The sequence below is a fragment of the Hetaerina americana genome, unplaced genomic scaffold, assembly GCF_022747635.1.
Source record: "Hetaerina americana unplaced genomic scaffold, ioHetAmer1.1.p SCAF_2, whole genome shotgun sequence".
Taxonomy (NCBI): Eukaryota; Metazoa; Arthropoda; class Insecta; order Odonata; family Calopterygidae; genus Hetaerina; species Hetaerina americana.
Window position 1 is genome coordinate 28,325,715 of NW_027286763.1, and position 288,358 is coordinate 28,614,072.

The following is a 288,358-nucleotide window of genomic DNA, read 5'->3' on the forward strand; positions in this document are numbered from 1 at the left end:
TGTTGATAATTGAGAAAAATCATATCTACCATTTGTGAGTGCAGCATAAAATAATACCCTCGCCAATATTGTTACCATTAATATTTCGAGGTCTGTTCTCGAAATATTTCATCTCAAACTCAACTAACATATTTTTGACGTGGAGAGAATGCTCGCCCCTCAATTGGCCATAGGGTTGCATTGAAAAATTTCAAGTGGTATTGACATCGGATCTTTTGATGTGCACTTGATGTACGGTAGAACATAGCTGACTAAGTAGATATGGTTCAATGTTGGAGCGTGCCGATCCGCGATTGCTTGGCTACGGACTCGGAAGAAAGGAGTAGAAGCTGCAGGAGGCATTGAAGAAGTAGGACGGGAAAGGTACCTGTATGAGGACCGGAATCGAAATATCGGGTGGATTTTGATCTTGCAAAAACAGGATTGGGTGAATGAGAAAAATCTTGGGTCCGTTGTTGTCTCTGTGATTGGTCTCCAATTCAAGGTATTGCTGTAAGACGGGACTAACTGTAAAACAGTCTTAAATGACCATGTCTGCTCTTAGCTACAAAAATGAAATGAAAGCCGAATGCCAGCCACTTAGTAAGACCTCGCTACAACCATGTATTAAGAGGATCAAAATAGTAGTTTTATAGTGGCTGGTAAAAACACTGGTATGGACCCATTTGACGGATACACATCGTAATTCGAATCGCGCCCTTTTTCCAGAATACCCTACGACTCGAAAAGACGACTCGGCCTCGTTCCCACTGACCCCGATGCCACCCCCCGAGGGGGTCTCTTGTCCCGGAATGTACGGATGCGTGTGCATATGTCGTGTGTCGATGCCGATCTCGGGAACAGCAGGGGACCGAATCGATATCGGACGAAGATCCTCGACCGCAAAGGAAACGATCGAGAATCGCATCGAGTCGATTATTGAAGGAGCGAATCGGAATCGCATCTTGCCCCACTCTGGCTCTATCCAGTGTTTGTTGTGCCACCCTCTCGAGCCCCTCTTTAAGATACACACTTTGTCGGGGGCGGGCCGGGGGTTTAGTGAAGGGGACGAGGCGGTCGTGCGTGTCGACGCAAGCGCGACCCTTCTCACTCCGACGAGTGACGTCACTCCCCCTTTCTCTCCCTAGTGCCCCCCCTCCACGGATCGATCGACCCCTCCACTCCCACGACCGAGGGGCAATGTGTGTGTGGGTGTGTGTATCGGAAATAAAATAACTTGAGTTGAAACTCCATAGTGTGTCCCCTCCCCTGGCTCCCACGCACACCTCATCCTCCTCCTCTCCCCGTTCTATTTCAGTCGTGCGGCCGGGGAAGTGGGAGGGGGTGGAGGGATGAGAGGGGGAGGGCGGAGAGGAGAGGGGGCTCCTGGCCTACCTTCCAATCCTTGCTGCCGCTCGTGTTCGCGTCGACCGGTGCACTCTGGGGAGAGGGGTGCGAGGACATCGGGGGGTGCGTTCTCCGGGCCGAGGGCAATCCGAGGCCGGTGAGAGGTGGGGGGGGGGGTGTGATGCTCTCATCCCTCTGGCTCAATCCACTTTTTAAACTGAATTTCTATCCATATCTTCTCCATTCCATTGGTTCTCTGCACCCTCGAGTTGGCCATAGGGCGGAAGTTAGTTACGTGTGCGAAATGCATAAAATTACAATATATATTTGCACGAATGGTATATGCGTGCGTGCCGCTCCATACCTTTCGGGGTGGGTGATACAACGCCTACAACGCCGTGCGAAAGGGAACTTAGGTAGGTCCGTGTTCTGAAATGAAACCACAATAGTGGCTATGGCCAAACAATATCCTAAGAGGAGAAGCAAAATGTGCGAAGGAATAATAATCACAGAGAAAAATAAACTTGGCGGAAAGAGCAGCGCGTAGTTCAGGATGGAGATATTTTCTAAGATATGGCGAAAATGGATCGTTATTAAAATAAAATGAAAGGAATCACCGGAAGAAATGAAAGAAAATGCGTTCATGCCATCAAAGGCTAGAAATGAAAAGTACTTTTTTTTCAGGGAGAGATTCAGAAAGCATCGGAAAATAATTGAAGAAATTATGGTAAAGATATGAATGTCCAACAAGTTTTAACAGATATAGAATATTAAATCAGTTAGATATAGCTTAGACTAAAACATACATGCTTGCGAGATAGATGGCGTTAAAGGAAATCGAGCAAGGCTGTGGATACTTAATAATATTGCCAAATTACTCAAGATTTATTAAAACATGGAAAGAAGTGTTTTTTTTTGGCTCATTTGAGGAATTTAAAAGGGAAGAAAATGGATAGATTATTTCTTACGAGCGGTAATGATTCCCATCTCAGACAGCGAAAAGAAGCAATATTAAGTGAAGGATGTTCATGTTTGAATGTAATTTCAGTTTGGTTTTTCTGCCGGCAAATATTGTAATTAGTATGTTAAACTATGAGCCGGAGAAGAGAGTAATTTATACGTACTGAGGGGACGTTTATGGTTATGAGAAGAGCGGAAATACCGTTATGGTCGAGCAGTGATGATGTTATTGATAAAGAGGAGTATAGTATAAAATTAGGGTACATTTTCCTATTTCATGGATCAAGACAAGATATTTGATAGAGTGAACCAGACAAAACTAGCGTAATAATTCTCAGAAAATAGGACTAGATTGAAGCAATATGCGTCATATCCTAAGCCTGAACTTGCCTCAAACTGCACAGGTGCGTCTGGCGGATAGAGGGTTGGAATGCGCAGCGCGAGGGGTGCACATTAAGTACCGGGGCGTGCATTAGGGAGCTCGTCGTGCAAAGCCGAAACCTTAGTCGAAGAGGATGCAATTCAAGAAGATGAAGGCCGCCCGAATGTGGACACGGGTGCGGCAGAAAGAAGGTGGTTATGCTTAAAAAAAAGGGATAGCGAGAGATGCTGCAAATGTAACAGTTGGAAAATTACGATGACGGCGTGGAATACAAAAGAGAGGGTTAGAGATATGGACGAGGAAAGGAAACGGAGGACTAAAACACATAAGTCGGAAGAAGAGGAAAAAAGGCTCAAAAGATTAACTACGCGTTGCAAGAAACAGATACGGCGAAAGGAACGTAGTGAAAGGGCAGTGATGAGGAGATGGAGAGTTTACCGAGGCAGGGCGAAAAGGATGAGAATGTTAGATGAAGGTTGAAAGCACTCTCAAACTGTAAGAATGGAAGTTCCCTGCTCACCATTACAGACACAACAGGAAGGGTATTGATCCAAGCAGAGGAGATTTAGGCAAGGTGGATAGTTTACTTCTTAGTAAAGGTATTACCCAAGTACATATACACAGAAAAAATGTCTTCGATGATCATGGCGTAAGTCGAGGCGTACTCGAGGGAGAGATATAGAAACAGAGCTCATTAAAGTAATTGTAAGGGAACACAAATTGGGTGAGAAAGAGGTACTTGAAAGTTTTCAAAAACGAGGAAGGAACAGTTTTCGTGGTGACCTCCGCGGTACGTATTTATGAGGGTTTTAATTGAACAGGAGGCTTCGTTGAATCAGTATTACTTTTATTAAAAAAACAGTGAAGCACACGAGCACTATGGAAAAATTAAGTTTAGCTTCACTAAGCTTGTAGCAACCAAGGTTGTATTTAGGATTATTAACATAAGAATGGGGAAGATTTAACATGATTACTTAGAAATCAGTTGGGCTCAGAAAGTGTAGTCTCAGTATTCATCAAAAACCTACTTTAGCCTGGTGGACACCACTAATAATAAAGTATAACCATTATGCAGGTGATTGATACGTGGATTTTGACAAGGTGTTATGAGAGTTAAATAACATAGATTTAATAAATGTATTGTAGAAGATGGTAATGGACAGGAAGGAAAGGCGAATTATCCGAAACTCCTCTCAAACCTCTCCGGTACGAGTACCGGCTGGATGGTCAGGTTGGGTTGTAATAGGAAAGTTGTAAGAGGGGGCTGTTAATTATAATATGGCTTTTTTGCATATGCGGAAGCACATATAAAATAGGGTAGAAATGGAGAAAGAATAAAGGCAGGAGGAACACTGGTCCAATTATTTAGATTTGCGAATGATTAATGTTGAATTGGTCACTCTACGAAGGGTTTTCAATCATTGCTGAACGAATTATGGAATAATTGGAATCAATATGATAAATGAATCGAAGAAAATAATGGTAAGGTAAAGATAGACTTAAGTGACAGGAAGGCTTATAAACATATCCTAAAGTATCTGGTTTAATTTTGAAATTCCATATTTGTAAATAAAAGATATTTAATGATTTTCCGCACGATTATATGTTGTCGATTGCTGTGTCAACGTTTTCGGTTCATTTTCATGTATACTCCAGTGAAAACTTGCGAATCTAGCGAAAATATGTTGAAAACTCTTGTGTAAATGGAGCGTAGTATTGTATGGCTTTAAATCTTTGTTTGTTAGGGGATATGCACGTGTACGCTTTTGAGATTTTGGCTCGTATATGGATTCAGGGCATATTGAGGGTAAACAGAATGATGAATAGGCCCTGTGATACGAGTAGAGAGAGGAGAATTTAGGGTAAGCAAAGTAGAGGGAGGAAAGGATAGTAGGCTTTTTGGACATGGTATATAGAGGAATAAAATTTTTTAGGATTGAAGAATGGTTTGTTGTAATTGATTTTCTGAGGCATGAAGCCTCAAGTGTAGGGAAATACAGCCGCGCTAAGTTCCTTGATCAAAATTCTACTTTGATCGGTTGGTCACTGTTAATGGCAATTATGCATGGAAACTTTGAAGTGCGGCTCCACCTAGGGTATGCTACCGATGCATGGGATCCTCACGAGGTAGGCTTAATTTTGGATGTAAATGAAGTGCAACGTGCAGCAACTATGCTTACGGAAAGTTTTCATAAGCAAGGTAGCAGTGTGACTCCACTATTCGAAGAATTAGGATGGGATCCACTTGAATTTAGGTTGAAATGCAGGTTGAGTTTACTGCGTAAATTTGAGGCAGGTTACTTACCTGAGGATGTTAAAGACATATTACAGACCCAGACTAACTATGGTAGATCAGATCACGTACGTAAAATTAGGGGGATAGATAATAGAACGGATAGATTTAAAATGTCGTTTTTTTCTCTTTATCATTAGAGATCAAAATAGACATGACAGAAATCGCGTAGTAGGTAGATAGCATTGGCAGTTAATAAATGTATATTTTGTCAATATTCTGCATGTCTTAAATTTAATAGATCCCTCTTTTTGACAGCTCGTCCGCATGATTTGAACATCCGCATCCCGTTGTTGAATATTGCTGCATGTAAGTATCCAGTGCACGATCAAATTGATATTTGTGTAGAGGTGTCATGATTGGGATTGTGTATGAATGATTGGTTGACCTAAAATCCCCCACCACACGCCCTGTTGGTAGCTTACGGTGTATTATGTAGTTGTAGAAGTACTTATGTAGTATTTTTCGAGGGTAAACAAAGAACAAAATACTTGTAATGCAATCGAGTGCATTTCAATTTCTCTTTTCCTAAATAATGCTGGAATACGTTGGTGAGTACAGTGAGGTAGCAATAACATCACTTCAGTTAGGTATGAGAAATTATGGCACCTCCTAGTTTATGAGAAGCGATAATTACAGGAAAAACTTCTGAAGGTTTTCGCATTAACTGACGAATAAGACTATGGTAACGTGTGGGTTTAAATGAAACAAAAATATTTTATTAATTTTCAGAAACAGGTGTATGCATTTGCTAATATTCACATCACGAGTGTCTATAAAACCTAATGGTTTTAGTTTCCTCGATAAAAACTCAATCTGGGATTTTTTCGTAGTTACGCTCATGCCGATTGCGCTCGAATTATGCAGACATCTAATGCGCCTATAGAGGTTTCCGGATCGATACAATCAACGACGTGATCCTTGGGCTTGTTCATCTAAATAGGGAACATGAAGTATTAAAAGAAACTATTCGAAAGTGAAAAACACTAGCGGAAGCGAGTAGAGCGAAACTTTGGTCGGATAACAACGCTGTTAAAAAGTGATGTAATTCGTTGAAAACTGCACTTTCGGCAGCGTCGAAACATGACGTCATTCGGGATCAAGCGGATGGCGTCACGGCACGGTAGCGCTTGTGTTGTGATTTAGCACTTGTAATTGAAGGTGAGCTTAAGCATATTTGCTGACTGTTACTTTGCATACCACGTTAGTGGAGATTATAAATGACTGTTTATCAAAATTTTAAGTAAGCAATATGGATAGTAACGAGAAAGGCGCCCAGAAAATATGTACATCTTTTTAAAAACCGTGTCGCACCAGCTCATCGATTTCATTCCGTAATCTGTTTTCATTTCACTCCGAAGAATGAGAAAATCAATGCAAAAATGTGATTTAGAATTGAATATTTAGAGTGTGATGATATGGTTATTATAAGTTATGATTGTAGAATATTACAAACGCATTTTTACAAAAATTAAAATTTTCCACAGGTATCATTCGGCGACGTTCCAATCGCGATTATTAATATTTGTGGCTGAATTGCAGAAGTCTGATTTACATATTTCATTTCGTAAAATCCTTTGCTATCTCCCGCATCCCACTTATTAAGAACGTAGTTTATTTATGTTCTCCATTTCGAGAGGTTATGACACAATAATAAATTGAGATTTGGAAGCCCAACAAATTCCAAAGAAACTGCGGGAGATGCCGCAACAGTAACTTTTAACGGAGTCAACCGCTAATGTGCATTTCATTGCAACAATTTCACAGTGTAAAATCATTCGCCTTGACACTCTGAAATTGTTGCATTGATTTGGAAGCCCCTCAATAATCGGCTACCGGTGGTAAGTTTCCCTCCCTCCTACTCCACTGTCTGCATGCACTGTGTGCATTGCAGCTAAAGTGTTCTTTAACTTCAGCAAAAAAGGTGTCAACCATCCTGGCATATGGTAATTTATTTGTCAAAGTGTGTCCTCTACAAACCAAATCAATGGTGCCCTCTAAAAACTAAATCAATGGTGTCCTCTAAAAACCGAATCGCTTCCAATGATTTTTCTCCGGATCCGTCTGCTTAAATTTCTCATCATGCCATCTATTCAACTAAATTTAAACAGGAATGTTTTTGATTTGATATTCCCCTTGATGTTGACAAATTGCAGTCCTAATGGCGCTCATCTTATATTAATGTCTATCTTAGCTACTGATTGTCAATCCCATGAAACATTTATAATCGATCAATACAACTGATTTTTAAATATAAAATAAAACGAAAGCCAAAGAGTTCCATGTCACAGATCAAGTAACATATCTGATATGAAGTATTCTTAGTATCAGGTATCATTTACCGATACCTAAATCGTACCAAAATCTTTCACATCTAGCAGTTGATGCTATCCCTCCCCAAGGGCTACATTTTTGACGAGGTGGAAGGTCTTGTTGGTTCTGATGACCCCTCGAGCTGTTCTAGGGGACCAATGATATTTGCTCCCGATAGGATCACCTATGCCAGATAGGTCGAAGGTTAGGAGTCAGACGAAAGGTAGTCCGCGCAGCGTCTGTTCCTCAGTGAGGCGAATGCAGAAGTGTCCGACCCAAATGGGGCGGCCATTGAGTGATAGTGTCACGTTAAAAACATTATTGAGGAAGGCTACAGGAAACTTATTGATCCCAAGACAGTGTGGTGGAGACAAATATGGAAATGAGTACTGTCAACTCGGGGTCTGGGCCCACAGGGCTGAGTATCGTGTCCGGCAGTGGGAGAGGCGGGGCCTCCGCGGTCGCCATCGCACGAAATCTACATCTACATAGCCAAACAAGGAGCGGGAAATGGGAATGTCGGTGCACGGAGCAGAAAGGGAACAGCATTTTGGAGAGCTGTTACAAACCAATCCTTGCATTGATGACTCATACTGATGATTACTACTGAAAGTACCTCTAAAAGGATTATAGAGTAAAAACAATACTAACGAACATTTCATAATGAAATCACATTTACTTTCTTCTAAGTACGTGTGCACAAATGAATATTGAAGGTTTAATGTGATCAAAGCCTTGTATCCATGATTGGAAAACATCTGCGGTCACTGTTTAATAGGAAAATTTCCTAAAATAATTTAACAAGAAATTAAAGCATATAGTATAAAGGTATGTGTGAAGAATATTGATGGAAGGCTTCAGCTCCCTGTTAAAGGAACATCTCTGGGCGAACTTTTTGTGCTGGCAACTGCTGACCTGTCAGCGTGACGTAGCACAACAACGCAACAATTCAAAAAGATGCGACTGAAAAGAGACATACGCAAAAAGTGACGTTTTTATGCTTCACTTTTAAACTATAATATCGCATAACTATTAGTATCAAAACGACATCAAGGCTATCCTTTGGTCACCTACAAGTTCTCTTTTGCTTATTTAAGCTATTAAAAAAACAGTATATGAAGCCTATATAGTATTTCCGCTGACTGACTTTAAAAGGTTCCCTGAAAAATAAAAAAGACTTTGGTTGGAAGCATTTGCCTCCATTCGGGACATCCTCTAAGAATGCTTAAGTCGGCCTTGCCTTTTTAAGACAGCTATAATGTAATAGGTGTGCTATATTCAGACTTTATTTTTTATTACCCTTTCTGGTTTAAAAGTCTGTGTCATCCATTAAAATATTTTATTTAAATATTTGAATTTGACTTTATTTTCTTTTGCAATCATAATTTTCATGTTTAATGTCCGTGTGTCACATGATCACTTTAAATTTTCCTCATGCCATAGGCATTTATTTTATTATCATTTCTTTTATTTAACCCAAAAGTGCAAAAGTACAACACATTACACTGCTGTCCTACACATGGGAGCGAGAGAAGAAAATTTAACAAAACCAACCACAAATGCTTTTGAAATGCCTTTACATTCACTAATGGAACTTACTTCATTGGTTTCAATTATAATTCAGCTACAGCAGTTTAACTGAATTTCTCGACAGAACCTGGAGATATTTAATGTGGTAGTTAAAGAATGACTCGTGTGTAGCTGATATATTTTCTGAGCGTAAGAAAAAGGATGAAAGAATTTTCATAGCTAAAAAATGAACAAAAGTGAATTCTACTAACTTAATAAATAAAGAAATAAAAATATCAAATTTCTTATATAAAACGGAATATCGCACGAAAATGAGTATAATATGATCAAGATGTGCGTGACGATGGAGTGGCCCTCGAAGAAAATTATTTTGATTATAGTGTTTCCTTTCGAAATACCAGGCTGATCTCAACTGGAAGTCACTCCCCTGAAATGGAACGGCGTGATGGATGTGTGATGGCATGCATATTATGTGTATTATTCGCATTTGGATGCAAAATTTGGGACAATTCCCATGGAATCCATTGTATGTATTCGTGATCATACTTTTATCCGTTTATCCGACGTGCTGCATCGTGGCAACATCGACGCGACGAGACCCTGGACCGGTGTTCATTGCATTATGGTTATTCCCATTTTTCGAAATAATTACCCGAAAATCAAGGGCGTATCAAGGGAGTGCCAGAACCCTATGCTATAAAACTTTCTGGACACTGTTGGTATTTGGGCATGGAACACACGAAGAAGTACGGTCCACGGCTATCAAATAACGCTTAAAAGAGCAACATGAGTTATTAATACCAAAGACCATACCATGATATGTCAGAATATTGCGAATCTGGATATCACATCAACTTCAGCCCACGACACGAGTGTAAATTCACCACGCTGGTGTATTTACGTCACCATTTGGACACACACGTATGCATAGGCAAATTTCATAGCTACAGTATGATATTAGATAATTATGGAGGTAAATAGCGAAACAAGATGAAACTGGTATAATTTCGGATGCTTCGGATTCATAAGGAAAAAACTACAATGAAAGATAAAAGGAAGGTGCTTGCAAAGTGGCTTTTACCAAAGGACATACAAATCGACGAATACATTCTGTCACTCTCATGAAACTCGGGTTTTAATAATTACTCCTGAAATGGTCACCAGTGTCAGATAAGCCAAATAGTGGGGGGTCAGATGAACGATAGTACTTGCTGCATCTGTTCCCAAGTGAGGCGGTCATTTAAAGTGATGGTGCCAAGTTAAAAACATAATTGTAGATGGAAACGAGCAGCTATGTTTTCCATGAAAATGAGGAGAATATCAAGGGGATAGCGAATCCTGGCCCACATGGTCGGGTCTTATCTTTCCCGGCCCCAAGGAGGTTTTTGTGTTCCTTATTGGAATGCAAACTATCCGTGGTCAGGATCACACGAAATCCTTGCACCACCAAGGTGACAGCCGTGGAGATGAAGACTTGGAAGAAAACCAAAACTGATAGAATTGATGAATCCAATGTTGGTACCATGCTAACGACAATAAAATAGAAAACATAAGAGAGAAATGGAAATACATGGAATAGACAGTTTATTATTTTTAGCTTGGGATGGAGAAACAGCAGGCGTAATTGAAGCCAGAGTTACAGTGTGAATTATAGGGGTTGGGTGGAGAATCAACATAGCGCAGCCATAGAACCGAGCATGAATCTGGGAAATAGGATAATGAATGTCGACCAAGCGACTCTTAGAATTTTATTGTTAGAGATAAAATTAATCTTCATCAATCTTGTTATACGAATTTTATATGAAATTGAGGAAGAATCGAGGCATCATTCGAATGTGATGGATGAGATCCCGGATTCGAGATTCAATGGACAAAGATATATTTTTCATTCGGTATTGAGATTTGATCAAAATTTGAACTCGATTTAAAATATCATTCTTCAAAGAATATGGCGCCTTCTTAAACTGGATAACCAGGGTAAGCTCATCGCCAAATTCCTCTAAATGCTAGTTTATTAACATTTCCAGGATAAATTACGATTGCCGACCCCGGTGGCGGCGGGGTAACGTCATCGTCTGCCATACCAAGGGTCGCGGGTTCGATTCCCGCCTGGGTGAGTTTTCCTCCACCTAGGGCTTGGGTGTTTGTAAATGTGATCATTGTTATCGTTGTTAATAGTTCGATGTAAAGGCCAGAATGCGCTGTTTTCGGACTTATACTGAATAAATAAAATAAATAAATAAATAAATAAATATTTGCCCCCAAATAACTTAATAGAGCCGTCAATTTCCTCAATTTATGTTCATATTAGTGTATATAATTATAAATTATATTTAATATTAATTTAATACTCTGATCATTCAGTAGCAAATGAACAAGTCAAAAGTTATTCTTTATTTCCCACTGAATTAATTCGGCCAATATTGGTGGATCTGGCAAACGAGGACTGAAATTTCACGTCCATGAGCTTCTAGCTCTCTTTTGGCTTCGTGAACTTTCACGTGAACCTTGATCTTCTTTCAGCAGAAGAACTCCGAAGAGTTCTCTTTCTTTACTTGTAACTTTGAAACAACTGAATCCAGCGGTATATTTCAGGTTGCCAGTGTTTTTGCCGGTGATATTCATGTGTTATAGGGGGAGGGTTACGAGAAGAGGGATGCAGGTGAAATAAAGACGCAGAAGAGACGCGCCCCAAAATAATTTATTTGTACACAGGTAACAGTAAATAGGCATCCAAGACAGCAGAGAATAGTTTACATGAGAAAATGTTCAGAGCGTTTTTCTTCCCCATTTAAACTTCATCGTTGGCTCTCACCTAAACCAGGTAATGCTGGTTTATTTTTCGTGTGTGTGCACGCGATGTTGTCATATTATATTATGTGTGCTGTCTTTTCTGTCTCACGTTTAAAAAAATATAAAGCACCTATTGTTGTGTGCGCGCGCTTGGTGTATGCGAAACGTTTTTGAATTTCGCCCTCTTACCCTTAGAGCGCACTCACCGTATACCCTTGAATCCGTACCCTTACGACACATAATATAATAGGTGTGCACATTTGAGAATAATTATATAAAATCTCTTTTACACGTTTTCGTTATTGTACCCGCATTTTTCCTTTATTTATTAAGTTCTATCCATTTCAACTTCCGGCAACTCTGATTCCCGATACACCAATACAAACAGATTCACGACGATAAAAACACATTTTTTTATCAATTGGTCATTTGAAAAGTGCTCTATTTTGCTTGTATGTACAGAAAGATACTTTTTTTGGCATTTGCACGTGCCCTCGCATGTTTCTTTCTTGAAGGAATGGTGCCCCTAATTTCGCCCCTGGCTGTTCTTTGCAATCGTCGACGAGTGTGTGCCGATTGATTCGCACGCCTGCTCATCGCGACGGGGCTGCCTTCATCGGATGAGGGGAGAACTTCGAGATCGACTGCGATCGCGGGAACAGCATTGAGTTCCTTTGTGGGTCGTTGTTTGGGAAGACTGTCTGGAAGCCAGGCGAATGAGCGATGCGAGCGATTTTCCTCTTCGGCCCGATTGCGCTGGGTCGTCAAATTCAACTCCCACAAGTGGACGCGAGAAGTCAGAAATTCCAATGTCCACTCGTCTTAGGACGAGATCTTAAATTTCCTAAGTCTGCAGTTACAGTCTTTCGATGGCCAGAATGACATTCTACGTCACAGCCCAATGTAGTACACCTTTCCGTTACGAATGGACTTCGAACAAAATGAAAGAAATCATTCTTCTAAGCAATAATGCGAACGTTATGAATTACTACCGCCTTCATGTTTTATGCAAAAACTCGTGACACGCTCCAAATCAGCTGCGTTATTCAGAGGGTGAACACTCTGAGTAATGCAACATATATTTTGAAATATAGTAGCGTCAAACAATACGAGAGGTTCCGGAGATTGAGGAAAGGAGGGCAGACCATCCACCATCATCGTCCCCAGCCGGGCAGCATAGGCGCGAGTCCCTCTCGGCACACTGAACCAGGGGTCTCCGCACGGAGAGGAATGGGCAGAGTAATAACCTGGCTCCACCAGGCAGGAGTAGCCATCAGTGGGGGATCAGAAGAAAGAAGACAAAGCGGGTGGCAAAGGTTGTACTACAACCTCTCGCCTCTATCCTTCTCGCGTATCTAGACAATCACGACCGGAGTATATGTACAACAATAAAGTATGCATAGCACTTGAATTTGAGGCCGGATCATAATATCTCTGTGACCTTCGAATTTCGCGTGACGTGAGACCTCGAATATTCAAACTTTCAAGTCGGTCAAGTCCATTTTCCAGGCTGAATAATACACGCTCCCCGTTCACGCTTTCTGGGGATCTACGTCCAGAAACTGTGTCGGAGCCACGTGTTTTTATTTGGTTCGTACTCAATTCCCTCCAGACCAACCCCTCCTCCCCCTTACATGTCCCTCTTCACCCCCATCAACCCCGTACCTCGCCGCTCAACAATTCTCCCTGAGTGTATCTCATTGCACCAAACAAAGCAGGAGTTTCGCCGTAACCGTTTCTTGACGAATGGAGAACTTGAAGCGCTCTACTCCAGCTGGCTGGAATATCTGTCCATTTAAGAGGTTTTGGGTTTGGAAATGCTCGTTTTCGTTCGGTTATCATTTGAACGCGTGCATCCCCTTCGCCAATCAATGCATCTCGGTGAGTCGAATCACTGACTGTAATGCGGTTGACTCACTTTCTTTCGTTCTAGAGCCTTCGCGTCCCTTTTGCCTCTCTCGCCTGAACCTGAAAAGGTGGCGAGAATGCCAACGATCGGCTTATGCGCATGCGCAAACAATACAGCAAAGTGCGCACGTCTCAAGGCGACACCATTTTGCACTTCTCCTTCGCATGGGCTCATTTACACGACTCTCAAATACGCCCATATGTCGCTCGAATAGCGCGGGGGAAATTGCGGGCACCATGTACAACTGACTTCACTCTGTTGTAAAAAAATAAATCCTGGGAAGGGAATGGTTCGCGGATGCTGCGAACTTCCCGTTGCGTTTTGTACGATCTTTACGGATCAGTGTTTTACGTGTTTGAGGTTTTGAATGTCGCTAAAGCTCTTTCTTTCCAGTCTTCGAGAGGATATGGAAAAATAAAAATTTCTCGTTTATTTCTGAGTAACGTATCGTGTCAGTGTGCTTTTTTGTCCTTGATCAGTGCAAAATCCTTCTCGGCCGAAAAAAAACCCTCGTGTTTAATATCTACTCCTTACGCGCTCTCAATATCTGTCGCATTTTTCGCTTTACAAAACACTAAAGGCTAACCCCTTTTTTATAGGGATTTTGAGCGAATGGAAAAAATGTACCCTTTCGCCTCCGTTTGAAAGAATGATGCCTTTCAAAGCAGGAGACTGTTTTGATTCGGAAGGTAGCGCCACGGTGGTCGGTACCTGAATAATGGGGGTGTGATTGTCCTCGTCGCTAGTGTCTGGAGAGCGCACCCTGTGTGTGTGTATTGCGAGTCCTCTCCTTCCTCCCACGAGTCTGCATTGCAAACACAAAGAGCTCCAGCGTCCTTCGTCGCCATTTCCGTGTCGCTTTTGTCTCGCTAGGCTTCCATTGTCCGACTCCGTCGCATTCTCCGACGGAGTGGTACGACTTCCTTCCTCCGCCATTCCACTGGCGCCACCATGCACTCTTCTCTCCCGTCAATTGTTTCTCCTGTCGAGTGACACGCACGCTCGCACACACACACACTCTCTCTCAGAAATAACAGCAAACACAAGAGTCCATCAATCAGTTCATCAAGCGTTCATCGCCCAGTCATCAGTGAGCGGTAGCCCACCCAGTGCCACTTGGGTGTACACGCACACAAAATGTCACGCACGCATTCACACAAACACTCACACTCATACACTTCACACCAATAGTTGAACACTTGCATTGGGGGCGAGTGTCGCGAGTAAAGGGCAGAGGGAGGATGGGATGCCTCATCCTCCGTCCTCGGGGAGTCGGTTCCTCGCGGAAACGCCTGAATCTTTAGATACTGCTCCTGCTCCACTTAGCCCCCCAGGGGGGGAGGCCCTGCTTCCTCCGGTGCTCAACCTTTGGAATTAGAGCATCGGATTTACCCTCAGTCATGCCAATGAGCCCCTGCAGGTGGGAAAGGAATGCGGAACATCCTAAAGGGAAGGTTGAGTGGTCGCATAACTCCCGGCCGGCGGGACATCCACGAGCACCACGTCCACGGAACCAATCAATCGCTCGAATCTCATCGGCCTCCCAAGGATGATACACCCTGCCACACTCCTGCCCCCCCTCCATATCCATCCCTAATGAAAAAGGGGAAGGCCTTCCTAGGCTGCGAGGGGGAGGGTGTGGGGATGGATGTATTACTGAGGTATCGTTGAACTGGAATCGTATTGCGAGTGTCTCAAGAACCGATTACGCTGACATAATGCATTAGTCTTTCCCGGAAGCTTTCCATCTGGCGTTTTATACAAAGGACGGCAGCATTTTGACGACCAACGTTTATGTACCTTTTTACCATGGAAACGCGGAGGGCAATCGTCCTCCGATCGACTCTATGGTCGACTTTCCTCCGCGGAAGTGCTGAACGGCTCTCCCTGCCGAGTGGCCCCCGCCCGAGGGGGCCACTCGGCAGGGAGAGCCGTTTGAGCATTCGGTTGGACCACGCCGCAGGGGGCGCCATTTCGCGGAGAGCATGGCACATTAACGTTCCTCGTCGTGAGTCAAAGGGACGAGATGACGCGACTGACGGAGTGTCAACGCCTCCAGTGTACGAGTTAGCATTGAAGGAGGACCGCTTCGCTGTTGGGTACGTCCTGAGTGTAGAAATTTAATTGAATTGCCCTCCCCCCCCGGTCCCGCAAGACAAACCAAGAAGTATTAAAAATTATTTGAGGAATCTTGTAGAAATTGTTATTTCAGAGTACCCACGTAGGATTCACGCCCTTGACCAGCCCAAAGGTTTCGACCAAAAGGGGCTCTCGCCGTGACCGGCACCGTGACTGACGCTTTACTCCATTCCATGCGGGGTCGAGTGTCGGTCGCGGTGAACCTCTCATTCCCATCCTCACTCCATCCTCATTCCCTCTCGTTCCACACGTGTCTAATCGAACACAATCACCGCTCACTTCCATTCTCTCCCACCTTATCCCAACCCTCGATTCCCTCTTCTCCTTTCCAAGGGGAACCAGATGCCTTGGGCTGCCTCTCCGAGGGAGTCGTCGACGCGAGTGAAAATGCAATTTGCCGCCACAGTAAATTCGCAGACGAACAGAAATAGCGCGTCCTTACATTTCCCCATTATAATTCGGCTGAGGCGGGTGGGTCATGCAGGGCAGAAGAGGGCACCGGTCCCGCGCACTTCTAGGACTGGACACTGCCGCCGTGCTCAATTCTCGCCCGCATCGTTATCTCGGGGTCATCCGTGACTCGGGAGGACAACTTCCCCCGGCCGCCACGTGGAGGCCGTCGTTGTCGCCGTCCCTTCAGCGCACCCCGTCCCCGCAACCCGCCACCTCTCGAATGCTGAAGCTCTTGCCCGGACGCTCTCATTCCCAGAGGCCTAGCAAATAAATCGCTCGCTCCCCCCTTGTCCGACCTCCGTTACAATTGCCACCGTCAAAGAGATAACTCCAAAACAAGACATCTGCGGATGTTTGTTTCCGTGTGGGTCAATGAACGTTATGTATCATATGACTGTCTTTGTGTGTAGATGTATATATTGATATGATAATGTTACAACTGATCAGGTAGAAAGTAATTCTAGGAGTAATTGCAGCGAGTGAATGGTGACGCCATTCCGGGGGCACGGTTCTCTTTTTTTCGTTCTGCAAGGTAAAGGGGGCCGCATTGCACACCATGGGGGGACGCCACCCTCCCCTGCCCCTGCTGCTCGCCCACTGCAAAGGGGGGGAGGGGGAGAGATAGAGAGAGAGAGTGAATGTTGTTTCCGCCGCCTTTGAGGCGAGCGTCCTTTGCCGATCGCCTCAAGCGTGAGGGCCGCTCTTGCGGACGATCGCATCGAGAGGCGTTGCCGTGGGCCTGTTTGTGTGCAGGAGGTGGGAGGGAGGCGGAGGCAGGCCGTGAAACCCACCCCCTCCCTTCCCTCCGCCCCAAGGCACTCGTGGGAATGAGAAGCGTCCCCGAGTGAGACCAGATTCCTACGACCGACTGTCACTTTTTAGGAAAGACCGCGGCACCCGGTTTTTTTTATTGTCCCAACGATTTTGGTGAAGTTTGTTCGAAGGTGTCCTCCGAGGTCACTTACAACGCACAAACACATAAGCCCTGGTTTTTATATTTATTTTTTCATACAGTTTAAGGTATTCTGCTAATTTGACCAGCCCATATCCTTTGTTTTTCTCTTGATATTTCCATTCAATAATTCGACTATGAACGTCTACATGTTTTCAATTAAAGATGGACCGACGTCCTCCGCAAACTGATATTCTCACTGGGATTCGAGTTTACTGACTGATTTACTTTTTATGCCTAGCTGGTCGAAAGCAAATATTTGTATACTTTTTAAATCAAATTTCGCACGGGTAATATAACAATATCCGTGAGCCTTGAGGTGCGCTCGCCCTCGCCTCATTAGGCGAGGAATGCGGACCTCACGCTCTCGGGCTCGAAGCATGGGAAATAGCCAAGTGCACTTGCGGAGTGCTCACGTTTGCCGCGCCGTCGGCCCAAGCGGCAGAGTTCGTGCTACGGAATAACTTAAAAAATATAATCATAGCAGGCAAAAGATTCAACGCAGGATTCGCTCGAGAATTAATCGACGTGAAATAAGCAACACGAGCGCCGTGCCAAGCATTTCTCGCCGACGCCGTCAATTGTTGGTTTAGTTCAGTGTGAAGGCAGGCTGTTCACACTGAGCGTGAGGCATCGTGATTATTTACCCCGAATGGTAGTTCTTCAACCGGACCGAAGGATCCACAGGGGTCGCTCTTAAGTCATCTCATGCCCTCCGACGTGCGGTTCGCTGGAGTGCCCATAACGAAACGTCGGGGTCACATTCCCGTATCGGTTTCAATCGGTTAATGATTTTAAATAATGGATCTGACGGTTGTTATTCAGGAATTCCATAAATCTTCTGGGCGCACGATTGGCGTAATATCCTGTTCGTAGTCGTTTCCCCGGCGACGCCTCTATCCAACGGGTAGACCCGAGTGCAATCGAGAGGAGTCGTTCCACAGAATTTCGTGTCTGGTAAATCGAACAATTTTTAAATTATAGCGGTGTCTCTGACAAGCACGGATATAGGTTAGTCCCCGTTTCAATTTTGTTCCTCGGAAATAAATTTGCAACGATATTAGACACTGTTTCAGGCGTTACTTGGTGGAAATCTTTCATAGTAAATGAATGAAGATTCAGTTTGCAGATTCAACTGGACTTTTTATTTTTCTTGACCATGGTCTCGTTGCATGGCAACACCATCAGGTGAAACCATAGTAGTGAAAAAATAATAAGTACAGTGCAAATCTGCTTAGTTAATCTTCATTAATTTAGATTGGCAACGGTATCCCTTCGGAAAATGAAATGAATTCCCCGAATTCCTGGCTCGACTGGAACCCGAGGGGTGCGTGACTCTGGTACGGCCCACGCGGCTTCACTCGCCGACACCCTACTCCCCTCTCCCTGCAGCGGGGGCGGGTCGTGAGCACTCGGCTAGAATCGCCCCCTTCACCCCATCATTAACTAGCCCAGCCCGTTCGTGATGACCTGGGGCCGATGCACTCGGTAGCCTACTCTGCAGCTGAGCCCGGTCCATTATCAGAAAACACGTAATGGGGGAAAGATGGGGAGTGGGGAGAGGGGCCAGTCCCTCGGCTCAACTAAATAGGTAAGATCGTTTTCGGCATCTGCTTAACACTTCTGTCTCCACGGAATGTAACTTCACCCCATGGGCGCCTTCTGAACTTGGTATCTCCCATTTAATCGGCCCCTGCGCGCGACGCTTGACTTTCGCTTAGGCATGCGGTACGCGGTCCCCTCCTCCCTCGCGAACGTCCCCTCCCTCTCTTATTATCCCCCCCCTGTGTGTATCGTTGGCGATTACTGGCCATCGTTGAGAGCGGACGGCAGTGACCTTGATGCTCCTGGACCATCATCCGTGGCGCGCGCCGATATTCGATTCTCTCGAGGTGCCCGGGATTCGTATCACTGCGAGGATAACTCTTTGAGACAAGAAGACCACGAAATTCATTCGGAGGCTTAAAGGAGGGCTCCTATGGCCATGTCTCAATGTGGGTTCGCGTGCTCATCGATATGTATTTTGCAACGCAGTGTTGGGAGGAACAGGAGAAGAGAATGACCGGCCGGGGAGTGAACGCAATCCCTTCGCACCTGTTTCTTGTCCCTCACTGCAGGGTCGTGGCCGGGGAAGACGAGGACGGGCCTGCCCCTTGTTCAAGTATATCACTCTTAGTGGGAGCGACATTCAACACACAACATTCAATCGTATTGCGAACCGTGCCAGATGAATGGTACATGTGGGATACACAACCGGGATCGGACGTCGTGGCGCGCATCGGGTGAAGACTGGAATGCCCCCGGGCGAAACGTGCGCTGAATGTAGCGATTCAATCCTTGCACGGGTTGCACGTTCTGGGTTGCCGGGTCCTTCCCGCGCCCCCGGTCGCACCTCGACTCTGTCCTGGTTCAACCCCGTGGGGGATGGGTGGGGGAGGCTCGTGGTGACGTCATCCCGCCCACCTACTCCACCCTTCCGGAGGAGAGAGCATGGAAACCCGGGGAGGCGGCAGGGAAGCGGCTGCTTCTCAGAGGGGCCACTCCCGGGCGAACACCAGGTTGTCCAGCCGTGCAGGGGTTCGCGGGGGAATTCGAGGGGGCACCAGGGCACGCAGCGGCGTCGCACCCACATAGCAGTGGTCGTCGTCGTCCGCCGCCGCCCACTGCATCGACGTCCGCCTCTTGTACGGTGACTGCCGGCCGCCGCTGAGTTCGTCGCCGTCGGCGGGCCGCCACCGCAAGCCTGAACCATCTCCCCGATCGCTGGCGCACTTTTCCTTCTCCACCACCGGCGGCGCCTGTGCCTGAGAGGAAGAAATGAAGAGTTGAAATGCCCCTCTCAGTAATGTTGGTGGAACTTATTACCATACTCTCATAGCCGCAGCGCTTTTAACCACCGATGCTGATATAATGTTTCCATGTAAAACGTTTACATGGAAATAAAAATTCGATTCTATCGTAATATCGGATTAAATATGAATATGCAGACGGTCTATGAAAATTAATAGTGAGGTTTCCGCGCCACATATGTGCCTCAAGCAATGTGTAAACATGCTATAGTTTTAGAATATCGGATAATAGCTTATTTTTGTTCCAGAGAGATACAAAAACTAATAATTTATAAATACTGCATTAGAAAATACCTCCGTCGACTCACTCTTAATCGCTCCCTCTGCTTCTTACCGATCGTTCTCTTGCTCACCAAACCCTCACTTCTTCTAACTGCGTGTTCTCACTATGGGCCGTCCTTAAAATACGTTGAGCCTTTTAGGGAAAAAGTCATTTCCTAAAGTTTCCCTTCTTGGGGATTTCAGGAGGAACCTTAAGATAAATGTGTATTATTTTGCCTTTGTTCAATGTAAAAAAATACTTAAATTTTATCATCAAATGAAAATGAGCTGAAAAACCTAATGTTCATTGATGAAACTGTTGTTTCAGAATTATTTTAGCAACTATGATTCATTTAAAAGAGTTGAAATTTTTGTCTCATTTCAGTGCATGTATTTTGATGCCACTTTAATAAACAAAAGTTGTCATTCGTGATATTGAATCATTTTTCGTATGAAAATTAAAGTGAATAGATCAGGTTAAAACCGGGGTGAAAATCTTATTTGCGGAACCTAAATGGATTTTTTTCTTTTTTTTAAAATAGCTCCCAGTTCGATATATTAATGATGTTCCCAATAATTATAGGAGATGTGGAAAGGGTTCATCAGTTCTGATCCCTCGCAAAGGGTCGGAAGGGATAAGGAATTCGAAAATGGCCTTGCGTGATTTGAGGACGGCCCTCTCCCTTCCCGCTCCCTCCCTTCTTCGGCTCTTAATCTTCCGGTATCTCGCAAACGGCACCAAAACGCTCATTTACATTTGCCAAGCGGCATGCGACATAGACAAATTTGATTGCACCTATTTATATTTCAAGGATATTTTCCTTCACACTGAACGTCATTCATCAATTTCTCCGGCGCATACGCTCCACTCATTCACTTCTTACTGAATATGAATAAGCTAATTCTACAAGCACTGGAGGCTTCAGCTGAAGGTTGAAATAGCTGCCCAGTATTGCTTTGGAAAAATAAAACAACATAGTTACGTTTGGATAAGCTGACGTGCTCTGTCGGAATTGTAGTTCATTTTTAGTAAAGTAAACAAAGGTATAATGTAAAAGCTATGTTTTTCGATTGCACCCGTGATTTTTGCTTCCAATCCGTACCTTCGGAACTTGCTACAGATCAAAGTTCAATGTAAAAAATGTGAACAATTAAATAGAAATTTGGCTTCACAAAATGCTCTACATTATATAAAATTGTAAAACTTGTATATAATTGCGTAAAGTCAAGCCTTTTACAATATATACGAATTCATACAACTTATTATGTAGTGTATGTATAGAATTTGTATACAGTGTTTACAATGCTATACAATAGTACACACTATATGTATATAATAGTATACATAATGCGTATAAAAATATAAATTGTGACAAAATTAATTTTGCTAGTTAGGGCAAAGAATGTTTATGATATAAACGCATTTATGAAGGGAACTTTAAGGAAATTTCAAAACTGTTTATTTTCAATGGTCTTTATTTTAAAATAAAAGCTATCAATATAAATAAATATTGTATTAGGTCATCGAAAGAAATGTAATTAATGCAGAAAATTGCTTGTAATATGGGAATTTACAAAATATATATCAAAATTGGATTGTGTACAATTGAAAAAGCTGTAAATGTAAACAAAAAAATACGACAAAATTCAAAATATAGACCAAGTTACACTGCACCCGGCCAGACTCCATGGCTCCATGGTTTGTGGCAGGGAGGTTAGGACACCATTCCGTTAACATAGAGACTATATCACCAGATTAAGGCTTACTAAACTAACCAGCCTTACTGAACTAAACACCACGATCATTGTTTTTAACTTGATTTGTATATAATTGGATTGCATAGGATACAGCCCAAGGCGTTAAAGCCAACGCTTAAACTTAACATTGTATAATTTTTAAGAATAGAAGGTGCCAATGAATTACCGCTACAAAAGTCCTGAACAGCGAAATACCTTAAAATGTAAAGTTTAGTGGGAAGTCAAGATAGTGTCCAACTGATCAAAGATCTCGACTATAAACGATTCAATAGGTTCGAATCCCATTCAAGAAGAATGATCTTTATACTGAAATTTCTAAAATAAATTGGAATGTTGAAAAGTTAAAACAAAGAATGATATTATTTAATTCATTGATAAAAAATCTGAAGTCCTAAGACAATATTGTTAACTATATATGCTGGATATATTTTGCAAAAATTAACCATTTTTATACAGCCTATTACTCTTTGTAAAAATACGTACAGATTGTGTACATATATGTGTTGCACAATGAATGCGTTCTTATAGCGTATATATGTGTAAGAAATTGAGTACAAAACTTTTAGAAAATGTATGCATTGAATTAAATTTATATAATGTGTAACACAAGTAAACACTGCCCATTTGTGTACATGCAGTGCAATATAAATCCAATTTGATAAAAAATATTAATAATATGCAAACAATGTTTATGTTATGCGTAAAATTTGTACACATTTAAAGGTGAAATTTTAAAGCCCAGCTCAGTGGTTGGTCATTTTCACTGAGTAGGCGTTTCTATTTTTGATTATTATGACATTATAGTGGCAAATAATATAGTTTTCAATCGTCAATTTTTCGAATTTTTCATTGCAAAGCTTGTTCTTTCCAGGTGGTAAATAATGTTGAAGTCGTGCACTTCGTATTACAATCCAATTTAAAGCAAACATACGTCGATTCTACAAAAATGCATCAGTGTTCACCAGTCTATAAAACAACATACGAAAGCAGCTCGGATCATTGTGTGAAAGCATATAAAAGCTTGAGTTTTGAGACGTTCTTTGTGGATTTATTGATTTTATAAAAATGCATGAGATGAATGAAAAATCCGTAAGATTACATTTCAAGTAATTGGTTTCACCAAATTATAAACTTTTCGTAGGCAAAACACCTTCATTGAATCTCCTGAAAATGTTCCTTGGGTGCCTTGTCTTTTGTAATGTTGCTCTAATGAAATGTTTTCTGCAACTATTTATTCTCCACATTACGCCTCCGCAAATTCGCAGAGCGGACGCTCTTTGGCTCTCCGGGTGATATCTAATCCTTTTGCAAGCGACACGTGTTTACTCTTTATTCTAAGCCAAAATCACTTTAATGTGCATTTGCTATTGTTGAATTTTAATATCCATTGCGCTCATTAAAATGAGATATTGTCCACATTTAAATAGACATTTATGTCCATAAAAATATGTCTGAAGAAATGCTCGAGAGAGTTTTAAGAAAAAGGTTGGGTTGGGTAGATCTATTAAAAAAATCAAATTTCAACAAATACTGCGGACAGATGCAGCTGAAATAAAAATAATAATTCATGGAATTAACATCAAATGTGAATACAGATGCGCAAACTCCCAAATCAAAGGCACCTGGAAATTATTCGGGAACATTTTCCATGGAGGGATTGTGTTCACTAGGTGTCCGGGATGGGATGCTCTTGCCTGAAACCGTCCTCTCCCTTCTCATCCCTTGAAAGCATTTCGAAGTGTGTCTTGAGGCTTTGCGTGTCCGCGCTGAAATGTTTATTGTCATCCTGAATTTTTCACTAGTTCCGAGAGTATTTCGTCGAACTCTGGATCCGTGATTTTCCCATTTAATCCGACATTGCAGCCCAAGGTTCATCCCCTGCAATGTGTTCTCTTCTTCCCTGAACACCCTTTTTCTTCAGTTGTTCACTTGCGTTTCTCTTTCTCGATAATGACACTACAAACTACTCCTTCAATTTCTTTGCTTTACCTTTCTCTTCAATAATGGTGCGTCCGTTGCCAAACTCGAATGGCGTTCAGGTATGCAGAGCGTTCTTCGAAATAGCTCCGTAGTCTGCTCCATCATTTCCTTTCAGCAGGGACGCTGAACCTCTTCACCCCGGCTCTTCTTCCCTTATTCTATCTCTTTTCAGCACTCTTCATTTGTTTATTGCATGTTTTATTCTTTCCCCCTCCCAGTCCTAGAATCTCCGTCTAACCTTTTCCCTCTTCCATTAGGATCTATTACAAACTACTGATACCGTAAATCTTTCCAAATAGATCTTTGCCATTACCTCGTTCCATCTTTCACGTGCATCTCCTTCGTCTGTGAGTTTGAATGAGTGCGTTTGCCATTACTAGATTTTACCGTTCGATGAACCTCGAAAATGTTTCCCTCTGGGGCACGTACAGATAGAAGGAAATAAGGCGTCAGCAATCCATGCATCTCAATGAATATTTCAATGCTTGTAAATAAAATAAGCCAATTTGCATTTGTATAACTTTTAAAATACTTGTAAGTAACATTTAGAAGTACTCAATATTCCTTCCAAGGATTCTCTAATTCCAAATGTGAACTAATGGTTGTTGCTGATGGAATTCAGTCAAATACACCACATTTACATGGTTTCTATAAAAAGTATCGGGAAAAGTTTTGGAAAAGTAGATTTATTTCAGATATTGCTACGATGCCCCAAAATTCTTCAAAACACATTCCTTGAGCGTCGATACACTTTTATCACACTATTTATTGGCTTTTCCATGACTCTAAAGCGGATTCCGGAAGATCCTTAAGGGGACGCGTGCAAACTTCTTTGACGGCACTTGTGGTGGTGTCGTTTGAGGGAGGATTTCACTTTTGGGAATAGAAAATAGTCTGCCGGTGCCTTGATTATTTTATCCAAGAAGTTGGGCTCTTCTTCAACGCGTTGCAGAAGGTCTTCGCAAGCAGGCAGTCGACTCTGCTCTTGGTCGTCCGTCAAGACCTTCTGGACGAGTTTAGCACAGATCTTTTGAAACGCCAAATTTTCGGTGATAATGGTGTGCACTGTCATGTCATCAATTCCAATTACAATCTGCGATCATGGGCACACTTAACCGAAGGTCTGAATTTAGCACTTCACGCACACGTTAGGAAAAAGTTGTCACCGATAATTTTCATTCATACCTTGTAGTACCAATCTAGAGTCCTCGCTTCCCAATATATAGGATACTTGTATTCTCACTTTAACAGAATCATTTGATGATTTTATCGAGGTCGTATCGCAGAGATGTAAGAGAGTAAATGTAACATATTACGGTGAGGTTTTCTCCAGCGCTCAAGGAAAATTTGCAATTGGTGTGCCACCCATTAAAACTATGCAAAAAGTGGAGCATCCTGTAAGTATCCACTTGTTGCACAAATAGTGCCCTCCTCACGTGATATTTATCTATTACATAAATCTTCAAGTAACGACGAGTTTCCTCTCCTATTATGAGGCTCACCAAATGAATATTACGAGGACCGTTTTCATATATTTGAATAACGGCTGGTCAGAAAAAAGTTGTACACATGTAGCACCGTCTGCTGATTGTGCCCTGAGCCACTGAAGTTATTGTTTTGATTCGGTAGTTGTTTTTCCGTCGGAGAATGCAGATGACAATGTCCACGAAAATCGTCGCACCCGCCAGTTACGATGCGCGTGCTATGATTCGATGTTTCTTTGCAAAAGGAAGATCAGGGGTCCCAAATTCATCAAAGTTATGCCTAGTTAATGGACCTACAGTAATTACTGAAGGAAAGGTTAGACCACGGTGTCAAGACTTCAAAATTGACCGTAGAAATATGTATGATGAAGAGCGGAGTGGTAAGCCCAGAATTTCGTCAAAGTAGGTTAAGAACTGCGTTCTGATCAACGATTGACGATTTATACTCTGGCTGATAAATTTCTTCTTGTTGGACGCAACACTATTTAAGCGACTTTTACGGAAAAGCTCCGATATCCCAAATTGTGTGCGAGATGGGCTCCAAAAATGCTTACCGACCAGCAACAAAAAGAGCAAAGAATGTTGAGTAGACGACCATTTTTGGACTGCTATTGACAAGAGGGAGAATGCACCTAGCGACTATTTCCTCTTCTTGTACTTCAAACAGCGGCTTGGAGGAAAACAATTAGAAGACGGCGAAAAATTCAAGACCGCCGTTGTCAACTGGTTCAATTCCTTGGCGGCGAACTTCTACGCTGAGGTATTAAAGAAGCTGGAGAAGCGTCACAAAAAGTACTTAAAAGTGAACGGCGATTATGAAGGAAAAATGAAGTAGGTTTGTGGGAAACTAAAACCGAAAACAAAAGTTTTTCTAACGAATTTTATCTTTATATGAACGATCGGCCTTTACTCTTCGAATATACTTCGCAGAACGCCAATTTGGCTGAATTTTTCGAATGCTATTCTACCCAGACGAATGCGCTTCCTTTCTTAAATTTTCCTGCATGGGGAAAATACTCGTAATATTCCTTTTCTCATCTTTGATTAGCTTCGGTGTGCTACTTCCAAAAATTCTACGGGAATTATGACACCTTTTATTAGAGTGTAATTATGTAATACTGCACTTTCAGCTTTTATTACTTGCATAATTCATAAAGCCCATCAAAAATGCAACCGCAAAGAGAGCACCATTGTCCATTAAAGGAAATCCTGAAGAATACACCAAGGAGTTACTCAGCAGTTTGGAGAGGCTATATAACACTACGAGGCGATCGAAGGAGAGAGTGGGGTGTGGAATTGAGAAGCGTGAATTTTTCAAGTGTTTCGGCGGGGATAAATAAATGAATGGCTGGGAGTGGTGAGGTAACCGCCACCTCAACAACAAGGGGTTATACGGCATCGCGTGAATGCCTCTCTCTCACCTCATCCGGCGGTGGTGGCGGCTGGGGGTCCGGCGATCGCCCCGACTCGGCTCCCGTCGATCGCCCTGACTCGGCTCCCGGCGATCGCCCCGATCCGGCTCCCGGCGATCGCCCCGACTCGGCCCCTGGCGCCCCCTCGCCGTCGGGCTCCCTGTCGTGGGGGTGGTATTTCTGCGGCGCTTCCCCGTCCCGCGGCTCCTCGGCAGCGGCCCCCCGGAAGGAGGGGCAGAAGAGGGGCGGCCCTCGGCGTGGCCCCTCGGTGGACGGGGAGAGCCGCAGCCTCAGTCAGATGACAGGGTCATGGTCGGTGGGCGTGGCGGAGGGTGTGGCGCGGGGGCTGGCGGCGGGCCCGCCGCCGCGGAGGCAGGCCCCGAGGGCCGCGGGGGCCTTCTTCTCGCGTCGCCAGCAGGCCGTGAGCGCAGTGGGCCCACCCGAGGCCCCCGTCGGACCCTCGGGTCCGCTACCTCGCCCCCCTGCACACCAGAAGCACGACAAGAGCGTCTTCTTGAAGGCGACGCGGAACTCCCGGTTGAAGTAGGCGTAGATGATGGGGTTGAGTGCGGAGTTGAAGTAGCCGATCCAGAAAACGACGGCCACCACGAGGGGCGGGCAGTGGCAGGCCTCGCCGCACAGAGTCGTGGACAAGTACCTGCAGGGAGGGTCGGAAGAGTCGCGAGGGTGGAGATGGATAGAGAGAGAGAGAGAGTGAGTGAGGGGGTGTCGGCGGGAGGAGGGCGCAGTCCGCGTCGCAATGCGTTGCTTTGGCCTGCGGCGCCCGCATCCGCCACGATTTAGCAAATGTTTGGGCATTTTGCAAGGCGTTGCCATTTTCCAAAATAAGGTCTTTGTGACCGCATGTAAAACCTAAGGGCAATGAAGAAGCATCAAATGATGGAATGACTGCAAATTCCTTGGGGAGAAATTCATTATGAATAACGCGGATGCAACATATTTTAGGCCATTATCTTTTTCTTTTTTAATTTTGGCTGCTGAAAATTCGCGGGATGTACTCTCTATTTTAAACCTTAGATATTTGCTGTAGTGAATATACTCAAATTAGTTTATTGAAATTTTTCTGACCTCGATGCCTCCGAGTTTGACGAAGAATATTAATTTATAGGCAATCTATCTATTGAGGTAGGTTTTGGACGTTCCCTTACGACTGGTTGCTATCATGCTTTGCTGTGGCTTGCTCATGCTTGCCCTAAGTTATTTATTCATTGAACTCTTCTGAACTTCTACTTGCACGCTTCACGCCATATGGAAACCTAATCCTCTTTTTTCCCATATCACATCTCCATGAATGTTGCCCTTCTATCACGGCCTTCAACATACCGCTATCTCTCATTGTCTCCTGCTTCCACTTCTCTCTGTCTGCTTCGGATTTCCCCCAGTGACTCCCTCTTTTCTCCCTTCGCCATGTTCAAATTTCGTCGTTGGTCTTTAATTCTTTGTCCGCTTATTTTCTCCATTCTCTCTCCGTCACATTCAGGTCACAAAATCCTCTCATCTACGCTCATTCTCTTGCCTCTAGAATCATGTTTTTGATCCACACAGAGTTGCGCTCCATGTTAAAGCCTTAGCTAATTTCTTTCCGTACTTTTTTTCCTGAGCTTACTTCTGGTCCATTCATTTCTTCGATTTTATTGTTTCATTAACGCTGTCCTTCTACCAATAACCCCGACTGCTACGCCCATTTTCCTCCAAATTATTTGCCAAAAAATATTATACCCTATGTCTCTCGTATTGATCCTGTGAAGCGTCAAACATAATTACGATCAACTGTCTGGCTTTCCGGCTAAATTTTCTTCAATATCTGGAAATCTACCTGACTTAATCACCAGGGACTCCTCTTTTATTTTCAGTGAGAACTATTCCGCATGTCACCTTTAATATTTCCTCGGCATGTATGGTAAAAACACCGGGGAATACGGGAAACACCGTCTCACTTACTTGCCTATCGCTTCCTATCTCAATTTTATTCCTAAGCTACCCTTACTCTCTGATTCATAAGTTCCGAATAATCCATCCATCATATCCTACATTTCGTAATATTTCCTTTGACTCTATCTGCTTTATCTGTTGAACGCACTCTTCAATATCCAGCGAGAACAAAAATAAATCCTGATTCCAATATACATTTATTTCCTTAGCATGGTTTTCCTTCTTAGCCTAGGTTTTCACTGTTATATAAGCTACTTTTGATGATTCTCATGCATATCTGATATTCAACTTATATTCGTCCAATAGTCCCGTTATACCACCGATTTTATTTTTGCCGGAATGGGGATTGACATTGATACCTCCTGCATAAATGATTTATGCTAGTTCCAAAAATCCCATCTTTCCATTTACACCCAGTGATTCTGTGGGAATACACCATCTATTCTACCTGGTTCGACGTCATTTCTAGGAGCACTTTTTCTACCACGCCTTCTCATATTTTTGGACCCATTCTATGCGCACCTGCGTCATATTTTCTTTATATTTCTAAGCTGGCTGGCCTAAGGTTTAAAAAATAAAGCGTATTTAACAGAATGACGTATTTTATCTAACTTACCTTGATATCTTTCTAATAGATTAGTATTTTCCTCTTTAATCTCGTGCTCGAAATAATTTCCCCTTGGTCCAGCCTCGCATCTTTACCCTTCTTATTTGGCGCTCCTAAGCACACTTCTCCGTCTCTGAGATTTAGCCATAGTCTCGCTCACTGTTCTTTCCTCAACGCTCCCTTGACTGTTGTTTTCCCGACTACATATATCATATAGTTCTCTGTGTATTCTGCTCTCCATCCACACCTTTAAATTTTCCATTCATCTGCTCATATCTCCCGTTATTCATGATTTATCAGTTCTTTTAGTGTGTAATTAAACATTTGCTTCATTATCCACTCTTTATGTTCCGTTTTTAAAGTCTACTTACCTTTTTCAATTGCTTACCTCCCATTATCCTCGAATAAGTATTTGTAAAACATTTTAGACGTTATTTACTTCAACAAAAATTTCAGCATTCAATATTGAAATGAAATAATTGAATTTGTAATTCCACACACTTTATTTAAAAAAAACACGACCCAGGTTTCGACGTTGAACTTCATCATCAGGTTGTGTTCAATGTTCAACGTCGTTCGTTCAACGTTCGTTCGACGTTTGTTCGACGACTTTCAACGTCGAAACCTGGGTCTCGCTTTTTAATAAAGTGTGTGGAATTACAAAGTCAATTATTTCATTTCATTTCAGCAAGAGTATGTTAAGCAAATTCCATAAAGTTACGCCTGAGACAACAAATTTCAGCATTCGACTTTGCCATTCGTCTACTTCTCCTAACCCTAATTCCTAGACTGTACTCTCCTACTTCCTTGCCCCTCTCTCCTTTCACCTATCACTGCGTTTCAATTCCCCATAACTAATACGAGTTTCCTCTCTGGCGCTTTCCTAATTATCTCTTACAATTGACCACATATACCATATTCTGCTTCATCCCGGCAACCCATTTTCGGCTCGTACACCTATGCGTACCACTAGATTGGTCGGCTGTGATTTTATCACTACCAATGAAATTCCAACTCTCGCCTGGCCTCCTTCCGCTCTTCTTAGGTTCATGTTCGGTACTTCGGCCACTCTAGATTGATCCCTTCGCTATAAATTACTCTGTTAAATATCGCTCCAATAATCTCTGCTATTTATCCATCTCACCTCACACAAACCATGAATATCCATGCTTCCATTCTTCCTTTCTCTTTTCGTGTTTTCTAGCTTCTCTGTCTTCAACACCGTTCTCATACATCACGTCGTTCTGTTCATGTCCTAATCATTGCAGGCTTCTTCTGTGTTTTTTTTTCATCGCTGTCATTTGAATGTGTCACGAAAGCTTTGTCTTGCATGTTTCGGGGCATGGTTGCCAGGATTTATTATACAAATTTTTGTCCATATTTTTCTGAAAAATATTTGTGATGGTTTCCCGTTTGTCTCCCTCAATTGTGTTTTTAGCGTGACATCATCACTCAATGCCTGCCCCATTGGGATGAGATGCCATTTCATTTCATTTTAATGAGGAACAGACGCTGCGGGGACTACCTTTCGTCTGGCTCCTAATCTTCGATCTATCTGGCATAGCTGATCCAACCAGGAGTAATTATGAAGTGATTATAAAATGTGAGCCCGTCCGAAATTCAGGTACTCTTAAACCTACCTGTCGTGAGATACTCTGTCGGGAGAAATCACCAATGCCACATTCAATAACGCTCTAAAGGCCGATGGAAAGGGTACTCCACGAAAATAATAAAAGGTTTCTTCCTCAACTTTGTGGAACTCCTCCTTTATTATCATGTAAGCTAGCTTGGCGATGTTTTACGACAGTGAAACTGGGTCGTAAAATAAATTATTTACATGAAGTCAAGAACTGAGACACATTCTTAATCATTCTCCACTCCACTTTCGCGCGTTATAACGCTGGAACCGTTGGCGAAAGCGAAGTCTTATGATTTCGCTTCCAATGTCTCGAAGGTGCGTCGAGCGTGACATGAAATGACACGGGGATTGAGAGAGAGAGGGGGAGGAGGACGAGAAAGGGGAAGGGAAACCCGGTGCGGGAGTGTGAATTGGACGGATCGATTGTGAGAAAGAGCGGGGAAGCAAGAAGTGCGTTGGCTTGCAGAGGGTGAATAAGGGGGATGGGCGTGGGAGTGAGCGAAAGAGGGGAGGGTTGACGAGAAAATTCGAATGCATCAGTTGGTACAGTAAATCTGTTTTGCTTTGAAAAGCAATATTCTTTTCATTGGCACGTATTGTTTTTATCGACGGTGGTCCAGCGGTGAAATTCGGTTTTGAATGGACGCATTCACTCCGCTACCCCCCATAAGCCTCGCTTAACAACAGACAGCGTATCATCCTACGTGGCAATAAACTCCTCTTCAATTCTCGTACGTGCTATCTGAATCCCTTCAATTCGTTCTATTCATGCTGATTCCTTTCCTCGCCTGCTCAATACTCTCCCCTCTAGCACAGCCTCAACCCTATCAAAGCACTCGACATCCCATCTGCCTCTCTCGCATCCTCTGCATTTTTCCCCAACGGCCGTGTTTTCTCACCCCTTTACTTTACCACACCCTTTGCCTATTACTTGTTTCGCTTTCCGAACAACTTTCTTTCTCCATTCCTCCCCAATACCACAACTCAGAAACCTCCATCCATATTCATGTATTCGGTTTTGCGGTGCGTTTTCGCCTCACCACATCACGCGCCATATACACGTATTGTCATGGCGACCCCGCGAGGATAAATTGAAGGAAGATGGGCCGTTCGCTGTGTTTTAATAAGAGCTGAGCAAATGACAGACGGCGAGCGTTAGTTTTCACTAGCCGCCATAAATGAGGCGAATCCAAGCTCATGCATCTAGATTTCTGCGGACTGCGAGGCCAATCGGAATGCAGATTACACCGATCGCAAGTACCCAACCCTCTCTCTCAGCACCTGCGGCGACGAGCGAAAGCCGACTATCATTTTTTTCTTCTCGCTACAAAACATGTAGAGCACGGGTCCTCGTCGTCTTCTGATTCTTGGTTCGACTAATACGTACATATTCTGATTCATCGATTAGCGCTGGAATATTCCCATGCGAGTCTGAATACCATGCTGTGACAGCTACGCGAACAAGGAACGCCAAACCGAATGCAGGAAAACGTCGCTCGAGAGATGGGCAATTTCTGTTTGGTGCCGCGACCTGCAAATAGCATCCTGATTGGCTGCACAGCCTGCGGCCTGGCAAGGTTTTATAAATGAAACGCAGCCGTGTTATTAGCGTCACGCCTCGGACATGATGGTGTCCGTTGGAGTCAGGGGGATTTAGGGCAGGGTGTCCCCCGGGAGGGGTGGGGGAGGGCCCCCCGTTCATCTTACCAGAGGAAGAAGGGGAGCCAGCAGAGGAGGAAGGCAGACATGATGATGCCGAGGGTGCGGGCTGCCTTCCGCTCCCGCTTCATCTTGGACGCGGCGGCGATGGGCTGCTGCGAGGGGTCCTCGCGTCCCCCCCCGCCCTCCCGCCCCCCGTCCTTCCGCCCCCCCCGGATCACGGGCGGGGGTGTGCCCCCCGGTTGCCCCACCGACCGCCGCCGCCGCCGGCCCCCATCGCCCGCCTCCTCCGGTGGTGAACCACCCCCGCCCTTGACCGCTCCGCCGCCACCCCCATCGCCACTGCCCCGCACGCCGTTGGGCAGCCCCGAGATGCCGGACGCGATGCCGTTGATCTGCAGGTGCTTGTTGAGCAGCGCGGCCGCCACCTTGCTCCTGCGGACGGAGAGAGGAGAGGGGGTAGAGGATGAGCGGTTGTGCGGGAAGGTGCCTCCGTTTCGGCCGGAGAGCCATCCACCGATTTCCGATCTTCAACTTTCTTCAGACGAAGGATGGGTGAAAATATTGTTTTCATGCAAAAATGCGATTTCGGAATGTTTTTAAGGAGGTATATGGTTGTACAGGATCTTACCTCTGTATACGTACCGACCATTTACCAAATCATGTCTTTTTGTGCGTGAAAGGTTCTTCCGCGTGGTCAAGAGAGTTGGTAAACGCGCACTGGCAAGCCGCCTTTGAATAGGAATTATATGATTTTTTTCTCTGACAATGATCAAAAGCGATTTATCCTGATCATCAAAAAGTTTTTGAATTCAACATATTCATTAAATGCTTATGCATCCATTGCATGTTAGTGAAAATCTCTCCAACGGAAGTGGCTTTTCGTCGCCTTCATCGTCGTCACCGAAGATCGACCATGTTTCAACGTGTTTCAGCCAGCCAGTTGGCCAACAATACTAATTAGAAAGAGTGGCGGGTCTTGGAACTATTATTTGACCGGGCCGCCGCCGCAGAAAACCATTTAAATGGACTCTAGGAAAATTTATTTTATATTTTTATTGCAACCAATACCAATTTCCATTAAGCAGCATTTTATTTTTTTATTAAAACATGGAATAATAACATACGACTAAGGCTACTGTGTGGACAAAGGATCGAATACTCAAACTCTCTTCACCATTTTTCGCATCTCACCCGAAAAATGTATGAAACTATATTATTTTCCATTTTTAGTGCTTATTCGGCGGATTTACTAGTGGTCACATTAAAAACTCCATCATCGGCGCCGAATAATTACCCTAAATACGACGGAACTGTGATAGGAAATGCTTTCATGACTATTCCTTCATTTTCGGACTTGAAGAAACACAAAGAGAAATTTTAATATACTCGAGTTGCGGAACATGTTAGCTTCAATTTGTGACGGATTTCCCAACCAAACAATACCGACGCATTTCCTTGACATCGTTCTCTTGGAAAATATTGGAATACATTTTTGTCACTAACATTATGAGATTTCTTGATAGTAGGAAAATACTAACCCACAACCAGCACGAATTTAGGAAAAGCAGATCTTGCAAAACACAACTGGGTATTTTCATTCGCGATATACTTAGATCGTGAGAAAACAACACACAAGTCGATGCAGTATTCCTAGATTTCAAAAAAGCCTTCGATTAAGTCCCACTTAATATGCTGTTACATGAACTTAAATACTATGGAATCAATGAGAAAATTATTAATTGGATTAGAGACTTCTTGTCAAATCGCAAAAAATAGTAGTCATCAATGGGTTGTGCTCAACGGATAGAGATGTAACTTCGGGCGTCCACCAGGGAAGTGTAATAGGGCCTCTTCTGTTCTTAATATACATTAATGACTTAAGCACACACGTTAGTAGCAATCTAAGGTCATTTGCTGACGACACGGTGGTATAGAGGGAAATAAGGAGCCAACTAGATGGCGTGCTACTCTCTAGAGACTTAGACACAATCTCGGATTGGTGCCAGGAATAAGGATTAATACTTTATATAGACAAATACGCAGTTTGAAATTTTGGAAGAAAGGTAGTGGGGAAGAGGACATAAACTACGAAATTGAGGGTTCAGTACTGACTACGGCTAATCAAGTTAAATATTTAGGGGTTGTTCTAACACCACACCTTTCATGGAGAGCATATATCAGGATAATATGCGGATCCGCTTTAAAGAAACTCGGCTTCATAAAACGGGTGGTGGGGTAGTGCAATGAAAAAGTTAAAGAGAGGTGTTATTTTGCTCTAGTTAGACCTCATTTGGAATATGCCGCAAGTATTTAGGATCCTTGGGAGATAATTTGGCAAAAAGAATTAGATAAAGTCGAGAGAAAATCCGCCAGATTCGTTAAAAACTGTTGTGATAAGAACACAAGTGTGACCAGTCTCTTAGGGGATTTAGGCTGGGAGCCTCTTGAAGTGCGAAGAGAACAAACGAGATATTAGATCGTAGATTCTCGGGGCGTTAAGATGAAAGACTCTTAAAAATACAATTTGCTCAGTTATCATGTTGACACATTCATAAGAAGCTTGGAGTCGAACTTGCGTTCGGTGAAATTATGTGAAACGCAACGCTCTTTCCCTCACTGTATGTGGGGACAAGATGCACTCTATATTCTGGGTGCCCCGTTTCGCGAAGTCTATCACGGCAAATGCGAGCGCATCGCTATAGTGCTTTGCATGGATTGAGGGCCAGAGGCGAATTATATGCAAATGTATTAACATCATTTTGAAACGATTTGAACTGAATATCGAAAAAAATGTTTTTTTTGAACAAGTGAATGCGTTTGCGTATCAAATGTGACAAGCAGAAAAAATTAGGTCTATTTTATTTTCGTCTATTTTTAGCCTGTTTTTATTGCTAAAATCAATTCATTTTTCACGACGGCTAAGGGATTTTCTTCTGGCATTACATAAAATAATACAGACTAAATGGGATCAAGGACAATCGCATGAAATGAATTGCGAGAGAAATAGTCTTCTTCCCAGACACTCTTTCTCTTTTTCCACTTTGTTCCATGTCCGCTCCGAAACGAACTTCAAAACCACGCTCGTTCATTTGAGCTCTCTGCCCTGCAAGTTCAAATCCTGCTCTCTAGCCTAATGGATTTATTAGGGCCGAGTCATTCATCTAATTTTTCAGGGGTGAAGCACGACGCTTGCCACCTACCCTTCCGAATTACTCAAACATTAACGTGGCTCGCTGAGTGATGTACTGGCCGAGAGGAAGTTTATACAGAATTAAATAGTAGTACCCTTTGCATTCGGGTCGGGTGAAACAGGAAATATTGCGGTAGATTAAAGTTTGGGCGAAAAAGTGGGAGTCTAACGGATAAGAAAATGAATTAAGGGGTTTAGAATTCTAATCTCCGTGCCACTCAAAAGTCCCTTCGAATGACGCTCGCCCCATCTACCATCTCAGTCTCAATGTTTGGGAAGACGACGCTCTACCGTTTTCGGGAACGTCTGGGGAATATAGAGGGAAGTAGGGTTCTGAGGCGAGGAGCTGAGACTTGACCCGGCTCCCTCCCTCCCCTCGCCTCCACCCCCGGAGAGGTCTTTTTTCCACCTCCACCCCCAGCCAGTGCCATTTATGCAACCCATCAATAATTTGAAACGATGGAAATGTTTCCATTCCGAGCTCGCCCTGACGGTATCCGCTTCCAACCGCGCACCCTCGGCGCACCCTCGGCGCACCCTCGGCGCACGAAAATGCCTCCGTCCCATCAGCACCCGCGGCGGCCCTGGCTCCCGTCCTCTCCCCTCCCGGCGAGGGAATATATGTCTCCGTATTTAATTTCTCGAATTGCTCTCGCCCATCCACCCCCTTCTCTCTCTCTCGAGAGAGAGATGGCCTCCTCCCTGTCCCCGTTCCCCCGGCCCCTCCCCCCGGTAGAGCGAGACCGAGCTCCACTCCTCTCCCCTCTCCCTGGCAGGGGCGTGCGGCCCCATGGGAAATTGATTTCCCAGGGGGAAGAGGGAGCATTAGAATATCTTCTCTGCTATTAGATTTATCTCATTCGGGGGTGCCGACACCCGTGAGGCGAGTTGGCGCCCTCGTCCCCTCCCCCCGGAGAATCCGCATCCTTAATTTTGGGGATTTGACCCCGCACCTTATTCTTTTCGGAGAGAGGAGCAGGTGCACGCGCCTTCTTGCGTGGAGAGTCGCGCACCGCGCTGCCGCACTACACACATTACGAGACATCTTAAGCCTCGGCAGAGATCTAATGGTCATCGGAAAGTAGATGTGGGTATTAAAGGGAGTGAGAAAAATTCTAAGTTAATGCTCAAGGGTACAATAAAATGGAAACCTTAGCCGCAGGATAGGACAATGCTCACGTATTCACGAATCTGGTGTATTCTTCGAATTTTATAGGGTTGATATTGGTTCTGTGCCCTCGCAAAATTATAATTATGTTTGTTTGTCGAAATTCGTATGGCAGTAGTATATCAGATAAATTGTCATTGTAGTTCATTCATGTAATAAATTTTGTGTGTGTATGTAATATATATATATATATATATATATATATATATATATATATATATATATATATATATATATATATATATATATATATATAGTATATATATAGATGATTTCGTCGAAGTAACACGTAAGTGTTGAATAACAAACTTTGACAGCAACAAACAATATAAGAACACATAAAAAGATCACGTTATTTCTTGATCATTTCGACGGAATTCAACTCCGCCTTCATCGGCAGATGTTATATATATATATGGTATGTATACATACAACATTACGATCAAATATGTGATACAATTATTTTGGAGCTCCTATTTTAGTGCTGCATTAATTTAGTAGCATACGTTTTGATATCCTCCATTCCTGAAAATGGCATGGAGATGAATAATAGTTCTAATAAAATAATGTTCGTGAGTAAATGTGGGGCATCTTATTGATAATGACTCCGCGTCAGTTTGCTTTCCCCAGCAGATACTCTTTTCCACGCATGTGCTTTTCTAATGGGTGTTTCTTCGGAGGCGAACTTCGTTTCAACTGGAAAGTATCTCAGAGGCGGACTTGAAATGAGTATTAGATGAAGTCTTAACTTCTCTTGTTCTTGACTTTGGGAATGCTCTCGCCTGTGTTCATTGCTTACCTGGTCGTTTTCCAGAGCAGACCATTTAAGGGCCCGTCTCTCAAGTGGCAACAATTCAGCTCTCCAATATCTTTTTGATCAGTACACATATTCGAAGCCTGCTCATCGTAATTTTTTATGTGTAGTGCTTGTGTATTTTATAAAGTGTGCGAATTTGAAAGTTAGCACATGAAAAAAGTTAAATATTAAATTCAAGACTCTATTCGGAGAACTTATGAATCGATTTGTAGCTACAAAGAATCGGGACTTTGTTTGTAATAAGAGTTTTCTCATGTTTGTTCATGTTGAAATTCGCCAAAAATTGGCAGAACTACTTGAGAGAGGTTCTTATGCCTAGTTTGTGAGTGCCCGTGTGTGTGTGTTTGCCTTTGAGTGCGGGGATGCCTACCTCTGTTTTCTCATCAGGAGAGAGAGAGTCCGTGTCGAAGCCGCTTCGTTGAACTGCACTTGCAACCTACGGTGTTGTCTGCTGGGGAACAGAATTGGTGAGTGGAACTCGACGGTTTATTAGTTATGAAGTTCCCGCTCTGCAGTCATACACGTACCAAAATCAACAGTTTACCGTCCACTGCAATAAAAAAATTTCGCGATTGGATGCGGTCACATGTGTGTATTTGAGAACTGGCGTTTGTTTATGGTCCTTGTGTCTGCAGTTTGATTCTTGTTTGCTCTAGGAAGTGTAATTGAAAATGTCGACTAGAATTGACTGAGGATATCTTATCATATCGCTGCTGGAAAACATAGAACGGATGGATAGTAAGAATATGAGATAGAAAGGGAAACATGGAAATTTTCTGCGCGCATTAATGGGGCACAGAGCGTTCGTTTGTTTCAATGAGGGAATTACTGAGCTACATTATACTCCACACAACCACCGCCATTCGCACCAATCATAAGGAATCGCAGCGTTCGTACGAAGAGTTCGGAGTGAGATACTCTTCGGCTCAAAGGTGTTTACGCGCACGCACCTTCCCGGAGGCAAGCCTAACTCGAGGTCAGTGGGTTTGTCCAGGAGGGCAGAGGGTGCTACGATCGCTTTCCCTTCCCCGTAAGTTGGAAATGGTTGAGTTTTCGGGTAATTGAATGCAGTAGCAAGCACTTTAAGATGCTTATCTTTCACCAGTACTGGAAAAATCTATTTTAAGTTAAGTACGGATGTTTTTATGCCTTGAATCGATCATAAAAAGGGAAGCGCTTTCTCTTATTTCGTCACTTCCTCTTTCATTGAGTAATTACTTGGTCGCTTGATGTTGTGTGAAAGCCCAACCCCGTTTACGAATGCTATTTTTTATCTTGTTTGATGCCATGATTGACTCATAGCAAGGGAGGCTGAAGCCATTCACTCATTTTGTACACTAATTGTGGAGCAAGTACCTCCTTTTTAATGACTGCGGAGCGAAATGTGGAAAGTTGGTAGGTGCTATTTTTGTTGTCGGTCCAAAATTGAACTTCGCATTGCGGAGTCGATGGGAGAAGATGGTGTAACAGCTTTACTAGGTGTTTTTACAAAATGTTTTGGACGAAGTAACCAACGTTCTGGAAACCACCTCACGAGTGCAGTATTCTCGCGATTAAGTTGTTAAATTGATACCCTGAGGGAGGCAGAATACTGTTTTTACAGTGACCTGCGTGCGGTGTTTGGGGTTAAAACTCGATAAAATCAGGGCGCCGATTTTTCGACTTGGCAAAAATAACCCTGGGATATCTACGGGGATTGCCGGCTTTCATTTAAAGGCATGGCTGTGGAGCGTGGAGGAGATTTACGAAGTCGAAGCACCGCTATCGTCCCGTATTGTACCAACACTTTGCCGTCGAATAGAATGGACTATTTGAGAGATTCAATGGCATCAATCTACGCTAAATAAGCTGTTTTTTGTCGCGAAACAGTGTGCTTTACCACTGTACGGTCCACCACACACAACAGATATTTCACCAGAAATTTTCAGCTATTGTTTGACGCGGAAAATTACTAACAAGTAAATTGAATACATGTTTTTCGCACAGGGCCAAATAATGAAACCACTAATTTATTGGAAAAGTTTTTTGGAGTTTTAAAGAGTTATCAAAAAGACATTTATTAGGCTTCTAAAATGGAGTGCCACGTCACGTGACTGTGGCAGGGTTGGACGTTGGCCTTTGGGTTAGCCGTGTTACGTCTCGCACCTGCGCATTTATCGTCCGAAAGATGAATTGTATCTGAAATAAAGTTTTCTCGGTTACTCCATTGAAATATCGAATGGTCTGTCGGTAAATGATTTGCCCTGTGGAAGGCGGGCGTGGGTATTTTTGATAAAATAATACGGTATACATTGCATAAAGTTATACTGCAAAACCAATCGAAGGACGATAGATATAATGTTGACCCAAAGAATTCCTATTTACAACAGCTGATTTTTGATATTTATTCCCGAAGAAGAATTACTGGAGTACCTAATGCTGTTAGTGACAATTATTTAGTATCGGTAGTCTACCGGATAAAGAAGATTCTTGATGGGCACAAGCTACCAAATTCTACAGCGATGATTCCTGTCTCTCTCTAAGCAACACAAAACCCCAAATCCAAATATACTCTAAGCTCCTCTTCAATTTCGGATATTTTTTTCTCCCTTCATTCAGTCCAATTTAATTTTATAAATGCTATGAAACATTTATCTATCCTATTCCTGCCCTTTCCTAACATTCTGCCTCCTATTACAGTCTTCAACATCCCTTTGCCAATCAAAATTCTCTGAATCTTTCCTGCCTCTTTATGATTTCTCCCAATAATCCGCTCTTCTCCCCCACTCTACATGGCAGTTTCTCGTTTGATTTTTTAGTCCACTTCACTTTTTTCTTCCTTCTCCATACTCACATTTAAAAGCCTCTAATCTGCGCCCATCATCCTGCTTCAATGACCAAGTTTCTACGCCGTACGAAACCAAGCTCCACGTCAAGATTTTAACGAGCCTTTTCTTAATATCAAGTCCCTGCATTCAACTCGCTTATTCTTGTGACAACTTCTTTGTGTAACAAAATTCTCCTCTTTATGCTTCTACTACTTCATTTTGTTCCAAAACACGGCAAAAATTAGCCACGGGATAAAATCAGCTTCAGTTTTTTTGCAATACGTATACTTTATCAGTTGATACGTCATCATTGTAAAATTATTCTGCTTGAATTTCGATTGGTGTGACGCAAGCACCTGTCAGAGATAACATAATTTTCTCCATTTGAGCAATTTGCGATGGATCAAAATTTGAAGTAGGAGTCAGAGAGGATTTCGGCCCTGAGAGGCTTTTTAGGTGCGCCTGTGGCTGAGAAGTAAATTTGAACCGCTAGAAAATATACCATCTAGATTTCATATTAAATGCTCAATTTTAAATTTACAAGAACTAGTTCTTCATTGAAATGGTAAAACCAACCTGCGGTAGATATTTCATTCTGTTAAGGATTCCGATGGAAAATAATATTTTATTCCAGCTCTATCCTATAGTACTGGATTCTGAAAAGAACCATATTATCGGGGGTAGCTCGATTGTTTGAGCCTCTTGGTTCTCTTAGTACGACCACTTTTTGTTGAAAAATAACTTCTGCAGTATGTACGACGCCAAAGAATTGATTGGGATGAGGGCAATAAAAAAGTGAAAGCAATTCCTTGGAGATTGGCCGGTCATCTGGATTCGATTACGTGATTGCTTGATTTTAGATTCCACGGCTGCCCTTAAATTAATTGCGAATGCAGAGAGCTCAGAGGGGGGGATTGTCCATGCTGCTGTTGTATATTTACGATGTGCAATAACAGAAGAGGGTGTTACTACCCTCTTGATGCTTGCGAAATCGAAAGTTGTACCTATGAAGCAAATACGTCAATACATCGATCTGCCTCCATTGAAATTACTGCGTACATATAATGTCAGCTATAAATCTCTTCGTCTGCGCACGTGATATATAATGCGGTGAAATTATTTCTGTGAGGAGCACAAATATATCTTACAGAATTTCTCTCCAATAAGGAAATAGAATTCTGAAAACACTCATTTGAAAAATAATGCAGGAGAAATCTATTACAGACATGTACATTCATCGAATTGAATGTTCATTAATAAATGAATATTAAATATTGTATTCGTCCACGCCCATCATCTGGATACCTGGGCTAAATGGTGTTATCCCGCACTGTAGGCGTGAAGGTAGCATCATCAGATTAATATTTTCATGCAATATAATTTATAATTGCGTATCTCTGTAGTGAGACCACACTGCGTTGAATTTTGATCTGCTTTACAAATCTCATATTTCATTTCAATTTAGTAAATTTTTTCTTAAAAAAACAGTAGAAATGATTTTCTCATAAATCCATGAATGTGCCATGACGATCAAATTTTAATTTTGTCTTCGTTTATTTTGACTGGTACATTTGAATGCCCTTCGCTGACTGGAAGGGTCAGGTGACTGAAGGAAACATGTACCGATACTCTTTTTCCTTCACTTATTTTGGACCAAGGGTACGAATTCGAAGCCATATGTAAACCTCTGTTCTCCCGCCTTTCATTCACAAATTTGATTCATGGGCTTATCAAGAGGGAATGAAAGAAGGACTGCGATACGTAAATAAAGCAGTTTTTCCCCAATGCCTACCTAAATACAAAATCACTCCCAGTCAGTTGATTATATCAGTGAAATCTTCCGCTCAACGCTGCCGTCTACAGGAGACAGACATTTCATGTTGTGACATGACATGGCTGATGACACATCATTTTAAATTTTTCCTGAAAGTTCGCATATCTGTAGAACCATATTCGAGCATATCCGAATAGATTTTCACATTTATTCCCCACCCCCATCCAATGGTTCGGAATAAATTTTAGCCATACCCAAACGCCGCTTTTGGTGTTTTCGAATTCAGTGCGAAATTCACTCTGGCAATATATCCAATAGAACTAAAAATTTGATGTCCTCATTTAAAAGATAAAAAAATAGTATCTTCAAAGGAGTCTGTACAATTTTAGAAATAAAAATTAAAAAATTTAAAATTTCGTAGACTCGGAAAAGGTAAAAATTGATGTGAATGCATTGCTAAAAATGACTCCCACAGAGTTCAAGGGTAGCTGGGAATGAAATACAAATTAATTTAAATGCGATCGAGTATGACCAGTGCCGACTGCCAGCTTACATGAAAATTGAAAACGGTAAATCTTGAATTTCTCCGCAACCGGCATAGCCGAGGGACATCCAACTGGTGCCACTCTCACGTACGAAGGAGCGTTCGGCATGTCGGTGGCACGTCCACTTCGGAATCAAGGGCGCGGGGTCACTCGCTTTCTGGTGTCGCCGGGGGATAGGCCGTCACGCGGGTGGCCTCCGTCTCCATGGCGGCCTGTGTCAACATGCGCCCAACAGGTGCCGGTCCACACCCCGCGCGCACGGGGGGCGCGCCGAACGGCCGGAGGGGAGGGCACTCCGACCGCGGCCCTTCTCGATCGCCTCTTGGGAGCCGCGTCAGTCAGTCACGCGAGTCGCGATGACACCATCATGCATGGGGAACAGCTGACTGCTACGTGTATTATCATTATTAAGAGCAGTCCACCGATTAAGGTCGGTTTAGGCAGTGATTTACATCCACGCGCCAAACAGCACTGCCTACGTATACGTTTGAACGAGTAAACAGAGTACAGTATGAAGAATACTTAATCCCTGTACACAAAATGTTTTATTTTTCTATATCTTACTTTGGGGAGTCACATTGGACACTTGGCATCAGCGATACATTTTTGGTCACAAATCTGAATGTGTGCGTAGCCAATGGGATGGAGTCGGAAGAAAAAATCTAATTGTGAAGCAGCCGCGAATAAAGAGCATAATAATGGTGCATGAAAAGGCAAAGTTCACATATAATATCATTAAGTATGTTGGTGATAGTTAAGAATTGACAGTACAGTTTGTACAGTTTGTCTAATAACATTGATATTTTCATGAAAAAAACGCAAATTTATTGGAGTTTAATTTTATTTCGTGTTGACGTGAAACATGTTGAATATTCAAATCCATTCAGTTTTTTGATCTTTCGGCTAATTATTTACAAAATCACTCATACGCATGCATGCCTTGTCAGCAAACATAATCTACACGGGGCTATACTCGTACATAAAATCACAATGTAGATTGCATGGGACACCGATTACAATACACGCGTAGCGTAAAATTATACTTTTACGAAGTATCAATGGGCACAAATTTTAGTCACTGCTGTATTTCTAAGCCTCGCCTAACTTGACTAAACGTGACACACCACGCTACAAGAAATTATTCATCAATTCCACACTTTCTGCCTCCCTTCATCCCGTCAACCTATTGCGTATTCTGTAATTGCTCCCCTTCCTTACCTGTCTGCCATCCTCCATTCCATCGCCAATCAAAATACATTCATATTCAATCCAAAATGAATCAAACATCCATTTATAGCGCTACCTTTGATTTTCTCCCGACAATCCTCTATACTCCCGTACTGCTCATTCGTTTGCTTTCAAGTCCGTCGATTTTACTTTGACAATTCTTTTTCACACCCTCTGTACCGATCCTCGCTTCCTATCACCTGGACTCAACAATCAAGTTAGCGCAATAAAAAATCTGGCATGCTCTTGAAAATGTATAAAGATGACTGTAATGCCCTTTGGACGTAAACTTTAAATTCACATGAATAAAATCTGTAAATACTTTTCATTTTTTCCACTGACGTTTGGATATTCATTTAACTCATAAATCGCATTTAGTAGGTTGATAACATAATTTTTTTAGCGCTAAACATTGCGTTTATTTAATAATAATACTGGTTTATTTCTCCACCAGTCATCGAAAAGTCTGCGTTAAACTATTGATACGCACATTTGATTTAAGATAAATAAGGATAAAAATTACTACAAAGCCTGAGTTCTCGGGGAAACGATAATTACCTTGATATTCGTAAATTTTTGATGAAACAATGAAGGATACATTGCAATAAATTAATCGTTCCTTTTATGAAAGGAGGCTCCTGATTAATGGGGCACCTTTTATGATGAATATCCTTACTCAATGACGTTGTCTTCCTGTTGGGGCGATACCCTTTTCAATGGAATTTGTATGATTTGTCGTGCCGTCATTGCTTGTAAAATTTCAAAAATTTATCAATCAATTTGAAATGAAATTGGAGCGCGATGTTCTTTTTCGTAACAAAACAGATATTGATATTTGTACATCATTCCAATATCTTGATAATCGCTCAACGGACGTTGAGCGATTATCAAGATATCGGAACGTTTACAATGCAAACAGGTTATGCGCTCAATAAATCGACAAGTGTACGCCTATCATAGAAAACATAAGCAGACTCAAATCAGTTCAAGACATTCCACCCATTATGGGTAGGGTTTTGGATGGTCCTCAACGACAATTCACCTTTACGTTTCGCGAAAATTTTCTCTTGCCTTGTTTCTAAATATTAATTCTTTATTCATTTATTTGCAACTCCAGAATACCTTCTTTCTGTTTTTGGAAAAGGGACCTTTGTTTTGAAGACAACTTCAGAATTAGCAACTTCCTTCCTCTGTCCCAGATCACCCAACGCTCTACCTTTTACCATAGCCTTCAACATCCCACTCTACTGTACAATATTTCCCCTATTTAATTTCTATGCCTTTTAAGAATTTTCCCCGTAATTTTTTCTCTTCCCCCACTCTTTTCAAAAGCTTGGCGTTTGTCTTCCCCTTCATCTTGCTTTTTCTATTATTCTCCGCACTCCCATTTTAAAAGTCTTGGATATACTTCGCTCATCCTCTCGCCTCATAGATAAGGTCTCACGTTATTAAGCGCTACACTTCATATTAAAATGTCTTCACTAATATTTTCTTCTCGTCTGTACTCAGTGTACCCATCAAATCAGTTCTCTTCTTCTTGCTAATGCCTCTTTAGCCAACGCAAAATTCGTCTCCTCTAAATTATCCCATTACAATGCCCTTTTTCCTCTAAAATACTACCCAAACACATGAACAGCTCCACCTCCACCAGTTTATATCTAAAAATTTTAATGTTTGACTTAGTTTCTCTACTTATGGAGAATTTAATTGCTTTTTTTTTCGTGTGGTTAATCCTCATCCCATGCCTCTCGCATTGCTGCTTTAAAAAACTGAATAATAATTTTGATCCCTTGGAATTACGGGCTAATTATTGTTTTCTGCAAACCCGACTGACTTAATCGACCCATCGCCCTCTTTTACTCCTCCTGGGTCAAGCCCTTCTCATGCTACCATTGAAATATCCTTACCATAGATCGTATGTAGAAAAATTACCGACGATAACGGGCACTCCCCCTCCAGTCACTGTCATCTTAATTCCCTCACTGCTACCATTACGAGTGCCATCTGATTCATGTGCAGGTTTTTAATGAGTCATGTGTCCCTTCAGTTTCTCCTATATTCGTAATATTTTTATAATTCGTCCAGTCAACATGGTTAATACCTTGCCAAAGTCCACAGTTAACACTATAAATAAAACTTGTATAAGTTGATTATTTAGTGACTTCGTTTTTTCCTGTCTGGAAATTCCAATAAATCCAGTATCTACTCTCGGGGTGAAAATCCTTGATCTCTAAAGATTTCAAATTGAAGTGAATTGCTATCGGTCTACGCCGCCCATGAAATAAAGAGCTTACTGTAGCTGAGAGAAGTGTTATTTTTTATATAAATTTTGAAAAGTCTTGCTTTTATTAAATTTTTGAGACTCGGTACAAATTTAACGTGAGCTGTAGATTCAGTTCGAATTCGAGAACATTAAATATTAATTTTTAAACTTTTGCCGGGGAGTTAGTCGTGCCATAATAATTTTTTTCACGACTCATTAAGGATAATTCTCAAGAAGAATCATTGCTGATCGAATTGGAAAATCGGTGCGATAGGAATGGGATGAAAATCAATGTAAACGAAATGAAGGTGATGTGATTTTCGAGCAATGGAAAGGCGTTAAAATAGGAGGGCAAAAACTAGAGTAGGTGGAATAGTTTACCTATCTTGGAAGTGTTTTGTGACCAAATTGGCCAAAGTTATGGGGACACAAAAAGTAGAAGAATTGCATTAGGTAAAGAAACTTTCACAAATAGGAGGGAGTTGATGATAGGGACGTTGACTAAGAATGTGAAGAAAAGACTCATCAAAACTTTGATATGGAGCGTGGTTTTGAACAGCCTGGAAACAAGGCCATTGAAGCTGATAGAGGTAGATTGGAGGCTTTAAGATGTGGGCATTGGAAATAACGGAAAATGTGAAGCGGACAGAAAGAAAAGAAAGGGAGCACTAGATATAATAGTTTGGTAGATAGTGGTAGAGGACAAGAAAAAAAATTAAAACGCGATAAGTAAGACTCTTTTACTTGTCCCATTTGGTGTCGGATTGAAGAGAATAAATAATTTCGAGGTGTGCCGTAATTTGGGATAGAGATCGAAACTTGCTTTACGATATTGAATGCTACGTCTATTGCTTTGAAGTCAAAATAAAAGTTTAAACAGTGTTGCAAAAAAGCTTCATATTCCGATGCCTTCTACATCGAAACTAAAGTCGAACGGAAAAAATACAAAATTGTTAGACTTGAACAGATCCGTTATCAATCGAAAGAATCTTTTACCAACAAGTGAAATTACTCAGCAATGTTGTGATCGTGAGAAATACGACAGATATTTTGCATTTTTAGACACATAAGGAGAACGGAAAAGCGGCATTCCGGCGTCACCACATCCTAAGCTTCCCCCCATCAGAGGCTTTCCCACGATTACCAAGGCGTAACTCCAAAGTGACTTGAGCTAGTGCGGAGAGTCACCAGAGGGAAATGAGCGATTGCATTTGCCAATTTTGGCAGTCAAATTCTATTGATATCCGAGGCATTTTACCAGGTTTAAGATCGGTTTGTGGTGGTCTGGAAATGCCAAAGCGACCGACCTATTAGGTCCAGCCTGGCTGCCCGAAAGAAGACCGAGGAGGACTAGTGATCTAATTCGAGAATGTTAAGGCGCAGAAAAACTTGAACCTATTAAATGCATGCCCTTTATATACTATATACCATACATTATCTATTTTACATTATTACATTATCTATGTTAATGTTTCCTTATGGAATATTTCTTCACATTACCGGTATTTATATCGGAAAAAATTCGCGCAATGACCAAATGTAATAATGAAGGCTTTGACAGTACACGTTTGGATTTTTCACCACCTTCCGCATTGCCTTAATTACATTTGAAATGAAGAATTCATAATAATAAGCTTCATTGCAAAATTAACCTGTTAGCCATTTGAAAGAAACTGCGAGAGATGCCGCGACAGTGACTTTTAACTAAATAATTTTCCAATTTTCACTACAACGCACCATTTTTCAAAGTGTAAAAATCATTCGTCTAGTCCGGGATACGAAACCGGATTCCTCGATATCTGACGGAGTACCTTACTCAATTAAACTACCGAGGCGTTCCGAACTTTTGGGAGCTTTGATTTACTATCCGCCACAGGAGCTTCCTAATTGGCTGTCACGCATTAATTGTAAATTAAATTTTTCCATTGGAAACAACGACAAATGGCTACTTTTAATGGGAAACCGGTCTCGCTTGGCCTTTAAATCACGTTTACTACACATTGTCTTCGGCAATAGCCTCATACTTAGAAATAAGTAACACTCGGTTGATGCGATACTTTTGGGTTGTGAAAAGGATTTCGACAAAGTGCCCCACGAGGTGCGAGTTAAAAAGTTTAAAATCTTTGGGATATACCGTAAAGTGAAATTCAGGATCAGAGAATTCTTATATAGTCTCGGACAGTGAGTTGTTATTGATGCTACGGTTAGTAAAACAGTTGAGGTAACTTTGGATGTGCCATAGGGAAACGTAATAGGCCCGCTTTTATTCATATTATATACGAGTGACTTAGACAGAACAGTCAGGAGTAAGATTCACCTGTTTACTTTCGACGCAGTAGTGTATTGATAGCCAGTCCGATAGAGATGAGTCGGCTAATAACCTTGAGGATATTCAAGAATAGTGTAAAGTACACTCGAGTGATAAAACTTTCCAATTTCTTGCCCCCTCTGTCACTTGGTTGATATTTTCAGTCCGAGAAGGACCGGCTGTCCGTTGTGCAAGAGTGGTACATACGAGGGTCATCCGGAAAGTAGTACCCGTTCGTGCCGCATGAAGTGCTGACGACGCGAGTAGCCGCTGGACGAGGTCAGATAGCTTCAGTGGCTTGTCTGCCTTCTCTGAGCCAAGTTGCGTGACGCTAGCATTGCCTGTGTTGTTTCTGTGATTGTTTACAATGTTTAAAAAAATTGAGAACGCCGCCAGTTGTGAAGTGAGGGCAGTGATTAAATTCCTCAATGCAAGAAACGTTCGCCCATGTGATATTCATCGCCAATTAAAGGAGGTGTATGGAGACAATGTAATGGACGAGTCGTCTGTTCGGCGGTGGTGTCGCAACTTCAACATGGGGAGGGGGAACACACACGACGATGAGCGTTCGGGGAGACCGTCTGTCATTACAGACCAACTGGTGAGCTCAGTTGACGAATTCGTGAGGAACGATCGGCGCGTCACAATTGATGACATCTGTGAGCATTTTCCCAATGTTTCTCGAACAATTGTTCATGAAATTGTTAAACACCATCTGCATTATGCAAAAATTTGTGCAAGATGGGTCCCTCGCGTATCTCAATGAGCTGGCGGCGAAGGACTATGCAGCAGGAATACAGAAACTTGTCACACGTTATGACAAATGCCTTAATTTGCTTGGAGATTATGTTGAGAAGTAGTTTAAAGTATCCTCTTTCAAATAAAATTTTTTATGTTTGTTAATATTTACTTTTGTGTCTTTATTTCACGAACGGGTACTACTTTCCGGATGACCCTCGTATAACGCCGCTTACACCAGCCGCCAACATACTGAGGGCACGACTGTAGTTACCCTGATTGGATGACCGGGGAAGTAATGCCCGACCATCCGATTTCCCTGCTACTCCAGGGATTTTTCTCCGCGGCCAAAGGCAAACCACGCGAATGCATGATTTGCTCCAGCTTTCTCAATGAAAAGTTGGGCTGCGTGAGTTGTTCTCGGGTGGGAATGAGACGGGAAATATCTAATTTGTGTTAAGGGATAAAAGGCAAGAGGATCATGGTATTGCAACGTCTATTATACACGTGTCACACACGTGACACGCACGTTTTGGTGCGACATTCTGCAGCCCAAAATTCCAAATGCTAAGTTTTGCAATCGGTGGAAATCACAAGTTGTTCACTGAATTCGGGACTAGAGTTACCTGCGAATTCGTTGAAACGAATCTTATAAGCTCTAGTATAAGATATTCATTGTTTTCAAATTTTAATGTATTTGCCATGATAATGTGATCTACTCTACGTAATAGGTTGAACTGTAATGGCTAATGTCTTTAACTGTTACCAATTGTCGAGCTATTTGGTCTACTGAGTCAAATTTCATTGGCTTGAAAAGGTTCATTCTTTGATTCATTACTCTTTAAGTTTGGTGCAGCCCTCCACTCTTTTCGTTATTCCTTATTTATTATAGTTATTACGAGTTACCCTCAATTACCCATATTCATTTATGTGACTACATGGAAGTAAATCAACTGGCGTCCGTGTGACTTGCTGCATCGGAAAGTATGTCGCCAAAATTGGAAATGTTAGTGACATCAATGTCCAATGTATGGAACATCACTGTCGCATCCTTCGACATGCCGGCCCGGTCACCTTTTAGAGGAAGACATAAAACTTTTAACGATGGTATTATTATTTCCGGTTTATTGACGGCAGGTGTTCAAAAGCATTATCAATAACGTAAATTGTGATTGGAAAATAATATGAAGAGCTCAATTTGTTTATATTTTCGTGCATTTTTGCTATGCATGGGCTTATAGGCAATTATATCGAAAATTAATGCTGACGATATCTGACAAATGTCAGTGAACTTTCAACCTTCCGTCAAGGGAAGATAAATATCAAAAAGGATTTTTATCTACCAATTTGGTGCGGACACGATACGTCGGCGCATTTTCGTAGGCAAATCATAAGATCAATCGCTTTTTTTTGGCTTTTGGTGCCGATTACGCGATACGTGCCTTTGTTGGATGGATAGCATATCGGATATAAATTTGTATAAAATGAAATCCAACTGGTCATCAATTCGATTGAATGCAACTGGTGTATGAGGGAGTGGTTAGGAAGTGAGATAGGTAGGAAAAAGACGCTGCTTAGGTTGATTGTGAGTCGTAGTATTAACTGGAACAACAAATTAGTAGTTACCCGCATTTAATGACAACTAACTCCACAACACGCGTTCCTTTGCAGTATAGCGAATCCATAGTACGTGAATTAGCTGCTGTGCGAGTGTAATGGGTATAGTGGAATAAGTTTTGCCCCTTTCCTTGTCATTCAACATGTGGAATCTACAAACTTCTTGTTTTAACTATGGACGCGCATATGTCTCTTCGATCAAGTCACGTATGACTTTGTTTCGGTGTTAGCTTGATTGTGTGAAGTTAATTGGTGTGAGCGGGCTTGCTCTACTGAATTTTAGAAAATGAAGTGAATCAATGAAAACTGGCAACTGCTTTGATTATCATACCTTAACTGACGGACATGGATTTGCCATAGAAACGGCTCACAGTAGGATCGTCGAGGAAAATATCTGACCAAAGTCATAAATCGGATTTTTGGGTTTCTGAAAATGAACCCGATCACGATCGGAAACGAGCACGCGTTCCACTCCACGCGCCGTCGAGCGGGTTTATGGGGGTGCGGCGGGTGGTGTGGGGATATGGTGCGGACCAGAACACATCGAAGTGGTGATGCTCAAGGTCTATACGGGCTGAAACGACCTCCACTGACATGATCAAAAGACATTATGGGGAGGTCGGCTGGCTCTTTTACTTTCGCAGAAACTCCTACTTCGTTCTGGTTTTTCTCGTGACACCATTTGGAATAGTTTACATCACGGTGCAATCAGAAGCAGAATTTTCTTATCATTGCCTAAAAATATCTATTCTGATACGGTAGCCGAAAGCCGATTTTGAAAAATATTGAAAGTGGGAATTGTTTTGTAAATTTAATCAACTTTGAGGCAATTTACAATTAAGGTGCGTATAATGTCTAGGATAAATTACCAGATGGGTAATTTATTGGTGAGTGGTCATCAAAGCTTCTTCTTTTGAACCCAAAAACTATATTTGGGGGATTTAGGACTTCCTTTTCGAATTGAGCCCGCTGTACGACGCTGAGACTATCCATTTTTCTCCCCTTTGATCCTTTTCCTTAGACCCTTGCGTCCCTCAAAACCACACCCAACCAAACCCCCCTCTACCCTAAACTTCCTCTGTACCACATCCCTACCCCTGATGACCACCCGTTATCTCGTGCCAAACCATGCAAGTGACAGTACTAACAGAACCTAGCTTAGCCCGTAATCGACGGATTCTCCGGCGACCAATCGAGCACCATTTTCCCTCTAGACCCCTGCTCTTCCCTCTCCCCGCTCCTTGCCTCTCCCCATTCCACGATAGATTGCCTCTGACGGCCCAACTACTTAATCTTAACCCTAATGCTTGTTGAGCCCATCCCGAATCGACATAATCGTCGTTAGCGAATTTCTACAGATTTTTAGGAACCCCACTCCTTCCTCCCCCAGGGGTACGAGCCATGCTCCTGCGAACGTCGAGTCGGTGGCCCAGCCGAAATACGGGGGCACCTCTGCCCCCCTTTCCCCCTCTCGGCCGGTGTCGCACCCCAGCGCCATCGACCTCCCGGGTAGTGCGTATCACACCGGGGGGGGGGGGGCGATGGCAGGGGCGGGCCGCGCTCACCCGCCCACCTCCCGAGAGAGAGGGGGGAGTGCGCGGCCTTGTACCTGTCATCTCCCTCCTGCCACCGCTAACCCAGGAAATGCGAACAATGTCCCAAAGTTTGAGCACAGGAAGAAATTAAAAATGATACTTCCCTTCGGGAATTGTCGGTCCCATTACTTTATACGAGAGGAAGACATTTAACTTAGGAAGGGTTGGCAGTGGTGTTTTTGGTTCGGATGAATTGATGACTGAGGTGTTCGAAAACACTCTGAATAACTTACATGTTTGGTGAAAAAAATATAAAGTGCGTAATCCTTTTACATTCTCGTGAGTGTATGAAATATTTTAGACCGCAGGTAATTCTATCGTAAATGAGTCGAGGTTTTTTCATTACTACGATCATTTTTTAGTTGTAATTAGGACATACATCCGCATGGGACTCCTTGGAAACAGACCGAGGCGCACCACAGGAAGCCTTATCGAGGGAGTGCTCGATGAACGCCGAGAGTAAGGGGAGCTTGACGACTTGCGACCGGATGCGTCGAGAGGAGTGGGTTCGACCGACCGAGTCGAGGCGCCGCGCCGGCCGGCACGGCAGGGCGAGCCGAGGAGAGAGAGAGCGAGAGGCCGGGGACAGAGGCATTGCGAACGTGGCTGTACCCGCAAAGGACTCCAGGGGTGTGGGTATTGATTGTGGCACTCAAGGGGGGCGAGGTGCCTGGGGTCTGGTGCCATGAGCGCCCGTGGAAATGATGAATCACACGGGCCGAGGGACGGGTGGGGTAGGGTGGTCGTCGGGTGTCGAATTCGTGGATTCGGGGAGGTTCGACAGGTGCTACTCCGCCGAAAGTTCAAATGCGATACTAACGGGGCAAAACCATATGCTCGATCAAACTAATTTTCCTTGTATCATAAGCTAGCTAAACGGTCATATTAGTGAAAGTAACACAACGCTATATAAAAAAATGTATTTTTATTACTATGGCTATCTGTTATAGCGATATATTTGATGGTGCATAGAGATGAAACTCGGTACTATTTATTGAGGAGCCACAGAAGGCAAATAACATGTATAAAAGTACACGTAAGGCTACTAGAGATCCAATAGAATCGGCATCAACTCTCGTTCCAAGATAAATAGGTAATCGTGCCGTTGTCGAGACCATGTAACTTGATCTCGGGTTAAGATTCCGAAAATATCTATTGATATTACTACGAGTATTGATATACTTACTCGTAGTTTAACTTAATTCGCAGTATATTGTCATATTTGCTAGAACGCCGTTCCCAAAATTTTAGAAGTTACTTTTAAATAAGCTCACCGTTGTTATAATGACATCTTAATATTATCACAACAATTCTCCAATCTTAATTTTCCCTGCACCTAATTAGACAACTCATCTTTTCAGAGGTTGTTCCTCCACGGCACCCGTTATATTCCATGTTGGTTACCAAGGATGTCGCCTCCTCTCATGTGCGACATAATAATTTACCCTCAAATGAGGAGTTGAACCATTTTAAATTCATGCCAAAAATCAATAGTCATGGTTTAACAGATTCCACGGCATTCTAAGCGCTTTTCGTGCACCGACAATATTTTGAATTAGGTATGAAAACTTTTTTTCAATTCAAAAATTGTCTTCGTTTTGATATTAAGTCACTACTAATCAGCCTTAATGGTTTTTAAAATATTAATTTAACATAGGTAACATCTTATTTATTGCAAGATGGAGTTTCGGACCAGAAAAATGGCTAATCTGATTCAACTTTCTGGAAAAATTTTAGTGTTTACTATCCTCCCTAAATAGCAAGGCTCATAAAAAAAGAAATTTTCATTAAATGCAATAAAAAGGAGGGAAATGTAAGAAGAGTACGAAATTGGACACAAGATCTGCTTAAAAGCCTTTTAAGCCGATGTACGAGGGTCATCCGGAAAGTAGTACCCGTTCGTGCCGCATGAAGTGCTGACGACGCGAGTAGCCGCTGGACGAGGTCAGATAGCTTCAGTGGCTTGTCTGCCTTCTCTGAGCCAAGTTGCGTGACGCTAGCATTGCCTGTGTTGTTTCTGTGATTGTTTACAATGTTTAAAAAAATTGAGAACGCCGCCAGTTGTGAAGTGAGGGCAGTGATTAAATTCCTCAATGCAAGAAACGTTCGCCCATGTGATATTCATCGCCAATTAAAGGAGGTGTATGGAGACAATGTAATGGACGAGTCGTCTGTTCGGCGGTGGTGTCGCAACTTCAACATGGGGAGGGGGAACACACACGACGATGAGCGTTCGGGGAGACCGTCTGTCATTACAGACCAACTGGTGAGCTCAGTTGACGAATTCGTGAGGAACGATCGGCGCGTCACAATTGATGACATCTGTGAGCATTTTCCCAATGTTTCTCGAACAATTGTTCATGAAATTGTTAAACACCATCTGCATTATGCAAAAATTTGTGCAAGATGGGTCCCTCGCGTATCTCAATGAGCTGGCGGCGAAGGACTATGCAGCAGGAATACAGAAACTTGTCACACGATATGACAAATGCCTTAATTTGCTTGGAGATTATGTTGAGAAGTAGTTTAAAGTATCCTCTTTCAAATAAAATTTTTTATGTTTGTTAATATTTACTTTTGTGTCTTTATTTCACGAACGGGTACTACTTTCCGGATGACCCTCGTAGTTAGAGACACTTAACGAAATTCTATCGCAAGATATTTTTTTGAAATCTATTTTAAAGGATGGAAGATAGTGAAAAGGAAGTGTGCATGCCTATAAGAATTATATTTGACAGCGAGGAGGTCACAGTACATTATACCAACCACAAAATTGCCACATACCTTCAAATAAAACTTGAAATCAGTATGAACGGTTCTAATCCTTCACCCTCTCTGACGCCTCTTACCCTAACCGTGTCATAAGTCGTTTGGTGCTGAACGGAGGATCGTCGATCTCGACATTCAACTTTGCAGCTGAGAGGCATTTTCAAATCCTGCAGTATACTTGTTGAAGACATGAATAATGACAATGAAGTCTATTTATGATTTGAAACCCCATTTTTTCGCGAGGGACCAAAATGAATTTTGTCACGCGAGATCAGTCAGAGTCTGAAGTCGCTGCGCACTCAGCCAAGGGAATCGTTAAGGGAAGGAATACCACTCATTGCGTGAGTGGGGTTTCAGAGGAGGTTCAAGGACGACGTGGAGTGGGACAAGATGCTTGAATGTCGGGGTAATTGATTAACACGGAGACAGGAGACGACGAAACTAGAGACGCCACAGGTGAGGAAATTCGGGGAAATTCCTGGTTGGAATCGGCAATGTGGCAGTGGCAAGATGAGGGAGGTGGCAATAAGGAAGGCACGGCACGCGGGGAGTCGCACTTTGAGTCCCCGCTCACCCTCCCCCTCCGATTGGGGAAAGGGGGGGGCGGGAATCACTGACCGCGGCGGTGTTTCGCGTCTCCTCGTCGCAGGGGTGCCAAACCAACCCGAAAGACGCCATTCCACGAAAACTTGTCCCCCCTCCCTCCTCATGTGTCCCGTGGGTCCATCGCACACATTTTGTCCTTTCCGTTAGGCCTATGGCGCAATCATTTTATAATAAATAGCGACGCAATCATTTTACGGTGGCAATGTCGCTGAGCGTGGTGCAATTTCTCACTACGGCCCGGTTGACCCAGGTTGGCAGGCTACAGTGGCTACAAATTGAAATACGAACATTAATTTCGAGACAATGAGAAAATACGAGAAACAATTTTGCGTTTCACGTTCCGTGTTTTCTTAAACAACATTTTCGGTTTAGTGTAAAAACAGAATAACGAAGTTTTCGTCGAAATAATTTTCTTATCTAGTGAATGTTGAAAATGAAAATATTAAATAACATCGATGACGTCATTTTGACGTTGCCATGGGGGAAGTTTCGCCTTTTTATTATTATACCTTTCAAAAACGGCATTGCAAAATTAATTTATTATCAGCCGCAATATCGTTTTTCTCCGAGAATTCAGAGAATTTCGCTGGAGCTTTTTCATTAGCACAGTTACTGTCAAATAGGTTTTTCCACTGGAAACAACGATAAATGTCTATTTTGAAGGAAAAACGGTCTCATTTGGCCTTTAAATGCCGAAATACGAAACCCCCGAAATATGCATGCTATAAATTATTCATGCCGAAACGGTTAATGGGATTGATTCGCTGAGGAAAATATCGTGTGAGTTTAAACGCGCCATCGTATTGTGCAGCGCAATAATTCCATTCGAAAACAGCGAATTTGGGGGTTATTATTGCAGGGTGTTCGAGAGAGACACGTGAAAGTCGGCCTGGATGAAATTCCTTCAGAATCATTCCTCTTTGTTAGCCTTTGGTATTATCTTAGTGCGAATGCGTCATACCGTTATTTCATCTTGTTTTAACTATGTGAAAACGCAGTTCATCTGGAGAAGTTTAAAATTCCTGAAATATTTGTCGTACAGATAATGTTATCTCAGGCCAAAAGTTTGTTATTACTGAGTGATATGTATTAATACCAGGAATAATATTGATAAAGGAGCATCTAAATACTAATGTCTCATGTAATATGTGAACCTAAACAAACAAAAGTGCACTGCGAGAATATAATTAAAGTTTATATATCAGCATGCAGGTAAATTGGAGTTGAAATTACTCAAGCGATAACACTTTTTTGATTTCTTGCGTAGGTTGTTGCCGGGTGGGAGTGATACGGGAAATATCTGATTCGCGTTTAGGGATAAAAACAGGAGGAGGACCAAGGGAGTGCATCTTGTTACAGACGCATTGGGAAAAAAGAAACGTTCGCGGGACACTCACACACGTGTTGGTACGATATTTTACAGCCCAAATACCAAAGGTTGAATTTTGCAATCTGATTATATCACAAGTTTCGTGAAATTAGTTGACCCTATCAGCATAAATTGAATTCGGGACTAAAATTACCTGCAAATTTGTTGCAAGCAATCGCAGAAAACATTAAACTTTAGTATAAGATATTCATGGATCATAGATTTTAATGCATGCATCTGTCATAATAATTTAATATCGATAATTCCATGAAAGTCGATATTTCTATGAAATGAAAATGACTGACTGACTTCCTTCACAACTCCTGGCACCTTTTAACCCTCATAATAAATTCAATGGCGAGTGAAATAATGAAAGTAAGATTTGAAAACTAACGGAATCGAAGTAATTCATGTTTACTTGGTATGTCATTCACCATATTTCTTTATTTAATACTTACCTGCATTGAAGTCATCATGAAGCAATTCCGTAAAGTTAAGACTGTAACTGTTAACTTTGGCATACTTCTATGAACGCATTATTATAATATTGGAAAATGTTCTCTTATTTTCACCAGTGCAATAGTACTATAATTTAGCGAAATATGCTCCCCATCAGTTAGAACTACTTAGACTTGGCACAAGAATTTTTTCGAGTGGATAAATACATTTATAAGTTATTTATCTTCTATCATGTAGAAACAGTGCTTGGAACTTGGGAATGTGAGTCTCGCGAATTGAATTCCATTCGCCTTAGGCATGACATGTGGTGAATTGAATTCGTCTCATAAAATGTCTTCAACAAAACATTGTGCGCTTCAACTGATATTGAAAGCTAAGAATATTATATTTTAAAGAAGTGTATCCTTTGAGAATTATGTTTAATCTTTTGAAACATGGATACGTGAGTCGTGAGCACTATTGTTCAGAGAACTCATCTCCTCGACTGGACAATTTGCGACGTGATTTTGTTACAATGGGTACTTCACTTGAAGTGACTTCTTCCAAAATGTGATTGTGCATTCATGGCTGGTGATATAATACCCTTCACCGCACGCCCTCACGGCGGTTGGCGGAGTATTGTGTAGATAATGTAGAATAATATGATATAATCTACGTAATAGGTTGAACTGTTATGGCTAATTTATTCCGTAACTGTCACGAAGTGTCGAACTATTTGGTTTACTGAGTTCAAAGTTCATTGGCTTGAAAAAGTAATTTTTTGCTTTATCAATCTTAAGTTTCACTGAATGTAGCCCTCCTTTCTTCCCATCATCCGTTGCTGAGTATTAAATGCTGAGAATCTTGCACTTATCCTTCCTTGTCCCTTTCTATTCCGGGTCCACGCATTCGTTTTCCTCGATGAAACTCCCATCCATTTTTTCCCCTTTCATTGTGTAATCGTAGCTAACGTCCCTTATGATGTAATTGCCCATTCCATTTATATCTTATTTTCATCTTTTATTCACTTAAGCAGTTTTTTATCTTTCTTTGCTGGTGCTCTCTTTTCTTAAGAATTAGCCTTCATATATTTTTCCAAAGCTCTTAGGAGACATTCAAAGTTTGCTTCTATTGGTGGGTATATTTTTTCCCACTGCTCTTTTTTGTTGGTTGATATATTTCCTTTGATCAATGCCTTTGTCCAATAATAAAGGATCTAATGCATATTCTTATTTAAAAATATTTTTAAACAATATGGTTTGAAGGGTTTTATCAAATAGACAACATTTACCGTTTCCGAATCGTAATTTATAATAGGAATCTACTCTTGATCTGGGCCATCAAAAGTGGCATTTCAAAGCTTTATCTAATAAATGTTATTGAATAATTCCTGATAAAATTTCAATATTTGTGGAATTGTTGCTGAACATCACCAATTCTCTTAGCGTACAATTGTTGGCTCAGTAAAATTATTATCAGCCTTTGCTTTCCACAAAATATTTAACATGGAGCTGAAATGCCGTTTGGTGTTTTTATGTAAACCGTTCGTTACCTTTTTATCTCTTGTTTCCCCAACGTTTTCGCCTTATGAGTGGAATTTTTCATTTCCCCGTCGTTGGAGGTCAAATCAGTTATGCCACTCGATGTCTCTCTTTGACATTTTTAATTTCCTTACCCAGGGAAATAATCAAATATGAAAATGGCAGCCTTCTGCAACTTTTCGGAGAATTCAATCCCGAGCTTATATATGGCACAAAATAGCTGGAATTTCGTTTTTGAAAAACTTAGTTTCGGGAAAACCAACACCCTAACCCCGGGAGATCTAGTTAACATTTACGTACCATCAAGGTTTTCCCCGCACGAACTATTTGTATAGTGAGCGTCCAGCATGGGTCGATGTACACTAACATTCGAAATACCTATGAGACATCAGTTAGTGGCAACTAAACAATAACGACAGCGATACCCAGTCTCGAATTTCTCGACGACTCAGCAATGAAACTTAAGAACAAAATTAAATAAAGGTATCTGGAAAATGTTAGATCCAAAACAGCTATAATAACTAATTTATTTCTTTTATATGTATGAAAAAACATTAAGTTTTGTAATTTTTTTTTTATTTTTGAAAGTTTTCATTACAACATACTTTTTGGCATCAACTTGTATGTATGTTGTAGATAAATATTAATAGATAAAATATTACGGTTCATATTTGCATGCTTAATAATTTTGCGACACGTTAAGAGCTGTGTGCAGTACGTTGGCCAGCTTCAACCTCTGGTTACAAACCCGGTGACATCTCCATGAACACACCCAGCCGCATCGGGGCACTGTGATTCTCAGTTAATCTCTTAGACGAAGTAATGGCGACACAAAGAAGGAATGTATTCGACCCCACGTACTGGACGAGCCTACTTCACACACATCATCGTAGTTAGTGGTGAGTTATTCATACAAAGTAGGGAAATATCTGCTGGTTAATGGCTGGCTGTAAGTGATACGGCAAGAGGCGCACAGAGAATACTGAACGCAATCGTACACGGCGAGCTCTGAAGCGCACGTGCGAAGCTCGAGGATAATTTCATCTCTTGGATGTGAGACCGCGGTTGTGATTCCGTTATTTAAAAAATATTATTCGCAGTGCGCGAGAGAATTTTTCACTTCGTCCAAGATTAAAATCATGTCTCGCCCCAGCCGGAAGGTGAGAGAGACCGATTCTCTTGCAACATTGCGGAGTTGATAGTGGTTTAAATTCCCTTGAAAGGAAAATGCCATTCCCATTGAGATCAGTAGAAATCCGGCAGAGAATGAATAGATATAAAATAGATAGCAAAACAGTAATCGGAAACGGTTGAGAGAAAGTTAAATTAATTAATGATTGCCGGCTATCAATTTAGTTTGCCAATCTCTTTATGCATCACCATTTCGAATGGGTGAGTAGAATGAGAGTCCTTTATTTCTTTGTTTCAAATTCAACTAGCAGTATAGAATACCCTATTATATTTGCTATTTTCTGCTAAAATACCTTTCATTTAATATTTGATATAAATTCGTAATATTTTTGTGCGCTAGAAGCCTGGTTAGTACCCGATTATTATTATTGGTAATATACCGCTTAAGGTAGGTTTCGGAAGAGTACTCACCACTCAACGTTACAATGAAGATTCTCTTGCCTCTCCTAGCAAAACAGAACTTTGTATCCAACACTGCGGCAAGTCTCACTTCAATTACGTATACTGACTTCCTCGATTCATTCCGTACGGTATGCATATCCTATTCCTACCCCTTTCTCGTTTGCCTAACGTTCTAAACCTCCATCACGGTTTTCACCATCATTGCCAATCAATATGATCTGCATCCATCTTTCCTGCTTCCTTTGGATTTCTCCCAACAATCTCCTCTTTTCCCCCATGCTGAGAAATTCCTCATTTGTTTTCCTTTCAGGCCACTTCACCTTTCCCATGCTCCTCCACTCCCACATTTCAAGGCATTGGTTCAGCTTTACTTCTACTAATAATATTTTTGTCAGTCGCTTTCTCTATGCTTACTACGCTTCTTCCAGCCATTTAATGCAATTGTATTTCCACCCTTCGCAAGACAATGTTGAGGACAGGTAAATCAGAGAATATAAAGCGAGGTGAGATGGAACGATAGCGGGGATAGCTGGAGTGATAGGTGTAGAGTAATACACAGTGGAAGGGACGAGAGCAAGCGAGGGGTTGCCATAATAGTGAATAAAAAGGTAGGAAGAAGCGTAATCAACATAGAACAGGCAACGGATAGAATATTACTAGTAGGGATAAAAGTAGAACCGACGAACTTGGCTATTATTCAGATATACATGCCACCGAGCAACCATACGGAGGAAGAAGTCGATAGGATATACGATCAATTAGAGGACATAATCGCGTGTGTTCCTACAGCGAAACATTTGATAGTGATGGGGGATTGGAATGCGACGATAGGCGAAGGAAGAGATGGTGATGAGGTGGGGGACTACGGTTTAGCCATGAGGAATGACCGCGGGGAGAAAGCAGTTGAGTTCTGCAGGAGACAGGGGTTAGTCATCACCAACCCTTGGCTTAGACACCAGAAAAGACTCATATATACATGGAAAATGCCAGGTGACTCAGAAAGGTATCAGCTAGATTATATCCTGGTTAGACACAGGTTTAGGAACAGTGTGAAGAATTCGCACAGCTTCCCGGGAGCGGATGCGGACTCTGACCACAATTTAGTGGTTATGACATGTAGCGTCCGTTTCAAAAAGATAAGGCATGCGCGGCGAGTCAGCAAATGGAATGTAAGAAGCATTCACGAGAATGATAAGAAAGGAGTATCAGCAGGCCGTAGAGATAGACATGTGTTTTGGAAAAGAGCGGAGTACTATCGAGGAAAAATGGAAAGGAATTAAAAAAAGTAATATCGAAAGTCAGCCAAGGGGTTGCTGAATGACCAGCTTTACTGAGTGACTTGGAAATTCAGTGCGATGGATATGGTATGAGAATCAATATCAATAAAACAAGGGTTATGCAATTTTTCCGAGGGAGAATAACTAAGCTTAACATTATTATAGAAGGGCAAAAACTAGAGCAAGCAGAACAGTTTACGTTTCTCGGAAGTGTTTTAGAGCAACATGGTCACAGTAGTAGGGACGTAAGAAGAAGAATTGCGCTAGGCAAAGAGGCTTTCACAAGAAGGAGGGAGTTGATGACAGGGACCTTGAGTAAGGATGTTAAGAAAACGCTCTCAAAAAGTCAAAACTTTGATATGAAGCGTAGTTATGTACGGTGCGGAAACGTGGTCAATGATGCAGGAGGATAGATGTAGATTGGAGGCTTTTGAAATGTGGGTGTGGAGAAGGATGAAGAAGGTGAAATGGACCAAAATGAAAATAAATGTGGAAGTACTAGGCATAGTGGGCGAGGAAAGGGGTTTGTTGGGAGAAATCCTATGGAGGCAGGAAAAATTGATGAAGAGCGTATTGATCGGCAGTGGGATGTTAAAGACTCTAATAAAGGGAAGAATGTTCGGTATAGGATAGGGATGCTGGACGGAATGAAGGGAGGAAGAAAGTAGTTGGAGATGAAGAGGGGCTTGTAGTAGAGTAGCAAGTTGCGTTGTATTTTGTCAGGAAAAACAAAATATTTTAGGTAGTTGGGTCCATCCAAGACTAACCTTTACCGATACATTACCAAATGGTTGTGATTATTTTTATTCATATATATTCATGCTTAAGTAATTTACATTTTAATTAGTAAAACGACCTTCCTCTTAAAAAGAAATGCATTACGTTCTGACGCCGATCCAGAGTACCACGCATCAGGAAGTATGGTACTCAAATGTTTCATTTGTCTGAGCCACCAACTTTGGATTCTACTATTTTCCTTATTACCCTGTCGCGTACCTTGCAAATTCATTTGATCTTTGTCTTGATGGCAGTCTAGCTAAAAATCCATTTGGTATCTTTAAAATTTCAACCGATGATTCCATTCTCGGTTTATTATAATTCTTTATGTTCGTTGTGTTAGGTGTTGATCGTGAGGCCCAGATTCAAAAATCGCCCATTTATGGAATATGCTTCCAAATACGACTTACGAGTTGAATTTGGAAAGTATATATATATTATGACGGTTTTTGAAAATTGCACCCAACGCATAGTCGGAGGACCCCTCAGCCAACAATGCTCGCAGAGCAACGTATATTTGACGTGACGCTAAAACGCTCGATCAAAAATCTTGGATTACTTTTCCTCATATGGAGTCCCTTGGTGCTAGGAGACGTCAGATGCATGCTTTCTTCGGTTAAGCAAGTGATTTGCGGAGGATCACCATGTCATTCGCCATGCGCATCATTCATAGAGTATCTCTGTTGCCTAGAAAACTGGGATTAAACCTTTAGATTTTTATGACATTTTTATTTTCTGGAAAACTGAAAAAACGCGAGGAATTTACCGGGAGTTGTGGAATGCTTGACAGCTAACAGATTTTCACACGACCCGTCAGCGATGCAGCACGGCATTGTCACGTTTTCGAGCGTCGAACTAACGGACACATCCCCGGTCTTTTTTCTTTTTTTAACGAATGATTGATGATCGATGATCGTAAATGAAGTCATTCAAAGATAGGGAATCGACGACACGTGGTGACGAAACAATTGCGAGGGTTTGCGTGAATGCTCTGATGCGGAACCGTCAAAGCTACGCCCACATCGGCGTCCGCATTTGCGACGCCGCAGCGAGCGCCATTGACGCGCCCATGCCCCGCGGTGGCGCCGGGTGGGAAAACAAAGGACGGCGATGACCCGTGAGCTGTTGGTTTTGATGGGAGATGAAATGATGACGGATGCAGCTTGGATCGGTTCTTCGTTTGCCGCCGCAACCGCTGCAGCGCGGCCTGCGGTGGACGGTCAGAGAGGGATTGATACTCGAGAACGGCCGGCCGATAGATTTGGTTTTCCAATAGCTAAACGCCTATGATTGGCAAAAAAATTTGAAAAATTCCATTGGACTACACTTACTTGTTAGAACTTCCTGATTTTGACGCTGATTTAAAAAAATATCGACAAAATATCTGAGGTTTAGTCGGTACATTACCTGACCCAAATAGCATTTTTTTATGACCAAAAAATGGTACAGAATTTAATTATTGGCGTTAACTTATTACACCAAGCATCAAAGGATTTCTCTTGAGCTACTACACGGATAAATGAAGGAATAGTCACCATCCACTCATGTAGTTAATTTTTTAATTAATAGTCTTTAAAGGAGTGTGTTCTCCCTGGGTGAAGTAAGTTTGCAATTCGATCTTAGAAATGAAGCGAGCCGGTAACGGCAAGCGGTTTTATGGTGAGCACATGAAAAAGTTGAGAAAACAGTGAAATTGAGTATTTTAATGATATTTCATAATTAATTCTTCCAAAAAATAATAAATGGTGAACAAAATGGAAAATTTGAATCCTTCACGGATGTATTGGTTAATGTTCCACGACAACAGCTGTATTCTTCCATATTTCAATAAGAAAAAAAATCTTGTCTCTCGTAAGCTCGTCCGTTTTAATAACAACCATTTTTAGCTCTTCCGCTCCTTTCAAATGTTTTCTTTTGTGGCTGCACCACTGACACACGTTAAAAAAGCCGAGGTGGTTTCGGGAAGTTGAGTACGACAAAAATGTAATCAGGTAATTTACTCTATATAAAAATGTAATTTATACACTTTCGTCCTTCTAAGGTTTATTAAGTTTCTATAACTTACTAAGTTTATTAACTCTCATGACCACAAAAATCTATTAAAACATATGGACTCATCGACACAAAAGATGGACATCATTCGGACAATGGCTGAAACTTCTCATTTGATCTTAAAATGTATTTTACCGTTGCGACTATTTTTATGAATTTAAAAAAAATAACCAAAAGATACAGCAAGTGGGGAAAGTTAAAAGACATCAGCACAATCTTTTACGGAAAAAATGGCTTTAAAGGTATCTATCCCATCTAAACACTAACATTAGCGTATTTATTACCGTAATGCTGCGTAGGTAAGAGCGAGGGACTTAGGATTTATATGGGCCAATGCGTTAATTTGGTACAAAAATAAATTATTTGGGATGATGATATTTGTAATACTCTCCATCTTGAATCGACCTGCCCGTAGCAGATTTTTGGTATGCATACTCCAAATGCCATCGACAATATTTCCACCAACATTCACACTCTTTCATTTCCTCACATATTCTACCATATTTCGAAAACGAACATTCTCCCAAGATAACAAGGTCACCATTCGTTCTCTCAGTTATTTCGCCAGTTGCGCTTATTATGCAATACTTTAATATGGAGCTACGTGGGTGCGAAGCCTGATATTTGAGGTAAGACGACCATCAAAGATTGGAGGCTTTTGAGTCCTGGCCGCGGATAAGAATGGAAAAAAATGTGCTGAAAAGAGAGGAAGGTTAGCTGCAAAGTTTTTAATGGGGAAAAAACATGGGGGAGAAGGAAAGTTTCTCGGTAATATTCAAAGAAAGCAGGAGTTGGTTTGTGGAAATGTTGAAAGTCAGTGGGATGTTGAATGCCGTGATAGAATATTAGGTTAGCGTATTGGAAGTAGGAAAAGGCTTATTGGATGGCGTAAAAAAAGGCGGGTAAAAATATGAATAACTGAATAAGGAAATAATATGAAGCAAACAAGCGAAAGTTTACACAATACCTCGTGCATAATAGGGTTGCTAGGGTCCGTCCATAACCAACCTATAATAAGTTTATCCTTCATAGATGCATTGGGCAATCATTCTTTCAATATAACATATAAAGCCAATTTTCGTTTTTGGCGGAATTATGCACATTATTCTACTCTCTGTTACCTCAAATGAAGCCAAATCTCTAGACATTGTATGAATTTAACTGCGAGCAGTGCTGAATCGTCGGAGTAGAGAAATGCAGGCAAATCTACATCCTTATACTTACACCGAAGCTGTCCTGGCGTCCGTCCCTTACACATTAGTCCACACAAGAGTTAATTTGCCATGCATCGTGCTTCATGCAATGCTTATTTTAAGCCAGTCAAGCAAGTTCCCATAAACCTTTACACCTGCCACACTCTTTCCCTACATCGCTTTCATATCATTCTATAACTGCTTAAGCACTCCATAAATGTTAGTACCTCTTCACCATTCCTTTAATAGCAATGAAATATATTTCTATTATATAAGAATTTGTGTTTAGGTATATATTTGTGAACATATTTTTATTCATTGGTCTCGAGTTTACTGTGCTGCTTTTGAGTAAACAAATGAACTACTGTATGCGTTTGCTAAGTTACATTTATATTGGACAACTACTACCTACTATTTAAAGCAACTTAATGAATTCGCTATTCATAACCATTTAATAGAATGGTATATCTTCTTAATTATCGATCGTTAAAAAATGTCGCGAAGTAACAAACGTATTCTCTTTTCCGTGCTTAAAGATACAGGTGCTAAAGACTTGAACATTTATTCTTGGATGCAAATGAAATTTAAATTCCATTTGCACCAAAAACTGTTCCTTTTCAATTTCTTGACTTGAGCATGTCAAGTCTTCAAACATACTTGAACGTTAACTCTAAGGTGAAAATGGAATTTAAATTTAGATTGATCATTTTCAAACTGATCCTGTTCGCTTTTTTGACAATAATGGGTAATATCCAATACTGCAATGCATTTTTTTAACTTAAAAATATTGGTGTTTTGCCTCGTTGTACGAGAATAACAGATTAAATGGCATGAGACATACTATGTGTAACCATAGAATAAGAAATTTTGCTATATTTGGATTTGTGAGGATTGCGATGGGAAGAATATGAACCAATCGATGTTCTCCGAGGATACTTCTTTGACTCCTCCGTTGGGGCGGCAGCCAGCACTCCCGGTGGCTCTTGAGGCAGGGTAGAGGTGTGGGGTGGGGTGTTGAGGCTCGATCGGTTTTGGTTACGGGTGGCCATAGCCGCGGCTATTCCCCTGGGCCAAAACGCGGTTCGACGATCGATAGCATTCAAGCGAAGAAAAGAGCTTCACGCCATCATTTTGGCTCCGGGGAAGACAAAGGAAGAACTGCATGCTCCCCACTCCCTGAGGCGGGTCAGTCTCCTGGCGTGAAAGTGAAGTGAATTCGTTCGTAGATTTTGCGAGGTAACGCGCTTGTGAGAATGCTATTGAGGAGAATCATTCGTTCCACATCTTGGGTGGTAAATTCAAATACGCCACGAGACCCTCCCCGTGTGACCGTGTCACTCGCTTGATTGAACGATTGTTGTATTGAGTCGGGAGGGTAGCGATCGACGATGAAAGTACAAAGTGATGAAGTTTTCATGCCTTTTAAATTCCTCAACCTTTTCTGAGAAATTGAAGCGTATGCCTTAACCCACATTGTTTCCTCCTTACTCCAGAAGATCAATTTCATTCATGAATCTCTATATTAATGAGTGGAACGCGTAGATCCACCGGTGCATCAAGGCCTTCATCTTCAAGTTTTGCCTGTATTAAATTAATCCGTTAGCAGCTCGTTGACATTTCAGGGATGATTTTTAGGTGAAGTGAAAGTGGAATTATGATACTACTAATAGAATATGCACGTTAAAAAATCTATTGAATACAAAAGTCAGCTTCATTTGCTGATTATCTATCGGGAATGATTGTTGGCAGCGATTTCGAGAATCCTTAACGCAATGGAAGATAAGGGTATCGACGAAAAATTTAGACACAATATTTAACCCCTCAGGCGAGAGACCCCCGAACCAAAATATCTGCCATCTTAAAATGGCAAGTATGCGCAGGCGTCTCGCGCGCCCCATGGCCAACGGCGATTCACTCGAGTGCGTCAGATTTATGCGCGAATGAAATCTCTACTCTCATATATACATTTACCTCGAGGACGAAATGATTCAGCGCTCTGCGGCCGATATACCATAAATAACGCATGTCCAGTGTTTAGTCTATGGTGTTTCCATGGCATTCATGGCCACTCTGGCCATCCATCCTTCGACCATCACGCAAACAGTGAATGTGGTCGGACCATTGCTAACGATGGGCAACTGTCACGCTTTATGTTGCATTTGAAAAGAACACATTTTTCTGACAGGACTGCATTCAACCCCATTAATCGTCTACATTTTGCATATACGACTCAGAAGATCACTATCTTTTTTCAATTCCAACTTGCCTGTTGTTGTGGGAACATTAGCTCTCTTCTCACATATTTGTGGAGGAGACCGATAGTTAAGGTCATTTGCGCCATTAAGGATAGGTGAGTAATTTGGTAGGGGTAGGGTATTCAGGGAATGGGGGAAGGATAAGGAGAAGCCCCTTTGCGTCGGCATATGCCTACTCTAAACGAGAGACACCATGAGCTCAACATTATAACGAAGGGTGACGTATTCCACTTAAAGTGCTCTCCACCACTCACCCCAAATAGGGATTGGGATTCCGTGAACACTTAAAAATCCTTCCCACCCCGGGATTCGAACCCGTGACTTCGGGATGGGAAGCCAGTTCATTAGATAGCGCACCATTCAAATAACCGAGATTATCAGTCGATTATTTCAGGAGGGTATAATATTTTTCAAGAAATCGTAATAAATGAGTGGATGCTCAGTGCTGCTAAGTTGTGTTATGCGTATTCGGGAGTCTGAATGAAACACCTCAGCGATAATGTTTTATTGCGTCTTTTTCTAAGTCTTCATTTAGAAATGCGCGATAGTTTGCGAAAAATACGTCGCGTTGTTATTATCTACGAAAAATACACTTTTGCTATTAATGCTGATCTATAACATTTTAGCTGAAGCCAAAATTGGTAAGAGGTGCCTTCTCATTATAAAATATAAACTAGTGTCTTTTTTATTGTGGTTAACGACTTTTCGGAAATATTTTCTTCAGAACAACAAGGTATACGAGGTAATTTTTGAAGAGTGGGCATACATTACTCTTGAAATAATGTGCAATTTACATGGGTTGAACTTGGTAACCCTCCCCATAGACTGCAACCTTGGCGTGATGGAAGGAATTGGACGTTCCGATGACCTCTAGAGTTGTGCTGGCTGGAGTAATGACATTTGCCTCTAGTAAGGATACTCATGCCAGATAGGTCGAAGGATGGGAACCAGACAAAAGGACGCAAGGTCTGTTCCTCAGTGAGGTGGCTGCAAAGGCGTCTGGCCCCAGTGGGGCGGCCATTAGATACGTTAAATACACTTTAGGGGAAGGCAACGGGAAACTACCTCAATTAATTTTCCCACGAAACAACGATGAACTTAGTTTCTGAATATTATTCCTGGCAACTAGGGCATTCTGCCCGCTGCGCTGGACTGTGCCCGACAGCGGGAGAAGACTTTAATTTAATTTCAGGTTAAAATAATTAGCAAATATTAAAAAAAATCAAAATACCATAAAATTTTGAAGCCAAAATTAGTGAAAGAAAGAAAAAGTTTTTAGGCTTAACATGTGTTTTTAATGAAAATGATTATCTCTAACTTGGTTTCGTTTGCTCAGATAATTCCTCTGTGACTAAATGTCTCATATTCCTGGAAAATTTGCCAAATGTAATGGTTGTGTAATGTAAACTAAACTGGCAACTTTCCATGACGCATTATTTGTTGGCAGATGAGATTTAAAATATGCTTAATGCTTACAAGCTCAAATTCCAATGAGAGTTTCTTTCATGAGATCAGCCACAACGGTGCCTGATTGAGCTGTAGAAGGAAGTTACGATTCCGCGAGATAAACAGTAAAAGCCAAAAATTCTAACAGAGTTACTGAATCACTCATTTTACCTGCTGGCGTGGGAATTGTTAGAACAATACTTTAAATTGAAAAAGCACTGATTATGATCGATGCGATAATAACGCGGTCAACGGAAGAATTGAAGACGTATCAGTTAGAATAAAAAGGAAAATAATCCGAAATATTTCTGGAATTTGTCTAGTTATATGAATTGCACTTTCTTGAATTCCTAGTAAGAAACGGCCGAATGAGTATTATTTTATTTATTTTGTGTGTTTTGCTTAAATTGTTTAATATTTTTGCATAGCATATTTTGCCTATTTTTTCTATTATATCCTTTGAATAAATTTATTCAATTTATTTAATTCATGTATTTTATTTATTTCATTTATTTAAGTCAATTATTTATTATTTTAATTATTTTATGTATTTCTTCATTTAGTCCATGAATTAATAGTGCAGATACAATAATAGGAAGGGCTTGGCATATGATGTTCGGCCTGAAGACCTTGTTGTTCAAATAATATAATCTTTTATCCATGGTGAAACTCTCATACCAAATGATTTTTATCCAGAATTAAAGTACAACCTAAATGGAATTATAAAAAAGGTGAAAGTGGTCGTCTTATGCAGTTCACATCAATCTTATCTAATTTAAAATTTCATTGAATGAAATATGATCAGAGCATCAATGTTTGATTTTCCATGCATAAGTTGGTTGGCTATCCAGAGGAAAAGTTCTGCCCAGAGAACATGGGATGGAAGAGGAATGAAAACTTTTTTTAGAGCAGGAAGCTCTCTGCATGCAGCTAAGTTGAAAGACAATCACTGACTTTAAGAACCTTCCTACTAAGCTGGTACATTTGAACGCTTAAATCAACTTAATATAAAATACAGGGGCTGCCTGAGAATAAATTTACTCTGACATAATTAGTGGTTTCAAAAATAAAATTAAGCTTTAGAAAGATGTGGTGTAAAATGATACGCTTGCAATCTTTGGTCAATTTAGTCAAGTGAGAATCCTAAAAAAGATTATCTTCTTGCCTACTTGGACTTGTAGATAAACATCCATGCATACCTAAGGGAAAACTTTATCTCACCTTGAATTAACGGAGACATATAAATGACACTGGATTCGAAATCCTTTTTCGCCTTTCATTATATCACATGCCACTCAATTAATCAGTAAAAGTGTTGAAGACCTCATAAGTAGTTAGCAAAGGAGTTCTATTAAACTTTTTCCTTTTTGTGGCTATCAAGATGCATGAGGCAATATTTGTGCCTCTTGGGGTCCCGGTGAGCTTTTTATCTTGCCATTCACTTCATGTACCAGGAGCCAAGCCACCTGAGTTGCCATAGCACATATTCCCGAGTCGAGACTTTCGGATAGCAGGATAGCGCGTTACCCGTCTGAGTAACCGGGCTGGAAATTAACAAAAGTGTTCGTTCCCATGGAGTTGTTTAAGGAAGTTCCATCATTTTAATTTTCGGTAACTGCAAAAATAGAGTTCCCATCCATCGGTGAAAAAGCTATAGACATTCATTTGCCTTATATGAGCAATTATATATATATATATATATATATATATATATATATATATATACATATATAATTATATAATTATTAGGTAATCTACCGGTTAAGGTAGGTTTTTGGATGGACATAGTTACTAATTAAATAATTTGTGACCCCTAGCAAAACACAACATCCTACTCTACATCAGGTCCCTCTTCAGCTCTGAGTACTTTCTTCCTCTCTTCATCCCGTCCACCATCCCTATCCTGTTCATTCCCTTTCCTCGTTTGCCCAACATTCTCCCCTCTATCACAGTCTTCAACATCCCGCTGCCGGTCAATACCCCCTTCATCCACTTTTCCTGCCTCCATAGGATTTCCCAACAAACCCCTCTCTTCGCCCACCATACTAAGTACTTCCTCATTTGTTTTCTTCTCGGTCCATTTCACCTTCTCCATTCTTCTCCACACCCACATTTCAAAAGCCTCCAGTCTACGTCTATCCTCCTACTTCAATGACCACGTTTCCACGCCGTATATAGCTACGCTCCATATCAAAGTTTTGACGAGTCTTTTCTTAACATCCTTACTCAACGTCCCTGTCATCAACTCCCTCCTCCTTGTGAAAGCCTCTTTGCCTAGCGCAATTCTTCTCCTTACCTCCCTACTACTTTGACCGTGTTGGTGTAAAACACTACCGAGATACGTAAACTATTCTACCTGCTCTAGTTTTTGCCCTCCCATTTTAATGTTTTGCTTAGCCTTTTTCTTTATAGAAAATCGCATAACCTTTGTTTTATTAATATTGATTGTCATCCCATACCTGTCGCACTGAATTTCCAATTCACTCAGCCATGCTTGCAACTCCTTGGCTGATTGACATGCTAAAGCTTGGTCATCAGCAAACCTAACTGATTTTACGAATTCGCCGCCCACTTTCATTCCTACCTTCAGTTCTTCCCATGCCTCTTTAATCATTTCCTCTCCATACAGGTTGAACAGCAACGGTGATAATGGGAAACCCTGCCTTACACCTCTTCCTAACACTGCCCATCCGGACTCCCCGTTCCCCACTCGTACCTGAGCAGTCTGAGACATGAACAGGTTGCGGATAAGCCTCATTTCCCTCCAATCTATTCCTATTTTCTGCAATATCCTCATTAGTTTTTCCCAATTCACTCTATCAAACGCTTTTTCGAAATCTATGAAACAGGCAAATGCCTCCTGGTTGTGTTCTATATTCCTCTCGATTAATAATCTCATTACTGCAATGGCATCACGCGTACCTCTCCCATTCCTAAACCCAAACTGATCATCCCCTAAGTAATTATTTGCCCTACTCTCTATCCTTTTGTTTATGATCCTGAGAACAACTTTAGCTTCGTGGGATATCAAACGTTTTGTCCTGTAGTCCTCACATGATGTAGCCTTTACCTTTTTCGGAATAGGAACTAAAACTGATCTCACAAAGTCTTCCGGCCAGATTCCTTCCTCATAAATACTACGGATCAGCCCATATAGCCTCTTCCTCCCACATTTTCGTAAGCATTTTAAAAGTTCCGGGGGAATGTTATCCACCCCCACGGCCTTATTTAGTTTCATCTCCCTTAATACCCTTTCTATCTCATCGTCGAGTATGCCTGGACCTAAGCTATCTTCCTCTACGTCATGCTCATTTTCAATGTCTAACTTTGTTGGCCTAAGTTCTTTACTATACAGTTCTTCTATATACTCCTTCCATCTCTCTTGGATCTTTCCTGCGTCAACTATTACCTTACCCGCCTTATCTCTAACTGTTAGTATAGATCTTCCTTTCTTACTTCCCGATAACGCTTTTAACTTTGCTGTACAGCGCACCGATTTCACCCTTCCTCTGCAGACTCTCCATATCCTCGCACTGCGTCTTCCGCCATGCTTCTTTTGCTTTATTTGTTGCCCGCCTCAATTTATTGCTTAATTCTTTGTACTTCATTTTGCCTAACTCTGTATTTACATTCTTTCATTTTCGCCGTATATGCATATATATATATATATCATATACATATATATATGTATATATATACTACCTTGATCAAAAAGTTCCCGGAATAACCACCGTGTGGCGCTCCCATCGTTCCGATTTGAGTTCTGTTTTTTTTGTTAAATTGGTACATCTGTTGTTGATATTCCCTTTAAATCTTAGTGTCATAACTTGACATTTGCAAAAGTTACGGTCGGTTTTCGGTATGTCCATCAGTGCTTCCTGCGATTTTTCCATTACTTCCTCTCGGCTGCTAAAACGCGTTCCCCGTAATGGTTTTTTAACTCGATTGAACAGAAAGAAGTCACAGGGAGCCAAATCAGGTGAATTCGGTGGCGGTTGGATGGTATTTTTTGCATTTTTCGTCAAAAAATTACGAATAATGATAGCACTGTGCGACGGTGCGTTATCATGGTGCAAAATCCACGAGTTTTCTGCCCACATTTCTGGTCTCTTTCGGCGAATTGCTTCACGCAAACGTCTCATAACGCCCAAATAATACTCTTTGTTTACTGTCTGGCCTTCTGGCAAAAATTCATGATGCACTACACCGTTGTAATCCATGAAAACCGTCAGCATTGCCTTCTTTTTTGACTGAAAACGACGTGGTTTTTTTGGTCTCGGCTCATTTGGTGAACGCCATTCACTTGCCTGATGTCTGGATTGCGTGTCGTACTCATAAACCCACGTCTCGTCTCCAGTAATGATCCTTTTGATGAATGTGGGATCGGATTCAGCCTCGCAAATCATGTCTTTTGCGACGTCAACACGGTCTCTTTTTTGCATGAAATTGAGGTCTTGAGTTGGCACCAACTTTGCTGCTACACGACGGAAACCCAAATCATTAACCACAATGTCTTGGGCGGATCCATAGGCAATGTTCAAGTCCTCCGCTATTTCTCTGATGGTTAATTTGCGGTTATTGACCAACATTTCTTTTACTTTATCAATTTTTTCACCGACTTTCGATGTCGATGGTCTGCCACTGCGTTCATCATCTTCGATTGACTCACGACCACTTCTGAACCGCTCGTGCCACTGGTAAACGACCGTTTTTTTTAGAGAATCGTTGCCGAAACACTTTTCCAACATTTCCAACGTCCGTGCGCCACTAAATCCGTTTTTTACGCAAAATTTAATACAAGTTCGTTGTTGCAAATTTAAATCCATTTCTGCAATTGTAAAAAATCGCCAACACACACAGAGATAGATGTACTCTTGGCTACGTAACTTTTGCAAATGTCAAGTTATGACACTAAGATTTAAAGGGAATATCAACAACAGATGTACCAATTTAACAAAAAAAACAGAACTCAAATCGGAACGATGGGAGCGCCACACAGTGGTTATTCCGGGAACTTTTTGATCAAGGTAGTATGTATATATATGTATATATATATATATATATATATATAATCGATGATATAGAGACAGTCACACGAGCAGTAAATGTTTGAACGGCAGAGCAGAACAGAAATAAAATAGTAATGCTTAAAAGGACACTCACATTGTAGATTGTTTGTGTTTTCGGCCTTCTCCGAGGCCTTCTTCAAGTAAGACTCTTAAGAAGACTCCCAAGACTCTTAAGACTCCTAAGAAGAGTCTTACTTGAAGAAGGCCTCGGAGAAGACCGAAAACTCAAACAATCTACAATGTGAGTGTCCTTTTAAATGTTTCTATTTTATTCGTGCTCTACTGTGCCGTTCAACTAATATATATATATATATATATATATATATATATATATATATATATATTGTAATTCTTCTGGTTGATTTCTCATAAAAGCTTTATAAAATAAGTGTTCTTAAAATTTTGATCACGGTTTCAGTCAGTCAAATCTGACAATTTAGTTCACAGATGCGGTCTAAAAGCTATGCGAAATGCCACTTATTCTAAAATGCATGGAGTTCCTGGCATTTTCCTTCCGTTTGTTTTGTTTATTCTGTACATATAAATACATAAGAAGACCCTATCTAAAACGAATGGCTACTAGCATATTTATATATTAAATGCAAATATTTTCGTAAGAAAGATTTTAATGATTGAGTGCCTAGATATAGTAGCAGAAATTAATCGTGTTACTTGAAAAATGTTCTTTCGTAGTGACCCAAGAAATATTCATAACTCTGAGGCGTGAAAAAGGTTGGGAAATATTGCTCTAATGTATTCCTCCAAAGCCATAACCAAGATGGTCCATTTCATCCAAGTACCACAGTTCGTCCCCACGGACAGCGTCCAGCGACTTCACTTTCAAGAAGTAAGTGGCGATCTTTGTTCGGTGTCTCCTCTTCCCCTCTTCCATCTCACTCCCCTTCCTCCCCTACTCTTCCCTCCCTATTCTTCGACTCATGTTTTGCCTCAACCTCCCCCCTCACCCTCTCTTTTTAAATTTTGAAATGGCCATGGCCATCACCGTCTGGTTTACATTTCCTGACTCGCCATCTCACTTGGTCTGAATACGTCGTTGATGGGTAGATGACGACCTCCGTGTTGCACCCACTCCTCGATCTCATCCCCCCTCACTCGGCGGAGGGCTACTCTCCTCCCGTTGCCGGGGCGCTGGTTTCGCGCTGTTGAACAACCCTTTTCAAGTGGTCGCGCGCCCGCTGGACTGCTCTCTCGTTGGCAGAGCGGATCCACCGTTGTGGATGAGGAAATGTGGGCCTCGCCACGGCCTTCCGGAGGGCCCTCGTCACGGCCGACGGCCTCTCTTCGCCGCGGACTCCTTGGCGACCGTGAGGGAACTAGTGAACGTTGTGCATCGCGCGTGAGGATACGTATTTCCCGACTGCAACCGGTAGCGTATAACCACAGGGGAAGGAGGAAGGGGCGTGGCGCATGTTAGAGTGTCTTCAGAGAGGAGTAACAGGGGAGATTGCTTAAAGCAATGGACAACAAATTAACAGCACGATGGTAAAGATTTTATATTTATGTCAGATCCAGTATCACCTTGTCCTTATTTATTCCTCCAAATGTATTTAAAGATGAAAATAAATCACATATATTACTAGCAAATGTGAACTTTTTTGTGAATTGAACAAATGTCAATTTTATAATCTGTGTTCGGTTAAGATGAAGAAGCTAATCGGCCACGAACAAAAAAGTTGAGGACGCTCAGTCAGAGGACAGGTTGCACAAAACTTTCAAAGCTATTGTTACGCTTACAAAGCAGGGCTTTTTAGCTTCCACCGATTTTTTTAAGTTTTAAAAATTATTTTTAAATGTGTTACGCGACCACGAAATATAAGGCCATGGAAAATGAGAAGAAATCAATACTATCTTTTCGGCATAATCACCTCTTTTGTTTCCCCTATGAAGCGATCACCACGGGATTTACGACAGAAATCTGTTCAGCGCCTACATTATTTCTATAAAATAATAAATCCATTAACGAGTCCTTGGAATAATAACATGTTTGCTTTTTGGAAACATTTACAGTCTTTCTGTTGGCTAAAATGATGGAAACACGGAACTGTGTGGTTAAAAACAATGTTTATTTTTCCACATTATTTCATAGCGTACTATAGGTTTTGGGGTTAGCATACCTCATCATCAAGTTTAATCAGGTTCATTTATGAAGAAATAAAGCCGTGGCTTGAAGGCGCAACCCTAGAATGACGGTGGACGGTGGACGGCGGCGGAGGGCCGAGTTGGAAGAATCACGCTCGCCTACCCCACCCTAGCTGAAATCACACTTCGCCTGCACAATTTTAAACCGAATCTCCGGCAGTATTAAGCTCCTCTTGCACAATGTAATGAAAATAAGACCAGAGAAATTGCCCAAGACATCACCGATGTTGAAAAATATCCAAAGCGATATTATAGCTCCAAAACTTGACTCACAACTTAGACGAGGTTTTCACTTATAGCTGCCAAGAGATCTTTGATCAGAATAGTTACCAATTTGAGCACTGAGCAATAGTTACTACTTAGGTAGTGGAGTCGCAACACGCGTGAAATCAATATATCATTCCCAGTTAATTTCATCTCATATGTATTTAAACTCTGATCGGTACGGTAAAAGCAATGAACAGAACTTCTTCATCAGAGAAAGTTTTGTGATAATACTCAATTGAAGACATTTAAAGGTCGCATTACCACAAAGTTGAGGGATAAAACTTCGACGACAGCAACCGATAAACGATTTTTAAAATTTTGGAGGCCTTAAAGTATTTAACGGCTGGGAAAGGACTTAGAGAGCCATCGTGCAATGATAATCCAACATTTTGTGCATCGCATTGCGCGCTGCCCGAACGTGAGTTCCGATTGGTTAAGCTCATTCAATGACATTATACATCCGAGAAAATTTCAAGCGGGCTCCTAGAATTAAATGTGAAATGAACCGCCCATGCTGATTCAAGTGTAACGAGTAAAGTTATATTCAATTTGTTTGCATAAGATTTATTAAACAATATTTGAAAGAACATTGTACCGTGTGGCAGATTTGGCATACGAATTAATTTGGGACTATTTACATAAATGATAACGCACACATACGCTGCCGCTGGGGTGAGCCCGGCTGTCCGGGGAATTCCCTTGCACGGATTCGCATGGCTCGCTGCACAGAAATGCCTCGGGTGCGCATGCGGAAAGGTCCCGCGTCTGAACCTCGAGTAAGGGTCTTCATTTCGGCGGCATTCATTATCGCTCCTTAATCCCTTGCGCCCAAGTCGGACCAAGTGCCTCGGGTAACCTTCGCGGCGATTACTTTAGTTGCCACAACCTGGTCATTCCCACTGTTCTGTGGATTCGTTCATAAATTGGCTATCATGAATTCTATCCCTATGGTGAATTATTTCGGTTACGAATTTCCACTTCCCTTGCAAAGGCGCCAGTATTTGTTCAAAATAATGTGCCATGAAATTCAGTTCCCTTCCTCTCATGTATACATGTACTACACAATGCGACTACTCCATATCGGAATCCCTTTACTCAAAATAATTCCCTCTCACATGGATGGATAAAACATCTTTTGAGATTTAGTTGGCTTTCTTTTGATTTATCTTTGCCTCATGCCTCTGACACACACCTCAATTCAATGATAAACTCGTAACCAGTGACAATTCCCGATTGACTGGCGCAATTAAGCTTGACCGTTGAAAAATCTATTCGAGGTACACATAAAATATTAAACAATATAAATAAATCAAAACATATCAAATAATTTTATATTACTTTGTTATTGAAATGAAATAATTGACTATGTAATTCCACACAATTAAGTGAAAAAACACGACCCAGGTTTCGACGTTGAACGTCATCATCAGGTGGTCCTCATAGAAGCAAACTTAGTATATATACCTTCTGATCAAGGGAGGCGGGGTTGGTCAGAGAGGGAGGGTGGAGGGGGTGAAAAGGTTACAATGTAGCTGGGAAGAAAAGAGAATTACACTTTCGGTGTTAATCATTGACTTGGAAGAGTAGTAGGTCTAGGAGTGGGGAGTGGGAGGGATACAAAATTTCGTTGGTAAGTTCATCTTTGCAACGGACGCATTTAAAAACTGCTTGTATAAATAACATGTGTGGAATTACAAAGGCAATTATTTATTTTCAATATGCTCGGTGAATTCCATAAAGTTACGCCTGTGGCAAGAAAAAATTACTTTGTTACTTGAATTCCAATGACTCGGTATTACAGCGGGCACACAGTAGTGTTCGACTTCCGACTGGAGGGGCATTGGTTCAAATCCTAGGCGATACCGGCAGATACCACGGGGTTCGTCGTCAGTGTTGAGCGGAGGGTGGGACGCTCCGCGGAGGTCGCGAGTGCCCGGCGTACAAGCCGCCCCTCCACCATTGACCGCTATTCCCCCCCCCCTCCGCCCCCGACGTCAGGCGCTGGCGACTCACTTCTATACGTTTAGGATCGAGTTTCAATGCGATGTAACTGGTAAGTTTTAAGGCGGCTGCACCGCCGTATAATAATTGACAAGGGCACGTGGCTTACTTCATATTCTCCAAAATTTTCAATTTTTTGCTAACTAGATGTGCAAATTTCTCGAGGAGGGTCCGTCAACTTTTACTGCATTCCAAAAATAACATATTTTGTCACATTATGAAAGATTAAATCTTTATGCGAATGAAATTATCATGTTATAACGTCATGCATATAAAATTAGGAACCGAAATACGTATGCAAGCACTTGTACTTTTTCCCTCAAAATGACTTTAGTTTCACCAGTTAAGTGAATTTTTGATTGTATTTGAACGCTGTCTGAATAAATTCTGCATAACTTGGAGATGAGTGCACGGAAATGAATGGAGAAACAAATGTAGTTATCCGGTGATTTTTTTTCTTGTGGAATCCGGACAGTAATCTTACCCATCCAGGAAATTTGTTTTGCTCCGGCATAATGGGGAGTTCAATGGTCATATAGACCATTGATCCAAGTGTCTCCTTTCCCGTTTTACCTATTGTCAGGAGGTGATGAAACAGCATCTTCTCAGGAAGGGGGGCGAGGCAGGGGTGGCAACTACTAACGGAAATGTCTAACGCGCTCCATTCTGAAACTGGCCTCGTGCTCGCATCGCTTTGTTTTAAGGAAAAAGGGGATGGAAATTGGAGTATAGCGGAATTGGAGCATCTTAATGTTCAATATGGTAGAACTCCGATCAGTTAAAAAAATTTTTCAACCGACCAGGTTTCGCTGCTATGATGCATCATCTTCAGGTACAGAATGAGTACAATAGCCGTCTTATCAGTACTTTTATCCGAGAGGAAAGGGAGCAGAGAGAGGGAAGGGTTAAGGAGGGGTGATGGGAAGAGGGATGAGAGGGGCGGGGGATTGGGAAGTGTTGGCATAGGAATGGGAAACATACAGAAGTTTGGAATAGGATAAAATATATGTGCCTGCTCTTTGGCGCCAAAGCGCCGAACTGATGTAGTGCACATAAACCGGTAATAAAACAATTTAACTACTAAAAACGTTCTGGTGTATAATAATTAATAGTCTCAAGATGCCGTCCTGCAGGTTTTCATGTGCACTATAAAATCATATCATGAATATTAACAGGGTATCTTGTCCCGTTGAATCTGCACGTAATTGGGCATATATAAGAATTTCAAATGCCGAATGCCACAGCCAATATTTTCAAATATTATAATAATTTTACTCAGTTTAAACCAAAACTCTGAGGTCAAAATAAAAATTTATAATGCTTAAAAAAAAATAAAAATCATAACAATTGGTCAAGATATTGTTACACAAATAAAATACTGATAATATGAAAATATGTTTTGCAATTAATTAATGTCCAAACTTTTGAAATGAATTTAGCCATATTTAGCCATAACACAAATCTAACATTGTATTCGTATTTTTTTGGCAATCATAATTGTAAAATATGAATGCCACAAGTACTCTATTAATAACAATCATCGCATGAAAGCTGTACATAGCTGCATGCATTACTTATTAATATTAAAGTCGAGGAAAGTTTAAAAAAATTGGCCTTAGGAGCACAGCCGAACGAGGAATGGGACGCAATCCGACTTTCAATATCTTTAATGGGAAGAAATGTGCAATCCACTGCACAGGCACACAAATCGTCTTCCCACAGTCCATGACCGGAATATTTATATAATTTTTTTGAACTACTTCAGATTAAAAACGTAAAATCACAGTTTTCAATCACGACCGCAATATCTTGCGGTAATTAATAGTTATGTTACACATCTTTTTGGGATTTTCTGCTGCGCATTTCAACATTTATTCAATAGAGGCCGTCGAATTATGAAAATATGCTCAAATGCGTAGCAGGAAATCCCGACAAAAGTATTTATGGAGTTTCAACCTACATATACTAGGCCTGTATAAAAAGTATCGGTAACCATTGTCATTGCCGCTGTTCAACTTGTGCAAACGAGAGGCTCCCCATCACTTCCCTCCCTATCGACCAACCCAGATGCGAAAACCCTCACTCTCGAAATATCCCTGCCCACATTCGGCCAATCCCCCCCTCCGCCCCTCCACCCCCACCCGACCATCGATTCCCCGCTGCCGCCGGCCGCCTCTCTCGTGAACGAACGGGGGAGATGGGCTCACGCACACTCGCCGCCGGAGCTTGCTCTGCTTCCGACCCCCCCCCCCCCCAGCTTTCCCCGTCCGCCATCCCTCTCCCCCTCTAATCTCAGCCACTTGACTCGATCGGTCGCCCCCGGACTATGCTCTTTCACTCGGTCCCACTTTTTCGATTTCTCGCCGCCGCCGTCATTCTAGGGGGCTCCTCTATTTCAGGCACTCCCTATTACTCACGCTGAATTAAACATCTGAATATCATTTACCGTACGCTCTCACAGCAGACGGTGAAATAACTGCTCCACCACGGGGTCGATTAGGTCCTTAAATCAACAAGATACCACTGACCAAATGAATACCAATCCAATTCCATGGTAATTAAAGCTTTGAAATTTGGCTATGCACCTTTTTGAGTCGCTTTTCACTTTTTGAAATAATTAAAAAATCTCACAATTTTACGTGAACTCTTACGTTATTTCTTTAATTTAATTTTCGTCAAAATAGTAATGGCTACTGTATTCACAAAAGCTCATGCTTTAAATGGAAGAGACGCATGATTAAGGTATCTTTCTGCATGTTATTACCAAAATTAAGCAACCGAATGACATGGATAGCATTATTTGGACTTTCCTAAGTTTACATTCACTCATGTCCATTAGTTTTGCTTGTCTTGTGAATAGAGTGCGTACTTCGAGTCGCTCGTCTCCGGTTAGAAGAATGAATTTTAATCGAAGTGGATATTAGACCCCCGAAGGAACTACAGTGACATTGCCACCGATAATCTTTCCTCAAACCAACTAATGGCCACGATGCATCCACCTAAGTATTGATTTCTGCCCCTGGGTCATTAAGTTGGCTCTACCTTAAACGCTTTTACTCTTATATAGAGTATCCGTGCTGTCAGAATGTGGTCCCTTAAGATTCATAGCTCAACCAGCGTTTATTAATCATTCGAATTCACGACTCAACTCGGAACCCACACAGCAAATGACATGGGGCGTTCCATTTTTTCTCATAAAAATCTGTGGATGAGATTCTCGCATCCGGCGAACATTAATATCTCTGCAAATCAACTTAGTGACCCGTGGCCGGGTAAACCTTTAGAGTTAAATTTTGCAAAGGGATTACTATAACATATTAGAGTCACTCCAGCAACAGGACGTTTGAGATGAAGATTTGGTAACTCAAGGCGTAACATTTTTTTCGTGTTTATTTCTTCCTCTGATCCTCGCACACATCATGGAAACTTCGAAGGTAAACTTGCTGCAGATATCGTGTTTGGGAAACAAAGGGGAGTCTCGTTCCCCCATCTGCTAGGGAAATAGATTACTTTTGACTTCGTGTAACGCACTAGTCTGCAATTAAAAAAGCATTAAGAGGCGGCAGCATCGATTAACGAAAGATGACATGGGAGGGCATCTGCCCGCTGTTTAAGTTCAACAGAGAGTTCACTGTGGGGAATCCGGTCAGCTGAGGAGGAGCGGTATGAATTTGAAATGCGTGGGTGTTCTTTCGCAGGGCGTGGCTAATGAGGAGGGCTACGTTTACTGATTTAATTAGAAATTGTTGTACTTATGTGATGGCCAAGGTAAGAGTGTAGAGCAAACTTATTGTCCGGTCGAACCTTGGTCAAGGCAGAATTCTTCGAGCATATGGTAATAAAATTGTAAAATTCTGATTGCTCCTTCCCTTAGGACTGGGTCATTATACTTCATTATGTGATGATTTCGGGGTATCTATTTAAGCGGTTTTGATGTAAATTTGATCATGCTAGACTGGTATTATGCATCTTGGCAAATTTTCCTGCATCAATGCTGCTTTAAATTTTCAAATTCAAATTCTCTTAATCTCAAAAACCTTACCTAATTTTTAATTAATTAAGGAATAATAAATGCTTTGCATGAAATTATAATGAACATTTACAATAATTTAGTACAGTAATCTTAAACAAATAACTTGCCCTGAAGAAGCAATTGAATGTGTCAAGCACAATTGAGTACGACCAATTTCAGTGAAAATAAATTTCAAAAGCCGTGCATGTAACTGTAGATATATGTTTACGCAATTATTCAATTTTACGAAAACTGCACAATCAGTATGTTTCAATTTTGTAATTGTATTTTTTTTTACCTTTGTCCCGATGACAATTCCTCATTTGAGCAATTTATTCTTTAAAACGTCTTACAGACTCATGCAGCTTTTCAGCACCCCAGTTCTTCTCAAATTAATTGAAGGAATGCTGTGAATGAAACTTGCAAAACGTCTGCACTACTTCGGCTTCCAAATTTTTCAAACGACCATGAATTTACATATGCTCAGAGATCGTCCATTATGTACAAGGAGAAAGGTCGAAGGAAAATATGAAGGTAGGAAATAAAGAAAAGATTAGGTTCTGTTCAATCGGTAAAACAGATAATATAAAGAAGGAACACACACCTTACCTTATAACTAATGGAATGGTTACTGATTTTAATAATTGATGATCATAAAACGCCATTTGATACAAATGGTAATGAAAACTGAAAATTATTCAAAAGTAGAAGTAAAGGTCTGTGCTTAAAATGTAAAGTCGCTCTACCTCTTACGCGCGAGACCGCCACCTGAATATTTCCTCCGGGACCCATTGTTAACGTGGCCCTCCGGAAAAGACTCCGGCAGAGCATCATGCCTCGGCCTCACAGGGGTTGATTACCGGGTCCTTAGTAGCGCGCATAACTATCATATTTGCGTACAGGATTTCACAAGGCCATAGGAGATATCCATATATACAAAAGCATACACGTTTACATATATATATATATATATGTATATATATATATATATATATATATATATATATATATATATATATATATATATATATATATATATATATATATATATATATATATGTATATATTCGAAGGTAAGCCAGTAAATAAGTCGCCAACGTCACCAAGACAAACGCAGGAGCTATTACGAGCATTACATTGGTAGCGCCTAAAACATCCACCGTATAGTTCCAACTTAGTCTCCAGTGATTTTCATCTGATCGGGTTTCTTAAAAATCATTTGGGTGACCGACGTTGTGAAATTTACGTTGCTGTACGTCGTGGAGATCACTCGATTACTCGTTGGCAGCGATAGCAAACAAATGACTTGTTTCCTTCCGGCTATCAAGAGCTTGTAAAGAGATAGGAAATGTTTCTGAATGTACAGGGTGAACATATAGGAAAGTGAAATGAATTTCAGGAAGTTACTATGATTATTCTTACCTCTATCCAGTTTTGAAAGTTATTTATTGACCGTTCCTCGTGTGTGTGTGTATATATGTATACTCGTATATATGTATGGTTATACATAACCATAAATACAGTAATTAACCCGAAGGTCGGTTTGATAGGTGATGTCAGAGTTCACCCAGTACTAATTCTGACAGTCTGTGAAATGTACACACCAGGGTAGGGGGGTCAGTTCCTGTCCCGTCTGGCACCCGAAAAATCACACAGTGGTTAGAGCTGAGGGTGCCCAGAGAGACTTTCCCCGAAATCGAACCTGGGTCCTCCGGTCATTATTCCAACGCTTATATATATATATATATATATATATATATATATATATATACATAATTATTATTATTAGGTAATCTGCCGGTTAAGGTAGGTTTTTGGATGGACGTAATTACTAATTAAATAATTTGTGGCCCCTGGCAAAACACAACATCCTACTCTACATCAGGTCCCTCTTCAGCTCTGAGTACTTTCTTCCTCCCTTCATCCCGTCCAACATCCCTATCCTGTTCCTTCCCTTTCCTCTTTTGCCCAACATTCTCTCCTCTATCACAGTCTTCAACATCTCACTGCCGGTCAACACCCCTTCATCCACTTTTCCTGCCTCCATAGGATTTCTCCCAACAAACCCCTCTCTTCGCCCACCATACGAAGTACTTCCTCATTTGTTTTCTTCTCGGTCCATTTCACCTTCTCCATTTTTCTCCACACCCACATTTCAAAAGCCTCCAGTCTACGTCTATCCTCCTACTTCAATGACCACGTTTCCACGCCGTATATTCCTAGACCTTTTAGCGTTTATAGTTCCAATAGTGTCTTTCGCGGCTTTAGACAACCCTTTCTTGATACTTTCCATTTTTCTTCGATAATTCTAAGATCTTTACCATCCTCCATGATTTCCTCTACCGCCTGTTTGTATTCCTTCCTTTTCAAACCATTTAATGCTTCTACATTCCATGGGAGAGGGTGGTATGAGCCGACGCGTTGTCATGATGGAAGAACCAGTCGCCTATGTGCCAAAGATATGCTCTTTTGAACTCCATGGCACTCCAGACATCTCACAGAGTTGATGAATGGTTCTGCGACGGTCTTCACGAATGAAGGCACTGATTTTTTTGACGTTTTCGTCAGTTTTTGATGTTGAAGGGCGGCCTGAACGGGGTTGGTCTTCAATTGACATTTCACCATTTTTAGAACGTGTAAACCACTCGTAGATTCTGATTTTGCTTAGGGCAGCTCCCCCAAAAGCAGTCTTGAGCATTACAATAGTTTCCGCGGCCGATTTCCCCAACAGGAAACAAAGTTTCACTGATGCGCGTTGCTCTTGATAACCCGCCATCACGTTTTCCGCCGAAATGAAAAAAGTTGCTTCACTGAATCAGCTCTCACGGACGGACCGATCCAGTCACAGCGACGGCGCTGCGCATAATGACGCAGGAGGCGTTAGCCTGACGTACGACCGGCCGAACAAAGGCTTCCCGCACACTCGCTCCCCACCGCAACCCGATTCCCGTTACGTTTGGGTCCCCCCATGTATATATATGCATATATATATATATATATATATATATATATATATATATATATATGCATATATATATATATATATATATATATATATATATATATATATATATATATACATACATACATACATACACACACACACACACACACACACACACAAATAAGCATAACCTTATTAAGCCGAGGACACAGGTGGCGACGGCAAGAGGTGATTTTAGCGGGAAAAGAGGAGGGGTGGCGGGTGTGGTGTGGTTGGGTGGAGGGGGTTATTTCAGCGGAACGCATTCAGACCCTGAGGGGAAGAAGGTTCCGAGGGGCCAAGTACACATTGCGTTGGGCTACAGATGTGTGCAAGAAAAGGAGCCGATAATGGAAACACTGAAGCAGTCATTAAAATAAAAATTATGAAGTGGGCTTTTTGGGGACAGGGTGGCGAGGGAAAAGGTTTCCCGCTTCCCCGCCGGCTTCCGAGCTGGAGCGAGAGTGTGCCTGACTACACGCCCGAGAGCAGTCGCGTCGTCGGCCGATGGGGCAGGGGTAGACGGAGGGGGAGGGCGGGCGAGCGAAGGAGGAAGTGTGGGGTGCAAATGGGGAAATAGGGTTGGGAAGAGGCAGGAGAGGACGGAAGGAAGAGGCCAAAGGTTTTCTTTCTCGAGCCTCGTTGAAGCTGGCGGAAGTGGGGGACCGGATCGGTGGCTCGAATGGAGGCGGTGTAAGGAAAGGGGATGAGTCGATATGGTGAAGAAATGGGCGAGTGGGAAGGGGATGAAATGATGTGGAGGGGGAGAAGCGAGTTAGATAATGTGTGATATTAAAAGCACGGGGGGGGGGGGGAGAGTCCTCGAGAATACCAATGGTGGCAATAGTGCTGAGACGGATGACAGTTTGGAAGCATAGGAATGTGGCATTAGGACTGTGAAGCAGTTTTTGAAGATTTCACCTAGTTGCTGAGAGTCGGATTGGATGGAGACTTGGGAGAGGAAGGTTCGAAGGGCAGTTGGTGTCTGCGAAAGCTACAATTGAGTTGTGTTATGCATTTTGTGACTTAAATGCGGGGACAAAGGCTAGAATGTGGGGTGATAAATGCAGTTTCCTGTATTCAGTGTCAAAACGGCTTGCATTACGTGAGAATTCATGTGGTTGGACTGCCGAAAGAAGTAATGTGGCAAAAACCGTATCTGTTTGGGCATGGTTAATGACACCACAACTTGATTCCGGGCATATATTTTTCGGGAAAACTCAAAACCCAAAGAATCGATAGGAAAAATATTGGTAGCACAGGCATGGGAAGCATAAAACGTAGAAAAAATAAAAAATGAATTAACTTAATTAAATTAGTGTGTGATGGGAAGGATAGTCTAACTTCTATTGCGTTGACAAAGGCCACGAGATATCCCCTTGGAGAGGCATTGACGGAGACTACTCCCGAATGCATTTCCAGGGATCCAATTCATGGCCTCGAAACTTTTAAGTCTCATCAAACTCGAGTGCTTGACGTCACGGCCGCGACAAATCTCGATCACCCGATGACCGTATTGGCATTGAACGAAACCGTGACGCCTAAATATCGACCCCTGTCGGAGATCAAAAGTTTTGAGTCTTTCCTGAATACCCCAACTAGCTTAATAATATTCACCCGACGAAATATTAAAGCCTTCTGATTCATGAGCTCTTCCTCGTGGGGGAGCGGTTAATACAGTACGTCTGAGAGAGGGAAATTAAATCCGAATTTTGAAGGGGGAGAAAGCTTGGGCAGATCTTAGGAAAGAGGCGGGGAACCCAAATTTTATAGGCAGAAATGATCACAAATTTAAGATAAAATGCCGGGCACAGAGAACAAATAAAAAAAAATTTCTTTTCTAAATAGAACAATTGTTGAGTGGAACACTTTACCTGCAAAAATATTCGAGCCCTTTCCTAACAGAGTGTATACTTTTAAGAATAGATGTAAGGCATATATGTAATAATTTGATTGATGTGTGGTGTATGGTATTATATGTAATAGCTTAATTTTTTTTTTAATTTATCTTTTTTTTCTTGCTGATAAATGGTTGTAAATGGGATGGGGATTCACTTTTTTTGTTAAAGAGATTTGTGTTTTGAAGTCTAGTTTTATGTATTATCTTTTGCAATTATTTGGGACTTGGGTGCCACCTGACAATGTCTATCAGCACATGTGTATTTCTAATAATAATAATAATAATAATAATTACTTAAGATTCGCATTCAAATCTATTTCGGCCCTAGATCACTTTACTTCCATGCTTTCGTAAGCCTCTTGTTTCCTTCTCCTTTGCTTGGTTTCGTAGCCTTGACAGCCTATTTTCGCCGAATAGTAGGATTTCACAAAGGAAAAATAGCTTGCAAGAAGAGGAATGTATGAAACAAGAGGACAGCTAAGTTAAGCTGGAAATCAAAAGTGTATAAGTCAGAAGAAAAGGAAAATATTAGACATTGAGGCTGAGACATTGCTGTAAACTTGTACAAGTATTGTCGGCAAGGAGAGTAGAATTGAATTATTGGAAGATGTGGGTGCATTTTCGCACTATGGAGTGAAATGATGTCATCGTACAAAGGGGAGAAGACAAAGGAGAGAGAGAGAGAGAGAGAAGACCCCATTCGTAGTCGTCGCACCCAGAGGCATTACTTGTGTCCCATCGCCTCGTGGATGGAATCTTCCGGGAGATATTTACCCGTGAGATGGGTGTGACCACGTGATCTCTTTCAAGGCAGGCAATGCGGCAAATTTGAGAGAAGATTGTTCTTCCTACCTTGGTTCGTCGTTGGGTATTTAACCTTCGGTACTATCACGTTAGGTATTTCCGATTTGCGTCCGAGTGCCCCAGAAGCGGTGAAGTATATGGATGAATTTTTAAAGAAATTGGAAGACCCACCATGGACGAGAATATAAATTAGAAATTCATAAATTTTAAAACAAAGAAACATTTATTTCATTTTTCTAATTATAGAGTTTATATCTAATGTAATTACAAATTTACGCCATCTATGCAGCTAGAAATGCTAGATCTAGCGAAGCAAATTACATAACCTATATAAGTGTGACACTTAAAAAAAAAATTGAAGAATATCCTCATTGCGGGAAGTCCGTCGTTCCCTTTAGAGGGATTTAATTTTTTTGGAGAGGTCTTCCTTCCTACCGAAAGAGTCGCCCCCCTTGCTCGCTCACCGGCGGATATTGATCTCCTCAGCAGCTGGATGAAAGTGTTGCAGTCGGAAGTAAATTCACTTAATAGATGCCTTAATTAGATTTTTATTATTATTATTTGTGGGATTATCATCTTATTGTTTTCTAGTAAATTAAAAGTTTTAATATGATATTATTTTCCCCCATGACACCATAACCGTGATCATGTAGACCACAATTTTCTTCAGTGAATTTCTCTCAAAATGTCTTTGTTATCCTAACCTAAAAACAGCTATTCCGCCTATTTTCAAAGTGAATTCATGAGTTTATGAGTTGACCTTTTGTTTGATTTTCAAGTAGATCGCCTTTATGTGGCATCCCGCAGGAACGGCCTTGCGATCCTGCATTGGTCCGTGCCAGAGATGAATCAGTAACCCTGGTGCACGCTGAACGGAGACCCTCCCGGGTCCTGGGCTCATTGAGATGATTTTTCAACCAGCACCGTCCCATGTTTGCTCCTCGTTCATCTTTCACTATTCCATACGCATTTCGCCGGTGAAACTGCACTTGTGAGACATGGACGCCACTGGCCACATGGCCGATTTCAGGGTAGATTCGGCACAAATTCCTAGGAGGCAAGAATCAACAGCTGTGGAATCACAAGATCAATGCTCTTTTGCCGTCAAAGCTTGAGGAAAAACGTTTAAGCAACTCAAATATCCGCTCTGAGGTAGGAAATCAAGAAAATATGAGGGAACCTATATGAGGGAGCCTCTTCAGCCACCAACAAATATACATCAAATGCGATAAATTTAGACACAGCAGGACTGTACGAGTAAAAATGTAACTAAAATGTGAAACTCGTAGTAAAATCAGAACTCTTGGCCATAGAAAATACAAAATTTATGAAAAATAAAATGCGAATGCAATAAAAGAATCCGAGACGGACTAAGACTCTCCGAGCAATTCTTGCTGTAATCGTACTTAATAGTCTCCTATTAATACTTTTTAATATTAGTACTCTCCTATTGATCGCACTCTCGATAATAACAATAATGTTCCCCTCAGCTTCTCTCGAGAGATGGGAGTAGTCACGTCACCTCCCTCATGCCTCCTCCTCCAACCACAGCGCCATCCCCCACCCATCACTTCCCTTTCTGGAACCCTTGTGGATTTCTTCACTTATATAATACCCTTACATAATGCCTCGAATAAGGCACAGTTGACCATACACTCTCTTGAGCACCAACTCCAAATGGTGCACCAGTGCGTATGGTGCACGCCAGACATCGAGCCGCCCCTTTTCGACCGTGTGCGTGCATGCGCGCATTTATGACTGCGTTACTGAGGGCATCCTTTCTTGACACTCGAGTATGTGTGGGCGCTGCGCAGGGGTGCTGTCGTTCTCTATGAACGGTGAGAGGGCACCAGACCGACTGAACACCGCAAGAGGAAGCGAGTTTCAAATTGGCGCGCGAGTGCCCTATCCCCTATCTCTTTCTGCAGTGGAGATGGAGCTATTTACGTAGTTTGGCTCGACTTCTGCTTCTGAGGGCCACTAAGAATTGCCGCCGTGATGCAGACGTTGATAAAGTGCATTGGGGGGGGGGGGGCGCGTTGCATTCCTCTCCGCAACCGACTCACGGATCCATTACGAGGAAATTCCACAACCAGGCAAAATTAGAAGTCTTCTTCATTATTGGAGATCGATATGGCGTTGGTATAATTCCTATGGTGTTTGGGGCCTTGAGCTATAATTTGTTTTTTTTTCTAACCGTTTCTCTATTGAGAGATCATTTAAACAAAATGGCGGTCAGAAGGGAACTCCAAAGGACCGAACTTGATAATTATTTGAAAAAAAAAGAACATGACAAACACATGTTCATGATTGGGTTACTTATTATATATAATTGATATTATTAGATCCAGGAAAAGGAATGCAAATAAATTATGCAAATGAAGATTGACAATAGTAGTCATTAAAATGTTTGAATGCTGTGTCCAGATTCTGAATGTTCTGTGCAGAATGGGAGAGCCAACATCGAACAAAGGAAAGGGGGTGGTTGAAACTGACAATCAAACAAATAGTCTCCCACTCGGTTATGTTGGAACAGAGTGACCCATGTGAATCAAAATCACACTCACGGTTTGCGAGGATAAACTCCTCCCTGGGTTACCGTACTTAAATAATAAAGTGAGGGGTAAGAGAAAATAATAAAAGAAATGAGTCTGACACAATCTCTTACTCAAGTTTGTGGAGCACCGTGTCCATCGAGAGTCGAAATCACACATGCACTCGGGGTTTACGATGAGTGCTCCTCCTTTAGTCACCAACTGATTGTACTGATACGAGAATTAAAGGTAGTATAAGGAAATAATCCTCCAAATAATCACACGGGATCCTTATTGCAGCTAGTAAAGATTTGATGGCCATATTTCTTGGCTGCCTTACAAACGTCAAGCTACTAAAATTTCGTCAAATTGACGGTTCAGTTCATTGAAAGAGTATGTATATCTTATAGTTATTGTTCTAAGCTCTCCTTTTTCCCTCTATTTGGATCACAGACGTTTTGCCTTTGTCGTGGTAGCTTCCCTAACCTATTTGATTGATTTTGCTGTCGCATAATCTTCATCAGATTGCAATTTCATCGCCGTAGAAGAGACGGTATTCATACGGAGATATATCATCTAAGTGGCGTTATATCGTCCACCCTCGAAAGGTTAATTTATATCCCTCGTATAATTCTCCGGCAAAAGGAATTCTGATACCTTCGTTCAACCAGTTGCTGTGTTTTTAAAGACAATATTTCTTTTGGATATGTGCGAGGTGGACAACGGGGACGCGGACAGAGCCCGGAAATCACGTACAGGTATGACCCCGCGCCGAATTTGATGCGTTCTATCTGGCCCACGTTTGGCGCGGAAAGTCTATCCCTCATGTCGCACATGCTCCATAGTCTGGACCCCATTGGATACCTCATGTGCGTTATTCGTCAATCATCCGTCAAATTCACCATGAATTATAGCTAAAGGTATTGTCCCCATGGCATTATGATAAGAGGGCAGGCTCGATCTCAGTCCACCATACTGACGTGAGATTTTAACGAATTCAAAACTAAATGAGTGGAAAGAGCTTATATTGCCTTGAAGGCGGTGTAAAGGAAAAACGAGTTAAAAATGAAATAAATTTTGAAAAATGGAAAAAAATGTTTTTTAAAAAAATGGTGCCTTCATTTCTAACACAGGTACTTATTGAACCGCCCTCGTAATGGGCTCCTGCGGAATTTGCCTTCGTCGTTGTATGCGAACCTATAATCTTTTAAATTTGACTTATTATCAACGTTAAAACATGTATTTGTTTCTTCAATATCTCCGAGGAAATCTTTAAATTCAAATAACAGTTATCTTCAGTGAAGGTTCACTATGCATACCAAAAAGAGATATTTCCAAGATACCATATTCACATGTCGTTAATTTGTCGTTCGTTCACAGTTTTCGATAGTCGTCAGCGTAAGCCGGTAAAATATATATATTTATATATATATATATAAATATATATATATATATATATATATAAATATAAATATATATATATAAATATAAATATATATATATATATATATATATATATATATATATATATAAATATATATATGTGTGTGTGTATATATATATATATACTATATGTATGTATTTTTACACATATATGTATATGATATATATATGTGTATGGGTCGCGGTAGTCTAGGGGTAGAGCGTTGGACTACTGACCGGAGGGCCCGGGTTCGATTTCCGGGCAAGCCTCTCTGGGTACCTGCTGCTCCACCCAACCTTTGTGATTTTTTGGGTACCAGGTCTTCATGGGAAACCATAACCGGTGCAGGGAAAGGAACTGGCCCCCTACCCTGATGTGTGAATTTCACACGCCGTTAAAGCTTAGTACTGGGTACCTTAGTACTAGAACTCTACCATCACCTACTAAACCGACCTTCGGGTTGATTACTGTGTTTATGGGATATATATAAATATATATAGATATAAATATATATAGATATAAATATATATATATATATATATATATATATATATATATATATATATATATATATATATATATATATGATACATACTCGTATTTTCACAACTTCAGATCGATTTGATAGACTTTGAGTGACAAATTTCGAACCACGTACACACGTGGCAATACAGAAGCCTGCTGAAAACTCGAAAATGCAATGAAAATGATTCGAAATCAATTGCTGAGGGATTGAAAGAAAAATAGAAAAATCAAGTTGCGTGAAAAATGAAGTTAATTGGAGACTCAGTTGATTCGCGAAAACCGCTTTCAGTTTTATTTTAGCCCCTGTGATTTTTAAACCGTAATACTTGTCCCAGATAAATGGTGGCTGCATTGTTTTCCTCGTTGCTTGTCCGTATTGCAGTGGGCGATAGGGGCTTTGCAATTGTTATTGTGTAGTATAACGGATATTGGCATACTTTTTCATAAAATCACAAAGGATCGCTTTCATCACCTAACAAAGTCACTGCGTGAAAGAGCACTGTAGTCTGATATCTACTGGAGTCCAACAGAGTTGAACGGAAGTCATTATGTAGTTCCGTGAATTCAATGTGTTCCTTCATTCTGAATGAGATCCGCTCGTACACCAGCGAATAGCTTCAATCGCTGGTGTAATCCAATTTGGGGATGTAGTATTCCAGGGGTAGAGCGTTGAACTGACCGGAGGGTACGGGTTCGATTCCCGGGCCCTCCTCTCTGGACTCCCTCGGTTTCACCCGAGATGTGTTATTCTTCGGCTGCCTGAATTCCGGCAATATAGGCGGCACAAGGAAAGTATTTTGTAGATAGGTAGATACCAGGATGATTGTTAGAGCATCGGCCCTGCAATTCGAAGATTCGAAGTTCAAATCACGGTCTTTTAAAGTTTTTTCAGCTCGTGATCTGCATGCCACCATCTTCCCCACCACACCTGTGTTTTTCTTTTATGTGTTGTCCTATTTTTCTTTTCTTTTTTTTTTGTCTATAACTATGTAAATATATGTTCGCCATTTGGCGAGTTTTCGTGTTTGAATATGTGTGAATGTATATATATATATATATATATATATATATATATATATATATATGTATATATGTGTATATATATATGTATATATATATGTATATATGTGTATATATATATGTATATATATATGTATATAAATAAATAAATAAATAAATATATATATATATATATACATATATATATATATACATATATATATATATATATATGTATATATATATATATATATATATATATATATTTGTGTGTGCACAAGTGCGCATGCATGCACACCTTGCATGCTTTTCTTATTGTGCAATTTTGGATGTGTACTAGAAAAGTTTTCAATTAAATATATAGGAATACTAAAGCTTTATAATGTAAAGATTGTGTATCGCACAAGAGAGGAACGGGTACTATAATTTGTCAGTCATGGTGTCTGGTGTCTTTTGTATTCTCCTGGTCCAATCTGCCAATGTAATGTGGGACCACAGTAATTATTCCCTCTTTCGTGTCACATGAAAACTCGCGTGTTCTGTGCATTTTTAATAATTTGAGTGTTTCCCCCTTTCTTCGTGACTCACGGATTTCTATTGCATACCCGTCACGGATCCTCTTTCCTCGTGGTATTCAGTGCTTTGGAGGGATGTGCACTGGGTACTCTGTTGTTTGACGAGAATGATGTACGGGAGCTTCTCGGGTTTGGTCACTCGGAGAGAATGAGTGATGAGAGTGAGTTAGTTACATGTGAGATGAGTGCAGAAATGGCTTGAGGGGACGGAGTCGGCGGAAAGGGGAGGGGAAGAACATCGCGGCCGAATGCACGCTAAAGGAATCTCGAGATGAGGAATATTTGGAGTCTCTGGAGCGAAAGAGCTCTTATTTAAATGTCGTAGAGGCGCGTGCGAAGTATGCGGTGGTCTGGGAGGGGGGCGGCGCGGGGGATGAAGGGCGCAGTCGGGCCATAAACGAAGTCCCGGTCTCTGGTCTGGTGCCCTGGCCGCGCGCCCTGGGGAGAGGGAGGGGGGCGGCTGCCCCCGGCCTGGCTAATTCCCGCGACGGGAAGTGACTGCCTCGGAAATGTAGTTGCAGCATTGGCAATACGCCCACGCGTTAGCAGATAACATGTACCCATGAATATTTTAGGGGACAGTTATGCAACTGAATTAAAATGCAGACGGATGGCTGTCATCGAACATTTTCATTCGTGCCATTGATTGTAATCGATATGTGTTCGACGTTTTCGCAGACTAATCGTTTCTACGCGGCATCATCGCACGTTATTTTACGCTGATGGATGTCAAGTGGGGCAAGGCGTTATAAAACTACGCATTAGGTCCCGATTGCCGTTAAATATGTTTTAGTGAACTTATGGGTCAGGTATAATTGGAGCCGTGCAATGATGCGGATTGCAGTCGACGGTTTCACGACATGAGCCCCACCTCTGCGTTGCCCCTCATTCACAGTGCCCGAGGATTACTCCGAGATCTTCTCGCTTCCCTAATATGACGACGATATGCCATCTGCGGAAGGGAGACTGCTAATCTCCTCCCCTCCCCCATTCCGCCCTCCTGCTCCCCCCTCGCCGCGTCTCCTATTCTGCGCTCATATTGGAATTCCTTCCCACCCGACCCCTCCCTCCCCCTTTACTCCACATCCCTCGCGGACTCGCCTATCCCCATTCCGCCGCCGCATTCCACCTCGCCGCCCCATTCGACGACGGCCTTCGCCCCGTTGCTTGGCGATGGACCTCCCCGTCTGCGCGACCTTCCAGGATGAATGGGAGTTTGGAGGGGCGTTGAAGATTGGAGAAATATCAATGGCAATAAACGAATGCAAAATATTAATGTAAGTGGGCTAATCCGGATTGCGACACCATTCATTAATCCCCAGGACTCTCGCGAAAGTCGAATTATTGTTTTTCGTTTAACGTTTTTTCGAATTTAAATTTTAAAATTGCTGACTCGGCCTTTCGAATAGTGTAAAAAAACTAATATTTCGTCGTGAAATGTGCATGTTAAGATGACGAATCGTCTGGGACGTAAACGGATATTAAGGAGGGTCAAAAGTGAATGGGGACAGTTTTTCATTGCATAATATACTTCTTACGGGGCTCTATTCAATTCACATTGTTTTAGTATGGAAATATACCATATTCGCAGTCACTCTAATACTAAACTTCAAACTAACGTTTAGAAATTCCAGAGATTTCGTCACAAAATACCGTGGTTGCTCTTTTACCCGGACACAAGTCTCTAGGTCGGTTTGAAACATATTATAAGTAAAACAGTGATCCACCCTGTATTGCCACCTCTTTCCATAAAACAAAGTCAGTATTTAGGATTGAACATTATTCCACCTATTGGCATCGGATTATAAAGTGAAAACTTCCGCATGTCCATGGAATACAATTTTCTGCATTTCATATGGAGTTTTATGTGCGCGGGGTAATTTATGGCACTGAATAGAAATGCCCGAGAATCGCTCGCGGTTTCATATCCTGGTGAGCGGTCAAGCATTTAAAAAATGACATTTGAGTTACTTATTTCCATAGCCATTTGCCATTTCTATTGCCACTTTGGCTAGCTAAATTTATTCATATATAACTCCCTCATAAAGTTTGCCTTTGAAATTAAAATTTTAATCCATAATCTAAAAAAACACTCGATCTCCTGTGTGCATAGCTTACATGGATCACTGGCTTCCCACATAGAGGACTCAGGTTTGAATCCTCGAGACGGCGGGTGTTATTCAACGGTACCCAGAGACTTTAGGTGCTTTGAGGATGGAACGTTTAGCTGTGGACCCGTTGGCTCGTTTTGTTAAAAGTAGGCTCTAATGCCGACGCCGGTTTTTTTCCATCCTTCCTCCTTCCCATCCTTCCCTTCCCTGATAACTACCACGATAACACGGTTCATTAGGAATAAAGACACAATAAAAAGTAAATTGCCTGCAAATCTGTCCCTGTAAGTCGTGTTCATTTTCTTTAATATGAAAATTTGGGTATATAAAATTTTTACCCATCTCTTCCTGATCTACAATTGATATAATTATCGCAGAAATTCAAAAAGAAGGTTTTTAAAACTTTTGTATTCGACGTAAGGTTTTGCCAGCGTATCATTGATACCGATGTAGAGGATTCTTCAACATTTTATTCCACTGAGTGAGTTTCTGTTCAGTGGGTAAATATTACCCATAGTGATAACTGTGAAAATTCGGAATACAAGGTTAATGTAAAAAGTATCGGGAACAATTTGTTCCTGAAGTTTGCGTGCAGTGCTGATTTCAGACCGTCGGTTAAATGTGGGCACAATCGCAGATCGTTTTGGCATTGATAAGATATGACAGTAGGCATCATTATCATTGAAAATTTGGTCATGCGAAAGATCTGCGCTAAAATCGTCCCGAAGGTCTTGACGGACGACCAAGAACGAACTCGTGTGTCTGCTTGCAAAGACCTTTTGCAGCGGCATTTGGACGATTTCCCAATCTCCGTACAGTCCCAACTCGACACCAGCAGACTATTTCTTATTCCCAAAAGTGAAATCCTGCCTCAATGACACCACCATTAAGTGCCGTTAAAGAAGCTTGCAAGCGTACCCTGAAGAATCTTCCGGAATCCGCCTGTCGAAAAGCCTTTGAGTCGTGTAAAAGCCGCTGTCAAAATTAATTTGACGCTCAAGGGATGTACTTTGAAGAATATTGAGTAATTGTAGCCATATCTAGAATAAATCTATTAAAAAACCTTTTCCCGATACTTTTTATACAATTCATGCATTGGTGATTAAATTGGAAGGCCGACCTTTTGCTGATGAACCGGTGGTGCAACATTAAAAAAAAATCATAGCCTCACCACCAGATTATTGTTTTAAAGTGGCACCCCTCACTTCAGCTCCTGGGGATTGCACTCTTAAATGAGGGATGGAAATCTCGAGTCCCGACTTGGCTTGGCGGTCGCAGAAGCCTTGGCTTGCCGAGCGAATGGCCCTGATGCAGAGGAAACGGGTGACCCTGGAACAGGTGGGGGGCTGCCCGTCCCCTCCAGCCATTCAGATGACGGCCTTCGAGTTGGATTGCAGGCGGAGATTCGGAAGAATTGTTTTTGATTTCGCAGCTTGAATAAATGATAAAATCTGTATGACCTCCATAGTATGCTGCCGTGGTCATGAGAGTAATAAGCCGTATTATAATCCGAAGATGGGCTGACTTGAATTCTGCACTCTTTACTTTATGCATTCTGTTTACTCCCGTAAATACACCGGGGTACGCCGCTCTTCCGTTCCCCCGAACGATCTCTTCACTTGGCACACAAGTTTTTGTCCCTTGACCTTTCCCTGCAGGGTCTTCCCTCCCATTCTCCCATTCATCTCCTTATTATGTTTCAAGGTGTGCCCTCCTATCCTTGTTTTCCTCCTTATTGTCTTTTTCTGCTCTGTTCTTCTGTGTGCTCCTTCATTTTTTTATTTTATCGGTCCTTCTGATCTCAAGCATCCATCCCCCACACCAGGTTCCAAAGGGTTCTCTTCCACTCTGGTTTGTTTTTCCAATGGGACACGTCTCCAATCTATAGATTTCCTTCAACAAACTCCACAAAAATGCTTTCTCGTATTGATTCCTTTTTTTAAGCTTATTTTCCTTGAGTATTGTATTTTTTCCGTTTCGTGGTAAACACCTCGACTCGAGTTCTTTCTCGCCTGACGTCTTTCGAGTTCCTTCAGTCCCATGTGATGCAGACTCCGGCAAAGAAGCTGGATGATTCCTTTAGCTCCAATGTCTCTTTTCTTATCTACCGGCATATCTTCTCTTTCGCACGTAAGGATTAGAAAAAATTCTTTCACACTTTCACGTTATATATCGGAAGTATGTGGTCCATTGTGTTGAATGACGCTCGCAAGGCTTTTAAATTGCCTGCTGTGATGTACAGGCCGATTATATGTCCGATTTTGTGTACTTTTGTATCAATATATATATTATTTATGATCGATGATAGGCAGTTGTGCCCCTCTACATCCCTTCCCCCTCCCCCGCTCAATCCCCACATCCCTTTCCTTTTCCAGTATTGGGGGTGGAAGGAGGGAGGCAAGGAGAGGAGGAGGCCCGCTGCTGCTTCTGCTTCTTCTGTCGACGGAAGTCAATTGATTTTCCCACGTGGGGAAGACGTGTTGTGGGCGCCGGCAGCGCCGCGGCGTGGCCGATGCGGGAACGGGGACGTTTGGTGGGAGCGGAGTGGGGGAGGGAGAGCTGGTATTCCTCCTTTAAGTTTAATTATCCGCATTCCGAAGCCGAGAATGAACGAAAGATGAAGTCGAAGTCGAAGTCGAAGATGAAGGGGCATGTCGGTTCTGTCGAGAGAGAGAGAGAGAGGGAGAGAAAAAAAGACAGAGAGAGACAGAGAGAGCAGGGAATTGACTGCTCCAATCAAATTTCCACCGCCATTTGAGAAATAGCACTTAAATGGGATCCGCGCGGGTAATTAGAGCGGCAGTTGCTCTTATATTCCACGGTTTTCTTGGAATTAATTCCCAAAGTGCGTTTAGATCCTTCCGGATACGCAAGTGTCGCAGTTGTTAGGGCAAAGAAATAGTTCACCGGGGCATGTAAGTAAATTGCTTGGATTAAAGACTGCCCAAGTGTGATGGACACTAAAAAAGGTTTTATAAATAGAACGCGGCTCGATATTCTTACCACCAACTTCCCTCCTTTCGGTGCCTTCTTGGGGCGTCTTTGGGATAATGACGGAATGATTTCCATGGCCTCCCTTGATGCGACTCAGAATGAAGGGTCGGAGGGCTGGGCGAGGAGACCCACGGGCGGGTGCTGAGGACACCAGTGACCGCTCATCCGAAGAGATTGATTGTCCACGCAGTGAACCCCGTTCCATCCTCACTCAATAAATAAAATTAGTAGTTTTTCACGTAAAAAAAAACTTTATCTTGCTACTGCTGGTTTCGACGCATCAACGAAATCATCAGGTATAAAATTTCTATCTGGTGTTCCCTTCTGTTATGTGGGTTGCGCACACGCAAGGATACTGAAAATTAATCCACCAAATCCTTAAGGATACGAACGATGGAATTACTGGGGTCATTCTGCTAATTCAAGAAAGTGGCATGCTAGTTCATTTTGAGTGATTAATCTCTTTTATGACGATCATATCAAAATTTCGAATATAAAAAAAAACATCTCATGCATAATGCATGCAATTTCTCTATACAAAAACTACAAGTACATAAAAAAGGACGGTGAGTTGGATATTCGCTCTTTATTGTCGTAATAATAATTTATACAACTAAATGAAGGTAATTTTAGTAAAATCAGTGAAAACAGTAATAATTTGGAACGGATCACCCATTTGGTTCGAACGCTTCACCCGTTGTGAACACACAGTATCTGTATTACGATTATTACTTACTGACTATATTGCGTGATATAATTCCCCGAATTTAGGTTTATTAAAGTAAATATTATTAGCAGATAAATTATTATAAAAATATTATGTCCCCGAAAAGAATTTCTTGCGAAATATTCCCAGTGACCAAACACCGTGAATTAAATGCATCATCATGTAGCGATCCCGTTCGGCGCATCTGACCGTGACGCAGTTACCGTTATGACGAGTGAATATCGCACGCGTTAGATGGGAAGGGCTTATTACCTGGGTAGATATATGGCTGAAACCCAATCAAAACCAACCTCACAGCAGATTTTAGTGACTGATGTTCTGTGATCGTTAATATTTTAAGGTAAACGCTAGGTAAACATCGGTTGCACTTGCCGACAGAAAACAACGTTTGGTTGCTGCGGCGGTTATAAGACCTATTCCAGGGTATATATATTTGGTATGCTGATTAAAATTTGTCTTGACCGTAACTGCTCTTGTTTTGGAGATACAATCTAAAAATTGAAACTTTTCATTTTCAGTCTATGCACGTCCAAAGCTTTGTGTTACATTGAACATTGAGGCATGAGAGAAAATATTTCATGCCGCGACGTGATACTTCACCTCTTTCAAATGTGTCCTTTTATTAATAAAATAATTGGTATTCCATATTATTAATTTTCTTGTAATGCATCTATAAATACAGCATATACCTCGAATACACGCACGTTCAAAGATTACATGGTTAATTGTTACGTTTTTATGAGTGACTTTATCATTTTGAACTTAAATTTCAAGGGTTTTCTTTATTATTGACTGTTTTGCATCGTTAAGCGCTACTAAATTAAAAAAAATTTGTAACGTCTGAAAACGTAAATGCAGTGTTTCAGTATTGATACTCTATTTGAACTTCGTCTCTAAAGCCTCCGTAATTTCATTTCATCATTGAAGAGAAAATTAGCCGCCAATGTTTACACAACGAACATTTTGGATCCTCTAATGACAGCGAAAATCTTTTGAAGAAAATAGGAGTTTCAGAGCACGGCAAAAATAAATGGCGTCTATTCATTAATAGATCCAAGCAGAGTTTGAAAGGTTTTTTTGAGTAATTCTAATAATTATTGCTAAATTCCGATTGCTCACAACACCAGTGTGTAAAAGCAGTACAAGTAAATTGCACGATTCTTGGAAACATTATAAAAGTATCAGAAGCAGTGGCTTTAGTAGTTGATTGGTGTGTTTCTGAAAATGTGTAATCTCCTTCATAAACTACTAAGAGGCAAAAATGCAGTCTTACCTTTGAATGAGAAAACAGAGTTAAGTATTGTAAAAACTCCCAGTCAAGAGATATTTGGCCATTGAGGAATAATGTGGTGGCTGGGGAAATATTTCTTTTGTGAATCATTGCTTGCTCAAGACCGAATCATCCCTGCAGCCAATACACATCAGGCTAAGCCTGATTAAACCACTTGTAAATACTTTATACAAAGGCAGATTTTATTCTGAACTCACATAACGTTAATTCCCTAGATGTACCACGGGGAAACTGTAAGCAGGGAGTTCTGATGGTTTCTGAATAAGACGATGGATATCACACACATATTTTGTAGAATCATTGAACAAAATAATCTTGGTAAGCTTAAACCAAAAGCTACTCCGAGCTAGTAGGGGACAGACTGTCAAAGTTACAAACACTAGGTTTTAGTACAAACATTAAGACACGTTACCTGACCATCCACTTGCACTGCTTTTCAGAAATGATTGCAATTCAAGCAAAGAAAAATGTGAGGAGCTTCATCAAAGCAAATCAAGAAAGAGATAACTAGGAAAGCAGGCCACATAAAATGGATGTTTAGTAAAGAGCGATCATATTTCTATTTAAAAACATACCGCTACTAATCTTCCAAAATTTGATGGTCCTTAACGTAGTCCGTTTTTAGATCTTTCTTCTCAGTCTTCGAAGCAATCTTTTAATAGATCCTTTCAAATCGCCTAGGGAGTCTTTACTGTAACTTCTGACGATTTAAGAATACTTCCCACAAAGATTTTTATTGTTTGGGAAGAAGAAAAAGTCCACTGGAGTTGGTTTTAGACTATAGGGAGGGTGTGGAACACACTTTTCACGTTGGCTTTTGCGAGATACGAGGGTCATCCGGAAAGTAGTACCCGTTCGTGCCGCATGAAGTGCTGACGACGCGAGTAGCCGCTGGACGAGGTCAGATAGCTTCAGTGGCTTGTCTGCCTTCTCTGAGCCAAGTTGCGTGACGCTAGCATTGCCTGTGTTGTTTCTGTGATTGTTTACAATGTTTAAAAAAATTGAGAACGCCGCCAGTTGTGAAGTGAGGGCAGTGATTAAATTCCTCAATGCAAGAAACGTTCGCCCATGTGATATTCATCGCCAATTAAAGGAGGTGTATGGAGACAATGTAATGGACGAGTCGTCTGTTCGGCGGTGGTGTCGCAACTTCAACATGGGGAGGGGGAACACACACGACGATGAGCGTTCGGGGAGACCGTCTGTCATTACAGACCAACTGGTGAGCTCAGTTGACGAATTCGTGAGGAACGATCGGCGCGTCACAATTGATGACATCTGTGAGCATTTTCCCAATGTTTTTCGAACAATTGTTCATGAAATTGTTAAACACCATCTGCATTATGCAAAAATTTGTGCAAGATGGGTCCCTCGCGTATCTCAATGAGCTGGCGGCGAAGGACTATGCAGCAGGAATACAGAAACTTGTCACACGTTATGACAAATGCCTTAATTTGCTTGGAGATTATGTTGAGAAGTAGTTTAAAGTATCCTCTTTCAAATAAAATTTTTTATGTTTGTTAATATTTACTTTTGTGTCTTTATTTCACGAACGGGTAATACTTTCCGGATGACCCTCGTACGTATTCAGCAAAGACCATTTGTGATGTGTGGTAGTGAATTCAATATGTGTGCTGTATACAGCCTGTGGTGCTTTGAAATGTGGCCTTTTGGTATTTTTTCTGTATGGCTTTGTTAAACGGTTAGTACATTCCCACGGTACGTTTTATTTATAGTTGTGTGTACTGGTAAGTAATTGCTAATTTTCCCATCCTTGAGTATCGCAAAATTGTACGCATGACCATAAATTTTCCAGCGGAAGCAACCAATTTGGCTATGTTTGGTGTGTGTTGGTGCCGGGAATGTCCACTCGGACTTACTATTTCCTCTCAGGGTCAAACAGATTTAGCCGGGTTTCATTTACAGTGATAAAATTTGAAAGAAACTCCTCATATTACTGTTACATTCAATTCAACACTGAACAAATCTGTATGCAAACATCCTGTTATTTGATCATGAGCAACCTTGGAACCTTCCTCCGTAAAAATACAAATGTTTTATGTCCGCCACCAGCGAGTGGGTGCCACCCAAAAACGTTTTCAATAGGTCTAGTACTGATCTTATCAACGATCTTCTCTGACAATAACGGTGGAAATGGTGTTAATGTTTACTTCAGATAAGAACAGTGACTGTAGCTCCGGTCCACTTTCATTTGAGACGTATTGTCTTCAAATATTTCAAACCATTCTTTAAACATTTTAATTCTGCTTCTAGTTGTACTATACAAAGGAACAGATTCTTAATAAGACTCTTGTGATATTATGTGGAGTGTGAGTGTTAAATTCTTCCTTCAATGATACTTTCTTGAAATTTCAAAAAAATTCAAGAAAGTGAGTTTCAAGAAAGCCTGTCGCATGTTGTATCCATAGTTACTGTAAGCAAGTTGAGTATTTTTCAAACTTCAATGGCTACCGCTGACTTAGCACTAAATTCAAAGTAACTTATGCTTTACATGCGATACACAGCGAACACACAAAATAACATAAACATAAGCTTGTGCACGTTAAAGTATGTGAATAAAAAAAGATTTATTATCTCTCATCATTAAACATCCCTCGTTCAAGATGGCCGAGGGCTGCTATGAAAGAATTTCAATTAAATAAAAGAATTTTATTATTTATTGAATTGCAGATATTTTTCAACATAAAATTATTTAAAATTGTTATACATGGACAATCTCGCAACTCGCATCACTTCAGTGTGCGTACTGGATTGACAGGAGTGCTACATACAGTTTCATGCATCACTACCCTGGCGTGCTGTAAAGGTCAGTGCGCTCCCATGACCTCTGGGGTTGTGCTAGCAGGAGAAATAATAATTGATCCGGAAATAGTGCTGAAGGTCCGTGGGGAGTTCTTCAAATCAGTTATATTTACGGATGAACAAGCTTTAGTCAGATAGTCAGCAAAAGGGTTACAGTCATTATTTTCATGTGTTGCAGAATCGATATATAATAGTTGTGGGAGGAGAATAATTTATTAAAAAACGAAGAAAATTAGATTCCCAAGAAACAGAACGGCCAAGGTAAACTTTTAAGTAGTGAACAAAAACTAGAACAGTTGGAACGATTATAATTAAGTTATTAGGAAGTGATTTTGAGGAGAGAGAGTTGATAGATAGATCAACGTCTTTATCCGGGCGAATTTTGAGACCATAAAGTCCCTTCTTCCATTTAACTCTTCGTCAAATTCGTAAAAAGCAATAATAATTAAAAGAGGAAATACAAAGCGATATAAAATAGAAAAAAAGGTAAGTCATATATATATATATATATATAATAAAAGAAATAAGTACGAGAAGTAATATTGTGGGAAAAACCGAGTGAGTTCAGAGTAGAGGAGTGGGACGTAAAAATAAGAATTGCGTCAGGTGAAGATGTGTTTTGCGGAGATACGGGAGTTGATGGCAGGTACCATCATAAGTGAATAAGTTAAGAAAAAACAAGTGAACATTTTACTATGGATCGTAGTTTTGCATGGTTCAGAAACTTGGACATTGAGGAAGGAGAAATTGGAGTATTTTGAGATGTGGGTGTGGAAAGAATGGATAAAATAAAATGGGCGAAAAGGAGAACTAACGGTAAAGTTCAAGGCTGGTAGGGGAAGGGGCACGACTGTTATGAGAATTTTGGAGAAGGAATGGCAAGTGAATGCAGGAGCTAGAGAGTGGTAATTGATTCTGAAAGTGGTAATTGAGTTAAGAATGCTGGGGAAGCGAAGCAGAGGGAAGAAAAGAGAAAAGGCATTTTGGAATGAATGAAGGGAGGTAGAAAGTACGCATTTCCAAAGAACGAGTTACGGTAAAGTTTAGTAGGATGTTTAAGGAATTTTTTATGCCACGCTATATGGCTTAAAATACAGTATTCCGTTTCGTCAGGTTCCATCAAAAACCTACCCTAAACCGGTTAGACTTCCGCTAATAATAATAAAAATCCCTTAGATTTCACTTCAGCTACGTATCATACATTTCGGGTATATTTTCACCATTTTCCTTTTTTATGTATTTCCCTCATGTTTTTATTCCGTATTTGTGGAACCGAAATCAATCGATCCAGGCTTATGCCACTGAGCTCGTATTTCTCACTCTCAGAGCTGATCTGTTCTCTCGCCGAAAGCAGTGTCGCCTCCGGAGTTGTACCTTCGGAGATGAACCCCCGATGGGGTCAGGGGACGCGCTGTCCCCCCCCAGTGAGGTCCCATTGTCCCGAGCCTCAAAATTGGAGCCTCTCGCCAAAATACTCATTGCACCAAAACACGACCTTACGTCCATACCGACATGGTTCCCTAAAATACACTTTTGTGGTGGGTGACTGGAGGTTATTCCACCCCAGGCCTGCAAAAGGAGTTTTATTTGCTTATAAAAAAGAAAAGAAAGGAGATATGAAGAGGAAGAAATATTAAATAATTAAACTTCTGGAAATCGTCGTACAACATCTTTTGAGCACTAGTGTCTCTAAGTCGTAGTAGTAGTTTTGAGGGGAGGCGACCGACAGCTAAGGTCATTTGCGCCATAGGGGATGGACAGGAAAGGATGAAGGGTGGAGAGAAACCCGGCGTCGGCATTAGCCTACTCTTTACGAAAGGCGCCAAGGGGTCCGCAGCTTAACGTCCCATCCGACGGACGCCGTACTCACTCAAAGTGCCCTCCACAAAGCACCTCAAGTAGGGATCGAGATACCTCTGAAAAATATTCAACACCGCCGGGATTTGAACCCGCGCCCTCAGGGTGGGAAGCCAGTACGTTAGCCCCCGCACCATCTCGATCCCCTCGTCTCTAAGTCTAAAATACATCTCTGCGCATACGACTTGCTAGTAATGGGAACTGTGGAAACATAGTAAGATAAAATAATGGCCACATAATAGCGTAACAAAAATGAATCCTTGGTTACCACCGCTGGAGTTTATTCCCATCCCTAATAGTGTGTGGGTCCTTGCTGCCGTCCCTGGCGTACGCTCTCTGAGTCCGAGCGAGGGTGTACGCGGGCATCCTGAAGGACGCCTGCAACGCCAATTCGGGCGGGGACAAAGGCCAGCAAGAGCAGCCACCTGTCACTGGGCCTCTTCCTATGAATTCACTCAATTTCGGACAGTAAGGTGAAAACATTTGATATAATTACAATACAATACGTCCGCGTCCATTGGGGAAGGAAAACGATGCTACCATGGGATTCATATAAATGTGGAAGATGTCATTAGCGAACTTCTAACAACCTTTAACCGATTAGGTTGCTTAATGTCCAGCTTTGTAGCCAGCTCCTGAGGGATGGGGAATGATTTCGTGACTGTTCACAATAACATGACATTTTAAAGGTGTCAGTTTGACAATTCATCCCTCTAATGTTATTTTCGTGATCTCTGCTACCGTAGAGCTATGGGGCAGGTAATCTATTTTGAGGTAATCGCAAAAGAAACGTACCTCCAATAAATATTGGAGAGTTACTCAGCAATTCAACTTGTGATTCGTGAGTTCTTCTCTGACTAGTTTTATCTGATTAGACACACTGCTGCACTTATCAAAACAACGTTTAACAAATCTACCTCCTTTCGCTGCACGCAATGCTATTTGGCTATCAGGCGAGTTCTCGGTGGTCATATATGCTAGCAACCTATAATAAACGAGGTCCAACAAGTGACAGAAAGTGACTCTTGTGACAAGTGACTCTTTTATCCTCTCGTCACGTCCCCGGCACTCTTTCAAATTATCGTGTTTGGACCAGTAGAGGCGTACGTACCTATGTGAATCAGGGATTTTATTTTAGAGAAATGAGTTTCGCATTGGTGTGTAAAAATTAACTTTTTCAGTTCACAAAAAAATTGCCAAGAATCTCCTTTTTTGACCTCGCCGTCCTAAGAATGGTGGAGAGGCCGTTTTAAAAAAATCATATTTATTTACTTAATACCAATTAAAGCTAATAGTTTTTACCAAATTGCAAAAATAAGTATGCCAATCCACCTGAAAATGTGATTTTATTGAAATTATAATGATAAATACTGGAAATTGAAGACATCAATTTGTGGATACATCTTAATTTACAAATATATTTTTATCAGGATTATGTTTTCTTCTTATTATGTAAATAAAATGGTGCTATAATCGTAGAAATACATTCATCGTCACCGGAGATACCTGCATACTTGATAGAGGGTGAACATTTTCTTGGCTCCGAGAAACTATATGTTATAGCTTGATGTAAGTGCATTGAAAGTATCCTGGGGTCATTTCCATTTCTCGTTTTATATTGTTACAATATAAGTTATGCAGGTTCGTAAAGATTCAGGTGCTACCATTAACAGAAAAATATCAGAGAAGGAATTCCATAACATTTAACCTTGCTTCCTGACATCGTCGTTTGAACAAAAACATGACAGAACAAAAGAATGGAAGTTGAGTTTACGGCCCGGGTCATAATAAGTACAGCCGAGTCTCTATTTGTCGCAGATTGAAGTTTATCTTCTAGGATTAAATGTAGGTCCAGTTATTCAATGTTCAATCCGGGTAAGCCTTAAAGAAGCTAGGTCTCATGAGATGGTTGTGGGGAAGTGTGATGAAAAAGTTAAAAAGACGAGCGTTACTTTGCAGCAATTTTGCCACTTTTGGGATACTCAGAAAATATTTTTGATCTGAGGAGAAAACGATAATTCAATAATTGGAAAAGGCTGTGAGAAAATTTGCTGACGGGTATAAGAACAATCTCTACAGGTATGGGCTACAGATCTCAAAGCAAAAGCAAAAGTAGCAGCATAAAATAAGACCGAATTAGTTAGAATATTGAATTGGAATATTAGGACGATGTAGAGGACTGGGAAATATGAGAATAAAAAGCAAGATATGGAAAGATGAAAAGAAATGGATGCCTATAAATAGAGATGCTTTAGGGCTGTGCGAGGTGAGATGAAAGAGTATGTGGAGTTACAAGAGGGAAAGGTATCAAGTAATATGCGGTAGAGGAAGAGGGCCAGCGAGGGGTGGCATAAGTATTGAGCAAAAAAATAGGAAGAAGCGTAGTAGACAGAGAGTGTGCGACTGACAGTATAATGTTAGTAGAAGTAAAAGCTGCATCAATGAACTTGGTCAACGTTCAGGTCTACATGCCACTAAAGATGGAAGAAGTCGGCATGATATACGACCAGATTGAAGAGATATTTGCTGATGTTTTTGGACGAAACATTCGATAGTGATGGGGGATGAGAAGGCGAAGGTAGACAAAGTAAGGGACAGTAATAAGGTTGGGGACTACGCATTAGAAAAGTGATTATTACGGGGAGAAAGTAATAAAACTCTGCAGGAGGCAGGGGTTAATCATTGACAACACTCGGTTTATACAACATTAAGTCGTAGGAATACATAGAAAATGCTCAGGGATTCAGACAGTTATTTGTCAGAATATACGAGGGTCATCCGGAAAGTAGTACCCGTTCGTGCCGCATGAAGTGCTGACGACGCGAGTAGCCGCTGGACGAGGTCAGATAGCTTCAGTGGCTTGTCTGCCTTCTCTGAGCCAAGTTGCGTGACGCTAGCATTGCCTGTGTTGTTTCTGTGATTGTTTACAATGTTTAAAAAAATTGAGAACGCCGCCAGTTGTGAAGTGAGGGCAGTGATTAAATTCCTCAATGCAAGAAACGTTCGCCCATGTGATATTCATCGCCAATTAAAGGAGGTGTATGGAGACAATGTAATGGACGAGTCGTCTGTTCGGCGGTGGTGTCGCAACTTCAACATGGGGAGGGGGAACACACACGACGATGAGCGTTCGGGGAGACCGTCTGTCATTACAGACCAACTGGTGAGCTCAGTTGACGAATTCGTGAGGAACGATCGGCGCGTCACAATTGATGACATCTGTGAGCATTTTCCCAATGTTTTTCGAACAATTGTTCATGAAATTGTTAAACACCATCTGCATTATGCAAAAATTTGTGCAAGATGGGTCCCTCGCGTATCTCAATGAGCTGACGGCGAAGGACTATGCAGCAGGAATACAGAAACTTGTCACACGTTATGACAAATGCCTTAATTTGCTTGGAGATTATGTTGAGAAGTAGTTTAAAGTATCCTCTTTCAAATAAAATTTTTTAAGTTTGTTAATATTTACTTTTGTGTCTTTATTTCACGAACGGGTACTACTTTCCGGATGACCCTCGTAGATAAACACAGCTCTGGGAACAGCATGATAAATTTTAGTTTTCCTGGAGTGGATGTGGGCTCGGACCATAATTTAGAAATAATTAATTGTGGAGAATGATTCAAAAAGATGAAACGGGGAAGAGGGTTTAGGAAATGGAATGAAGAAGCAATAGTCATTAATGGGTAGAGAAAGGGAAGAGGTTATTGCAGAATTAAAATGGAAACATATCTAAAAACAGATATCTAACGCCGCAAACAAAAGTAAAGGAAAAGAAAATTAAAAAAATACAAGAAAAATATGGATTACCGACGAGATAATGAAGGAGATTGGCGTTGGACGAAAAAATAATATTGTACAGACAAAATGACGGAGAAGAAAATATAAATATTTCAATGAGGACAGGGATATAAATAATTCAATGAGGTGGGAAACAAATTAAGCAAAAGAAATGTGGTGAAAGAGACAGAGCGAGAATGTTTGGAAAATTTAGAAAGGAAGGGTAAAATTGATGCGATTTACGGAATGGTGAAAAGGTATTAAGGAATTAAAAAAAGGAAAATCCGTGCATGAAATACAAGATAAGTCAGAAAAATATTTAATTGAATAATGGAAGATTCAAGAAAAATAGAAGAAATATAAAGAGGAGCTTTGTGGTGAAGGCCAGCAAGGTTAGACATTGAAAGAGGATATGACGGAGATGAGGAGAGCTTAGGTCCAAGCTTACTCGATGTCGACATAGAAAGAGCATTAACGGAATTGAAATGAAAAAAGGCCGTGCGTGTAGGCAATTTTCCCGTAGAACTACTTAAAGGTTTACGAAAATGGGGGGGGAGGACATTTTAGGGACTAATTCGTAGCATTTATGAGGGAGGAATTCGACCGGAAGATCTCGTCAGATCAACGTTAGTACTTAGGCAGGCAGATGCTGGTTCTCAGGTGGAACACCTTTTGACAACGAACAAGAGACAGATCTTCAAGGAAATTGAATATATGGTAAGTTTTGTGCATAGTGATTACTACGTTTAATAAAAATGAGATATAGTTATCGTCGGGCAATACTGCTCTAATATACACATATACTTCTTTCTATGCTGTGACAATCTGTTGGGTTGTTTTCTAACAAGCTTAGATGTATTGACCTCCCCTGTGAAATAGCAGGGCTACATAACACATAATATAATACTCCATTAAAATTATGAATTGCTGCTTTCAACCAGTCGAATCGATCACTTTAGTTGATTTCCTTACCCAAACTAATCTAAAATATTTCATATTATTGGAAGGTACTTGCTAGGAGCAAAAGCACATAAATATAAAGTAACTGTTATGTTTATATGCATTGTAAAAAATAGGTCAATAAAATTATTTTGTCATTTGTTAAAATGTATTTTTACAGCAAATACATCTCTGGGAAGTTCATCTTTTTTGCAAAACGCAGACGCATATTATGGACGGACAACAGAAAAAGAGAGTAGGATATTTGACCACGAACAATTGATAACAGAACTACGGAGTTTGCTCTATTAGCACATTCCTTGATATATAAATAAGAAAACGTTTTTTATCCTCGCGAACATAACTACCAAACAAAAAATTCTTAAGTCTCATAAAATATTTTTTATTCTTTTGGTCGTTGGATTTATGATGGACTGCAGCTGTCACCCTCATCTTCCACTGGGAAAAATTATCAAATGACATTGCTCGTTATATATATATATATATATATATATATATATATATATATGTGTGTGTGTGTGTGGGTATATTTATATAAATGTCGGCTGCATTGGGGCTAAGTAACGTTCTGGGAGGTTAAATCGGATGAATAGCTTACCAAAAGGATTCCCGAATATCAAAATTCAATTGACTTGTGTACCTGACAGATCGGAGCGCCACTGAATCAATTAAATTGAATCTGCGGTGAAAAATCCCGAAAGACCGCTGTAGCCACAGTCCGACTCAATGAATACCGAGGCATAAATTTCGTCCGAATAAATAGGCATTCGTTTCAGCGAAGGGCTCCCTTCGAAACGGTGGAATCTGCTCACAATTCCGCATGTGACCCAGGACGTTTTCAATGAATTCCATGAATCAGTGTGCGCAGTCACAGGAAAGGTGGCGGCATTTGTCACTTGGCTCGGTTTTGGAAGAACCAGAGTGTGGAGCGGAGCCATTCCGGCGACTCATGAGTGATGAGTCAATGATTCACGAGCGCGCGGCGCACGACGCAGTTTCGAAAGAGGAATGCTTCGTGACCATTATTCGGGTGCCAACGATTAGATACCGGACGCTTGTTTATTTAAGTACATACGTGTATTTGTTTGGGGGCCACCCGAAGGACGGATCGTTCCAGGGGGCGAGGCCGCGATTCTCGAGGTCCGCGACCCCCGGGGCTGGCCTTCTGCTCGAGAATCAAGCTCCAACTCCCCCTCCCCCCGCCCCTCGCCCCCCATGACCTTGTTAGGCCTTGAATGTACTTGTTAGGTTGTCACCGCGCTGGGTGTCTATGCTCTTCACTTGGCTGCGTCGAAGAGTGGAAATCATTCTCACAAACCGTATCAGTCCTGTGGCGTTTTCAGAGCGGAAAAGGCCATTAAAAGGATTTGAAACACGTATTTAAATCCTGTGATGCGTTTTCCACCGATGGAATAAACAAAGCGGTTTCATCTGTCTATTCATAATTTCTTTGGCTACTTCAAAAATATTTTTAACTCGCTTTGGGTAAACTTTGTGTATTTCAGAAAAAACCTTTTACTGTCAGGAAACGTTCAGACGACCACAAGCTCATTTGGACCGAACCAAAGCTTGAATGTTTCCACCTGATGACGGTTCTTCAAAAATTGAAACCCGTCAAACTGAACCCGGGTGGTGTTTAAATTAACCTTTGTTGGCACCCAAGTTTTCTCAAGTGATATTAATACAAGATTTTGAAAATGGAATGAATGTAATGAGAAAGTAAAAAAGAAAAGCTGAAATAAGTAAGGATTTTAGGATGATGGAAAAAATGCCGATTGTAAATGAGAAGGATCATCATACAATTATATAGATTGGATTTCTAATTGGATTTTAGATAGGTTTCCTGAGAATTATTTTAAAAAATTTTAAATCTGATACTTTCGAGACATTAGAAAGGAAAATTGTGCCTTAAAATCTTTACGGAGTTTGAATGTAATAAAATCTGACTGCATTATTGCACTGTTAAAAACTGACGCCGGTCTCTTGGGCGAATCGCTTCAATCGCAAAATCTTCAATGCGGCTTAAGATTGAATGGAGAAAAGATTAGCAAATGTTACCACATTTGTGCAAACCTACTTTGCAGAACGCCTTCCTCGAAATTCACATTTTTTGCAGCCTTTGATCAGTTCAGACGATGCTTATAATTTCATTTCAGATGTTATAATGGGCTATACAATCAACTTAATATCTTAGTTGACATTATGCAAAACTGATTTATTTAAGAAAAGCATGCAACTTCAAGAGAAGCCTGGAGGTTACGCCGAACAGCTACAAAGAATATGGTCAGTTGAATGACCATATTCTTTGTAGCTGCTCGGCGTTTTCAATTTTTGTGACACTTGCTGAAATAAAATCATGTACTTAATCTAAAAAATGCACCCTTTTCCATAACACGAGGGTAGTTGGAGTTTCCCGCGTAGTAGTAGGTAATCCTTTATGGGTAAACACGTAAAGCGTCCGTGCTCTAGGAAGAGATCTGAGATGCGGAAGCCTCTCTGTTGTGGTTCCAGTGTAGTGATTTGTCTCGATGGAAAAAGTTGAGATTCAAAATTTGTAAAGAAAGGTACGAAAGCAAAGGAAATTCATGCCGACTTTTAGAACACTCTGGGCGGCTCTGCTCTTTCACATTTTACTGTTTTCAAGTGGACAAACGAGTTTGTTTGGTCGGGACAGCTTAGATGATGACCCTCAAAGTGGTCGGCTAAAATGTGCCACTACCCCAGAAATTATGGCAAAAGTGCGTTAAATGGCCATGGAGGATTTCCGACTGAAAGTGCGAGAAATATTTGAATCTGTAGCGATATCATCTGAACGGGCATATCACAATGTAACAGTGGAATTGGGTATGTGAAAATTCTCGGAGATTCTCTTCATACAAAGAACTAACATTCGACCTAGACGGGCTCTTTTAAAGGCCTGAAGGAATCTAATATTGGAGATGTAATCAAGACATTGGAAAACCGCTGGACCAAGTGCATTAGTGTATAGGGAGACTAGATTGAAAATAAAATGGTTTCACTGAGGTAAGTCGTTTATTTCTTTTCCATTCCAAAAACTTTTCCGATTACCCTCGTATGGTTTTTCTCAATAGCAAGCGTCAAGACGTTCCTAAAATGACAATATTTACTGCAATGGCTTCAAATAACCTGGTGTCACCAGAAGAAAGTTACATTACATTAAATGCATTATGTAAAGTTGTACTAAATTCTCTTTTGACAAATGCTTACGTTTCTATAAGGCCTAGTTTCATTTCATACGCTTGTACCGCTGATGTGAAATGTCGGTGTTGTGAAATTATTGATTTCTTCGAGATATTATGAAAGAATTATCATTGGATTATTTGTGTTGATTAATTTTCAAGTTAATATATATATTATAAGATATTCGTTTGGTTTTTGATCATTATTTCCCCTCTGAAATTATTAATGGCGAGTCGAAGGGTGAGTTCAAAATGTAAAGGGTAACGGGTTTTACCAAGTGTCGGAGGATGGGGGTGATTGAAAACGTGGACATTGGGGGGAGATTTTGCCAATCAAGAGATGACATTCCAGCAACACGGCAAAGCTGCATGATAGTGAACACCATCGAGCTTTCCGTCCTGTATCTCCGTCCGGCAACGTTATCGATCCAATGCTGAACATGAAGATTTGAAGGCATTAGATGTCCTGCGAAAGGACGTCCTTCTCTTCCTTTCGGGGTGATTAAAACCTCGATACCTCCCTTCACGAGCATCCGTGGTATTTTATCGCCTTCCCCTTCCGTCCCTCATACCCCACAATTTTTTTTATCATGCATGTTATCTCCTCCATTTAATGCGCGTACGGATTTTCATTGACTCGATTTCTGCCGCTGGTCATGACATAGAAAATCGGTCGGTGCGTAAAAAGGAACGATTGATGACGATGCTAAAATAACATTTCCAGTCTAATACTTTTCTCCATATTTGTCCATCAATTCTTGTCAGAATCTATTTTTCTTTGATCAATACTCTTATTTTCGTGTCTCTCATAGAGAGCACGAATTTTCCTTTCGGATTACGCGACACTGCTTTCCACTTTCCTTGCCACTCACGTATTACCACGCCGCCTCTATATACTAAACTTATTGCTCTTTCCACCACCATCCCGCGCCCTCTTTGTTTCTGTCCTTAGTTTTTTACTTAAAATTTGAAATTTTTTTAAACCTTTATACAGCTGTCTACCTAGATGTTCCACAATTTGGAAACGGAGAGTTAAAAGCGAAAAGGCAGAAGCACTTTTCGATAACTTCAGGACTCCATATTTGCCATCCATAGACATATTTGGAGATACGAGACCAATGGTAGAATTTCATGTTGACCCTGGCGGAATTGAAATAAATTTTAGTTTTAGTGTAGTAATTAAATTTAAGGAAAATATAAATAGTCGTAAAAATATTTCGACAAATTAATGTGCCCATTTTATATAATTAACATTAGTATTCTGTCGTTTTAGGTAGTTTTTGGACGGATAACGGTACAACGATATATTTGTACAAATCTTCTCTAACACAACCTGACACCGACACAACAGAAAACCTCTTTTCCATTCCGCAAACTTCCTCCCTTCCTTCATTCAGCCCAAAATTTTATCCTATTTTTCCCCTACCTCATTTGCCTAACGCCATCCCCTCTATCATAGTCTTTAATAACGCATCGCCAGTCACAACGCTCAGCATCCATTTTTCCAGACTTCTTTGGATCCCTCCCAACAATCCTATCTTCTTCCACGCATTTTTATCGCTTATTTTATCTCCACCATTTAATGTGCGTACGGATATCCATCGGTTCGATTTCTACTGCTGGCAATGCCATAAGATCAGTCCATGCGTAAAAAGGATTGATTGATAAAGATGCTAAACTAATATCTGCGGTCTAAAACCTTTCTCCTTATTTTTCTATTAATTCTTGCCGGGATTTATTTTTCTTCGATCAATACTTTTCTTGTCGTGTCTCTCATAGTGAGCATTTATTTTCCGCTCCGGCCATTAAACCTTTTTATTCTTCTCTACAGCAATGTCTCAAAACTTATTTACGCCTATCATCTTTTCATAATGGACAATCACTTCTTTTTGTTCCAATCTTGGAAAATTCGCTACGGCATCCAAACCTGTAACGACGCACCGCTATATGTAATAATTTGACCGATTCCAAAAGAGTCGAGAAAGATTATTTCTTGCGAATCCTCACAAACAGTCGCGAATAACTTCCCAGCAGAAGAAACGATTTTCGCTTACTTTTGTACGGACTCTCCTCTAGCCACCTACTGCATTTCACTCTTCAATTATTCATAATAATATATTGAATTTTATCAATGATTTCTGGAGTATAGGCATTAACCTGGGGTGCCTAGAACTTTTACCGTGACTTGTACTCATACGCATAACCGCTTTGAATGTGATGAAAACACTTGTAAATCATTTAAATCGATAGTACAGATTCATCATAATGTTCATAAAGTTCTTCTTTGTCACCTGAGGTGTTTTGCCTTTCGTAAAATGTTCAATCAACAGACGCTTTTCTGTTTCATTCTGATTTATTTTTCAGGAAATCAATCAACTTACTTGATGCAAACGAATGTTAAACACAGAATAAATAGACCGATCTGGCTGTAACTTGGCATACGTTCCTTCAAGAGATTCTACTAACTTGCAAATTTTTTCAAATAACCTCGATACGGCTTCGAATAGAGCCATCTCCCTGAATTTGAATGGAACTTTGAAAATACCCTCGTAGAAGGATTATTGAATGATTTATGAAAAAATAGACTAGGTTCCTGAATGAATGTAGATTGGCTTTTCCTAAAACGAGTGTGAACCGATAGGATTCTTGGTTTGTTGGGAGAATGGATGGGTGTACACTATCAATTCTGACAGATGATTATGTGCTTGGAGAGAGGGCTGGGTAGACCGAGAGCAAAATGGGTGAATGTGGTTGAAGAGATTCTCAAGGATCGATTCCTCATATTGGTTAGGAGTCTCTGGAACAGAAGAGTATGGCTGACACGATGCATGGATTCGAAGGAGGGATACTGTCTTCGCTGACCCGCGTCAGGGGGGACTCATTTTGGCCTTTCAGGCAGGATGTCTCGCCATTGGATTGCTTAATGGTGTCGTCGTTGAGGGGAAAATAAAACACGAACGCATTGCTCCTTGGTGCCCATTGCTCTCCAGGGAAACTTGATTCAGGCCCGTGCCTATTTTCGTCCATCCTCATTGTGGACAGTTCACCGATGGCCGGCGGTTTTAAAGGGAAACAATCGCGCATCGTCGTGGACTCTTGGGATTGGACTTCTTGCACTACCCTATTACTCTTCCCCCCCGTACCCGCCTGATCACCATCCCCCGCCCCTATCCGCCCTCCTCTCTCCAGCTCCTGCTACCGCCACAATACTTCATTTTCGGACTCAACCAATGCTGTCGCTCACTATTTTTCTGTTTTCATTGACCTTTTCCGCGCGCATCACTGAGTGACCTCACCATCGATTCCTGTGGACTCCTGTAAACGCTTCTTTCGTCGACGCAATCCCTCCCCTCCCCGCCCTCTCCTCTTCTAGGATTCTGCCCGAATGCGTAGAGGACCCCACCTGCTCCTTCTCTACTCATTTCCCGCTCCACCTCTCTCCACCGGTAGGCTTAACTTAATGCCGTCGAGGGGCGTATGGCAGTGGGTGGTCGGGGGTCTGTTCCCGTTACCGGGGCCGCAAGGGGGGAGGGCGAGGAAGCGAGGCGAGTGTTCCACCTTTGGGGGGAAGGGTCGGTAGGAGAAAGGGAGGATTTGGCGATAAATATCGGGGGGAAGGAGGGGACCAGCAATCGATAGTAATTCCGCGGCGGGATGGTAATAATAGCGGCGTCGGCGGCATACATTCCAGGGCCGGCAGGGGCGCCTCTCCCTGCGCCATGCAGGGGGAGGGTGGGCGTACGGTCGCGGAATGGGAGGGCGCCAATCAATGAATGGCACGCCACCCGGAGGCCGGCACCCGTTCTTCCGAGTACGCCGGTCCTCGCCGAAGGGCAACTTCGGAGGGCTTCTCCCACGGTGCTGTTAGTACGACCGGGTCTGGTCCAGCAGGAGGTAAGGCCTATCTAGTTATCAACCAGCGATACTATTTTTAGCTAACACTTGTCTATCGACAGGCTGGCTAGTCTGATGATGAAAATTCCTCATCCTTCCCCACTGGTGGTTCCTATTTAAGTCGCGCCAATTAGCTGCACAGTCAATGGGAATCCGCTGCGCGGCCTATGCTGGTAATTGGCAATTTGTGCGGGCGACTACACTGATGACTACAAAGCTGTGTATCTGCCAACTCTAACTTGCACAATCATACTTGTGAGACAAAACTGTTAGGTGTTCTTTGTTATTTAATGCATTTGTCTCACCGACGACGAGAGAAGCCATTCGGCGATTTGCAGAAAGTCGTGAGGGTAGATGTCGAGGCGGAAACATTCACAAAGAGAAGAGCGGGACAGGTTTTCCACAAGTTTACGCTCATTTCACTCGTGCTCCAAGTCATTCCGGAGATAGATAATTAGGGATAGAGAGCGCATGCATGTTTGTATACACACGCACTCCCCATCTCTCGATGGTTGGAGGATTGAGGGATGGGTTTTCCCGAAACGGGGAAAAAAACAAAGCTGACGAGGAAGGTCATTTGTTTCGAATGGAGAGAAGTCGATGGAGGTGGGGGGGATGGGCGCCAATTGGAGGCGTTTGGAGGGGGGGAGGCGGCGAGAGTTGGTGCACGTGGAGCACTCGGAGGCAAACGTTGTTTGGAGGGGTGCGTCGTCGGAGCAGTGTTTGGCGGAGGAGGACGGGCGAATGGAAGAGGAGTGGGATAGGAGCCATTTGTAGAAGGCATTTTTATTTGGGAAGGGGAGGGGAGGGAGGGGGGAGGGTTATGTGTTAGGTGAGGAGTGATGATGTGTTTCAAAAAAACGTGAAGTTTTAAATTTCAATGCCCCGACCTCTCATTTGGCGAATTTTGGTGAGAAAACGATGCTTGAGAAATTAAAAAAAAATAAAAGTCGCCAATTAGCCTTGAAGTTTGAAAATCTTCAGATTTCAGGCTGCCATTGCTTGGGATTCACAGCTCCACAGATATTTCAAGCTCAAAAATCTCAGATGGTAAATGTTGTTTGGTGGCTTGGGGATGAGTGCACCAAGCCGGGATTTAAATAAACGAGCGGGATACGTGTGGGTTTCCAAAAGCGACGGCACCTGGTGTCGCAGAAGGGTCACGTATTAGGAGATTTCTCAAATTATAACGACTTAATTGATATATTGAAACATTATTGAGTATTTTTCGAATCATTAGAAAAACATTTTCTGTTCCGAGCAACCATTTTCATGAGGTATTGTTCCAAACTTTTAATTATACTATTATTAAACTCTTTCATGAGATCCCGAGCTCTCCTCGACCTTCATTATTTTTTAAATATCCACTCAGCTGATAGGAGCTGATTATGGTGCCAAGAATTCTCTTGCCGAGTGTCGAGTTTCACAGAAAATTAGGTCATGTTTTACATCAGAACGTGGCTCATAGCTCCCGCTTTTTTACCGGCTAATGACTTGGATCTGTGGAAAACATGAAATATACGCTGCACCAAATTTTCAAAGCAGCTTGGAAGAAATTGCTCAACCGTCTGTGGTATATGACTAAGGATCTTATTCTCTCAGCCTATTCTTGAATTAAGGTGGTAGACAATGATTGCAAATGAAATAGTAAGAGGCTTTCAAAACAATCTGGAATTGAAGGATACACCTAAAAGATATTCAGCAAAATTAAAGAAGGGATCTTATTAAGCCACAGAGTTCTATGAAAATTTTCTGTGAAACCAAACTTTTTGCAAGAGGATCCTTGGCACCATAAGAAAGACGACAAGCGAGCTGGAGATATTGTAAAAATAAGAAATTCTTAATGAAATTAAGAATACAAAGTAACTTTCCACTGTCCTTTATTAGCGTACAACCGGTTTCAACGCTCAAGCGTCATCATCAGGTACAAAATAAATCAGTCGCAGTTCACTATTTTGTACCTGATGATGACGCTTGAGCGTTGAAACCGGTTGTACGCTAATAAAGGGCAGTGGAAAGTTACTTTGTATTCTTAATTTCATTAAAATGAATTTCCACTAGGTTGAGCCAGAAACAATTGAATATTTAAAGAAATTCTTAATTGGCAGTACAGCGCCTCTAAGAAATAGTATCCTGCTCTGAATTGGGTGTTTTTACCCTACAATATTACAATGAGGGGCATTAAAGAGCTAACAAGGAAGAGCATGCTTTATTAAAGAATATCAATTGAAATAAATGAGATGCTAGTTTTGATAAACATCAGCAGTCGCGCTTCCTGATTCAGTCTTAGGTTGCAATTGCTATACGTCGGTAATTACATATATATTTTGGATTACCTGCCATTTATGGTTTTAAATTCCTATGACTCTCTTACTTCTTTTTTCTTTTGCTTATTGTAATTACACTAACTTATTTCTATATATATATATATATATATATATATATATATATATATATATATATATATATATATATATATATATATACTAGTTCATATGAATACTTGTCAATTGAAAAAAATATGAGCTTTTCCATAATTCGAATGTCCTTTTTTCTTCTGTGTCTGCACTCGAAATTTCCTTTACTAAGCAATTTTAATGATAAATGGAGGAATTTTAGTGGAATTATAATGAGATGTCTATGTCAAAGGTATTAATTGGGTCAAGGGGTGCCAAAATTAAAAGGTCCATTCAATGAATAGCAAATGTCATTGTTCCTAATTAAAAGCTCCAGATACAAACACTAATAATGATTAATATGATTGGTACTTTGTAGGATAATGATTCACATCATATTGGTGTATACTGACATTTATAGATAGAAATGCAATTTAAATGGTTGTTAACAGTTCAGCTTTACAAAATAATGAGATGATATTTGCTATTTTTTAAACTTTTTATCATTATCTAGAAATTCGATAGGCTGTATTTGAAGAAAAATATTTACCTAATTCAAATTTTTATATAAAGGTAAATGTACACAATATCTCTCTGTATGCTTTTAATTAACTGTTGGTATCACGTCGTGTTTAGCATTTACAATGATATTCATTCTTTTGTGCAATACGTCGGTCCAACTAGTGGAATTAATTATCCGATGAACTTCGACCTTTGAGAAATTGACAAACATCTACAATAGTTTCATCTCAAAAGTCGTAGTTGCTTTAATGAAGCCATCGTGAATAAAATGATTGAATAAATATCCATTCCGTGTAAAATATCATCTAGTCTGCTAAAGAAGCACTTAGTCGCAGTAATCAAGGTTGAGTTTTACTGCGTATGTGTATGACTATATTAAAGGGTGAATTTGACAAACCTTTGATGGATGGTTAGTTCAATTTTACTCAAGGTGATTTTTTAATGGATCAAGGCACCCCAAATTATTGCACTCATAAGCCCTAAATAACCTGACATAAAATACGAGCCCTAAAGTCCCATACTACATATTACAATAACTCATTCATTAGCCCTAAATGCCTCCTCTTTCTCTCTTCCCTTAAGTATCCCCCTCTATCTGCGTATCCAGCATCGTACTGACTTTCAGAATCTAGAGATGATTAGTTTTGTAAAAGTATGAGTTTGGAACATTCCTATCCATGAAATTCGCGAGTGACATAAACAATGTAGAATTGAAGTTGTAAATGTGTAAATTTTATTCAAGTGGCACTTAATGTTGCAGGGAAATTTTTAAGGACATGAATGTAGATATCCACGACGACGATGTAGGTTGCCTCGAGAAAAAAATTCGCGAAGTCAACACGCTAATTAGGTTACAGGATGACCATGACCCCTAAAGCATTGCCTCACTTCGAGAAAATTTCCTTTGATAAATTTTGATAGGGATTCTCATAGGGAGCCTGTGATGCGGCTTTGGCCAAAAGGTGGCACACTTAGGGCGCCACCACCAATAGGATTTTCCCCACCCCGTATGTCCCTTCACACGAATTTCCGTCTCCCGGCCAACCCCGACAAAAAACAGACTGGTTCCAAGAAACTGCGGGAGATGCCTCAACGGTAACTTTAACGGAGTCATCCACTAATATGCGTTTCAATGCAACAATTTCATGGTGTTAAAAATCCCGGTCAAGGCAAATGATTATCACAATCTGGAATCGTTGCATTGAAAAAACAGACTGGGCAGTGCCTTGAAATAGTGTTTATCCAAAGGTGATTCTAGGCTTAATGGTGGCAGGAGTGACCTTCGGGAAAAAAGAAAAGGAAAAAAAAATGGGACAAGGGCGCGGGTGCCGGTGAATGAATTTCATATGCGAGTGGAAGGGAATGAGATGAGAAATCTCTCTAGTCACATGATTTGAGCAATGTTTCCTCTGGCTATTCCTGAAAAAGTGATCTGAAGCCTTGTCATTCTGAAAAGTGGGCACAGACTTAGTGCTATATTTTTTAGCCTTGCCTAATAGTACAGAACCTTCAGAAATGTTCTTCAATCTCGCATCCTTTCTATCTCTCTTCATTACGTTAAATATGCCTATCCCTTGCCTTGATTGGCTAGCGATCTTCCCTTCATCAATATCCTAACGCCAATAAAAACGCTGTGTCATTCACCTTTCCTACCTCCTTTGAATTTTTTCCAACAATCCCCTGTCCTCTCCGCCCTGCCTACTACGTACTTCTTTTTTTGTTTTCCTTTCCGTCCATTTTGCCATTTCCATCCTCCACACCCACTTTCTCATATTTCTAACTTATTTTCCCTGATATAAACTCCCTCATTTTTGTAACATCTACTTTATCCAAAGTAATTCTGCCTCTTACGTCTTTACTTCTTTGATCATATTGTTTCACAAACTTCCGATGTGCATAAATTATTTCACCAGCTCTAGTATATGTCCTCCACTCTTAGCGCATGACTTATCCTTCCTATTTCTGAAAAGCCTCATAACATTTTAAATGCTTTCATTGATTCCCATCTCACACGTATCGCACTGATTTTCCAAGGCGATCACTAATGATTATTATTCTATGGCTGACTGACTAACTGAAGCTTGATCATTTGCTAGTCTTTTTTAATGGCATACTAATTAAAAAATTCGAAGAATGTAGGAAAAGTTGCTGTAGGACATGTTTAGAGGTGGGGTGAGATTGGAATGATACTTCTGGTTAGAAGAAAATTGGCTCATTGGACCACATGTAGACAGTTTGCTTGTGAGAAAAACTGGGGAGGGAAATAATACAAAAAAAGCATGCTGAGGCTGGAGTAGGAGGGAGATGATGAGAGGCGAAAATCTAGAATCCCAGGACTGTGCAAATTTTTTCCGGTGCATACCAAAACGGAGCCATGATTTTTAGACTGCCTAAAATGTCAAAAAGTTGTTTTTGTGCATATTTTGTGATAATTTTTCATATTTGTTTTCCTGAAGTGATGGAAACATCACAGTGTTTCCTTGGTCCTTGTTAAGTTGGGAAGAAATATCGTACATTAGTGCAAAGATGAGGAAATTATCGCGATACATGGAAGAATAATCGTAAGGGGCCGTCCTACACTTACCTTTCATAAGGAAAATACCTTTTATAAATACTGAGTCGAAGGAACGGCATAAATGCAGCGGCTGAGGATGAATATGAACCCACAACCCGCGGCGATGTTTCGCATACAATTTTGTCTCTGCCTGTTGACTGTAAAAGCATATGAAGCCTCGTAAAATACTTGACAGTGTCTTTTACATATTTCCTTTTTTATAAGCATTGTGATGTCACGCGCTAGAGTTATTAATGGCTTGTCCAGAAGGCTGTAAAGCGAACTCAACAGGCCAACGCTTTGTTTTCCGTCCGCAGTTTTTAGATTGGCGCGTTTAGACAAAATAATCGATCCTCTCCTTTACTTTTCCACCCCTTCCTTTGACATCACCATAACCGGGGGTCCATCGCTGCTGGGTTCCAGTGTACATCTCCCCCTCCAACTCTATCTCTCTCTCCCTCTCTCTGACCTTCCTCCACTCTCTTCTCAACGTCAACACAGCGTATTCCTCGCTTGAGACCATTTCCTTTATGCTTCTCCCTCCTCTCTTCGCCCTCTCATCACTGTAACTTCAAACAAATCTCTGAACAGGCATTTTCTTCTCAGAACGTGTTCAATCCACTTTCTTTAACGACCTATTATGGTGCTCAGCAGTTTTATTTCTTCGTCGAATATTCTTAAAACTTTATATTTTGCTTACTTTGGTAGATTATTTGCTTCTGTTGTTCAACTTCATATCCAAACCTGAATATTATCCATCTATTTCCGGTAATTAACTTACGGAATGTCAAAGGAAGTACTTTGTCATCCTCTTTCCAGAGTGACCCCTGGAAAGGACTATCAAGCCCACAACTAAACTGAATACCAAGCGGTGGCGTGATGTCGTGGAAGAGGAGGCCCCGAGGCGGCGAGTGCCTGCTGGGTTAATGGCGTCCTCTGAGTCTACATAGAGGTCAGGGTACGGCTCCCCATTCCAGGTGCGGCGGTGGAGGCGGAGGGTGACGAGAATCCGTCTCTACAAATCCCCAAGAAATAGGCGCCTTGAGAATTGATAGTTTTATTGTATTGCAAATAATTGAGGCTCTTTGGATGATTAGTCTACTGGAGCTAAGCGGCGTGCTGATGAAATTAAGGCTCTTTTATTTTGTTCATCGAATCTTTGTGGCCAAGAATAACACTTGGTCTTGCTGTTTTTTAACCGAATTTCGAAACCATAAATTCACGCAGGAATGCTCTCTCTCTACATATGCTATATGTTGTGATATATATATGTACTCGTATATATATATACATATATATATATATATATATATATATATATATATATATATATATATATGCAGTTTTCGAAGTTGACAGCCGGACCAGCTTGTTTCCACCGTGAGCAATCGCGGCATCCATCGGGCCAACAATGTTTTCATCGCCAACTTATCATGTAAAATATTAATTGCCGTTCCGGTCGATACACCCACGGCCTCTGCTACTTCGCGCACTTTCGTTCGTCGATCAGCGAGAATCATGGCGTGGACCTTTTGAATGATTTCCTCGGTAACCACGTCTGCCGGGCGTCCTGGTCGCTCCTCATCAAAAACGGATGTTCGCCCACTTATGAATTCGGTGAACCTATATCTAACTGTGGTCATAGATGGCGAAGTGTCCCCATAAACAGCATCTAACTTTGCTTTTATCTCCTCGCATTTCTTCCCATCCAAAAACAAAAAGCGAATTACCGAACTATACTGCTCTTTTTCCATCTTTGCGAAAATCACGAAACACGTCTTACTCGTATGGCTGCCAAATCCAAACTAACCTTAAATCAGTCTGGAATTTGTCTAACCGTCGTTTAATAGATTTCAGCACGCACACGATGATAACATAAACTTACCTCAGGAACGCCCTTTGTCGTCAAACACGGGTACTTATTGAACCGCCCTATATATAAACACAAAGAGTATCAGAATTTAGATAATTAAACTATGATATTGATTTTTAAAATACATAAACACAAAGATTTAGTTTTGACGTCATCATCAGGATCAGAATGTGCGTTTGAGTGTGTGTGTGTGTGTATATATATATATATATATATATATATATATATATAAAATATATTATACGTGTGTGTATACGTAGATACGTATGTGTGTATATATATATATATATATACACACATACGTATCTACATATATATATATGTATATATATAGATATATATATATATATATATATATATATATATATATATATATATATCGATTATACGGGAACACTCACAAGAGCAGCACAATAATGGGACGGCACAATAGAACACAAATAGAATAGCAACATTTAAAAGGACACACACTGTAAATTGTTCGAGCTTTCAGCCTTCTCCTAGGCCTTCTTCAAGTGGCATCGGAGAAGGTCTAAAGCTCGAACAATTTACCGTGTGAGTGTCCTTTTATATGTCGCTATTCTATTTGTGTTCTATTGTTCCGTCCCATTATTATTCACATGGATGAAGGGGGTATTGACCGGCAGTGGGATGTTGAAGACTGTGATAGAGGGGAGAATGTTGGGCAAACGAGGAAAGGGAAGGGACAGGATAGTATGGCTGGGATGTTGGACGGGTTGAAGGGAGGAAGAAGGTACTCAGAGATGTAGAGGGACCTGATGTAGAGTAGGATGTTGTGTTTTCATAGGAGTCACAAAATATTTATTTAGGAGCTGTGCCCATCCAAAAACCTACCTTAACCGGTAGATTGCCTAATTATATATATATATATATATATATATATATATATATATATATATATATATATATATATATATATATATATATATATACACCAAGCTATGTGATTTTTCGGGTACCAGGTCTTCCTGGGAAACCATAGCCGGCACAGGGAAAGGAACTGGCCCCCCTACCCTGATGTGTGAATTTCACACGGCGTCGGGCTTAGTACAGGGTGAACTCTACCATCACCTACAAAACCGACGTTCGTGTTGATTACTATGTTTATGGTTTATATCTACGTTCGCACTTATTCATTTCTCAAGATTCTCTTGTGATGAAGTGCCACATATTTTAATATGTGGGCTTTAGGCCTTACAGGGTTAGGTTTGACAGATTCTATATTATAGATGAATAGAGATCGCAGGAATCTCTAACCTGTTTGGGGAAAGTTTACGAGCATAATCTGTAGCTACTGAAGGCTGTATATTGACAATTTTATCAAAAATGGTAAATATCGGAGTTGGAGTCTATTATTCTCATTATATTCCATATGTCTCCTTTCCTATTAACTAAAAATTGTGCAATTTACATGAAGCCTGTATCGTGTTTTGCTTCTGTTACACGCAGTTAAACACTCTCCTGTTCCTGTGAGATCGATCTCTTTGATTAATGATTCACTTCAGACCCATTCCCTCAACACATGACCAAACGAGCAATTCCTTTTTAGCTTTGCGTCAAGGACTCGAGCTTTCATTAACATTTCGTTCCCCACCCTTATCTCACCAATGTGTGCCACAAATACTGCTCAAGCACTTCTAAAGCCCATCGAATTCCCCAAATATTTATGGCTGCCCTTTTTAGACCCAAATGCCTCTCTCAAACAATAACGTGGAGAAGAGTAATAACTTCAATACATTTCAATTTATATTGTTTCAGCAAAGAACTCTGGTAACATAGATACATAATAAAGATGTTATTTGTATACAATCTCACTGCTATTAATCTGGAAAATATATTTTAAAAATTTAAAGATAGTATCCATTCCTATGGACTACCTTGAAGTGGTGGAAGGGATTTTTGGGCTCTAACGATTCCTAGATATGCGCTGCCGGGAGCAATGATATTCGCTCCTGGCAGGGTCATCCACCCCAGATATATCAAAGGGTAGGAGCCAGACGAAAGGTGGTCCGCGCAGCGACTTTTTCTCAGCGAGCGAGTTGAAAAGGCGTCTGACCCCTGTGGGGCGGTCATTTGAGTATCACGTTAAAAGCACTGTTGAGGGAGGCAAGGGGAAGCCATCTTAATTATTAATTCCAAGAAAGTTATGATGGAAACAACAGTTCAAATTATTTCGGATAAATGCGGGATTCGGCTCAATCGGGTGTGTGTCGTGCCTGGCAAGGCTTCCACGGTCGTAATAAAACTCTTGCGAATCGAAAGAAGCAGCAACAACGAAGAGGACCGAACTAGTCACAATAGGGAATTTGAATGTTAAGGCGATATAGTGGATAAGAATAAATATAAAATACAAAGTGAGAAATGGAGAGAGAATGTTAATACTTACGTATATGCTTTAGAGCTGTGTGAGGTGCGATGGAAGGATAGCGAAGATTTCTGGATGGATGGTTATCGATTAATATACAGCGGAGGGGACTAGAAACAGTGAGCAATTGCAATGATTTTCACTAAAAAGGTAGGAAGAAACGTAGTTAACATAGATAAAGCAATATGTAGAATATTACCAGTAGAAATGAAAGCAGGAGCAATAACAAACTTGGTCATTGTTCAAGTATACATGCGACCAAGTAATAATAGGGAGGAAGAAGACGACAGTGTATGTAATCAGTTAAAGGACATAATCCTATGTTTTTTTGCAGGAAAATACTTGATAGTTATTGGGGATTGGAACGCAACGGTAGGTGAAAGAAGAGATGGTGATGAAGAGGGGGACCGGTTTAGGAACAAGAAATGACCACGGTGAGAAAGCAATAGAGCACTACAGGGAACATAGGCTAATTCCAACGAACCCTTGATTTAGACACAATAAAAGGCAGAAGTGTGTATGGAAAAATCTCTGGAATTAAAGAAGATATCAGTTTGACTAAATTATGGTTTCGTATAGGTTTAAGAGCAACGGGATGAATTCTCAGTCTCCGGGGGTACACGCGGACTCAGATCAAAATTTAGTAATAATAAATTGTAGCGTCTGATTTAAAAAGATAAAACAGGGTCGACGGTTTTGGGAATTGAATTTAAGCTTTAGCAGGAATGATAAGAGAGGAGTAATAGCAAGTTTTAGAAAAAAATACAAGTGAGGAAAGAGAGCTTGGTACTGTAGAAAAATAGGATTATCAAAATCCGCAAATGATACTATAGCAATACTAAATTGAAAAATGACAAGGAAATGTTTAACTACGGACTTGATCGTTAAAAAAAGACTAAAAGAGAAAATAGAAGAACATAAGCACAGGGAAAGGCAGAAGGAAATATTAAATTTTAAAGAATAAACTGAGGTGGGAAATAAACAGAGCGAAATAAGCGTGATTGACGATGTAATGTGGGATTATGAAAGTTTGCAGAGGAAGAGTGAAATTGGCGCGCTGTACAGTAAAGCAAAATTAATGACAGGGAGTGAAAAGGGAAAATTCGTGCAAATAATCAAAGATAAGTGAGGAAAAATCTTATTTTAATCAAGGAAGATTCAAGAGATATGGCAGGAAATTATAGAACGGTATACTAAAGAGATTAGGTTAGTAATTTTAGAAATTAAGGGCAAAGGCATTAAGGGAATTCGAATCAAATAAGACCATTGGGTAGATACATTCTGGTGGAACTACTTAAATATTTAGGGAAAGGTGGGAGGAGGAGTTTTTATGAACTAATTTCTACTGTTTATGTCGGAGGAATTAGGAGGGAAGATTTCGTCAGATTAGTGTTAGTTCCTCCTCGGAAAAAGGGATGGCTTGCCATATGTGAGGAATGTAGAAAAATAACCTTGATTTCGCGCGCAGCTAAAGTGGATCTCTGGATCATCAAAAACAGGATGGAAAGAAGGGTAAATGATTAATTAAAGGATCAACAGTTTCGATTCAGGAAGGGGAGAGGAACGCGTGATGTCATTGCAGTAATGAGGTAATTAATAAAGAGGAACATAGAGTATATTTCTATTTGCTTGTTTATTAAATTTCAAAAATGCGTTTGATAACTGAAGTGAGATTAACTAATGAATGTAAATAGGAGTATATTGAAGGGATGGGAGACTTATCCGCAACCTATACATTTCGGACTGCTCATGTGCGAGTAGGGGATTAGAAGTCAAGATGGGAAGTGTTGGAGAGAGAAGTAATGTAGGAGTGTCCGTTATAACCTGTGCTATTTAACGTATACGTGGAGGAAACGATTTAAGAGACATAGGAAAACCTAGAGCTAGTAATGAAAGAGGTGGAAAATGCATCAAGTTAGTTAAATTTGCGGAATATCAAGTATTAGTTTGTCAGTGAACCAAGGGAAATTCAAGGTAATAGGAATGGATGAAGTGGAATAGGATGGCATAAGAATAAATTTAAACAAAACGAAGGTTTGGCGGTTTTCTAGAAAGAAAAAGAGAAAATTAAATATTAAAAGAGGAATTCATACATTAGAGGAGGTGAAACAGTTTTCCTATCTCGGAAGTGTTCTGGACACAAAATGGCCGGTAAAATATTTGGGATATAAGACGAAAATTTGCGTTAGGCAAAGAAGCTGCCACAAGGAGGGCATTGATAAGAGGGACGTTGAGTAAGGAAGTTCGGAAAAGGTTCGTCCACCTTTAGATATCGAGCATGATTTGGATTGCGAGGAAACCTGGTCATTGCAAAGCAGGGTGATAAACATAGATTGTAGGTTTCTGCAATAAAGGTATGGAGAAGGATGGAGAAGGTTAAGTGGTCAGAAAGGAAAACACGCTAGGAACTGCTCAGAATGATGGGGAAAGTTAGGGGATTGTTGGGAGAAGTTCAAAGGAAGCAGGCAGGGAAAATGGATGCAGAGCAATGGAATGGTGAAAATTGTGATAGAGGGGAAAATGTTAGGAAAACGAGGAAGGGACAGAAATAGGATAGGCATATTGGACGGAATGCATGGGGAAATGAAATGTGCTGAATTGAACAGGGGTTTAGTGTAGTGTTGAAGGTCAATTAGAGTTGGAGAGGCAAGATAATTATCGTTTTACCTTTGTATAGCCTGTGCCCATCCAATCCCTACCTTAATCGGTAGGTTACCAATAAAAATAAAGTTACAGCTGAATGGAATGCAATGCCAAATAAACACAACAGGAAAATATCATGTAACAAAGAAGATGCCCTAAGAATGGAAATCGATATGCCATAAAATAAAGAGTGTGAAATAATTTGCCGATATGAATCTATGGTGTGTAGATGAGACAAAAAAGGTACTTGATGGAACTGAATCAAGATGTGAAATTTTTACGTTGTTTCGAAACGGAAGACAAGATTGCAGTGGTACGCTGAAAAATTGAAGGACATAGAGAAGTGAATTCTATAAATTGAGTTGAGGAATAACAATATGTTAGCAACAGGCGAGTACTACAGGGAAATTGTTAAGGAGGGAAAGCTAAAGAGAGCGCAGGGACGATAATGCCCATGATCATAGCTGTTAGCCGAATTGATGTTTCAACAGATAAATTGGAAATACATATTTTAAGAAATAAGTGAAGCGCTCGCCGATTTGTGCGTCTTAAAAGGTATCCGTTGCCCGAGTCGTCTTGGAGACGAGAACCCCTGGGGGCAGGGGCTTTGAGTTGGACTAACCGGAGTGGACGGTTGGTTGGTAAGGGGGAGGGACTTATAAGGTCGCCAGCCCGTGTGCGAGTCAGCGCTCGTAGTGGTCGACTCCATCACTCACTCCTACGTCCCATTCCCCTTCCGCCTCTCCTCTGTAGCTATAGCGTAGCAGCATACTCACATTTTCACGAATTAAAAAAGTCGCTACACCGTTTGGCAGCTTATTTTCAACCTAAACCTCCCCTAACTTGTTGGTGGTTACTGATAAAGTAATATATATATATATATATATATATATAAATAAATAATTAATATATATATATATATATATATATATATTTATATATATATATATATATATATATATATATATATATAGGGATAGGAACACGCATAAAAGACGAACGAACACAGAAGAGGTGGGGAAGGCGGAATCGAGCAGATCAAAAGTGCAAAAATGTTTCCTTGATCGGGACTTGAACCCCGAATCTTTTGACTTGCCGGGCCATGCTCTAACCACTTGACTTATCGAAGAAACGTAATACAGGAAACGTAACCTGTACATACTGAAATCTGCGGGGGGTTTATGCAACCAAGTGCCCCGATTCTTTGACCAGGAGATGTTCATATACATGTAGTAGTAGTTTTTAGGGGAGGCGACCGACAGCTAAGGTCATTTGCGCCATAGGGGATGGACAGGAAAGGATGAAGGGTGGAGAGAAACCCGGCGTCGGCATTAGCCTACTCTTTACGAAAGGCGCCAAGGGGTCCGCAGCTTAACGTCCCATCCGACGGACGCCGTACTCACTCAAAGTGCCCTCCACAAAGCACCTCAAGTAGGGATCGAGATACCTCTGAAAAATATTCAACACCGCCGGGATTTGAACCCTCATATACATGTATATATGCATATATATATATATATATATATATATATATATATATATATATATATATATATATATATATATATATATATATATATATATATATATGTGTGTGTGTGTGTGTGTGTGTATATATTGATTGAAAGTCTCACAGATGTGAATAATAATGTGCACTAAGATAGCACTAGCGAACAAAAACACAGAGAAACACACATAAATGAAACATATGTATTCCAAATTTTCGGAGGAACGACCATCTTTCTCAAGGGAGAGAAGAAGCTGACACTTTCTTCCGGAGCAATTCTTCCAATCAAATGTAACTGCACCAATTTGTGTTGTAAGTGGGCATTTTATTCATGTGTTCAACCTTTTCACGGTGTTGCCTGAGGGCACGCATTTTGCTCATACTTTATAAAAATTCGACTATTTTGCTAGGCCTTAAAAAAAAGAAATATCGTTCTTTAAATTTAATTATTAAAGAAATAATGGATATAATGATTTATATAATAGCCAGATAAAAAATGCGCCATTTAAATGGCCGCTCCTCTTTGAAGTGAATGCATTGAACTTTTAACTCTGAGTGAATCATGTGCTTCCATCTGGGGTCGGAAAAAGAAATAAAAGATATAGTTGTCTAAAAAAATTCAAGAAAAGTTAGTTCAAATCGGAAAATGCTGCTTTTTGAAATGTTCTCCTCTTAATGCAAAAAATTAAAAGCCCTTAATCCGTATCACCTTGGCGCAATTTGCTCTAAAACGTTTTTTTGTAATTTGCTACTAAACATTCGATAGTGCCGTCTTTAAAAGTTAGCTTTAAAAGTGCATCCAATCGTTTTTTCGAAGTCACTGTTCATTACGTCTGGCAAAATGTGTCTACCTTGTACCCACAAGCTACTGCTAGAGTGTGTGACAGGAGATGATTACACAACAGGGTTGCACACGTGAAAATTTAAGTTTTATCTAATTTTTTGTCACAATATAATTATGTAAATCAATTCAAATGAATGGACTATGTTATCTATAGGCATATTCATTACAGTATCTAAGTTAAAGCTTATAACTCTAGGGGTCATGAAAACGCCCAAGCCCTTTTCCCATATCAAGGATGTAGTCCATTCGTAGGGATATACCACATTACCTGGAGAATAATATCTCAGTCACCTTTTCTCCAAAACATCCTGAAGCACACACCAGCAATATATTCTCGCCCCGCGGAGACTCGACGACCTGAGTCGGAGAGAAACTCGGAGAACGAATGAGAAGTGGAAAGGAGGGAATGGAAGCTCGTCTAAGGGCTGCGATCTCTTAGGATGACATCTCGAAAGTGGACAGGAGAGAGGCGCGGAAGCCGACCCGAATGGTCAACATGGAAAGAGCAACAGGAGCACCACCGCTGGTAGAACGGCTGAGAAACGGGGTTCTATTCGAAGGACGTCCTGCTCACGAGAGGCAACGGTGATGGGAAACGGCGCAGCAGGGCAATTATGGAAGGTAGCGGGTGAGAAATTGACGGCTCTCCGAAGGATTACCGGGACACCAAGTGCTTAATGCTCCATTAATCAAGTTTCGGTAATTGATAATTGATCAACACTGCCATCCATGCTTGAAATTAGAGATCCACCCGGAACTGCCCCAAATATGGTGTTCACCAAGGACCATACCGACGCGGAAACCTTGCTTCGGGACGTAAAGGCCGTGTAATCATTGGGACGGTTACTTTGCTCGAAACACACCGCTTCAGGTCTAGATGGCGTCCCCTACCCATCCTGGATGAAGATGGACCCCGACGGAACTGTTCTGGCAGCGCTTTTCAACAGGTGTTTGAGCACTAGCCGCATTCCATAGTCGTTGAAGTGTGAACGATTGTACTCCTGAGCAAAGGAGGGGTAAAAAGCGACGTGGGAAATTGGAGACCCATCCCTAGAAGTCACCAGATTCAAGGTATTCACGGGGATCCTGACGGATAGAATTTTATTTGCTCCAGTGTTCCAGCAGAAGGACGTCATTGGGGCAATTCGTTTCCTCCGTCCACGGAAAACATCCGGCTCTGATAAAATTCCTAATTTCATCATTCGGGAGGTCCCAGCGGTGGGAGCTCCCAGCATCATGAACGGCTAAGTCAGAATGACTTACTTCCCGACCACTTGGAAGAGAGCGAGAGCCGTATGTTTGCCGAAGATGGTGAAATCGGACGTGGGTACCGGAGACTTCTGGGTCATTTCCCTTCTCGACAGATTCGCCAAATATTCGAGACACTGCTGCAGGGACCTACAGGGGACCTGTATAGCTGGTTTCGTCCAGGAGACTCTTATCCTCCTGGAGGAAGAGTTTAGCTTCTACGAGCAGCATTCCGCAGTCCATCAGCTGGTGAGAACAGCGGACCTCATCACGGACGCATTTAACAGGAAGATGGCGGTTGCCGCAGCATTTTTCGACGCCAACAAGGCGTTCGATCGCGTCTGGCACCCGGCACTCCTGTTGGAGATGCGACGAGGTGGACTCTGGGAGGCGACGGACATCCGCAGGCGTGCCTCAAGGGTCCGTATTAGGGCCATCGCTTTTTAACATTCATTGCGACGATGTTCCTATGCGACGTGGGAATCGTGAAATCCTGTCCCTGTACGCAGGTGACGCGGCACTCCTGTGCAGATTCTGGAGGAAGGAGACAATGGTGCGGAGACTGCAGGGCTCTATCGACGAACTGCTGCTGTAGTTTTGTCGATGGAGCTTTGCAGTCCACGCACGGAAGACGAAGGCAATCGCCTTCCACACGGGACGTGGAGGGTTACCAGGATTAGACCTGTCGGTGAATGGAGTCGTTCCACCGTGGGAATCCCATTTTCTCTACCTCGGAGTGCTGATGGACCGGAAACTCCTTTAGAATTCCCAAGCGCTTCGTGTTCGTGCGAAGGGATTCGCGGCGCTTAATCGGTTCCGGCCGATAATTTTCCCACCTGTCCAGAGCTAGGACACGTGGCGTCAACTGTACCGTGTGTGCGCGTTGCCCGTCATCACATACGCAGCGCCGGTATGGTCAGGAATGTCGCGATCGATTCTCACTCGAATTTAAGTGGTGAAGAACTCTGCTCTTCGCTGCATCTTTAGTCGCGGTCTCCGAAATGCACAAAGACGGTATGTTGGAACCCCTGGACATCCTTCTGCCGAAGATATCAATTAAATTCTTCGAAAAAGTGGCAGAATTGGAAGTGCCCCTCATTCGGAAGATCGCCGACATCCTGGTCTGGCCGTGGGACCGTCATAGCGCCCCATAGCAAGCTTCGGCATAGCAGAAGCCCTATCAGCAAAGTAGAGGCCAAGGCTGTCCTAAACGGGGAGGAATTAAATCGTCTTGACAAAGCAGAAAAATTCTTCCCGCCTTAATAGCCTTGGCGGCTGGAAAGGCGAAAGGCAGCGGTCACGCAATGGACCAAGGCGAAACACTGCAGTACAGAACAGACTGAGCGTCAACTAGGAAACGGCTGCCCTTTCTCTAGTAAAAATGATTCGCTCCTGCATTGTAGGGGAGCTTTGAACGTAATTTTCTCGTTCAGGCATTCCCAGATGAGGCCAAAAGGATTGAGAGAGAACGGGCGACAGCGTGATTGGACCTTAAGGAAGTATTCGTATTCACATGGGCACATTTTGTGAACCTTTCGAGATATGGATCTGCCCGAAAAGATGCTGGCCTTAATGGCAAACATATAGGGAGACACTTCGTGTGAAAAAGTATGTCGCTCCGATATTGCAGGCATTTGAAATGCTTACCAGCAGAGACCCTTATATCCGGAGAATAGCGTGGCATTTTCTGGGAGAGGTATTCCACCAACTATTTGGAAAAATCACCAACGTTCCTGGTAGGACGGTTCTCTGCAGGTTCCTGTCAGATGAGACACCCGGGGATAACATTCAGTGCGATGAAATCTCACTGTGGTCGCGCATGTGGATGGCCATTCACCATCTGCGTTCGCCTATACCGACCATTGAGGGAATGGAGTGATACGCGACAGGAAATTTCGCTTCGGGTCATGAACCCATCACCGAAAAGGGAGACGCTGGTGGCATCTGCTTCGGTCCGCGATAAAATCCTCTCCTCCCTTTGCCGGGCGGTATGTGGGTAGGGCGGTTTGTGAGGTGAATGCTCAAGCCTTGCGTACTCCCCCGCGTGGATCAGGAGGCACGAAGTCCTGAATGTGCTTATCACAGCCCGGCCGTCTTCATCAAAAGTACGGGCTAGCTAAAAGCTGGAAGGTGATCCCAAAGGACTCAGACCCGACCTGGTGATCGTCGAGATCCCAGGCGCGTCAGTCCACATAGTGGCCGTAACAATTTCATGTGAAAAGAGGATGGAAACCTTCAAGGTGGTGATACTGGCCAAAGTTGGAGAATGCGGTGCCGTTGCGGAGAGGTTGCGAGCGCGGACAGGTTACACGAAAACGGTAAACGGGCTGAGTGCGTTGGTGTTTGGATTGTTGGGTTGATTAGACCATGAGAACGAGATGGTGCTGCGCCAACTACATACGACACTGAATTATGTCTCTCCGCCGCAATAAAGTGGGTGTGGGCAGTTACACATACAGCATTGTTCTGAGTAGAAGCAGTGTGGGTAGCTGCCATTGAGTTGCTATATATTTGTACACTGTTTTTTATGACATTGGTACCCTAATTATTCAGGAAATTTGGCAAATAAATTGTTAAGGGTTTCTCCAGTATGTCGCTTTTGAGCATTACGTAGTTATTTAATATATTAATGATTAATTGTATAATAATTGGTTGATATTTCAATATTAACGGCCTTAAGATATTTACCTGTGAAGATGGACCTTTTCAGTTTAACTTGCGGCCAGATTATTGCAAATTAAAAGGGGATACAGAAAATATATTTAAAATTCGAACTGTCAAAATGGTTCCAAGAATTTCCAAAACTTTAGTTTACAATGATACCATTGGCGTGAAATACTTCTCGGATGAGTTTCTTTCCTTTTTTTGTTTAAATACTATCGAGATTCTTTACTCGCAAGTATCTTTGAGTTTGATTTTAATATCTAATTTACATTTTCAATCCTTGGAGTTCAGATTTAAATAGCGGCAGCTACGATCCCATGTCCTGAGGAAAAAATATCTGGATAAAATTTTCAGTGTTGTTAAGACTCATATGCAGTAATTACTTTCGAATTAGTATCTTAATTCAGGGACACAGTAATTCCGTGGATGGACCACTGAGCTACTTGCTAGAGGGCCTGGGTTCGGTTCCAGGTGACGCTACTGAGCACCATCAGCTTCTATCCACATAGTAACTACCCGCCACCACTACATTCAGTGACCGGGTAATTTACACACAAAGAATGCAGAATAAAACATTAAGTGTTATTTAATTTTTAGTATCAATTATTAGACTTTGTTTTGTACAGCACGAAAACATAGTCATTCAAGCGAATTGATAGGCGCTGTTTGTTAGCTTTTGAAATGTTAATGTGGAGAAGGATAAATAAAGGTAAAGTTGACAGAAAGGAAATCAAACGAAGAATCGCTAGGCATGGTGAGGGAGGAGACTGGACCAGCGAGAGACATCCATAGGAGGCAGTCAAGATTGATTCATAGCTGCCCTCATTCAAATCGCATTTGTCCAAATGTCCTGAAAATTTACGTGCTCACCGACAACATCGTGAGGAAGAATCAGTCCACGTACATAAATGGCCTGTAGTACGAATTGAAACCCGTTACAGGTGTACTGATAGCTGAAGATGAGAAAACAACTGCAAAATGGTATGAATCACTAGTAGTAGTATTTAGGGGAGGCGACCGAGAGCTGAGATCATTTGCGCAATAGGGGATGGACAAGAAAGGATGAAGGGTGGAGAGAAACGCGGCGTCGGCATTAGCCTACTCTTTACGAAAGGCGCCAAGGGGTCCGCAGTTTAACGTGCCATCCGACGGACGGCGTACTCACTCAAAGTGCCCTCCACAAAGAACCTTAAATAGGGATCGAGATACCACTGAAAAATATTCAACGCCGCCGGGATTTGAATCCGGGCCCTCAAGGTGGGAGGCAAGTACAATAGCCACCCCACTATCTCAATCCTCCCCACATACACACTCATATGCTATCCTGTCATTGCCCTACGATTTGCAGTGTACGGAGCACACGAAGTTGTTCTCGTAAATATTTCAGACAGCTCAACTACGTCTTAAACGGATGAGAAGGAACCGATAAATCAATTGGGACATTTTTTTCGTAGAGATGACAAAAAAGAAGGGGTGTGTTTGGATACAACCGATTGATGCAAACTCCTGTAGTGGTGCAATCGACGTGTCAGTATTGGTTGATTAATAGACGTGTCGAGCCAACCCTAGCTAAAGTTATTTCGTTTGGAATATCTACGAACAGCCGCAAAGATGAAAGATTTCCCGGAAGGTGGATTGATTGCAGTAGGGAAGGGGGCCGTGGGAGGAGGCAGGAGGCGAGGGGATCGACGAAACTGCGTTTTCCGTCCTGCCAGGCGGACCCTCCGTTCGCCAAAGGGGCAACTCGATTTGCAAATCTCTGCGTCGCGCCCATTTAATCTTTGCCTTCAATTGAGTGCTGAGAAACAAGACGGATATTTGGAAAAATTTTTGACATTCAAAATATTTGGAAAAAATATGCTGACCATTTTGTTGCAAATAACAACGTCCAAGTTTTTCTGTCAAATAACTCGGTCTTTCGATGGATCAATAGAATTACTAGCGCCATTTTCTACTTGAAAATTGAATTGATTGTCAGCATTAAAATTGTTGTTATTTTTTTCAGGTGTCTCTCCTGGAACTGATATCTTGATAAATACATCTTACTCCGCTAAATTTTGGAGTGAAGGGGTACAATTGCAGTTTTGTAGCATAAAACGTATTTCCGGCAAAAATCAAAGTTTTCTTGATATTGGGGTATTGTACATGTATTGACATGATATTCAAACTCGTTTAGACCCACGACCAGGGACTGTCTCGCTCTTGGGAGAACGTGTTGTACATAAAGCACTAAATATATCCAATAGATGTATCGCTATTGTCTACTATTACAAAAAAAACACCAATCGGTATCCCTAATATGTCATTAATAACTTAAATAAATGCGCCAACCTAAAACTATAACTTAAATCGAAAACATTGTCCTGTTTGATGACACATCATTATTTCCCAACCTCCTTATCATTAATAAATAAGGAATTCCTGAAAAACTGATTGACTTTGCAGAAGATTAGTCAATTTTAAATATGGAATTTGTTGTCTCTGACGTAACTTTATGGAATCTGCATAACATATTGGAATAAATTATTGACTTTATGATTCCACACACCAAATTGCGTGGAATTACAAAGTCAATAATTCATTCCAGTATCTTAAATATGGAATTTGAAAAAATATGATTCTCTATGACGCCTTATAAAAAACACATATATTACGGACAAACATAAGGAACAACTAAGGCAAAACCTTTTTTGCCATTTTTAGCAAGCCTCTTCAAAGTAGACTCGGCTTGCTTCTCGTCTAATGAGGTGAAGTGTAATAACAACTTCAAATATTTCCCAATGATTTTTTATTAAGAAATATTTGAAGCTATTTTCAAATGACGCTATTTTTCAAATGATACGCTTACGAGGCAATTGATTTCTTTCTTTCACACGGACGAAGAAATATATGTGCCTCGGAATTTTCAAATGAATTCAGCAATCAATACCTCCTTCTTTATTCACTGACGAATAAAATATTAATAGCAGTTTTCCATTTTTAGACCAACCATTAAAAGATGCAAAAACATAACTCGGCCTCAAATATTTTAAGGAAGACTCAAAAACAGGTACAAAGGGCTCATGGGCTCCCCTGATGAATTTCACCTTTTGAAAGCAAATATTCGTATAAGGGCTTTCAAATGCGAGAGACATGGTGAATCAATGTGAAACTGAAAGGCTATTTGCTGGATATATCATGAATTGACACGAGAAAAATGTCAGTGATCAAACACCCAAACTGAGGTAGAAATGATGAAAACATGGGGAATGTAATTTGTTACCCTTTCCTGTTCACTAATCAACGTAAATCAATCACGATAAATTTGCTCAACGCGCAGCTGGATGTTTCCAATCACAGAATTCTGATACATGAAAAATGAAAAATTTACGAAAAAAATGCGATTTCAATTAAAGGAACTATTGTAGAACTTGCCGAGCGGATTCGATCATTGCTAACATTCGGTTCTTCTCCATAAGTAACAGCCAGACAGCCACTCGTTGGATGCGGGTCGTGAAATAGCGACAGAAAATTAACGCTTGTTGAAGAAAACACTCAACAGTAAAGTAGTTTTTTCGGAAGTATTTTCTCTCAGACACTGAAGGACAAGAGCATTTTATATAGCCAGCGACATGGGACCCACGCCAGATTCAATCGCATACTCCTTGATCCTCAGCTGACCTCAACTATGGGCACAGTCCCAGCCTGCTCTTGGTTACCCACGTGCATACGCGTACGTGTTTATGCCCTCGTTACTGAAGACCTCTCTACTGAATACTTGAATGTGTATTTGTGTGTGTGTGCGTGTCTGGGCGCGTGTGCGCGCTGCGCAGGGATGCTGTAGTTCTCTATGAACGACGAGAGACCACCAGACCGACTGAACACCGCCAGAGGAAGCGAGTTTCGAATTGGTGCGCAAATGCTCAATCCCCTATTGCTAGGGATGGAGTTGTTTACGTAGTTTGGCTCGACTCCTTCTTCGGTGGCGAGTATAAAGTTATTTTCCTTCCTGTCCAGGGATCCGGATTTGAATTCATCCTCGAAACCATTGCTATTATTAAGAATAAATTATTAGTTGAATCACGGCCCAGAGAATAAATGCGTGTATATCATAATAGATATTAAATATTTCCATCGCCTTTTTCCTGTTCCTCACTGAAGAGGTCATCTCCCTGGGAATGTCACGGCCATTGTCGAGTACAATCCAGGGAGGGAAGAGAATTCCCTGCCAATAGCTTGTTTGGCAAAATCCCCAGATATTTGATTTATGAAGCGCATTAAAACCAACGCGGAAAATTTCATTTAAACATCAACAGAGGAATTCTTCCATAAGCCTTCCCGTTACTAATGATTAATCGTGAATGGCGACGCATAGATCCATGCGGATGCATTTTCGAAAATAGAATCGCAATTAATTACGAGGGATTAAAACCCTTCTGGTTGCTGATAAATGAATATTTATTTAATCGTATTCGATATATTAGGTGTAATAAATTCCATTAAATTAATTTCGTTATTTAAAATCGTCTTCAAAACTGTTGTGCACAGTGGAGGTGCTTTTAAATGGAGAAAGTCCTAAAAGAAAAAGGGTAGGATTTGAGCGTTTTAGTAATTACAAGGGAATTACATTTCTGCTATGAGAAAACTATCATTAGTAGAAACCGGTATATGTTCCTTTATATGACCATCTCCTTTGGCGTTCATATATAAGATATAGTATGCTAAAATATACTGAGGCAATTTTGGAATATGCGCTTTAGCCTCTCTGCCTTCATAATATTTCACGCGCATGGGCGCTAGTGGTGTATTTGAAAACTGCCCGTATCCAAGTCGAAACCTAGTGATGGCTCCGTACGGGGTGCCGTGCAACGCATCAGCCACCGTGAGCCAGGTTGCATTCCCTTATCAAAGCCTGACTTCAGCACTGCATTCAATTTTAATGTTATTTGGGAATGGTTGTAACGATGACAACATTGGAAATACAACATACCAAATGGTAAGAAAATACAAAGCCTCAGCAGAAAAGTGAACATATTAAATTTAATGTAAAATATGCTAGTAATAATTATAGGGTCTGATGTAGAAGAACGCAGGATAAAAAATATTACCACAATATATAGCAAGGGCGATGGACGTAATTCATTATTTAATGATGCTCGAGTCCAAAATTGGGAGCGATTTAGGATTTCATTGCCTTACGAAGGCCTCGCCGAGCGTTAGAATGGAGAGCTATCACATCAATCCGAGCTGTCCACGAGATATATTCCGTTCCCTGCAAGCAGCCCGGTCGAGCCCCATCTTACGAAAATCTGGTCCCTGGTGGTCGCACGGAAATCTGGCAGTTGGCGCTAGTTTAAAGGATTTGAGCGAGGGCGCAAGCGATGGACCGGCAACTGACCTGCCCGGCAGACACCCTGACCCGTCCAGTTCAGGGAAAGATCTCGGGAAATGGACGGTGAAAGTGAAGATATATCTGGATGCATAGGGGCGCCGGATGGCAGCGTGCCGCCCCTCGGTCGTTGCGCCAATATTGCACCTTTGAACCCAGATTGCGCCGCACTCACCTGTAGAGCATTCGCTCTTGTCGATCCGCCTCGACGTAGATGCGGTAGTACATGCAGAGCATGATGACCCCCGGAAGCCAGAAGGACACGGAGGAGGAGAGCACGGCGTAGGCCTTGTTGACCACGAAAGAGCACACGTCCGGCCGCTGGTCCCGGAAGCGCGCGGCCTCATCTGTGGTGTACCACCCGAGGAAGATGGGCAGGAAGGAGACGGCTGCCGGGCTGGCCCACACCACGGCCAACATAAGCACCACCGTCCGCCGCGTCATGCACAGTGGGTACTCGAGGGGGCGTACGATGGCGTAGTAGCGGTCCACGGAGATACAGCACAGGTGCAGGATGGACACCGTGGAGAAATACACGTCCAGCGAGTTCCAGAGGTCGCACATGAGCGGTCCAAACAGCCACCGGCCCGTCAGCTCGACGGACGCGTTGAACCCCATAGCCCAGATGGCCACAAGCATGTCTGCCAGGGCGAGGGACACCACGAAGTAGTTGGTGATGACCCTCAGCTTGCGGTGCCGCACCACGCTCACAATTACGAGGAGGTTGCCGAAGAGCGCGGCCACGATGATGAACCCCATGGCCGTGGACTTGAGCACGACGGCGAGGAAGGCCTCCCAGCCCACGAAGAGTGACTCGCCGTCGCCCCCGCCTGGGTCCGCCGCCGCCGCCGCATCCTGCGCCGTCGACGAGGGGCCGCTCGCCTCGGTGGTGCTCGCAACCGGGGAGGTCGTGACCGGGGGCTCGTCGGAAGGCCTCGCTTCACCCCCGCCGTCCATCGCTGTCCGCCGCGCGACCGCGGGACCATCCGCCGGGGCCTCACCCTCACGCGGAGGCCGCCTCCTCCGAGGGGATCTCTTCTCGCGGGGTTTCTCGGACGAGAGGGTCCTCCATCGGTGACGTCCCTCTCACCGTCCGTGTGACTATCGAGGGGTCGACCCGAGGCACGGAGAAAGAGGAAAGCCTCAGGTTTCCGAGGCGCCTTCGACGTCTCTCGTTTCGCTCGCTCTAACGGCGAGTGCGAGAACACTTCCAAGCGGTAGTCCTCGCTCTCTCGGGCTAAGATGTAGATGCTAGAAATGAGAGCGAGCCTCCTCCCCCGGAATATATTACGTTATGAAATTCTGTCGTCTGGAATATCCCCTTCAACAACGGGAACCCTTAGCAATAGCGTTCGTTTTCGCATTCCGAGCGCCTCTTTCCGATCGATCCCCGGTCGTCCTTCGTCCTAAGGCTTCCTCCGGCTTCGCACGCCGCGGTGACGTCACCGCTCTGCCCCCCCGCACTCCTCTCCCCTACAAATCCGCGCCCCCCCGCTGCACCCCGCGAACCAGGAGCTCCCGGGGGGCTACATCGCCGACCGCCCCGGCGGAAGCGGCGAGTAGCCTTACTTTAGACCCGCTCCGGGCGAGGAACAACGGCCCCGTAGCCGTCACACGGAGGTCACAGCTCGTCCCTGACCCGAGGAGTATGGCCCGGGGAATGCGGCCCCGCTCTCCCACCTGGGCATGGCGCCGTCTCTCGCTGGAGAGCCAAGTCTGGACGTCAGCCGATCCGGGAGTCGGCGCGTGTCATCCGGCCGGGGAGGGCTCCCGCCTCCGCGCGGGGGCGTGGGGCGGTGGGGGCTGGTGTCAGGGGTCAGGGGTCACGCGGGCGGAGGCGCGACCTTCTCATCTCCGCTCCCAGCGGCTGAGAGACCCGACGGGGTGGATACGTAGCACGGGGGAAGGGATATGTGGTTCGGAGGCCTCTTGAGGCTGGTCTTTTTGCCCCTAGTCTCTTTTCTGCGGCGTGCCGGCACCCGCGCGCGGCCGCCTCCCGCGTCGCACAAATAGAGCCGACGTACTCCGCGGTGACACCTCACCCTCTCCTCTTTCCCACCCCCCTCTACTCTCCTCCCACCCACCCACCCACTCCCTCAGTCCTCGTGTGCGGCCCGGGACAGCGCCGCCGGCCGGTCGCTCGGGGGCTGGGGGGCGGGGGAGGGATGCGATACCTCGGTGTGCGTCCTTGAGGGCATGCGTGCGTGCGTTTGAGTATGGCACTCGGCCGCTGCTCCCAGTGCTCCTCCCGCCGCCTCCACCGCTGCTCTCTCTGTTTCCCGGGAGACGACGCCGCCTCCTCCGCCCCCTCTCTCCTGCCCCGCCGCCGCTGCGACCGCACCACTCCCCTCCTCCCTCCCGTTTGCCGGCCTGTATGTGTGTGCGCGCGCGCGTGTGTGCGTGAGTGTGATTGTGAGTGTGCGTGAGTGGCCTCGTGTTTGTGTGTGGCTCTGGGAGCCGACTGGCCGGGGCGAGGGGTGTGAGAGGACGACTCCCACTCACTCTCCACCCCCGTCCAGCAGGGGGGATGGCGCGGGGGGAGGGTGGGGGGTGGCGCCTGCGCGGACGTGGCGCCACGTTGTCTCTCGGGCAACGGTGTGCGTGCTTGCGGTGGGGTTGCCCGCACGCCCCCCCCTCCACTACCTCCCAGCGAGGAGAGTGGGTCGCTTGGAGATCCATTGACCAGGTGCGCCGCGCGGGAGTGGGGGTGCGATGAGAAGGACTCACGGCGGGGTGGCGAGGGACAGGGGACTGCGGCCGTGCCTCCCCCACCCGCCGTTGATGTCTCCCGGTTTGGTGAATGGGATATCGCCCTCTCTTTTCCTCCGCCTCCAGTCTCCCCACTCAGAAGGGCACGCGTGCGTTGTCCCCCCTCTTTGGCGGGGTTCGCGGGTGGTGGTCGTCGAACGCGAGTCCCCGCGGGCGCTCTCCCGTTCCCGCCCTCCCCCACGGCGGCTTCTTTTCTCTATTTCTCCCACCATGGCCTATGTCGTCTTCAACATCCACTCATCCTGTGTTTGGGAAGGAAACGTATTTTATGACCAAAAAGTTTCCTTTGATGTTTCATCTTCGCAAGTAAAAGTAGAGATTCCAGACTTTTACGGCTCCTCTTTCCATTTTTATTATAAGTTAATGACGCGTTATCTATTCCAGATAATTATTTTGCGCGTCAAATCGGAAATAAAGAATGAAATATACTAATAAATCATCATTCATACGGATTTTGTCTTGATCAAAAATGTGGAAACGTTCTCGTGTTCCCAAACACGTAAATAATTCGACTCGTGAGATTTGAGTGCCAGTAAAAGAGCTGGTTGCATTTGATCAATTTACTCTATAGGTAATGCGATTTTATTGACTAATATCCCCTATTTTAAATTTTTAGCTCTGCAATTGACTCCAATTGGTTATTCATTCTATTCTATTAACATGAAAAAATCATAGAAAATCGTTAACTTTGGGAGACAATTGTTGAAGGGCGCTGCAACATTTCCTTTTTCTCGCATGAACCGGACAGAAAAGACATTTGAGAGTTCTTACACAACAAATTCACTCAAATCTTATCCTCAATTGTTATATCCAAGTTTTCGAATATTTCACTTGTGGTTTTATATTTTGGTTAATATTTTATGAATGCTATCAAATTTGGAATTTAAATGTTCTTGAAAGTTTACAATAGACATATAATGTTACAAGCTACAGTTATATTTTATTTTTAGTACGAAAATTCCCGGTAAAATGATTTCATGAAGTAGGGAAGAACTGAATAATATTGAAATATTATTTTCCAAAATAGTAAACAATATATTCCATAGCATTAATGATATGTACGTATAAGTCCGTATTGATTTAAATGCCGTGAATGGCCATAAGGTGTATCCATAGGTAGTCAAGATTTGTTGTGTTTTTCACATTGCAAAATACAGTTTTAAATATATAGTATGTGCAAAATAGTGTCACCGAACTTGAATTTTCAGAACTTGTCTACTTACTCATTCTCGATTACCGATATCCACAACTTGAAATTTTTCCCAATCAAAATTCATTTCCTCACTGGAACTGAGTGAAAATATATCCCTTTTATCAGCCGAAGGGGAACCCAGAGACCTCTATCCCTCTTATCATTTTTCAGGAGATGTGTGTTTGAATGTTATTTATTCCTCCATCTTCCAGTATGCAGTTTTTCCTGATAAAAATATATTTAAGAGCCCAACCATCCACCAAATGATCGTAAGGTAGGATATGAAGTGCTATGTGCGTTTTAAAACGTTTCACCGCCACAGAGACTGTGGTTTGGATAGAAAAAATATCCTTTACAACTTCTACGTCTTAAGTCTTTCAGTAGGTTCCGTCTTAAAAATGTTTAAGTAAAACTGTATTTGATCAAGGTTTCTTTCGCACACATTCGTCGGTCATCTAGCCCTCCATCAACGAGGAGGATATCACGGTATTTTCTCTATCGATGCGAGGATCCAAGGTTTTTTTTTATGATTTTCAGCAAGCTTGAAAAAATGAGGAATTAACAATGAACACAAGTTTCAATATTTTATCCTAAGAGTGAAAATTATTGGCATCCAGATGGTCTCTTCTCTTTTGAACATAAGTCTATCATGTCGCTATTAAAACCATCGTTAAATCAATTTATGATTTCGCAAATGTTTCTTACTCTTTCCTTAAGATATGGAAATATACATCTAAGTTGCAACTCGCCACTTTAATATCATTCATGCCATAGTTTGTTGATTACGCAACATGTTGCAGATTGTATAAAAAATCTTTTTAAAAGACCTTTGATGATAGCAGTCGAAAGAGAGTAACCATGGTATTTCTCCAATGAAACACATAATGAAGAACGCCACCTCTCAATGAAATTAAAATTTTTCAGCGGTTATCAGCACATAAAACGTTTTGCTTTGGTCGGCGATTCCGTCTCTGAATAAATATCTCCCGTCCGCCCGCAATCCTGTTGGGAGATCCCACGATCCGGCACTCAACTTTTGACAGCCCCGAATCTAAACCCAAATCACTCACGCTCATTCGCACGTTGCGCCGTGCTGGCTAATTACCAGGAATGACTGGTTGAGAGGATGAGGGATGCCCGGTGATTTAAATTGGCGAAGCCTTGATGAAACCACGGCTGGTGGCAAAACTCTAGCCGTGAGTGATTATCCGAACTATAGACACGTGGCATCACTCATTTTCTCGCACTTTGACTGTTGTGGGAAGAGCTGAGGGAGACTGTTGAGGCCACACTTCAAGGGTGGTAGTGGTGGGGGAGGGCCACAGTGACTCGCAGCTGCCAACGATTGCGTTGCGCCGAGCCCTGAATATGATCAAAGTCTCCTTTCGATCACTAAAATGTAATATCCCTTTACTATCTCTCAAAAATGTTGTTATCATTAGACGTGATCTACCAGTTATGGTAGATTTTGGATGGGCACAAGCCACCAAAAATTCTCTTTTCCCTCCCAACAAAACACAACCCGGCATTCTACACTAAAATAAACCTCTCTTTAACTCCTTTAACTCCCTACCTCCCTTAATTCGGCCAAACATCCTTATCCTATTCCTACCCCTGCCTTGTTTGCCCAAAATTCTCCCCTCTATCACAGTCTACAACATCCCATTGCCAATCAATATGCTTAGCATCCATCGTTCATCCCTCATTTTGATTTCTCCCAAAAATTCGCTCTCCTCATCATTCCTAGCACTTCCTCATTTATTTTCCTATCTGTCTACCTGTACTTCATATTCTCCATCCCTCTCCACACCCCCATTTCAAAAGCCTCCAATCTACGTCTATCATTCTGCTTCAATGATTATGTTTCCTTACCGTACATAACTACGCTCCATATCAAAGTTTTTACAAACCTTTTCTTAACATCCTAACTCAGCGTCCTGTCGTCAATTCTTCTCTCCTTATGAAAGCGCCTTTGTCTGACGCAATTATTCTCCTTATATACCTACTATTTTGACCATTTTGGTGAAAAATTTTCCGAAATATACAATTCCTAATTTAGTGTTTACCCTCCTATTTTAATGCTTAACTTACCCTTTCTCTTTCTGGAAAACTGCATATCCTTTGTTTTATTAACATTGATTCTCATCCCATATCTATCGCACGGAATGTCCAATTTACTCAGCAATGCCTGCAACCCCTTAGCTGACTAACAAACTTAAGCTTGGCCATCAGTAAAACTAAATGGTTTTATAAATTGCTCAGCGAATTTCATCCCTATCTCCAGTTTTTCCCATGCCTCTTTTGCCATTTCCTCCATATACAGGTATACGTTGAATAGCCGCGGTGATAATTGACAACCCTACCTTTCTCCTTTCTAACACTACCCATCAGAGCTCTCCGTCCCCTATTTGTCCCTGAAGAGTTTGATGCATTTACAGGTCGCGGATTATTCTCTTATCCCGCCAATCTATTCTTATTTTTTACAATAGATTCATTAGTTTTTTCTAATTCACTTTATTAAAACACCTTTTTAAAATCTAATGCTACAATGGCATTATGCGTGTCTCTCCCCTTCCTAAACCCAAACTGATCATCCCCTATGTAATCATTTGTTCTGCTCTCTATCATTTTGTTGATGACCCCGAGAACAAATTTATCTGCGTGGGAAATCAAACTTATTGTTCTGTAGTTCTCACATGATGCAGCCTTTACCTTTTTTGGAACGGGAAATAACTCTAATCTCACGAAGTTTTCCAGCCAGATTTCTTCCTAATAGATGCTACGAATTATTCCAATTAGACTCTTCCTCCCACATTTCCCTAAACAGTTCACTATTTCCGCGGCAATGTTGTCTACCCCAGCAGCCTATTTGATTAAACCTCCCTTAATGCCCTTTCTACGCCATTGTCGAGTACGTATGTCTAGACCTTAACTTTCTCCATCTTTGTCATATTCTCTCTCTATTCTACATCTACGTCATATTCTCTGTCGAAGAAGGTGCCATTTGGTCTCAATTTTGCCCAAATAAAGACCTCTTTTTATCTATCCATCTATATCTATCTGTATTTATCATTATAGACTTAAGTTCTTTACTATAGAATTCTTCTTTGTATTCCTTCCATTTCTCTTGGATCTTTTCTGTTTCTACTATTATCTTACCCGACTTATCATAGCTCATCGATGTCACCCTTCCTATGCAAACTTTCCATACCCTCGTACTACATCTTCCATCAAGTATCTTTTGCTTTATTTGTAATGCGTATCAATTAATTATTCAACTCTTTGTACTTCCTTCTGCCTAACTCTACGTTTCCATTATTTCATTTCCTTTTCTCATTTAACTTTCTAATCATCTCATCCGTAATCCATGGCTTCCTTGTCGCTTTTCTATTAACAGTTCCTATACTTTATTTTGCGGCTTTTGATGACTCTTTTTTGATATACTCGTATTTTCATTTTCCCTCGATAGTACTCAGCTCCGATTCCTCTTTCATGATTTTACCTACAGCCTGATTATACTCCTTCCTTATCAATCCAGTTAATGCTTCTACATTTAATTTCCTAAACCACCTTCCCTGCTTCATCATTTTGGTTCGGATACTAGACTTCATGATTACAAAATTGTGATTGGAGTCCCCATCCGCTCCCAGGAAACTGAGAGAATAGATCGCGCTGTTCCTAAATTTGTGCCAAAACATAATATAGTCCAATCTCTGAGTCAACTGGATTTTTCAATATATACCTACACCTTTTGTGGTGTCTAAACCAAATATTAATGATAGTTGAACCCCGTCTTCTGCAGAAATCAATTGCTTACTTCCCGCTGTTCGACAAAATTTCCGAATAAATTCTACAAAATCTTAAACTATGATTATTCTTATAATTCGTTCCTTTGCTAGTGGCTGTGGGAAGTTTTGAGAGGCTAATACATTTTGGAGACGGTAATAGATGGGAGGATTTTGTGAAAGTATAGTAGTGAAAGTTGAAGAATTGGCGTTTAGGATGGAATCAATGACAGAAGAAAATGTGGAGAGCTGAGGAACGAGACAGTGTAATATTTCTTTTAGGAATTAAGAATATTTGCATCATGTTAGTTTGGGCTTAGATGTAGAGTAGTGCACACTTCTATGGTTTAGTGAAAACAATTGCCAACCCGGTGTACGACGGCTCAAAATGAAGAAATATTTTCCTCATTGCATTTTATTAATCGGTAGGATTGATTTGTAGAGGCTATCTAAAAATTTCTTGAGATCCGCCCGTCTCTTACAGACTGACGGGAGTTTTTTGGACGGCAGTTCTCTTCCTAAGTCACGACAGGTTCGCGGGATCCCACAGAATGTTCAGACTATCTGAACTGGGGGTTGGCGTCCTGAGGGTCACTTCTCCAAGTGCCTCCGCGTGCTGTCCTCAGCAGCGTAATATTCAAATATCTGAAATCATCAGTATGTCACGTGTCTATAAACTCGTTTCCGGCACATAATTTTAGGTCACCGATCATCAAAATGACGAAAATATTAATTAGTTGATCGGGATTAAACTCAGCTTTCACTCTTATTTTTTTTAAATTTAAAGTATAACAAATTGAATGATAGTTTAATATCAGCGGCATCTTTATTTCAAATTATGGTAATCCTATTATCTATCGCAATAGATGTGTATTGATTAATTGATCTGGGTCATTTCTCTGGACATGACGGAGATATTTCTGGGAAATTGGCGTTTAGTGCTGTCTAGTCTGCGTTCCTGAACCTCTCTACCTCCTCGTGGACTTCCATTCCTGAACGCTGCAATTTGGTTAGAGCTCTTCATCACTGCTCTTCGGTGAACCCAATCTCCCGATGAAAAAGCCGAATTTGAGGTGTGGAATCTTATGAGTTAAAGTTAAATTTGGACGTAAATTTTAATATTCAAGTAAGTGTTTCTCTTCTGAAAAATATTTTTGGAATTTTAATTAGGCCTCTGTTTTTGTGGATATTGGATAATAGTGCAATTCCGTTATTTCCATTATTTTCTATGCATACGTGAATTACGTCGTAATGTCATCACTTCTTTCAACTCCATGGATGCCTTCTCGCCAAAAAGTTGCTAAAATATCATGTGATATTAAGCAAAAAATTTTGCTTCTCGCGTTAGTGTCACTCACACACATTGTCTGTCGTGACATCATGAAATTACTGCGCACAAGGTTTTTCATTTCTTTAAATACTTGAATAACATATCTCGCACTGCTTTCCTTTTCCATACAAATTGTAACAGGGGTTACTCTTGAGAAACCCTGAAGATATAGGCTGCTAAGATTTGATACTTTTCCACTATTCGCCGTCTATTGTGCAAGGTGGAAGCTGGGCGTTCACGGGGGTTAAGACACCCGATTTGTGACATTTTCTCGATGAGTGAAAGCGTGAAGTCTTAAAGAGGGCTGGGGGGGGGGATGTTTTGTTTCTTCGGCCGCTCTGTGGAGAGGGAGGTCAACAATCCCCGAAAGCGTCTCTTGCTCACCCTCCACCGCCAACAACTCAATTGGTAGCGGGGGGAGGAAGTTTGGGGGCTCGGAACTGACGGTCAGGCTCTGCGGCGATGGGTGGAACACATCACGTGATTTGAGACGTGTAGCTATTAGTTGTTCAGTGATAGACTGTGGTGCAAACAAAAATAACAGGAATAAGAGCTAAATCTCAAAAATCGATATTGCGGTCACTCGGTGATCATCAACAGTGAGCGCTTGTGAGCATGCGTGTAAAGGCATAACCTTCGGAAGAAAACCGCTGGAGCTCGATCCCTGGGTCAAACGACGTTCGGGATCTTCAGGATTGGTTCTCGAGTGTACTACTTAGTCCAAATGTTGAAAGGGACCAACTTTGGGGCATCTGTTTGCATTGCGTCTTCCTTTCACTATCCCCATCCATAATTCATTTTCCGTCATCTGCAAGGATGCTGTGACGGCGACCGAAGCACCGCCTGCTTCAAAGGCGGGGGCAGGCCTTGAAGAGGGCGGGTCTCTTTCCTTTTGAGCCCTCTATCTCGATTTGATGACACGTTCCAGTTCCCATGCCAACACTCTTTTGTGCTTTTCACAAAGAGCCCTGCAGGCCAATACTGGGGACGTGGCAAGGGACGAGTCCACGTCAGGGGCATATACTATCCTAATTATACGCCATTTTAATGCCAAAAGCAAAAGGAGAAGTTATGAAATTCAAAAGATGAAAATAAATTTCCAAACATGTGCAAAAGCACTATAATTTTAACAATTGAAATAATTTTAAAACCCGCGCATGTGAGACGAGTTTCTATAGTAGTAACTGCGTAATTATGTGGGAACCGTGTCGATTTTTCAACCAACAAAACTTGGCCATCGAGACGCAATAGAATGAATCTAAGGTGCATGCGTTCCTTAGTCAGACATGAAATATATCCGAGGGCCGGTCATTTTTTTCAACCACTGATTTTAATTATTTAATTTTCATATAAGCTATTTTCCATTCCTTGAATGCTGGGGTTAATTAAATATGACCTCCAATGGCGACAGCAGTTTTTTACACATAAGAGGTGGTATTTGATCTTGTCCAAATGATATCTTAGGGTTAATGATTTTCAGTAGGAGCTCCCTACATAGAATGCCAATTACGGACATTGACTGTAGGAAAGGATTGAGTAGGCTATGCTCTGCAACTGAGCAGAACTCCAAGTAGAACCTTGATCGTTTTTGAGCGAGTTCAAGGCATTTAAAAAGAATTATCACCTTGACAAAGGGCTAAATTAATTTCGGATTCACTTCTAAATTTTCAACCAATATTTTTCTTTTTACACTTCTTGCATCTATTTTTGAAAGGCTTTGTAATAACAAATTTCTTAAAATCATGATATAAAGTTGATCGCTAGAGACATTAGTTCGTGAAGCTTTTATTTAAACAAATCATGTCACGTCAATAGCTTTAGACTTTTTAAGAGGATTCTAAATTCTGCAATGTGCCATCTTGGTCTCGTTCGTCAATTTATTGGATGTCGACCTTTTGGCACCTGAACTGGTTCTCTTGGGAGAATTAAGTTTTATATTCAGTTAACCTTTCATGTTCCGTATCTTTACAAAGAATAAGGGAGAATTTATAGTTTACAACTTTGTGGTGACGAATTTTGGTTATTTTTATTTTTTTTAATTTAGTACCCCGCGAGCCACCACTAGAGTGTGTGGTAGAGGGTGATTACACACCAGGAAACCCTTGACCCAAAACACCTTTCCCTCCTAGCGTGGTCGGATAAACGCTATTTTATTCTGATCCCTCGTCGTTTGTGAGAAAAATTGCATCTTAAATCTTCTGCTCTTGATCTCTCGAAATCTTTTTTTTAATTGTCTTTATTTACCTTTTATGATGTATTTTTTGCTAATAGGTCAAGAATATTGTTGGTATAGTGTCTAGCTGATGGAACGAGTTCGGTGTTAAAAAATGCAACAGTGGCTAGTATTACCTCAGCTTTAAAGCTATAAATATATCAGTGAATAGGGGGCATTTTCCAATGTCAACGGTCTATCATTCACATTCCCTTTCACGAGTTGTCATGCTTTTGACCTGTCTAGTTCTAATATTAAATTACGCTATCATTACAATGCAACAATTTCAGAGTGTAAAATTCATTCATCTTGACTTGGATGTAATGCACATTAGCGGATGACTCCGTTAAAAGTTACTGTTGCGGCATCTCCCGCAGTTTCTTTGGAATTTTACACTATCATGGTTCTATGAAATCCTCATACCTAGATTATTATTAATCAAATACTTGTGATTGAGCTGCTAGCCATTTCTGACAGTCATCAGAAAACACTGCCAGACCTGTTGACACACGAGTTCTAAGCTGCAATAAACACACCAACCCCGATTTTCTTCACTTCAGGCAGTCCCCGTTTTTCGTTGTTTCGCATTCCGTCGTATCACTCATACGTCTGGTGAGACGTGACGCCAACACTCCATTATTTCGTTGTTTTCATTGGCTTATTTGTCATGCCTTTCAGGTATGCGTTTGATTTTTTACCATTTAAATGTTTTGATTAAATGTCTATACACATTATTTTATTATTCCAATACTTTGGTCTCTTCACTGCGTGTGAATAAAATACTCAATTGGTTGAGATATCGTACAGGAGTGTACAAGGCTTGTTTGTTTGTCTCGATCCACTTCAGATGATACATGTGTTCCTGTGCCATCGTATCTCTTGGATTGTGAGCCTGTAGTAATGATAGCTGAAATTATAACGAAAGAGTCATTTTAGCCAACAAACTTTCTAGAAAGCCTGTTTCCTGAGAAGTAAAGTGCTAAATGATTAATCTGTGCGACGAAGGCACGTCGGTCACTGAAATATGACCAAATTTTCAATCACTTCGTTACTTCGGTGATTCGGTAAAAATAAGATAATAGTGCAAAGGTCTTAATAGGGCATCCAACATATTAGAGGAGCTAGGCTGAGAATCACTCACGGATTTAAGGTTAAATTACAGATTAAATCTCTTGCATACATTGAAAGGGTGTCTCTTTAGCAGTGATGTTGAAAATGTATTATAAGTCCCATCTTACTATGGTAGAAGAGATCATGTTAAAAAAGTTGGAGAGATTAATATGAGTGTAGAACAGATAATTTTAAGATGTCACTTTTTCCACGAACAATAAGGGATGAGAATAGCATTTTCCGACCGCGGTTGGGTTGTATTTGGGTCCAAATTAATCTGTGTGCATTCTCCCTCTACCGCATACCCGAATGGTGTCCTCAGGATCGCGGATATCACGGTAAACCTCTGCATCGTCGGCAAATAAACGTATCTTACTAGTGACTACGGAGTCAAAGTCATTAAGATAAATTAGGAATAAAAGGGATCCGATAATACTTCCCTGTGGAAGACCTGTCATGTCTTCTACTGCATTGGAGCTAACTCTCCATCTATGACGACTTTTTGTACCCAACAATTCAAAAAAAGTTTTATCCAACTCAGTATATTTTTATCTATGAAATACGCTTCTAGCTTTGTGAGTAATCTATTATGAGGTACCCTGTCGAAGTCTTTCTCAATTCACACATTTTTCACAACAAATGAAACCTAGACACCAATTAGTGTCAGATCCAGCATAACATATCTGGCCTGGTAAGCTTCACTGTCGTGAAGTTTTATTACCTGAAGAGCAATACAATGTTTAATATAAAAGAAAGTATTTGAATTTTTATGCTAATAAAAATGCTCGTTAAAAATATGATATGCAGCGTGGTTATGTCTGGCACGGAAACATGGTCATCAAATCAGGATGATAGATGTAGATTGGAGGCTTTTGAAATATGGATGTAAAGAAGGGTGTAGAAGATGAAGTGGACCTAAAGGAACAATCAAATGAGGAGGTGCCGAGTATTGTGGGGTGGAGGGGGGATTGTTGGGAGAAATTATAAGGAGAGGTGAATGATGGATGCAAAGAATATTGATTGCCAATGTAATGTTTAAGATTGATAGAGTGGAGAATATTAGGCAAACGAGGATAAGGCAGTAGTAAGAATGTTGGACGGGAGGAAGGGAGTACACGGAGTTGGAGAGGGAAGGGCTATTTTAGTGTAGTATGTTAGGTTGTGTTGTATTGGGAGAGACAGGAGAAATATTTGATTTATTTTCATCCAAAACCTACCCTATCCTGTACCTACAGGTATAATTCCTATAATAATAATGTTAAATAGCAATTTCTTTTAAAAAATAAATTGAGAAAAAGATAATGAGTGCTCTTTATCAATGCTTTATATCTTTATACAAGGTCTCTTCTAAAAGTAGTATGACTCATTTTTTCTCAGATGGGCGGATGGAAGGCGGCGGTTTCTCTGGCTGAAATCGAGGTAGGGGAACTACTTTTTCCTTTTCATACTACTTTTAGAAGAGATCTTGTATAGCTGAGGGGTGAAGGGTTCACGTTCGTTAGGCATAGTGACGCATAGAAAATCGGGGAGTAGGGAAGTAAGTGTACGTGAAACAGGTGAGTGATTGAATATTATTAGTAGAAATAATAAGAGACCCGGTCAATTTACGTAGTAGTAATTCAGGTGTATGTGCTGACGAACAGTCATGGGGAGGAAGGAGCACGTATATTAGCAGAGGAAATAGTTGCCAATGTGCCGGGTATAAATAAAATTGACAGTGAAGGGAATTTGGAATATGATTGGAGGCGAAGAGAGGAGAAGGGTAGGAGAGAATGCCCCAGGAGGAAGGAAGGGTTTCGAGGAAAGGACTTTAAAGTTTAGCATCATTATAAATAACACTTGATTTAGACACCTCAGAAAAAGGTGTATATGGAAAATGCCAGAAGAGACAGAGAGAAATTAATTAGATTTAATTACGGTTAAGCATAGATTTAGTAATTGCGCGGTCAAATCACACAATTCCTCGGGGACAGGTGAAGATCCGGATCACAGTTAGTTTCTCACAAAGTATAATCGAGAGTTGAGAGAATGAGGAAAGAAAGGAGTGGAAGAAAATGGAATGTAGGAGACTTCTCTCGGGCGAAAAGGACAGATTTACAGAAGCTGGTTGATCAAATACTGAGCAAGAATGAGAAAATAATCAAAGAAGGCAGTATCGCAACCAAGGAAAAAGAAATCGTCGAAAACACAATAGGATAGGTAAATATATAAAGGTTTAGAAAGCCATAGCTTAAAGAAGATAAGATTAAGCGTATGGTGAAATAAGGAAATGGAAAACCGTGACCATAGATTTAGGGAGAAGAAAGTGCCATGAGCTAACAGTTCAACTGAGACGAGAAACTAATACGGGAAAGGAAATATGGGAGCAAAGAGCAAGGCGAATATATGAAGGATTGTATAAAAAGTATCAGGAAAAGTTTCGTAAAAATGGATTTATTTCAGATATTGCTACAATGCCTCAAAATTTTTCAAAATGCATCCCTTGAGCATCGACACACCTTTGGCATCGGTTTTTCCACAACTCGAAGATTCCCTGGTAGGTGGATTCCGGAAGACCCTTAAGGGTACGCGTGCAAGCTTCTTTGACGGCACTTAGGGTCCAATAATGGTATCCTTTGAGGGAGGATTTCACTATTGGGAATATTAAATAGTCTGCTGGGGCCGACTGCAATTGTAACAGAAGGGGCTGGAGACGCTTGATGGAAGGTGAAGGTGGGGAAAGGTGTGCGAGGGGAAGAGTTGGGAGGGAAATTTTTAGTAGTGTGGGAATAATATGGAAGGTATTGGAGAGGAAGGGGGAGAAAAATATGTGAAGAACGGGGTAATTAATGTATTATATTAATACCTGGGTAATTCCAGAAATCCAGGGGTCAGATAAACGCTTGCTTTATTGTTTTGAGTTTAAGTGGAAGGTCAGAGGGTGGGAGGGGTGCTAAAATGGATACACTTTGGTATTTATCAAAGGAAATGTTTTGTTCGAAGGCGTGTATTGGGATTGGGGGCATCCCAATCAGGAAAGAATTCTAGCATGAGGCCCGGTGGTTATTAATTCTAGTATTGAGGGGTGCGGTAAACTGTTCAATATAAAGGCAGGGCATATTTGACACTTCAGAAGGTAAACAACATTGTTGGAGGTGTCCGAGGAGTAGGCAATTGGTGGGAGAGAGTTAAAAAGCGGTTTGGGAGAGGGGTAGGGTTCGGAATTTGAAAATAGGACATGTTTTGCATCTAGGTTTATTGTAGGAAATGGCAGTGGCTTTAGGAGGGGGCGGGGATTTAAAGAGTGGATTGGTTGATTTTAGGAATCTGATAAGTTGGGGGGGGAGTTTGAAAGTAACGGAGGGAAATTTGGGAAAAAGGTTAGTAGTGGTCTGATTTTTGGGGAAAGGGTAGAGGTCTTTAATGATTTACGCAGAGATTCTAGGCCAGAAAAGTATGTGGTGCAAATTGAAACAGGGCGGGTTTCCGCGGTGGAGGAAAGTTTGGTAGTATATCCAAGTCTACGGATACTTTTTTCAACTAGGGATTCAGGATAACCTCGTTTAGGAGGGAATAAGGTAGATTTGAGAGGAAATTATTAAGGGAGTCGGGGTGATTGCAGATTCTGTGCTCTCTTATGGACAGGGAATAATGAATGAAGCGTTTGGTGTGATATGAGTAGCACCTGTTACAATTGTTGTTTGTTGGTTGGTTTTACATGTACAGAAATATGAAATGTTTGGTCTATTAATGATACGTTTATATCTAGGAAGGTGATTTGGGAAGAGGAAACGATAGAATTGAAGGAGACAGAGGATGAAGCATTGAGGTCCAAAATGATCTGTTTCAGGGAATCTGTTCCAATGTGGCCAGAGAAGGAAAATATCATCGAAATATACAGGGTTCGTCCGGAAAATAAGTGTACTAAGCTCAGGAAAAAAAATTTATTACACTTTTACATATATTAAGCTAATATTCCTCAAAATAGGACCCTTGTGAGTCGATACACTTGTTCCAGCGGCGTTCCCATTCCTGGAACGCTCCCGCGAAGGCATCATCGGGAACCTCTCGAAGACACGTCGTCACGGCCTCTTTGACGGCGTCCAAAGTCCCGTATCGCGTTCCTTTCAAACTCCTCTTTATCTTCGGGAACAGAAAGAAGCCCGGTGGTGCCAAGTCCGGGCTGTAGGGCGGGTGCGGCAGCGTTGACACGCCGTGCTTGGCCAAGAAGTCGGACACGACAAGCGCGGTGTGAGACGGCGCATTGTCGTGATGCAGCCGCCAGATGTTTTTGATCGCTGGCCGGACGCGGGCGACTCGTTTTCGAAGATTACACTGCTCTGCTATCATCCGAACACTAAGATGACGATCAGAGTTCAGTACATCGCGAACTTTTCGCACATTTTCGTCGGTGAGTGTCGTTGATGGGCGTCCAGGCCGTGGTTCGTCGTCGACCTCTTCTCTGCCCTCCACGAACATCTTTTGCCACCGAAAGATCATGTTTCTGGACATGGCTGACTCCCCGTAAGCCTGGTTAATCATACCGACAGTTTCGGTAGACGATTTCCCAAGCTTTACCGCAAATTTGATGGAATAACGCTGCTCCAAAAACTTCGGCATCGCGTTCCGTGACGTGGGTCGAGCGTGGAGGTTCGCGTTAACAGAGCTCCTCACTACACCACAGCTCAGAGCCGACTGCCTTTTTCAGCGTCGCTTGCCAACATACCCCCCTCCAATCGCAGCCCATCAGAGCGGTGCTGGGCGCGCCTGGAGCGGTGGGAAAAAATCAGTACACTTATTTTCCGGACGAACCCGTATATATAGTATATATATATATATATATATATATATATATACATATATATATATATAATATATATATAATATATATATATATTATATATATATTATATGTATATTATATTATATATATATATAACATATATATATATATATGATTTCGTCGACGTAACATGGAAGTGCTTAATAATAAATTGGACAGCAACAAACAATATAGAAACACACAAAAAGATCAATCACACCTTATTTCTTGATCATTTCGACGGGGTTCTGCCCCGTCCTCATCGGAAGATCTTCTATATCTTCCGTTGGAGACGGAGCAGAATTCCATCGAAATGATCAAGAAATAACGTGTGAGTGATCTTTTTATGTGTTTCTATATTGTTTGCTGCTGTCCAATTGATTATATATATATATATATATATATATATATATATATATATATATATATATATATATATATATATATATATATATATATATATATATATATATATATATATATATATATATATATATATATATATATATATATATATATATATATATATATATATATATATATATAACACGAGGCTTGTCTGAATAGTTTTCGACGTCTATATAAAGATAGCTGCACACTCCAACCAAAGTTGGCAAAAATTCACGAATCGCACTTCGAATTGGAAGGTCATTCACCGAATTACCAAATCTTACTCCAGTGACTTTTTACACTTTTCTTACATGAAAGTTTCGCTTGGAGAACAGAGATTTTCATCGGACGAGGAAGTTATCGTGTAGATAAACGCATATTTTGCGGAGAAAAAGGTAAAATGCTATTTGGAAGGGTTAAAACAGTAAGAGCATCGCCAGATAAAGTGCATTGACCTAAAAAATTGAATATGTTGAAAAGTAAAAATAAAGCTGATGTATCACTTTATATCTTACTCATAAGAGAGGTTGCAGTAGGTTACTGGAAAAGTAATTTTTCTCGAGGAGTTCATGGTGTATGCATACGTATGAAGGGCTGAATATACATCCCATCGCATAACCTTTGACCTACAGGTCATGCTAATCATGGAAGGAGAAGGACTAGATGTGGGTTAGAATAAGGTGAGAGAGATAAAGGAGAAACTAATTAATGGGTACATGTGGTGCGGGGCTTTTGGATATATAGAGGTGGAAAGATGAGTAGCCTGCAGAGAGAGGGATTGAGGTGTAAAGGGATGCGACGTCTATTGTGGCCATGATTTGGGGATTCGGAGAGAGAGAGAGACTGAGTGGAGACCGTTGAGAAAATGGTGTTTTTAACATGAGATGGTAGAGAGTGAACCAAAGGTTGGATGTAGAGGTCGAAAATATGCTCCTTATACGAGGGTCATCCGGAAAGTAGTACCCGTTCGTGCCGCATGAAGTGCTGACGACGCGAGTAGCCGCTGGACGAGGTCAGATAGCTTCAGTGGCTTGTCTGCCTTCTCTGAGCCAAGTTGCGTGACGCTAGCATTGCCTGTGTTGTTTCTGTGATTGTTTACAATGTTTAAAAAAATTGAGAACGCCGCCAGTTGTGAAGTGAGGGCAGTGATTAAATTCCTCAATGCAAGAAACGTTCGCCCATGTGATATTCATCGCCAATTAAAGGAGGTGTATGGAGACAATGTAATGGACGAGTCGTCTGTTCGGCGGTGGTGTCGCAACTTCAACATGGGGAGGGGGAACACACACGACGATGAGCGTTCGGGGAGACCGTCTGTCATTACAGACCAACTGGTGAGCTCAGTTGACGAATTCGTGAGGAACGATCGGCGCGTCACAATTGATGACATCTGTGAGCATTTTCCCAATGTTTCTCGAACAATTGTTCATGAAATTGTTAAAAACCATCTGCATTATGCAAAAATTTGTGCAAGATGGGTCCCTCGCGTATCTCAATGAGCTGGCGGCGAAGGACTATGCAGCAGGAATACAGAAACTTGTCACACGTTATGACAAATGCCTTAATTTGCTTGGAGATTATGTTGAGAAGTAGTTTAAAGTATCTTCTTTCAAATAAAATTTTTTATGTTTGTTAATATTTACTTTTGTGTCTTTATTTCACGAACGGGTACTACTTTCCGGATGACCCTCGTATGTAGGACTACGTCATGCCATGAGCCTTAACCTCTTTATTTGAATCAATCGGTAGAAATCTTTATTAATATTCTCCTCGCCGAAATCATGGGCCCTATTTCCTTATCTCTCTTAAACATAAATTCAGCCTCTCTTCGTTTGAAAACTTAATCTTGGAAAAACTCTTCCTGGCTGAAATTACCACATTGGTCTGTAGTTTAATCAGGGAAGAAAATCTTTGAGAAAGAATAGGGAAAGACACACAGTTTGCTATTCAAGCAGCAAGATTACCAGTAAAGGATGAAGCAAGAACTTTGATGTATGTATGTATATGCATATATATATTATATATATATATATATATATATATATATATAAGTAAATATATATATAAAATATGCTTCTTATATATATATATATATAAAACACTTTTTGAAAGACTCACGGACGTGAATAATAATGTATAACACTTAGCACTAGTGGACACAGACAAAAACACAGAAACACACAAAAAAAGAGACTCACTATTTTTCGAATTTTCGGTGGTCGTTGCCACCTTTATCAAGGAAGAGAGGGACAGAACTGAAGGGAATACGAGGGCTGGAGCGATGGATGGAAGGGGAAGGTGGGGAGGGAATTCCGAAGGGACGGGTTTGGAGGGGCAGCGTTAGAAGGGTGGGGAAAATGTAGAAGGTGATGGGGGTGGAAGGGGGATGAAAATATAATTAGAACAGGGTAATTAGTGTCTAATATTGATTCCTGGCCAGTTCCAGGACTCCAAAAGCCAGATGAAGGATTGCTCTAGTGTTTTCAGTTTCAGAGGAGGATCAGAGGGTGGGAGGGATGCTATGATTGATACACTATAGCATTTATATATATATTTATTTATATATATATATATATATATATATATATATATATATATATATATATATATATAAGAAGCATTGTAATATAGGAGGTAGAACCGGCATGGTGAAGAAGGATTTCGACCAGAAAAAGCAACTGCTAACGACAAATAGTACGATAGTCGACGTGAAGAAGCAATTCATTCAGAGTTGTATATGGAGGCCATAATTGAAGGAAATCAAAGGGAAATAAATACAGTGGAAGGCTTACGACAAACTACGAGAAGCAGACCATAGGAAAATTCGGTGTAAGGAGCTATGAGGGAACGAAGAGAATGGCAGGGGACGGATATAATCCGGAGAGCTGCCACAAGCCAATGCTCATGAGCCGATAGACTCACTGTGGTGATGAATACTATTGATAAGCGCACATTATTGATGCCATTTCTGTGCAGTCTTACGTGGAAGGGGAAAATTTCTGAAGCATTCAGTACTGCGTAATTGTTGATTTTTTTTATACAGCATTTATAATATTGCTTCAGTGAATTTATGCATTGCCAATGAATGAGAATATCAAGTAATTACAACTTCATATAATATGGGCACTAAGCACTTACACGAAATGAAACTTGAAAGTATTAAGTATACCATTTTCTTAAATTTTATTGTTTTCTGAGTTGCAGAAAGCCTTAATAAGTGTATGTAAGCATCATAAAGGGATATATCTATTTTATCGTGTAATTGCCATATTCAGAAGCTGAAAAATGCTACTTTGTCGAAATACGTTAAATGCTACGTTATGTTACCAAAAATATCTTGAAAAATGCATTTCATTCTCTGCGACATTATTCATCGATGGGGAAGTAAAAGTATAGCAGTGGGTATTCCGAGAAAAATGTGTTTTCCCTCCGTTTTCTTTGAGCTTGTACTTTGTACTGTCAGCTAATACTAGCAGTATATTCTGCCAGGAATTTGTTGTTTAGACAAAACACCTCGGCCAAATGGTGAATACTAAAGCGACGCTTCTGTGGCCGCGTATTAGAGAGCGTAAATTGCACCCAATTATTTAATCGGCGTCAATTTTAATCCCTTTTATTATTACAATAGAGAGAGAAAGTAATATAAATGGAGTAGGGGTGCTCCTTGGGCCGAACTAGAGAATTATGAATGACTACCATTTACAAAACTTGGAGAAAATTAAATCATAGAATAACATCCTTTATGAATCATTCCGCATAAACACTCCTAAGGTCCTTTACTGTGAGACCGCTGACGCGTTTGGTTCCCCAACCCGTACTCTTCTCACTGATTCGCAATCACCTACCTCTAGGGCGTCGTCAGGGGAGCGTGGTCCAAGAAATGGCTGCGGCAGCCCGAACAAGCAACACTCCCGAGTCCTCCTTCCAGGCGCTCGCGTGATTATCCGCTCCATCCCCCCCCCCATCCCGCCCCTCCTCCTCCTCCCACTTCCTTCACCGACGGCCAGAGACACCACCTCTCCTCCCCCCGAAAGCCCAACTTGGGCGGATCCGTAGAGTGCCCGACCCGAGTATTCCCTTGAGGCATCCCTCCTCGGATGTACCGCGCGCGGTTGCATCATTTGGGCGGGATGGGGAATTGAGTTACGCGCCGGAGAAGTTAGATTGAGGCGAGGGGCTCATTTCGCCCCCACCTTGCCGGGGAAACCGGGGGCCTCCCAGTGATGGATCATCCCGCGTCGCCCCGGGCCGCAAATCGCAGCACCGTCCACTGACACGATTCATGCGAACGGGAGAGGAGCCCATCATACACTCCTCCGCTGCCCCACTCGGCGGCCCCGGTTAGCCCCCACGACGCGCGCCTCTCGACCCACTCCGCTTGTGGAGGTGCTCGTCCAAGTTGCCGAGGGTGGTACTCTCGGTACGCGAGCGCGCACTCAGACCCTCCGTTGGTTTCTCATCCGACGGACTTCACTCGCCCGAAAGGCATCGGAGAGATGTAAAAGTAAATACAAGGTAAATTTTCATTGATTGTTGAATAGGGATGCTTTTCTAAGTGTAAATATTTAACGAAAAATAGGTTTCCATTATGGCCAATAAAATGTAGGAAACAAATAATTAGGTAGTTCGTTTGAAGTAATAATACTAATTCCTTTTATGCCACATTTATTTGGATTTCATTTAATTATTGTCCCAACTTATGATTCTGATATTGACATGAAACCAGCCTTGAATGTCGGCCAAAATATCGCAAACTCCTACACATAAAATGGTATTCGAGTGGGATGGGCATTAACGGCTAAAATGTTCGCTTTGAAGGGTGGCGATATCCAGGACACTATCGCTCGCAATTGTTCCCTAGCCGCCGCTCTTGCTCCAGGGACAGTTGACTGGGACATAATCCTACTTGCAGGATCCCCCATCGCGCAAGAAAGGGGCACACGGGGGCGACCCCGCGTCGCGCTATTCAGGGCGCTGATCCGTGCGGCGGTCCTTTTTTCGGTTGGAATCGCTGCCGCAAGAGCGGATGGTGTCGCTCACCGCGCTTCCGGATGCGCCAGGGCCAATAGAGAGGGTGTTAGCAGATCACTGCGCCCTTCATATTGACGCCTTAACCGCCAGGGCGTAAAAAGAACGCGCGAATACTGGCTTCTGCCGGGTTAACACAGGTCAGAGTTGGATTTACGTCGGCCGACTCTGCACGATGAAGCGAAATACTATCGATTTCACTGTCGAAGAAGAAAACCATCCTCCCTTGCGGCTCAGTGAACGCAAAGATTATGCAGTAAAAGCGACGAAGAGGAATGGTTGGGAGGTCCTGCGCGGAGTAATCATGAAGTTTTACACCGAATTCGCACTTTTCAATTTTCCCCAATTTTATTCGCCCTGTGAGTGGAATAGAGAAGCATCCTCTTCATATGACTTCGAAGAGAGCGCTTAGCAGCGTGTCGTTTCTCCGCCACATGGAGTAGCTGCGGCGACCGATTCGGAAGCGCCACTCCCGGGCCCCCCGTCGCCTCGAAGCGTCGTGAGAAGGCGCCCTTTAGGGACGGCTTCGTCGATTGGAATGGCCGAGAGTAAAAGCAGCTGGCGAAACTACCGCGTCCCTCCCTCGCCCCATTGTGCGGTAGCACCCTGCCAAAACAATTTGCAGGTAACCCACATCAAAGCGTTTAAATTCACGCAGTTTCATAAGATTTGATGGTTGACACCCCGTTTCGGTCATCAAACGATGGGTGAGCAATTGTCGATTTTCACTAATCGATCCGATGACAGCTAATTACTACAAGAGTCATACGTAACGGGGCCAACCAAATGGACCAACTGGTCCTCTGCACGGATTGGACATAGGTATTCATTCGCCCTTGGCACCACCCACCTCCCAGGACGCAACTTGAAGGCGCCGCGAAGGCCGCACGATCAAATTGATCCAGTTAAGAGTATGACCGCCGGGGGCCTCGGCCGCTGCAAGGCATTAATGGTCTCCTTCCTTGTTCAGTCCTCCTCACTTGAAGGACTTGCTATAAAATATGGACGACCTCCCGTCTTAGACTTAGACGCAGAAGCGCAAACGCTGCTGGGCACGTGGCTGGCGCCCATGCCTGCGACGTGCTGTTAGGGGTTGGATGAGGAGGGGGGATGGGCGCGGAGTGCTCGCGAGCGATGGGGCCTTCGCAGCGTGGGACTCCAGGAAGCCTCCCTAGCTAATCCAGGACGATCCTCTGCGCAATTAAACTTTAAGTGGCAAATGTGCACTCCAATCTATTCGATATGCGCCTAATGCCTAAAACACTTGGACTTAGTTTTGATTAAATTACACATCATCCTCCAAGCTAAGCTAGTTTGTGTTGTAGGGGAGGATTCCACACCAGGTATGAACTATTCACATCGCATGTCATGAGAAAATTTAGGGCCTGGGAGAATATCAGGGAGATATATTCCTAAAATCTCGCCAATAGCTATAGAAGGAAGCAGCGGTTCAGAAAGCAGGGCATCGAACGACCGACTAAATGCCTTTGGTCACGTAAGCACAAGGGGCCCAATAAAACGTGTTTCTGATATATATATGTAGTTGTATATATATATAAACTATTACAGTATACTATATTATTATTATGTACTTCAGCATCAGGTGAACTTACTCTGGTTAACACAACATTATTTCCTTCTTCAGTTCCCCCATAAGCCTTGTAAGTGGTGTTAGGGCTTGCAAATTCTTGTCACCCTTATGATTGTGCCGGCGTAAGAATTTATATTTGCTCCAGGTGAGGTCACTCATTGGTCGTAGGGTAGGAGGCAGAAGGTATTTCACGCAGCGTCTGATCCTCAATGAGGCGGCTGCAAAGGCGTCTGACCCATCGGGGGCGGACATTTAAGTGATTTATGAATACAAAGCGCAATAACAGGCTTAGACTCAGATAGGCGTAAAAATATATATCATCGATTGAGAACCGGGTAAGCCATGACCCCGTCTTTCGTGGTGATTTACGGAGAAAGACTCTCACTCCAGGGATCAGCTCACATAAAGAGCAAACCGACAAGAAAATCACACGGGAAAGCACCCAAAACACTATCGGTTACTGCTTACAAGAAACGGCTTTCACGCCAGCGTTTACATTTACACGGATTTACACGGATTGGTTCCTCACAGGAGGTGTTCTGGAGGCCATCATTTAGTGTAACCCCTGCCATGTCACAAGTGCACGGGGTGGTTTCCGGAGAAATTTCATTTCTCGTTTGGGCCAACTTGCAACTTACATAATTACTTCCTCGAAGTGGTATGCAAAAATTCTACGCCGAGCACCGGTGACCAACAACGAGAGGTTCAGACACGCGCTCCACTCACACTGGTAAGCACACTTATTTTGTGGAAGGGGATTACGGGCACTTGATTCCCGACGTCAGGGACCTCTCTAAATAAATGCCAATGGTGCAAAGAACGCCAGAGAACAACAGGTCAATGGCCTTGTGTCAGGAGGAAAACGAGCAGCAGTACAGCGAATTCATGTCTATCGGTCACAAAGTGACCCTCTCACCGCTGTGAATATGTGAAATACTCCAGAACCTTGGTTGAAGCGAATCGAAAACAATGATAAGTATATAAGGAGAGGTGGAATGGGGGAGAGTGAGAGTGGATGGAGAATTTAACTGAAAGTATTTTGACCGTTGTCGATCAAACACGTAAGAGAACATCAAGATTGAGATTGGAAGAAGAAATATCGATGTATTATGGAAGTGCGAGATGGAATGGAAAGATTACTGTAGTGATAGGTGTAGATCGGGGGGCGGGGGTTGGTGGTGAAGGGTGAACGTGAGGGATAGGAATCGTGCTGAACAAAAAGGCGGGTAGGAGAATGGTAAAGGGTTCATATTAGCGATAGAACGTCATAAATAAAGTTAAAAGCTGAACCAACAAACTAGGTTTTTATTCATACCCACATGCCAAATAGACACTATACGAGTATGATAACAATCACAGTGGGTGATTGCGGTTGTTCCCTGAAGAAAAACAAGTTTTAGGGATGTGGAACTGGCAGGTGGTGGTGATCGAGTTGGAGGCTGGAATGAAAGTAGGTGGAGAACTCTTAAAATCAGTTTTACAGATAATCAAGCCTTAGTTATCAGCCTCTCAAATGGTTAGCAATCATTACTTGGCGCATTTAAGAATCAGTGTGATGGATATGGGAAGAAAATTTATCGTAAAAAAACGAATAAAATGAGGTTGTCAAGAATTGAGAAGGATAAGGAAACATTGGGGATCATATACGAGAGTTGGTAGGCCAGTTTATCTATTCATGAAGTGTTTAGAAGGACGTCGGCAGAGTATAAAATGGAGAATTTCCTTGTTTGTAGAAGCGTTTACTAAGAGGAGGGATTTGATGACAATGGCCTCAAGTAAGGATACAAAAATAACTGGAGGGCTTGAAAAGTGAGCGTAGTTTTGTGCTGCGCGGAAACTTAAGTGTGTCGTTGAGGCAAGCTGATTAACTAAGATGAGAGTCTTTTGAGATGTTGGGGTATGGAGGAGGACGGAAGAAATAAAACGAACGGGAATGAAAACAAAAAGGTGAAACGAGAAAGTGATTGTTCGAGGCGGTGATATAATTACAGTAGTGGAAGAAGGTGATGTCGAGGGGGAAAACAAGATGCAATTACCGCATGAGCAGTAGTGCAAAGGCATGCGCAGTGTGCCGTAGAGCACTGCTAATGATAATAATAATAATGTTTGACCTCCGTGCGTGTATAATCTGTGTCGGAAAAACTAATATCAAGGCAGGAAGAATGAATCTTCATGACTAGAAAATGTGACCGTCGATTTTCAAATAGATCACATTCTCCTTTAGATTTTTCAATTTTGCGTATCCAAACATAGGTGCATTAAATTGTTTAAGCTGTTTAAAAATTGTCATATTTTGAAGAATGAAGAAGAATGTCTAAAGAGCATGTACGCCACGAATTAATTGCTGCACTTGCATGGGAGTTGCTCCGAGCTGAAAAATATGAATTCGGTTTTCTAAAAAAAAGTTCATACAGGTCATATAGAGTCAAAAGTATGACTATATTACCTGTATGTGACAATAATACTCATTTAGCCCCTTGACTAATCTCCAGGTATAACCTTTTTAGAAAACCTGGGTCATCGTTTCCGGTTTAAAGAAAGTCCCCTGAAACTGCAGCTCGAAATTCTTGACGTTGACGAAATAAAAGATAGCAGTAAAGACAATGAACTATATATGAACATTTTCTTTACTGTTATCTTTTATTTTGTTAATGTCGAGAATTTCATTTCAAAGGTTATACATGGAGATTAGTCAAGGGTCTACGGCTACTTATGGCCCTGAAACAAAAGCTCTGTCTTCCCAACAGTTGGTTGACGAGATTAAGGCATGTGGGAGGAGGCACTTGATGAGCATTCCGAAAAAGAACTACCAATTGTTTTAAAAAAGGAAGAGACGCAGGGATAATTGAGTGAGGTCCAAAGGGGAATAAGGTCTCATTGTTCTAGGTGGGCAATTTTTCTCAAAAGATTGAATTGCTGGATAGTTTCCGGACATACTTCCTATTTGCAGTATCTTGTCTCATGCCTCTATTATTTACGTTTTCCATTACTAAATCATTTAATCAATCCCTCAGAATTGTAGAATTTCCTCAGATTTAGAGCGAGAATTTGACGTTGGAACGTTCAAGTTTAAGTATACGTGGCATTTTACACGACACCTAGTCGACAAGGTGGCCAGCGATCGGGGAAATTGAGGTTAGTCAGAAAATTGAAGTTAAAATAAAAAAATACGCCTACTGCACACACTAAAATTTTTATTTTAAAACCCCCAACTGGTTAAATGTTATTGCATTAATTGGGTATAGAAACGGGAAAGATGAAATCAATGTTACCGACGATATAATTAGGCAAACGATAATGAGTTCAAATCGTATTTTTCACAATTACAGAAAATAATTTTAAATTCTTTAACTTGCAAAACACTCAATTCTAAGTCCTTGTTTTGGGGAGATTAGAATGTCTTGGGTGCATATCATTTTATGGAATGGGTGAAAGGCATTTGAAATATTTCGAAATTGCGAATGTGGAAAGTAGTACTCATGTAACTCGCGAAGGAGCGTCTCAGACCAGCTCCCTGGCACCCTTTATGCGGACCTTGCTCCAGTTCAAAGAAGTGTCTCCCATCTAGCGGACATTTGGCTCAACAGAATATGCCCTGTGGCGGGAATTTGAATTGAGAAAGGGGAGGGGGGGTTCCTCCTCGGCTGTGACCGTCCATTACTGGCGCACTCCCCCTCTCTGAGGCATTTCATGGAGACTACTCTTAGCATTCAGATATATTTGTGTGATTACTAGGAAACTTCCGATCTTGAAAACTGTCCTCATCTATATGGTCTTAATTTTTCTGAATAAATATTCTAACTGAAATGCAGAAATGGCGGATAAGACGAATGATTTTAATCGGGAATGACAAGGGGGGACAGAGTGATGACGTCAGAGATCATTTTGAAAGATTTCCTCTGACAATGCTTTCATGAACAAGTATTTTTTAGCGCTGGCCATATGATACAAAGTACAATTTTTTTAAAGAAAAACTCAAAATTCTGCAACAAATAATGTTTTATTGTCGAAATAATTGAATAAACCCGTACAAACTTCCCATAAATATATTACTAGAATATTTTCTCGGCATCAGAAGAAAGTATGAGAATTTTTGTTTAATAAAGAGGTCACTCCATCTTAACTTATTGTTTAATTTGCTGGACTTATAACACAATAAAATATTTTTACTGTAACATCTCCGTTCAAAATTCGCCTGGCCAACGGAATTTTCCACATATCATTTTACACGATAACTTAATGCAATATCCTTAAACTTCCAAGCAAGGTGCGGAATAAAAATGGCAAACACGCATTGTATTTGTTCCAAAATCTTGTGTTTGAAAACTAAAAATCATTCTTTTTTTAACTTCGGGGGATACTATGAAAATTTACTACTACATTTTTAGAAGCGTTTATTTTAATCGGATTAGATTGACGGAACATTTTTCATTAACTTTCGTCCCGTACGCCCCTCCCGTTACCTGGAATGCTCCCTTTGACCTTCCTCGCACCGCCTGCCTTCCAATTCTCGTCACCTCCTCTACTCTTCTGTGTACTTACTTCTTCATTTCTCATTTTACCATTCCAGATGGTCTACGGCATCCACTTCCAGCACCAGGTACCGGAGAGTCATTATCCCCTCTGGCCTGCTTTTGAATGGCTACATGCCCTCCATCCATTGTGTGCCGTACTCCACACGACTGCTTCCCTGTCGCTCCCACCGCATCGGCCCACTCTCATCCCTCAGTTAAATGCTTCCCTGCTTCTGAGCGGATCTCCTTTTGAGCTCTGTGGTTGACTCTTCTTGGTCGACGCTTTAAAGCTAGCTCTTCTCCTATTGGTGCCCGTAGAGCTCCTTCCTTGCCATGCCACGCCACTTCCGAGATAGAGGATTCTCTCCTCTTTACTGCTTGCATTTTTACTTTTCCAGATATTAGAGTATTCTTAATACATGAACCATGTTTTACTTCGGGATTATTTGGCTCATCGTGTTCAACGATGCCTGCGATTGCTTTGGTTTCCCTGATTATAAAATGTGCGATGGCATCTGCAAAACGGACCATGCCCATTTATTTCCTGTTATTCCTTGTTCTTCTTTTATTGCGTTTTCCAAGAATACATTCAAAAAGCTAGAGAGCGTTTGCAGCTTTGCATATTTTATGTTGCTTTTTTATTTATTTTCACTTATATTGTCCTCCTTCTTTCACTCTTATTGTGGTGACTTGATTCTTATGTAATTAGTAAATTGTTCTTCTGTTACCATGACAAGTTTCCAACAAATTGAACATCTTTTCACTGGAAATTGTAAAATCCCCTGGCCGAAGTCCACGGATGACACAAAAAGGCTTGTTAGTGTGTATAATTTAATCTTCCAATGCCTTTGGACGGATTATGGTCTCCCTCACCCCTCTCCTTTTCATGAATCAATGTTGATTTTACAACAGATTGCCTTCAATGCTCCTTTTATTTTTTTCTGAATTCTCCGGTTAGTCACGAAGATATGGACATTAAAACTGTAAGAGAGGGTTGTCAACTTGAATGATGCCTTAATCATTTTATATTTAATTTGTTGATATGAATATAAAGTCTTATGAAAACAATTTACAGTCGTAGAACCACATAGGACTAAAAAATTGGCTTGTCTTATTTGGATACAAATGTATTTTTTTATTGTTTTGCCCACTTTATTCACATTCGGGTTACTCATATATTTTATGCATCAATGTGCAGTAATTAGAAAACCCCATGACTCGTAAATGGGGTAGAAAAGTTTACTTACTCTGGGTGTCAATACTCACAACCTTGAAGTCGGTTTTCATATTAACTCAAGCGAGGAGGTCATGAAAGGACAATGTTCTGAGATTTAAGTATAGAAATTCAGCAAAAATGAGTGTTAATACGGGTAGGTACCTAATTTTCCCCAAATATCGATTATTTTAAGGTTTAAACCAAAAGATAAAGTTTTAAGCAGACGAAGAAATATGTATGCTATGGTTTAGATAAAGAACTATTACAAGAACAGTTACTTACTTATACAGGTTATTTTCCTGAGACCTTAAGCAAAAACCGTTTACTCAGAGTGAGATAAATGAATGGTAGGAATGAGGAGACTCTATGATATATTATATTAATATTCTGTCAATGATAAAACAGCTTTTCCAGTCATAGGAATATTTTCACATAATTGGAAAGAAAGTTAAAACAAATGAAAATAAAACTAATCAAAAGTAAAATTATGTACATTTTAGTGAAAATTGTACCAAAAATAATATGACTCGGAGTGAAGTTAGCGTAGATTTGAAGAAACATTAACTGCTTTATTATTTCCGGGGCCAAAAGCGGCCCATCACTCTACAAGGCATTTTTACAGAGATTGCACTGCTTACTCAATTTTAATTTGTTTTTACATTTGACCCGTCATTTGTTCACTCTCTCTTTTCGGTTTATTTCATCAGCAATAAAAGACAAAACTTGCAAATTTGGTTAAAAAATTAGGATGTGCATTCTATAATGATATTAACCAAATTGCCACGATCACATCGTCATAATGCCAATAACATTCCAATCCACGAATCACTTCTTCTGATGGAAAAATCATTGCAACATTAAAAGTTCGAGAATGCTCATTGGACTAATTCTGTTGGCTTAATTCGCACTCTTTCAAATACAACAGTCTATACTGATTTCTAAAAATGTTAAGTACCCTGGTAACTATAGAAATTCCTTGTATCCTTGAAGATGTGAATCGGTCCTCCACACAGTTCATATTAAAAAGGTGGAATAAGTTAATTCGTCTCCGTTTATTATGCTAAAATAAGCTACTCAGGGAAGGAAAGATTTTTCCGCAGTCCGAATTTCGATGAATTTGAGATGCATTTTGTTGTCTTTCCCTCAAAAGAAGAAATAAACACGGACAGGTTGCCTCTTGCAGTAAGTAAATGAACATTGGAAGAATTATGTTATTTTACAACATTCTGAGAAATGGGGAATTGGGGAACTAATTTTTGGTGTTGAGAACATTATGTACCCAGAAATTCTTTAATGCCTTCAGCTATTGTTGCCAGGATGACGTAGATAGTCTGGGTCTCCAGGTGGCGCCGTCTTACTTTGGAGCAAACGTTATGGCGCCACTGGAACTCCAGAGAGTAGCGTCGGCCACTGTGGCTCAAGCGATGAGCACTCCAGTGAAACCGTTTCAGTCTTGCCTTCCCTCCACTGTTTCAATCGATGACTTCAGAAAAACATCTCCATGTGCGACAAATCAACTAACAATTCTGTGACAACAGGGAGGCGAATTGGGCAAGGTAAAACATGGACATCACTACAGACACATATTGTAGACGATTAAATGGATTTCATTGACGTCCTTTAAGCCCGAGAGATTTCGAGTATTATGCGTGATTTGAAGACCTTTGTGTTCTGAGGGCAAATTGTTTCTCTTGGCGATAAAAATTAAAAGTTACTCGTAATGGTTACATTAGTTGACTCGGTTGACGTGATTAGACGGAAAATTTTCTGTGGACTTCCTAGTTAAAATTCGCGATTTTTATTCCCTAAATTTTGCCACATTCCTCTCCCTATCAAATACAAAATTATGTACAAAATTGATCCAGACTCAGAGAACCAAGCAATAAAATGGTAGGCTAGAAATATCCCCCCAGAAAAAAATGTTGGAGGAAAATTTGAGGTCCAAATATAATATATAGTATGGCTTGTTGAATATGTCAAAAAAATCTTTAACGAGAATAATGAAGCATCTTAATAGAGGAAGTCTTGATGTGACTTATGGATCAGAACCTTTGCCATTGATCGGAAACCGCTGAGCCAAGTTCTTGGTCTTGCCTAGGGCCAGTCCCTTATTCACATGGGGTTTTTCTGAGTTGGGCGAGCGGGTGGTATTTGATTCCTCGTTTTTTTACGAGAGATAGGTAAAGGGGTTGAGGAGGAATCTCACGTGAGTACGATTCATCTTTATTTCACCCATTGTCAATAATGGAATAATTTTATTATCTATGATCAACAATAATGGCATTGTGTAATTAATATCTAACGAAACTGTCACTTTGGATTTATTTGAGCGATCTGAGCCTGGACACGTTAAACGGGACGCACATTACCATAGCTTCTAAAATAATATAAATATTATTATATTATAAAATATAATAATATTTATAAACTTAGCTAAAGAATTAAGGAATGTTTGTTTCAATTCAGCCTATGCATTCTTATGCAACTAAATTAATTAAATTAGTTGCTTTCAATATATCACAATGTTTTCAGTACAAGTAAGTTTTTGAACTGATCAGTAATCAATTGGAGTGAAAGACCCTTCCATCAAAACTAAATGCTCATTTTTCTTTAGGTGCCTTATCATTGTGCCGATAATTATATAAGAAGAGTGTTGGGGTGGGGGTCACATTCTTCGGATTCTTTCTAAAAGAGGAAGAGGGGTAAAAAGGGCCGAAAATGGCAACGTAATTTAAGGACGGCTCCCTTTAAGAATATTCAGGGATGAAGAATCACTTCTTGGTAATCCGTGATGAGGCAGTTCACATAACATAAATTCTACTTATTTCATCAATTAAATGATACGCTCTCAAAATTATCAATTTTATACACACCCGATTTATTTTTTCTTCAAGAGTCAGCATAAGTTTCCACCGGATTACGGATTGTGGGTCGACTACTTGTTAGTGTGGGAATAAGCGGTGATATTCGACGAACAACAATCAATCGCGGAGGCGGTCTTTGGCGGAGTGTGGGTCTATTTTTAGGTAAGACGGCCCAAAAGGCGCAAGAAGACCTTGGAGGTGCCGTGACTCGGCGAGTGGCTACCGTCGATTGCCCCAAAAGAAGGGGCGGGGGAGGGGGCAGCCAATCTCTCGTACGCGAGAGTGAAGGCTGTGGCCGGGGTGGCAGCACCCTCTCTCACTGATCAACGGCGAGGCAGCAATTGCTGCAGCATTGCCATGTTCAGGGTTAAGGGGAAACCTCCACATTACCATAGCTTCTAAAAACTCGTATTTCATACTTTCTTCTTCTTTTGCTATTTTATTGATTCAAATAACAGGCACCGTGGAACTCTCTTGAGTGAAATTTTCCGGAGGAGAACTGTCCATGCGAATCTCCGAGAGAGGGAGAGTAGGTATATCAGTTAAATTAGACAATCAAGTGTTAGGATCTGGACTTTTCAGGCCTTCCGGGCGAGTGGGAGGCTCAAGAATGAGTGTAGATGGGTTCGTGACCCTGGACACATAAGGCGTGGGTTAAATGTCTCGTAGGATAGGTAGCTGTATGATTATTCAGACATAGTCCGTCAATGGATATACTGAAGCGAACATAATGCTGTGGAAGGGTTCCAAAATGGGAGTATAGGGTTTCTACTCTGCAGCGAATGAATACTTACGGCGAAGATAGGAGCGATACCGACGTGCAAGGTCCCTACAAAAAAAAATAAGACTGGTATTTTTGAGCGCGAACCACTTAACGGATCACAATTAGTGAGATGTCGCCTTCTATCGGCGTCTGTAAAAAGTAAATCCCCCGCCTTTCTGGTGGACCTATCTCGACTTGTCTCCGCACAAAAGCGACTCTTGTCTGAGCTTGCACACGCTTGCTGTACAAATACAAATTGTAAACTTTAGAGGTACAAGTTCACATGGGCTGCAGTGGTTGTTAACAGCCGAAGTACTGCGAAGAGTAATTATAGTAATTCTAGGAAGGTGAAGAAGGGCAAATATTTTGCTTAAGGTTAAATAATGAATTAAGCCGCAAAGCAATAAAGTTCAAAGACAAATTGATGAATACCCAGTGTGAAGAAATTACCTCCTCCAAGGATATATCATAGCAACTGATAAAAGCGCAATACAACACTACATTGAACGGAACACTTCAATAACACACCGATCATTTCAATGCAACCCAATAATACCGTTCAAGATTATCATTCTGGAAATATTGATAAAGATTAAGTGAACAGATAGAGGGGATATTTGGAAAATCCATATGAAGGAAACGAAATGCACGTTAGAGTATTATTGAAGGGGTATATTCATAATAATGAGAAAGAAGAATAATTTCCTTAGTTATGACTTTGGTACTCTTAATTTAACGCGCGGCCATGATCGACGACGTACCAATAAACCTACTTCAGAAATGTAGGAAATCTGATATACATACATATGACGAGAGGAATATCAATGGACTCTTGGGAGAATATAATCGCCTCAATTCCAAAAAGGGCATACAAATATGATTTTGTAAGCAATTATTCTGACAATACATACATTAAATATTGTGGCAACAAATAATCGGACGATTCATGCATCCGTGATTGTGACAAGAATACTTTATTGGACAAAGAATGGTAGAATAATTTTCATTTCCAAGAAGTGGTGGTACGAAAGAAGCTATTTTTATTCTCATAGTAGAGGACTCGTAGTAGATTAGGGGATATAGAAAGATCAACAGCCTTCCGTCGTATTCCGTAATCTGGAGAAACCCTTTGATTATGTGGACTGTAATATGATACTACGAACCCTCAAAGTAGTATGGATGGATTATAACTTCAAGAGATTGATAGACACTCTGTAAAGAGATCAGGTTGAAGTGATTATATGCGGTGAAAGCACGGAAGAAGCGAAAATAATGAAAGGAGATAAAGGGCAGGGTTGCTCTTTATATTTATTATGGTATATATTAGTGCATTGAAAAGTCAAGTAGATATCAAGGAAAATAGTGGTGACGAATGGATGCATAATAATAAAGAAGATTAAATGAGGGATGAATCCAAGGAGAAAGGATGATCCTGTAGAGATTTGTGAATGAATGACAAAGCTATGCTGGCAAAAACAAAAATGATGTCACAAGAATATTCTCCATCGGAAGAGGATAAAAGAATACAACCTCAAAATAACAAGTACATGAATTACTGGTGAGAAGTTCAAATACGTATAACAACATTTGAATAGGGAAAGACCTACTGTAGAATGTAGTAGTATATTTGTTTTTAAGTAGGAAGATTGCTAGTGGCGGAAGAAGACCTAAGAGCTGTAAAGAGAAGAATAGTGAATTTAAAAAAAAAGGATTTTTATCTTCAAGGCATAAGGAAGTGACCCACAAAATAGTTTTTTAACGTCATGTCACACTATCATACATATATATATATATATATATATATATATATATATATATATATATATATGTGCATGTGTATATATATATGTATATAATAAATATGATAAAGAGACGGCAATTTACTAAAGATCATGATCGAAGGAAACAAAGGGGAGGAGAGTCGTGGGTGATTTTTTAGGAGTGGTTGATTCCTCGAGAAGCTGAATGAAGATATTGGCATAGTGGAACAAGACGTAGCATGAGTGCTGCTGATAAAAACCAAATAATCGGATTAATAACCCCCTGGTGATTATTTTTCAATCCTTAAAACATATCAATTGTCTGTGGTACTTCCTATTTGAGGCAAAAATTGGCTACCTAGATGCCCTCATTTATTGTCGCTATTTTGCGTTCTCATGGTTTAAGTTTCAACTGATTTTCTCATTCCCTATTCGGCCAGTCGTTATTTGCCCCTGGGGTTTCCACTCCCCACCACTCATGTCAGAGGCCTCCAGGGTACCGATCTTTCGATACCCATCCGAGTCAGGACTTAACCCTGTCACCATTGAACTGGGGTTAGTCTTACCCCGTTGTCCCCTTTCTTCAGATTATGATGATCATATGCGTGGCACTCTTCCGTATTGTCTTTTGAAGCCACGAGTTGGTTTATGGCAACACGGACAAACATGGCTGGCCGGGAGAATACCAACCCATTACCGCTTACTAAATTTTAGAAGAGATAAAACTTAAAATATAGCACATTTTCTGGCATATTTTCCTATCGATTTTCCAATGAACCATTTTTTCATGTCATAAAATATATTAAAATGAGGGCTTCAATGGCGACTTTTAGTGCCATGGTAAATTCATATAACGCTTTTTCTGTAAATAAATGCTTTCAAATATACAGTATACAGACGGATTTTTGTATGCAGAAAACTGACTCTTGCAACGTTTTATAAATACTGTCATGTTAATTTCAATTGATTGTGGCTCTTTTATGCAGTATAACAAAGTTGAAAGTGATTATAATAGAAATATTTGTTCTTATTATGCGTCAGCCCCCCCCCCTTTACAAGTTATTTGTGTTGAGCCGGTGTCCAAGTTTAATTGTTTAAAATATACTTAACATCTCTAAATATAATCGTAATATCTGGTGTCGAGTTGTATTATAATTGGTTCCAAGAGTGACTTTATTGACCCATCATGATACATAAGTACATGTGGAAAATGTCGTGAGATTCTATTAGACCATTGTAGCTGGACAAATTTAGGAACAGGGCCACGAATACGCATAATTTTTTAGAAGTTAATCCGGATTAAGAGCTAAATATAGTGGGTTCTTTTTATAAAATATGCTACCCGAAATTCAAGACGTTTTAAACGGGAAAATCCTTTTGAAATTGGATGTAGTAGTGTTGTGCCAAATTATTTCATCATATTTTCCACTGCAATTAATTTAGTCAAACGCATTGCAAATACTTATGCGTCATCCTCAAGAACAATGCAAGTTCAAAAGAGAGGATGTAGAAGCAATGAAAAGCGTTGTACGAAATCAATCAATGTGGAAAATTAAAAATTTTACATAATGGCTCATTTCCACAAATTATAGCCGGCAAATATTGAAATATAATATAATATACTATATATATATATTTATATATAATATAATATGTATACATATAAATATATTGTATATTTTATATATATATATATTCATTCACATGGAAATAGATTTAAGGAAAAGGGATAGGCACATAAAAAAGACGAAAATGGTGGCGAAAGCTGAATCGAGCGGATCATAATTGCAAAAAGATTTCCTGGATCGGGACTTGAACCGCAGTTCTCTCAACCCTCCGGGCCGATACTCTTAACCGCTTGAGCTATCATGGAAAAATCATTGACATCTATGAAGGGTTTATGCAGCCAAGTGCCCCGATTCTTTGGCCAGGATATGGCGTTCGGGAGCTGATTCACCCATCAAAGGAGAAATGGATGAGGATACAAGATGCATCTTTAAATTGAATGACGAAAAGTGAATACCAAGAGTCGGTTGGTAAAATTCTTAGTGGATACAAGAGAATGGAATGAGTGAAAGAAAGGTGGTAAGATTTTAAAAAATGGTTGAAAGGAGCTGCAAAGGGAACTGAGAACATAAAAATAGATATTAATCCATGGGTTACTGGAGAAGTGTTTGGAAAAAAAGAGGAGAATAGGAAATGGAATAAACTGGAGTTTTGTAGGAGAAAATTAAAAGAATGGAATAAGGACGTGAGTCTGGAATTGTACGTATGATAGAGATGCCTGCGGGCAAGGAGTGTTGTTTGCGAGGAAGGGGGGGGGGAGGAAGGGCCAACGCGTGTCTAACGGGAGACCATCTCTTTTAAAATAATAGAACGTGTGAAAAAAGAGCAAATATGAAGATAAAGCGTAGAGTGGGACTCACGGATGTTTAAGGATTTTTCTATTGATCTCTCCGGAAGGGTACGTGGTGATAAACGCTCAATGGGGGCAGAGAAGAAATGTGTAAGTCAGAGGGCAAGCGATTGGGTGATGGATCCGAGGTAGATCTTTGGTTAGACTTGATGAGAGCATGGAGGATTCATAAGTTCATATTACTTCACCCTGGGGGTAAGTGATGAATGGGCACCTTTCAGTCGTAAAATCCATGAATTCACTGCGAATTTCGAAAGCCATTTAAATTCTGTACGTTATCCATTAATTTAGTTTTTTAGCCCCTAAATCATACAAAGGAGATCCATCAATTACTTGATAATAGGAGGCAGAGATATCAGTTTTATTTGAATACATCATACATTCCGTATGCGTATCGTTCCTTACCTAACTAAACCATCGTGGACCGTTCTACCGAAATTAATAGATTAAGCTGTTACCAGAATACAATTTTTGCTATTTTTGAGATGTTCTAATTAATAATTTATTGATATTTACCAAAGGTCACTTACCTAGAGATTCTTTTCGCTGGTAATAAATGGTATTTCCGGAACAGCCAATTGTTAAGTTCCAATCATTAATAAAAATAATTACCTGTTACATTAAGGTTTTCAAGCGTAGGCTTGTGGTAATACAGGTTTAAGTTGAAAGAAATTTAAACAGAGGCCATTAAAATAACTTTCTAGGTCGAAATCTTTTTCTGATATTGAAAAGGTGTAGTTCATTTATAAGGACGACTTACTGAGACATAATGACTTAATTAATAAATAAGAGTATTTTTATTGCATTCAGAATCACCCAGCAAAAAAAGAGATATTGTCATTTAACCAACGCAGCAGTTTTACAATTAAAACACCTGGAAAATAGTATTATGGCCATAACACCGTGGATAATAATGAGAGACAATGGTTATCTGCGCGAAGTGTCCACCGCGTTGGTGCCATTTATCGGGATGCCGTTGGAGGGAGGCTGGCAAGGCTCCCCCAGATAGAATTTTAGAGTATCCACATCTAAAAAGTGGGGTGAGTTGAAATAAATTTGAAAGTTTTATTTCAAGGTTCTCGGTAGAGCTCATAACCCCTAAGCCCTTAGGTGGAGAGATCGCTCGGGATATATCTTTTTCTGCCCACGTCCGGGAATATTGAGGAATTTGAGGTGACGTGTGTGAGGAAAAGCCCGAAAATGGAATTGATGTTATGAATGAATACCTCGATGCGAGTGTCGCCCCGTGTCCAGGGAATCAAGAGATCGCCCGAGAAATGCGTCCGTTGTTCTGGAAACGGAAAGAGTTTTTACGACAAAAAATCCCTTCCCCGTTACTCCCTGCAAATTTTTCTGCGGATGAAGAAACATATGCGTTATATTCCTTCACTGGCCACACAGCATTGATTCCCTGAACACGTTTATTTCCTCCCTCAACCTTCCTTTTTTGCCTTCTTCACCTCCATTACCATGTGCACAAATATTATTTTTCAAGTCTATATATCTTACTAATCGATAATTCAAAGCATAAGTTCCCATTTAGCCCAGAAATAAACAACGGTAATTCCACTTTATGAGATTCCAACTATCTCACCGTAAAAGCTCTCTACCGTACTCACTCCCCATCCGCTATCACTGGATCTTAAATAATCCCCGCGCTCTTATGAATTTACTGCCAATTTCACAACAGTCGTCTCAGTCGCGATTATCCAGAGACACTCCTGAATAGAAAAATCCTCAGCAAGTTTAATTCACTCAAACCTTACCAAAATAACAACCCCTCTTCATCTGCACCACTTCTTGCCAGGAATGTAGTAGTCCCTTATACATTCCCTCAAAGATATTTCCCCCATTCTGACCAACAGTAGAAAACACCGGCTTAGCTATTGTGTGAATGTTTTACCATCATCGATAATAGTGGAAGCTCTAATTTTTGGAATTTGCCCATATTAAAAATAATAAAATTTAATTTTCAACATCTATTTATTCCGTATAACGCGTTCCAATGCTAATGCATCATAGTCGGGCACAATACGAGAGTCATCGTCCTAAGAGATGCATGCATTCTACTGAATCAGGGAGGATTCTTGGGTGGGGTGAGTTGAGGAAAGGAGTGGAGGGGTTAGGAGGAGTGGCTTAGGTGATAAAGGGATGGTGCCACTCGTTAAGTGGGAGTCGTTGCTGTCGGACGCACGGGATGTGTGAGCTAAGAGGGTAGAGGAATTGGCCAGAGCTAAAACATTAAAAAAATTCCATTATATTCTACTGTACGGTGCCCAATTGTTCTAGGGCATTGAGTTTCCATTAGATTCATAATGCAGGATATCGGAAAAAAACCTGGTTGAACGAGGGAATCCGTCAGATTTCTCGCTATAAGTACAAGAAGTCCTTCCGTCACTTAAAAATAATATGCCTGACATCTAGAAAACCACGAAAAGCTCCTACCTAAATCCTTATCTATTCACAAATCCTCACCCACACCTTGTAATTGAAAGAGGTGTAAAACCCGTCCCATCTTCACCCCTCCTTTCCTCCCGTCTCGGCGCATCCCACACTTATTCCCTCGAGCATCTCCGGCGATTAAATGTATCAACCGAACTGTGAAGCCTGCACCTCCTCGTATGTTTGGAAATGAACCACAACCCTCGATATCCGCATAAACTGCGTGCCTCGCCACCGTGTCTTCCGCATCACTCAGTCTTCCAGTTTTCAAACACGCCTCCCTGCGCAACGTTTCTTTTAATTTTCTCTAGCATTTCAATTATTGCCTCCCTTCCGCACTCAGATACACAATGCTCAAAATACTTGAAGCTCCATGCATTTGGTTCCTGGGAGCTTGCAGGACCACTAGGGAACCTTACGCACTAGAGGTACCCTCCCATTGACCCTTCCTCCTAACACTCACCCCGTTCTATAACCTCCCTTTCCACTTCCCTTCTCCTGCACCCACCTTCCACTTGTCCCATCTGTCACCTGTGCACGCAGTTTACGCCCTTTCGTTGAAAAAGGTGGTTGTACCACCGTCATATACAAACAATATAAATTTCTTTTATTTTGTATTACATCTATCATTACGCCTTTTGGCCACACCGAGCAAGATATATTCATGATTTTATCCATGTAGATTACTTTTCCATCAATAGCGCAATGATTTTATGTTTTGAAGAAGAATTTTGATATAATATCGTATATAATATACTCCTGAACAATTTTCTTTTGAACTACTCTTTCACTTCAAACTCAATCCATTTAAAAAGTTTAAGGAATTTACTCGGTTTTGAAATGATTACATTTTTTCTAATACTCTTTTGGCCATGAAAGAGTAGTAAATGATGTGTCATCGACCAATCCTCCTTCGCATATTGTGTGCTGCGATGTCGCTCGGAAAATTTGGGTTCAATGTCCCAACGCATGGGCAGAGAGAACATCTTTCCTTCCTGAACACCTTTCGTCTGCCTCTCATCCACCATGGGCGATCGAGGAAATGATGTGTTGCTTCAGTCTGAATTCATGCGGTCAGTTAGCGTTACCTCCTCTCGCCTCCTGCCGTCTTATCACATTTCAATTATAGAGGAAGAATTTTATATATTGTGCCGACTCCACCCTCAGCCTAAACCACACGCATCCTTCGCCCTCATACCCTTGTGCTACACCTTTAATTTATTCTTTATGACTTTTTTTATTATCCAAATTTCCTTTGTCTGTTGCGCTAAAGATATTTTGTACCACAGAATAAAAATTTCTTCTAGTTTTGCGTGCCATTCACGTTTATTGAATGAAAAATTAAAGCCTACCCCTTTGTCGGAAGAAAGGCGGGCTTGGATATCTGTACATTTCTTTCAAGAGTTCTCCCATTCCTTTGTGCTTCTTCCACTCACACCTTTCTTGCAATAGCAGTTGCAGGTTAATGTTGAAATCTTTTATTGTACTCTTGTCTCCAAACGAATGTTTCTATTACTCAAACATTCGATAAAAATGATCACAATATTACAATTGGATTAACTATTTACATTGTTTTGAAGAGAAAAAATTAAAATAATAAAATTTCTTGAAATAGTTGAAACTGATCCACACGGAAATTCTCATCGAATTTTATTCAGACTCTACCGTGTTGACGTTGCTAAGCATCAACACGAGGTTTAAATATAATTTTCACTATGGTGACGGCGGTTGTGTCTAGATATAATTTAACGTGGAATATGATTTACCTGTAGTTTCAACCTCCATTGTGATGGGATTTCGCAAAGTGAAGCCGGAAGCAGTCTCATGAATTTGATGGGCACACTCCCTGTAACACCTAATAATCCCTGATTTACCGCCCATGGTTACCTTAGGTGAACCTTTATCTCACCCATCGAACCAACCGATCAGTGCTGTTGTCTAGCCTCCCCATATTTAATGTGAAACGAAATCATTTATTAGCTGATTGAACTATACTAAATGTATCGTGCAGAATTATTGGAAAAGGACTAAACCTTTGCCCGATATTGTAAGACTTTCGTCGATGTCGCCAGTAAGAACTACGTAGTAGTATTTCATTCTAAGTACAGGATATTGCTATTTATGTATTTACGAAAATTATATTATTAAGGGCGACTATCCACGGAAACACTTTCTTTCGAAGGGCGAGGAGCCAACTTGGGAACGCACCAAGGATTCACGAACGAACGCGAACGTCGTTATAACTGTCCGTATGCCGTTCCCCGGAGAGAGGGAGGTCGTCCCTCGGTCCACGGGCGGCCGGGCCCGGTGAAGAGGCGAACCTCTGTCGGCTGGTCGACCTCCAGTGGTCGGTCGGTCACTTCGAGGTGGGCGGGAAGAGGGTGGGTGGGTGAGAGTGATCGGGTGATCCGAGGTTCCTCCAGGCCATCGCCTGACGAACGAAACCTTCGCATAGCGGAGCGAGTGACCGGGGGCATCAGTGTGGACACTGACGGAATGATAGAAAGAGAGAGAGAGAGTGAACTGCCTCATCGATGTGCTCACCGAAGATATTCGGGATGGCGTGAGAGGGTGAAATGCGATTGCTTTACGCTATCACGAGTTGAGAGCTTTGCTCTCGTGGAAGACAAACGATCGATCCATTTCCAGTACTTTTCCAGCACTGAGTATCAATCCGGCGCGTGCCATGTCCCATTGGCCAACCGACAAATGCCGTGAATGTCTTATTGCTTAATTTTTTGATCAACCAAGAATGTAGGATCATTTGAGCGGATCGAGACGGAGAGTTTTGCTTATTTTACAAACAAAGAAAGTTAAGTGCTAGTGACGCCTCTTGAGTCCTCTTTCAAGTAAACGGATATTGTCTCGAGGATAAGGTCGACGAGCACCGATGGCGGCCAGTTTCCGCTGCGGAAGACTCTTTTAAGGGTCAAGGGTCGAAGGAGATGGACCCTGCAGTTCCACACTAGGTTTTCGTTCCCGGCCCCTCTCCAGACACCAATCGTTGAGAAAGACGGAGTACAAATGGGCGGTCGGACACTCTCCCCCCGCAAACAACCCCCGCCCCCCGCGGCGGTGTACTAACTGGCTCGCGAGTGGGAAAGCGGGGTCCCTCCCTGAGAAAGCACGTTGGCAGTGCGCGGCAGAGTGGGCGCCTGCGACCGGAGGCCTCTCGAGGACGGAGCAGAAAGAGGCAACGAGCGGAATGACCGAGGTGATATTATTGCTAGTTTCTCGGGGGATTTATCACAGGAGTGACCGAGGATCGTCTTCATCTTCATCGCTCTCAACCGTAGGCGCCGGAAGAGGAGGGGACCCCAAGACGGACGCCAACCGCCCCAGTCTCGGCTGACAGCACTGGTGATGCGGTGTCGTCCTCTAAACGGTGTCGTGCAGATCTGATTCTGTCACACACGGTCACGTATGGGTGTTTTCGACCCATCGTCATGACACCAAGCTTTTCCCATCGGCCCTTCGTCCTCGAGTGCCTGGGCGGTGGAAATGGCCTCGGGTCCTCCCGTGGGCCCACAAGCCTTCAATATCACACGGCAAGGGACCTCTCGATTGGAGAGGTGGTACGTGAGCACCAAAGTCTCTTTCAAAAAGGGCGAATATTGTCCTCAGGAGGAGGATAATGGGGTGGGCGATGGGCGGCGGCGATTGATTGATCTACACCGGGGAGCGCGCATCGTCTTGCTGGGTGGGCCTAACCGCCCAATGGACGGCGCCAGCGCATTCTTGGGAGTGACTGCTACTGGCGCGGATGTCCGCTGGCGTCGTCGCGACTCCCCCGTAGCTGCGCTGTCCTCGGGTTGATGGAGGGCGTCGACGATCTCGGGGTGCCCACCTGCACCTGCGCCGGTGGTCCCCTCACAACGAGCGAGTGCTGGTGGTGCTGTAAGTGAGGAGTTGGTACCGGTCGTGTCTCTCCATTGACGAGGCGGTGGGACACCCATCACATGCGAGGAGTGTCAGCGTGCCCAATGGAATAACGAGGGGCCATGGGGAGCCCCTTCCTGCAACGGCCAATGAGAAAATGCATATCAGTGCCTATATCTATGTACGAGGTGCGTCCGAAAAGTATCCGACCTGCGTTTTTAATTATTTTTTTCTTGTGAGGGTGTTGTACACTACGAATTTACTCCAAGAAGTCAGACAATCACCAAAGAATGTTAAATTGAAGTTCTGAAAAGATTGTGTGCTCCCGTGAGAAGAAAACGACCGCGTTCCTGGTGAAGCGGTGACTGGCTTCTTCACCACGATAACGCGCCAGCGCATTCATCGAGCCTAGTGCAGCAATTTTTGGCGATATATAAGATTTTACATCTTCGCCGGCCTCCGCACATTCCCTGCAACTTTTGGATGTTCCCAAAATTTAAAATGGTGTTCAAAGGAAAGCGGTTCGACAACATCGAGACGATTCAGAGTAATGCGATACGCGAGCTGAAGGCCATTCTAAAATCTGCGTTCGAGGACTGCTTTAAGATGTGGAAGCACCGTTGGGAGAGTATGGTTCAATAAAATGGAGACAACTTCGAAGGATGCTATGACCCGGATCACGAAGATTAGTAGCAATGCGGAGTAACGAACGCAGGTCGGATAGCTTTCGAAGACACCTCGTAGTGTAATTGCGAAGGAATAATAAAGCTTTGATAAGTACGCACCCTTTCTTAAATAGAAGTGACGATGAAGGAGTAGTAGATCGAGCGAAAGACGTATAAAAAATGTGACGAACTTCTTATGCAGTGTTTCGCAGTCGATAATTATTCATATAATTTTTATTGGATTTCAAAATATTGTGAATCAGATCAAAGAATATTGCTAAAATTAAAAAAATTACTCCATATTCTTCCTTTCCCAAGTTAGGTCTCAAATTTTGGGTAGTTGTTCAATATCAAGTTGGTGAATTGGCTAGTGAGTATACCCGCCCTCCCTCTGAGAGGGAAATTGGGTTCCAATCCTGGAGGTCTGTATACCGATCTAGACTTAGAAGTTGAATGCGGCACTCTGTATGTCGGATGAGACGCGTTTAATCGTGTGCGACCAAATAAAACCTCCCGTTATCAAGAGTTAGCTAATGTCACGCTCCGGCCTATCCTGTCCACACATTCTCCCCTCCTCCTCCTCACTCTCTTCTCCTCCAAATCCCCCATCCAACAAGTTAATAATGGCGTGAATGACATCCATATTTCCGACGCCCCTCTCCCTGACAATGACTCTTGGTCTCGGGAAGTCTTGCGAGGATCCCTCAGGGACAGGCTGCATTCAATGGTGGCTCTCATCCCATGCTCCATGGTGGAGTTTCAATTTGGTGACACAGGCATGCCTTTTGTGACTCGGGGATTACTTGCGTTATCTCTTCAGGAGATAAAATGAATGTGTTCAGATGAGATGGATGAGTCTTACGAATCGATCCCACTGTGTCCACGGCTCATTCACGAGTCTTTAACGGGCTCGTGAAGTGTACAGAGCCCTACACGCTATTGTTAAGTTTGCAGAAGTACTTATGCTGCTCATTTATCCTGCAACACCAGTGTGCACACGAAGGAGTAATACAACCGGCATAAGCTATACGAGCATTGTAAACCAGAATAGATGTAATCGTAATAACGGCCGATGCACGTCCGAGTCACGACTCAATTTTATTATCGCTGCTTTATAACACTTGAATTAAATTACGATTTTTTTAATAGAGTTCCTTACAATATAAAATATCTGATAATCTCTTTAGGGCTATTAATAAAATTTCACAGCGAAATATTTATTCTCACCGTCTTATATTGCCAAAATTTGATGGATATCAGTATGTAATCATTATAAATACTGTTTCAACTACGTTCATTCGTGTTGTTCTTTAGTGTTGTAGTCCAAGGTTACCAAGTGTAACCAAAGATGTATTTTTGAAATGTTCAAATTTATTATGTTTATATTTTTCACACGTTAGTCATATTCCTCCTTTAATTATCCTGCATTGTACTGCGCTTGTGAGTTAAGCGAACTTGCATGAATGACTTTCCTCACGAAATTGCCGCGTATAATAATAACTCTTTATTCTCACTGTGAAATTATGAAACTCATAATCAAATCGCATTGTATATATGAAGAGGTCATGATATCAACCACCAAATACAGATCTCGAGGATTGTCATTATATTACATTTTCTCGGGATATTTACTGAATGGTTCATTAAATCATTCAATCGACCGGTGTCGTCCAATAGTCGGCATCATCAGGTCGACCAGCCTAAATTATAACTATATCACTAAAATTTCCAAGGAAAAAAATTGTACCAGCTGCATTATCGCATACTGTGACGATCTTGGGCTATTATAATCAACAGCACTGTTTCTATAAATATAATACCTAGAAAAAAGTTTGCAAAATATATCTGGTTTACAATACCAAAAAGCGTACGAAACTTTATCACATCCACAATTTTAAAGGAATTGGAATTAAACGCATAAATTAGCTGAAAGATTAATAAAGATAGTGCATATTAATGTAAATATCTTAAGACGGTTATGGTTGGTTTCGTTGGAAACCATAGTCGCGTAAAGGAAACAAGAAATCACATGGCAACGGTTATCACATGTGTGTGTGCGAGAATGGAGGTTAAATAAATATACATTGCCACCAATAAAAATGCCGCGATTCTAGAATCAAGAGAAAACGGACACAAAGGAAAAGAGATGTGAGGAAACGGGATGGGCGTGGAGTATGAACCATCTTTTATACATCACAGTCACGAGGTGGGAATTTTGGTGGAAGTAGAGTACAACGTGTCCCAACTGCTGAGGAAAGCTCAATTCCGGTGAAGTTTTCAAATCAAATTACGGAATTCTCTTGCACCATGTAAAACCAGTGCCAAGATTCAGATTACAGAGAGAAAAACAGTGATGTCATTGCACATATCTAATACGGATAAACTGTAGAGTTCAATCATGAAATTTACCACGAATCGAGACATTCGTAGCTATCAGTGGAGCTGTGAAAGAGTTTCCTCCTGGGGTAGAAAAGGTTATATTCCTCTAGACAATGTCCTATCATCACAAGAATCAACCCAAGAACTGGCACGATAGGAAACCGTGTACTACAAACCAAATGCCGATTGTAAAAATGGCACATCAAGTTGATAAAAAGAAGAAACCATGTTTCCCAATTACAATCACGTCGCCTGACTTGTCCCAGCAAACCTTGGTGCTCCAAAAAATCACGCCGTTTCAGTAGATCTGATGATGCTTAATGAAAATAAAAAACTACATCCAAATAATCAATCTTTGATTTTACAATCCCCAAAAGAATTAGAATTAAAATGTGTCACGATTTGTATGATATCCGATTTAAAATGAAGAATTGTGAAGGACGTTTCCGTTCAATCGTCTATTTCATCTTGGTACATTTCGAACAGCTCTCATTAATTAACCAGAAATAAATTTTAAAGTTTTCACAGGGATTAATGACGTGTCACCAAGAACAAATTTCCTCACGGCACCGGTGACGTTATCAAGCAACGGATGGATAAGCATCCGCAATAATCCTGTCGGAATTTTGGGACAACTCCGGGTTCCTGCCTTTCGGCAAATTTCTCCACATGGTCTTTTCCTTCTTCGTCTCTTCCTTACTTGTTCAAGAGCACGCTGTTTGGATTGGATAACGGAGCCATGCGAGATCGACAATATTAACCGCACGTAAATTCAAACAATAGACATAGAAATAGGAATAACATATCTCGCCCGACAGAACCTGAGTAAACATTTTATTTGTTCTTTGTTACTACGAAACAGCAAATAAAAAATAAATACCTCCGCCGTACGGTTCATAGCTGACACAAGTCAATGTCCATACCAGGTTGAATCCTACGTCAATATCCTCCCGAGTGCCCTTAAATAATCTTTACCCTTCCAAAACTCTTCCCACGCGGACACATCCTCAGACGTACTGCGCCGTGTTGGATTTGCCGGAGGCCCCGGCCCGTTCGCCGAGCATATCCTCACGGGTCCCCGCGGGTCGGCACCAGCGGGCCAGGAACACAGCGTGCAGCGTGTCCCGGAACGCCTCCCGGAAGTCCCGATTGAAGTAGGCGTAGATGAGCGGGTTGAGCGCCGAGTTGGTGTACCTGGCGGGAGAGAGAGGAGAGGGGCGCTGGAGAGTTCGGACACGCGAGAGGCGGACGGTCAATGCAAGCACGTGTCCATCCTAAGACCTCCGTCATTTAACACTCTCTCCGAATCCATTCCCTCCGCTGCCATCGGTCAACCACAATACCTTGGATATAGACCACTAAAGCTTAGATCGATTAGTGTAAAACAAACTCAGAACACCTTCTGGGCTTCCACCCTCTCCCCGACTGACGCGCCCTCCTCATTGCCTAGGTAGGGCGAGTGATGGGTCGGGTGCGGCCGGCGACTGGATTTGAGGAGTCCACGGCAACTCTATTCCCGGCGAACGTGCCGATTGAGTGGATGCAAAGAAACAAGAACAGCCGTGAACAAGTTGAAAGTGTTTCATTATCATTCGATAGTCTGGGTTACTAATGTTCTTCTGCAAAACCTCCTCTCAAAAGACTCTAGTCTACGCTCATTCTCTTGCACAGATGACCTCGTGGACAGATGGTTTCCCATCCGTAGCGTTGTATAAATCGGATACCTGGTCTTTTAGGCAAGACGATGTCATTGCAGCGCAAATTGGAGGCTTTTGAGATATTGTTTTGGAGGAAAATCGGGAAAATAAATTGGCCAGAGAGAAAAGATAAATTAGGAAAGACAAATAAACTCTGATGGGCGAAGAGAGGAAATCGGAAAAGGCTGATCAAGTGGGTGGGATGTTGAAGGTCAATATCGAAGAAAGAATATTAGGTTAGCCGGGGAAAAAAGAAAGGAAGATAAAAAGAGACATCGTCAAGGCAACGTTCGGAAGGGCTGAAATATACAAATAATGTAGCAAAATCAAGGGTAAGTTTTCATGATGCACCGAAGATAATATTCCTTGGAGACCGTCCAAAACCTGCCTTGATAGATAGAAAAAGCCTCAATGAGCCTGTGTTGTAAGCCGAATGGGGTACAAATATTACATTAACGACTTAACTAAATTGATAAACATTTATAGAATCAATTCCAGTTTAATGATAATTTTAGCCCCACATAGGGTAAGAGATAATTAGCCCCACAAAATTGGTACAATGGCAGGTGAGGCCACAGAGAGGTTTAAGGGACGTTGATTGCTCGACTGACCGATATGAAGAACAGTTTCTTCATTTCACAACTCGAGACAGCAATGATAGGTAAAGTCATTTACAAAATGTGGACCCCCTTCCGGCCCAAATTTCGTGCCCAAATGATGGAGGAAGTTCTCTCGTTTTTGTTAATAGATTTTGATATTTTCGTCTCTTCTCTTGGGGAGTTCAATCCTTCAGGATGAAGTGAGGGATGTTTGTCATCGGGCGGGATGACATCCATCTCCGCTAGAGTAATCATTGGCCGTGGGAGGGGGAAGGTATTTCTGCGACGCCGAGAAATCGCTAGTCCACTAACGGCAGTTGAGAGGACAGATTGCTGGCGCGATATGGAGTGCCACTGGCGGGGAGATAATTTTATTATGTACACGTCGATGGACTTGCCTTCCTGTCCCAAAGTTGAAACAATTCATAACTACCTGCTACCCTAAAAGCCACCCCAAGGTATGAGGTTGGGATTGCCTTCACACTTGGCATGTACAGAATATGAAGGACTGTGTGGACTTTCATGCAATAATGATACGAGATGGCACAACTTCGTTCTGACCCGCAAACATATAAATATGAGAAAATGGCGTTTTCTTTTCGAGTTAACCTCGTAGTTACAAGATATTTCCATCATATAAAGGTAAACTTAAAGTCCAAGAAACTCCGGGAGATTCCGCAACAGTAACTTTTAGCGGAGTCATCCGCCAATATTAATTTCAATGCAACAATTTCAGAGCGTAAAATCATTCGCCTTCACCGGGATCCCAGTCAAAGTGAATGATTTTTACACTCTGAAATTGATGCATTTAATTTTAAAGTGTTAAATATGTGGCATGGACCCACTAGAATGGCCATTATTTCCCGTCGGAGCACTGAGCTCTACTAAACACAGCATAAAAAACAATATACATTTGACATTCAGCCCGTTAGGACTGACTGGTGGGAGAGCGAAGGACGATTGTGGTAAATTCATGAAGGGGGACTATGGTGTATCAAAACGTTATTGATTGATATTTGAAATATAATTATTATATAGACAAGTTACTAGTTTTATAACTTTTACGGAAAGTTACGTTATTTTGAACTTTACCATTAAAAAAATCTTTTAAAAACTATTAGCGACTAAACTTGCGCTGCACGCTACACGAGTCTTTAGCGCATTCCGAAATTTCTTCGATCCCAACGGATCCAATTCTCCGAATCCCTTCCCTCTAAAACTCCCTGGCTGCTCTTGCCTCATCCTCTTCTCCTCACGGAGCACCTTAGTTCCTTCTTAAAGTGCCTTCTCTTCAAACAATCCCGTTGGCATTGGGCCTTCCTAACTATTTTGTCTGGCTGCTTTGTTAATCCTGCCATGAAATTACTTATTTTGCTCTACCTGGCCGTATTAATTGATCCCAATGAATGGAAAACCCTCGGCGCTGTTTGTGGCGCGCTGAAAAATGAATAAAATACAAAGAGAGAATTAAAATTATTAGAAGGATTGATAACCAGGGGATACCCAGCATCTCACCCAAACGGTGAAACGAATGTCTGTGACAAAAAATACTTTCATAAATTATGGAAGGAGCAAGAGCATAAAAAAAAGCGCGACCTAATGAGTTAACAAAATAGTAGTATTCCATCCAATATTTTAAATGTCTATTTTATGAAGAACTCTAAAAAATGAAAATTAAAATTAAAATATTTTTAGAGAATTAAAGTATGAAAGAAAAAAGTGGAAGCGCTATTAGGCAGATGATCTTACGATTATTGAAAAAAACGAAGTGGGGCTTACAGAGAACCATTCATGCGTCAGAACATATTTACTAATAATAAAATCTATAAATACATTATACAAAGCCAAAGAACAAGGTAAAAATTAAGTTAGATAACTTAATAGACTTTTTTCCATGAAAATTGGAAAACATCCCTCTATTCTCGAGCATTTGCTGAAATTCCCCGCGAATTGAAGCTAGGCGAGGTGAAGAGGGACGGTGCAGCGGTGGCAAAGTTGTTGATTGGTGGGCCACCGAGAGAGGATAATTAAGGCACCAAGAGCATACAATCTTCCTGTTTCTAAAGAACTAACTAACTATGCGCTCCTGGCCTTAATGCCTGACGATTACAGCAAATACTCACGTTCATATTATCAAGTCTGACCACGCACGCCCCGAATGTACTCGTAGCAATTTCAACACGTCCGTAATTGCATAAACAGCATCCCGCTTTAATCTCACTGTAAGCAACTCACTTAGCTAAGGTCCAGTTTGAAAAAAGAGAATAGGTGACCAAAAACGATATGAATTGTCAACACAAACTACGCGTGCTTTTGCTATGCAAAGCAATCATTCATAAAAGGAATCGGTCTCGCCCTCGCAAATCAGTCTCGCACAGAACGTTGCTCGCGCCAGAACGAAGCAGGAGATTAAGGAGGCAGGTGTAGATCATCGAAAAGAATCAGAAGAAATGAATAAATCCAGGAAAACATGGAATTATATCATGGGTGTCACCATATTATTGAAGACAAGAGCATATACCAATCTATAGGGAAAAGAGACGTTGACGGACCCAAGAAAATACGTGAAGAAACCCATGTGTAAAGTAGGAGCAGGCAACTTTTCTATACGGTGAAGTGCAGAAGAAGAACACGAAAAATCAATACGTTGTAAAGTGCTCTTGGGAAGTCGCGTTCATCTTCGCCGGCGACTGTGATTTGGTAGCTGTCGGAACTTGAAACTCTCTCCCGGGCGCGCTGAACACGTACAACACCCCTCTCTTCTTCTGCTAGGATTTACTGAAGGAGGGTGGCACGGGTGCCTGGCGTTGCCGTGGTTATTCCTTGTAAACTATGACTTTCACAAGTAAAATATTGAAGGATAGCTCCTCATACAGCGGCTGCTAAAAGCCATAAAAAGCTTTCAGCAATAAAGGTTCTTTTAGCAAGTAAAATACGTGTATTAGCGTTCCACTCACTCTTTGATACATTATGGCAGAAAAGCGGAACATTAAGTTATTATAGTCCGACATAAATAATTGTAAACCATGCATGATTCCATTTATGATCACTAAGTATGATTAATCGTCTCTAGAAATCATATGGTGAGACAAAAATAAACGTAGCGAACTTTTGAGGGAGATTCTGTTCATTCTAAGCATGCTTTCTGAGTTTGAATTTTTTTACCCAATAGCTTTAATTTATGCGTAGTACAAATTTAAGTATCTATCCTGTAATCCTCTAACATTTTCTAAATTACAATATCATATTTTTTACATGGGCTAAGAGAAGAACCAAGTGATATTGCATAGAAACTCAAAAACAGTATAGCAGCTGACAAGTACGTGCGTATTACGTTTACATGCCTGCAAAGTATAGAATGTACTGGATTAAGTGGAGAATATAAGTAAGCGGTGGATGAAGTCAGATGTGAGGATGATAAAAAGATGAAACAAATTAAAAAGGAAACGCTGCGTGCATAAAAAATAGAGTTTTGCGAGAAGGAGTTTAATATGCCAAACACTTGGTTTAAACAACATAATAGATGTAAGTACACTTGAAAAAGCTCCAGAGAGAGAGAGAGAGAGAGAGATTCAGTGGGATTAAATTATGAAAAAGTAGAGATAGTGCAATCATATTTCAGAGTTTCCAAAATATTGACAGCCTCAAGAAACAGTTTTTAAAAAAGTTTACATATGGGTGGATTCCCCTGTAGTTGATTCTCACGTGCAAAAATGCTAGCATCACGATGGACTAAATATTGGCACATGTGAAAGCAGCTACAACAATTATGTATTTGAAAAACCTTATATTTTCCAGTAATCTCCAATTGGCACTTTTAATCCAATTCATATCAACAAAAGTTGACCCATTTGCTTGTTGGGATGAATCCAAAGGAGTCGGGAAAAGCGGATGCAGAGCGTTCTGATCGCTACTCGAATGTTGGAGACTGTGGTAGAGGGGAGAGAGATAGGGGAGGAAAAGGATAGACCTTTTGGAAGGTTGTATTGATTGGTAGTGGAATGTTTGAAGACTGAGCTATTGGGGAGAATATTGGGCAAGAATGGGAAGATGTTGCGTATTTTGGACGGAATGCAAATAGGCAGAAACATGTGCAGTTAAAGCACGGCTAATTTTAGTGCATAAGGTAATGGTATTTACTGTCGTGTTAAGGGGGATTAAATTTTTTCCAGTGAGAAGAATGAATTGAATATTTTCCTCATGGAGACGAAATTCTGAGATTCTTGAAGAGAAGTTAGGATAAGTTAAAGGTGTAAGTAGGGGCGAATAATCCTATACAGGTGAAATAGTTCATGTTTTTTTGACAGTGTTTGTAAGGAAACAGGTTGGAACATTAGAAGTGGAATTACTTGTGGATAAAGAATTTGGAAAATGAAAGGAATGAGAGACAAGTATGCTAATTAAAGATGCAATAAATGAAGTTAAAGCTGAACTGAACTATTTTTCGTGGTGTGAGTGTGTAGAAGCATTGCGAGAGTAAGCTGGACAGAGAGGAGAATTGAGGACAAAATTTCAAGTATGGCGTCTGAAGAGAGGAGGTTTCTGGTAGGGAAATTTGAAAGAGGTAGAAATATTTCGAGCTAGGTTGGGATACCGAGGGCCGTAATAAATGGAATAGTATTGGGTTAGCAATGACGAGTAATGAAGAGAATAGACAGCAGGTAGGACCGAATAAGATATAATGTTGGGCATGTAAGGGGAAGTCCGTGGGGTTCGAAATGCGTGTTGTAGTAGTTAGTAACTGCTCCATACCTGTGATGAGTCGATCACCATTGGCGATTTGAATGTACATGTAGGCATTGTGACATTGTAAGAAAATCCAATACGTAAAGGAGGACAGGCTCGGAAAGATATTTCGACTTCATGCTGTTCAAAATATGATCACATGTATGTCTCCATTGAATAATCCTAAAATTTAATTTGATATCCTTATAGCTATCTACTTGTAATTACTTTATGTCATCAACATTCAAAAATAGCTATAATTATGAGAACAGTCGTCCTCTGCGTCGGTTGAAGTGGGTTCTTTTGCACTCGAATCGACGCGGTCGCCCACGCCGATTACATCCTCCTCCTCTCGTAACGGGGAAGCCGAAAGAAAATTTCATTTTTATCGATTGTTGGCAGTTAGTGTTGGATCGTTCAGGAATTCCACAGATATTTTCTCCTGCGCTATTCAAGCAACCCACTCACCTCACGATGGAGAGAGACACCTCTCATCCGCAAGTATTGAAGTTATCACCTGGCATGCTTCCTAATTTGATTACTCAAATTAAAAAAAATCCTATTATAAACTTTTTGACACATTTATGATGCAATGCCTCCCTGTTGCCAAAAATTTTAAATCGGGCAATAACAATATTTTCAACAGGTTTAATCAGATTTGCGGCGTGAGTCTGGTTTCGCTATGAACCAGCATTAATTTCCATTAGCTTCATAAACATAATATCAGTCGGGGTAAATGTTTAACGAAATCACCTCCGACTATCAATTATACACATGAACAGCAAATGGATACTTTTTACAAATATTGGTTAAGTTTTGAGTGCTATTAAGCTTTTAACAACTGGTTAATAATATTTCAAAATGGAATATAACAAATTAGAGATAATTTGCTAGCATCCATTGTATGAATGTTGCATCAGAAATTACCTGAGGATAAAACAATAAAAAAAGAAGTCATATTCGTAAAATTTTTCAATTGCTTTTCTATTCTAAGTGAAGTTTTGTGTTTTTTATCCATAAGAATCCATATCACCTAAATAACTAGGCAGAGGTGCATACTTCCTGTTTAATTTAGTTTTTCTGCCCTTTATGTTTTTCCCCTAGACGAACGGCTGAAAATGTAGGAAATATAATAACTGGTGTGGTAGATAATAGTCGTATGGCATTCTAAATTAAAAAAATTAAACATTACTTGCGAGTTTTTATGGTACATATAGTCCGTGGATATACCGCATGTCCGACGCATTTCTGCTCGACGCAAAACGCAACGAGAGGAAAGTGGACCCAGAATGCTCGACGGATTTCTGGGTCCACTTTCCTCTCGTTGCGACTAGGTTCGCATTTTACAACCTGGTAGGAATATAGTAACTCAGTTTAAAAGGTAATCTCCATTTAGATGAAAAAATGTTTTCATCCTTATCCCCTTTTTTTCAATTGAAGATTAGTCCTTCATTCAATACCTCACGCACGGATCGCTTGCTCGTCTTGAAACGCGTTTCGCGTGGCCTGGATATTGGGTTCTCGCTCCCTCTCTCTCCATCTCTTTCGCGCCACTTTGAAAAAATATTCCCCAGTAAAAGCCTATATAAATGCAAAACATGTAGAGGAAAAACCATTGGAAAAATAACACTGGTAGGCTCGTGACTTTGACCCGAACAAAAAAATACACCATTTTGATAAAAATGGAATCGGTGCGGAGGTATTCTGATGCCGCTAATGTGATTGTACGCGGTTATGCTGGACACAATTAACTTCCTTAGCGTTTGTAATATTTTGAGAGCTACTGGTTAGAAAAGGACAAATAGACAGCATTAGTGGTTTTCCTAAGGGGAACTCACCCGATCCAAAAGAGGGCGGAGACGAGCAGGTGCGGCGAGGGGCAGTCGCAGAGCGCGGAGGCGACGTACCAGAGGAAGAAGGGGAGCCAGCAGGCGAGGAAGGCACCCACAATCACCCCCAGGGTGCGGGCCGCCTTGTGCTCCGTCCGCCACACCGCACTGCTCCCCGCGGCGCCATCGTCGTCGTCACCGGAGGCCCCTGGCCCTGCGGGTGCGACGGGGCAGGGGTCAGTGTGGCCCGACTCGGGGCCTCTTCGGGAGGATAGGCATTGTGGGGGAGGGTAATCTCGAATGATTATGGTGAATATTGAAAGTGAGTGACGGGAAATGGGAGGCGGAAGGGTAAGAAATAGTGTTAGGAATGATCGTGGAGAGGAAACAGTCGATTTTTGTCACGGAAAGAGTTTGATAATAACTAAATAACTAACATGCTTGATGTGCTTTAGTGCAAACTTAAATGAACGTACCTATGGTCGTGAAATAATGGAAAACGAAAAAGCCAAGACCGTAAACTTGATTGGCACTGGGTTTGTTTAATGGGGTAGGTGAAGACAAGGTGACAAGTGAGAGGAAAATGGAGAACACACACTCGGTCACATGGGTGTGTTTGGAAAACAGTGACCCTCGTGTACCTCAATCGTACACAAACAATGCAAAAATAAATAAAGGAAGCAGAATTATCACTACTTGATCACTAAGATGCGTCGAATGACGTTCACACTGGTGAACCGCATCTACACACATATTCAGGGTTGATTTTTCTAAGAAGAGACCCGCTTTGTAGGCCAAACACCTGGTGTCCGGTTTCCTCTAGGTATTTACCTACTCCCGCACTCAACTACCTTCCCTAGTATTTTTATTATCGTGTGTGGGTAAACCCTGAGCGAATGTGTGAGTGCGATTCACAAAGGTGTAACACACCCGAGAGATTGAGTGACTTCAAACGTGAAATTGGGTCCTTTCTTTTTGATTTTTCAATTTTGTTTCGTTAAGTTTCATTTCTGTGTAAGATCAACGGCTCACTATGATAGGATATATCCTTGCAGACCCCGAGTGTATGTGTATATGCGATTCACGAGAGTGACTGTTATTTAACACACCCTAGTGATCGAGTGGTTGTAAGTATGCTCCCTTTATTTATTTTTACATTTTTTGTTTGTGATTGATGCACACGAGGGTCACTGCTTCCTAAACACACCCAAGTGACCGAGTGTGGGTTTTCCATTTTCCTCTGACTTGCCACCTTGTTTTTACCTACCCTCTTAAACAAACCGAGTGCCAATTAAGTTTACGGTCTTGGGTTTTTCTTTTTTAATGTGCTTCAGTTATTATTAAACTCGTTCTGTGACAAAAGTTGACTGAATTCGATGAAATGAAATCAACTAATCGACTGCGACCAGTCTTTGAGTACACATAAAAAATTCCGAAAGAAAAAAATGGTAGGCATCAGTTTGATAACATCAAGGTTAGACATAGATTTAGGAGCAGGGACATCGACCCATACATTTGCCCAAGGACGGACGCAGATTGGGACCATGACTCAATTTTTATGCGACGCAATTTATAATAAAAAACGAAATAAGAAGTAAAAAAAAGAAAAAGTCCCAAGAAAAAAATTGATAAAAATCTGAGGGAAGATAAGGGGATTGGAATTAGAGTAAATACCGGGAATTGCTTTGTGTGAAAACGGAATATAGTAGCTAGAGTAGCAGAGGAAAGAAGATAGAGAGACGAGGAAACAACAGGAAAAAGCAGCAATAGAACTCATAATTTGTGTATGAACTAACATATATTTCTCAAAACAAGCGTTTAAACACTACATTTAGCCATGGGACCCCTTTTCCGAAATCACCTCTATCTTTGCTGTCTTGACTGGATTGATTGGACTGGAAGACCTGGACCTCCAACGGAGGAATTTGATTGACTATCCCTATCCATTTTGTTCCACCTATTCATTTAGTCCAAAATATCCATTTCTATTGCTGTAGCCCCTTTTAATCTGTTTACAGCGGAAATCCTAATCATTCCAAAAATATAACATGGCCTTTTACTCTTTCACTAAAGTTTCATGTCAGGATTCCTCAAATTCCTTCGCAAATCGACTTCACAAATTGACTTCAACAAATCACTTCATATGCGTCAGAAGAATACCTGTACATTACAATCGTCTGCACCATAATGTCACAGTCTCGACGGCCCTCCTTGCATCTGGTGCCAGACTCACTTCGTGGTTTTTATAGTTCACCTGGTTCTTTCTAATATTCCTTTATGAAAAAATTGAGCTTCTTCGAAATACAACTTACCTCAATTTGCACTTTCTTTGCTAGATTCAAAATTCTAGTCGCACATTTCAAAGGTAGTCTCGCCAAAAGCACTCATTATTTCTGCATTAAAATTACTTTTTTTTTTAACCACGGGTGAAATGACACTCCTGTATCCACTAAATAATACTCTCGGGATTTCCTGTCGCCCATTGAGCATATTCGCTAAAACTCAGCGCTTCGCTCTTTCAACTGAGAGCGTTATCGGGATCAGGGAATTCAAAAGGCATGACAAAAAATGGACTAGCTAACATTCATTTTTTCGCCTCATAAATTCTCAATTTATGTTAAATGTTTCAGGAGTACTGTGGCTAGGTATAGAGGGTTCTTAAATTTTAATTTTGCGATATTGGAGCCAAAGATATATATTCATCTATGAGCTACGGAAATAGTTACCGGAGTGATTCATCTAAAATATGCGTAATCACTCATTTTCCTTCTCTGTCCTCGACGTGACGTCTACTATCGGACGCTCAATATTGAAGCGGTATAATGAGTAAAAAAAAATTATAAAGTGGAAAGGTGCTTCGATCAGTTATTTATTATGTTCGACTTCCACCACATCACGCCTGAAGCTACTCAATTTGTCCGTAAAATGAGATTTGATCGAGCGTGGGGCAACCACCGAAGAGAAAATCAGCTTCCACAGTTTCAACTGACAGCAGGTTTCTACAGTTCAGAGTATATTAATGTCAGTTTGCTTGTGTTTTTTATCCTACGTAGACCGTGAGAGTCGCCTCCCCACTTTCGTTTCCCTTTCGCCCTCAGTTTTCTATCCGCCTGACTTATTGCCCTCATTGTGTTCATCATCCCTCCATCGAACGGAGCCTTTTTTGCTCATATTTCCTACAAATGGATCCAAACTTATGAATATTTATTCTAATCCACACCAATCTTCAATATAACATGGTCCAGCATCACCCATAGTCTTTTATGTGTCTATGAATCTCTATCATCATAATAAAAATTGAAATATCTGCTTACGTGGGCACGCAAGTCTGTAATGTATTTTTGAAAGACTGATTCCATGTGGTATCTTGGATGTTGCATCAAAACACTGTTGAACTCATGCTATCAGTCACCACAGAATGTTTGCCGTGACATACGATTTAATGAATTCAGTTGGTCACTTCCTTGTCGTTGCAATGAGAGCATATTCGTGAATCAGTTTTGGTAAGGTATATATTTGAAGGATTTTGTAGAATCTAAGGTCTTGAAACTGGTAATAATGTATGCGTTGTAGTATTTTGCATTATATTTAAGTTAGTAATACCGTTGTGAAAGCCCTGGGTTCTTGCATATTGCCCCTTGAAAATGAGCAATCGCTCGGTTTGCATCCTTATGAATACCCGTTGAAGAAATCCTCTCTGGATAAAGTGCAATGCCTTCAGACCACTATCTTAGCTGCCTGCTCCTCTTATGAAAGCCTAAGGATGGACGAAGGTCTGGTTGAGGGAAAAATGTCGTCGTGTGGTCACTATCGCGGTAGACCAAGATATTTTGAGATTGAAATATGGCTGAACGGTCCATATTTAAGGACGCAACATGCAATTTGCTTGGATTCATATGCCTTGGGCTGTGCAGCCTTTATATTATGAAATGGCGTGAGAATTCGCTGGGCTTCCTGGAAGTTTTCGTTACGTGGTTTGTTTTGATGAAAAGCGTTTCGCCTCACTCTCATGGTGTTGTCTCCGGTTCGAAGTGGACAACATTCCACGCGACGGAAACTTCCCGGAAGCAGAGGGAAAACCTACCCAAGCAAAAGTCACGAAATCCTTTAAAATAATTAATCACCCTTCCAATACCTTCTTCAATGTAGTCAGCAAATATCATCACATCACATCTTGGAATGTTTCAACTGTTTTATAATTATGTAATACGAAAAAATATATACGAGAACATACAAAACATTTGTACTTGACACTTAGCGTCCTTACATAGCGTACATAGCGTACATTTCATTTAAAAACAGAACTTTATGAGAAGGAAGATAATATTTTCTAAATAACATAAATAAGAAGTTAAAATATTCTGTGCAGACAAAGAATACGGTGGAGCATTGTAAGGATAAGCCAAGTGGTGGGTAACGGGGATGAGGTAATTCGAATCCAAAATCAATTTCAAAGTGGAGCTTTTTCCCATACTTACGTCCTCGAAAAACTGTAACAATTCCAGTAATTGTATTGGAGCTATAAATTGGCGAAGTAATTGTGTTTCTGAAAGTATGTCAACGGGAACGTGTACTGTGAGTACGAGTTCTAAATGTCGGCCGAGAGGAGGCAGAAATCTATATTGATCAAATAGTAGCAGTGAAGAATTTATGCGGCGCGCCAACTCCTATAAGTCGGAGTGAATTCAACCGATTGTCCTCTAAATGCTGTCAAATAAATGGCCTCAGCACTCCCAAATATTAAGGATCTAGTATGCTTTTTATCAGATATGCTTTTATTAGGCGGACAAGACGAGTAGTGACAATCTCGACCAGCCGGCATCGTACATTCCATGCTTGGCGATCGCCTACCGAGAAATGGCCGGCACTTGAAGGTAATCTTTTAAAGCGTGTCGACTGTGGGAGAATCGGAGACTGGCATTGAGTCGCAGAGCGTCCGCCTATGATTAGACGAGGTGCGTTTTCAGAGTATCGATCTCCTCCCCCTCCTCCCATTTCCCCCGCTCCCTGCGCCTCACCAGCCTGGGAGGCGGCGGACCAACTGGGGGCCGCTCTATTCTCGGATTCGCGTGACTGAGCGAGCCGTGGGAAACTGCCCCCTCCGGCATTTAAGTCTCCCCGGTCACGTGATCACAACCCCCTTCCCCTCCCACCCAACGGCGCGTGCACTCGACCCGAGTGCACGCCGATCACCCAACCCCTCGCCCTTGGCGCTCTCCCCTTCCCCAACCCCCAACGAGAGTGCCCAGGGACACCCTCACTTAGAACACTGTCGTGATACGTGTCGTAATTTGGAGATTGATATAGTGATGCAGGGTCAAATTTGACCGAATTGCCGCGAGCTTATCGACATTTTTGCTGCTGGTCTATTTTTCCATCTTTCCTTCAATGTTTTCGAAAGCTGACCAGTTACTTTAAAAAACTGAAGCAGAGGTTGGCATTCGCAAAAAACGTGTTGCGAGGGAAGTCGGAGCCTGGGAAATGTAAAGTCATTCCCACTTAATTCCTGGGATATTACATTCGCCAGATTCTCACTGCATCATTGCCGTTCAAATACCACAGAAAGCTCCGAAATCGTCCACAATCGACGTTACCATTCCGTGAGGTTGTGAATGTGCGCCACTTGTATTTGAATACTAAATTGTGATGAAGTTGAATGCCTGTGTCATCCTTGAATGAACGTGAATGTATGTGCTATCCTTGGGTAGCAATGAAACTTTGTAATGAATGGTTATGACATTTACTGTGCATTACTGTACGTATATATTTATAGACGACTAATTTCGTTTTATAAGATTTTATTTCTGGTGAATACATATAGCATGCATGACAGTTATTTTGAGCTGAAATCTGCATGAGATAAGAGCGAAGGATTATTCGAAATGAGGGAATTATCTGCTGAACCTTGAGTTAATGTGGAAGGAATGATATCCAACATTTTCAAGGAAGTCTTCAAAATGAACTTGGGAAATTTCACGCTGTAAAAATATCCAACTGATCTTTTGACATTTAGTTCATCAAATTAGTACAGATTATTGAAATTCGTCTTTTTCATTTTGAAGATTTAAACTGGAAAGAGGTCCTACTCATTTAGCTTTGCTTAGAAGTTTCAGATTGGGCAGCTTATTTTTAATTTTCTCGTTATTTGTCTTGAAGAACGCTTGAATACAAGTTTTTCGTATGCTTGATATTTTCCTTTTATTTCTTGAATAAAACGTTGATTGACCAACTTTATTCCATAAAGTGTTCAAGTATTTCATGCTGCACTTCAAGAAAAAATAGATTTCACGAATAATACAGCAAATTGCACTTTTATTAGGGTACTTAGCTGGTGCTATTTGTAGTTCTAGTGTGGCAATACAAAAAAATTTAATTTCCTATTTTTACAGTGAATTATAATTTCTTCTTAAACTGATATATTATCCTGAGGAACCTTTTATCAGTGTTGCCTCTCTAGTAAAACACCTGATGTGGCGGTGCATTATTGAAGATGATGGTAGCTTTACCTCATACCATATATCCATCCGTCTCAGAGTATGGATAATAAGTCACCTCCTTTAATCTTTCATTGTACTTCCCCATTGATCTACTGTACTCTGAACTAAGATCCAGTTCAACGACGGTTTTGAATTTCATATGATGGCCGGATCAATTTGAAAGCAATCATCTAATTACTATTTCTCTTTGAGGAGTGTCAGATTCATTGGGGAAAAATTGTGATAACAGTGTAATTTAAATCATCATCAAATAAAAAATTTCGGTCTGCAAACAAGGACAGGCTTTTGGTGTGCGTTTTTGTGGTGGAAGTGTATGCGTAAGAGATCTTATGTACGTTAGAGCTGCATTGAAATTGCTCTGCCTGATTGAATCTCCGGCGATGGATCAAAAACTGATGAGCTTGGTTGTTCACTTTTGAAACTTTAACATATGCCACACAAACTTAAAACTTAAATTTTAAATATAGCTCCTTTGCATTTTTCTAGGGACATTAGACGCAAGCTAAAATAAAGTTTGTAATCCATCTTGAAAAGAGAGATTTATATTATATGGAAAATTATTTGTTTTCCACAATCTTCTTTCCCATTGTGCTCTTTTCTATTTCCCGCAAATCGTTGATAGTAGTCAGGTAATTGTTTTGTAGCAAGAGGACAAAAAAATTAATTTAAAGTTGTTAGGAAAATAAATGTTAATGATTGTTACTCTAGACTTAAATAAACACACATAGATATAGGCTCATGAAGACAGAATCGGGACCACTCTTAAATTTCATAAATTTGGGCCAGCAGCACCGAAATATCATGTAAAAACAGAAATTGTTTGCACCAATCTTTTTTAGGTAAATCTAGATAAATAAATTTAGATAGGTGATGTAGAAATATAATATAATTTTAATAAGCTGACTTAAATTTTGATATATATTTTATTTGGTAGTTAGCATGAAGTAAGGTTAAATTAACTTTATAAAACAGGTTGCACCGTCATCACAACAACCGTGTTCCCTGCCAGTTTCCTTATTTCCTCATAGCTCCTTGCACTATCATTTTCCATTACCTACTTCTCCAATTTTATCCTAGGCCTTCTTCTATAATTCTTCCCTCCCAATATGTCCTTTAACTATGATCTTCGTTAAACTATTATACCTCAGGATAAGAACAATCAATTTCCCTTTCCGTCATGTAAGTGTCCTCCATAGGCTTCTTTCTTCTCTCATTTTTCGAAGTTCTTATTTCATTTGCTTCTCTGTCTATTCATTTAATAATTTACGTAAAGAGTATAATATGATGCTCATCAATTTTATTGGGTGACGTTGATCTCATTCTATATGATAAAATTTGTTGGTATTAAACGTGTACGGTTTATATGACCGAACGAATCACTTTCTTTTAGAAATCTGTCTAAGCTCGGATTCAGAAGAGAAAATACATGTTGCTTGTAGTTAACACATGTTGCTTATTTTTGGGGAACCTACGAAGGATTTTATTATAAAAAAATTATTACTTAACCAAATGACCTCAGGGTATTCGATCATAAAATTGATACTTAATTAAATATCAGCAAAGACAAGTCATTCATGCCTAAAAACTAATTTTTTCAATATTTTAAAACATTCAATAGACAATTAATCTCTACTTAGTTCTCAGGAACGTCTTTACAGCAGTCTATAAAAATTATTAAAAGAGAATTGGAATTTTCAAAAGAGGATAAAGGGGGAGTGTTCTCCATAGGCCCGCAATGGATATAACTTCAAACTTATTTAATCTTCCCCTTTGCCCTGAACACTGAAGTTCAATTCAGACTAAAAGTTATTCAACTCAAGATTTCAACAAAATCCGCATTTTCTCGTCAAATGCGCATAATAAACTATTCACCATGGAGTTGACATAAATTATCATCATTGGCTAAAATTTAGAATTAAAGTTTTGGTTGGTTTCAATGCTCTAAACAGCCAATTGCAGGGCAAATGTAAAATAAATACGTACATGATTTAATGTTGACCTAGAGGATTTATTCAAGTAGGACGAAGCATGTGAAATGCTGACAGAGTAGTAATGGAGGCTATCTTTGTGCACTTAGCACATAAAAGAGGAAATCTAATGTTGAGCTTCTTAAATTATACCATTTACTACACATGGACAAAATTAATTTACTCGGTTGTGCTTATTTTACCTAAATATTTCTATAATTACTGAGGAGAATTTTAATGCAACAATTTCAGAGCATAAAAATCATTCGCCTTGACTGGGACTCGAACCCAGATCCCTCAATATCCGGTCGAGTGCTTTAGCCACTTAAGCTACCGAGACGCCTCGGTAGCTTAAGTGGCTAAAGCACTCGACCGGATATTGAGGGATCTGGGTTCGAGTCCCAGTCAAGGCGAATGATTTTTATGCTCTGAAATTGTTGCATTGAAATGCACATTAGCGGATGACTCCGTTAAAAGTTACTGTTGCGGCATCTCCCGCAGTTTCTTTGGAATTTGAGGAGAATTTTTTCTATTTTCATAAAAGTCAATGACTTTTAATTATTCTCAATAACAGTAAAATGTTTTCTTTTTATTCATGCCTGCTACTATTCGCCACAAATTTTAGGAAATATTTTGTTATAGTATCAAATAATAATTAATGGTATTTAGGTAACGTTACAAACCTGTTTTGTAATAAAAAGTATACAAGATTTGCATAAAAAGTATCGGGAACAATTTAATTCTGTCGTGACTATGCGTAGAAACGCACAGGTTTAGTTGTGGGGAGTCTGAATTTCAACACGCGCCAAGCACCAATCGCCTGCGACCGTTCGTTTAGGCTAGATTTTGCTTTTAGTGGGCCCCTGTCGTGTGACTCGGCTCAAGCGCAAAATGCACCGATCAATTGAGCATTGGCACGCCATTAAATTTTGTGTTGGACTGGGGAAATTGGGTACGGAGACGTTTCTCATGATTTGCCAAGTGTTCAAGGCTGAAAGCTTGTCTCAAACTGCAGTGTTAAGTTTCGCAAGCTCCTCAAAGATGGCCGAGAGAGTGTGGAGGACGACCCCGCACTGAATGGCCGTCGACGTCAAGAACTGATGAATACGTGGAACGTGTGCGTGAAGTGATAAATGCAGGCCGTCACTTATGTGTGCGCATGATCGCAGATCATATTGGCATTGATACGATGACAGTGCACGCCATTATTACTGAAAATTTGGCGATGTGAAAGATCTGCGCTGGTCACGGTCTATACGGACGACCAAAAGCAGAACCGAATGCCTGCTTGCAAAGACCTGACTACCTGGCAAAAAAAGGCTTTGCGACAATTTCCCGACCTCCTTACAGTCCCCACTTGGCATCAGCAGACTATTTCATTTTCTCCCTCAAAGGATACCACCATTGGACCACAAGTGCCGTTAAAGAAGCTTGCATGCGTACCCTTAAGGGCCTTCAGGAATCTACCTTCCAGGGAGCCTTCGAGTTGTGGAAAAACTGCTGGAAAAAGTGTGTCAACGCTTATGGGATGTACTTTGAAGAATTTTGAGGCATTGTAGCAATATCTGAAATACGTATATCTATTTTTCCAAATCTATTCCCGATAATTGATTGTCCCGAAGATGACGTTGAACATCGAAACCTGGGTCGTATCGTAATAAATTTTCCGTGGAATCACAAAGTTATTATTTTTTCATTTCCGGGTTGAATGGGTTTAAGTGTGAGGAGTTTAAACAGAAAATGTTTTCTATTTTCATGTAAGTAAATTTACGCTTCTCCTGCTCAGAATTCTATACCTTTTAACATATCTGCACCAATTTTGGCATGCATTCCACGAGCCATCGAAAAAATACCGTGTGGATTTTCGCTCCCAAAATCATCTCTGAAACGTACCACTTCGAATGTAGGCCAACCTACATTTATCATATATTTTCTATCATATTAACTGAGTGAATGGATACCATTTTTAAAATAGGCAGTGAAAATATCAAACATATATATTTTGCGAGTGACTTTATACTATCACATTATCCACCTCAAGTTTGCTCGAATGTTCGAATTCATTCCTAGAAATAAAACTGTAGGGGTTCCACAGAAGATTAATTGAAGGCACTGTAACAATATTTACGGTATTTTTTAGTCGATATTTGCTAAGAACTTAGATGTCAATATTAAATTAACAACCTATTTTAATTACTTCCGTGTGAAAGTGGGGGTCTAAAAATATACTTACTTTTTATTTTATATTTCTAATTGGATTTATATCTGGTTTTCAAAACGTAAGATTGTGACCCTCTGTCTGTAACTCGATGAAAACCAGAAGTGTATTTTATAAACTCCGACACCAATGTTATGTCGGTGACCTATATTAAAAAGGTGTATCATTTCTTTGAGAAATATATATATATATATATATATATATATATATATATATATATATATTTATATATATGTATATATATTTATATATATGTATATATATTTATATATATGTATATATATTTATATATATATGTATATATTTATATATATATTTATGTATAATATTTAGTTAAAATGCTTTTACTTACATATCTCTTCATGAAATATATTAGTAATAGTAATATTGAACGGCCTTGAAGCCATATTTTTTATTAAATATGTATATAGATGGAAGTTTATTGTTGTGAAATTACAGTAGTGTAATTAGAAGGAAAATCCAAGTTTTCACTAAAAAACATGTTTGCTAAAATTTCTGTACCCTAACAAATATTTGAGAGTCTAACCCTTGATATGAAGAAAGGGCACAAGGGTTAGCTCAGATTACAGACTACTGGTTAGATGAGTGCTCGATCAGGAAGGTACGTTAATCCAGAGCGAGTAATCTGGAATTCCTAAAAATATAAGTATTATCTTGATGCAAATTCTCTCAAATGAGCTTTATGGTTTAATTATCCTGCAGATGTCACTCCGTCAAGGCAAGAATTTTTCAGTGGGTCAAGTTTTCAATGGCTTTGACGTCTAATATCGTCCGTTCAATACTCCAACTATATATAAGTGGGTGATGCCAGCTCTCGAGGACGGGCGTGTGTGTGTGTGCAACACCATCCGGCTGGTGCTCTCAACCGCGGAGACCATGGTAGTGGCCCTTCGGTCGCTGCCTCACCGTTCTCGGAGGCTTCTGGATGATCGGGGGCGGCGCTGGCGGTGACACGGAGGGCTCTGTGGCGCTCGACGGCCCGCTGGTAGCGCCTGATGGCGGAGGCGGCGGCGGCCGCGGGCCTCGGTACCCCGAGGAGGGCGTGGCTGGGAGTGCGGCTGAGGGCCCTTCGCTGTCGCAGTGCCTCCTGGAATATGCGAGCGTACATGCACAGCATGACCAGGGCCGGCACCCAAAAGGACACTGCGGAGGAGACGAGGGCGTAGGGTGTGTTGACAACGAAGGCACACTCGTCTGGGTGCTGCCGGCGGAAGGCGAGATGCTCGGCCGTGGTGTACCACCCGAGGAAGATGGGAGTGAAGGAGATGAGGGCCGGTAGGGCCCACACGTGGCCCAAGGCCAGCACCACCGTCCTCCGCGTCACGCACAATGGGTACTCAAGGGGGCGTACGATGGCATAGTAGCGGTCTACGGAGATGCAGCACAAATGCAAGATGGAGGCCGTCGAGAAATACACGTCCAGCGAGTTCCAGAGGTCGCACATGAGCGGTCCAAAAAGCCACCGGCCCGTCAGCTCGACGGACGCGTTGAAAGTCATGGCGCACAGGGCCACCAGCAGGTCCGCCAAGGCCAGGGACACCACAAAGTAGTTTGTGATGACCCTCAGCTTGCGATGCCGCACCACACTCACGATGACGAGGAGGTTGCCGAGGACTGCGGCCACGATGATGGCGCAGAGGGCAACTCCCTTGACGACGGCGGGCACGAGGGCCCAGGGGGCAGGGGTGGCGGTGGCGGCCGGCGGTGTTGGGGTGGTGGCGGGGCCCGTCCGGGGCCCCTGAGACGGCGGGGGGGCCGTCGTGCGGCGGTCGCCGGCGAGGTCACGCGCGGCGGCGCGGTGGGCCATCGCGGCCAGGGCAGCAATCATGCCCCCCCGCGCGCCGCCCCCCGCGGGCCACCAGCCGATCGATCGCACCACCCCCGCCGGCAGTCAACCGCGCCGCCGCCGTCGCATGTAGAGTCCTTGGACGGGCGGCGCCCGCTGCTCTGCATCATCGTCGAGGCCCAATCCTCCCGGATCCGGGGGCCACACTCCGGTTCGCTGGCGTCCTCGAGGACCCGACACGGGCCCGTCTCCCACCCGCCGGGAGAGCGGCAGTTGCGGTGCGAAAGAGGATTCCCTTCGGCAGACGATCGCCCGCCCCTGGCGACGGAGACTGGCGAAGGGGGGTCGGGAGCAGGCCCGGCGCATGCTCCGTGGGCGTCCGCGCGGGTCCCATTCATTCGGAAATCGATTGCATCGCGGAGAACGACGGTGTTTACGTCTCGGGAGTCCGGCGCGGGACACGCGAGCGGAAGGGTGGCCAACGAGAGCGATACGGGAGCGCCAAGGGTAGAGAGGGTGCGGGGAGCGTCTCTTCCGCTCGCATGCGAGGATTGATCGCTCTTCGTTGAATGAAAATTACTACAGTTTGAGTGTTTCGTTAATATTTCAAATTATAATTCGTTAAAATTGAACTTAAAAAAATATTTCGTAGGCACGTGTGTGCTCGGTTCACTGAATCAGATCGGTGCGGTTGTTTGTTCACTCACATCCTACCCCGTGAGCCCTGCCTTAAATCACGGAGAATATCTTCATAATTATCTCGATCATCCTTGATTTTCAATTGGAGATCACTTCAAGTGACTACGTCGTTCATCGGACGTTGTATTGCGTGCGATCACTTGCCGTTTTACTGCTGAGAGAGTAGGACTAATGCATACGCCGAGTTTTTCTCCATCCCTCTCCCAGTTTCCTGGAAATTCCATCTTTCTCAAATTAACCATGAATGGGCAAATGACCTAAGATACCTGCACATAAATATTTCAATCGCTATAAAAAGGGTATTGTAATAAAAAGGCTTAGAAATTTTAGAAATCGACGAAATGGTATGGGGAAAAGGAGGTTTACTTTCTGTAACGCTAGTGCAGAATCACATGGACAAGGTACAGGGTCGCACCCAAAAGTGGTAGGACTGATTTTTTTACAAGAATTTTATTGAGATATACTTACATTGACTTAATAATCTTCAAAGTATGCTCCTTGAGCTACTACACACTTAGTATAACGTTGCTCCCATTCCCCGTACGCCCGCTGGAAATTTCTTTGGGGATGCCGTTGATGACCCTCGTCGAAGCCTCTTGAACGGCCTTTATCGAGTCAAAACGTCGTCCCTTGAGCTGTCTTTTCATCAGGGGGAAGAAGAAGAAGTCCGGTGGTGCCAGATCGGGAGAATAGGGCGGGTGCGGCAACGTGGCAACGCCGTATTTGGCCGTTGCCTGTTGGTCGACACTCAGAATTTTCGGCACCATCTTGGCGCACACCTTGCGCATGGCCAAATCCTGTGAAATAATGCGTTGGACGTTGGATGCAGACAGACCCAACTGGTCTGCAATTTCTTCACTGGTTAAGCGTCGGTCTGTGATCAGCAGTGTCCTCACTCTGTCCACATTCGTGTCGGTTCTCGCCGTCGACGGCCGTCCGGAGCGATGGTCGTCCTCAGCGAGCTCCCTACCCTCTTTAAACAACTTGTGCCACTCAAATACTGGGGAACGGCTTAAGGCAGTGTCCCCATAAGCCAGGCTTGATCATATCGAGGGTCTCAGTTGCCGTCTTCCCGAGTTTCGCGCAAAACTTCACGGAATAACGTTGCTCTAAATCCAGATTCATTTAGTTTTTCGACGCGGACAAAAAATTTGCTTCACTAAAAACGGTGTCCTTACTCAACGACAGCCCGCAGGCGACTGAGGTTGGTGTCGGTCTGTAGCTAAGAGCCCCCTCCACGTTACCCTGCCATGCAGACCCCCCTCCACCGCTCCGTTCGCGCCAGAGAAAATCAGTCCTACCACTTTTGGGTGCGACCCTGTATTTTGGGAAAAAGGAGGGAACAGGTAAAGTTCTGTCAAAATAGCACAGAAATGCCTTCCAAGTGGTTTTTACGATTTAGCAAGTTGATTAATGGTAAAAGAGAGCAACTAAGCCAATTAACTCGATAGTAGTGAATAGATCCGTTTCTGAAGGCTACTTACAAGTCACTTTGCAAATCCTCTAAACTTTGTCTTCAATGCAATATAAATTTGTCTAATTCGTATAATAATAATGCAGCCTAATAAAAAATGCTACACCAGTTATTACTATCTCAAGACTGCGTATGAGGAAATTATGTGTAAAATGGCCTGTGCCTTTGAGGAATGCAACTCTAATGGGCATGACCATTAAAGAGAGGAAATAGAAGAGATCTAGGGAAGTACCACCGAATAAATAAAACTATAAGAGAAGAAGAACTTTTAATAAATATATGTGGGTTGGCACGCCCACATCAGAGATAGTCAGCATCGAAAAATTGACTTTAGAATATAATAATGGAAATGCTAGTAAGATTAATCCAGAAATTTAATATAGAAAAATTGAAGGGAACTCAACAAAAAATTCGAAGGGTAATGAAAGAGTTTTTTTTAAGTTAAAGAAACTGCGACAAATGCCAGTAACTTTAGCGTAGTTGCCTACCTGGAGCGTGTGCACAGAAATACAAGGATTGTACGGTTGAAATAAACATTCGTATTTATCCAGTTTCGAATCCGGGACTGATCGAACATTTTTTATGCTTGGAAATTCTCGCGGATTTGAATGAGAATTTGAGGGAAGCGTCTTATGACCCGGACGCAGTCCATGGCAAGCCGTTTAAGTTGACGAATAGAACCCGCATTATGTCAGTCAGTAGAAGACAAACCATTCAAAAGAATCTCTGGATCATCAGAAAATACGAGTAATTTAGGGTATAAGTCGTGTATTAAGAGGATATCAAATGAGATAGGCCGGAAGACGGTAATTGCTAGATGAAATGTGGATGAAAAAATTATTCATAAATTGAGAATCAGTTCAGTACAATGAAAGATTAAAGTCACTTCGATGGCAAAAATAAAATTAGGGGAAAATAATGCGGGCGATGTGTCCATAAAATAATTTACCAATGAATATATTAAGTGTATCAGCGAAGGGTGCGAGAGTAACCAAGGGTTTCTGAATCAATGACGTTGCTTCCGAACTTATTGGCAATGCTCTCAAAAAGACAGACCGGGCCAGTGATCAATCATTTGCAACGTGTTCAACTGGAAAAACAATAGGGGCTGAACACGCTAAGAAATCTATTCCCGAGACAAATCCCAAGATCGATCGAAATCGTGGGATTTCGATCCCGGTAAATCTAGGGAATTTTTCATCCCATAATCCGAGTTTATTTTCCTCGACAGTCGAGCAAATAATGAGATATCTATGTAATATGTAAAAATTTCGCTGGATGAAATAATTCTTGCCAAAATGCAAGAATTTGCTGGGAGGAGGGATTAGGGAGGTACCTTCACTCAGGTGCTAACTCCTAATGGGCTAACTCCCCAAGGCTTGCATTATTGCGTTACATAATTTTTTGAGTTCCTTTCTGCTGGAAATAAAGATATATCAATTAAAATATCTTAAGTTTTGAGGATTAAAAAAAAACTTAGGCTATTCCATGCGCAGTCAAATTGAACACTAAAATATCATTAAGAATAACCAAAAATTTTGTAAAGTAAGCTATTATACGATTGCAATAGATTAGCATTAGAAAGGAGAGAAGCTTTTGTTCCAATAATGCATGCTCCTAAATAGAACTGAAAGAACCTAAATCCTAAGTGTCATGAAATGATTATCGCCGGGTATTGCAAACACACAACAGGTTAAAAATGGGTGGTATTAAGCGGGTGGCTGATAATAAGGAGCGTATGTTATTTTAGAGCTTGACTCGATACCATCATGTCAGTCAGGAGCATGTAATTGACAATGATGGAGACTTCTACGCTGCATTTAGTATCTACGTAAAATGGAGAGCTAATTAAGTAAGTAAAGAAATGGTGTATTAGACTGTACAGAAATTGAATCCTGTACATCAGCATCAGTTTAAACACATAATTACACTTAAAATAAATTATTTTTGACAAATTGATTTTGAATACTTGGACATAACCTGATTTTACGATTAATGGACAATAGGGGCTCATAAATGTAGTCTACATGATGGAGTTCAAACTGATTCCTTATGTTTTCATGGACTTTAAGTTTTTATTATCCAGAATAAGTCTTTCATTGTTATGCGATTTAGTAAATTAATGTTAAATTTTAACAGTTTATTAAAAGAACTGCGGCCATTTGGTTACAGTCATTTTAGATGCAAAAAATACATTATTTTATTTCGTGCTTGGCCTAAATTTGACCATATTAGCATTTTATAGGATGATGTGACACGTTCGTCGTAATTAGTGTAAAAAACAAGGAAAATGCAGGCATTTTTCACGTTTTCTGAAGTTAGTCCTCCATCCGCTCCGTCATTCAACCGGCTATTGGAACAGCGTTACGCCATCAAACTTAGCATGAAACTGAGAAAAATCGGGAAAGAGACTTGTGTCATTTATCAGTACTAGTTATGGTCTGAATTTGCATTCACCCAGTAAACTGTCCTAATTAATGACACCATTCCTAGATCTGGAAAGGTCATAGTAGAGTCTAACCGCTAGCTTTGTAAATACCCATGTCATCTCAACTTATAACTACTCCTGTTGTGGTGTTTAAATGAGGCGTTAGTCATGATTAAGCACTCTGTACTGCAGAACTCTATTGCTTTCTCTCTGTGGGCATTGCTTGAATCGAAATTGCAATCCCCTACGCCACTTCTATCTCTACCTTCAATACCATCAAGTTCCAATCTCCCATCACTATCAAATATTTCCTGTCATGTTAACCCGCAGTTTATTTTCTTTATTTTGATTCTATGCCCTAGTTTTTCAGTGCTAATACTGCTCTCAGGACCATAAGAACACGCAAACCCCTCCATCGCAACATATACTTCCCTGCTGAAATGAAAGTAATGCTGCAGGGCTTTTGAAAAGAATGAGTTTCACATATTGAACCGTGAGTTAATTCAAGATATTGATATTTGAATTGAAAACAAAGTATACATTTTGCCAATCGGCTATAAAAATATGTGTGAATGGTGTAAGTTGAAACTCTTTTTTGTGGGATCTTTAGGCGATAATTTCATATTCAGAGATAAAAATATTCATAGAAAACACTGATTACTTCGTCAATAAATGAAGGAAGGGAAGGTATTAAACGATGGAAATTGTTGAGTAATCTTCGTCTTTAAATCTATTTCTTACGCGAAACTTACTTTAGAATTGGTGCTTTATGCTAATTTAATTAAGGTAACGTTAAAATAAATAAGACAATAGATATATACGGCGATGCTTCGCATCAATTGTCTTATATTATTATTAAAAGAAAAGTACCTAGTATTGAAGATTTGAAGCGTGCTTCAAATTCAAATTAGTAATCAATAGTGGAATGTAAATAATAAGAGTTATGAATTTGATGGTTTGAGGCTTTACTTTTTGAAAATTCATTATCACTGAATAAATAAACTAAATATTTTTTCGTATAGAAAGAAAGAAAACACAGCAATTCCACATTTACGTAAATGTGGAATTGCTGTGTTTTCTTTCTTTCTATACGATGGAAAAATTCCACAGAGTAACGGCTAAAACAGTCTCTTATAAATTTTTTTCACAAATGGTAGTTTTTGTGTGAAAAAATACCAAGTGTATTTATTCATTCCATTATTCATTCCAAAAAATGGATCAAAGAATCTGTATCAAATTTTGTGTGAAAAACGAAATTAAGTGCACGGACGCATTCCGAATATTGACTGTGGCATATGGAGAAGCTACTTTGGATCGAAGCAATGTTTTTCGGTGGTACAAAATGTTCTCAGGGGGCCGAGAAGATGTGAAGGGCGAAGAGCGTGCCGGACGCCCGAGCGCGTCAACAACAGACGAAAACATTGATGAAGTGAAGAAATTAGTATTGGCCAATCGTTGAATTACCATTAGAGAAGTCGCTGAGGACCTAAAAATATCGATTGGCTCGTGCCATTCCATTTTTACCAATGATTTGGACATGACACAAGTCGCCGCGAAATTCGTACCAAAATTCCACAGTTTCGACCAAAAACAGTCACGCATTAAAATTGGTAATAACTCCGTCCACAACGACCCAAATTTGCTTCCATAACTGTTGACGGATCATGGGTTTATGGTTATAATGTGGAAACTAAAGCTCAATCATTCCAATGGAAGCTGCAGCACGTACAGTTTTCTTCGATTCCAGGGGCGTGGTGCATCATGAGTTCTTGCCACAGGGAAATAGGAAATATTACCTGCAAGTTATGAGCGATTAGCGCGAAGCAATCCGCCATAAACGCCTGGATTTGTGGAAGAACAAAAATTGGCTTTGGCACCATGACAAGGCCCCTGCTCATACATCGTTGCTTGTGCGCGAACATTTGGCCAAAAATAACACACTAATGATGCCGCAGCCACCGTATTCCCCAGACCTGGCCCCCTGTGACTATTTTTTGTACCCGAAACTGAACAGGCCTATGAAAGGACGACACTACACTAAGATAGAGGAGATAAAAACTGTGTCGAAGGAGGAGCTGAACAAGATCACAAAAAATGATTTTTTGAAGTGCTTCGAGGGTTGGAAAAAACGTTGGCACAAGTGTATAATGGAGACGATTTTGAAGGGGACAAATAGTCATTCATAAAAAAATATAACATTAAAAAAAAACACAAAAGTCGTGATACTTTTTGAACAGACCTCGTACTTCAGCATATTTTTATATAATTCGTTGCCATCTTCAACCTTTTTTTCTTCTTCTCATTGCGATATTTCTTAAGCTTTTCCCATTCTTTAGTACACATTTTAAATCCTTTTGAACTCCAACTTGCACATTTTGAGGACTTCACTACACCTACAGGGTCCACTATAAAAGTGATGCGCATTCTCTGGGGAAAGTAGGTATATTGATCGTACTTGTAAAAATGCTTAAAATTCTTCAAAATACTCTCCCCCGGAATCAGTACACTTGCGGATACGTGTTTATCACGTATCCGCAAGTGTAGAAGGCACTCTGAAACTCCTTGATGGGGATGTCTCTCAGGAACGTAACATGCTTTGGGATGTTTTCTCCAGTCTTCTAATCATGGGTTCTTACAGAGTTTCCTTTCAGGTCTTTCTTCAGTCGGGGAAACAAAAAAAGTCTCCTGGAGCCTAGCCGGGACGGTAAGGGCACTGGAGGACCGCCTGGTGGTGCTCTGGGGCAGGAAGTTGGTAACAATGAAGGACGTATGGCTTGGGACATTGTCATGATGGACCTTATTGAATAACCCACGTACGTACTGTTCCACCTGATCTAGATTATAAAATAAAAATTAGTTTTTACCGTCTACTTAATTTGCATCACGCTTAAAACCAAGCGATATAATAGGAATAAGGTTCAGAAAAACATTTTTAATGTCTAGTGAGGCAACCTGGGTATTTCTACGATCCTTTGATATTGCTCCAATTAGTGCCTTTTAGGGTCATGAACGCAACCCGCGTGACATCTACATAATGCGGGCGGCATAACCACAAGGATGATACTAAAAGAGAGAGTGCTGATGTTATGTACCGTATAATTTATTATTTGCTCCATTGGGTTCCAGAGAAGTTTAAACCCAAAGGTTTAAACTTCTCTGGTAGGAAAACTGAACTAGTATCAATGAAATGTTCATCAATTGTATCCATGTTCATCAACGCTGTATCTATTGACATATATCTTTAACATACAGAATTTAAATTGTAATAATTACTAAATATAGTTTGTATTATTTCGGAGGGAATAAAAATGTGTGCCTTTATTTACCTCTCCTTGCCTTGGTGTGCACTTATCTCTCTGTAAAATCTCAAATATTATATATATATATATATATATATATATATATATATATATATATATATATATATATATATATACTATATATATATATATATGAACTGTTTCCAATTTTACATGACAATGACGCGACCTCATCCTTACTACCCCAATGCCCATCTATCGCAAACAGACGACCCGCCAATCTCAAAATCTTCTGAGTTCCACCAACCCTTTGGCGCCCCCCCGTGACAAATTTCCCAATATTTCCCCAACTTGCAACCGCCCCCGATGTAAAACCTGTCCTCTTATTATGCCTACTCCCCTCTCCCTACATCCCCTCATTGCCCCCTCACCTCGTTCCCAGGCTAATTGCCTCTCAAAAAATATTATTTATCTTTTATCATGCAAACATTGCACTTCCTTTTACATATGCATTACCCCCTTATCCATCCGAATGAATAATCACCGGCACTCCTGCAATTCTGCCTCACTCTCTTCTCTTCCTATCCCTTCACACGCCAATTCCCACAACCTTTCATTCGACCAGTGTTTTTCTCTCAGCATCCAAAATTCCCTACCTGATTCAGCCACCAATATAGAGGTGAGAACTCGTGAATCCGCCTACATATTAGCTTTCCGTTCTTTCAAAATTCCCACCCTTAACCGCCATATTTAATTTCCCTCCCAGCATTCCCTCCACACCTCCCCTCCCCGCCCATACCTCTTTTCCCTCTCAACAGCAACAGCATATTTTCAGTCTCTCTTGAAGAAGGCCTCTGAGAGGGCCGAAAGCTCGAACAATTTACCGTGTGAGTGTCCATATGATATGATATGATATATATATATATATATATATATATATATATATATATATATATATACCTAAAACAGTAAAATCCTCAAACAGTCAACCCAATACACTCCCCTCCCCAAACCAAACCGCCCAAAATGCCCCAATCTTATCACCACTTTCTTCCCCGGAACAAACAGAATTAAACATATAATATGTGAGCTCTTCCCAATTATTAATAACACTCAGTCCACATCACATTTATTCCCACATTGTCCCTCTGTTTCGTTTAAACGCCCGTAGAACTTGCGTGACATCTTCAAGTCAACAAAACCAACTGCGAGTACCCCCGTCTCTCCCCCGCCCCTATACGCACCATGCAACCGCCCTCGCTGCAAATGTTGTCATCTTCTAAGACCCTCCCCCTCACTTAGTACCAACTCCCAACCGGTCGCCACCTGTACCTCAAAAAATATTATATATCGCCTCTCCTGTAACTTGTATTCTTGTAATGTAACCTGTATCCTGCTCCAAGGGACTTTGCTCCCAGAGCAAAAAAAATTGTTTATTGTTATTGTTAACTTCTGCACTGCCTTCTAAGTGGGCAAATGCACGACCGCACTTTCCCTCCGCATGAATAACCACCGATATTCCACCAAATCCCCCACCTTCCTTAATTATCCCATTCCTACTCACACTGCTTCCCACAATCAATCTTTTGATGACTGCTTCACACTTTTGATGATTGAAATCCTTCCCAAATCTGCTAGTATAATAGAGGTGAGAACCCGCGAGATGGCGCATATTTGGGTGGCCCAGTCATTTAAACCGCCCGGGCTGAACCAAGCCCACTGAAGGCATCATATAGCTGCCTACATATCCCCTTCCACCCCCTTGTTCATTTCCTATTGGTCCCTTACCTCTCCTTCCCCCACCTCTCCCCCGCACATGTCCTCTCCGCTCTTCCCCGAGAACGCCATTCTGAACACGACGGCCGAGCCGTCGAAACGTCAAATATCATATTGTGAGTGTCCTTTCTTTGTGTCTCCATGGTCTAAAAATCTACATCTGTGTTTATATATATATATATATATATATATAAAGTGTATATATAAAAAAAATATATATATATATATATAAAGTGTATATATAAAAAAAAAATATATATATATATATATGTATATATATATATATATTGATATATATATACTTACACATATATGCATGTGTGTGTTTGTGTGTATGTACATGTAAACCTGTATGTATGTATCAATGAACTCTTTGTCTATGCTATTCCTTCAAATGGCGTTATTATGACCGGTAAGAAAATATGTTTTGTAAAGTTTGCCCCATACTTTTAAAGTCCTAGCACATTAGTATATTATTCTAATTTTTAGGAGAGTTACAGGAAAGTACCTAATCGATCGCCGTCTTCTTTTATCGGAGTTATATTTCAATTGGCGAACATCTGAATGATGGACGATTCGATATCCAGAATATTTTTTCATTGCATGTGAAAATTTTCCTGGCAATTATTATTATGGCAGTTAGAATATGCCATGGTTACCATTATTATCTGTCAAACGTTTTTCTTCTCCTACCATATTTTTAATTACACCGTTTTTTTTCCTCGGCCCAATTCACCGTCTCTTTCGTTCAGCAAACCCGCACCTCATTAGATGGAAGAAATTTGAGATGCGGGTGTGAGAAGAATGTACATAGTAAGTTAGACAGAATGGGAAACCAACGACAAAGTTTTAAGTATGTTGGGAGAATAAAGGAAGCCGTTGTTGGAGAAATTTGTTGAAAGCAAAAGTAGGTTGAGGAGATTTTTAGGGGTGCTGGAATGTTGAAGGCCTTGAAAGAAGGGCAAATGTCAAGTAAGCGGCGCAGAAGCATCAAGGCGGCCCGAAACATACCTCCATTAGTCAGGTTACCTCAAATGATATGTATAATTTATTCCTCATTGCAATTTTCTTGCACCATATTCGAGGATTTCTCCTTTACTCGTACTAATCGGGGTCTTTGATGACATAAGCTGAAAGATTGCTCTTATAGAGATGTATTCCCAATATAACGCCAACTGATTCAATTCTTCAAGATCACCACGACTTTTCTTGCAAATTTGATGACGTCATAGTTCATCGCCGTTAGTTAAATGGTAAGCCGTCATTCATGCTCTCTCCTAGTATCAGTCAATACATCCTAAACAATATGAAGGATATACAATTGAATTGCACTATCTTATGAATATTTCAGGTATAAACATCTATGAAATCTGTTCCGTCGGTATTAATAACGGTATTAAAGAAATGAAAATATTTTACTTTTCCAATTCAAAAAATGTCAACTTTGAAGTGCAAATGTGTCAAACAATTGAAATATTAAGTTGTTTAAAAGGAAGACTAATGTCGGAGATTTAAATATGGCTTGCGAAAAGAGGAAGTTTACTAGGGAAAATCGGAGAAGGCATGAAAATTGGTTGGGAGAAGAATCGAGAGGTGATGACGAGGATATGATACACGTATACGTAAAATAATTCAAGTTATGAAGACAAAAAATGCTACAGGTACGTGAATCTCGGTGCATAAGTGGAATACACCTCCCTAAATGTCGTCATTGTTGTGTTGAAAGGAAAAATGTCCCGAGATCCACAGCAAACCACCATTCTTTGTCAGTTTTACAGTTGGCGTCTTGAAGAAATTTGCGTAAATGTGACAAAGACAAGATTTTGGGTTCTGATTAAACGAGTAATTGAGTTAATTTGTTCAATTAGGTTTATTAGTTACCTCAGAAATAACGTATAAAAGCAACATATTTTCGTTTACTATTTGTGACTGATCACTTTCGGTAAAACATTGAAGGATACTTCACGCTCTCTCTGATCTCACTGTAAGAGGAGAGCTTTTAGAAACATGAAAGCAATTAACTAAGGTTAGATGAAATAATTCCAACATAAAGGCTATTTAGAATAAAAAAAGAGAAATTCTTTTTCTCCAGTACGGAGGGATACAATTATTATGATTTTCTATTGTTCGTGGGAAAAATGACATCGTAAATCTATTTGTTCTACTCTTAATTCCTCTAATTTTTGTTATTTGACTTCTTCTACCGCAGTAAAATGGAGCTAATGACACATTTCTGCATCATTTCTAATGAGACATTATCTAATTCAAGAGATTAGATCTGTAATTTAAATTTAACATTTTGAGTGATTCCCAACATAGTTTCTCAAAAAATCTGGATATGCTACTCAGTCACAACGTTTTACTTGAAACAATTTAGATCCTCTATAATTCAAGCGATTCGGCAGCTGACTTAACTTAATGAGGACCCCATATACTACCAGCTTATTCTAAATGAGGACTAATCAGAGAAATATAGCATTTCTCTTTGACCATTTCATCACATTTCCCCAAAACTCTTCTATTAAATCCTAATTTTTTGTTAGCTTGTCCACATATTCTCCGTATATATAGTATTGCACCCGAGAGAGGTCGTAAGTGAGGGTAGGGCCTAAGTATTTAATCGAGTTTAGACATTCCATTTCGGCGTTCCCGATGTAGAAGACCTTCGGGATGGAATTGCCCTTTTTCCAAAATTTCATCTCTACGCACTTTTTAAAGTTTTATTCTAATTGCCAAGTGTTACACCAGCGTTTTATTATATTTAGTTCATCTGATAAAGCTACTGTGTCCTCAGGATCACGGATATAACGGTAAACCACTGAATCGTCGGCATATAAACGTATCGTACAAGTGAATACGGGATTAAAGCTGTTATATTACTTAATAATATAAATAAAAAATTAATATTCGAAGTACATCCCTGAATCTTCCTGACTAGGTTCAAAATGCTTACATATTCTCGTTTAAGGTTTTAGCTGAATCTATCCTTGTGAATTCACTTCACGCTTTTTGCAATTCTTTCTTGACATTCGCCCTAGATCTTAAAATCGTATTATCTCATAATCATGAGTGATCTCATATCGTTCGTTGCCAGAGATATCGTTCCATGTAATTTCTATCTTGACGTGAAGAACCCATTGTACTATCTAGGTTCCGTGTCATCTTTTATAAATTTAATTGAAATTAACCTGTTGACTGTGGAGCGCATGGAATCAAGGAAGTTATCGTATCTCCAGTATTTCAGTGTTTGGCCTCATTAAAAAAAAACGAATGAATTCCTTAACACCTATTGTCTTAGGGTCTCAGATTTCCTGTATATTTCTTGTATTTTCTGATGATGCAGTGATAAATAGGGAAATATCCAGTCATTAGCCTTAGGGTATCATTGCCTAACGACCTAATGCAACACAAAATGGGCGCGTGGCATTGGAGCTAAAATAGAATTATTATGTGTTTCGATAAATTTTTGGAGTTAGAGTATTTTACACAAAAATACTTACACCATACAAGGAACCAGCATTACAAACTTAGAATCGGTAAAATGCTAAGGTGTCACAATAACTAAAGATATGTTCTTGGGAAAAAAACATTCGTAAAATTTTTCAGAATACCAAATGAAAAGTTAGGATATACGAAAAGGTTACTAGAAAATTGTCATGAGAGCTTCGTTATTTCACGTAAGTTAGGCCTTACCTTGAGTATGCTGCGGGTGAATGGGATCTTCACAAAATAGGCGTAATTTTGGGACTAGATCGAGAGCAACGTAGAACAGCTAGGTTTGTGAAAAATTGCAATGAGTAAGCAGTGTCACAGCGCTATTCAAAGAATTATAATGGAAGCTACTAGGGGACCGTAGACTTAAATACAGCTTAAATTTGAGGCATGGAAGGAGATAATTAGACTTGGCATTATATTTTTGGTCGAATTCCTTCATGTTCTTTCATGCATTTTATTTTTAATTTAATAGACCCATCTTTTTAACAGTTCTACAGCATGATTTGAATATACGTATCCTGCTATTGAATATTGTTGCATGTAAGTACCTTCTTTCTTGCCATTAACTTTGTTCCAGTGCATGATGAAACTAATATTTGCGTTGGGACCAAGCCTTTCAATTTAAATTGCGGATCTTCTCCTCCGATGCGGGTTCTTCTCACTTCAAACACAGAGTTGCCTCCTCCAATCTGCTCCCAAATTCTTGTTTTCGTTTAGAGAGTTCCCTTTTTCACCCTCACCTCATCGCAAAACTAATGAGTGGCTTAATTAGCGCCCCTTGAGCAAGTGAGCCGGTGTTCATCCGGTACTTCCGTTGCGAGCCCAATTGAACGCGATCGAAACTGTGCGTGGACTTTAACGAACGGGAACATTACATACAGGCAGTCAGCATGTGGCATTGAATAAAATTTTATTTTAGTCTGTGGTTCAAGTTCTGTCTTGCTGAACGAAGGTAAGGTGTGTTAAGTATGTGTCTATCCAAATCCTATCTGAAACGATATAGTACTAAATAATAATGTGATCTGGCGAATGCCGTTTGAAGGCTTTGATTAAATTACTCCAAATAGAATGACTTAGGATAATACAGCGTTGCCATGATATGTCAAATGCTGCACGCAAAACACTCATTCGTCATTTTCCTGTAATTAAAAAAGTGATAACAGTCATCATAAATTATTATTATTTTGTGAAATCTAGCAATGACGAAAAATCGGATGCAGGAGACCCTCCTACGGTGTCGAGAGCAGTCACCTTATCCATTGTTATCAGGCTTACAAATTCGCTAAATTCGTTAATTACCCCGATTGGTAGGTAATTCCCGAACGTCTATGAGTTATCGGGCCCATAAACTCCACAAAAGCTCGGTACCAAGGTTCCGTTGCTAATTCCGCGAAGTGATGTCTTAGCGCCTTGAGGGAGTGTGACCTTTTAGCAATCTTAATACCGACCGATTTGTGGAAATGCACCATAACCATACTATCGAACTTATTGAACATCGCTGGGAAAAGGGTATAGAGCTGAAAGGAGATAATGTTGAAAAATAAATACATTTTTTTCCAAAAATATTTGAGTTTTCTTTGTTGGGTCGGGTACTTCTGGGATTACCCTCGTGTTGCCTAATTTAATAACATATATTCATCAAATAAAATTTTAACGGGGAACGGGTTTCATGACCTGATTCCAGTTTTCCAACGTCCGGTTTAATGTCAATTAGCAGGAGTCTTAAATCACCGCGTTCATCAAACCTGAAGTCTGTTTCTCTGCTGGGAAGTAAGCTGAACGACTGCACTAAAATCACGTTCCACCAAATATGAAGTCGGAAATGCAAGGAGTTTTTTAACCACCATCCACAATGCAGGATAACGATCGGAAACCTACTTCTGTAGCGAGAAATTCTATTATAAGTTTCTGGAAATCGTGCAATTTAATAGTAAATGTTGTGGCTTTGTGAAAGTTACAGCTTTCCCAGAATATAATGGATACTGAGGGTGAACGAAATTAATTGTCTCAGGCGTAACTATATGGAATTTACTCAACACATTGAAATTTAAGAAGTAACTTTGTAGAATTTTTTCAACAAACTGAAATGAAAGAAGTAACTTTGTAATTCCACATGAACTTTATTAAAACACGACCTAGATTTCGACGTTGTACGTTATCACCAGGTAGTTTCTAGAATTAACATCATTGTAATATATACCTTCAGAGCAGCTGAGGGGGCTGGGCGGAGTGAGTGGGAAAGTGAGGGTGAGGTACTACGGATTTTTCGGCTATCGAAAGTTCACAAAATGGGGTTCCGATCAAACAGGTAGTATCAAATGTGTCAGCCCCCAACAATCTGATAGTGAAGTAACTCAATGTACTCTTCTGGGAGGTTTCCAAAGTCTCCACAGAATGTGGTGTAGTGAACTCCTTGGGCTTTGTTAACAAACTAACGAAGAAGGTTATCCCGAAAAAGTACGTTCTTGTATCTTTTGATGGGCCTTGTCTCTTTCAACATTTTCGCCAATGGAAGCTGTTAACCTTACCGAAGATATCCTCCTCAAAAATCCGTCCCAGAATAAGCTATTAATGAACTCAGTAATTACTAAAAATCAGTGTTCCCCAAATTTATTTTATTTTTAACGGTACATATTTCAAACAAACCTATGGTTAAGCCATGGGGTCGCCCTTGACCTCATTCTTTGCCAATATTTATATGGATCATTTTGAAAAATGTTTGTTGTCTTCAGTTCACCCTCTCACTAATAATGTATTTTGTTGATTACGATATGTGGACGATGTCTTCTGTGTGCAGACAGGTCCATAAAGGCGACTAGAAAATTTTCTCGTGCATTAAAATTCTCTCAACTCCAATGTAAAATTCACGAGTGAAAAAGATAACCTATATTTCCTCGACTAATCCATTTCTAAAGGAAAAAATGAGTTAACCCATTTTTTGGAAGAAAATGTATACAGAACAAGTAATTCACTCTAATTCAAGGTATTGCTTCACCCAAAAGCTTTCGGCATTTCATTCAATGATCAACCGATTGGCCTTGATTTCTATGTCAGATTTTATTAAAAAGAAGGAGCTAGTATTTTTAAATGAATAGCAGTTAACAATGGCTGTCCAGTAGATGTACTAATTAAACCCTACCTTAGGAAACTTGCTAAAATAGCCGTAAGAAATACTTACAACCCTAAGCATGTAAAAGCTCTCACTGCCAAATGGTGACGATTCTGTGTTAGGCAATATTTTTCTAAGATTAGACGAAACATTCCCGAAATAAAAAATTAAATATGCATTTTACAATTATTCATACCGAAATCTCACACGGAAAAGAGATACTTACCCTATACGAGAAAAGTGGTGTATGAATTAAAGTGCTTGGAGTGTTCCACAAAGTGTATTGGGCAAACCAGACGAAAAAGTAATTAAAGGATAAATGAGGATTAAGCTTGTGTAAATAATTGAGGAATAACATCCCTCTTCGCCAAGCACCTCACTAAAAGTAGCCACAAAAGTGACTTTGAACCTGAAATTCATGGTCTCGAAAATAAAGGGCATAGGCTCGATCCATTGGGATCAATTAGAGCTTTTAAAAGGTTTCCACTGCAAGGATAACATTGTAAATGAAATTTTGTATCCCTCCCACTCCCCCCTCCTAGAACTCTTTCACGTCCAGCGCTCCCCACACGGGATATTCCCGTGCCAAACACACCCCCATTAATAGCCAACGATTTATGCCGCAGGCTGCACTCCCTTTCCTTCCCCTCCCATCTATATCCAACAGCCTTGACCTTCTTTTACCCCCCTCACCATCCCTTCCCTCTCACTCCGCCCACCCTCTCCCCCGCACTAAAGGTGTATATTTCATGGATATCTTTTGTAGAAACTACCCCATGATGACGTCCAACGTCGAAAACTAGGTCTTGTTTTAATAAAGTTCGCTTGGAATTACCAAGTTACTTCATTCATTTCAATGTGAGGGGAAACGATTGAGATTTTCACTAAACATTGTGACAAAGTAGAATATCATTCACTATTACGACAAATGCAATGCAAAGCAGTGACCTCTCAAGAATTAAACATTTACTTTGAATTGAATATACGCATATACATGTATTCTAATGCACGCACAGTGATTGTTGTGATATACAGGTAAAATATAAGAAATCAAGGAGCATAATGAACTGAATAGCTGATGCATCGATGTGACTATGCAGTACTTGAATTATATTTTTGTTTGACGATTAAGAAAGGATTCAATTTCGCTCGCTAAAAGAGTTTGAAATGGTCCGACATATTTTTGACCGTAAGTACACTTTGTTCAATGAAGAGTACTTAGGTAGTCTATGTCCGTTGCTCCTATCCACACAAGGCATCTCAGAATACAAGTTCAATCTATTAACAGTGGTTTAATTCACTCTAAGTCACGTATTAACCAGTTCCAGATGACTCCGAACCCCTTCTCCCAAATAATCCTCAGAGAATAATGTTTGTTGTTGTTCAAATGTAGTTACTCTCTAAATAGTTTCCAGCATTGTCTTCACCAGATAAAGACAGTTGAAACTACTCATGTGCTCTAAGAATTTTTTTGGTGGAACAATTAATATTTTTTAAATGAGAAGGATTTTTAATTTTTTATCTATAACTTATTGGCACTTTTATTAATATAGAAACTCGTGAATGGAACCTGGATTGCTTCTGTTATGTTGAAGAAAAATTAAATTAAAGAAGACTTTTTTTGACGGAAAAACTATTAAATTTCTTGAAGAGTAAGTAAATAATGATTGAGGGACTCCAAAGGTGAAAGAATTGACATTGACGGTATTTCTGAAAAAAGAAAAAGAAAATTTCCACCAAATAGTATCCTCCATTTTGTTTGTGTATTAGATAACCATCATCTCTGGGCGGCTTTTAAAATTCATTTATTTTTGTGAATTTTTTCGCAAAACTAATCCTGTCAGCGATGTAAATTGCAAATATTTCTTAATTTTTCAAAATATCGCATAACGGGTTTAGTTTTCATCATATGTTCTTCTAAGAATCGCAAAGTTTTAATTATTTCTCATAGACTTGACAGCTATCGCAATGTCACAATATATTTTGTAATGAATTATGCGGAATTCGATCGCGAATACGAGTATAATTATTTAAGGTAAAATTTCCATTAAAAAATCTTTGTTTTCGTCTTTTACTAAGTTGTAGTCTTATTTCGTATGACTATTTTTAATACATGTATTAATGGCAGCAGAGGTGCCATTAATTTCTACTCAGATGCGTTGCTCATTTTGACGCTTTAACAAATCAATGATTTAAAGCACTAAAATAGGAGCATTGCCATGCAAAACCCCATTCCATCTAAAGTAGTTGAAGCCGAGGTCATTGCAAAGTCGTTAGCTCTATCTGCTGGCTACGTGAACTTGGCAGCGGTGGCAGCGATCTCACATGCATAAGGAATGCATAAGGAATAGAGATATAAAATTGCGTCAAAGTTCTTGGCACTCGCACGAAAGGGGTCACCATTGTTTCCAATCGACTGAATGATCATTCCATCGATTCATAGAGTAGCAAATCTTTCTTATACAGAAGCCGGAATCAAAATATCTAATTGAAAAATCACCGTCGTCATCAAAGGATGCTAGTGTTAAAACTTCTACGGTAGAGTTTATGTATCTTTTCATTATTAGCTCGCCACATTTACTTGCTGACGAATATTATGGCACAGCAGTCAATGTGGGAGCAAAATAGTGTTCCTAGATAATTTAAGGAAATGATTAAACGAACTCCAAAATGATTTCAACCATTCTATCATTTGATTGTAGAAATGTACGGTAGATAAAGAGGTAAAAAAAACTTTCTATTAAAATTCTTAACAAAAACTAAGACCGTTCAATTCCCCACCAGTTAATGCATTCGAAGCGATTGGAAATAGCGATCATTTCCCTGTAATAGACGCAAAAATTCTCAGTACCGAAGAGTATTGTCAAATTAAATGTGCCAAGATCTGCATATGTTTGCATGATCTTGCGAACCACGAGCCTGGAATTATTTCACACACCCTTGCTGTAAACTGGATGGTTTTCCCCTCTCTTGCCCACTGCCCGTATTCACAATACCAGCCATTGCACCTCCTAAATAGAGTCGTCGTCGAATATTAATCAGCGATGGTTATCAATCCTACAGAATGAATAGCTTCACCTAACCCTGACTCAGCACTTTATACGCGTCCGATTTCATAATCCTCGTCTTCTACTTCATGCATCACGACCGAAGCATTCCTCTGTGCGTCATTCTTCTGGTTCACATTGCCTTTCCCAGTTGAATTCAAAGACAAAAACTCCTAATAATTTGTTCTGTGAGTTCAGGAATTCATTTTCCAAATTGAATTCACCAACCTTTTCCATATTTTCTTCATGGAGCTACCTTCTTGGTAATTTTATTTTATTGATCACTATATTAATATTCAATTTTCTTTCAACTGCTTTCCACGGCCATTTTCTAATACCGTGTCCCTAGTTTCGTGATTTTAGGTTTCCCTATTCCATGAGGTCTTCACGCTATTCCTAGTTCTGAAAATATTCCTTCTTATATTTTTATCACTGTGGATCCTCCTTCCAAAATAGTTTTTTTTCGCTTCTTTCACTTTCGAATGTCCTGAACTTTCTCCTTCTATCATAAACCACCACGCTTTTGTTTATTTTCTAAATTTGCTCTTCTTTCACTTCTCCTTTAAACTGCATTCCTCCCTATACAGCGCTGCAAAAAGTCTGCAAATTTAGCCATCGCACTCTCGACAAAGTGGGTGACATTACTCATTCTTACCCTGCTCCCTCTTTCTTACTTTTATCTTCACTTATAAATTCACATTTATTCACAGCCACTTGATATTTGTACATACATAAAAAGCACGCACGTTAATAGCACGCACGTTAATAGCACGCACAGTGGATCATTCCTTTTGCATTTTATATCACTTCCATGATCTTTAAGCTACAAAGCATGCTCGTATAACCCCTGAGTTGTATCCCTGATGATATTGAAGACAGCGCCCTTCAACCGGTCCCTACGATGAGGCTCCGAGGATTGGGACGTCCTTCAACATGGCCGCCATCCACTGAAGAACTCATGAAGACGGACGAATTCTTAGAAGGACTCTTATGGGTGTATTCCAACACACCGTGGAATCGAGTCGGAAGGAGGGTATGGTGCCAGTCGCTAATAGCTCGGTGTGGAAGCCCAGTGCCGGCCAGCAGGCTGCTCGCTTGCCCGGCCGAGCCGCGCTGGCCGGGCAAGCGAGCAGCCGCCGGCCTCACCTCCGAGGGATCACTTCGTCCTCTCCTCCATGAGGCCCTTCCCTCACTCCTCCCTCCCCTCTCATTTCTCTCACCTTATAGCCTCCGCTTCAGGACGCCGACGGTCCTTCACACTTTCATTCTGCTCCGTTCTACAGAGACCCCACCCGAGTAGTTTTGTACCTATTATTTTCCGCTAACACTTGATGATTTTTAGATTCTGCCGGATTGCTGATTTGATGGAAAATGAAGCAATATGAGGATAATGGGTGTGGGTATTAATTTGGGACGTAATACAGAGAATGAAAGGCCGAAGGGTCCCGATATCACCGGTGATTGATGCGTCAAATACGTAGAAGGGAACCTTGAGAAGGGCTGGAAGAGTACGAATCCTGGTAATGGAAGCAAGTTGAAGTTATTGAAAAATTAAGATTGAAGAGAAAAAATGGGTACAGGAAAAATGAATACTATCTTAGTAGTAGGTGGTGGGCTTGAGCAATTGAAACAATGTACGTTATTAGGAAGTAATTTGGACGGATAAGGGCAAGGTGTTCACCATATTTTATAGTAAGTAGAGGCTATGAGAAGTTTACTTTAAGAGAAAAAATTGACTTAGGAGGGAAAACCTTGACAAACAGTGTAGAGGCAATGACTTGAGAAAAGACGTACGAGTAAATTAAATATTTAGAAACTTTTGAAAAATAATGTTTTTCACGCGATCGTAACTGAGACCTGGCTTTCGGAGAAAGATGATAAAATTTACTAATGGTGTGATTTGTTTGGGTATAGGTGAAATCAGGATAAAAAGGAAAGGATCTGGATACAAAGGAAGTTGTACAAGATGTTGCCGCGGAAGAGAGGACTTAGAGGGGAAATCCAAAGAGGCAGGCAGAAGTGAAAGGAGGATGAGCAAACCTTGGCCTAAGGTGATGAAGACTGAGCTTATCAGCATTTCAATCCTTCCATCCTCAATTTAACCTCCAGAATTCTCCTCCACCACCGTGTTTCAAAGACTGGCTCACTTTTCTGATGTCTCTGATCGGTATGGTTCAATGCTCCATACGAAAGTGATCCACTTATTTTGTTGTCACACATCGAATTGTGATATCTGCCTTTAGCCTCCCTCTCCCACATACGTGGATTGTTGTTTCCTCCTTCTCGATGCCTATATTTTATTTCCGAGGTAATTGGTCCTTAGGATACATAGTTGCTCGCTGGCCCTCTCGCGTTTCTGCAACTACTACGATACAATCTGTGAACCGGAACATGTTATTCTCTTGCTTCTTTCATTGCCTTATACGTTAAATAGCCCTGGCGAGAGATTGTTTCCTTTTCTAACGTCTTAGTTTATTTTTGACTACTATTTTCCTCACATTTTCACTTCTAATAAGGTTACCTGATTTTAGTAGAGGTGATGGATAATTTTTCTTTCGTTACAGTCCATTCCAAGTTCTCCCATACTCTCTTGTCTATATATCTTGTTGTATTTAGCGCTTCATGAATTTCACATAAAATAGTTTGATTATTTCTATCTTTCCTGCTATTCTTCGGCATATTATGTGAGCAAGTATTTTCGATGCGTGAGAGGTCATTTTCAATATTCTTTGTAACAATGTGTTTAAGAGTAGAGTATAGCATTGTATAAGCGTGAAAGAAGGAGAAAACTGATTGGCATATTGGACGACAGGATACGATTAGAAGTATGAAGTACTAAAGAAGAAAAAATTTCCGGCAAGAATGTTATTCTTTCTAAAAAGGCTAAATACATCTTTAATTCTTCCAGATTTCAGCTGCGTCATGGGATTTGAAGTTAATTCTATGATATCAGGTAAAATTAATCTAAAGCTTGTTACGCTGTAAAATTTTCCAGATTATATCCTACCATGTTCTTCGAATGTGGAAAGGTGCGACGGTAATGCCAACAGTCACCCATGGTTTCCACTGAGCAAAAATACCACACTTATTTTATGCAAGCAAGGAAGAAAAAAAATTGAGAGATAGGCTGTTAATAAATCTACCATACTTTTAAATTGCAGAAAAACTGAGGGCTACGTAATGTTTCCGCAAGCATCCAAAATCTTAAATCAGTTATATGTTTTTGCATCATGAATAAAATCAATGAACCTTCTGCTCTGAATGTTATTTCTTAAATTCTAAATATTTTACGAAGAATGAACTAATGCAGTAAACTCAAGGATGTATTAAAACTAATTGCTTTAAAAGGAATACCACAATAATTCATTTTTCAATTCTTCATGAAATAGAATTACACACTTCCGAACTTAGTTTTGGGTGTATCATATGCTCACTAAGCATGAAATCAACATACGTACTTGGACATTGTGGGATAATGATTATACGTCCATGATATATGCTGAAAGATACCTTTGGGCTTATCATGTGCGGGACAATAGGTGATGGTGTTATATAGACATGGCTCAATTTAAAAAAATACGATTACTGTCTGATGTAACATTTTTTTGGGTTTTTCCCATTCTCTGAATTTCCGTTGAAATTTATATTTTCCCAGTATTTGAAATCCACCGCAGGGGCCCAATTTTTTACTTGTGCCCATCCCTTGCCTCAAAACGGGTTTTCTCATCTCCTCAAATGTACGAGTATCTTTCCAAGAAGCTCCACCCGTACTTCCTTGGGGCATGTTTCTTTTCCTACCGGTCCTCGAGCTCATTCCCCAATTTATTCAGCGCTGCTGTCACGCTAGCTTTTCTTTTGAGATGCCCTTTACAAATCAGGCTGCCAAACTTGTTACTTTTTATAGCCTCTTCGTGCATGCTAGCAAATTTGGAACTCTGACGGATGTGTCGCATCCGACTGTTGGTCAGACGAATATTTTAAAAGTTCGTTCCAATGCTTCCTACATAACTCTTACGATTGATACCGTGGCAAGTACTTTTGGAGTTTTCGTCGAATTTTGCTCCATATGCGACGCCCATTGCAAGCCCTTCAAAAATACCTCCCGGTATTTACAACTGTGTTCTTTTCAGATATATAGAAAGTGTAAGTAATCACTGACGCAAATAGTAGCCTCACATATGTTAAGAGAAGGTTAGCTTTATTAAAACAGGCAACTCAGAAACTACAGAGGTAATCTCCCCAACGCGTAGTTTAATCCCAAGAAATTGAAGCAGTTTAATACCAAGTATGAAGCAGAGTATCAAAACCAGATTTCACCCCGACGTGAAGTAACACATTAGTCTTCAGTCACATTAGCTCGTTTAATGTTTCTCGCCCCCTAAAATGACAAAAACGTTTCCCGTCATCTTATCGTTAACATTTCATATTTTGAACCTAACATTTTACCGAACGAATTATTTTTATGGCAATGTAGATAAATTGATTTTGGCGCAAAATTATAAAACGGTTCCTGAGGAATGGCCACCTAATATTCCTTCATCCGGCTGCGTGTAACCTCATGAGATCTCGCTCCTTTTTAATTAATCCCGTCCCTGGTCGAATCGGAGGGAGTGCTTTTAAGAGCCTTTGCCGAACAAGTTTTGGCATGAGTCTCCGCCCCGTCAACGTCTCCCATGTCTGGATTTGGATGGGAGGAGGAGGGAGAGTACATCGTGATTTTAAGAGTTGACTTCATTCACTCGGATACTAAAGTCTTAAATTGATTTGCAAAGTCGGTACTTGGAGGCGAAATATTCTATACGGCCCTTTACTTCTCAAAGAGATACTGATTTTTAATTGTGTAATTCACATTCTGGAATACTCAGATTTAAATTAGGCTGGATCATCAACTATTATAACTACCCTGGTGCATCCTACTGTACACTGTTGAACAAATTGTGTGATGCTTTGATATAAAAATGGTATGTTCACCAAAGGCACCCATCTTCTTGCCGACAATACATCTACTCACTCAACTTGAGGTGCGGTTGAGGAATCTTAGAGATGTGGCATTGAAATTTTGTCAAATCACCCTATTTTCTCAATGTCCCCCCGAGCGACATTTTCATATTCCCAGAACTAAAAATCATTTCGGGGTCGGAGATTTGACAACATTAATGACGTTATTAAGAGGTGGAACAATGGTTTTCGACGCAATCTATGTATGTATTGAGTATTACAATAATGACTTTCGAAAGGTCAAGAAAAGCTGGGAGAAATGTACTGAGGATGGTGACATGCCGACAGAGAAGGCTTAAAAATATCAAATAAAAATTAAGGTACTTTCTCAATTACCTTTTGTAATTATTAAAAATTTACGATCCCCCCTCGTGTGTCGGGTACACTTACCATGGGGAACCGTTTCCACTCACACAAAAATTGCCCTAAAATGTTTTACGTCACCACACTTGCTAAGCCAAACATTCATTCTATTATTTTTAAGGGCACATTCATGTTCTTTGTAGAGTATATAATTCGAAATTGTTGAGTGATCTCTGATTTTTATTATTCCAGGGTCTTATATAAATATTAATGCATTTGATAATAAATATTTGAGTCTGAAAGTGAGTTTTATTATCAAAATAGTCTTTCACAGAATGATAAGGAATTTAACGGAATGCTAACTTTAGATGAGGACAGTCTTATATAAAAGAAAGGAAAATGATGCTTGCAAACAGAGTTTCCCATGAATTTAAAGCTGTTTTACTTATGAGAGTTCTTAATGACCATAATTGAATAATTATTTACCAATCAATATTATTTTATTTAAAAATAAGCCAACATTAAAGAATGGTATTCATTTTAAGCTGATTAATAACAGAAATGATGTTTCACTTTTGAAAAAAATATGTAAAAGAATGCAACATTCTGAATTGCAAATTTAAAACTTCCCCTTAGGTGAGAGAACTGAATGTTTGTGCTATAGACTTATAACTTCAGTTGAATGAGACGCCATTATAATAAATTGTTTGTCTACTTTAATAATATTTAGTTTAGCCAGTCATTTAAGGAAGGTTTTAGATAAACACAAACTTAGCATTTCTGCATTTTCCTTCATACAAAACGGAATCTGGCACCCCCAACTACATTATGCTGTTCATCAGTTTCACATACTTTCTACCTCCCTTCATTCAAACAAGCATTACATCAACTGCCTTATGCTCTTCCCCATGCCTCTTTAACCATTTTCTACACATATATTTTGAGAAGTACTCGAATTGGTGGACATTCCTGTCTTACCCTCTTAATTGTATATATTGGGTGTACATTTAATCGAGGATTTAGGGTGGGGGCTAACTGCGGAATACATGGTTAAGATAGCTTTCAAAACACTTCATTGGGTGATGAGAAACTTTAAATGGAGGGTTAGAGCAACCAAGGAAAAGGCATATAAGACCCTGGTAACACTAATTTTAGAGTACTCATCACTTGTATGGGACTCGCACGAAGAAGGAAATATCAAAAAACTGGAAAGGTACCAAGAAAGGCTGCCTGGTACGTACTAGGGGAGCATAGGAGGATGGAGAATGTGTCTAAAATGTTAAAAACGCTGGGCTGGGAACCTCTACAAAGTAGAAGAAAAATAAGCAGACTATGTGGAATGTTCTCCATTCTGAAGGGAAAGAAACCTCGGACCGATCTTAGAAAAGAGAGGGGAAATCCAAATTTTATAGGGAGAAATGACCAAAAATTCAAGGTAAAATGCTGGGCACAAAGAACAAATAAAAAAAATTTTCTTTTCTAAATAAAACAATTGTTGATTAGAACACCTTACCTGCAAAACTATTCGAGCCCATTCCTGAGGGAGCGCACACTTTAAGAAAAAATGTAAGCAATTTATGCATTAATTTGATTGATGTGTGGAATAAAATTATATGTAACAGCTTAATTTTTTAAAATTTATCTTTTGTTTTCTTGTTGATTGAGTGATGTAAATGAGATGGGGATTTTCTTGCTTTGTGTTAGAGATCTGTGTTTGGAAGTTTCCTTTAAGTGTACTTCTGTTTTACTGACTGATTTTATCTATTATCTTTTGTGATTACTTGGGACTTGTGTGCCACCTGACACTGCCCATCTGCACATGTAAATTTTATTAATAATAATAATGATACCCCTCTTTCTGAGACTACCCAGCCTGATTCTCTGACTGCTGCTGGCACCTGAGCAGTCTGAGATATGTTCAGGTTGTGAATAAGTCTCCTATCCCTCCAATCTACTCCTATTTTCTGCTATAATTTATTAATTCCACCAAATTCACACTATCAAATGCTTTCTTAAAACCATGAAACATACAAATATATCCTCATTGTATTCTATGTTCCTCTCCATTAGTGACCTCATTACTGCTATGGCATCATGCACGCATCTATCCTTCCTGAGCCCAAATTGATCATCCATCAAGAGTTCATTTGTCCTGATCATCAGAACAACTTAAGCAGCATGAAAATCAAACTTATTGTTCTATAGTCCTCACGTATAGCAACCTTTCCCTTTTTTGGGATAAGGAGTAAAACTGATCTGATGAAATCTTCCAGCCAAATTATTCCCGCATAAATTCTTCTAATTAGTCCATAAAACGTCTTTCCTACGCCTTTTCCTAAACCTTTAATTAGTCCCTTGAGAATGTTGTCCACCCCCATTGTCTTATTTGATTTCAATCCTTTAATGAACTATATATCTTGCCATTGAATAAGCTTGGACCTAAGCTACTGTCATGTGCATCATACTGTCTTATTATGCTTGAGTTTTTCAGCCTAATGTATTTATCAAAAAGTTTCTCTCTCAATATATTTGCAACTTATACCCTGAAATATTTAAAAACCACGATATAAATGAAGACATTAGCGATCACAGGGCTATATTAATGGAAATGAGCTTAAGCAACTGAAAGTGATTTTTTAAAGAATAAAGTATATTTATACAATAAAAGAGTTTTATTGGCTTCCGGACGAAAGTTAAAATGCAAAATTCAGTTTGTAAAGTCATAGAACTGATACAAAACATGTGTAGAAAATGATATTGAATATAATAGTAATGGGAGAGATAGGTTTATTCCACAAAAATAATTAAAACATGATAATAAGGGACCACAATGGTATTACCGAAGGGTCATAATGTTATTAAGACAAAGGCAGATTCACTCCAAGTTTTAAAATGGCAGAAAAATTGATGATAAAAATCTAATCAATGCATCAGATGTAAAACTCATATAATTTCAAACAAAAAGGAAAAAGATTTGTCATTAAGCCTAATCTAGCTTTAAAAGCAAAATGTTAAGAGACTGAGCAAAAGTCATTTTGGTTTTATGTCAAGATAATACCATACAAGCAGCCATCTGAGCATTATTAAAGTGCAGAAAATGGCAAAATTGTTACAGGCAGCATGATAAAGCTCAACTTTTTAAATAATTTCTTTCAGAATATCTACACCAAGAAATTTTAGGGTACAAAACTAAGTACCCCAAAAACACAAAGGATGGCATATTATTGCCCCAGATAGGAATAGAAAAACAGCTCTGAAATATAAAAAAAAGGAGGAGAGCCTGAAAAAAAATCCCTAATGGAATGCTCAAGGATAGTGTAGAAGATATCTCAACATAATTAAAAACTGTTCTTTACATGCCAATAAAAGAAGGTTCAATACGTCATGACTGGAAGCTAGCTCACAAACCCCTCTCTATATAAAGGTGGCAAATGGGAGGGCCCCAGGAAATACAGATCTATTTCTTTGAAATCAATATCCTGCAAAATCATACATCATATCATTGTTAGCAATATAATATCATTTTTTGACAACTGAAATCTGTTATATTATAACCAAAATGGGTTTAGGAAAATCAGATCATACAAAATACAACTGGGTGCTGTACACCCATACCCTGAAGAATATGCTCAAAGAAGTTAGGTTTCCTTAGATGAGATTTAGGAATATATAAACACAAAGTGAGAGATGTCATGAGATTTGATGGGCCACACTTAAAATATGCATCAATTAATTTATGTCAATGGGGGAAAAGCCCTAATTCAGGAATGGAATAGTTATGAACGAATAATAACACTTTTCCAGTAGATAGTCGCAAGACTATCTGGTATACAAGAGTTATTATTTTTTTATTAGTCTGTTTGAATTCAACACTATTACACCTATAACTATGCAATGTCAGGAATGGAATGAGGTTAAGAGAAAATTTGCCAGATTTGCCCATGCAGGAAAATATAAGTCGGGAGCTTCTTGATTCATGAAGAGAGTAGGCAAGACTCCTACTCTTAGGAAAGTACAAGATACCTAGGTTTTCTTTATTCACCGAGGGAATCCTTATGGCACTGGCTAGTATTGGCAGATTTGACATGAGGGATAAAATAAGAGAAAGAGACATTGCCCCAGAAAGATCCAAGTGCTTGTTCTTCCCTCTGTTGTATTTGGGCAACAGTCATACAGTGATGCTAGCGGAGTGAGTGGTTGCGCCATGATAGTAATGACTGTGGGTAGTGACCATTGTAAACATTGACTAATTTCAGAGTCACCAACTCTATTATCTGTCCCATAATAGTGATGACTGAGGGTAGACTGCTGTGGACCCCTGACTAATGGCAGAGTTACCAACTGCATTATAATTGACTGACCCTTGATGATTAACAAATGACTGAAGCCGCCTTGGATGATAAAGTCAGTCAGGAACTTGTGATTGGTTGATGCAGGCAGGCTGGGCCCCTGTGGTGGTTGTGCCAATTGTGAGAGTTTGTGTTTATTGTTAATTTGTTGCCGTACGCATTAAAATCTGTGGTTGAATTTATGGTGATGTTGGACTCTCCACAGTTACCTATGAGGTAGCTGCTCATCTTAATCAGTAACATTAAAATTACCATCGACATCCCACATGAAGACAATGAATATGTAATCATAGTCAAACCCAATGAGCCCAATAAAATTAAATTAATTAAAAACTAAAATTTAATGAATTAGTGAGGCAAAGAAATTATTGAATGTCATACACATACAGGTATGTATGTGCGCAAGTGAGGTTGCATATGAGATACATTATATATATATATATATATATATATATATATATATATATATATATATATATATATATATATATATATATTTTATTTTTTTTATTAGGTAATCTACTGGTTAAGGTAGGTTTTTGGATGGACGTAATTACTAATTAAATAATTTGTGGCCCCTAGCAAAACACAACATCCTACTCTACATCAGGTCCCTCTTCAGCTCTGAGTACTTTCTTCCTCCCTTCATCCCGTCCAACATCCCTATCCTGTTCCTTCCCTTTCCTCGTTTGCCTAACATTCACCCCTCAATTACAGTCTTCAACATCCCGCTGCCAGTCAATACCCACTTCAGCCACTTTTCCTGCCTCCATAGGATTGCTCCCAACAAACCCCTCTCTCCGCCCACCATACCAAGTACTTCCTCATTTTTTTTCTTCTCTGTCCATTTGACCTTCTCCTTTCTTCTCCTCACCCACATTTCAAAAGCCTCCAGTCTACGTCTATCCTCCTACTTCAATGACCACGTTTCCGCAACGTACATAGCTACGCTCCATATCAAAGTTTTTACTAATCTTTTCTTAACATCCTTACTCAGCGTCCCCATCATCAACTCCCTCCTCCTTGTGAAAGCCTCTTTGCCTAGCGCAATTCTTCTCCTTACGTCCTTAGTACTTTGACCGTGTTGGTCCAAAACACTACCGAGATACGTAAACTGTTCTACCTGCTCTAGTTTTTGCCCTCCTATTTTAATGTTAAGCTTAGCCTTTTTCTTTCTAGAAAATCGCATAACCTTTGTTTTATTAATATTGATTCTCATCCCATACCTGTCGCACTGAATTTCCAATTCACTCAGCAATGCTTGCAGCCCCTTGGCTGACTGACAAACTAAGGCTTGGTCATCAGCAAACCTAACTGATTTTACGAATTCCCCGCCCACTTTCATTCCTACCTCGAGTTCTTCCCATGCCTCTTTGATCATTTCCTCTGCATACAGGTTGAACAGCAACGGTGATAATGGGCAACCCTGCCTTACACCTCTTCCTAACACTGCCCAACCGGACTCCCCGTTCCCCACTCGTACCTGAGCAGTTTGAGACATGTACAGGTTTTGGATTAGCCTCCTTTCCCTCCAATCTATTCCTGTTTTCTGCAGAATACTCATTAGTTTTTCCCAATTCACTCTATCAAACGCTTTTTCGAAATCTACGAAACAGGCAAATACCTCCTGGTTGTGTTCTAAATTCCTCTCGATTAATAATCTCATTACTGCAATGGCATCACGCGTACCTCTCCCACTGATCATCCCCTAAGTAATCATTTGCCCTACTCTCTATCACTCTGTTTATGATCCTGATAACAACTTTAGCTGCGTGGGATATCAAACTTATCGTCCTGTAGTCCTCACATGATGTAGCCTTTACCTTTTTCGGAATAGGAACTAAAACTGATCTCACAAAGTCTTCCGGCCAGATTCCTTCCTCATAAATGCTACAAATCAGCCCATATAGCCTCTTCCTCCCACCTTTTCCTAAGACTTTTAAAAGTTCCGCGGGAATGTAATCCACCCCCACGGCCTTATTTAGTTTCATCTCCCTTAATGCCCTTTCGATCTCATTGTCTAGTATGCTTGGACCTAAGCTATCTTCCTCTACGTCATGTTCCTTTACAATGTCCAAGTTTGTTGGTCTAAGCTCTTTACTATACAGTTCTTCTATATATTCCTTCCATCTCTCTTGGATCTTCCCTGCGTCAACTATTACCTTACCCACCTTATCTCTAACTGCTATCGTTGATCTCCCTTTCTTACTTCCCGATAAAGATTTAACTTTGCTGTACAGCGCACCGATTTCACCCTTCCTCTGCAAACTCTCCATATCCTCGCACTGCATCTTCCACCATGCTTCTTTTGCTTTATTTGTTGCCCGCCTCAATTTATTGTTTAATTCTTTGTACTTCATTTTGCCTAATACAGTATTTACATTCTTCCATTTTTGCTGCTCATCCATCTTTGTAATCATCTCATCCATTATCCATGGTTTCCTAGTCCTTTTAGTGTTAATGGTTCCAATAGTGTCTTTTGTGGCTTTAGACAACCCTTTCTTGATACTTTCCCATTTTTCTTCGATAGTACTTAGCTCTTTACCGTTATATATATATATATATATTCAATAGTACTTAGCTCTTTACCATTTTATATATATATATATATATATATATATATATATATATATATATATATATATATATATATATATATTCATTATTATTCATTCATTATATTATATTTACATTCTTCCATTTTTGCTGCTCATCCATCTTTGTAATCATCTCATCCGTGATCCATGGTTTCCTAGTCCTTTAGTGTTAACGGTTCCAATAGTGTCTTTTGTGGCTTTAGATATATAGGCTATATATATATATATATATATATAATGGTAAAGAGCTAAGTACTATCAAAGAAAAATGGGAAAGTATTAAGAAAGGGTTGTCTAAAGCCACAAAAGACACTATTGGAACCGTTAACACTAAAGGACTAGGAAACCATGGATCACGGATGAGATGATTACAAAGATGGATGAGCGGCAAAAATGGAAGAATGTAAATACAGAATTAGGCAAACAATACCCACCACACACCCTTGCGGTAGATTGTGCGCTATTGTGTAGATGTATATCCTTCTTTAAATGTACATTTCAAAAGCATCCATTTAATGCCTACTCGAATCAAACTTGCATTAATGGCCAAGAACCCAAACCATAGAATATTATGCTTCATAGAATGCTTTTCACCAACTTTTCTTGCCATAGTATTTACTTCTGGTAACTTTCATATATAAGCTTCCATTGTAAAAGTTTCTTTACCTAATGGTATTCTTATTTTGATATCATTATCATTTGGTGCTCCTTTGTTCAAAATATTTCCTTAATATGTCTGCTTTTTTACCAGCTCTAGTTTATGCCTCAAAAACTATAATGTCTATCTAAGCCTTCTTATTTCTTGGAAACATCATAGCATGTGTTAGTTATCTCTTCGTTGATCATTCTGCTCCCATACCAATCACACTGATTTAATAATTCAGCAGTGATTGCAATCCAAGAATAGACCAAAATAGTAATAAATATCGATTTATTCTTTTTTCTTTCCCTTCAAAATATTTGTTGAATGCACTAATAATATCTTCCTGAAATATCAGGGAAAATTATGGATTTACTAAGGTTTTTAATCAATGCATTCAATGAAAAATAACATTAATCCCATAGAGTATTAACATTTTTAAGTGTGAACTGTGACTTATAGCTAGGAATTTAATCTACAAATTTCGACCAATTTTCTCTAGCTTCCTCCCCACTACCCTACCACCTAGGCCCACTAGAGAGTGGCAAAAAATGAAACATCACAAAAAATGGTCACCAATGCAGTGCAGCCCATCTTTAACACAATAATTATGAATCATGACTAGTTTAAAGATATACTCACAGCCAGTGCTTTGTCATACCTTGACATTTTTATAATCCTCTTTTTTTACAATTGCTCGATTCACTAATTTGTATGTATCTATATGTAATATTGAGCTAACTATGGTTCACAATGTTTCCAAATTATAATGCTTTAGAAAGTTGCCATCAAAAGATGAGATGCAGCAGATTCATTAATTTAATAGGAAGTGACAAAAATAGCTGGATGCCATTGAAAATTCATTTGCATATAAATGTTAGCTGTAACACTTAAAATAGTAATAAAATACCTGAAAAAAAAATATATATATATATTATATGTATATATATATATAGTATATATATACGTGTGTGTGCATGTATATATGTGTGTGTGTATGTATATATATGGATCACGGTAGTTCAGGGGGTTGAGCAATGGACTACTGACTGTAGGGTCCCAGTCAAGTCTCTGGGCACCTGCAGCTCCACCTAAGCTATGTCATTTTTCGGGTACCAGATCTTCCTGGGAAACTATAACCGGCACAGGGAAAGGAACTGGCTCCCCTACCCTGATGGGTGAATTTCACATGCCGTCAGGCTAAGTACTGGGTGAACTCTACCATCACCTACCCAACCGGCCTTCGGGTTGATGACTATGTTCATGATTTATATAATTATTAACTTTGCAATTCCACACTCTTTTAAAAACACAACCCAGGCTTTGACATCGAAAATGTATATATATATATATATATATATATATATATATATATATATATATATATATATATATATATATAGTAAATAAATATTTATAAATATATACACACATACATACATACATATATATTTTTTTTCGACGTTGAAACCTGGGCTGTGTTTTTAAAGTGTGTGGAATGGCAAAGTGAATAATTTCATTTCATTTCATTATTAAAATGAAAAGATGTTTCAATGACCCTGACCTACCTAGTACATTTTTCAGACTGAAAATAAATTCCATGTTTTCGAAACTTCATTGTCTGTCTTGTTCAGTTTTGACTGAGCTAACCTCTTTTAATACTTTCTGATTAATTTCTCAAATCAATATTTTGACTCCAAATACAGTTACTCTGTATATCAATTACTGAATTTCAAAATCATACAAATGAATCCGTTGAAATATGTCCAACTTCAGTTCATTCAGTTTTACTCAGTCTGCATATTTAATGAATTTTCCTGTGTCCTTGAATGAGTTCAACTGAGTAAATCTTAAAGCCAGCTGTTATACAGTAGAATCAGTAGCTAATAAGAATTGCAACTGGAATCTGTGAATATTTATTAATTGATCTCCAAGATTAGCATTGCCATTATTCGGGAAATATTTAAAAATAATCATTGCTGATGTAATGTTTAAATGCTTCTAATTTTATTTCAAAAGCTCTAATACGATAAAAACATAGCATCAACTGTTTTTCAAAGCCCTTGCATTTTTTTAAATCATTTAAGTGCTGGGAAAATTATTTACAAAATAAAAGATCTTATCTGTAAAGAGATTTCTAACTCACCGTGTAGTCGCCTTCCAGCCCCGCGAGCCAGTTTGTGCGACATGCTTGCCATAGGTTCACCGCCCCGCCCTAGGTTGACTGGCAAGTTAAATCTTGATCAGCGGTAAACCTACCTGATTTAATATGTTGCCTAATGATTTTGAATTCTATCTCCAATTCTTCCCCCTGCTGCTCTTACCATATCCTTTGAATACATGTTCCTCGCGAAATTTTCGAAACTGGCAAAGACGTTCTGAATGTTTTCTATGTTGCTCTTTATTATTGACCTCATCATTGCTATAAAATCACGCGTACTCGCCTATATCTGACCCCAAACTGATCATCCCTTGCGTAATCACTTGCTCTGTTCTTAATTATTTATTTCCGTGATGAGCCTGACTACCACTTCGACTGCATGCGTAATCAAAATCATTTTTCTGTAGACCTTACATATGGCTGCGTATCTCATTTTTTGAAGGTAAGCGGCAATTATCTGATGAAATCTTTAATTCAAATCATTCCCTCTTAAATATTACGAATTAGTACATAAAAACTCTACTTCCCACCTTTTCCTAAAATTTAGAGTATTTCCGCGGGAATGTTATCTCTTCCCACGGTCTCATTTGATTTCATTCACCTCAATACCCTTTCTATCTTTCCGTTCAGTATGCCTGGATCTAATCTATCGTCATCTGTACCATATTTTCTATGTCTGAGCTTGGGGGCCTAATCGGTGTATATTTACCATATAGTTCCTTTATGTATATTTTTTCTATCCCTCTTCAATCTCTCCCGTTTCAATAAATCATACCCTTGAAGTCTCTTCAATAGTGCGTACACATTTTTCCTTATCATTTCCTCATAGGTTTTCATCTTTCTGTACAGCTCATGCATGCCTCCCTTGTAAACTCTCCGAGTCCTCGCAATGCATCATTAACTTCTTTTCGCCCCATTAGTTTCCTGTCTCAGCCTATTAGTAATTTTTTGTTCATTCCTTCTTACAAAATTTGAGTTCACACTCTACCATATCCACAATCGTTTGCTTTCTTGTTTTTTCGAATAACTTCCTAAAGTATCATTTGCGTAATTTATTATCTTTTTTTAATGTTCTTATTTTTATATTATTAGCCCCTCACTATGTGTGTTCCTCTTTGCCTGCTTATATATATATATACTCCTTGTCATTCATGTTAATGTCTCCAAATTTTATCTCCTAAACCGTCTTCCCAGTTTAATCCTCTTGAATCTCCTGCATTTCATTATACCTAAAATGTGGTTTGAGACCGCGTACGCTCCCAGGAAACTTCGAATTAATCACTTTGTTACTTAATCTGTGCTTAACCATAATTTAGTCTAGGTGATATATTTTTGAATCTCGGCCATTTTCCACGCATACATTTGTTTATTTTGGTGTTTAAACAAAGTGTCTGTGATGATTAAACCTTGTCCCCTACAGAACTCTATTGCGTTCTCCTAGCGGTCATTCCTGGTTCCCTAAACCGCAATTCCCCCTTCACTACGATCTCTCCCTTCGCTTACCGTCACATTTCACCAAGGAAATCGAGGATTCCGCCTCACTGAGGAACAGACGCTGCGTGGACTACCTTTCTTCTAGCTCCGAACCTTTTACCTGGGATGGGTGACCAAGGGCAAATATCATTGCTCCCCCTAACCCAGCTCTAGAGGTCATCGGGACGCATAAGCCCTTCCACCACGTCAAGTTATATACCTTGGGGTGGGATATATCAAATATTGTTCGATTCTAACTATGATATCGTTTGAGGTCAAATAAGAAATCAGGATAAATGTGTACTTAAATACATTATCTAAAAAATGCGTTATTTCACGACCGAGGGACTGGCTGAAGGTTGGCCCACGCCAGCTTGCAAGGATGTCGTGAGCTGTCTCTAGGGTAATAAAATTATCAATATTTGCCGGGATTCCTGCCTTTCAAGAGCATATTTCAAGAAAATCAAGGTTTCTTTCGTTACCTATAGAGGTCATCAGGGGTTAGTTAAGTATTATATTATTTTCGCACTTATTAGTGTTTCGCTACGACGAAGACATTAACTTTGATTGTTCATATTGAAATATATCTAGCGGTTTTTATTTACAATCGTGGTTACGTACCTTGTCCATACAGAGTTGAGATAGTAACTATATTTCCTATTAAAAGTAGGTGGTCTACTCTGCTTCCCGATTCACACGAGGATAAATAACTACAACGAACTCTTTAGTCAGCTCTCGATGACTTTCTAAATAGGTAGAAGTAAACGTTAAGTTTTTTGAACATATGCTAAATGCGCAACTGGAGATCCCGAAAGACATATCAAGTGAAAACATTAATCGCTGTGAAAAGCTTCAATCAGAGATTAGGTGCACGGTGCTTTAGGTTTTCGACTGCCCTGGAAATTCCAAGGCAGTCGAAATGTATATATATATATATATATATATATATATATATATATATATATATATATATATATATATATATATATATATATATATATATAAAATGTATATATATATAATTATATATATACATATATATACACACACACACATTGAAATGGATATAGACATAAGGAAAAGGGATTCTTATACCCCTTTTCCTTATTTCTATATTCTGAATATATGCTCACCATTTGGCGGATTTTCGTGTTTAAATGTTTGTGCGTGTGTGTATATATATATATATATATATATATATATATATATATATATATATATATATATATATGTGTGTGTGTGTGTGTGTGTGCGTGTGTTTATAAATATGTGTATATGTATGTATATATATATATATATATATATATATATATATATATATATGTGTGTGTGTGTGTGTGTGCGTGTGTTTATAAATATGTGTATATGTATATGTATGTATATATATATATATATATATATATATATATATATATATAATAAATCTGAATACCATTCCTGTTCCATTAGAAAGGGTTTTGATCTAAGAATATTTTTTTAATTCCGAGTGGAATAAAATAAGTTATTAGCATTTAATTCGATCATAAGTAGTTTCCTTATGAGGTAACGTTAATGGGTTTCCACTTTTTAGCTATGTATTGGGAAGTAAATAGCCCTCTAGATGTGGGGACTGGAAAGAATTACTAGTGATCATGTTTGGGTTGAAAACTTGACCATTCAGATTTCAGTTATCCTACTATCCGAATGGGAATGAGAAGAGTGCATCAATATAATCATCAAATATTTAATATAATAGTATTATTATGGAAGTTTACAACAACCTTGCCTTGATTAGAATAATTTTATTGAATACATTTGTACGCGGCTAAGTATTTTAATAACAATTTTCATTACTATTCAGTATATTTAAGCACAGCTTCTTGGAATTCTTCAGTCTAGTTGCACCCATCGTAATAGCGTTTTAAAGCATGAGCTGGATAACCGATTTTTGTGAGTGCAGCTAATGCAGAGTTAATACTTCCTGTCGAGGCAAAACTCTTTAGGAAGATGACCGCGTTCTCTGTAACGAAAGTAAAAAAAAACAACTTCTTATCAAAAATGGCATCTTATAAGCAAATGTAGGCGGCACACATTAATGGATAATCACTAAATATCCATACGATATTTGTAATGTGGATTTAATGACTTTCAAGTCTTAAATAATGATTTATTTATGATTACATTCAATATATGTTATATACGAGGGTAAGTGAATAAATAACTCGCATTACTTGAGAGACGCGTTAAATATCAAAGTAATTTCATGAATTTTATTTAACTTTTATGCATATTAACTCTCTACATTCAAACACCCATCCTATCTCTTTACAAGTCCTTAATAGACGGCAGCAAATAAGCATTCTGTTTGACTGTCGCAGCTACGAGTTACCTCTCGGACTTCTGCACCATCATTTCAAAACGTCGGCCACTCAAATGAATTCTTTGGGGTCTGAACGGTTTAAAGTCCTAATCCTATTTCAATCCTAAGATAAGTTTACCGCAGCCCTCTATTCTTTTCTATTTAGTGTCAATTCCCTCACCCTCTGATAGGTTCCCTATTATACGTCCTTCTTAATTTACCTTATGTACTTGTATGTTGGCCTTCCTCGCGGGATCTTTCCTTCAATTTTTCCTTCTATTATGCTTCTAACTAATCCATTGTGCCTCAAGGTATGTCCTATCCATCTAGTTCTTCTTTGCCGTAGAGCTCTCCATATGGTCCTTTTCTCTTCTGATCTTCTACATACATTCTTCATCGTTCCTCATTTTGTCTGCCCATTTAATCTTCAGCTTTCTCCTCCAGCACCATGTTTCAAATGCTTCTATTCTTCGTCAATCAACTTTTCCAATATTCCATGTCTCCGATCCATAGAGTGCTCCACACGAACTTTTTAACGAACTGCTTCCTTGTTTGCAAACTTATGTGCTTTGAACATAGTAGTTGCCCCTTTTTAGTGAACGCCTTCTTTGCTTGGGCTATTCTTCGCTTGATGTCGTTCGCGCTTCTTCCATCCCAAGTTATACTGCTGCCCAAGTAGATAAAGGATTCCACTTGCTCTAGTTTCACTCCTTGAATTGTGATATCTCAATTCAGCTTCTCTCTTCCACACACAAGAATATTCGTTTTATCTTCTGTCAGTATCTTTCCATTAGCATCTCGGACGTTGTGGGATTTTGTTTTTCGTACTCCGAATTGAGTCTTCACCAATTTGTTAGCAGTTTCACTGCTTCCCTTCCTTATATTATCATTGATTTCCTCGCAGCAGCTTTCTATCCACCTTTTCTTGGCCATCTTGCACTAATATATAATATTTAATAATTAAAATTATAATTTATTATATACATTTATACATTCAAGCACGAAAACCCGCCATGTGACGAACAATTATTCATTCACATGGAAATAGATATAAGATAAATGGATATGAACACATATAGAGGACAAACACAGGAGAGGTGGGGAAGGCTGAATCGAGCAAATTGCAAGCGCAAAAATATTTCCTTGACCGGAACTTGAACAACGGATCTTTGGAATTACCGGGCCGATGCTGTAACCACTTGAGATATCGAGGGAACGTAATTTATACTGAAATCTGCGGGGGTTTATGCAGCCAAGTGCCCCGATTTTTTGGCCTAATATTTTTTGGAAATATTTTCGCGCTTGTGATCTATCCGATTCCACGTTCCCCACCTCTCCTGTTTTCGTCCTTTCTATTTGTTCTTATCCCTTTCCGTTGTATCTATTTCCACGTGAATGAATATATGCGGATCAAACGTGGAATATTAACGACAGTGTTTTTTGTATTTATAAATTTATAAAACTCGCTCTTTCGAAACTTCATGGTAATCCATTGAAATTCATTAATAATGTGAGCCACTGAAATTTACTACTTTATGGGAAATGTTCATAAACCTCAGTTACACTTGTACTTCCGCCATCATCAGGTAAGACAAATGAAAAGGCGACGCTTACTTTACCTTCCCAATCTTTCTCTATACCTCTCTACTCCACTATACGTTTATGATATCACCTATCACACAAAAACACACAAACACACACACACACACACACACACATATATATATATATATATATATATATATATATATATATATATATATATATATATATATATATATATAATTATTAAATATCATATTTATTTATTTGTATTTATTTATGTACAGATAATCATATACTCTGCGGTACAGGAGAGTCACTCACCAACTTTTCCAAAGCGAACATTCTCGCAGTAGTACATCACCATGTAGAAATATTCTCGTCCATCGATTAACGTATAAGGCACTGATTTGGGACCAGCTGAAATAAATTATCAATTGAAATATTTTACTATCTAATATTTTATGTTCAGTGCTCTCATTAGGCATCCATTTATACTTTTAGAACTCTCAAAAATAATTTGGAAATCATAATCAGAAAAATTCACCAGGACTCACAATTAAAAAGTATAGGAAATCGTATATAAATACAATATGTATATATATAGGGTCATATCCCACAACCTTAATAGTTAAAAGAAGTGATACTGCTTGGCGGTCCTAGTTTTGACCATCAGCTTGCTTCAGACCGTGGGACCTTGCTGTCGGCGACGGAGAGAGGCCAATATCGCTATCTTTGATAGCGATATTTGCCTCTCTCCGTCTGGTAAAAGCAATGCGGCAAAGTGATATGTAGCATGCAACAAGTATTGTGTGAAACAATTCATTCCTATTAAAACTTCTGCAATAAAATTTCGCATATCGCATCTAAATGCATCTTAAACTGCAAGCTGCTCTTCTTAGGACCATTGTTATGCCTCTCTGTGCAATTGTTAGACTTTAAAAATAATACAGGCAAAGAATGCAAATAGGATCTTAGTTTAGGTTAAACACAGTTCATTAGTTGCAAGGTGGATCGTATAATCAGGACTCTGAACTGAAAGTTAATCAAGCAACACGGCCGTATTTCCCTCTAGAAAATCCAATACGGTGTAATAAAACTCGTTCAGTTGACGTTCTTGATATAATTGGCCCTTCACAAATATAATATTGTATTTCTGCCATAAAAACTAACACTCCCAAATAAATAACTGATGCTAATGGTGAAATTAGGCGTAAATTCACTTGATGAATCAGTGAATCAAAATACCTCCAATATTATATCATTCACTTGAAATGAATGCCATGATTCTCTCTACTGTTGCCGGATCACGTTGAAATGTATATTTAAAGGTTCAAAAATGTGTGGTATTTTGAAATTTGATATTTTTCACGTCCTCCGAGGTATTTGTGGACTTAGGTAGTCAATAACCTTAGTCCTGAAATCGTTCATGCTGTAGTCAAGGTTAATATAGCGAGATCCATTTTCTTAATGGAGTGCTAATTACTGGTACCTCTTCCCTTCCCCATTTTATTATTATTGTTAAAGGTCATGTACCGGTTAAGGTAGGTTTTGAATAGATACAAGCTACCAAACGGTGTAGCGACAATTCCCCTTTTCCTAACTAACCAACCAACATCCTATTCTGCAATAAACCCCTCTTCAACTCCATATACTTCCTTCCTTCCTTCATTCCGTCCAGAAACCCTATCCTAATCCTGCCCCTTCCTCGTTTGCCTAACATTCTCCCCTCTATCACAGTCTCCAACATCCCTCTGCCAATCATTATCTATTCATCCATTTTCCTGTCTTCTTATGATTTCTCCCAACAATCCCCTCTCCTCCCCCACGATACCTAGCACTTCCTTGTTTTTTTTCCTTTCTGTCCACTTCATCTTTTCAACCCTTCCCCACACTCACATTTAAAAAGCCTCCAATCTATGCCTATCGTACTGATTCAAAAATCACTTTTCCGCGCCGTACAAAACCACGCTTCATATATTGTGACGAGGGTTTCATTAACATACATACTCAAAAGTCCCTGGCATCAACTCCCTTCTTCTTGTGAAAGCTTCTTAAAACACTTTCAAGATACGTAAACTGTTCCACCTGCTCTAGTGTTTGCCCTCCTATTTTGACGCTTAACTTTTAATTTTAACCTTTTATTTTATGCGCTTGTCCACGTAGAATTTTTTATTACAACCTAGATTTCGTTACAGCGTTTTCTTTGCCATTTGACCTGACCTTGGCCTTGAGACTTGACCTGACTTTGACCTGATTTGCCCTTGCGACCTGAAGATGTGTCTTATTTCATCATTGTTCTCAGAATGCGGTGACACACTTGGGGGGGATGTCTAATATCCAACCATACGTTCATACAAAAAACGAAAACTTCAAATCTTCGCCTTTTCGGATTTTAGGATTAGAAAGCTTTAGATATTAAATGCAATGCTGTGGAGTAAACAAATTCGATGATATGAACATTGGCTTTCATAGGCTAGAAAATATATGGTGATGTTATGAACTTTTCAATTATAATTACGCTCGACTTTTACTTCCATGTTTTGACGGAGGGATTCCTGCTTAATCATCATGTGGTAAAGTAAGCTAAGGAAGTAACATCAGTGACATAGGATAAGTCGTTCTCAAATGATGGAATTTAAATTAGCTCTTTCCTTCATAGAATTGCGATAATAACAATTTGAAGGTAAAATGGTAATAATTACTTTTGACAATGGTAATTGTATATTCAAGGCATAGTTTTCATCAATACATCTTTACCAAAACGTGAGAAATAAATAAAGTCTCTCAAACTATTTAAAACAATTCATATATTAATCTAGAAATTCAATGTAACAATTTCTATAGGTGGTTTGCAGCGTTTCATGTGGATAAGTATAGAGAAAGTAAGAAGAACCGGAATGCTAATTGAAAATAATTCTTAAGCCAAATGGATAGAAGCATAATTTTATTACCTTGGGTGTAGATCGTGTAGATGTACTTATGGTTCGGGTTGGAATTTTTATCTGGTTTACTGCCAACAATAGATATTGCGCCCGTCAAGGTAATTGCTTTATTAGTTCTGGAACATAAGAGATACATTCATGCATTTAATTATAAAGTTTAGCATTTTGAATATAAATATGTAACGAGGAATTTCCACATAAAATATGGCCAAATTCTATAAAAATAATACTAAGTAATTTTCACAATTTTTTTAATCCTTGTACTTGTAAATAGTAACATAATATATATGCAATCACTTTGATGAGTGAAATAATAGCTGTTAAATGAAAAAAATATAAAGGAAAGAAATTATATCAATGATGAACCTATCAATCAAGCTCAGTTCCAGGAATTACTGGGAAAAATACTCTAATGGAGCAAAAATAAACACTAGAAATTAAGCAGCTAAGGAGAAGAAGTCAGGCCGTTGATCTTAGTCCTGATGGTGCTCTAGCTTTAAAGCCAAAAACTATCTAAATACTAGTCAGAACCAAGACAGCTTTCCTCCCTTTGTCTCAGGTCCAGATTTCAATTTCAATGATAGACTTTGGAGCGTTCCGTCTTACTGACTGTGTACAGGTATTCTATGTATATAGAATACCTCTATATTCTAAAAATATGCAAAAGCTTGCGTCGAAATTTCATGGTTCGTCTTATTTTTTATATTATTTAATAATTTTAGTATGAGATATAATGAATAATGCATCATGGTGTACAAAGAAACAGAATTAAGTAGCAAGGGTCACTCTGATTGATTTAACTTTCACAGTAACTTAAGGGATTCGGATTTTTGCAAAATAGGTATGTTCTGGGTCTTTGAGCCGTTCGCCTTTGAATTCTCTCCTCTAGAAAAGATTTTGGGCTCAGGTGATCCAATAATATCCCCGTGAACGCCTTTTGTTCCAATACTGTTTTAATGATGAATTCCTTATACAATTTTCCGTCCGTTGCTAATTGGTGTTAAATGAAGTATTGCTAGTACTAAACCTCACTTCATTGAAAGCTACATAATTTGGCGAATAATACTTTAGAGGCCCACTAATTGACCTACACGCTGACCTACACTTAAATCTAAAAAAAACCCTGCAGTGCTCGGATATACTAACCGCTACACACCTGGCAGCCTCAGGCGTGTAGTGAACACCAGAACAGTTCAGGGGGTTCCTATAAGAATGGATCGCCGGATGAAGGTCGACGAAGGACGCCCCGATGTCCCTGTAGGAAGCACGCAGCCTCTTGATTGATGCCTTCCACTCGGCTATTAACTAAAGTGTCACATTTTGACTGATGCGGACGATCCACCAGTCTTCTTCTCTCTCATATAAGACATATGAGAACAATGTTCATATGCGGTATGAGGGAAAGTTGTTTTGAGTGAAGGGTAGCCTGATGTTTAATGACTCCTTGCCACATACCCTAGTGGTGGCTTTCAGGGTAATAAGTACGTATTACTAAATAAAACTAATGTTGAGCGTACTTTAATGCAAATTAAAACAAAGTGAATGACGCAGGAAACGTCTAACGACTCGAACTCAAAGGGAAATTAGACATTTTAGATATTTTAGTACCCTGCAAGCCAGCGCTAGGGTGTGTGGCAGGGGGTGGATACATACCAGAATAATTTTACCCGAACATGACCCTACCGCCGTTGACATTTTTATTACTATCCCCTATCGTTCGTGGAAAAAATGACATTTTAAATTTAACTATTCTTCACTCACTCTCTTTTACTTTGTTGACATGATCTCGCCTATCGTGGTACGATGGGGGTAATAATACATTTTCAACATCACTGCTTTAGAGACCTCCTTGCAATTTATGCAAGACCTTCAATCCGTAATTTAACCTCCGCTCCGTAAGTGATTCCAAGCCTAGCTGCTCTAATATTTTGGCAACGCTACTACGTTTATCACAACAACGTTTTACAAATGTAGCTCCTCTACCCTACTTGCGATTCAATTCGGCAGTAAATCTAACTTCGTGAGGATCCCATGTACTTGAAGCAAATTCTACATGAGTCCTTGTCAGCGAAAAATGACTTTTCACTTTGACCTTATCATCATATTTACACTCTACACTTCGAAGAAGCATGAAAGGAAAATTTACTTACTTAAAGAAGAGAATCGCAATGGCCTAGAGTGCGTGCTACAGAATCAATGAACGAGTTTTAAGAAAGATAGTAATCACCGAAATACTGAGGATTCGTGGAATCACTTCCTTTAGATCACGCGCTCAGCCAACAAGTCCATTCCAAGTAAATTTATAAAAGATAACACGGAACCTAGAAGGTACAACACGGATGTTAGAAGGGCATACGACGTCACTGGCTATATAAGCTAAAGATAAAAAATATTAGGGATGATTTCCCTTGCGACAAAAAGAGTGAGATCACTTATGATTATAAGATATCTATGGTGAATGCCCAGAGTGAATTTCGGAAAGCGTTAAGGGGGTTTAAATTTGAAAGAGAATCCAAAAGCATTTTGGTCCTACGTCAGAGAAGTTCAGTGAAATAAGTCAGCTGTTAATTCACTCAAAAGTGATCAAGGTGAAAGAGTAACCAGCAGTTTGGAAATGGCTAACTTATTAAATTCCTTCATTCAAAGCGTCTTTACTATTGTCTCACCAAATACCCCCTATAGGATACCATATCGTGCCGGTCAACCGATGCCCAAAATTTAAATCTCATACAATGGAAAAGAACCTTTCCTGAAAAATATTAACCCTATTAAATCCACCGGACCCGATGACCAGACCAGACCAAATAAGTACTGCGCCTAGGCGCATCTTTTAGCGATTTCTAGCTGTTGCTGATTATCGGTGACTGGATAGAATTTAATAGTAGGGCATGTTGCGGGTTAAGGATGCCTAATCGCTAGTTAAATGAAGAATACAATGATATTTCCACTGTCCTATATTCACGTACAACTAGTTTCAACGCTCAAGCGTCATCATCAGGTACAAATCATTGTGTAAGGGACAGTGATTTGGAAAAGGAGACTGCGATTTTTTGGAGGTAGGTACTGAGGTGTGGTAGCTGTATGGCTTTATGAAGGGAGTGGTTGCGAATGTACCGGGGGGCTTTCAGTATTTGTTGGATAGTTTTGTTTTGGAAAATACGGATTTTATCAATGTGGGACGTTGAAATTGCCCCCCATGCTGGGTAGCCGTAAGTTAAGATTGGTCTGTTCATGGATTTGTATAGCGTGAGTTTTGTATTTAGATTTAGGGGACAGTTGTGGTTCTGTAGGGAGAACAGGGAGGCTCGTGCCGCATTTACCTTGTTTGTTGCGTATAGTGTGTGTTCCTGCCAGGTAAGTTTTCGGTCAAGAATGACTCCTAGAAACTTAGCTGAGTTTTTAGTTGAGATTCGCGCGTTCCCATAAAAGAGGGCCGTGGAACAGGGTTTCTTCCATTTTCGGGCGAAGTTGACAATTTCGCATGGGCAGAAGAATTGAGATGCTATTGCGGTATCATCTGCGTAAAGAAATTTATGGATTTTCGGATGGGATGGGAGGTCATTAATATATATAGTATATGCTGAATTGGGTGGGGGATAGGACGGCACCTTGAGGGACCTCTGCTAGGATCTGCCTCGGGTTTGAATTGCTAGAGTTAACGGAAACGAAAAATGTTCTATTGGAGAGGAATGGCGCTAATATTTTTATAAGTGAAAAGGAGATATCTGTCTGGGCGAGTTTGTATATTAGTTCTTCTGTCCAGACGCGGTCGAATGCGCGCTTGATGTCCAGGAAGGCAACCTGAGTATGTTTATGGATATTAAAACCGTAGGTTATAAGTTCTACTAGTAGGAGGATTTGGTGGGTAGTCGACGTTTTCTTTTTGAAGCCAGTTTGTTCTGGACGTAGGATTTGTGGTGCGAAGAGTTCCTCTTAGAGCCGGGATTGAATTATATGTTCTAAGATTTTCCCCATGCAGGGGAGGAGGCTGATGGGTCTATAGCTAGATGGGTCTTTGGGATCTTTGCCGGGTTTTGGTAGTAGTATGATTTTCGCTTTCTTCCAAGCTGGGGGAAAGTAGCAGAGGGGGAGGCATGAGTTCAGAATGGAGAGGAGATGCTGGATGAAGGGTTTCGGGAGGTTTTTAAGGTGGGAGTAGGAAATGAGGTCTAGGCCGGGAGCGGATTTGAGCGGGCCCGATGACATATCCGCTCGTATATTTAAGGATCTAGCTTCGGAAATTGCGCCATATCTAGAAATAATATTTAAGAAGTCGCTGATAGATTGCAAGTTCCCAGAGATCGGAAAACGGCTAACGTTACGCCAATATTTAAAAACGGAGACAAGGAGGAACCGAATAATTATAGACCCATTTCCCTCACACCAATTTCGTGAAAGGTTCTGGAACATATAGTTGCTAGTTCGATCGTGAGACACCTCGATAATCAGGAGTTATCAATGAAAATCAGCACGGTTTCCGAAAGGGTACATCCTGCGAGAAACAACTGGCGCTTTTTGTTCATGATAGTCTTATTTCAGGAGAGAGCAATGTTCCAGTGGATGCGGTTTTTCTAGATTTTAAGAAAGCATTCGGAAAGGTACCTAATAGTAAACTACTCGCAAAGCTGGAAGCATATGGCATCGATAAAAATATTCGGGGTAGGATTGAAGACTTTTTGGATGGTCGGATTCAAAGATTAGTGATAGATGAAGTTAGCTCAAATGCAGTAGAAGTTACTTCAGATTATCCCTAGGGAAGTGCCGTCGGACCTCTTTTATTCCTACTTTACGTGAACGACATAGTCACCAGTAAGATACGTTTATTTATCGACGATGCAGTGGTTTACCGTGATATCCGTCATCCTGAGGACACAGCTGCTTTGTCAGATGACCTTAATGCTATGCAACGCTGGTGCGACACTTGGCAATTAGAATTAAACTTAAAAAAGTGCGCAATGATAAATTTTTGGAAAAAGAGCAATTCTTACCCGAACGCCGACTGCATTGGGAACACCGAAATGGAATGTGTAGACTCAATTAAATATCTAGGCGATACCTTCACTCACGATGTCCTGGGTGAAATACATACGGTGAATATGTGGACCAGCTAACAAACAATAAGGAATTATTAGAAGAGTACTTGATAAATGTGATGATAATTTGAAAGAGAAATGCTTAATGTCGTTATTTAGGTCTCGTTTAGAATATGCTGCAAGTATATGGGATCCTCACGAAGTTGGATTAATGGCCAAATTGGATCGCGTGCAGCGTAGAGGAGCTAGATATTTAAAACGTTGTTACGATAAACTTAGTAGCGTATCCAAAATATTATAGTAGCTAGGCTGGGAATCACTCAGAGATCTCTTTAGCATTGATGTTGTAAATGTATTATTATGCCCATCGCACTACGGAAGGAGAGACCATGATAGTAGAATTAGAGAGAATAAGAGTAGAGAGAGATTTAAGATATTATTTTTTCCACGAACAATATGGGATCATAATAACATTGTTCAACTCCGGTAGGGTCATGTTTAGGTAAAATTATTCTGCTGTGGTTTCACCCCCTGCCACGTACCCTGGCATTTGTTCACAGGGTATATATAAATATATAAAAAAAACAATAAAGCTTACCTTCTATCCAATCCGTTGACTGTGAGGCTATAAAATTGCTTTTCGTCAATTGCAACGCCAGTTTGAGAAACACAGTTCCATCGGTTATAGTAAAATGATGGTGACCGGGCATATAGTCTCCAACTGAGACCAAATTGCTGAAATTACAAAAACCGAAAGTAAAGTGAATATTAATGACACCGTCAAAAATTAAAAATGATGTTATGAAAAATGTTTATTACTAATGGAAAGCTATTTTTGTAATGTCTATGTATTACTCTACTTTGCGTTTTAATTTTATTTTAACCTCTAGACCTTGGAGTTAAAAATGAATCTCATCGCGAAAACTCATAAAACTATTTGTTATGGGTTTGAAACACATCTGTGATTTGCAACGATATTTTAGGGGTTAATATTGCGTATATATGCCCATAAAGCTTGGGAAAAATCCAAATGGATAGTATTTGGAAGATAGATTTCATTGAGAAATGCTTGCGATCTATTGATTAGAGAAAACTAAAAATTATTATTGCTCAATTAATTGCTTAACAACAGTATAGCTAAATATTACAACCGCTCCAAGAGTTCCTAGGAAGGTCATATTCTGTTTTCCTATCTGTTCCACTCGGATCAAAACGTACTTTGACTAGGACTATCAATAACAGGCAATGTGACATTTACTATAAATATGACTTGATATAACAGAATTTTAAAGAAAATACAAAATTGGAATATGTGTGTGTGCAACCTATGGTTTCCCAGTTAGTTGTGGTACCTGAAAAATTACAGTTACGATGAATCTGAGGGTGACCAGAGAGGCGTAACTAGGAATTGAACCCGGTCCCTCTGATCCATCCAACGCTCTACTCCTGGACGACCACACCCCCCTTGTACACACACATATAAGTGTGTGTGTGTGTGTATATACAGTATATGTATACATATACGTGCATAAAGAGTGTATATATAGTGTATATACATATATAGTATATAATCATATATTTTATATATATATATGCATATATATATATATATATATATATATATATATATATATGTAAACACAGCAATCAACTCGAAGGTCGGTTTGGTAGGTGATGGTAGAGTTCACCCAGTACTAAGCCCGACGGCGTGTGAAATTCACACATCAGGGTAGGGGGCCAGTTCTTTCCCTGTACCGATTATCGTTTCCCAGGAAGATATGGCACCCAAAAAATCACATAGCTTGTGTGGAGTTACAGGTGCCCAGAGAGGCTTGCACAGGAATCGAACTCAGGCCATCCGGTCAGTAGCCCAACGCTCTACCCCTGGACTACCATGAATCTCTCTCTCTCTCTCTCTCACACACACTCACAAACACGTGAGTGTGTGTGTATGTCTTCCTCCCAATATCTGTGGACCTAGCCTTCCTTTCTGTTTTCGCAGTATAAATGGTCATATGTACGTTTATGCGTCTCTATACATATGTTTACATGTATGGGTGTGTATGCGTGTACATATATCTTTGTATGAATTTATTTGCATGCTTATATGTATGTGGTATACATAAATATATATCATATATACACGCATGTATACATGTATATATCCTACTGATATTAAGGAAAAACATGATGTACACATAATCTGCGTCTATCATCTAACTCATTGAATATGTTTCCGTGCCGTGAAAATCAAAATCAGATATTTCTTTTTAGAATATGCAGCATTTACATTGAATTCACATTAAATTGGATTGTTTGCCGAATTATATCGTGTGAAGCCCAGAGGAACTAGAGTTTTAGAACGTTTGTTTTGGGAAACACTCAACGGAGATAAGGTTAATTTACAGGTAAAAATTATTGCATAAATTGAAAGGATTTTTCATTAGGAATGATGCTGAAAATGTATTATTAGCCCTATCCTTCTATGGTAGAAGAGATCTTATAAATAACATGAGAGATATTAAATGTAGAACAGATAGATTTAAGATGTCATTTTTTACACAGCCGTTAAGGGCTGAGAATATCTTTTGGGTACATTCGTAGCTGACGAATCAAGAATATTTTCGTCCCTATTTGTTAAAGTGGCATGTTGATGCATGCAGTTCAAAGGAATGTCACTAGGATTTAGAGGTATCTTTGTCTTTATCCCTTGTTTTAAAACTCTTTTGCATGCGCTCCAATCAATAGATGGTGCATTGAAATCTCTACTAATTATAATGCTGCGATCGTTGTTTTTGGATTTTTAAATTAAATTTTATAGTATAGTGTTATCTTTATCGTTCGGCGACCTATTACATGCGAATGCATACATTTCTTTGGATTCAGGGCCTTAAATTGATGACCAAATGCTTTCCGACCCGTTTCCTGGAATTACATGAGCACTGCTGACGAGGGAATTCTTAACTACAATAAAATCACCTCCCCCGTACTCTATACCATCTCCGCCGTTTCTGCAATCGGAAAAGGATTTTGGGAAAATATCACCTCCAGCGATATCAGTGGTTAACCAGGTTTCTATTCCAATACTCCAACGTAATAATAATGATAAAAATACTTTTGATACTTGAAAAAAACAATTGAAAGGCCTTCTGCAAGAGCGGAAGAGAGTATTAGAGGAATATTACATTCGAGTGTTATAGATTGGAAATTATGGATTGCATGAAGAAGGTTTGGGGGGGACGAGGGAATAAAAGATTTAGATGGAGGTAAATGCAGATTAAAAACAGAAATGGCCTGAGAGCTAAAGGCATTATTTGTTTGATGAATCAATAGAAACCATGTGAATATTGAATCATTGTGACGAGATTTAAGAATGTTGAAGGTAAGGGGAAGTTGATTGTGCTACACGAGAATGGTGAAAGGATTTTTTTGAGGTTAACAAGTAAAATATGTATTTTTTCTAAGAAATTGGTTAGCTTAAATATTGATGAGAGCAATGAAGACCGGGCGATGGCGGCAAGAACATACGGAATGAATGCCATATTTTCGACATGAGCGTCCTTCTCTAGTTAAAAAACATAGTCACTCGTAGTTATAGCGCTTAAGCCGCCTTATTTTTTATTATTATTTATATTATTTTCAGGGTAATAGGAACACTTATTTTCGCGAAATATTTTCCTGGAAAGTCTGCTCGGAGAATACTAACAATTTTTAACCTAATTTTTCCATAAGGAAGGAATTTAGTGTCGAATCATTTAAATCAGCTGTTAAGATTTCGTTTTTTATATAGCTTTGAACTTTCCGCGCCCCTTTTCCATTTTTTTCGGGGATATACTGTGATCCAGGAGCCTCCAAAAGTGTGAGAATGCGACAAACGGGATCAGCAGGAAAATGAGGTGATAGGAGGAAGGAGGATGAGGGCGCGGAAGTAGAATATGGAGGGGAGGAGGAGAGGGCTAAAAACTAAATGTTGATATGTAGGCTATTTTCAAGGAAACCCACGTACGTTACGGCAATTCTGAAGGAAGTACAAATGCAAAGGTTGGTTAGGGAGTGTGAGTTGGAGGTATTCAAATAATTACAATTGTAAATGCATTCCCTATTTTGTTAATATTATTGGTGTGACTGTAGAAGGAAGAAAGGAATTTATTAATAAACTACACCATTTGCTGCGGCAGATGTTGTTGGTAGCAGTGTTTATGAGAATGGAGAGGGAGGAGAACCGGAAGAAATAAATTACCGGAAGCTCGATAATTATTAATTTGTCGTATAGTAACGAAGATATTAAGCAGTGAATCATTAAGGCACATAAGAAGAAATTCTCGTAATACGTATAAGACAATAGGTGTTAGAGACCGTCCAAAAATCCGACTTTCAATAGGTAAAATACCAAAATAAATTGAGGGATGTGGGTGCGTTGGTCGATACAAAATATGGATAGAGTTAGCATTTAAGCGATGAGTGGCGCTGCTTGGGGCCCAGAGAGAGAGAGGACTCTTCTCTGGCTATTGGACCCAGGGGTATTGTGGATAGTTGGGAATAAATCAAGAGACTTATGGTCATTAGAATGTCAAAGAAATTACATTCAGCATTCTTGCTGACCTCAAGGACCTGGGATGCTGCACATATTGAAGGAATGGCTAAGTGTAGGAAAAATTTTAAATGGCAATATTTAAGGGTCACACTTAGGTGTACTCAGTAGCAAAAGCAGCAGCCTGTCTTTGAGCCATGATTTCACGGACTGAATTCACCACCCGCCATTATGAAAAGGTGGATTATGAACGAACCCGAATCTGAATAATTGATAATGACAATGCTAATGGTCGTATAATCATCATTGTGTGGTAATAGATTTTAAAGAATATTCTGCGAAAATTGGATTCCACTTACAGGCAATAAGCTGAAAAATTTCCTTAAATCGAAGAAATTTACAAGGAATAATTTTACGACAAAACTTTATTTTATCAGCTTGCAAATCATTCCATTTCATGCACATTGTTGCAATCATTACCAAATTTGGTATTATTCTATTTATATAACGAAGTGGGTGAAGCAGTTGTATTAAGTTCGCGTCTTCAAATCGTTGCAAGTTCTCCCTCGTTTTGTAGAAATGATTTAACACTATTTAAAAGCAGTGTGTACAGTGTGAAAACTTGGTTGTTCAAGCAAGATGTTAGGCGTAGATTGGAGTCTTTTGAAATGGGTATGTGGAGAAGGATGGAGTAGTTGAAACAGACGGAAAAGAAAACAAACGAGGAAGTGCTAGGCATGGTGGGGGTGGATAGGGCATTGCGGGGATAAATCCAATGGAAATAGGAAAAGTTGATGCAAAGCGTTGTGATTCGCTGTAGGATGTTGAAGACTGTGATAGTAGGGAGAACGTTGGGCAAGCGAGGAATATGATATACGTGTTGAAAGGAATGAAGGGAGGAAGGAAGTATGAGGAATTGAAAAAAAGCTCCATGTTGTGTGGGTGCCACATTATGTCTTGCAAGGCAAAGCTGAGAAATTGATCAATATCTGAGTCCATCCGATATCTTATTTAACCGTAGACAGTTGTGAGTAATAATGATACTGGCGGAATTATTGCATAACTGCTGATCGACAGCAGAAGACTCTTTCAGGTTTTTATGCTTTTAATTTGTGAAGAATAATTTAATAAGATGGCAGAAGAATAAAACATTTAAAGAAAACAAATTGGGAGTAAAATAATGAATTCACAAATTTATAAAACAAAATGTCGGTGAGTTGTACACACACTATGAGGAAACCTGTCTTTCGTCGCTACAATCGGGCAACTTCCAAACGAAAATTTCTGACAATAGCACGGAGCTATTAACAGAACTGCGAGGACCAGGAATTTCAAGTGATTGCTGGACTTCATAACGATGCCTTTCGTGCGATGTCAATCTTCAGCTCCAACCCTGTAAAGAAATGAATGGTACGATGAAATGATTTGGAAGTTATCAATTTGGAATATTGGAATTTATCAATACTACGTACATTTCAGAATCTCCATCAACGGAATATTTTGGAATGAAAGGGAGAAGGGTTTACGAGAGTGTTAGCTGAAGAAGGGTGACAAGAAGAGGGATATCCGATGAGGAGTGGTCAAGTGCAAGAGGTTCATGATAAATTGAATAGGAGTATTCTAATCGATTGGTGTATTTGGGAGGGTAGAAAATTTGATAGAGGAACCGTTAGGCCTGAGGTTAGATAGTAGTTTTAATTAGTTGCAGCGGTGTTATATGGCTAGAAATAGGATTTCAATGGGCACAGACTCAACACACCTACCTTTATTAGCCTCACCCATTAAACAACCTGGCATCCCACACTACAGTAAGTCCCTCTTCAATTCCTCATATTTCCTTCCTCCTTTCATCCCGTTCAACATCCCTATCCTATTCCTATCCCTTTATCGCTTGCCATCATTCTCCCCTCTATCGAACGCCATCGCCAATCTAGCTACTCTACATCCACCTTTCCTGTCTTCTTTGGATTTCTCCCATCAGTCATCTATACTCTTTACCATTCCTAGTATTTCTTCGTTTTCTTCCCATTCTGCCTATTTCACACTTTCCGTCCTTGTCTGCACCCACATCTCAAAATCCTCCAATCTATACCTATCATCTTGTTTCAAGGACCATGTTTTCTTAACACCCCTACTCGAAGTTTCTATCACCAATTGTCTCCTCCTTGTAAACGCTGCTTCGGCTAACGCTTTTCTTCTCCTTATATCCCTACTACTATGGCCATTTTGGTCCAAAAAACTTCCGAGACAGGAGAAACTCTTTTTCCTGCTCTAGTTTTTTCTCTCTAATTTTACCGTCTCTAATTTAGCATCCCTTTTTTCTTGAAAACCTCATAAAATTTATTTTTTTTTGTGCTCAGAAATAATTGTGAAGATGATAAGTTAACCAAAGCTTAGTCATGCACAAACCTTACTGGTTTTACGAATCATCCTCCTACTTCTCATTGTTCTTTTCCCATGCTTATTTCAATTTCCTTTGCTTATGGGTTGAAACTCATGGGTGATCTTGGAATTTGAAATTATGTAATTGTATGGCTTCTGGCTAAATTACATTTATGTGAATCCCGCCAAAATTCATAATCGAGGAAATAAAATGAGAGGGGAGTTCAAGCAGATACTCTGACGTGGAAGGTAGGAATTTTAAGTACTTCATTTGGTAATGACAAATTTAAAAGAAAGTAGTGTAGACACAGTAAAAAAGCGTATAAGGTGTTGATTAGCCCTATTCTGGAATATTCGTCCATGGTATGGGACCCATATGAGGTGGGGCATAATAAAAAGATAGAAAAAGTGTAACGAAAGGTAGCAAGACACTTATTCTCAAGGTATAAAAGATCAGATAGCGTAACGGAAATGTAGGGTATTCTGAAACGGGAGAGTTTGGGAAATAGAGAAAAAGGAGTAGGTTAGGTACGATGTACAGAATAGTTTAAAATGACGAAGCGTGGGAAGATTTATGGAAGGCGATAGAAACACCAAGTTTTAAGGGAAAAAACGACCACAATTTTAAAATAAAAATCAGTACACAAAAAATGAGAAAAAATATTCATTTTTAAACAGAAGTATTGCTGAATGGAACCAGCTGCCTGAGGGGTTGTTTGAGCCCTTTCCATCAAATTTAAGGAGTTTTAAGGATATATACAGTCTAAGTCATATAGCAGTCTCAGAACAAAGGAATGGGTACTAAACTTTAATTGCCGGTGATGATTATTATACTATTTTATTGATTATAAATATTGTTCTGATGTGTATGGCGTGAGAATTTGGATTGTAAAAGTGTGTGAAGTCATCACGGTGCGTGATTTTGGAAGGGGTATGATGTAGCAAAGTGTATTATTTTGGACCGAGTGTGATGTTGGACGGTTCCACTTTGGTCAACGCATCACACATCTCAACATTCTCATCAACCATCACTATGCTTCATGAAAATCTCCTTCTGCATTAGCCTCCATTCAAGTTCCTAAATAAGCCTCCTTCCACAATGCTTCCTTTAATCATTGTAACAATGTGTCAAGTTTTGCCTCCCTTCTCACTTCTTACACCCTGCTCAAAACGTTCAAGGCGGAATGCATTAGGCTCAAGGGAGTTTCCTCGGTCCCAGGACTGAAACTTGGCCACAAGTGGGTATCCCCTCCTTCCCGTATCCCTGTCGTTCACCCCCAAAAATCTCCCTCTTCCCTCCCTCTCCTGCTCCTACCTCCCGGAAGAAAATTCAGGAAAGAACTAAATAATCCAAATCAATGACGTATTATATTTTATTAATATATGTCAATAGTCATTCATAAAACATTATGTTTACCCATATTTCATAATTAAAACTAGCAGTAATCTTTTCGGCCACTAGCAAATATATCTTTTTGAATTAAAAATGAGAAACGTATCAATGATTTCCAAATTTCGTGGCGTTGTGACACCATTTTCCTCTTTCTCGAGACGAGTGAGCGACAATGCGAATACGCCGATGAAAAATCACACGAGAGGATTAAGATAAGTATTATTATTAAAGTGCCGAGGAAACTAAGAACAGTCAAATGAAAAATACATCGAATATTGAGCCTGATATCTTATGTATTGAAAATACTTACTCTGATAATTAGCGGAAAAACATGGAAAAAAGCCACATGGAAAACCAATTCGGATTTAAGAAAAATCGAGGAGCAAGAGAGGTAAAACTCAGCATGAGGGCACTGACAGAATCACTTATACACATGTACAAGCCATCATTGGAGGCATTCGTGGACTGGAGAAGGCCTTCGAAAGCTTCGACTAAAATAAGCTGTATAAGATACTAGAAGACTTTGGAATGATTTGAAACGACAGTAGAATAATTTATAAACTTTACAGCAATCAATTAGCAATCCTTCTCAATAAAGTTCTCGCCAGAACCATTTGGCAAATTCAAAAAAGAGGCATAAAAAGGGCCAAAAGAATTGAGCAACGATGCAGTCAAGATGATTGGCAAGAAAATTGTCATACCCCAGTTCGTAGCTGACATGGCAGTAGTTGCATAAATGGGTTAGGACCTGCGAGCAACTCTAAATGCTATCAACCAAATACTTCAGGAATATGTAATATATTCCCGAAGTATTGTATGAGTAACAAGAAAGCAGCTAAAACCCTTGTGGATGGAAAAAAGAAGCTGAAGGCAGGTGTCACAATTCGAGGAGTGAAACTAGAAATAGTGTAATCTTTCGGCCACCTGGGCCGTAGTATAATTTGAGATGGAAAACATTCGACCGACATCAAGCAAAGAAAAGCTAAAGTTAAATGGGCTTTCTTGAAGAAGAGGAAACTACTATGCTTAAAGAATCTGAGGTTGCAAACCAAGAATTTTGCCAAAAAGTTCTCAAGGAGCATAGCAATTTTAGAAATTAGGGACATGGAACATCGGAGAAGTGGATCAGCAAAGAACAGACTGAAATATAATGCTTGCTGAAAATTAAATGGACGCACAGAGTGAGGAAAGAGAAAGTACGATGTGTATAGTGCAGAAGAGGAAAGGATCGAATGGAGGGATATATATGGCAAAGAAGAACCATGTGGAGATGGATTGCGCATCGTGAGGTACAATGGATTAGATAGAAACATGATAGAAGGGTAAATCAAAGGGATGATCAGGAGACAAGTACATGGGGCAAAGTAAGAATGACGTGAAACAGAGAAGCAATCAGGGGGTGAGGGAATGCCACACAGAATAGAGAAGAATGGAGGGCTGCTGCAGTAAACAAACCTTAGGACTCAAATACGGATGATGATTATTGCACTTCATAAACACATATCTCCCAAGTAAATAACAAAATTATACAACTGTATTGGATAAAAATCTAAAATATTACGTTAACATGTTAGATATTATTTAAATTCTGGAGTATTCCTTAGAATAGGTTGCCTATCAAAGTTAGGCGACATAATTCCAGAATTATTCCTGATTTTTTAGACTAATAACCGAATATTTAAATTTAAAATATTTCACTCATCTAAGACTAAATCCTTAAAAAAACATTTTGTTGTCTCAGGCGTAACTTTATGGAATTCACATAACACCTTTCATTTCTATTAAGGAAGGGTTCTCAGAATGCAAACTTAAAATGAACGTGCCTACGGCTGTGAAACAATGGAAATCGGAAAAGCAGAGACCGTAAACTTTTACGGTTTTGGCGTTTTGCAAGGGTTCTCAGTGCTACTCTAAGTAAACTTCACTCATTAAAGAGCGAACTCTGAGAACCTACTTTTTAAATGAAGATGAAGGAGCTTTTTAAATGAAATTTTAACTGCCAATGAGGAAAAGGATGACTAACTTTAAAAACTACGTATATTTTTAAAAAAATATGATTTTAGTGCTTAAAAAATATGCTAAATCTTGAGCAAAAGTAAAGAAGTAGCTAAAAATCGAAACCATTGGAGAGGGTGCCCCAACGTTTTTTAAGAGGGTAGAATCTGACATGTTTCCCAATATTTGAGCATTTTTTTAGAGGGGGACTTGTGCATTGCACCAGTCAATATTTTCACCTCTGTGAAACATCTAAATCTATATTGAAAACTTTAAATTTCGGTATTAAACAAAAAAGGAGAATATTTGATAATTTCAAAAATCATTTTCCCAATAAATATACTTGCCAAGTTCATAGGCTCTAGTTGAATATAATGTTTGGAGGATAAATCAGAGAAATATTACCGTGGAAAGTATAGTTACTGAAACTCCAAATGGATAATGCTATGTTTTGAGAATCATCGGTAAAATTTTCAGTACTCGGGATTTCAGAAATTTTGGGCCAGCTGGCGATAGATGGAGTGCGGAGGTGAGTGATCGTCGGGTGGGCCACTCTATGAATACTGCCATACCTTGCGAGCAATTGTTGCGGTCTTTAAACAGGGTGCCTTTAAACACAGGAAGTGAGGTATAGGTGGTATCAGAATATGGACTAGAAACTATTTTTAACAAAAAAAGAAGGTGAGCCGTCTATTAGAGTTCCTAGAAAATGCAGCCTTATGTACAATATGTGTGTAGAAGAGAGAAGCTGAATGCAGATATCACAATTCGAGGGATGAAACTAGAAAAATATGCATCCTACAGCTACCTGGGCAGCAGAATAAGATGGGACGGAAGAAGTTTGACCGACATCAAGCGAAGAATAGCCCAAGCTAAGAACCCATTCATAAAGAAAAGGCAATTACTATGTTCAAAGAACCTTAGGCTGGAAACAAGGAAACAATCCGTCAAGACTTTCGTGTGGAGCATGGCGCTCTATGGCTCCGAGACTTGGAACATTGGAAGAGTGGACCAGCGAAGAATAGAAGCCTTTGAAACATGGTGCAGGAGTAGAATGCTGGAGGTTAAATTGACAGACAAAGTAAGGAACGAGGACATATATAGAATATCAGAAGAGGATAGGGCCAAATGGAGAACTCTACGGCAAAGAAGAAATAGATGGATTGCATACACATTGAGACTCAATTGGATTGATTAGGAATATAATAGAAGGAAAAATATAAGGAAAGATTCCACGAGGAAGAGCAAGAGACATATATATATATATATATATATATATATATATATATATATATATATATATATATATATATATATATATATATATGTATATATATATATATATATATATATATATATATATATATATATATATATATATATATGTATATATATATATATATATATGTCCTATATATATATAGGACAAATTAAGAAGGACGTAAAACAGAGAGGGTATCAAGGATTGAGGGCATTGACATTGAATAGAGTAGAATGGAGAGCTGCAGTAAACCAATCCTAGGATTGAAATACTGATGATGATCGTATACAATATGACGTGATAGCATTCCTCCCGGTTTAATATTCCGTATAAAGAAGTCCCCCGATCAGATCTTTGGGTGGGAACTACTGGAAGAAGAATATCACTCACAAGGGGAAAGTGGAGCATAGGGAAGTGGAATGTAAGGTCCCTAGGATTTATTGGCTAGCTGTAAAACGAGAAGACAATGAATGTACTATATGGATAAATATATTATGTGACAGCGAAATAAAATGGCCTGGGGCAGATCACTTCTGGAGTAGTGTTAGTATATCCAGGTGAGGCGACCAACAGATTAGGTTATTTGCGCCATTAGGGAAAGGTGGAAGGGAGGAGAGAAACCCGGCGTCGGCATTAGCTTACTCTTATCGGAAATTGTCAAAGGGTCCGCAATTTAACGTCCTATACTCCCTTAAAGTGCTCTCCACAAAGCCTCAAGTAGGGATCAGGATACCATTGAAAAATATCTGCCGTGTCCAGGATTCGAACCTTGGCATTCCAAGAGGGAAGCCGGTGCATTAGCAACCACACTATCCCGACTAATCTTTCAGACTGGAGGACTAAATGGGCTACTGAGTGCTCCGTGCAGTTTGCCCCCATCTCTGAGAACCTCTAATAAGTCTCTCACGTAAAGATTGTCACTTGTGATTTACGGCGTGGGAAATTCTTCCGGGCTCCCTAGGCTGCCATGTCACGGAAGGAGCTTTAGTATACGTTTGGCGGACAACTTAAAGGCCCTCAGCGCCAGGAGACGACTATCAATGCGGCCTGCGATTTTGCCAAAATAAAGCAGTTTCCATCGAGATAAAGTGGTAGAGAAATTAATACTAAATGATAACCAGGGATGTAATTATTAAAAATAAATCTGGAAGGGGAAAGGACGGGGATATAGACATTGATAGAGAAAACTCAGACCAGAAGAAATAAAGGCAAAAACAATCGGGCGGCGAAGATCTTGGGAGATAAGGATATTGGAGTAGAGCCAAGAGGTATTCTTGCAGCACTGACCCTAGGAAGAAGAGGGGAATATGTAATAGGTGTTTCGGTCTCCATGATGGGAAATAGAAGGTAATGAAAAGATGAAATAGGTGGGCAATTAGAGTGTAGCTACTAAACGCCGTTTACATTATTCATACATTTTCAGGAGTTTCACTGCAGATGCAGTGCTTTAGAATATTCACTAGTTTTCGGGACTGTAAAACCTACTTACAAACAACATCTATTTTTACTAAAAGAAAGGATTAAAACTGGTAAAACCACGGGTAATATAAGCACTAGAATTGGTTTGCTATGAGTATTAAATGAACGCATATATGTAATACATTTCAAATCAAACTAAGACATCCTTTTCTAATTCGATGATATGCATCATAATAAACCTTCTTTCCAAGATTTTCTATCTGAAAACCTAATTTGTAAAAGCCGTAATTTTGACGAAAACAAATGTTTTGTTCATGACCTCATAACATGTAAGAATATGATAATTAGGATTACATTCAACCAAAGTAATTCATGGATATCATTCAAACTAAAAACTTTAAAGCGGCTCTATATAAATTTAAAAATCAAAATTTTGAATTGTAAAAGGTTAAATTAAAATTAGAGCACCCAAGCATCAAAGAAATTTACATCATAATTCATTCATAAGTAAAATAATGGGGCTATTAAAAATGTTGTATAGACTTAACATATCTACGTATTTAAAATATCAGGCTTCCTATTAATGGTACGCCCCAATGAAAACATATAAAAGGAGAAGTGGGCGATAAAAGTTATCAATTGATAAATTTTTTACTGGCAGAATAATGGAGTTAAATAATTTTAATCACCCAATAAATGGAACTTGAAATAATATTGAATAAATAAGAGGAATAAGGTAGAGATATCTAATGGAGGACAGGTACGCTATCCTAGAGGTTAGGGGTAATGTGTTCTGGAATCTTGATATTTTTTAGATTCTTGCTACACAAATCTTGAGTAAACCTAAGGCAAGACTTATAGGAAAGGAAAGGTACCGGGTACCATATCCATAAACCGTAGGGTTTAGGGATATGGCAATTCTGAAAACCAAAGGTGAAAATGGTGCGCTTTGCAGGAAGGTTAAATCACTGTCAGGAAGTAAAAAGGGAAAATCCACGTTAACAATTAAAGAATAGTAAGGGAAAATATTGTCTGAACCAAATGAGAGTCAAGAGAGATGGAAGGTATATGTAGAGTAACTACAAGGTGAAGAGAAAGCGCCAACGTACTGAGACATAAAAAGAGAAAGTGAGGTGAAATAGGATAGCCTAGGTTTAGGCATATTTCGTGGCGAAATAGTTAGTGCAATAAAGAAATTGCAATCAAATAAGGCCGTATGGGTGGACAACATACCCGCGCAACTACCTAAAGGTTTAAGAAAACGTGGGAGGAACAGTTTTATGGACCAGTCCGTAGCATTTATGAAGGTGGAATTTGGCCGGAAGATTTCATCAGATCAGTGTTAGCTCTTATTCCAAAAGAGGTAAAGGCTGCAAAAGTTGAGAGCTATAAAATAATAAGTTTGATTTCGCGAGAAACTCAAATGGTTCTCAGGATCATCATTAAGAAGATGGGTATCCGAACAAATAATTGCTTAAGGGATGATCAGTTAAGGTCCAGAAAAGGGAGAAGCACGCCTCATTAATAGAGAGGAACATAAAATGCAATCAAAATTTATTTATTTGTTCCGTAGATTTCAAGAAAGCATTCAATACAGTGAATTTGATGAAATCAATGAATTTAATGCAGAAAATGGTCTCAGACTGTGCAGGTACGAGTGGCGAATGGAGAGTCCGGATTGGGAGTGGTAGGATGAAGGGTAAGGTAGGGGCGTCCATTTTTACCTGTACTTTTCAAAGTATATGTGGAGGAAATGTTAAAAGAGGCGTAGGACAAAATTTAGGTAGGAATGAAATTCGGAGGGGAAACCATAAAATAAGATTGGCGGATGATAAAGTATCAGTTAATCAATATATCAATGGGTGAAATCATTACCCATCGAATTAGAAAAAAACAGTGCCATAAATAAGAGTTGAGAATCAATGTAAGCAAGACATAGGGTACATGATTTTAAAGGAAGAGAAAAACTACGTAAAACACAAAAGTAAGAGTTTATATCTAGGGTAGGTTGAAACAGTTTACGTATATCATAAGTTCTTTGGACCACAATGGTCAAAGTAGCAGGGAAATAAGACAAAGAATACCATTGGGCAAATAATAATTCATAAGGAGGAGGAAATTGATGATAGGGACATTGAATAATGATGTTTAGAAAAGATAAATGAAAACTTCGATACTGAGCGTGTCTTTGTACTGCGCTGGGACGGTCGTTTAAGCGAAATGTAGACGTAGACTGGAGGGTTTTGAAATATGAGAGCGGGAATGAAGGGAGGAAGGATTTATGCGGAGTTGGAAAGAGTCTTATTTTAGTGTCGTATGTCAGGTTATGGTTGTTGGAGGGCCAAGAAAATTATCATTGCACCGTTGTATATTTTGAGTCATCCAAAACTTACCTTTATATTAGAATACCCATTTTACATAATATTAAAAGAGAACCCATCAGAAACACACTATAAAGGCTCTTGGGAGAATCAAATAATCATTTTGGAAAATAATTATAAACCGCAAGTTTTGACAAGGGTGCAGTACAAGTTGAAAACTCATCGAGCGATTAAGGAGAACATATTATAATGAAATTAAGAATACAAAGTAACTTTCCACTTCTTTATTCTTAATTTCATTAAAATGAATTTCCACAAGGTTGAGCCAGAAACAATTGAAGAATATATTATATTAGAAACTTAATGAGAGGAATTTGACTAAAATGGAGAATCTAGAACAATTAGTAAAATTATGTTCCTCTGTAATCACAAATCTTGCATTAGTATAATGGAAAACAATGTAATGAAAAATATTTTCATGAATAAAACTATTTCATCTAATTGATTAAAATTTAAATTTTGAAAAAGGTCAATGTAAAATCGCAAACGTGTTGTGTTTATGAACCGAAGTTGCAAACTAACAATTTATTACGCACGCCGTGATGACCTAGGTAAATGTAATGGAACGGTGGTTGAAGTATCTCAGAAATCTCATATTTTATGCTATGTCTTGAAGTTTTTAATGGGAAACACTATCGTTCAAATTATAAATGACCTATCTACTTTCCAGTTACCTTTTCAAGGAAAATTAAATGAAATATGTAGAAGGAAAGACACGAATAATATTAGACAAGGCAAATTGCGTAAAATATTCGAGCATAATAAAGCAAGATGAGCTTATTTGAAAAAAGAAACCTATCAAATTAATATGTCATATATTACAGTCAGGTTATACAGAGAAAAATGTTTGGGATTGGGATAGTACGGTGGCTAACGTATTGGCTTCACGCCCATAGGGCCCGTGTTTGAATCACGGAGGCGGCAGATATTTTCAGTGGTATCCCGGGCCCTTCTTGAGAAGCTTTGTAGAGACTTCTTTGAGTGAGTACGCCGTCCGTCGGATGGGATGTTAAGATGCGGACCCCTTCGCGCCTTTCGTAAAGAGTAGGCTAATGCCGATGCCAGGCTTCTCTTCACCCCTCATCCTTTCCTGTTCATCCCTAGTGGTGCTATGACCTCAGCTGTTGGTCGCCTCTCGTTAAAACTACTACTACTACTAGAAAAATGTCTGACCTCTCAGTATGTTACAAGAAACCCATTGTTCATGAATGGAATAATAAAAAAAAACATACATTCACCGCTTCCGTCCGCAATCACCAGGATTTATAAAATGAAATAAACAACATTTATCCTGTAAGAAATGAGATAGTATTCCCAAACTTTACCGGAAACTTGGCTTCGGTGACGTTAAAGGCCTCTCCAGTGACGAGATTTGTATATTGTGAATTTTGAAATAAATAAAGAATAACTCGCCTAAATTAAGTCCCTGTTTAAAGAAGCTCAAACTACCTGTCAAATCCACAAATTATATCTGTAAAAACTCAACAGAAGTTATTTTATTTCATTATATTCGAACAGACGAATTTTATAATTTGTGAATCTGTAGGAAATATTTGGCACCTGATCTTCTAACACATCTAGAGGGAAAAGTATTGTAACATAAATTTTACCGAGGATGTAATACCAAAATTTCGGGGTAGGCTCTAAAGCACATCAACCATCAAACCTACTGCGTGTAACAGCACACTTGATCAGTATTCTTACCATGTGGAGAGGTGGGAATGAAAGGGAGAATAAGACTGATGAGACCCAGCGTTACAGGAGAGTTAATAAAATCAAATATACGTCTCGGGAAATCAACTCTGTAATAATGCAAGATATTTGGAGCAAAGGGATCTTAAAGGAAACTGATTACGAGTAGAAGGGTAATCCCTTTTCGCAATATGCAAATATACTACAAAAACATTAAAGCAAATACGGCTACGGAATAGATGATCAAAACTCTTACAGGATGGAAACTCGAGGGATACAGAAGAAGTGCAGTATTATTCTAGGACAGCACACAGATAAGTGAGTGATGATACGCATCGGATGAAGATGCCTGAACACAAATGGCAGCTAGTGACGAAGGATGCACTTTAATTCTCACTAGCATTAAAGACGGAGGAAAATTCTTCCCACTCGTGAGTGCTACGCCATAAACGGCAATTTAACTCCGATTGAGTCATCCCTTGTAAAACATGAATTCATATAGAAAAGTTACCTTAAGATTGAAAAATACATCCAACTACACAAAATTGCCTGAGAATATATCAGAATACAACTGCCTAAAATAAAATTGAAACTGTCAAAATGAATGAAGTAACTTTTTAACTCCATACCCACGCCTGAGACAACGAAAAACATTGAGACTGATTGTGTAAATAGATGAACACGTTACCGGACGAGGGTGGAGGGTAAGTCTACTTACCTCTTTAATCAGCCAATTACGATGAGAAGGAGGAAGTTTAAGGGAGCAGGTATATCCTTTTGCACAGAAGTAAGATTTTGGGAGGAATGAAGCGTGAAATGGCGGAAATTTCCTTTTATACTCCCAGATTTCGTCGAAACTTTCGTGTTTTCGAATCCACCTTTTAATTCTTCCCAGCCTCAATCAATGCCTTCCTAAGCTCCGCCAAATTCTCTCCAACCTCAGGTCATGCGATATTGACTAACCGGTTCCCTAACACCTGACGCCTCAGGCTTGCCGCGATTGTGTTTTCTTTTGTCCGGAATCAAGTTTGAAGCCCCAATGGAAATGCTATACGAAATTGCCTGCATATTAGGATACTTGCTGATTTCAAGTTTTAAAGTTAACGGGGCATGCTTAGAAATTTTGTAATGCTCTACTATCTTTAAGCATGATTTCCACAAGCTATAATTAACCAAGGAATGTAAAATAACCTAGAGCGTTTGGCTACTTGGACAGGGACTTGGTTTGATTCCCGAACGCAGTGAACCCACCTTACCTTCATCCCAGTTGTGATCTTCCGGGTAATATATCTGTAAAACTGTTGGTGGTACAGAGATATACTGCCCCTCCCTTCCCCATGGAGTGTGAATTTTACAAGCCGTATGAGTAGGGATTTACCATTAATACACGCGGTTCGAATTTACTTTTTTCAAATCAAATCGAACCACAAATTTCAAATTTAAAAGCAAATAGTATTATAATTAGTATCCGTTGATAAAAAATCATGGTAATAAGTTAACATTGCTCAAGTATTATTACCTGCTTTTGATGAGGTAAGTGGATGTCATGGAGTGTTTACATCAGTGGCTAAATTTATAATTGATGATCGCTGTATGATTGGTAGTGCAAGGTAAAATTACTCTTTTAAAGTGTATTTGCTCTTTCAAATGAAAGTTTCATGTAATAAACTTTTCGTTAATTGAAAAGGAATTACAACAAATTTATAATTCTTAGCTCATAGTTATAGTTTTTATCTTAAGGTCAAGAGCCTTCACTTTAAAAAACAAGGTAAAACATTGAAATTATTTTATTTGACCCTGCCAATCATTCTTTGAACAAGTTTAGTTATTAAATGAATGAATTAAACCTTCAGACATTATTTTCCAGAATTGAAACCTGACGCATTAAAATACAATTACCCATTATGGAAATATATTACTCTACTGTCATCTGTACTGCAAACGTTAATGTAAATTCCTGTTTTCAATGTATCGAACTATTCATTTTTCTGTTTCTTAAAGTAGTCTTTAGATATTCAAAAGCCTTCAAGTGATAGTAATTTTTAAATGTTTCAATTGTTTTACAAAAATGGCTGGAAAAAATCACCTAGGTGTGAGTTAGAATTTCCAAGATTTTGATTACCGCATCATTAGCAAATTTTCTTTTCTTTTTACACCATAAAATTAAATTAATGAAATATAAATTTCTCATATTTGTGCATAAGAAACTAATACCTATGGTAAGTATCTCTTATTTATACTATTAAGTCCGTCTTTTACTGCTTGAATAGGGTGATGGTTCCACCTTTTATAACTTTTAACTAACGAATTGGGGTACCCACATGCGTAAAATCTGCGGGTAAGAAAATAAAATATTGGGATTTAACTGACGTATTGCCTGCAGGAGTGACTGCAAGGTAAAAGAGCGTTGTTACCATGCTCTTGTAAGGCCTTATTTAGAATATGCATATAGTGTACTAGATCCGACTGAAAAAGGCCTCATTCTGGAAATTGAGAAGGTTCAACGCCGGGCACGTTTCGTTAAAATTGTTACGATAAAACGAAAAGCGAGCAGACAAATGCTTATGGAGTTGGGGGTGGGAATCTTTAGAAGAAAGAAAATTCAATACTAGGTTGAACTCACTAGATAAATTTAGAGCGGCAATTTTCAGCGCCGAGGTCCCGAAAATTATTCGTGCTCCAACATACAATGATCGCTTTTATCATGAATATAAAATTTGGGAAATATATGCTACAACTAGTAGACTCAAGGACTTCTTCCCACGGACAATACAGGATAGCAATTAGTTTTACTCAAATGCATACGCTTTCCCTGATCTCGTGTGTTTTGTTGTCAAAACCCTTGCCGTAGGATTTTTTCGGACAGCCATTTAAGTCTATAGTGCTCGTTACAGTATTTATTGCCCTGCTTTATTTGATTTAAAACTTCTCCTTCCATCCCTCGTCTCTCCCTGTGGGGGGGGGGGATGCCTCCGCTGACTGCAGTGGTGTGTCACATTCCCTGCCTGTGTCCTTGGGGGAGGAGGCCATGAAATGCAAGTCCATGTGATAGTAGAATTTCCCCTTTTTACTTTTCAATGTTAATTTACGCGTTATTGGATAGATTTTTACTTCATTCGTTGGTGCACGTGTATGTTAGTTGATAATACATGTATTTGCATGCGTGTAAGTTAAAAAGGTTTTCACACGACTCGATACGCCTCTGTGGGTGTAGATTTGAATGAATTTGTTGGTTTTGTACGTGATTTTATCCCCTTTAACGGGTGGTGACCTAACACCACCCTATTCTCTTTTCAATAAGACGTAAACACCAGCTGCTCGTTCCACGGAAAGCGGTTTCAAAACAAGAGGTGACGATATACGACCAGTGCGAAAGCCCTCTCTATCATATTCTTTCACTTCGCACTGCATTGGTGCAATTATTCCAAATTCCCCGAAATAAAATGGTACAATATTCCATTAATCACCAATTACTCTGGTGAATGATGACCCCAGCCGTATGCTCTGCTGCTTGAAGCCGACGGTTTTAAAAGCTGCAAGAGACTGCTTGCAGGATAAGTTTTAGATGTAGATCTCGGTATCGGGTTGGGTGTAATGTAGATTGGTCTCGGTGGAAGATCAGTATAGAATGGAAAGACCTCGAGTCTCAAATTTCCGGCAAATTTTAGACTAATGCGCAATATATATTGCTCTTAATATGCCTAATTCAATAATTTTCATTCGATAATCAAATAATAATTATTTTATCGAATATTTTCCTAAAATCGATGTCTTTTCAGTATATGTGCCGGTTCCGGTATCTGCAATTGCCCTCCAAATTTAAATTGATGTGAAAGTCTTTAAAAATTTTCAAATGAATATGAATACGCTTGCATAGGGGTCAGCGGATAGTTCCTGAGGGAGAATCAAACTATGAAGGCTACACTTCAATTAGTATGCGGACTTACTCCTGCGCAGGTTTATTCAGACGGCACGTCGACTTTCGCCATTCCGCGGCAAAGGAATGGATCGTTAGTCTAGGCGAGAGGATAGGACGTGGGTGGGGTATAGAGAAGTGGAGTGAATCTGTAGTCTGAGAGAGAGAGTTGTCGGAAACAATCCTCAGGGTATCCCTACCACAGTCATTGTGGTGATCACATCTGGACACGAGTGGGAAAGGGAGGAAAGAGAGGCAAAATTTGAGTTGAAAAAGGATAGGAGTCACCTTCTGGAGACCCTGGTGGGTGGGGAAGTTTCTTTTGGGAAAAAAATAGGAACAAGTAAGGATCATCCATCCATAGAATATTTAGAAACTTCAGTTAAAAGTATTTGAAGAGCATCCATGGTCAGGAATGTGTTTGCTCTGGATAGTAATTTATTTATTAAGACATTGCGACGGTCAGGAAAAAATAATCCGCATGTTTCATATATTCCACATATTTCATTCATTCCCCATATTTCACTTCATTCGATACAGCATTTTATCGATGACTTAGAATTAATGTAATTTAAAGTCTTTAAAGTATATTAAGACTGATGTTGTGATAATTGCGAATCAGCTCCCCATTTCTAGTTCAACCTCTAACCCGCTTGAAAGCGGGTCGTTGTGGGATAGGAAGCAGAATGGGGTGAAGTTGGGGGAAAGGGGCCGAGGGGGGGCGCAAGAGGGAACGCTCAGGGTGGAAGGAGAGCTCGCAACATTGACCTTCGGAGTGCTGAAGAAATATTTCCTCCTTCCCCTGCCCCGGCCATCCAATCGGGGTCGTTGACCTCCGTCTTTGCGTGCACTATTTGCCACCGCAAAAAAATATAAATGAGTTGGCACGAGTGTCAGGAATGCCCACAAAAAGTTGAGCCGAGGCAGGTGGAATTCAATATTCCTCTCACTATTAATTTATTAATTTTGCATTAGTCGAAAAACAGCACTTTTTGACCTTTACATCGGACTATTATCAATGATTAACAATGACCACATTTACAAACACCCTAGCCCTAGGTGGAAGAAAACCCACCCAGGCGGGAATCGAACCCGCCACCCATGGAGCGGCAGACTAGGACGTTACCCGCCGCCACCGGGGTTGCCAGAAGAGGGGAGCAGGGTGGACGGTTTTGTCGTTTACCATGCATTATAATGGAAGGCTCACGAAATTAGGCGAAATCGATAAAACTACACTGTTCCGCGGGAGTGTGGGAGTTCTTCTTACTTTTCGCTTAAAAGACTTCTCATATATTTTCAATCCTGTGGATGTTTAACCCAGGAAAGAATGAGCACAACCCAATGCAAATCAAACACATCGATATGATGAGAGAATATGCGGCCATCAGCTCAGAAAAATAGCTGAAATGGGTCGTGTGGTCTGCACACGGTCGGCTTCCTCATCGGCCCTTTCATTTGATTTTCGATCGCTGTAACATTAATAACTCCCCAAACCCATTAAACTAAAGGAATCAGAAAATATGCCTTTAATACCAATAAACATTATAATCACGTATAATAAAAAAAATATTATCCTCATATTACACACGTATTTTAATGAAGTGGGTTACCCCTGGTTTACGTTTTGGGTTACTTCTGGTTTTCATTCTTAATTGCCTTTTTCGACTGGGCTACTAATTATTTCCTTCATGATTCTTCCATCGCTGGTTATTCTGCCTCTCGGCTAGCATGGCTCTTCCACTTCTTTTAACGTTCGATTACCTAGTTGAATATCTATCGTTTTCTTTTCTTCTAATGCAACCAACAATCTTTGACATCAACTTATTTCCTCCTTCAAAAGACACTTTCTCAGCCTCTAACATCCCATTACGCAGCCGGTAAAGCTTAGCATTTGGATTTCTTTCGCCGAGAGTTATTTTCCGGCGGACAAGTCGTTAAAGTTCAGTTTTGATAAAGTTATACAATCAATTTTATCCTTTGTCGCGAAGCACGTAAATTGTACATCATGGGGTGAAATAAAGAAAACGCTCCACCAGAGGTCTTTCAATTTGTTTTAAAAAAGTCACTCCGTGAATGATAAAGAAATATTGATTCGTATTTATTTTATTAATGATGGAAATTCCTTCGTTTAAGTATACTTCTAGTACAAGTATCCTTAAGTATACTTGTACACTTCAAATGAGTCACATTTTAGGAATTCTATATCATTTTTGAAATAAAAATGTTCGTTCATTTGGACGGGTCAATGAAAAAATTTGAAACTCGGAAGATTTCTCGTTACTAATGGACCATTGCATGACACAAATAAAATTATTTCCACAAAATACTTCGCTAGAAATTTATTTTTTGAGGAAACTTCCCTTCGTGAAACATGTACCTAAGGGAGCTCAGGAAGAGTTCCTCACTTACTGATCTCGGCTTCCTTTTCTTCCGTCGAAATCATCTCGAAGGAGCATTGAGCGTGACAGCAGCCAATTAAGACTCTCCAATTCGATAGATAATTTATTGTTGCTCAAGAGGTAGAATTTGTTTGGGGCGGACCCAGCTGAATATTTAACCGTTCCTAGCGTGGTGGAAACCGAAATCCTTCGAGGCAGCCTTCCGCTCCCGCCCCCCTCGCACACCCCGACGGCCTCTCAGCAGCCACTCAAGAGACTGTCAATCTCCCGGGCAATCGAGAAAAATGAGACTGCTCTTGGCTTGCGCTCCTGCCTCGCCTTCCATCCTCGTAGAATCTCGTGAGTCTGCTATTACTAGCACTTATCTACAAAGGAAGGCATAAAAAAATGACTTGCTAAAAATCATGCGAGTTTGCGGTAGGAAAGTTTAAGGGATTTGCTTTCGTGCCACTCGCTGATTGATCAATTAATGGCGGAGCTTCATTTTACGGCCATGGAAGCTAAGCATTCATTATTTTTAGTGCAGTTTGGGTAAAAGATGTTCCTCAATCACCATAACGGGCCAAATTAAATGCATGGCGCAAACCATAACTGATTGAAAACCCAGTGTCATAGGTATGGGATGAGAATAAATGTGAATAAAAAAGGCTCTGCGGTTTGCTGGGAAGATAAAAGCGAAGCTGAATGTTAAAATGGGAGGAAAAATAATTGAGCAGGTGGAACAGTTTACCAATCCCGACAGTGTTTACGACCAAAATGCTCAAAGTAATGGGGACATTAGTGGGAGAAGAATTGCGTTAGGCAAAGAAGTTTTCAGAAGGAGGAAATTAATGACAGGGATTATGAATATGGGCGTCAAGAAAAGGCTCGCCACAAACCTTGATAGGGAGTGTGCTTTTGTACGACGCGGAAACATGGTCATTGAAGGAAAATGATAGACGTTGATTGGAGGCTTTTGAAATATGGGCGTGGAGAAGCTGAAGCGGACAGAAAGGAAAACAAATGGGGAAATGCTAAGTTTTGGTGATGGAGGAGAGAGGATCGTTGGGAGAATCCATTTGGAGACAGGAAAAATTGACGCAGGGCGTTTTGATTGGCAGTGGGATGTTGAAGACAGTGATAGAGGAGAAAATTTTACGTAAGCGAGGAATATAGGATAAGGATGATGGAAGGCATAATGGGAGGAAGGAAGGATACAAATTTAAGCAATTTATGAATTTATTTTAAGGTTGGATGTTGGGTTGTGTTTTATTAAGAGACACAAGGAATTGTCGCTGTACCGTTTGGTAGCTTGTGTCCATCAAAAAACTACCTTGACCTATAGATTGCCGATATAATAATGATAATTAGCAACCATGACTGTGAATGACTCTTCCTTCTTAATTCTAGCAGTAGAATTAATCCAGATTTTGGAGGCATTTATTTTCCCCTCTTCAATCTAACCACATCAAAATCTCACCGAATAGGGCAATACTCCATACTTGCCCTCACATTTTGTTCCCGTTCCTCAGTCCACACACCACATATTAATCAAAATCCTCCTCTCCCCTTCCTCTGTTTTTTCTCTTTTCGATTTTGATTCTACAAAAAACTTTTGGCCTAGCGAAGATTCCGCAGGCAACAAAATGGTTTTTGCTTTTCTTCTTTTACCCAAAACCGTTTCTGTTTTCTCTGTCACCCATCTTCTCTCCGCCGATCGCGCCATGTCTTCCATTCCGCTTCTTGAACCTCATCCCTCTTCAACTCCTCCCTCAAAGTCAATCCAAATACCTCCGACAGTTATTCAAGAAATAACACTTATCATAAAATCCAGAATGAATTTAACCTCGGTAGACGTCATAAAATTCTCATCGACTCGCTCGTCGTAATTCAGCGGTCTGCAAACGAAGAACATGATATGGCTGCCAACGGGTGCGGCAATCCATTGTTCGTTCCTGTGATTAGGACTCATACCGGTTACCAAACTCTCTTTTTCACAAAGGAATATCTCTCTAAGCCAAAAGCCATAGAACAATGTTTACTCATCAGCTTTTAATCATTATAGTTAACGCAGCAGCCTCTCATAATTCTTAAAAGTTTTATATTTTATTACTTTTGAGATCTATTTGTGCATAAAATCCGTTCCCGTTGGTTGGAGCTGACATATGTCAATGAAAAATTTCTTAGTATGGTGAGTGTTTCCTCCATATGTACTTGAATTGTATTGGCCACTTATTGTCAGCTATAACCCACTCAATAAGCTCTCGTATGTCGCTTGCCCGGATGTTTTTATACAATGCTGCGTGTACGTACGAAATGTAGTGAGCAGAACTAATCCTTTTCGTCAATGTTATAGATAGGAATGGTCTAAATGACCTAGAAAATATTTCGCGTTAATTCTTATCCCACTTCGAAATACATTCGAATGCTCATAGCTGTAAGGCCCGAGAATGAATTAAAGGCGTAATATTATAAGTGTGAATGTGTGAAGCAAAGAAATTGTCTCAGAACCATCATTTACCGCCCCCAAGTAACAAAATTCGCTCGTCTCTTTGCTAAATATATACCTCAGCGATGAAAGCGTAGAAATAATAACCACTCAGACAATGCAATAGGGAGAATTTTTCTTTTATGAGCGCGATGAAAATCTCCCAGCTTTCTTGCATAATTTTACGGCCATCTGTTTCCTTTGACCATTTTAATGATTATCAATTATTTCTGGTATTCTCATCTACATAACAAGATACACTAATAAGTGTATTTTTGAAGGTCATTCGTAATGTTTACCCTTTTAATTTTGACGACCTAACGTAATCTAGAGACGTCAGTTCTAACATTTCCTTTAGATGATTCATTTTTCCCTGTGATTGGCGCCCTTACCCGTGACTGGCTCTGCTGAAAACTTAAATGGAAAGGTATTTTTTATGACTTCATCCTCGATCACCCCGAGTACTTTGTTGCCCTTTCCGTGGAGTTTGCTTTCTTTGAGTGCTTCATCGTTGTTTTTCCTCCTCGGTTGCATCACACCGCCTCCTTCCCTTATTTCAGCCGAAACGCCCCTGCCCACTCATTACTGTTGAATTCCGTAGCCTTCTTCTTAACCTGGAACCGCAAATTAAATAGCATTCAATCGTCAACGCAGGAGGATATAACTTCTTTCAGATCTGCATTTACTCAGTACCCCGCAAGCCGCCGCAAGGGCGTGTGGTGGGGGGTATTAGGTCACCACCCGTAGAATACTATATATGTATATATCCCTTCTTTATATAAATATGGAACCATTCAGCTCTTTGGGAAGTATTTTCCACGAAAATGGACAAAGTAATTGGCAAATTGAGGAAGTAAAGGCGTAAGGTTAAGGAGCATTAATGCAGAGGGTATTTATGACCGGAGCTTCAGAAGAAGAGGTAGATAAAAAGCAGCCAGTCATTTGATACCAAGTGGAGTACAGTATGGTTCCGAAACTAGATAGTTACCTGGGAGGATAATCAGAAACTGGAGTCCTTTCAGATATGGGTGTGGATAATAGAGAAAATAAAATGGCAAAAAAGTAAGTCATAGAGTTGATATGAGTGGAATTAGGGAAGGTAGGGGATTCTTGGGGGAAACCGAGATAAGGCAAAAACCTCGGCAGGACTTGGGGTAAGCAGATATTGAGAGACGATGGACACGGTTGTTTATGACTTTGATGGGGAGGAAAATGTCGGGTAAATGAGGAGAAAGAGTTGTTTTGGGTGGCACGGAAAGGAGTGGCAGCATGCGGAGCTAAAAATTGATTTGCAATGATGGATGCATTTAGCCTGTTTTATGTATTTAGCACTTAGTCTCTAAGAGGCCGCACCACTATGTAATACTTTTTCTGACTCATCTATAACTTTTATTTTTAAACTATTATAGATAACAGTAGTCTAAATGCTTTCGTTGACAGTAGGCAATGGATGAAATAGTTTTTACAAATAAATTCAAAAAACCATGATTCTTCTAGAATTTAAATTAAATGATGAACCTAATGCGAAGGTGTGAATACATATTGAATATAATGTTTAAAGGAAACATTAATTACTCATTATTTTTGCTATCGTTTGAATTTATGAGCATCTAATTACTACTTATACTTTTAATAAAACGAGTAATATTAAGTTTCCTTTTTCTCAGATAGTTTTCATGTAGGTTCATAACAAGCATTTTGCCATTATTTAGATAAACATACAAAAATAGACGGACATTAACGGTACAATCAAAAGAGTACATTCAAAGAACTACAATACCTACATACATTTTCGTCGAATTCCTTGAAACGCTTTCTCACGAATTCATGAGAAAGCGTTTCAATTCATACATTAGTTCCTACAATTTGTATCGGAAAATAATAATAAGGAATCTTAAAATGATCTCCAAGGAAGAAATCCAAATCCTCAGCTTTACCGGCTGCATAAAGGGATGGTAGATGCTGAGAAAGTGTCTGCTGAAGGAGGAAATAAGTTGATGAAAATATGTTGTTTGTGTCAGAAGAAAAGAAAACGTTATATATTCAACAAGGTAATCAAACAGGAAGGAAATAATTAGTAGGCCGGTCGAAAAAGGCAATTAAGAAGAAAGAGCAACCACAAACCAGAAGTAACCCAAGACGTAAACCAGGGGTAACGCACTTCATTAAAATACGTGTGTAATATGAGGATAATATTTTGCATCATACGTGATTATGATGCTTTTTGGTATTTAAGGCATATATTCTGATTCCTTTAGTTTAATGGGTTTAGGGGACCGATGAGGAAGCTGACCTTGTGCAGCCCACATGACCATTTCAGCTGTTTTTCTGAGTTCATGGCCGCATATTCTCTCTTTATATAGATGTGTTTGATTTGCGTTGAGTTGTGCTCATTTTTTCCTGGGTTAACATCCACAGAATTTAAAAAGTAGTCAAATTCTTTTATGCAAGAAGTAGAACGAACTCTCACTCGGCCGCGGAACAGTGCATTTTTATCGATTTCGCCTAATTTCGTGATCCTTCCCTAATAATGCATGGTAAACGAAGAAACCGTCCACCCTACTCGCCTCTTGTTCTATAAAATTAATCGTGAGAGGAATATCGAATTCCTCCTGTCTATGCTCGACTTTTAATAGGACTCCTGACACTCATGCCAACTCATTTATATTTTTTGCGGCGGCAAATAGTGCACGCAAAGACCGAGGTCAACGACCCTGAGTGGATGGCCGGGCAGGGGGAGGGAGGAAGTATTTCTCCAGCATTCCGAAGGTCAATGTTACGAGCACTCCTTCCACCCTGAGCGTTCCCTCTCGCCCCCCCACCAATACGCCCCTCCCCTGACCTTCCTCCCATTCTTTGTCACTCCCTTTTAACCCCTACCATTCCTGCTCTCACAACGAAGTACTTTCTAGAGGATCAGTGGTCCAACCCTCCCTCGTATGTGGAAGGGCCAATCTTCAAATAAAACACGTCGACTATTTCCAAATACGTAGCACCAAGATAAGGATGGGTTGGTAAGGAATATTGATGTTTTTCAGTTTAGATGCCATTAAGTCGATAATCATTTACAGCTTTCTTAATTGATGTTTCGCGACCATCTAGAGTCACAGGAGTGGTTCCTAAGTTCCACTGCCATACTAAGTTTCCCAGAATGATCTGTTGAACGAAAAATCAAAAGTTTGGGTGATCAGGTGTAAGTTACCATTAGCCATCTCTCGGACTAAAACCATGGTCCTCGGGTCAGTGGGCGAGCGCCCAATGCACAACCCTACCCCTCAGTTATCGGCCATATCATAAAAATTTTGCCTCGCTATTTGAGTTGACCAGTCTCAATTATTTTCAAATGAAAATTCAAGTGCTAGCTTACAGCGCCATGCCTTATTGGACAAATGAATCAACAAGGTTGTATTTGGCGAGTGGGATATGTAATAAGAGTAGACAAAACTTTAATGTTGGAATAAAACACTAATTTTCACTCAACCATATCATCCCGGT

The 288,358-nt window shown here is 40.4% G+C and overlaps 2 protein-coding genes across 2 annotated transcripts; both read right to left on the reverse strand.

Moving 5' to 3' along the window:
* Positions 1–11,487: 11,487 nt before the first annotated feature.
* On the reverse strand, positions 11,488–144,646 carry LOC139688009 (octopamine receptor beta-1R-like). The gene is made up of 5 exons (XM_071585411.1): positions 143,091–144,646; positions 32,970–33,087; positions 32,701–32,807; positions 26,804–27,452; positions 11,488–19,854 (listed from the first exon to the last, which is right to left on the reverse strand). Exons 1-4 carry the CDS (start codon positions 143,870–143,872, stop codon positions 27,089–27,091), a joined length of 1,371 nt encoding a protein of 456 aa, XP_071441512.1. The 5' UTR covers positions 143,873–144,646; the 3' UTR covers positions 11,488–19,854; positions 26,804–27,088.
* Positions 144,647–180,374: 35,728 nt separating this feature from the next.
* On the reverse strand, positions 180,375–211,402 carry LOC139687652 (octopamine receptor beta-2R-like). The gene is made up of 4 exons (XM_071584891.1): positions 210,481–211,402; positions 198,881–199,085; positions 190,997–191,215; positions 180,375–187,114 (listed from the first exon to the last, which is right to left on the reverse strand). The coding sequence occupies exons 1-3, from the start codon at positions 211,400–211,402 to the stop codon at positions 191,029–191,031; spliced, it is 1,314 nt and encodes a 437-aa protein (XP_071440992.1). The 3' UTR covers positions 180,375–187,114; positions 190,997–191,028.
* Between the last annotated feature and the right edge of the window lie 76,956 nt (positions 211,403–288,358).

Coding starts and splice junctions, on each gene's coding strand:
- LOC139687652 (XM_071584891.1), bottom strand. CDS start 211,402: ATGATTGCTGCCCTGGCCGCGATGGCCCACCGCGCCGCCGCGCGTGAC. Junction 199,086..210,480: donor TCCAGAAGCCTCCGAGAACG/GTGAGGCAGCGA, acceptor TCGCACCCGCAG/GGCCAGGGGCCTCCGGTGAC. Junction 191,216..198,880: donor TCCGCCCTCTTTTGGATCGG/GTGAGTTCCCCT, acceptor CTCTCCCGCCAG/GTACACCAACTCGGCGCTCA.
- LOC139688009 (XM_071585411.1), bottom strand. CDS start 143,872: ATGGACGGCGGGGGTGAAGCGAGGCCTTCCGACGAGCCCCCGGTCACG. Junction 33,088..143,090: donor CAAGAGCGAATGCTCTACAG/GTGAGTGCGGCG, acceptor CTCCGTCCGCAG/GAGCAAGGTGGCGGCCGCGC. Junction 32,808..32,969: donor ATGGGGGTGGCGGCGGAGCG/GTCAAGGGCGGG, acceptor GACCCCTCGCAG/CAGCCCATCGCCGCCGCGTC.